Below are 214069 nucleotides of genomic sequence, written 5' to 3'. Positions count from 1 at the left end.
AACAAACCCATTGCCTGCAAAGAGGAACGGCACCCGTTGAATTTCTGCCTGCAAAAGGGCAATCAAAGACACAGAGAATAGGTGGCAATTCTCCCGGGAGTTTTTCACAACTTTAATGCTGTAGATTAAAAGCTTTGTGGGGAAATTAAAACGGTGACCAGTAGCCAACTCCAAACTGCCACAGGTTTAGCCAATGTTTGGGCTGGGGGGCGGACACCATCTTAAGAGGGGACCAGCCGCAAGACATTTGGCCAAAGACCCTCTTAAACCTTTCCCTCTTCGAACGCAGAATCTGAGCTTTCCTCATTTGAAAGTGGCGGTGATTGCGAGGTTGGTATACAAGCAGATCCTCTCTAAAGCAGCACCGGATGAAAAATTAATATGCAATTGCAGCAATCCTGTACAAATTCTCTCTGTGTGTTCCTCTCTCTCTCTCTCTCTCTCTCTCTCTCTCTCTCTCTCTCTCTCCTGAATCTCCTTTTTTTTAAAAGCATTTGCAAAACTTGTGATTTGTTGTTGGCAAGCGGCGGCGGCGAGAGGAATATCATGGAACGGAGCATCTTATCATTTATATCGGGGTTTTATTGTGCAGCTTGATGCTGCCGGGCGAGGGTGGGCGGTCGCCTCTAAAAAATACAGGCCCACTGGCAAAATAAGGTGGCACCTTTGTTTGACCTGCCTCAGCCAAGCCGGTGATGTAAGGCAATCCCATCATCAAGTCACTGAAGGAGAGGGTTGCTATGGCAATCTGTCTTCCCTCTCTCATCTTTGATGTTCGGCAGCTCGTTTGCCTGAATGGGAATGCGGAGCAGCGAAGTCACAACTCGGCGCTACAGAATCACAGAGGTGGAAGTGGCTTTGCTGGGCGTTCCCGCGTCTAAGGCAGGGAGGAAGGCCGCTGGCACCTTGGGCAGCTGGGGAGCGCAAGAATGGGAGCAGGGTCAGACCCACCTCTCCGGGGAAAGCAGGGTGGCAGGGTGTCTTAATTTGCAGAGGATGTTCCTCTCTCTGAAGGTTAGCATCCTCAGCCAAGCCGGCACTCTTCGTTCGCTGCGTTGAATGGCATGGTCTGGCCGGGGGTGTGGCCTGAAAAGAGGGGGTGTGGCTTGGGTATACCTGAAGGAGCGTCTCCACCCCCATCGTTCAGCCCAGACACTGAGGTCCAGCGCCGAGGGCCTTCTGGCGGTTCCCTCACTGCGAGAAGCAAAGCTACAAGGAACCAGGCACAGGGCCTTCTCGGTGGTGGCACCCGCCCTGTGGAATGCCCTCCCATCAGATGTCAAAGAGATAAACAACTATCCGACTTTTAGAAGACATCTGAAGGCAGCTCTGTTCAGGGAAGTTTTTAACATGTGACATTTTAATGTATTTTTAATCTTTGGTGGAAGCCGCCCAGAGTGGCTGGGGAGACCTAGCCAGATGGGCGGGGTACAAATAATAAATTATTATTATTATTATTATTATTATTATTATTATTATTATCATCATCATCATCATCACCATTATCATTATCATCATCATCATCATCATCATCATCATTATTGGGGGCCCCGTATTTGGCCCACTGGCCCAAGGTTACCCACCCTGCTTGGGTATGCACACATTTCAAACTCCGCGGCATCTCACAGAGGTTCTCTCCGTGTCATTTTCTCCGCATGCCACAGATGTGCTGAGGCGCATAACGGAGATGACCGTAGCAGCCGCCGACAAGGACCCTTTCGTCGCTTATTGGCACCCCCGGCCCTGACCCACACGTAAAGAGACCTGCAGCTCAGAGGTTTGATTATACAGATTTCAGGGACCCCAGAGTCGGAGCAACCCTGTCATTTGGCGCAGCAACGTCAACCTGAGAGGGTAAACAAGGCACAAAAGCGCCGTGAGGCAGTTGCAGAGTGTTGAATTGCCGGCCTGCCGCAGGAAGCCGTGGCGGAATAAAGGACACCGAGGCTGTCGGGATAATTTAATTAGCTTTTTCTAGGCATTTGGCTCAGAATGCCAAAGACCCCCCGCCTAAGCCATTGTAGCCGTCTGCGTAGGGTCAGGAGCAAAGTGGGCCCCTTCATGGCGACTAATGAAATTAATTATTTGTTTATTATTATTATTATTATTATTATTATTATTATTATTATTATTGTTATTGTTATTGTTATTATTAATTGAATTTATTTACCGCCCTATACCCAGAGGTCTCAGCGGTTCACAGAATAAAATCAAAAGATAAAACTACAAAATACACCATCAAAATCAGTGCTCTTCCCCCCCCCAAAAAAAAATGTTTAGGGGTACTCTCATTTTGACTCAAGAAAATCACCATTTTGTAGTTCAAATCGGGGGAAATAAGTAAATAAAAATAAATATAGTAAATGGACAAAAGTACAAAGATTCACAAGATGTTTAGGAGTACGCGTACCCCTGCGCCCCCCCAAAAAAAGCTCTGATCAAAATTAAAATGATAACCCAATAACACCCCGTCCAGAACAAAACCCGACATTTTAAAAGGGTATAGGAAGTCAATCACATCATCCAAAGTCTGGTTAAAAAGGAACATTTTTGTCTGGTGCCAAATGTGTATAATGAAGGTGCCAGGCAAACTTCCCTGGGGAGAGCATTCCACAGACAGGGAGCCACTGCAGAGAAGGCCCCGTTCTCGTGTTGCCACCCTCCGGACCTCTCAAGGAAGAGGTACATGAAGAAGGGCCTTGGAAGATGATCTCAGGGTCCGGGTAGATTCATATGGAAAGAGGTGGTCCTTGAGGTATTGTGGTCCTGAGCTGTTTAAGGCTTTATAGGTCAAAATTTGACCGGGGAGTCAAATATAAGCCAGGTGAACTCTGGCATCAAGCTGATGCCTGTCTTCCTGCCAGCCAGAGTCCTTCTTTCATTCACAGCATGCAGACGCAGTGGATTCCCACACTGGGTGGCTTTTTAATTTTGAGAGGCAACGTGGTGTAGTGGTTAGAGTGTCGGACTAGGAGCTGGGAGACCAGGTTTTGAATCATCACCCGGCACTGGAAGTTGTGGATTCACAACAGAGATGCATTACCCTCTTATCTCCTTTGGGTTCAAACTTTGACTGCCCCCTCGCCCCCAGCTTCTCACGCTTGGCAAAGACAGGTTTGGAGTTCCCTGGTATTGCCAAGGGCTGTTTTCTAAGGAAAGAAACCACATGTTTTCCGTTTTCACTCACCAGATAAGAGAGCTAACAAGACCAGCAGTGTGCGTTAGAGTGCTTTCTCTTTTGAAAAAAGTGGTTATGCAACCCAATTTAGGAGATGCATCTGTGACACATCTGGAACTGCTGGGGAAATCAGAATAACGTTTCTCTGTGTATGCGCACACCAAAGGTACCCCATGTGTCAATAAATGCTATTATTTAGGTCAGGGGCTCTTTGCGGTACAGTGGTACCTCGGGTTACAAACTCTTCAGGTTACATATGCTTCAGGTTACAGACTCTGCTAACCCAGAAATAGTACCTTGGGTTAAGAACTTTGCTTCAGGATGAGAACAGAAATTGTGTTCCAGTGGCACGGCAGCAGCGGGAGGCCCCATTAGCTAAAGTGGTGCTTCAGGTTAAGAACAGTTTCAGGTTCAGAACAGACCTCTGGAACAAATTAAGTACTTAACCCGAGGTACCACTGTGGCGCTGAGGATTAAACTACAGAGCCTAGGACTTGCCAATCAGAAGGTTGGCAGTTCGAATCCCCATGACGGGGTGAGCTCCTGTTGCTCGGTCCCTGCTCCTACCAACCTAGCAGTTCAAAAGCACATCAAAGTGCAAGTAGATTAAATAGGTACCGCTCCGGCGGGAAGGTAAACGGCGTTTCCGTGCGCTGCTCTGGTTCGCCAGAAGCAGCTTAGTCATGCTGGCCACATGACCCGGAGGCTGTACGCTTGCTCCCTCGGCCAGTAAAGCGAAATGAGCACCGCAACCCCAGAGTCGTCCGCGACTGGACCTAATGGTCAGGGGTCCCTTTACCTTTTACCACTGTATTATGGACCACCCCCTTTTTCTTGCACAGCAGTCGCTGCACGAGAGGGGGACTAAAAGTCTTGAAACCTGGCTCCTTCTGCATTCCATTGCAGCTGTGCCTTTGGGGAAGGGTCGCAGCTCAGCAGTAGGACATGTGCCTTGCATGCAGAAGGCCCCAGATTCAAACTCCTCAACATATTCAGGGAAGGCTGGGAGACACTCCCTGCTGAAACACCTCAGGAGAGCTGCTGCCGGTCAGTGGAGGCAATGCTGAGACTCAGTATATGGCCACCTGAGGGATAGCTCAGTCAGCAGAGCAGAGCATGAGACTCAGAGTTGTCTTTATAGATGGTATTTAACTCTGAGTAGACTTGCCAAGATGGGATGTGGGTGGCGCTGTGGTCTAAACCACTGAGCCTAGGGCAGGGGTAGGCAACCTAAGGCCCAGGGGCCGGATGTGGCCCAATCGCCTTCTCAATCCGGCCTGCGGACGGTCCGGGATTCAGCGTGTTTTTACATGAGTAGAATGTGTCCTTTTATTTAAAATGCATCTCTGGGTTATTTAGAATCATAGAATCATAGAATCATAGAGTTGGAAGAGACCACAAGGGCCATCGAGTCCAACCCTCTGCCAAGCAGGAAACACCATCAGAGCACTCCTGACATATGGTTGTCAAGCCTCTGCTTCAAGACCTCCAAAGTAGGAGACTCCACCACACTCCTTGGCAGCAAATTCCACTGTCGAACAGCTCTTACTGTCAAGGAAGTTCTTCCTAATGTTTAGGTGGAATCTTCTTTCTTGTAGTTTGGATCCATTGCTTCGTGTCCGCTTCTCTGGAGCAGCAGAAAACAACCTTTCTCCCTCCTCTATGTGACATCCTTTTATATATTTGAACATGGCTATCATATCACCCCTTAACCTCCTCTTCTCCAGGCTAAACATGCCCAGCTCCCTTAGCCGTTCCTCATAAGGCATCGTTTCCGGCCTTTGACCATTTTGGTTGCCCTCCTCTGGACACGTTCCAGTTTGTCAGTGTCCTTCTTGAATTGTGGTGCCCAGAAATGGACACAGTACTCCAGGTGAGGTCTGACCAGAGCAGAATACAGTGGCACTATTACTTCCCTTGATCTAGATGCTATACTCCTATTGATGCAGCCCAGAATTGCATTGGCTTTTGTGGGGCATAGGAATTTGTTCACATTTTTTCCCCAAAATATAGTCCAGCCCACCACATGGGCTGAGGGACGGTGGGCCGGCCCACGACTGGAAAAGGTTGCTGACCCCTGGCCTAGGGCTTCCCGATCAAAAGGTCGGCGGTTCGAATCCCCACAACGGGGTGAGCTCCCGTTGCTCAGTCCCTGCTCCTGCCCACCTAGCACTTCGAAAGCACGCTGGCTTCAGGAGCTGCCTGCTGCCGTGGTGCCCGCCATTTTTCCTCGCCAGAGGTCCCCATATGATGTGTTGCGCACAAGACACATCATATGGGGACTTCAGGCGAGGAAAAATGGCTGGTGCCATGGCAGCGAGCAGCTCCTGAAGCCAACCAAAGCCAACTGCGCTAACAGGCTGGCTCCAGTCTGCTGAGGATGACGCTGCCATGTTTCCCGGGGACAGATTTGCAAATCTGGGGACATTCTGGGGACAGATTTGCAAATCTGGGGACTGTCCCCGGGAACCAGGGACGTCTGGTAACCCTAGACCATCCCTACTCGACAACCCCCTCTCCCAAAAAGCTCAACAACCCTGGCAAAAAAACTCAACAACTTTGTGTCCAGATTTCCACTTTTGGACCAGACACCAATGGACCTGAGACCCCTGGTCTGTCCTTAACTCTCATGGGAAGTGTTAGAGTCACAGGGTGGAAAATTCCTCTGGTGAACATTGCAAAGTGGCAGAAACACTCCTTTGGTTCATTGGCTCTTTAATACAGTCATGTAGAGAGTGAAGGGGCCTGTATGTCCATTATCTCAGCAACTATCTGCCCCCTTGACCCCTCTGTTTTCCTAGCTCCGGCCCTGGGACCAGCCAGAGAGTCGAGAAGATTAGAGCCAGTGTTCTTTGCAACAGGAACATTGTCGCCTCAAATCACCATCAAGCCTAGCTTTGAATGGGTCAACAACACCGAGATCATATCAGCATTGGATGCCTCGTTAACGTCAGCTGATTAAATTGCCATTTTCGAAGGATGCCCTGTAATTGCTGGTGTCCCCTTATTTATCGCTCGAGCTGCAGTGAATTTGCTCCCCAGAAATTCCCCTCTGTGAGTTTCGATCTCACGTATTATCCATGTATTCTCCAAATCTTCAGATACTTGTTGAATACAGTGGTACCTCAGGTTAAGTACTTAATTCGTTCCGGAGGTCCGTTCTTAACCTGAAACTGTTCTTAACCTGAAGCACCACTTTAGCTAATGGGGCCTCCTGCTGCTGCCATGCCGCTGGAGCACGATTTCTGTTCTCACCCTGAAGGAACGTTCTTAACCTGAAGCACTATTTCTGGGTAAGCGGAGTCTGTAACCTGAAGCGTATGTAACCTAAAGCGTATGTAACCCGAGGTACCACTGTATTCACTGAGCATTTGACAGATGCGGCTGAAATCTTAGGGTATTTGATTTCAGCAATTTGATCTCTGACACTATTTGAGACATGTGAAACCAGGACACCATGGTTTGTGCTGCTAAACTGTTAGCATAATATAAGAATTCAGCCCAAAACTATCAGGTAAGCAGTCTAGTATTGCCTTCCATGACTGGCTCATAGCAGCAACTCTCAGGAAAGACTCTTTGCTACGGAAGAGATAATTTCACTGCAGGTACTAAGGGTGCAGCTGAGATCTTTCTATTAGATTTTGTTTGTATTTTAATCAGAAACTATCTAATTCACACTTCTCAAGTTAATATGCAAACACAGCTATCAAAATTTGTACTTCTCTCAAATTAAAACAACCATCCCCAAATTAATAATAACAGCCCTTTCACATTTAACAGGCCACAGATTATTTAATGGTCAAAGGACTGGGTAAAGAGGAATAATAATAATAATAATAATAATAATAATAATAATAATAATAATAATAATAATAAAATAATAATAATAATAATAATAATAATAATAATAATAATAATAATAATAATAATGTATATTCTGCCCATTTGACTGGGTTCCCCCAGCTACCTTGGGCGGCTTTCAACAAATTAAAACAAAATACAACATCCCTTCTATGATTGGATTGAAGACTTCTACAAATTCGCAACATATGAGCAACTTGCATATAAATGCAGACTTGCCATGGACAAATTCAATGATATTTGGAATCCATTCCTTCAAATACTGCAATATGTTAAGATATGGTGAAGTAAAATAACAACCTTGTAAAATATACAGTTTTGTGTTCCCCCTCCCTACTTTGTTTTCCCTTCTGACCGGGTTCTGTTTCTCTTTCTCTTTTTCTGTTTTTTTGTTTGTATCTCACCATTTTTGGTGCACGTATAATTATGCACTTTTTGAACTTTCAATAAAGATGTTAAAAAAATAAACAAAAAACCCAATACAATATCAAACATTTAAACCTTCCCTGAACAGCCTTCGGATGTCTTCTAAAAAGTCAGATGGTTGTGAATTTCCTTGAAATCTGATGGGAGGGCAGGCGTGACTGGTACCTAAAGACATGTAAGGATTGTGCCAGGCGAGCCTCTCTGCGGAGAGCGTTCCGCAATTGGGGAGCCATCACCGAAAAGGCCCGTTATCATGCTGCTACCCTCAAACCTCTCTGTGATGGGGGACATGGAGAAAGTCCTCAGGTGACGAGTGCAAGGTCAAGGTCAGTTTGTATGGGGAGAGGAGGTCTTTAAGGTATGGAGGTCCAGAGCAATGTAAGTGTGATGGCCTGGGACTCGGGCTTGGACTTGGAACCAAAGGAGACGCAGTCTATACTGGATCCTTTGCCTCAGGCATCATCTGAACCAGGTCTGGTGCCTGATCCTGAAGAGTCCCAGTCTGCACAGGTTCCCCTGCCACAAACACCAGCTGGGCCGAGTCAGGGGCCTGATCCTGCCCTGGCTCCAGATGCGGGGATGACCTCGTTGCCTCCAGCTGGGCCATCGCTTACAGCTGCTCCACTACCGGTTGGGTAAGGGGAGGCTGAGGTGGCCCCTGGGTCTAGTAACCCACCGACGTCTCCCGAGCTGCAGAGACTAAGGTCTGAGAGGAGAGACCTGAGTATTCGCAGGAGGAATGCTCGCCTTCTGGCAAACAGGGAGGTGAGTCACCAGGGGATCAGGACCGGCCGTTACCCTGACAGAGATAAAAGGCTGTCGGACCCCGCCCCAGGTTGCGGGAGCAACATTGCTGTATGCCAGATCCTGTACCTGTCCTTGCCTGGTCTCCTGCCCTGTTGGACTGACACCCAGCGGAACCAGCGGATTCTGGACCGGTCCTGGACTGCGTTTCATGGGTTACCCCCGGGCCCAGCACAGGAAGACTTTATGGGTCAAACACCAGCACTTTGAAAAGTAATTTTATGCTCACACCAACCCTACAAGGTAGCTTTGGGGGAGAAAGAGTGAGTTGTCGAAGGTCACCCAAAGAGCTTCATGCCAAGTGGAGATTTGAACCTACCAGGCCTAGAGTTGGTGCCTCTCTGGTGTGAGCACATTTTCTCCCCACCCCCCGCAAACACAGAAGAGGCAACGTGCGGCCGCAAACAGCTCGCTGCAAACAGCTTGCTTCCAATCTGCCACGATCTTTGGTCTCCATCGGATGCATATTAGTCCCGGGACGTGTCATCATGTGATTTCTCCTGGGGCCAAGAATCTCCTTATATGATGAAATGAACATCTGGTGAGCGTCAGATCCAATGGACACTAAGCTCTAAATAAGCTAGGAGCTGAAATAGCAGCCAGATGCTAAGATGCAGGAGTCTCAAACTTGTAACTCCCCGTGGCCCAAGAAACGGAAGGGGGCTCGGGGCATCATCCAGACTGACCCCTCCGCAAAGACCACAATATCACCTTGATATAGCACCATCTATATCAGCTGCCAACTACGTAAATGGGCCTCACTTTGATATCACCTTGATATAGCACTATATATCAGTTGTCAATTAAATGGGCCTCACTTTCAAAGATGGCCGGGTCAGACGAGGAACCGTAACCACTTCCATTAAAGAGAACGAACACTCTGGTGCAAGGCTCCTCATCTGCCGCGACTATTCCAGCCGGTTCATAGCAAATTTTGTTATTTGCTGATAAGGAACCGGGATCCCGCCGCGATAATGGAACGGAATTGTTTCTCCTTCTCTTTCAAGTTAAGGAAATCAGAGATGAAGCTATGGGGACTGAGTAATAAAAGATTATTCTCATAATAACAACGCAGAGATTTGCAGGGAGTTGAAACAGCTTCCCAGAATTAGAAGCTGTCAGTAATTATAACCTAGTTCAGTGTGGGTGCTATTTAAAGATAATATGTTAAAGGCGCCTTTGATAGAAATTATTTGATTGTGCCATTGGGGTGGGGGTGCCGGGGTCTCATTCAGACTAGCAGCCGCAAGCCGCACTTGGGTGTCAGTGTGGCCTTTTCTAACGGGAACGTTTAGTATGATTACCCACAGATTTTGGATTTCTGTTTTCGTTCGTTCTCTGCATCAGTGTTCCCCAACTGTTTGATAACTGAGGTGCACACAGTTCTGAGTCAAAACTGGGCAAAACACTTTTTGCAGGGGAAAAGGATGGGGCCTTTGAGAGTAAAAGCAGGAATTACTCAGAAGTCGAGACAGACAACTCGGTCCATTTCTGTTTCTATTTTCCAGTCTTCAGTTCTGTTCTTTATTGCTACAATCACAGATCAATCTCTGTATTTTTTTCCAACCTAAATTCGGTTATTGAATCACTTTATTTATTTGCATGTTTTCAGGGTAAATGTTTTGAGGAAGTATTGATATATCCTTGGGGATAATAAAATAGTCAAACAAGCCAATAATTATATAATCATTTACCTTTGCTGGAGTCTTTGCCTTCCTTTGCACAATCCCATTAAGGAAAATATTTCCAGTAAGAGTCGGCTCTGCATCACTTTGCACATTTTATTTTATAAAAAAAGGTCTCACCAAAACTCACCAGCATTTTAGGGCTCATTTCTCCTTCAACACATATTTTCTATGCAATTTTGCCTGAACACACACATTTTTTTGCAAATGGTTTCCTGTGTTACAGTGCCTTTTCAATAACATATGCAACTTGATGCACATATTCCCGCAAGATGTGCATTTTTTGCACACGTCCACGTGGCATTTCGTAATCTGGAAAAGTGTGGATTTGGAAAGAGAGCTGCGCTTTTTGCTCATCCACTGTTTCAGGAAATGCAAATCAGGAAGGTTTGCATTCAAATCCATCTCTCACACTGACAATCTCTCACACACTCACATCTCTCTCTCTCTCTCTCTCTCTCTCTCTCTCTCTCTCTCTCTCTCATCCACACACAGAGGACCCTAATTTTCCCATCTCCCTCCAACAAGAGGCCCCTCCCCACCAAAAGGAAGAAGAAGAATCTTAAGAGCTGCTGGAACTGAGATGTGACTCCAAGCAGTGATGGATAGTGGAGGAGGCAGAAAGTATAATTTCTGCAGAAGAAGCTGCGTGGGAAACGTGTTTGCTTCAGAGGCTAGGTGTGTAGGAGATGGGTGAAGTTTCATTCCAAGCTGCTGGTGGATTTGCTCAGGAGCTGCAGGCAAGGTGGGAGCAGGAGGCACGTGCGCAGAAGGGGCATCGCCAACCCCACAGCAAGCAAGCAGAAAGAGCCGTCAGAGAGTTGGAGAACCAGACCTCGCCCTGCCGAGCACAATTCAAAGTGGTGGTGTTGACCTTTAAAGGCCTAAACGGCCTCGGCCCAGTATACCTGAAGGAGCGTCTCCACCTCCACCATTCTGCCTGGACACTGAGGTCCAGCGCCGAGGGCCTTCTGGCGGTTCCCTCGCTGCAAGAAGCCAAGTTACAGGGAACCAGGCAGAGGGCCTTCTTGGTGGTGGCACCCGCCCTGTGGAACGCCCTCCCACCAGATGTCAAAGAGAACAACAACTACCAGACTTTTAGAAGACATCTGAAGGCAGCCCTGTTTAGGGAAGCTTTTAATGTTTGATGCATTACGGTATTTTAATATTTTTTTGGAAGGCGCCCAGAGTGGCTGGGGAAGCCCAGCCGGATGGGTGGGGTATAGATAATAATAATAATAATAATAATAATAATAATAATAATAATAATAATCATCATCATCTTGAGATGAGTCAGTGACAGGATGTATGCCTCGCACGCAGAAGGGTCTAGGCTCAATCCTCTGCAGCCCCAGGGTCACAGAGCGAGCCGCCAGGCTATCATACTGTTCAGAGTGGGAGTTAACATGGGTACTTTTTACCACATGTGGTGGACATGTAAAGAGGTAAAAGCTTTCTGGGAGATGATGTATAATGAGTTAAAGAAAATGTTTAAAAACACTTTTGTTAAAAAAACAAACAAACCCAGAAGCTTTCTTACTGGATATAGTGGGTAAAGAGATACTGAGACAAGATAAAAAAAAAAGTTATTATATGCAACAACTGCAGCAAGAATTTTATTAGCCCAGAAATGGAAATGGAATGAAGTACCAACAAAATAAGAGTGGCATGTGAAAATGATGGGCTTTGCAGAACTGGCAAAACTGACTAGTAGAATCCGGAACCAGCAAGATCGAGTATTCCAAAAAGACTGGAACTAATTTATATTATATTTGAAAGACAACTGTACGCAATTAACACCATTAGCAGGGTTATCTGAAGATTTGTAAGTTGAATTAGTCACCTATTCAGGTTGAGTAATTTAATATTTTAAGTAATGATATAACAAGGAAAGGAAAGGAAGTGAAGTGCAAAAATGTAAAATTTAATTTTGTAAGCCGTTAGGGAGGGAGGGAAGCCATTTAGGCTCGACTGAGCCAAAAGATTTAGTAAGAGGATATGATGTTACGTATTGTGATTATATGTAAAATTAATAAAAATTGTTTTTTTAAAAAAAACAACGAGGTGGGAGTTAACGCTTTACCAACAAAACACGATCCTTGCAGATTAGTGGAGTGCCAGGCCTAGTGAGCAGAGCAACTCTTTCCCTGTGGGCCCTACTCTTGTTTATTTTCACTTATTTTCATTCTCCTTTAGCAGCTGGCTTTCCCTAGTGGTTGGCCCAGGAAGGTAGGAAGATAGTTTTACCAAGTCAGACCACTGGCCTATATAGCTCAGTATTGTCCACACGGACCGGCAGCTGCTCTACAATGTTTCAGACGGGGGTGTACTCAGCCCCACCGGGAGCCAATGCAGCAGAAGGCAGGATTGGGATTCAGTATATGACCTCAACAGAAAGGAGAACTGGGCTCAAACTAACAAAATGACTCCCAAATGCAAAGTACAGATGTTCAGTGAATATTCAAGAAGTATCTGAAGATTTGGAGAAAACACGGATAATGAAGTGAGATTGAAACTCAAAATGGGGAGTTTATTGGGAGCAAATTCACTATCGCTCGTACTACACCCAAAATACGATACGATAATCTTTATTGTCATTGTCCCATACAGAACAATGAAATGGAAAAAATCTACATCAGACATTCAAAAACCAACAAGCCTGCTATCCCAGCTATCCCAGCCTGGTTACCCCCCTAAAAACTCTGATACCCCATAATTGAATACAATATACTCCCATAGAGACTACCTTATACTGTGTTTAAAACCAAAATCGCATTTGGATAGAAACTGTTTCTCAGGCGGCTAGTCCTAGTCTTTATAACCCTTTATAACCAAAGGAATTTCAATAGAAGTAAATGTCAGGTTCTGCCCTTAGGCAGGAACAACCAGCAGCACAAATAGGAGATTGGAGAGACCTGGCTTGACAGCAGTACATGCAAAAAGGCTCTAGGCTAGGGGTCTTAGTGGACCCCAAGCTGAACATGAGTCAACAGGGTGATGCAGCAGCAAAAAAAGCTAATGCTATTATAGGCTGCATCCACAGAAGTCTAGTGTCCAGAAAATAATAGTACCATTCTATTCTGCCTTGGTCAAACCACACCCGGAATACGGTATCCAGTTCTGGGCACCACAATTTATTAAGGATGTTGACAAGCTGGAAGGTGTGCATAGGAGGACAACCAAGATGATCAAGGGTCTGGAGAGCAAGCTGTGATGGCCTGGGACTCGGGCTCAGACTCAGTCTGCACCGGATCCTTTGCCTCAGGTGGTCATGCTGCTACCCTCAAACCTCTCTGTGATGGGGGACATGGAGAAAGTCCTCAGGTGACGAGTGCAAGGTCAAGGTCAGTTTGTATGGGGAGAGGAGGTCCTTAAGGTATGGAGGTCCAGAGCAATGTAAGTGTGATGGCCTGGGACTCGGGCTCGGACTTGGAACCAGAGGAGACGCAGTCTATACTGGATCCTTTGCCTCAGGCATCATCTGAACCAGGTCTGGGGCCTGATCCTGAAGAGCCCCAGTCTGCACAAGTTCCCCTGCAACAAGCATCAGCTGGGCCGAGTCAGGGGCCTGAGCCTGCCCTGGCTCCAGATGCGGGGATGACCTCCTTGCCTCCAGCTGGGCCATCACTTACAGCAGCTCCACTACTGGTTGGGTAAGGGGAGGCTGAGGCGGCCTCTGGGTCTAGTAACCCACCGACGTCTCCCGAGCTGCTGAGACTCAGGTCTGAGAGAAGGAGAGACTTGATCACTCGCAGGAGGAGTCCTCGCCTTTGGGTGAGACAGGGATGTGAGTCACCGGGGAATCAGGACCGGCCGTTACCCCGACAAAGATAAAAGGCTGTTGGACCCCGCCCCAGGTTGCGGGAGCAACGTTGCTGTATGCTAGATCCTGTACCTGGCCTTGCCTGGTTTCCTGCCTCGTGTCCTGTCTTGACCCTGTTGGACTGACTCCTTGCAGAACCCTTGGATTTGGGACCCGACCTGGACCACATTGCTCGGCCCAGCACACAAGACTTATGATGAGCAGTTGAAGTAGCTGGGTATGTTTGGCCTGGAAAAGAAGATACTGAGCGGAGATATGATATCTTAAGGGCTGTCACATGGAAAAGGGAGCGAGCTTGTTTTCTCCTGCTCTGGAAGGTAGGACCTGAACCAATTCAAGTTACAAGAAAGGAAATTCTAACTAAATGTCAGGATTAACTTTCTCACAGTAAGAGGTGTTTGACAGTTGAAAAGACTCCTTCGGAAGGTGGTGGACTGTCCTTCACTGGAGGTTTTTTGAAACAGAGGTCGGGTGGCCATCTGTCCTGGGTGCTTTAGCTGAGATTCCTGCATTGCAGGCGGGGTTGGACTAGATGACCCTTGGGTCCCAATTGTACAATTCTATGATTCTAAGGGCTTCTTGATCGGGGCAATCATCTTTTCAGATTTAGCTAAATTCTGACATGTTGTAGTTACAGGTAAGTAGCCGTATTGGTCTGCCGCAGTCAAAAGAAAATAAAAAAATCCTTCCAGTAGCACCTTAGAGACCAACAAAGTTTGTTATTGGTATGAGCTTTCGTGTGCATGTATCTGAAGAAATGTGCATGCACACGAAATCTCATACAGTGGTGCCTTGCAAGACGAATGCCTCGCAAGATGAAAAACTCGCAAGACGAAAGAGTTTTTTGTTTTTTGAGTTGCTTCGCAAGACAAATTTCCCTATGGGCTTGCTTCGCAAGACGAAAACGTCTTGCAAGTTTGTTTCCTTTTTCTTAAAACCGTTAATACAGTTGCGACTTGACTTCGAGGAGCAACTCATAGCACGCGGTGTGGTAGCCTTTTTTGAGGTTTTTGTGCAACGGCACCACCCTGACAAGGACCTGACATGTGACCTTGCAAACACTTTTGATACGAGGGTCATGTCGTCTTTCAGGGAGGTGCTGAAAAGGCGGATGAAGCAGCAGACCATGGACAGGTTCTTCAGCAAGAAGCAAAGAGTGGAAGAGGAACCTTCTTCGAGTGGTCCCCCAGAGTCTTAGAAAACGTATGTACAGTACAGTTTGGTGATTTTTAAATGCTTTTCTGTCATGTTTAGAAACTTAAATTATTGTTCCTTCAATTTTTGAAATGCTCTTTACAGTATGTGTGACTTTAAAGAGCACTTAATAAACTCTTTTTGTACCAAATTTGGCTTTGTTTGGACTTTTTTTGACCATAGGAACGCATTAATTGATTTTCAATGCATTCCTATGGGAAACCGTGCTTTGCAAGACGAAAAATTTGCAAGGCAAAAAACTCGCAGAACGAATTAATTCCGTCTTGCAAGGCACCACTGTACCAATAACAAACTTCGTTGGTCTCTAAGGTGTTACTGGAAGGAATGTTTTTATTCTGACATGTCAGTTTGAGTTGTAAAAATGGGTTTCTCATGGGGCTATTCTTTATAGTCAGATGATCAAGGGTCTGGATACGAAGTCTGATGAGGAACGGTTGAAGGAGCTGGGTGTGTTTAGCCTGTAAAAGAGGAGACTGAGAGGAGAGAAGAAAGCCCTCTTCAACATCTCAAGGGCTGTCACAATGTCACCTCCTGCCTTGCCAAAAGCCTTAGCCAAAGTGGCAGCCATTGTGTGTGCTTTTTTGGGGGGTTGGCAACCTCTGATGGAAACTGCCATCAGCCTCCTCCAGCCATCTGCTTTTAGTTTCTTCCTTTCTCCTCGGGTCCCTGCAAGGAGAAGGGGCTCTTATGCTGAGAACGAGAGAGATGCGCCCACTCTCTGTGAGTAACCACTGTCAAATTGGATCCTGCCGCAGCAAGACAATAAATAGCGTCTCTCTTCCCATTTAAGTTGCTATGGACATGGGGACACAGGGAAGCTGCATGGCACTGAGTCAAATTGCTGGCCTGCATCGCTCAGGGGTGGGGAGAATTTGGCCCTCCAGGGGTTGCTGAGTTTGAGTTGAGTTGAGTTTTGGATTTGATATCCTGCCTTTCACTCCCCTTAAGGAGTCTCAAAGCGGCTAACATTCTCCTTTCCCTTCCTCCCCCACCACACACTCTGTGAGGTGAGGTGAGTGGGGCTGAGAGACTTCCGAGAAGTGTGACTGGCCCAAGGTCACCCAGCAGCTGCATGTGGAGGAGCGGGGAAGCGAACCCGGTTCACCAGATTACGAGTCCACTGCTCTTAACCACTACACCACACTGGCTCTCAATTCTTCACTCCCATTTGCGCCCAGCATGCAAGGCCAAGGAGGATGGGAGTTGTAGTTCGCAATGTGCGGAAAATAAAAGATGCCTGCTTCTTGGGAGAAAAGCAATAACAAACCTAGACAGCATCTTAAAAATCAGAGACATCACCTTGCCAACAAAGGTCCATATAGTTATTTTTTTTTTTAAGTAGTAAATGGTGACTTTCCTCCTATCTTTTTTCTCCTTTGGGCTGTATTTCTAAAGAGCCAGATTGTCGGGCTGCCAGAGAGAGAGACTGTGTCAAACTGCGGAAACAGTTGCAAAACTTTGCTGGAACGTAACTGTTATATTTGAGCAGAAAAGACTGAATGGGATACTGTTACAAGCACCTTTCGTGAAACTTTGTTGATCTATAAAAGGTGCTTTGGGAAATTTTGAGTTTATGAAGGGACTTTTGGACTAATGAATTTACTGTCTTGAAACAATTTGGAACTTTAATGGCGGATTACTTCCTTCTTTGTCTTGCCAAAGAAGGACAGAACCTTGTTTATGTATGCAACCACAGCAGCTAGGATTCTCATCGCTAAGTTCTGGAAAACACCAGATTTACCCACACTGGAGGACTGGCAGACGCAGTTGATGGACTACATGGAGTTGGCAGAAATGACTGGCAGAATCCGAGATCTGAGTGAAGAAACAATGGAGGAGGACTGGAAAAAATTTAAGGACTATTTGCAAAAACATTATAAGTTGTTTGAATGTTAAGATAGCGCACGATTAAGAAACGTTATGCTTCTGCAATTTATTTTAAGCAAATGATAAAGTAAGCATTGATGGAAAAAAACGAGACATATTTGAAACAAAATATTATGTTTATTAAGAGTGTTAAAACTAAATTACAAATTTTTGAAATTGGTAACATAATATATTTAAAGGTATAATAAGATGGGAAACGAGATAACAAATTGCTGAACTGGCTAGAACAATGAATGCAATGCTGAGAGGATGTGAGGAGGTCCAAAAGTGAACTGTTGAAGGACGTTAAGGAAAGTTTCTTAATATTTCTTCTTTTTTTATTTTTCTTCATATATATATATATATATAAAATGTTTCTTGCATGTTGCCATGTAAACAAATTTGTTAACCTATGAAAAGAAACGCAATAAAAAATCATTATAAAAAAAAAAAACAAAGGTCCATATAGTTAAAGCTATGGTTTTCCCAGTAGTGATGTATGGAAGTGAGAGCTGGACCATCAAGAAGGCTGATCGCCGAAGAATGGATGCTTTTGAATTATGGTGCTGGAGGAGACTCTTGAGACTCCCATGGACTTCAAGAAGATAAAACCTCTCCATTCTGAAGGAAATCAGCCCTGAGTGCTCACTGGAAGGACAGATCGTGAAGCTGAGGCTCCAAGACTTTGGCCACCTCATGAGAAGAGAAGACTCCCTGGAAAAGACCCTGATGTTGGGAAAGATTGAGGGCACAAGGAGAAGGGGACGACAGAGGACGAGATGGTTGGACAGTGTTCTCGAAGCTACCAGCATGAGTTTGACCAAACTGCGGGAGGCAGTGGAAGACAGGAGTGCCTGGCGTGCTCTGGTCCATGTGGTCATGAAGAGTCGGACACGACTAAACGACTAAACAACAAAACAATGTGTGGAGAGCTGAAGATTCTCTGCTTTAGCTCAGTGTTTCCTACAGTGGCTCTCCTGCTGGATCAGGCCAATGGCCCGTCTAGTCCAGCATCCTGTGCTCACAGCGAGATGCCCTGTGGGATCTTGAGCAGAACACTCTCCCCTTGCTATTCAGAAGCATCACAGTCTCCTACTGTCAAGGCAGAGCAGATATTAGCCATTGACAGCTCCCTCCTCCATGAATTGGTCTGATCCTCTGTTAAGGCCATCTGGGTCGGTGGCCCCACCGCCTCCTGTGGCAATGAGTTCCAAAGTTTGACTATGCATTGCCTGAAAAAATATTCTTTTAAAATCTGTCCTGAATTTCCCAACCCTCAGCTTCATTGGCAGAGGCACCAGCTTCCCTAGAGGGGGCTGACATGACACCATGTGATGCCCTCTGAATATTGATGGGGGCAGCCCCTCAAAAGAAATATTTGAGGGGCCAAAACTGCCTTGGTCCCTAGGATGGCCCTGCCTCTAGTGTTATGAGAGAGGGAGAGAAACTTTTCTCTGTTGACGCTCCCTGTGCCATGCATGACTTTACTAATTTCTAACCTGCCTCCTCCTTCTGATATTTCGTGCATGCTGTCCCAGAATGTGGGCATTTTGGGGGCACCTTTTCTTGGGCTGCCGAATTGCATCGCAAAATTCAGAGGCGTGTGGCTGTCATAGAATCAGAGAATCGTAGTTCTTTATTTCTCAGGTGGCTTCAGCAAGTATGAATTAGGTAGATTTGCATCAGAAAGCAAATCAAACCGCCCTTACTCACTTTTTTCACCTGTTTTTGCAACCCTGCCTCCTGGCTCGCCTTGTGCTTTTGACTGTCACATGCTGCTTCTGACTCACCTCAGACTGCTTCTCATCACCTGCCTGACATTACTGCAGATGCGCAAAGGGGGCATGCACCCTGAATTCTGCCCCCCACTTCTGAGTTTGCCACCTCCTCTTGTGCAATGTGTGGGGACCTGAGATGGGTGCAGAAATCAGTGCAAACACCTCTCCCTCCCCCCCCCCTCTCTCTCTCCTTGCTTTGGCTACCTCCATCTGGTTGCAAAAAGAGAGAGAAACCTTCCAGCAATCCATCCCATCATATTCCGGGCCTCTAAAGACTCCGCAACGCCCACAAATATCCTCGTGCTTGATGAAAACAGAGCAAATTCAAAAGCCACATTTGGCAAAATTGCATCAACAAGCAGATTCCTAGCCAGGGCGCCGTTCCGATGGGGGTAGATATTTGCAAAGAACCACCGGGCCATGTGTTTGATTTGGCGCCTTTCTCTTGCCAGGGCCTGCTCTGATCGGATGGCTCGGGCAGGATGCGCTCCCTCGGTGGCACAAATCTCAGCTCCTCCTGCTTCCCTTGTCTCACCATGCCCAGAATGGATGCTCAGATCTGTTGCAGGGAGGAACAGAACTGTATAAGGAGAAGTGGCCTTGGCTAAGTACAGAAGGTCTGGTGTGTGTCACCACTAGGCCATAAGGCAGCAGAGCATAGGGAAGGGGGCTGACCCAGTGGGAACCTCTGTTGGCATCTCCACCCCCATCGCTCAGCCCGGATATTGACACCCAGCACCATTGCTCAGCCTCCACTGACTTTGAGCACCGAGGGCCTTTTGGCGGTTCCCTCACTGCAAGAAGCAAGGTTGCATGGAACCAGCCAGAGGGCCTTCTCGGTAGTGGCACCTTCCCTGTGGAACGCCTTCCCGTCAGATGTCAAGAAGATTAAGACCTACACGTTTCCGGGCACAATTCAAAGTGTTGGTGCTGACCTTTAAAGCCCTAAACGGCCTCGATCCAGTATATCTGAAGGAACGTCTCCACCCCCCATCGTTCAGCCTGGACACTGAGGTCCAGCGCCGAGGGCCTTCTGGCGGTTCCCTCACTGCAAGAGGCCAAGTTACAGGGAACCAGGCAGAGGGCCTTCTCGGTAGTGGTGCCTGCCCTGTGGAACGCCCTCCCACAAGATGTCAAAGAGGAAAACAACTATCAGACTTTTAGAAGACACCTGAAGGCAGCCCTCTTTAGGGAAGCTTTTTAATGTTTGGTGTTTTATCGTGTTTTTAATATACGTGTTGGGATAGGGTTGCCATACGTCTGGATTTCGCCAGGTTTTCTAATGACAGAATTAGTGTCCAGGGGGAATTTGGGGAAATCGGGAAACTTACCCAAGAAATGCTCAACAACTTTTGGAAAAGAAAGCTCAATAAGTTTTTACTTCTATAAATATGGCAACCCTATGTTGGGAGCCAGCCAGAGTGGCTGGGGTAACCCAGGCAGATGGGTGGCATACAAATAATGTTGTTGTTGTTGTTGTTCTTGTTGCAGCACTGAAGCGGTTCTCCTGGGTCTGATCTCCTGGGTCAGGCAAAGCCTGGATGAAAACCTACCTCTATCCAAGGCATCTGAAGCAACGGGTGGTTGCTGCTTCACATATGACAGAGGGAAGGGCACAGCGCATGGGCAATGGAAGAGTGGAATCATAATTTTATTTTTATTTTATTTTATTTTTTAAAAAACTGTATAATTGGCTAAAGTGTGGTAATATTGGGTAAATATAGGAAAACTAACAATTTATTTATTTATTTTAAAAGAGGAAGAATGGAATAAATAAATATATTGTAGAGTTGGAAGGGACCTCAAGGGTCATGTAGCCCCGCCCCTACAATGCAGTAATCTCAGCTAAAGCATCCATGCAGGGCCTGCAAGACGGAGCTGTTCCGCCAGGCCTTTGGTTGGGGTTCAGTCTGATTCTTTTCTTTCTGTATAAGAACAAGCATTAAAGAGGCCTCCTAGATGGCTCACAGGTCCTTTATAAGTTTATAAGACCAGTGGTAACAGTTGGCCCTGGAGAATATGAACCACTCTCAATTTTAACCATGGACTGCCATCTGTCCAGATTTTCATTTGTTCTGAACTAATTTTAAGATGTATTTTAATTAATTGATTGCCTGTTTTTATGTTCTTTCTATACTGTGTTAGTTTTATGATGTTAGCTGCCCTGAGCCCAGCTCTGGCGGGGGGGGGGGCGTACAAATAAAAATTTATTATTATTTATTATTATGACAGATGGCCACCCAACCTCTGCTTAAAAACCATCTTTCTCCATCTTAGATATTTGAAGATGGCTGTCATCTCTCCTCTCAGTGTCCTTGGTCTGATCAAGGCACAATGTTGTTGTTTAGCCGTTTAATCGTGCCTGACTCTTCGTGACCCCATGGACCAGAGCACGCCAGGCACTCCTGTCTTCCACTGCCTCTCGCAGTGACCAAACTCATGCTGGTAGCTTTGAGAACACTGTCCCACCATCTCGTCCTGTCGTCCCCTTCTCCTTGTGCCCTCCATCTTTCCCATCATCAGGGTCTTTTCCAGGGAGTCTTCTCTTCTCATGAGGTGGCCAGAGTATTGGAGCCTCAGCTTCAGGATCTGTCCTTCCAGTGAGCACTCAGGGCTGATTTCCCTAAGAATGGATAGGTTGGATCTTCTTGCAGTCCATGGGACTCTCAAGAGTCTCCTCCAGCACCAGAATTCAAAAGCATCCATTCTTCGGTGATCAGCCTTCTTTATGGTCCAGCTCTCACTTCCATACATCACTACTGGGAAAACCATACCTTTTACTATATGGACCTTTGTTGGCAAGGTGATGTCTCTGCTTTTTAAGATGCTGTCTAGGTTTGTCACTGCTTTTCTCCCAAGAAGCAGGCATCTTTAGAGTGGTAGAATTACTTCCCTTGATCTGGACACTAGACTTCTGTTCATGCAGCCTAGAACAGCATTCCCTCTGTTCACAGGCAGGAGTACCTCTGAGCATATGCAGAGTGCATATTCCCGCTCCCAAGCAACCATAGCTTGGACTCCCCCTCCCCTGACATACCTGGGCTTAAGGGGGGTTAAAGTTTCCATAGCAAAGGGCTTTCAAGCACCTCTTATCTCCGAAAAATGAAAACAACATGTAATTGTATAATTATTCCCGATCTCCCTGGGCACACACTTAGTGGGCTGTGTGCATTTCTTATTTAAACCCAGTCTCTATAGCAGCGGCGGAACCGCATTAGTCGTGGGAGATGAGAAGAGCTGTCGAAGGAAGTTGAGAGTGACTGAATCACATCGCAGTTGAAATGGCTTAGAACCAGCGTGGAAAACCATAAAGAAACCTGATTGCCAAAGAATTGATGCTTTTGAGTTATGGTGCTGGAGGAGACTCTTGAGAGTCCCATGGACTGCAAGAAGATCAAACCTCTGAAGGAAGTGAGAGCTGGACCATAAAAAAGGCTGATTGCCGAAGAATTGATGCTTTTGAATTATGGTGCTGGAAGAGACTCTTGAGAGTCCCATGGACTGCAAGAAGATCAAACCTCTCCATTCTTAAGGAAATCAGCCCTGAGTGATCACTGGAAGGACAGATCCTGAAGCTGAGGCTCCAATCCTTTGGCCACCTCATGAGAAGAGAAGACTCCCTGGAAAAGACCCTGATGTTGGGAAAGATGGAGGGCACAAGGAGAAGGGGACGACAGTGGACAAGATGGTGGGACAGTGTTCTTGAAGCTACCAGCATGAGTTTGACCAAACTGCAGGAGGCAGTGGAAGACAGGAGTGCCTGGCGTGCTCTGGTCCATGGAGTCACGAAGAGGCGGACACAACTAAACGACTAAACAACAAAAGCGTGGCAAACACAGGGGCCTGGATCCGGCGGCCTGCCAGCCCCCCATCTTTCTCCCCATCAGGTGAATGCAACAGAACAACCACCCCATTGCCTCACTGGGAAGGTTTAAACCCTTTCTGAATTCATCGAATCCTTGGAGGTTGCCATTGACTTCACCCAGATTCTTAGGAATGTAAATTAAATAAAGCCAAGGAACAATCGTCATTGATTTATTATCAACCACTGTGATTACCTATCTTAAGGTGTAAAAAATAAGGAAATGACTATTGAATTATGGAGTCGGCTCACTAAATACAGAGTTTCCTCATTGGCCAAGGAAGTGCCCTCTGTACAAGGCCATCCTCTTTAGTGCCGAAGCTCAGACTTCCCAGTTATTATTTTTTGACACTGTACCTTGCAAACTTCTTTTTCGATCTCTAGGGCTTTAGTCATCCCCTGCACAGTCCTGCCGACCCCAAGAGGATCAATATTGACCCCTTTGGGAAACCCTGCGCGGCAACAGGGGAATCAGGACAAAGCAATTTCCAGGGGGCAGAATTCACACACATCACACACCCCAAATGTGCATTCACCTTCAATAGACTGGGTCCATCATGTCTAACCACCAATTACATATGCTCTTCGCCTCCACCACAAATTCGTTTCATCTCTTTTAACAGCCACCTTTTAAAGCTTCGCTTTGTTTTTAATATTTGATGTTTTATTGTGTTTTTCTATTTTGCTGGAAGCGGCCCGAGTATTATTATTATTATTACTACTACTTGTGGCAGGGAGTTCCATATACTAAGGAAATACTGTGTGAAGAAATGCTTGAGCTTCTGCCACTTAATATTATTGGGCCATCCACAAAGTTCTACTATTATGAGAGATGGGCGAAAAGCTGTTTATAATCATAGAATCATGGAGTTGTAGAGTTGGAAGGGACCACAAGGGTCATCTAGTCCAACCCCCTGCAGTGCAGGAATCTCATCTAAAGCATCCATGACAGATGGCCATCCAACCTGCTTAAGGAGACATTTTTCCACCTTCACCGCATCAAGCAGTTGGTCCCTTACCTTTCCTGCCCCGACCTGGCCACAGTGATCCATGCGACGGTCATCTCCAGGCTTGACTACTGTAATTCGCTCTACGTGGGGCTGCCCTTTAAGCTGTCCCAGAAACTCCAGCGGGTACAGAATGCTGCAGCGAGGCTCCTCATGGGGTCTCTGCCATGGGAGCATATTCACCCAGTGCTTTTCAAGCTGCACTGGCTCCTGGTGGAGTACAGGGTCAGATTTAAGGTGCTGCTTTTGACCTTTAAAGCCCTTCACGGCCTAGGACCCTCGTACCTACGGGACCGCCTCTCCTGGTATGCCCCACGGAGAGCCTCAAGGTCCATATATAGCAACACCCTAGAGGTCCCGGGCCCTAAGGAAGTCAGATTAACCTCAACCAGAGCCAGGGCCTTCTCAGCACTGGCCCCGGCCTGCTGGAACGCTCTGTCTCATGAGACCAGGGCGCTGCAGGATCTGATTTCTTTCCGCAGGGCCTGTAAGACAGAGTTGTTCCGCCTGGCCTTTGGCTTGGAATCAATTTGATTCCCTCCCCCTTTCTTTTTTCCTTTCTTCTCTTGTGAAGAGGCTGCATTTTAATATTTTAATGTTGCATTTTAATCTTGTTTTTTTTAGTTCTATTTTAATCAACTTGTTTTTATTATTGATTGTTAGCCGCCCTGAGCTCGGTCTTGGCTGGGGAGGGCGGGGTATAAAGGTATAAATACAATTTATTAATTATTATTATTATTATTAACCTCCAAGGAAGGAGAGTGCACAATTTCCTGAGCTATCATATCTCCTCTGTGTCTCCTCTTTTCCAGGCTAAACATACCCAGCTCCTTCGACCGTTCCTCATAAGGCTTAGTTTCCAGACCCTTGATCATTTCAGTCACCCTCCTCTGCACATCTTCCAGCCTGTCAACATCCTTCTTAAATTGTGGTACCCAGAATTGGACACCGTATTCCAGGTGTGGTCTGACCAAGACAGAATAGGGTGGTATTATTACTTCCCTTGATCTGGACACCAGACTTCTGTTGATGCAGCCTGGAATAGTATTCGCTTTTTTTGTTGCTGCATCACCATGTTGACTCATGTTCAACTTGTGGTCCACCAAGACCCCTAGATCCTTTTCAAATGTACTGCTGTCAAGCCAGGTGTTTCCCCATCTTATATTTGAGCAGCTGGTTCTTCCTGCCTAAGTGCAGAACATTAACATTTGACTCTACTGTATTGAAATTCATTTTGTTAGCTTGGGCCCAGTTCTCCAATCTGTTAAGATCAATTGATGAAACGCTTCATTACTTCCAACTTCTAACCGGCGCACAGAAAAAAAGCAAAATGGGACAATAAAACGTGTCAAAAAATAAAAATGCCATCAAACCCAAACATCTCCCATCACGTGTGGACCAGCCCCGACCCTTCCTCCAAGCCTTGGAGCGCTGCAGTGCGGGAAGAGTTAAAAAGGGCAGGCGATCCACCCTCCTCCCGGATCCTGCTCTACGATAGGCTGAGGCTGTGGCAAGGGGGGCGTGGCCAGGGGGGTTGGCTGCCGTTTGCCGCAAGAAAAGGGGCAAGATGCGTGTCTGCGAGTGCGCGCGTGTGTATCGGTGACGCTGGCCGGGATGCGAGCCGCCAGCCCGCTCGCCTGCAGCGCCGCTCGCCTCCTTCCTTGCAAAGGCTCCGCGATGCGCCGGATGGCCGCCTGAGCGCACGCTTTGAATTCGCCCCCCGTGCAATTGGTCGGAGGTCGTCGTTTTCGGTTGCATTTCATTTTTGAACTCCAAGCACCTTCCCCGTCGCGGTGCATGCTTCTCTCCTGCATCCCGAGCCGCCGCCGCCAAAAAAAGAGAGGATTAAAAAACGGACGCCTCCCGGCTGAAGGAGCTGCTGCGCGCCCAGGGCGCATCGCCTGCGTTCCTGCAAAGAGTAAGGGCACGGCGGGGAGGAGGAGAGGTAGCTCTTGCCTACACGCCCGGGAGGGATTTGGGGAGGGGGCGCAGGAGGAGGGAGAGAGGGAGGCGTCGCCACACACTTGGACCGGGGGGGGGGGTTGCTTGCATGGTGGTGGAAGACTGGTTACGTTTGCACGCGCTACCTTTTTTTTTTCCTTTTGCAAAATCGCTCAGGGTTGAGGGAATCGGTGCACGAAGAGGATTCTGTGGGAGGACGGGAGCGTGTGCAGATATGGTTGCAATTAAAATGTGGTGCACGGCGGAGATACGGGGGTCCTCCGAAATAAGCCCCGCCACCTCTTCCGATTTATTTTCTGCTTAATTAGTTTAGTTTGCCTTCCCCCACCTAACCATGAGCTTGGAGACCTCTGCTTCTTGCAATATAATCTGACGCGCCGCGGGAAAATGCAAGGGGATGCATACCCGTTGCAAACGTGTGCATTGCTCCAGAATAAAATATTTCCACCAATTTCTTCTTTTTGGTCATCTGGGGCGGGGGTATAGCCTCTTCGCTTGCTTTCCTCCACCCCACCCCCCGCCTTGCAATATTGAAGAAGCAGCCACCCAATGATAAAGGATGTGCGTGCGTTTGTGTAAGTAAAACCATAAAACCCCTTGCAGGTATGATCAGGGATGGTTGGCGTTAGGGTTGGGTTGTGTGTGTGTGTGTGTGTGTGTGGTTTTCTCTTTTTTTTAAGATGATGTCATAAATGGGTGTCATCCAGAGCGCGAGGTGAGGTGCTGGCGTTTGGGTGATGAACAGGGGATGGCTGCAAATTATGTCATCTGCTTTTCTGGATGCTACGGCTGCGTGCCATTTCGCTGTCAAACTAGACGGGGGGGGGGGAGGGAAGCAGCTCCCCCCCCCCTTTTAGGCTAAGCCAAGGTGTAGAAACTGGGAGAGAGGGGTTCGAAATGGCGAAATAATGCCCCTTGGTTTGTTGGTTTTTAAATGTCGGTAGCATTATAGCTGCAAAGCAAGGATGGCCATAAACTCCCGGTAAACGTGACACGTTGTCCAGCTGAGCAGAAGGATTAAATGTCCTCTTCCTCTGTGTGTGTGTTTCAAAGACGAAACATTTTTTTGCTTGCTATAATGCTCCGTCACATCGTTTTTGGCTCCCTATACGCATGGATATATTATTCTGTGATGATCAGGTCTCTTTTGGCTGTGCATGGATCACCGAACTCGCCAGAGACCTCTCTCGTTTCTTGAAGATGGAGCCTTCGTTTTGTGGTTGTGTTTTTTTAAAAGCGGATTTCATTTCGGTCCTGTTGTGGACGGATCCTTAAAAAATGATGATAATCCAGATCCTGCGAATTTGGCACATCCTTTATTTGGGGCATCTGAAATCCACCCGGTCCATAACCTTCCTTCTCCCCGCAAAGGTTTCCTAAAATAGAGAGCGAGGGAGAGGAGATTACACATCGCATCTCTTTGGGGGGAACCATCCAGCAAGTGTAGTCAGGTAGACCTGTACTATTAGGGGACAATATTGAGTGTGGGGACGACGACACACCACACACACACACACACACACACACACACACATCAAGTGGCTTTGGTTTGCTGAAGCATTCGCTCATTACTGCTCATCTCTAGAGTTGGCCCGGTGCATAACTGGGTCATTGTGCATGCAAATTTCTCTCTCTCTCTCTCTCTCTCTCTCTCTCTCTCTCTCTCTCACACACACACACACACACATATATATAATTATTATATCCTGAAGCTGGATTTCCAAGCTGCTTTAGGAAGGCGTTTTTCTGCTCTCTTCTCCGCCCCCCCCCCCCATTTCCCTAGTAGAGAGCTCAGGGACCCTTAGCTGCAGTGCAGTGGAGATAAGGGAGAGAGGTGGATAGGTTTCTCTCTCCATCCTTTGCTGCCCCTTTGCAACCCTGCACTCGGGCTTATTTTCACGCTGGCTCGGTTGGGCATGATGTAAGCACGTTGGCAGGGTTTCACACACACGCATGCATGCACGCACGCACATCCATGTCGTCTTTCACACTCCAGCAAAAGCTTTGATCTCCCGGTCGCTGGCATGAGAGAGGAGAGCGAGAGAGCGAAAGGTTTCTTCCTGGTGATTGGTCGAAGGAGCGGCTTCCCACCAGATCTGTGGTGCAGCTGTTCTTGTGTAAGGCTTCCCTGTCCGTTCAGGCAAAGGCGGCCTTTCTCTGGAATGAGTCTCTGCCCCACTTGGGATGCTCTCAGGAGACGCCAGAGGAGGAGAAAAAGCAAGACTAACAGGAGGTGAATGTAGGGGCCCAGATTTTGGAATAAACACCTGTGATAGACTCACGGAATTGTAGGATTGTTGTGTCGGGAAGGGATCCCAAGAGTCGTCTAGACCAACCCCCCACAATGCAGGAATCACAGCTAAATAATCCCTCAGATGGCCATCCAATCTCTAATCAAAGGTAGAGAACGGGGCCTTCTCTGCAGTGGCTCCCCGTCTGTGGAATGCTCTCCCCAGGCAAGTTCATTATACACCTTTAGGCACCATGCAAAAATGTTCCTTTTTAACCAGGCCTTTGGCTGATTTGATTGATATCCTAAAGGTAAAGAGACCCCTGACCATTAGGTCTAGTCGTGACCGACTCTGGGGTTGCGGCGCTCATCTCGCTTTACTGGCCAAGGGAGCTGGCGTACAGCTTCCGGGTCACGTGGCCAGCATGACTAAGCTGCTTCTGGCGAACCAGAGCAGCGCATGGAAATGCCGTTTACCTTCCCGCCGGAGCAGTACCTATTTATCTACTTGCACTTTGATGTGCTTTTGAACTGCTAGGTTGGCAGGAGCAGGGACTGAACAATGGGAGCTCACCCCACCGTGGGGATTCGAACCGCCGACCTTCCGATTGGCAAGCCCTAGGCTCTGTGGTTTAACCCACAGCGCCACCCGCGTCCCTTGATTGACATCCTAGGCCCTTCTAAAATGTTTTTTTTGGGGGGGGGGAGAAGAGTTATTGGTTTGTTGTTTTTATTTTGATTATATCTTTTGTGCTTTTATGTTTTGATTTTGTTTAGTGAACTGCCCTGAGACCTCCAGGTATAGGGCGGTATATAAATTCAATAAATAATGATAACAACAAAAACAATACAACAACAACAATAGAGGCACACCACTCTTCGAGTTAGTCCGCTCCACTGTCAACCAGCTCTTACAACCAGAAAGTTCTTCCCAGTGTTTAGTCGGAAACTCCTTCCTTGTAACTTGAATTGGTTCAGGTCCTACTCTCCAGAGCAGGAGAACACAAGCAACAGCCCTTCAGATCGTTGAAGACGGCTATCCAATCTCCTCTAGGTCTTCTCTTCTCCAGGCTGAACAAACCCAACTCCTCAACCGTTCCTTGTAAAACTTGGTTTCCCAGACCCTTCGTCATCTTGTTCACCTTTCTCTGCACATGTTCCAGCATGTCAATATCCTTCTTAAACTGTGGTGCCCAGAAATGGACACAGGACTCCAGTAGGGCTGGGCGATACAGTGGTACCTCGCAAGACGAATGCCTTGCAAGACAAAAAACTCGCTAGACGAAAGGGTTTTTCGTCCGTGATTTGCCTCGCAAGACGAATTTCCCTATGGGCTTGCTTTGCAAGACGAAAACGTCTTGCGACTTTGTTAAGCCGTTTAAACCGTGCTTCACAAGACAAAAAATTCGCTAGACGGCAAAACTTGCGAGGCACCACTGTATATCAATATATAATCCAAAACTGGTTTGAAGTCCATACAGTGGTACCTCAGGTTAAGTACTTAATTCGTTCTGGAGGTCTGTTCTTAACCTGAAACTGTTCTTAACCTGAAGCACCACTTTAGCTAATGGGGCCTGCCGCTGTGCCGCTGGAGCATGATTTCTGTTCACATCCTGAAGCAAAGTTCTTAATCTGAGGTACTACAGTGGTACCTCGGGTTACATACACTTCAGGTTACATACGCTTTAGGTTACAGACTCCGCTAACCCAGAAATAGTGCTTCAGGTTAAGAAATTTGCTTCAGGATGAGAACAGAAATCGTGCTCCGGCGGCGTGGTGGCAGCGGGAGGTCCCATTAGCTAAAGTGGTGCTTCAGGTTAAGAACAGTTTCAGGTTAAGAACGGACGTCCGGAATGAATTAAGTACTTAACCCAAGGTACCACTGTATTTCAAGGTTAGCGGAGTCTGTAACCTGAAGCGTATGTAACCTGAGGTACCACTGTATTGTGATGATCTGTTTCATAACTTTTGACCTGGCGATATACAGTCATACCTCAGGTTACAGACACTTCAAGTTGCGTTTTTTTGGGTTACGGACGCCACGAAACCCGGATGTGCCGGAACAGGTTACTACCGGGTTTTGGTAGTTGCGCATACGCAGAAGCGCTAAATCGTGCTTTGCGCCTGTGCAGAAGCGCTGAATTGCAACCCGCGCGTGCGAAGACGCGCCACTGTGGGTTGCGAACGAGCCTCCTGCACGGATCACGTTCGCAACCCGAGTGTCCACTGTATCGCGAATCATGATGTGTGTGTTTGTGCTGTGCAAAAATAACAATGTGGGGGAACTTGTGAAGCCAGCCATCACCTCTGCGTAGCTCCATCCTTATTTCAGACATTGCGATATAAAACGATTAGGCGGAGGGCAGCGGAGACTGGTCCATTGGGGCAAGAGGGGCGCTGCCCAGCCAAAGTCAGTCTGCCCTTAGCCAGTCCCCATCCGCCTGCCTTCTTCTTTTTTTTAAAAGATATTTATTAGACATTTTCGGACAATAGAAAGTTACAAAATTATAAATAAGAAAATTTTAAAAAAGCATAACAATACTAGAAGACAAAAACAATACAAAAAAGAGATACAAAGACAGAGCACATAAAAAGTAAAAAAGAAAATTTTTAAAAAAGGAAAAATAATCAATATTTTCATGTCTTATGTTTCATTTACTTATTTCCTGACCTCCTCATGCCCCCCTCTTCTGTATTCCAGTTCAGATAGTTAGTTCAGCAAATCCTTCCCCTCTATCATTTATCTTTACTTATTGTCTTAACCTATTATAACTATATATTTCCAGCCATTGTCAATCCGCATTTACATATTCTTATTCATCTTTTTACCAATACCGCTTATTTTCAATCCAACATCCCTTCAACATTCATTAATTTTACAGTATTTCTACAGTATCTGAAGAAGTGTGCATGCACACGAAAGCTCATACCAAGAACTAACTTAGTTGGTCTTTAAGGTGCTACTGGAAGGAATTTTTTTTATTTTGAGTATTTCTGCAAATAGTCTTTAAACTTCTTCCAGTCTTCTTCCACCACCTCTTCTCCCTGATCTCGGATTCTGCCAGTCATTTCTGCCAGTTCCATGTAATCCATCACCTTCATCTGCCATTCTTCCGCCTGCCTTCTTACCTACAACCAGTCTTGGGGGGGCGGCGTTGCCTGTTGGTTTCCTCCCCCTTAGCCAAGCGTAGAACTCAGTGGGGAGGTGTCTTGGACTGGTTGGAGGTAGAGGAATGGTGGGAGGAACCAGCTGGGGAACCCCCAAAGGAAGAAGTCTCAGAGCCTGGGATGGTGGTGGGACAATGAGTGGTCAGAGGGAGAAGAGGAGGCGCCAGAAGCTGAAGAGGTAACAGGGCTTAGTGAGCGGGGAGAGTCTGTGACAGAGAGCAGTCCAGAATCAGAGGCAGAAGCTGAAGCAGGAGAGAGGGGAGGCCGAGAGGCCGAGAAGAGTCAGGCTGGTGAAAAGACATGGGTGTCTCCCGCTCTTGCTGTGAACAGCTCCCCTCCCCGCTGAGCTCCCAGAACCAGAAGAGGCATGAAAAGGGGTGGAGGAGAGGTCGGCTGCACACAGACACAGTCTCCGATTGCTCGGAAAGAGCCCTGGTGAGGAGGCAAGAGCTTTCAGTCTCCGCAACTGGTTTTCATGGAGCAAGACCGCCAGGAATTAGCTGTAGATAGGTAGCCGTGTTGGTCTGCCATAGTCAAAATAAAAAAATTCCTTCCAGTAGCACCTTAGAAGTGTGCATGCACACGAAAGCTCATACCAAGAACTAACTTAGTTGGTCTTTAAGGTGCTACTGGAAGGAATTAGCTGTTCTGCTCCTTAGGCCTGACACTCAACAAAGTCTGTGGAGGTTGTGTTAATAAAGAGTTCACTCCATCTTTGAACAGTGTGATTACGGGCAACGCTTGAGTCCGTTGGCTGTGCCTGCCGTGCGCTCTAGCGCCACCTAGTGCCAGTCTCCCCGCCTTCCACCCTATGAGTCCCAAAGGGTTCCAGCCTACCGCTGGTAATGAGAAAGACCTCTCTCTCGCTTTGCCTGAAACTGCAAAGACCTGCTGCCATTCTGATCAAGACAGTTCCTTGTTTGTTGGGCCAGTGATCGGACTTGCCATAAGGCTGCTGGCTTCCTGCCTTCAGCCCCCGCAAGCCCACCTGTCTTCTGCCGCCGTTTGCTGCCGCTGAGGTTGCAATTTTGGAAAACGAAGTTTTGTGCCGTTTGTTCTATTTAGGGACCAGGGCCACGACCGACTTCGCATGTCTCTCTCTCTTTCCGTGCCCTTCGGAGCCTCCCTCCCACTGCTGATTTGTACGTGCGAAAGACAAATGCAGTTTTTAAACTTGACTTTATCGAGTTCTTAAAACTGCAAGCTCTTGTTCCAGTGTCACCATCTCCGACTTGCTACGCCTTTTGTGTCGCCTGCGAACAGATTCTTTATTTGGGGAAGTGAAATCTTAGCCCCGTACCTGCCGGGTTCCTCCCTCCCACAGAGTTTGCACATGTTTAGGAATGGCTTTTCCACATTTGAACCTCTCCTCTCTCTATGGCACTGTCTTCTTTCATCGCTGTTTAGCAGCAAAAGCTAATCTTCCTCACCAGATTCCTTTCATAGGACTGTTGTCCTATGACAGGGGTCTGCAACCTTTAAGACAAAAAGAGCCACTTGGACCCGTTTCCGAAGAAGAAAAAACTGGGAGCCGCAAAACTCGTCATTATAAAAATAACTTTTTTGTCACTTTTTATTATTTCTTTGTTTGACCCCTCAGAATTACTCCACCTCATAGAAATAAACAAGTTACCTTTTTGTGTGTGTGTGTGTTCTTCACTCCCCTTCAAAACAGTGACCAGCGTACATGCCCCCTTTCAATGCAGTGACCAGCGTACATGCCCCTTACAATGTAGTGGGCGGGCGGCAAGGTGACGTCGGGACGGTCCATGACTAACGCACGCACCGCCCCCATGCGACGTCACAGCCAGTACAGCGCCCGCCACAGTGGGGAGTGTCGGGGCACACAATGCGCCTCCTCCCCTCGCTAGTATCCGCCCCGGAGCCGCGGCAAAGGTGTAAAAGAGCCACATGCGGCTCCGGAGCCGTGGGTTGCCGACCCCTGTCCTATGAGGAAGATTTTTCTGAGAGTAAGAGCTGTTTGAGAGTGGGACAGACTCCCTCGGAAGATGGTGGACTCTCCTTCCTTGGAGGTTTCTAAGCAGAGGTCGGATGGCCATCTGCCATGGATACTTGAGCTGAGATTCCGGCATTGCAGGCGGGCTTGGACTAGATGACCCTTGGAACCCATTCCAATTCTCTGGTTCTCTATGGCCCTCAAACATATCCTAAAGCTTCTTCTATCACGACAAAAGTTCCTTCCTTCTGCTTCCTTTGCTTCATTCCATGGTGTTCACAACACCATTGGAAAGGGCAATGCAGTGGTACCTCGGGTTGCAGACGCTTCAGGTTACAGACTCCGCTAACCCAGAAATATTACCTCGGGTTAAGAACTTTGCTTCAGGATGAGAACAGAAATCATGCTCTGGCGGCGCAGCAGCAGCAGGCGGCCCCATTAGCTAAAGTGGTACCTCAGATTAAGAACAGACCTCCAGAAGTTTCAAGTTAAGAACGGACCTCCAGAACGAATTAAGTTCTCAACCAGAGGTACCATTGTACTGCTACTACTCTCTCAGACACTCTTTCTTTCTCTATTTCTTCATATAATTTCTATTAAAGTTTCTGTTTTGCAATTTAAAATACTCATTTTACATCCTTAAAATAGCAGTGATTTCCATTCTTCTCTTTCTATGGTTCATTTTACATATCATAAATCCCTGCATATTTTACAATAACTATACCATTCAGTATTCCACTTTTGCATCCATCAAAACTTATTTCCACTGTTGAATTTATCTTAATGCTGCCAGCGTTCTCCCCTCCCTCTGTGTGTGTAGTACTCTAAAACTGGAAAGGAATCGCTTTCAGTTGCTTCCCAGAACATAAGGTGTATCGGTCAGTTGTACTAAAAATAATAACTCTCTGTAGATATATTATTTATCTTTTGCATTTATATCCCACCTTTCCTCCAAGGTGGTGACGTACATACTTCTCCTCCCTGTTTTATCCTCCTAAACAACAACCCTGTGAGGTAGACTAGGCTGAGAATGAGTGACCGGTCCAAGGTCACCCGGTGAACCTCATGGCTGAATGGGGATTTGAACCCTCCTCCAGGTGCTACACCACAGAGTAACCTCATCACGTCCAGTGAGGTTTACTTCTGAACAGATGTGCATGTTGTTTGTTGTTGTTTAGTCGTGTCCGCCTCTTCGTGACCCCATGGACCAGAGCACGCCAGGCACTCCTGTCTTCCACTGCCTCCCCCAGTTTGATCAAACTCATGTTAGCAGCTTCAAGAACACTGTCCCACCATCTCATCCTCTGTCGTCCCCTTCTCCTTGTGCCCTCCATCTTTCCCAACATCAGGGTCTTTTCCAGGGAGTCTTCTCTTCTCATGAGGTGGCCAAAGTCTTGGAGCCTCAGCTTCAGGATCTGTCCTTCCAGTGAGCACTCAGGGCTGATTTCCTTCAGAATGGAGAGGTTTGATCTTCTTGCAGTCCATGGGACTCTCAAGAGTCTCCTCCAGCACCAGAATTCAAAAGCATCAATTCTTCAACATCAGCCTTCTTTATGGTCCAGCTCTCACTTCCATACATCACTACTGGGAAAACCATAGCTTTAACCATACAGTGGTACCTTGGGTTACAGACCCTTCAGGTTACAGACGCTTCAGGTTACAGACACTTCAGGTTACAGACTCCACTAACCCAGAAATAGTACTTCGGGTTAAGAACTTTGCTTCAGGATGAGAACAGAAATCATGTGGTGGCAGCAAGAGGCCCCATTAGCTAAAGTGGTGCTTCAGGTTAAGAACAGTTTGAGGTTAAGAACGAACCTCCAGAACAAATTAAGTTCTTAACCCGAGGTACCACTGTACGAACCTTTGTCGGCAAGGTTATGTCTCTGCTTTTTAAGATGCTGTCTAGGTTTGTCATCGCTTTTCTCCCAAGAAGCAGGCGTTTTTTAATTTTGTGAATGCTGTCACTAATAGGATTGGGAATTCCAATCCGAGGTCGCCATAGTGAAAAATGGACACAGGCCAGTCTCTATTCCAGATTAGGGAAGAGGGATAGATCTGATTCACTTCCCGTCTGAGGGTGAACCTACTTAAGTCACCGTTTCTGAAACAGTGCAAGAACTGAAGGGCAGTTGTCCTTCAAAATCCGATCAGGTGCTCAGGAGAGGAGTGCTGGGAAGTTTCCCTTTCAGACGAGTCTCCTGTACGTAAGAATCTCCTGTGGGCACTAGGACTGTGCAATATATCACCCCAAACCGGTTTGAAGTCCATATCATGGCATCCGTTTCATAATTTTTGACCTGGCCATATATCACAAATCATTGTGTGTGTGTGCTGTGCAAAAATCGCAATGTGGGAAAAACCGTGAAACCAGCCCATGGCTCCACATACCGTAGCTCCATGCTTATTTCAGACATTGTGGTATACAGTGGTGCCTCGCAAGACGAAAATAATCCGTTCCGCGAGTCTCTTCGTCTAGCGGTTTTTTCGTCTTGCGAAGCAACCCTATTAGCGGCTTAGCGGCTTAGCGCTATTAAAGGCTTAGCGTCTTTTAAAGGATTAGCGGCTATTAAAGGATTAGCGGCTATTAAAGGATAAGCGGATTAGCGGCTTAGTAAAAGGGGGGGGGAGCGGAAAAAAATCGGAACACTTGCAAGACGTTTTCGTCTTGCAAAGCAAGCCCATAGGGAAAATCGTCTTGCGAAGCAGCTCAAAAATGGAAAACCCTTTCCTCTAGCGGGTTTTCAGTCTTGCGAGGCATTCGTCTTGCGGGGAACCACTGTATCAGCATATGACGATCTTTAGCTGGTGATACAGTGGTGCCTCGCAAGATGAAAAGAATGCATTCTGTGATTCTCTTCATCTAGCGGTTTTTTTGTCTTGCGAAGCAAGCCCATTGAAGTATTAGCGCTATTAGCGGCTTTTAGCGGCTTATCTGCTGATCGGATCAGCTGATAAGCGGCTTAGCGGCTTAGAAAGGGTGGGAGGAAAAAAAACCAGCAGGAACTCACAAGACATTGTCGTCTTGCGAAGCAAGCCCATAGGAAATTTGTTTTGCGAAGCACCTCCAAAATGGAAAACTCTTTCGTCTAGCGAGTTTTCCGTCTTGCGAGGCATTCGTCTTGCGGGGCACCACTGTATATCACAATGTTGAAAAACAGATATCGCTTCGCCCTAGCAGGCAGGTGGTGCTTCTAAAAGACATTTCTTCTGCCCTTCTGATCACTTTACCAGGGCTTTCCAAAGGCTCCAACTGGAGCAAGGGAACTGTCTGAATGCCCCTTGCAAGCATCGAAAGGCTTTCAGATAGCACTGGGAACTCCAATAATCAGGATATCAGAGCTCAACATCATGATACAATACGATAGGTTACTCTTTATTATCATTGTCCCATACAGAACAATGAAACTGAAAAATCTACATCAGACATTCAGAAACCAACAAGCCTGCTATCCCAGCCTGGTTAACCCCCTAAAAACTCAGATACCCCATAATTAAATACAATATACTCCCATAGAGACTCCTTACCCTGCATTTAAAACCAAAATCACATTTGGATAGAAACTGTTTCTCATGCGGCTAGTCCTAGTCTTTATAACCCTGTACCTTCTTCCAGAAGGCAGAAGCTGAAAGAGATCATTTCCGGGGTGCGCACTATCCTGCGCTATCTCTGCAGCTTTCTTATGGCACCTGGAGGCATAGATTTGATCCAAGGTGGGAAGAGTGCACCCAATTATTCTCTCCAGGCTTTACAACCCTGGACAGCATTGTTTTCTCCCTGGTCGTGCAGCTCCCAAACCACACACACAGACCATAAGTTAATACACTCTCCACAGTACAATGGTAAAATGCCACCAACAGGTGACACCAGGTGATGATTGACAGGTGGGCAATCCTGCCCACATGCCAAATCTGGCCCTCCAGGTGGTAGGGTGTTAACAGTCTTGTCCGTCAGCCCAAAGAGGTTCTGCACCCCTGCCTTAAGGCAATACGCTCAATCTAGCCAGCGCTAATTCATATTGTGGAATTTGCATTTTTTGGATCAGTTGGAATTTGTGGGCGCTCTTCAAGGGCAGCCCCACATAGAGCGAGTTGCAGTAGTCCAGCCTATAAGTTACTAAAGCATAAATGTTCGCAGACAGGCTTGTCTGCTGCAGAAAAGGATGGAGCTGGCAAACCAGCCAAAGCTGGCGTGCTACCTGAGCACCCAAAAGCAGCACCTGGTAGACGAGCACCCCCAAACCGAACCGAACTTGGGGTGCAACCCCAATCCAATGCAGAACTTCACCCCTGTCTTGGCTGCTCTCTGTAACCTGCAGCAACCACTGCTCCTCACCCAGCCAGTTTAAAATACTCTGTGAGCAAGACAGCGCATTATTTAGGACAATGTGTACTTGCAAAAGAGACGGGTGAAAGATATTACTTTTGTGGCTGTGAATCATCGTGCCTTCAGTTACAACATTCAAGCAATGTGCGGCGGAAAACTGTGATGCTTAACGCTGGTCCCACCCCACCCCCACCCCATCAGCTGAAACCTTTCTCCTGAATCTGAACTCGTGACCCGAATTTCTTCTCCCCTTTCCGGCAGACATTTGTGGTTTGAGAAAACAAACGATGGTTTGGGTGGATCTGCGATGGTGCTTTTGGGCTTAACCTTAGTCCCCAGTTTGAGATATACAGTGGTACCTCGGGTTGAGTACTTAATTCGTTCCGGAGGTCTGTTCTTAACCTGAAACTGTTCTTAACCTGAAGCACTACTTTAGCTAATGGGGCCTCCCGCTGTCGCCGCGCTGCCAGAGCACAATTTCTGTTCTCATCCTGAAACAAAGTTCTTAACCCGAGGTACTATTTCTGGGTTAGTGGGTCCCTCGAGAGGTCCGGAGGGTGACAGCACGAGAACGGGGCCTTTTCTGCAGTGGCTCCCCATCGTGGGATGCTCTCCCTAGGGAGGTTCACCTGGCGCTTACATTATACACCTTTGGGATGCGGGTGGCGCTGTGGTCTAAACCACTGAGCCTCTTGGGATTGGTGACTGGAAGGTTGGCGGTTCAAATCCCCATGATGGAGTTAGGGTTAGGGTTAGAGTCTGTAACCTGAAGCGTATGTAACCTGAAGTGTATGTTACCCAAGGTACCACTGTACTATATTTTTCCGTGTGTAAGTCTAGGTTCTTTTTACCAAAAAATTAGGTTTAAAATTGGGGCTCGTCTTATACATGGGTAGTGCTGAGGGGTGTATTCTTAATTTGGAGTCCCCCAAAATAGGGGGCGTCTTATACATGGGGGCGTCTTATACACGGAAAAATACGGTATTTGCAAGCTTCCATGCTCCCAGTTTGTAGGAGCTACCAATCGGCCAGAATCACTTTGTGGGTGTGTGATTTTGGTGTGTATGTGTGTATGGGGAGGTGTGTTAATCCTCCCACGATTCAGCCCAGTGGTTCCTTGACAGTGAATTAAATTGGAGCGATTGGAACAAGGAGCCGACGAGATCCAGCGAAGAGTGTGTTCCTTCTCTCCTCTTTCGCTTTGCTCGATTGGAATTGGCTAGCGGTGAATCTGCAGCACTTAAAAGGAGCTTTCCGAGTAGAATTTTAGCAGCAGATTAAAAGATTATTAAGAAGGCGGGCTGGATTTGTTGCCATCCTTCCAGCCAAGGCTGTTTAAGAGAGGGATTTTTGTTGTTGTCGTCGTCGTTCCCTTGCTCCAGCCGGGCCGACCTTAATGTTCGCTTGGAAGCAGACATGACAAGGAGCGTCCGAAATGGGAGGGGAAGACTTGCAGCCCAGTGTCTTGGAAAAGCTAATATTAGACTTTCTGGTGCCAACTTTGCAAGAAGGGGATGGGGTGGAGTCTGTTGGCTGGCACAGTCGCCTTTCCTACCAGGGCAACAACCTTTGCTTTTAATAGAGGCCCATGACACGGTGACAGTAGGCTGTGTTGAATTTTCCAACTTTCTGCTTCCAATAATGAGGGTTGCTAAAAAGTTGACTTGGGAATTCAAAAGAGATTTTGGTTAAAGTATTGTGATTTAGGTCTGCTTGGTAAGTAAAATACAGTGGTACCTTGGTTCTCAAACTCCAAAAACCTGGACGTATGTGTTCTGGTTTTCAAACGTTTTTCGGAAGCTGAACAGCCGATGCAGTTGTCAGCTATTGTTTCCGGGGCACCTGCACCAATCAGAAGCTGCGCCTTGGTTTTCAAACATTTTGGAAGTCAAACAGACTTCCGGAACGGATTAAGTTTGGTGCTTTTGCTCTTTATTTTGCATTTTTGTTTCTGAGGCTTTTTCAATTCATTTGTTTTTGTGACTGCTTTGATGATAATTTTTATCATCTACAACGCTGTCTTGTTTATTTTATAGTACAGTACACTGATTATTGCTTTCATTGTATGGATCAATGCTCTCGTTAGATAGCAAAATTCATGTTACATTGCTGTTCTAGGGGTTGTTTTCAAAAGTCTGGAACGGATTAATCCGTTTTGCATTATTTTCTGTGGGAAAGCATGCCTTGGTTTTGGAATGTTTTGGTTTTGGAACGGATTAAGTTTGAGAACCAAGGTACCACTGTATGTATAAAATTGCATAGAAATCACTAAAAATCATGGACAACAAGGGTCATCTAGTCCAACCCTCTGTAATTCAGGAATCTTTTGCCCATCGTGGGACTCGAATCCACAACCCTGAGATTAACAGTCTCCTGTTCTGCCAACGAAGCTATCCCTGGCTTTTGAAGTACTTGCAGTTACATTGTACAATATTTATGATTATAATTAATTATTATTGGTTAGCATTACCTGACATTTTCAGAAGGTAAAATTTAAATTCCTTGGTTTTCCGAAAGCAGCTCTTTTTCATCGGATGTAGACTTATCAAGCTAAGTGTTGCCCTGTCACAAAAATAATAGCAGATTTGAATTCCTCACCCTCCCAAAACTTGTTTTTAAGAGCTGAAGAAGTTTGCAAAAATTAAGTTTCACCCTCTAAAATGACACACTCTACTGTGACGGGCAGAAAGTCAACTGATGTAGCTTCCCCTAGCATAGGGGTACACAGCGTTAGAAACTCAGATATATGAGCTAGGTGCCAACAGTGTTTGAAATTAGCCAGGGGCCAGGCGCATTTTGCACCTAGCTTTCGACCTTTTGCACCCGGACATCTTCCTCACTTGGTTGCAAGCGGTCGAAAGCCACCAGTTATATTTTATCCATCAGTTATATTTTATCTGCGCAATCGGAATGAATTTCAGGAACCAAAATGCTTTTTCTGTGCAACAGGAGCAGTCACCGTTAAGAAAAAGATCCCAGAATAGGCCAATATATATGTGGGCTGTCCCTGGATCAAGTGACATTTCATCTTTTAAGTTCTCAAAACTCTTAACCCAGCTCAAGGTTGTCTACTAAACTAGCTGAGAATCAACCGCAGTCAGTCCATTATTTGAAAAACAAGACTTAATTGGCAATGAGACATTATGTTTTGGTGACTTTAACCTTGTTTTAAGGAGCCATTTGGCACCCGGTGTTAGAAACTCAGATTAAATGGAGCTGTACGTTCATCTTTCCAGCTCATCAGCGTCAGTCTTTTGGCTGTGTTTATATTTTGATTTTGTGTAAGCCGCTTTGAGCCCAGATTTGTTTGTGGGAAAAGCGGTATCTGAATAAATAGACATGGGCAGCAATAAATTCTGCTGGCAGCTGTCTGTCTCAGGAAACAACAGAGGAGTGTGTCTTTGGGGGTGAAGTCAATCTGTTAGAAGGTTACAGCGCCTCCTGTGGCTGTAGAGACTGATATGGGAGAGGGCCTTCTCAGTGGTGGCTCCTCCCAGACAACTTTGGAACTCCCTTCCTAGTGAAGTTAGACCGACTCCCTCCTTATTTATTATTACCGTATTGGCCTGAATATAAGCCTCACTTTCCCCCCAAATTCTGACCGTGAAAAGTTAAAGTGCGGCTTTAATTCGCAACCTTACAAAAATTGGCTTTTACGATATCGCTGCTGAAACAGACATACGGTAAAACGGAGTGGGTGTGAGTTCCTGCAGAATTTTAAGGGAGGGGCTTATATTTGGGTATTGCCCCCCCCCCGAATTTTAAAGGTGCGGCTTATATTTGGGTGTGGCTTATATTCGGGCCAATACGGTATTATTATTTATTGAATTTTTATGCCACCCTATACATGGAGGTCACAGAACAAAATCAAAATATAAAACCACAAAATATATTGTGGTTCTTCCACCAGCGGAGAAAAGCCTCCATGTTCCAACAGGCTATTGGGAACTGTTTTGTTTTTTAAGGGCTTTTAATAGTGTTGTGCTGTTTTTATTTTCTGCATTTTAATAGATTGGTTTTTTAAATACTGTTTTAATTTTATTAGAGCTGAATTGCTTTTTAGCGATTATCCTTTGCACGCTTTTAGCTTTCTGAACTGCGTGGCTTGTGTAAGCCTCCTTGAGGCGGTCGGGTCTGGGGGAAAGGAGGTTACACAAATGAATAAAATACGAATAATATCAGAGGCAGCCCTTTTTCGCTGGCGAGTTTAGGGCTCTGGCCACCCAGATCTGGGCTGCCTCAATAGGAGTATAGCATCTAGATCAAGGGAAGTAATAGTGCCACTGTATTCTGCTCTGGTCAGACCTCACCTGGAGTACTGTGTCCAGTTCTGGGCACCACAATTCAAGAAGGACACTGACAAACTGGAACGTGTCCAGAGGAGGGCAACCAAAATGGTCAAAGGCCTGGAAACGATGCCTTATGAGGAACGGCTAAGGGAGCTGGGCATGTTTAGCCTGGAGAAGAGGAGGTTAAGGGGTGATATGATAGCCATGTTCAAATATATAAAAGGATGTCACATAGAGGAGGGAGAAAGGTTGTTTTCTGCTGCTCCAGAGAAGCGGACACGGAGTAATGGATCCAAACTACAAGAAAGAAGATTCCACCTAAACATTAGGAAGAACTTCCTGACAGTAAGAGCTGTTCGACAGTGGAATTTGCTGCCAAGGAGTGTGGTGGAGTCTCCTACTTTGGAGGTCTTTAAGCAGAGGCTTGACAACCATATGTCAGGAGTGTTCTGATGGTGTTTCCTGCTTGGCAGGGGGTTGGACTCGATGGCCCTTGTGGTCTCTTCCTACTCTATGATTCTAAGATCACCCGACTGCTTCCGGCTGGTGTTGGAATAGCCAAAACCCACATTGTTCAACTGTGTGAGAGACCTGGGAGAGAGAGCCTTTTAATTGCCACCTCCGACAATCCGGCGAGGCATTTAACAGCGATGCCTTTAATGCAACCTCCCCACCCTCGCAAAAAAAACCCCAAACACCACGAGTTGACATTTTCCCCTCTGCAGAGTATGGATAATGAACGCATTGTACCTGTGTAGGAGAAACAGGGAGTGAGACTAATTGCGCTCGCCTAATCCCCTAAACTGGAATAGCTGTCATAGTTTTGGGAGCCAAAGGGAAGCTGCAGCCAGATGAATTGTGTTTCGCTATAAAGCCTACACACACACACACACACACATTTTATTAATTTTCCAAAAATAGCAAAAAAACAACAGCAATACCAAAACAAAACAAAACAAATTGACTTCCCCTTAGACCCTTCCTTGATTCCATCATTTATCAACATACCGCATGTCCATAGTTAAATTTTAACTTGTTTAATTCACCTATTATCCATTCATAACAAAACTACACGTAGTTTTTAAAAGTCTTCTATTGTATTAACCTGTGCACATTGCTTCTGTATATACACAATAAACATCTTCCGTTCTTCCTTAAATTCGTTGTCGTCGCTTCCTCTTAGTTTCATTGTCAATTTTGCCATTTCAGCATATTCCGTTAATTTAACTTGCCAATCTTCTTAAGCTGGGACACCTTCTTCTTTCCAACGTTGTGCTAGTAATGTCCGTGTGGCTGTAGTGGCGTACATAAATAAATTCTTTTGAGATCTTGGTAAGTCCACTCCTGTAATGCCTAATAGGAAAGCCCAAATCGTGTATAGTCAAAACACATTGGGTTTGATGGCAGGCGGGATTGCCAATGTCTTTTATTTTATTTTTTCTATTTTATTTTTTTGCCAAGCACATAACGTGCACAAGTACTCTGGCACAACATGCATCCGTATGAGCGTTGCTACACCCTTTGTATAGGTTTAAGACCACAAAGCCAATATTACATCTCAGAATAACACAGGGAAAGAGGCAATAAAACCCATGTTGCAGTGTGACTGAGTGACTCACTTCCCCGGGAGCAAAGCCCCACTGTGCTCTACTTCTGAGTAGACATGCCTGAGGGTTGCGCTGCGAAATGCTCACAAACTAGAGCCAGCGACCGTTTGCGTTGCCTTAAGACTACAAAGCCGATGATGCAGTGCGGGTAGGTTACTATCTTTTGAAGGTAGAAAACAGAAGCCCAGGGTGTGGTGTTTGTATTTGGGAAGGCAAGGCCCGCAAACGAAGCGAGAAATTGTTAATGTCTGCCGTATGTCAATGCAAACGGGACCAGCTGAAATCCACAGGGCTCGTGCGACTCTCCGTAGTGGTTTGGCAGAAGAGGGGGAAATCTCCTGCACAACTCTTTTAAACTGGAGCTGTTTAGCCTCCTTCTCTTAGGCTTTTCCAGCTCTTGAAGTTGCGGTTGGAGGATGGATGGCGGCTAATGGATTGAAGTTGAATCCTGACAAGACAGAAGTGCTGTTTTGGGGGGACGGGGCGGGCGGGTGTGGAGGACTCCCTGGTCCTGAATAGGGTAACTGTGCCCCTGAAGGACCAGGTGCGCAGCCTGGGAGTCATTTTGGACCCACAGCTGTCCATGGAGGCACAGGTCAATTCTGTATCCAGGGCAGCTGTCTACCAACTCCACCTGGTACGCAGGATGAGACCCTACCTGCCCGCAGACTGTCTTGCCAGAGTGGTGCATGCTCTGGTTATCTCCCGCTTGGACTACTGCAATGTGCTCTATGTGGGGCTACCTTTGAAGGTGACTCACCATCAGAGCACTCCTGACATATGGTTGTCAAGCCTCTGCTTAAAGACCTCCAAAGTAGGAGACTCCACCACACTCCTTGGCAGCAAATTCCACTGTCGAACAGCTCTTACTGTCAGGAAGTTCTTCCTAATGTTTAGGTGGAATCTTCTTTCTTGTAGTTTGGATCCATTGCTTCGTGTCCGCTTCTCTGGAGCAGCAGAAAACAACCTTTCTCCCTCCTCTATGTGACATCATTTTATATATTTGAACATGGCTATCATATCACCCCTTAACCTCCTCTTCTCCAGGCTAATCATGCCCAGCACGCCATAGATTTAAAACCCATTTGACGGACATGACTCTCCCAAAGAATCCTGGGAACAGTGGTTTGTTAAGGATGTTGGGAATTGTAGCTCTGGGCAGGGTAAACTACAGTTTCCAGGATTCTTGGGAGGAGCCGTGCGCTTTTAATGTGCTTTAAATGTGTATGCAGTCATAGGCTGTGTGATCCATCTCTGTGTGAGCTGTGCCATTTCAGCTTGGCTTCTGGTATTTTTTGTAAATCAAATAAAATAAACTGCATGTAGAAATCTAGGGTGGTGGTGGATTTGAGCCTGACTTCCTCCCTGATGTGCTAGCTTTCTACTTGCAGGGATTTATGTATTCATTGTACACAGGAGCATTCCGCCATGTGAGTCCTGACAAAATGAACTGCTGTGACCCGGGCATAGGTTAACCCGGGGGGGGGGGGAACTAGGGTCTTGACTTTCAGCCAGAGGTTTGCTGGTAATGGTGAGGTAGAAGAAAACTGAGTAAAACTCTGGATTTAAGAAATGCTTAATGAGACTGACTTGTTGCAACTTACACATGCGCTAGCTTAAGAGTGTGCATAGAAATGAGAACAGGGCCTTTTCTGCAGTAGCTCCCCTTTGTGGAATGCTCTCTCCGGGGAGGTTTGGCTGGTGCCTTCATAGTACACCTTTAGGTGCCATGCGAAAACTTTCCCCTTCAACCAAGCCTTTGGCCGATTGGCATCCAAGGTTATTGCTTTGTTTCTGTTCTTGTTTTTATTATGCATTTTTGCGGTTTTTTTATCTTGCATTTCTATGATGTGAAGCATCCAGAGACCTACGGATGGAGGGCGGTATACAGATTTAATAAACAACATGCGAATGGAAATAACGTATATAAACGCATTATATATGAGGAAGCCACTTTGCAATTTATTTATTTTTTAAAATGTCCATATTAGGGGAAATGGCATGCAAACGTATAAATTGGGAAAAGTTCAAACTAAAAAGAGGGTGAATTTTTATGATGACCTTTAAAAAAGAGAGAGAGAGTACAGTGGACACTCAGTGTTGCAAACGTGATCCGTGCAGGATGCACGTTTGCGCATGTGTGGGTTGTGATTTGGCGCTTATGCGCATGCGTGACCCCCAAACCTGGAAGTAACCCATTCCGGTACTTCCGGGTTTCGGCAGGTCCGTAACCCGAAAAAACTCAACCTGAAGCACCTGTACCCTGAGGTATGACTGTAATTGCAAACTCATGTGGGAATACGAAGTACTGAAGCTTGGAAAACCGTGGAGAGACAAAAATAGCCAGGTGTGCTCATCTGCACCTGGAGAGGCAAATTTGGCCTCCACACCTGAAGGTCAAACCCTCCCCCCCCCATCCTCCTTTCTGCAGTACAGGAAAAAAGCATTTGCGTTCTCCTGTCGAAATGACTTTCCTTCTGTCCACTCCCTCCTTGCAGTGCTGCTTAATGCGATCCCGTTTGGGACTTGCGAGATTTGTGGCCGGAGAACCTTTTCCTTTCCTCTCCTTCCTCGCATCTCCTCTTCGTTCGCCCGGCTGCCCACCCCCCTGTTTCAGCCGCCTGAGGACCTCGCTCGGAAGCCCTTGCCGGCTGGCTGGCAAAGGCTGGATCGGAGGAGACGTTTGCACGGGCAGATGAGGTTAAGGAGAGCTGACGTTTGGCCGGGAGCCTCCGAACGTTGTCTCTGAAGTGGCGGAGAGAGGCTCTCGCCCGACCTTCTCCTGGGAAGACGGACCCGCACGGCTGTTCCGAAGAGGCAGCCCATTCAGTCGCAACGAGGGCTGATGGTGGAGTGGAGGGAAACGAGTAAAATAGAGACGTCGGGCAGGCTGCCAGCTTGGCTGCCAACAGCAAAGGGAGTTTCGCGGCTTGTGATTAGATTTCAATTACGCTCGGTTTAGGATGTGGAAGGGGGGGGTCTTCGCCGTCCTCCGTTGCAGCTGTGTGGACGTGGGAAGGGGTTGCGTGCGGCCGGCATTGGCTATCAGGAGAGGAGAGCAAAGCCTTGGGGCGCCCACAAGATGTCACTGTTAGCAGGAGGGGTTCGAGCCCCTCTTTCCGAGCCGTTCGGCAGGGGGTCGCCTACCTCAGAAGGTGGCAAGGGTCTCCTAGGTTGGAGCAGATGTTGGAGGGCTACCTGTCCGGGGCTCCTGGGTGAGAGTAGATGTCCTTTGGAGTCACTTGCAACTCTTCTGTTCTATGACAAGGAGGAGAAATTTGCTCAGTTCACATTTTGATGTGAATCTACTTAATTCATGTTTCCTGGAACCAGTAAGCAAGTTGAAAGACAGCTTTCCTCCCCTCCCTCCCTCAAATTTTGTATTGATTTTCAACATTTATCACAAAAATAACATAACAAAACACACAACCAAAAAAGACACATTACACTACAATAACTAAACACAAAGAAAAATTGTTTCTTCAAATGACTAATTCTCATTACATTGATAGCTGACTTCCTCAAATCCCCTCTAACTGAATTTCGTTATATCACCTATATAACAGTTCTCCAAATTCATATTTCTAATAATATTAACTCCTCATTTACTAACCACTAGTCCTTTATTAATATTCTAATCCTTAATATTTACTACCAATATTCTTATTCTACTCCTAAGCCTATTTATTACTTCCAAGAATTTTCTATTTATCTTATATCACAATATTTAGCTAAATATTCTTTAAATGAAAGACTGCTTTCCTTTGAAATTCAGACGTCTTAATTTTTTAATAAGTGTGTGTGTGTATCTCCAACGAGTATCTCCACCCCCATCATTCAGCCCAGACACTGAGGTCCTCCAACGGTCTTCTGCTGGTTCTTCCACTGCCAGAAGTGAAGTTACAGGGAGCTAGGCAGAGGGCCTTCTCGGTAGTGGCACCCGCCCTGTGGAACACCCTCCTTTCACATGTCAAGGAGATAAACAACTATCTGACTTTTAGAAGATATCAGAAGGGAGCCCTGTATTGGGAAGTTTTTAATGCTTGACGTTTTTATTATGTTTGTAGATAAGCTGCGCCTACGGCTTGCCGGTCAGAAGGTCGGTGGTTCGAATCCCTGCGACAGGGTGAGCTCCCGTTGCTCGGTCCCTGCTCCTGCCCACCTAGCAGTTGAAAAGCCTGTAAAAGTGCAAGTAGATAAATAGGTACCGCTCCGGCGGGAAGGTAAACAGCGTTTCCGTGCGCTGCTCTGGAAGTGGCTTAGTCATGCTGGCCACATGACCTGGAAAAACTGTCTACGGACAAACGTCGACTCCCTCAGCCAGTAAAGTGAGATGAGCGCCACAACCCCAGAGTCGGCCACAACTGGACTTAATGGTCAGGGGGTCCCTTTACCTTGACCTTGACCTAGATATGCTGTAAGCCGCACAGACTGGCTGGGGAAACCCAGCTAGTTGGGCGGGATATAAATATGATGATGATGACTCTGATGATGTTGTTGAGAGACAGTGGAGTATGTCTCTGGGGGTGAAGTCAAACCGCTGGAGAATCACAGCGCCTGCTGTGGCTGCAGAAACTGGGGACTTGTAACTGCTGCCTCCCGGGTTGTTTTTGCTGTGTTAGCAGCACCGGAACTACCTCCTCGGGGCGAAAGCTTGGGCAGGGTGTACGGAGGTCCTGGGCTGCCCAGAAGATCTCCCCCCCCCAAAAAAAAAATCAGCCTCACTGATGTGGTCCAAAGGAGAGCAGAGCAAGATGTTCATTTGCAAGAGGAGGCGTACAAGGTTAATAAATAATAATAATAATATTAATAATGCAGTAAAACATCAAACATTGAAAAATCTCCCTAAACAGGGCTGCCTTCAGATGTCTTCTAAAAGTCAGATAGTTGTTTATTTCCTTGATATCTGGTGGGAGGGCATTCCACAGGGCGGTGCCACCACCGAGATGGCTCTCCGCCTGCTTCCCTGTAACCTCACTTCTCACAGTGAGGGAACCACCAGAAGGCCCTTGGAGCTGGACCTCAGTGTCTGGGCTGAACGATGCGGGTGAAGACGCTCCTTCAGGTATACTGGGCCGAAGCCGTTTACTCCTTAGTCTTTTCTTCTCCTGAAGATATCCTGCAAGACAGTGGAGGTAGAGGAGCAGAGTTTTTCTTCTTCTAGCTGGGCTACCTTCCCAGGTGGACGAGCCCCACCTGCCCCTCACTTCCTTCTATGGCATGTTCAGAAACCGCCTTCTTGACCGTTGGACCCACTATTTCTCTTGTCCGCTCAATCCACTGGAGCCTGTCTTCACATGCAGAGGAATCCCCTAACCGAAGGTTTGAGACGCATCGGCTACCCTCACCTAGTTCAGCTGGCCGTCCGAAACCGTTTTTGGGAGAGTGGCCCCTGTTGCATGCCAACAGCTTATAGGGGCCACAGGTGAGAGCAGAGTGCTGGGTGGGGACCAAAGGTGGACAAACGACCTATGATCGGACAGAACTTCCACTCACCCAAAGCATAAATTGTGGGCTGGCTTACTGTATTACTATACATCTTCCCTCAAAAAACACTTGATTCCAGAAATCCTCTGCTCTGTCCATTTATAGTGGTAAAAGGTAAAGGTACCCCTGCCCGTATGGGCCAGTCTTGTCCGACTCTAGGGTTGTGCGCCCATCTCACTTAAGAGGCCGGGGGCCAGCGATGTTCGGAGACACTTCCGGGTCACGTGGCCAGCGTGACGAAGCTGCTCTGGCGAGCCTGCACCAGTGCAGCACACGGAAACGCCGTTTACCTTCCCGCTATAAAGCGGTACCTATTTATCTACTTGCACTTAGGGGTGCTTTCGAACTGCTAGGTGGGCAGGAGCTGGGATCGAAAGACGGGAGCTCAGCCCGCCGCGGGGATTCGAACCACCGGACCATGCGATCGGCAAGTTCTAGGCACTGAGGTTTTACCCACAGCGCTACCCGCGTCCCTCATTTATAGTGGTACCTTGGGTTAAGTACTTAATTCGTTCCAGAGGTCCGTTCTTGACCTGAAACTGTTTTTAACCTGAAGCACCAATGGGGCTAATGGGGCCTCCTGCTGCTGCCGCGTCGCCAGAGCACAATTTCTGTTCTTATCCTGAAGCAAAGTTCTTAACATGACTTAATATTTCTGGGTTAGCGGAGTCTGTAACCTGAAGCGTATGTAACCCGAGGTACCACTGTATATTTTTTCACTGCTTAGGAAAGAGTGCCTTGTCTGAAGCCACCTTGTGAGAGGCAGGATTCGCATGTGGACCCCGTTCCGTCCCTGCGCTGAGAGCTTACTCTAGCTTGAGATTTAGACTTTCTCGGGGGGGGGGGGTTAGTTCTGAGCGGCTCCATCAGGGCTGCCCTGTCTGTTGACAGAGACACTTCATTTGAGTTGATCTTGTTTGCTCATTAGCTGATGGTAGCAATTTGGAACGAATTACCCTGCGATGACAGAAAGTTCAAGCAAATCTCAGGTGGCCGGTGACTCATGTGACTGAATGGAGGAAGGGGGAATACTGGCGGCCTCTCTTCCCCCCCCCCCTCTGGGTTCCTGCTAACGACAAAAGGCTTAGGGAAATCCCCTGCTGGCCCTCATAATATCAGGGGAGCGTTTAAAGCAAAGGTGGCAGCAGTTTTATGGTCTGGAGCCGCTTTCTGAAGCCACGCAGTTCTGGATCCGGCTGCCTGCAAACCACATTTATGCCCCTTTGGGTTCCGCGATGGAATAAAGACGACATTTAAACATGTGCAGCTTGCATGCAAGTCTGCAAGAAGCTGATTTCGGCTTGCAAAGTGGGATTTCCTCTCCTTCCCCCCGCAATCTCATGCTCCCCCAAAATCTGCCCCAGAGGTTTTCCCCAATCCCCTGGGGCAAATTTTGAGAGTGTGCTTAGGACTGCAGGTGAGAGGAGAAGTTTCGTCTGTCGCAAGAAACAGAAGTGCAGTGCTGAAGGTTGCCCTGAAAAAGAAGGAAAACAACCGTTCATTATTCTAAATTTCTTCCAGTGGTACCTCGGTTTTCGGACGTCTCCGTTGCTGAATGTTTCGGTTTTTGGATGCCGAAAACCCGGAAAGAAATGCTTCCGTTTTCTAACGCGCCTCGGAAAACGGCTTCCGATGCGTGTATCTGTTGTTTTTCAAAATTTTCTCTATTGAATTGGCAGACCACCCTTTGCGCCTCGGTTTTCGGATGTTTTGGAAGTTGAACGGTCTTCCGGAACGGATTGTGTTCGAAAACTGAGGTTCCACTGTACCAGGAAAGCTAGGTTGGAGTGAAGGGTACTCACTGAGCATATATTTAATGTTATGTACTGAGTTGAATAGGATCCAAAATGCAGCAGTCTGATTGGTCCTAGAACAATAGGATTCAGAATGCAACAGTCTGATTGGTCCTAGAACAATAGGATCCAGAAAGCAGCAGTCTGATTGGTCCTAGAACAATAGGATTCAGAATGCAGCAGTCTGATTGGTCCTAGAACAATAGGATTCAGAATGCAACAGTCTGATTGGTCCCAGAACAATAGGATCCAGAATGCAGCAGTCTGATTGGTCCTAGAACAATAGGATTCAGAATGCAACTGTCTGATTGGTCCCAGAACAATAGGATCCAGAATGCAGCAGTCTGATTGGTCCTAGAACAATAGGATTCAGAATGCAGCAGTCTGATTGGTCCTAGAACAATAGGATCCAGAATGCAGCAGTCTGATTGGTCCTAGAACAATAGGATTCAGAATGCAGCAGTTTGATTGGTCCTAGAACAATAGGATCCAGAATGCAGCAGTTTGATTGGTCCTAGAACAATAGGATCCAGAATGCAACAGTCTGATTGGTCCTAGAACAATAGGATTCAGAATGCAACAGTCTGATTGGTCCCAGAACAATAGGATTCAGAATGCAGCAGTCTGATTGATCCGCAGGAGCCACCCAATCCAACTCCAGGTGGAAGTGAATCCGCAACCTGATTGGCCACAGGAGAATCCTGGAAATAGCCAATCACGTGGGGCCCATTATGTAAATAATGTATATAAAGCAGACATTTTGGGGGAACTGGCATTCCTCACCACTATGAGCTGAATAAAGAGCATGAAATCCACTCTCGACTCCGAGTATATTTCATTTAGTTTGTAAAATCGTACAAGTCACACCTCTCTAAGCGCCAGGGGTCTTCGAAGGGACTTGGCAGCGTTTAAAACAAACAAACGGAAGCCCAAGAAAGGTTCAGTTTCTTTTGATTCTGGGTTTCTATTGGCGGAATGCATTTTTACTTTTATTTGTGATTTTATGGGTTGTTGTAAACTGCTTCTCAACATCTATCTATATCTTTAAGCCTGGAAAAAATTAAATAAATGAGAAAGTTTACCCTCTCCAGATCTAGGTAAATGTAGAAACATGAGAAAACGAGAGTAACAGAAGTGGACAGGGTCTTGCTTGCTGGTATCATGTTGGGATAAAAAAGGATGTATTATTATTGCAAAAGCGGCTTTTCCTCCCTCTCCTTCACCCGCCAATTGAAAACCGAAACGGGAGCTTCTCCAATGATCTCTTGCAGAGCATTTAAGGACAGCCTTTTTAGCATTTGTTTGTTTGGGGATGATGGGCTGCTGAGCCGCAGAAGCTTTCTGTGTGAGAATTGAAGCCGGGTTTAAGCTGGAAATAGCTGCCAGGAAGTGCAGTGGGGTCACTAATGCTTTGCCAAAAACATTTCTTTTTTGCAATTGTTTGGTGGGTCCTCTCCCCCCCCCCCCTGTTTCCTAACACCCTTTAATATTTCCACTGGTGAACATTCAAAATGGCAAAAAATCCTTCTGTTTGGAACTGTTCTCCTTTTAGTTTTGTTTTTTAATTTGAATTTCATTTTTGCTACAGAAATTACAGGGGGGGGCGCACATCTTTAAAGTTAAATATTACAAATATTATGCCTGAATATATCCTTCCAACTTGACAGCTCAGGGAAGTCACCTAACTTTAAAAAATAATATAAAATCATCTCCTTTCCCAGTTCCCCCCATTCCAAAGCTATTTTCCCCTTGAAAAAGGACTCCCGGAAGTTCCCAGAGGGGACAATTGCTGGGCTCATTGTTAGCCAAAGGAAGCCAAGTCTCATCACCCGACTCGCCTCAGGCTCCAGACATGCAAAGGAACTTCTATTGTACTTTTGGGTGGTGGGTACTTAAGATATATTTGTCTATGCTAATCTTATACCTGAGTCTTGCCCTCCCATGTCTGCTTATGCTAATCTTGTACCAAGGACTTGTCTGGACATGTTTGCCAAGGCTAACCCCTCCCCTTCGAACTGTATTCTGGGATGTGGTGGGAAAGTTTTAACAGTCTTTGTCACCCCATCCTCCGGGTTCAAAATTTGCTCTTTGAACCTATTGCGCAATAAACTTTGGTCTACAGCTATTTGCTCCGGTTGGCTGGACTCCTTCCTTTATTCTGCAAGGACCCGTGGGCTCTGCCCGACGAGCTGGGGGACTGAGCAGCCTCGCACCTAGATTTTTCCCCTAACAATTTTTCATATTACACATATTTGCCGAATACAGTGGTGCCTCGCAAGACGAAAAGAATCCGTTCTGTGATTCTCTTCGTCTAGCGGTTTTTTCGTCTTGCAAAGCATGCCCATTGACGGATTAGTGGATTAGCGCTATTAGCGGCTTTTAGCGGCTTATCTGCTGATCGGATCAGCTGATAAGCGGCTTAGCGGCTTAGAAAAGGGGGGGGGAGGAAAAAAATCCAGCAGGAACTCTCAAGACATTGTCGTCTTGCGAAGCAAGCCCATAGGAAATTCGTTTTGCGAAGCACCTCCAACATGGAAAACTCTTTCGTCTAGCGAGTTTTCCGTCTTGCGAGGCATTCGTCTTGCGGGGCACCACTGTAATAAGGAAACAATCTTTACATCAGTCCGCATTTTCTTCAACTTCCCTCCACTCCTTTCTGCGGTTACTTATTTTATATCTTTTTATTACTGCACATACAATTTAAATCTATTTTTTAACTTTCTGTTACATTCTCTTTTAGTTATGTTACTGCGCCGGTTTATTTCAGCCCTGCTAACGTTTTAAGTTGTCTACAATATGTATTCAAATAATAAATTTTCTCCACTCAATCATAAAGAGTCTCTCATCTTGATTTCTTTTTCCTCCGGTAAGTTTCGCCATTTCTGCATATTCCATCAATTTAAATCTTCTTTTGTTGGAACTGTTTCTTCTTTCCAGCTTTGGGCATATATCATAAGAGCTGCTGTGGTAGCATACATAAGTCATTTTTTCTCTTTTTTCCTCTTCCTTGGGTTCCTCTCCACCAATTATTCCTAAAAGAAAAGTTTCTGGTTTTTAAACATAAGTTATCTTCAGCATTTTTTCCAATTCATTATATATCATTTCCCTGAAAGCTTTTACCACCTTGCATGACCACCACATGTGGAGAAAGGTACCTTCTTTCTCTTTACATTTCCGACGGGTATCAGATTTCGACTTATACATTTTTGCTAATTTACTAGGAGCCAAATACCATCTACATAACATTTTCATAGAGTTTACTTTTATCGCATAGAATGCTTTGAATTTAAAATCTCTCCCATACATCTAAATCAATATTATGTCCTATATCCATCGCCTGTTCTACTTCTTTTAGACTTGGACCGGTTTTCTCTGTTTCTGGGTGAAAAGGCTGTGACTGACTGCCAGGTCACGCCATGAGCTACATGACTGAGTGGGAATTTGAACCCTGATCTCACACTCTAGTCTGTGAGGTCCTAGTCTGACACTCTAGGTCCTAGTCTGACACTCTAACCACTACACCACCCTGCCTTCTTCGAGTACTTCTGCTATGGGGCAGCTCTAAAAATTCAGTAGGTAGATAAATATGGGAAAAGCAAAATGTCAGAGAAGGATCTGAAATATTTTCCTTGAAGCCTTGAATTCATTTTATTCTGGATTTGTTTGATTTGATGTTTTAATGTGCTGCAAACCGCTTTGAGATCTTTTTTTTCTTTAAACTATAAAGCGGTATAGAAATGAAAAGTAATTATAATTACAATAAATTTCTGGACAAAAATAATGGCGGCCAGACATTTCGTTGTGGTGAACGTAACCTAGGGTTAAGGTGCCGTTGGGCGGTTAGCTTATATATCTGAATTTCTGGCGTGCCAAGAAACTGGGATTGGCCAAACCTTGTTTGAAAGAAGAGAGCGAGGAAAGGCTTGTTCATCGCTGTGCATTTTGAACCCGCCATCGGAGGAGAGTTTGCCCCTCGACGGAGGCTGTCGGCATTTTATATAGCGCGTTTCGGCTTCACCTCCTACACACTTCTGAAATGGCAGCTAGCTAGAGGTTTAAAAGTCTCTTGCAAAGTGGTTCTGGAGCGCTGGGAATATGATCTCAGTGTCTACCAGACAGCTCCAGCGAAAAATTATTTACACAGCGGCTCGAGGAGTTGCGGGCTCCTCGGGAGGCAGCTTAGAATGTCAGCTGCCTCCTCCTTTTCTATTTCTGTATTTATTTTCTTGCCAGGATGCTCAGTGCATCCTCAGAAAAGGATGCTAGGATGGGGGGGGGGAGGGATAAAACTCGATTCCATAGAAAAGGAAGCAAGCAATTTCAGTTTCAAGAAAACGGGGTTGATTTGCCAAACCACTCTGCGACCCGTCTCATCCAGCTGCCTCCATTGCATCCATAGCAGTGACTAGAGGGAGGAGCGCAGAGAGATGAAAAGCCGTTGTGCATCTGCAGCCACACAACCGATCGCCTTCGTCTGCCCCAGCTGCAACAAAACATGTCTCTCCTGTATCGTTTTCTACAACCACAGCAGGCGTTGCGAGTTCCAACTGTTTGGCTTCACCCCCAAAGGCACACTCCTCTGTTGTCTCCCGAGACAGAACGATGCCAACAAAGAAGCGGCCGAGGAAGCTGCTCAGGTGCCTGGGGTGGCACGCCCAGGGGCGGGGCAGGCTGCCCATAGGAGTGGGGTGTACTGCAAGGCCTCCAGAGCATAGCTGTCAACTGTCCCTTATTTGGCGGGAAACACCCTTATCCCAGCACCATGTTCCACTGCTGCCCCTTATTGATGATGTCCCTTAAATTTCCCGGGTTTCAAAGGAAGCAGCTCCTCTCCCTCCCTCCCTGCCGGCCAGGGAGGAGGGAGGCTCCAACTGTGTCGCTTGGCTGCGTTGCTCACCCAATAAGGAGTCTAAGAACAACTGGGGGGTGGAGCTTGCATGGCTTGTGCCGATCAAATCGGCCGTGTTGCCTGGGGACTCGCCTTTGCTCAGCGCTTCCCAGCGGAGAGGTGACGGTGGTTTTCCTTGCTGCATCCCCTTTGCCGGGTTGCTGCGCTGTGGAAACCACCGCTTGAGGCTTCGTTTGGCTGCTGGCTGGGCTTTCTGCCTTTGGCTCAGAGGGGCTCAGAAGTTGAACATACCTGTGCTTGGAAAATCCCTTCTTTTGGCTCCTGATCCCTTATTTTCGAGGCTGCTGGTCCCTTATTTTCAAATCTGTAAATTGACAGCTATGCTCCGGAGTCTGCCTGCCTCCTCCCATTCAGCCACCCTACAGCTGGGGGGAGGCAGCGGGCTGACCGTTTGGGGAGCGCGGAGCCTGCACACGCCCCAGCCACTGTGTCTCTCCCAGGAGAGAAATGTGGCTTGGGCGTGCTGCAGGCCCTGCGGTGAGTGCCGCCCGCCATTTTGTCACCCCCCTCAGTGGTGACACCCAGGGTGGCCTGCACTCACCGTACTCCTCCCTTCCTCTGCCCCTGCAAACATCTTTGCCCTGAGACAGAGTACTGCTCCTCCTGGCTCAGTATATTGTCTACCCCAGCGGTTCCCAGCCCTTTTTGGGCCACTGCCTTCTTGGTTCCACAAATTCGCTCCCGGTGGTGCCCCCTACCCTATGAAAAGCAATATTCAGAATAGCAGGTAACATGTCCCGCTAAGGGAGATAGCGACGCGGCGAAATTCAAAACGCTTAATTGCACGTTGGCTCAAAATCCAGTTGAAACTTTTTAGTTCAATTAAATCAAGAGAATGGGGCTGATAACGCCAGTGTCACGGGTTCGATCCCCATATGGGTGCATGTTCCTGCATTGCAGGGAGCTGGACTAGATGATTGATGGGATCTCTTCAATTCTAACAATGTGTTGTTGTTGTTTAGTCGCCTAGTCGTGTCTGACTCTTTGTGACCCCCTGGACCAGAGCACGCCAGGCACTCCTTTCTTCCACTGCCTCCCACAATTTGCAGATCGGTAGCCGTGTTGGTCTGCCATAGTCAAAATAAAAAAAATTCCTTCCAGTAGCACCTTAAAGACCAACTAAGTTAGTTCTTGGTATGAGCTTTCGTGTGCATGCACACTTCTTCAGATACACACTGAAGAAGTGTGCATGCACACGAAAGCTCATACCAAGAACTAACTTAGTTGGTCTTTAAGGTGCTACTGGAAGGAATTTTTTTATTCCCACAATTTGGTCAAACTCATGCTGGTAGCTTTGAGAACACTGTCCTACCATCTCGTCCTCTGTCGTCCCCTTCTCCTTGTGCCCTCCAACTTTCCCGACATCAGGATCTTTTCCAGGGAGTCTTCTCTTCTCATGAGGTGGCCAAAGTCTTGGAGCCTCAGCTTCAGGATCTGTCCTTCCAGTGAGCACTCAGGGCTGATTTCCTTAAGAATGGAGAGGTCTGATCTTCTTGCAGTCCATGGGACTCTCAAGAGTCTCCTCCAGCACCAGAATTCAAAAGCATCAATTCTTCGGCGATCAGCCTTCTTTATGGTCCAGCTCTCACTTCCATACATCACTACTGGGAAAACCATGGCTTTAACTATACGGACCTTTGTTGGCAAGGTGATGTCTCTGCTTTCTAACATTGTAGCCATCCCATAATGTGCCACACTCTGCCAGTTCCCTCCTTTGTCTCCGTGTTGCCCTCCACAAGGAAGAGGAAGATGGAGACGAATCGGTTGGCTCCAGGACCTGTCAATTTCTCTGACTCCTCCTATCATTGGCTCTGGTGCCACCGCTTCTTGACCACCCCGCCTTCCATCCTGTCTGTCCAAATGGGTGTCCCGCCTTCCTTTTGGACTGGCCAGTCACGGGTGGGGTCATGCTTTCCCTGGGCCAATAGCGATCCTCCTTCAACTTCCCGCATGGCGGTCCTCATTCCTGCTCTTTGGATGATGCTACTACCAAGCATTGAGCGAGATGAAGCAAGAGGTCCGTGTTACACACACAAAATGGTACCAGGCTGGAAAAAAATCTGCTTCTGATCCTACAACCCAGGAAATTTTGCTTTGTGTTCCTCTTTCCTCGTTTCCCATATAGCACTTCTCTGGCCTGACCATTTCAGCGCAGTGAATATTATAGGATGGCGAATCTCGCAAGCACAGAAGTGGTTATCCTGGAAATTTTTCCCACAAAAGTAAAAAAAAAATCACTATTTTTGCCTCTGAGGATTTTTTTAAAAAAAGAAAATAATGAGGACTGTATCATACACTTCAGAGAGAATCTTTTTTTTTTGTTGTTGTTCCCGATTGTTCCTCTGGAGATACCAGCTGTAGAATAGTCAAGTGTGTGTTCTGAGAGTGTTATGTAATCTGTTGCCGAGATGAAAAACTGAAAACAAAAACCCATCTTGCCCGTATTACTTCACCTTCTTTGTCGACACGAAATCTTGCTTCTCCATTTGAAGATTCTCCATTTGCAGAGTGGCTTCTTTTGAAGTCACGGATGATCTCGCCCAGGAATAGTGACTAAGAGCGGCTGGATTTTGGCCGTTAGGAAAGAGGTCGTGATATACCATGGAGAACCCGGGGGTGGACCTTTCCAAATCGGACAAAGGATATATATTCAGAGGTGACGCTGCAGTCTATTTGGGATCCAGCACAATGCCCGGTTACATTTTCTTAAACCCCAAAGATCTGCTGCCAATCTCTGTAGGCCAGGGATTGCCAACCCAATGCCCTTGGACTCCTGTAAGCCGTTCAGCACCTCCTGTGATGCCCATGACAGATCTCAGCAAATCATCCCCGGGCAATGCCCTTCCTGCTTAGTTCTGTTTCCACTGGCGCAGCATCTCCTATATTGAACATGGTCCCTTGAGCATGCTCAACTTCTGCTGGGTGCCAGGTCTGCCTACCCAGACTGCCATCCCTTCCGAGCAGGGCATAGGTGCAAAGGGCCTCTCTCTTTGAGTGCCAGGAGCCAGAGTCAGGGGCAAGTCAGCAATAAAACATTCAGTGCCAGTGAAGTTAACTCTTATTCATTTATTTATTTATTTATGTTCCAATACATATATGGAATCTTTACATAATGATACATATAGATTATATTTGTAAATTCACATTTTCACATTTCATTATGTACCAACATTTATCCATTTCTTATTTCTTGCCCTGTGTCTTCCCTCCACCTGTCCTTGTTATTCTTTTGTTAACTTTATTATTGAGATTGTAATTTTGTTTCTTAATAATTAAACATTCGATCTTATATATCTGCTTAGCTTAACTTTGTGAAATCAGTCTATACATATCAATAAATTCATGTTGGAGCATCTTTTGGTCATGTTTTCTTCTACACATTTCCATTCCTGTTTGAGATTTTGATTAGATTGCATTCTAATTGTTGCCGTCATTTTTGCTAATTCGGTCATTTCAGAAAATGTTATGTTGCGAATCTTTCAATGTTGGTACTTCTTCTGACTTACGATTTTTTGCAAGCAATAACCTTGCGGCGGCTGTTGCATATAAAAAGATTCTCTTCATGAAGTTAAGTCTTTGTTCAAAGAAACCAAAACAGCGCAGGCCTAGTGATCACAGCAACTCTTCCCAGTGGGTCTTGCCCCAAGGAGGCAGTTGCAAGGACTGAAGTTCCCCCTCATTCCCACCTCTCTCTAACACTTTCCCTCCAGGTACTTCCTCAGCATCACAAGGCTCCTATGTCTTGTCTCTTTGCTACAACCTCTTCATTCCTCTCCATGTTCTGGAAGACTGGGGGGGGGGGGAGAGAGAAGTTTGTCACAGCAGGAGGGGGAGACCCCCTGGTTTCTTCAGCAGCTTCCCTGATCTCCTCCTCTTGGCCCCTGTCCTCTCCAGCCTCTGCTTCTGACGCTGGGTCTGGTCTTCTCTCTGACACAGACTCCTCCTGCTCACTCAAGCCTGTTGCCTCTTCCACTTCCGACACCTCTTCTTCTCGCTCTGCTCCCTCTTCTCCCTCTGACCACTCATTTTCGTCCCACCACCAGTCCCCTGACTCTGAGCCATCTTCCCTTGGCGGCCCCCCCAGCTGCTGCCTCTGCAGCCAGCCAGTCCATGACATTGACGGAGCAAACGCAACGGTGGCTGGCAGTCAGCGCCTTTGTTTTCGTGTGTTTAGCAGGCACTTGGCGCAGTGGGTCAGTGCATCTGGCTGCGATCCTGAAGGTTGGTGGTTCTAGCCCACCCAGGGACGGCTGTGTGGAGGATTCCTGCACTTTTGATGCAATGTCGTCTATTTATTACTATTAGATGTCACAGAGAACAACAACTACCAGACTTTTAGAAGACATCTGAAGGCAGCCCTGTTTAGGGAAGCTTTTAACGTTTGATGCATTACTGTGTTTTGATATTTTGTTGGGGGCCACCCAGAGTGGCTGGGGAGGCCCAGCCAGATGGGCGGGGTATTAATAACAGCAACAACAACAACAACAACCTCCCTGGAAGCAAATTGGAATGGACGCTCAATAAACACAGATTTTCTAGAAGTGTTCAGAGTCCGGGATCAACCAGGAATAAATGGTTTTCCCCATTGCTTGCTCCCTGTGACCCCTCATTGCTTCTGGTGTCTCTTTGAGCTCCTGTGTTCTTCCTTATCTTCTGGAGATGGCTTTGTGACACTGATGCACTCTCTCTCTCTCATATCATGCATTTTGCATTACTGGCCATATTTCCATTGCCCTTTGTCAGGGAACTGCCTTCAGCTCAGAGGCGAGAGGTGGAAGGGCAGTTGTGTTACAGGGAGCCTCTGGCAAGGAGGAAAGCCCTGCCTCCAGTTGGGAGGGGCTGCAGGGACCAGGAGATGCTAGGGAGAGCCCCCACACTGAGCCTGAGCAAACCGGAGAGGAGGGAAGTACCCCTTTGCCAGCACCCACTCTGTGCAGGAGCTTTGGGTACAGAGAGGGGAGGAGAAGGATGGGGGTCACATGACTGTTATGCTGGGGGAGGTACAAGGACTTACCTGTTTGCTCTCGAGCAACCACACCACCACCACCATCCCGATGCTCATGCTCATCCCTTCCCCTTTATTCCCCTTTCTTCTTTGGGGCATGTCAGCCGCACTTGGATTCTTTCGAAAGTGCCTGCACATTTCTTCTGCTGGATTTAATACATTGCATGGTGATGTATGGAAGTGAGAGCTGGACCATAAAGAAAGCTGATTGCCAGAATTGATGCTTTTGAATTATGGTGCTGGAGGAGACTCTTGAGAGTCCCATGGACTGCAAGAGGATCAAAACTCCCCATTCTGAAGGAAATCAGCCCTGAGTGCTCACTGGAAGGACAGATCCTGAAGCTGAGGCTCCAATACTTTGGCCACCTCATGAGAAGAGAAGACTCCCTGGAAAAGACCCTGATGTTGGGGAAGATGGAGGGCACAAGGAGAAGGGGACGACAGAGGACGAGATGGTTGGATAGTGTTCATGAAGCTACCAGCATGAGTCTGACCAAACTGCGGGAGGGAGTGGAAGACAGGAGTGCCTGGTGTGCTCTGGTCCATGTGGTCACAAAGAGTTGGACACGACTAAACAACAACAACAACATGGTGGGGGGCTTTTTTGTTTTTAAATTAACCAAAACTCAGTTTTAAAGCAAACTTTGATCTGTGGTGTTGACTTTTTTTCTTAATTTTTAAAAATAACTTTTGTTCTCTTTTTAAAAAAAAATATCTATTTAATTTATTTATTTACTTTAAAAATGCCCCCGGATTTATTGAAAAAAAATCTGGTAACTCTGTGGTGTTTTGTGGAGTGTCTTTGTGCATTATTTTACGTTGCTAGTAACAGCAAAACTTCTACGTTTTAAATGCCTCCTCCCTCCTAGTGAGTCGCTGACGACTTCTTTTTTTAAGCAGAAGAAAAGCACAAAGCATACAAGGAGATAAATCCAGTTGCTCCGTGGCTTGTGAACTTGTAGTGTTGAGTGTACGGTGTCTGCAGAATTTTAAATTTTAAAATGAAAATTGCTCAATTGAAAGAGCAAAGAAGTTTGGGCAGCTCCAAGGTGCCGTTACTACGTTCGCTCCCCTGACTTCAGGTTGCAGGATGTTTCGGAAGTCGGCCGGGTCGTTTGGAAGTCTGGGCGTACAAGCCCCCCATTCTCATATGAAACTTCTTTTATACAATGGGTTCCTTCTAGGCTTGTTGCTGTTTTCCAGAACTCCACTGCAAATTTCAGAGAAGTGCGAATTTTGAAGGACCCAGCTAAGTTTCTGTTTGTGTGTGTGTGTGTGTGTTGCTTCTGTGATTGCAAACGCAGCCAGATCTCTTGCTCATCCCTGCCCTTAGATGACCGTAATCGACTCTGCCCTACATTGGCACCCTGCAAGGGAAAATTAGCAGGAGAGGACAAGTGCTCTCGCAAGGAAGCTTATCTGCTGATACTGATCATCTCACCAGGGAGCTGCAAGCTTCTTAGGGATGCCAGAGTTTTTCTGGACACCATTGGAAAGCCATCAGTGTACATGCGTTCCATCCCTTGTGTAAAAACGAAGGCGCAAAGCCCGGAATAGGGCTGCAACGTTGAATGTGCTAATGGTTAGATCAGGGGTTGTCAACCTGGTCCCAACCGCCCACTAGTGGGCATTTCAGGATTCTAGGGGGGCGGTTAAGGGTTCTACGGCACAAGTTGAATCCTCCTTCCGTCGAGCACTGGTGGGCGGTAAGGAAATTTTACCATGAAGAAAGATGCATTAGTGGGCGGTAGGTATAAAAAGGTTGACTACCCCTGGGTTAGATTGACGCCAGGGCTGGGTGACTCTGTCAGTTTTGGTTTCTCTGTATCACAATTTTCTAGTCTTAAATTTAGTTCTCCACATTTCCACATCACTGTGGATTTTTATTTTTATTTTTTAAAAAAGACATTCACCAGCAAATTTATCCCAATATACACGTTGCCGTGCAACTTTTCTTCAGACCTCCGGAACAAATTAAGTACTTAACCCGAGGTACCACTGTATATTTATTAAGCAATATATAAAGGACAAAGCAACCAAAGCATTCTCTCACATCTCCAAGAGAGAGAGAGAGAGAGAGAGAGAATACAAAAGTACAGTACAGCGGAAGAGATAAGACTGACTTCTGTTCTCAGACTTTCAAAGCCTAGAAAGTACAGTGGTACCTCGGGTTAAGAACTTAATTCGTTCCGGAGGTCCGTTCTTAACCTGAAACTGTTCTTAACCTGAAGCACCACTTTAGCTAATGGGGCCTCCTGCTGCTGCTGCGCCGCTGGAGCATGATTTCTGTTCTCATCCTGAAGCAAAGTTCTTAACCCGCGGTACTATTTCTGGGTTAGCGGAGTCTGTAACCTGAAGCGTCTGTAACCTGAAGTGTGTGCAACCCAAAGTACCACTGTAAACACAGACATGTGGTGTAACAATCACACATCCAGCAACGGAGGAGTGAAATGCTAACAGAGACCCCCTGGCTTCTTCAGCAGCCTGGCTCATCTCTGCCTCTTGGGCCCCTTCCTCTCCTGCCTCTGCTTCTGCACTGCTCTCTGCTACAGACTCTCCCCGCTCACTAAGCCCTGTTGCCTCTTCAGCTTCCGACTGCTCCTCCTCCCGGTCTACTCCCTCTTCTCCCTCTGACCGCTCGTTGTCACCCCACCACCAATCCCTGGGCTCTGACCCTTCTTCCCTTGGGGGTTCCTCAGCTGGTGCCTCCCAGCACTGTGTGATCGATGGCTGATAGTGGATGCCTTGATTTCTGTATTTTTGGCACCATGGGTCCGTGCATCTGGCTGTTACCCAGAAGGTGGTTCAAACCCATCCAGGGATGGCTGTGGGCAGGATTCCTGCATTTCAGGGGTTGGACTTGATGGCCCTTGGGGTTCCCTTCCAACTCTACAAATCTATGATTCTACTATTTCCTGGACTGTTGGAGTTCAGAGTTTCTTGCGTTTGCAAGAAAATTTGAAAGCAGGCTGTTTTGGTTCCCACCTCCCTCTGCAAATGCCTGCAATTTCACATGGTCTGCAGCCGGCAGCATTAAATTATTCACAGCCTAGGGATCTGTATTCGAAAAGCGCACCTGCGCGTGTTGACCGCTGCAGGCTTTCCTAACAGTTGCACACTTGCCGAAAACTTATGCAGTGCGTAAAAGGGCACAAGGTGTTCTGTTTCCAAACGGCGGGAAAATGGGCTTGTGGCGGAACGCCCGTCCTGTGGGGAGTCTTAAAATGGGCACCCGGACTCTGGCGCTCTGGTACGAAATTAAGCCTGGAGACCCGAGTCCTCCAGCGGGTAACTTTTGGTTAACTGCGGGCTGCCGGTGGATGCCGACATTGACCTAGTTTCCGCGGGTGATCAAAAGATTGCCTCCTGCCCAAGTTTAATAGGTCAGCTGGTCTCCCTGGTGCAGGGAAGCCCTTTCCAAAAGGAGAAAGCCCGTTGTTTCTTGCATCAAGTGCTGTGTGCCCAAGTTTTGTTGTTGTTTAGTTGTTTAGTTGTGTTCAAGTCTTCGTGACCCCCTGGACCAGAGCACGCCAGGCACTCCTGTCTTCCACTGCCTCCTGCAGTTTGGTCAAACTCATGCTGGTAGCTTCGAGAACACTGTCCAACCATCTCGTCCTCTGTCGTCCCCTTCTCCTTGTGCCCTCCATCTTTCCCAACATCAGGGTTTTTTCCAAGGAGTCTTCTCTTCTCATGAGGTGGCCAAAGTATTGGAGCCTCAGCTTCAGGATCTGTCCTTCCAGTGAGCACTCAGGGCTGATTTCCTTAAGAATGGAGAGATCTGATCTTCTTGCAGTCCATGGGACTCTCAAGAGTCTCCTCCAGCACCAGAATTCAAAAGCATCCATTCTTCGGTGATGTTAGCATTTCACGCCTTCTTTATGGTCCAGCTCTCACTTCCATACATCACTACTGGGAAAACCATAGCTTTAACTATATGGACCTTTGTTGGCAAGGTGATGTCTCTGCTTTTTAAGATGCTGTCTAGGTTTGTCATTGCTTTTCTTTGTGTCTTATAGCTGAGAACAAAAAAACAAAATGTTTTTATTGGGGTCATCTAGTCCAATGCGAAATTTTTCACTCAGCTCGTGGCTTGAACGACCCTGGAAAATGAAGCGTCTTCTGCTCTACCAGTCGAGCTATCCCAGCCAAAAGAAAGAAAGAAAAATAAATTCCAGGAGGTTTGCCTCTGTTCTCACCGAACTCAGTTTCAGCAGTTTTCATTTCATTTCACTTTTAATTTGTATAACTCCTTTCTATATTATTGTACACAAGGCAGTTTGCAAGCTGAAGAAATAAAAAAATGGACAGCAAAGATCACACAATGTGATCCAGTACAAAAAGTCATAATAAAAACAATTTATATCAAATAAAGCAATATTCAGTAATTGATTAGAGTCTAATAGTAAGCAGCAAAGTTAAATATCAGCAAATAATAATTAAACTGTTTACGCTTAATCATTACAATAAGGAATAACTGAACGATAATCAATAAAAATAATGGAAAGTCATGCATAAAATACCACCAAACGTACAAAACCACATCAAAGGATCAAACTGAAAAACAAGAACACACAATAATTATATAATTATTTTTTTTAAAAAAATATCCCTGAACGCCTCTTCTTTCTTCCCAGCTGCTTTTGCTGTTCTCAAAGTTGGTAGAGCCTGCGACTCTTAATCTCAGAGTTGTGGGTTCGAGAACCAACGTTGGACAAAAAATAATAATCCTGCATTTCAAGGGGTTGGACTAGATGACCCTTGTGGACCCTCACAGCTCCATAATTCTACGATTCTGTTCCTAAAGTTTACTAAGGCAGGTCAGGGCAAGCTGCCGTCTCGCCTGGGAAGAGTTAATGGAACTTGGCAGGCGAGCGCTTCCTGGTATCGGCCAATCGGAGGGAACAAAGGTTGGCAACAGGTGATGGGTTTGTTTGCGGCAGGTATTAATTTTAGTTTTTTCTCCAGAAGTCCCTGCAGGCGAGGAAGCAGCTTAGAGCCCAGCGAGGGCCAGGATCCGCAGGGAGCATGGGAGCAAGCCTCTCCTGGAGCGTGGAGGTAAATGACCTGAGGAATTCCTGGTTTTAAAAAGGACTCCTTTAAAAAAAAGAAAAGAAGGAAACTTTGCTTCCCGCCCACCTCCCTTTGCAGGGTAACCTGAAACTCCCCTCTTTTGAATAAGGCAGGACCTGAGAAGCCAGCTCTGTCCTTGCTGGCTGACGAAGGAGGCGCCAGACAGGTGGGTTTCTGTCCGCAGGTGCAGAGCAGATATTCTGTTGCTGCTGCATTAGAATTTGAGCTGGAATCTCTGACCCTTTCCCTTCCTTTCCCCACTGGAATTGCGTTTTTTGCGGTTTGTTTCCAAGCCCCTCCACCGATAGGTTTGGAGCGCGGAGGGGGAAATCACAGACACAGTGGCCCTCGAGATATCTCCGTCTGGCCCCCGGGGACTCTCCCCAGGTCATACGCCCCCTCCTGAGCAGCAGCCCTTTTACCAACTATGCTTTGCACCCTCCTCGATTCATGGAATCAGAAGGGGTCACGCGGGTCGTCTAGCCCAACCCCCTGCAATGCAGGAATCTTTTGCCCAACGTGGGGCTCGAACCCGTGAACCTGAAATTAAGAGTCTCAGGCTCTGCCGACTGAGTTTTTTGCCTGTCTGGAATGTGGCAATGCCTTTTGCTTGCTTGGATAGAGGACAGAGGGCTGGGGGTGAGTGAAGGTGTAGCAACAAACCTAGTGTACGGTGGCGAAATTCGCACCCGCTACTTGCCCGCATTTTTTCTCTGGCAGCTCCCACTGCTGGAACGTGGCCCCCAGAAGGTTGCTAAGAATGGGAAGTGGCCCTTGAGCTGGAAAAGTGTTCCTGTCCCAGTTTTAGAAAACCAGGATCATGTTGCTTTGACATCTGTAAGCTGCTTCCAGCAGCCCTTTCGTGGGGGGGGGGGGGAGAAATACTTTTTAAAAATGTAATAATAAATACAAGTCGTCGCCAGGGCTGTCTGCCCTGATCTGCTGCTTTTCCTGCAGAAAATCTCACCCGCCTCCTTTTTGCACCCAGAGGTGCTGTTTGCAGCAAATGTGTTTGAGAAGTTTGCACCTCCTCTTGAGTAAATGGCTTTGCACAATGTCTCCTCGCTCATCTAACACTCTGCTTTTCATTCCTTTGCTCAGAGCAGATTGCAGGGCTGGACTTTGCCCGCTCGGCATCTAATAAGGCCGGGTTTGAGTTCTGGCAGGGGTGATATAGCCTCTGCCTTGTGAGTAGGGCTGCCGGGTTTGTTCTTCCGCAGAACTCCCAGGTCTTTGAAAACTGCATGGCAGGTTTGGACTGAGCGAGCGAAGCGGTTGCTGTCATGGTGTGCCTGTTGTCCTGCCTAACCTCTGCTTGTTGTGGAGCAGTTAAAGGCATGGGAGCTCTGCTTCCCCTGAGAAGCTGGCAACCCAACCCTCCCATTTGTGAGAATTGGGGTCTGAGAATCAGGGGACACCCCCCCTTAAACTTTGCCTGCATGCTAGCACAAGCAAATTGTCGAGAGCTGCCACTGACACAGTTGTTGGCAGATTCACACATACACACTTCACCAGTGTTAGTTCCAACGCTTGAGACTGCGCCTTAGTTGCGGGGGCAGTTCTCTTTAGATTGTGGCATGTGTTTGGCCCAAGCTGCACACCTGTTAAGTTTGGGCCTGGATTCCCTTAAAAGCTGCTGGAAAGATCTGTTTCGATTTCCGAAGGCAGAAAAATTTTAAAGGGACTTGATGGGGCTCTGTGTTCAAGAGACTGCCTTTGAAAAGTGTTCAGAAACATTAGCTAGTCCAGAGCATGGTGGCAACTGGAATTGGCTGCACCCGTTTTTCAAAGGGTTATACTGGCTTCAATTTAGCTTTCAAGATTCGGTATTTAAATCCCAGTACAGCCTGGGACCAGGATACCTGTACAGGGATGTTTCTAATGATTGATGTTTTACTCTGTTTGGTGTTTTAATTTGTTGGAAGCCGCCCAGAGTGGCTGAGGTAACCCTGTCAGATTCATCAGGGTTCAACTTATATCCTTACGTTCCTATTTTAGGAGACTGGTTTATTTTGATTTTTAAGGACCCTTAGACAACCCTTTGCAGATCAACCTGCAGTTTTTGAGGAGGGGGAGTGTATTTGCAGTTCTGTATGGTTACGTCGTGAGCATGGAATTGGGCTATTTGAGGGGCATCGCTTGTCTGAAAGGGTGGGTGGTTCTGGGGACAAAACTGCTTCTGTGGCTTTGGAGTGGAATAATTGGTCAGCTGTGCTTATACCCCATAGAATACCTTTGCTTAGAAGGAGAGCTATTCCCAGGGGGTATGGTGCAACGAGATGAACAATTGCATCAGGAGCAATGATGGGTTGTGTACAAAACAGAGGAAAGGTATTTTTGCTACTGAGCAGAATAGATGCTCATGGGGTCTGCAGAACAACCAAGGTTCGACTTCACTCCCCAGATCCTCACAGTGTCCCTGTTTTCCAGGGACAGTCCTGGATTTCCAGAAGTCATCTTGGTTTCTGATTTGATTCCGGAATGTCCTGCTTTTCCTTCTTGTTGTTGTTGTTTAGTCATTTAGTTGTGTCCGCCTCTTTGTGACCCCCTGGACCAGAGCACGCCAGGCACTCCTGTCTTCCACTGCCTCCCACTGTTTGGTCAAACTCATGCTGGTAGCTTCAAGAACACTGTCCCACCATCTCATCCTCTGTCGTCCCCTTCTCCTTGTGCCCTCCCTCTTTCCCAACATCAGGGTCTTTTCCAGGGAGCCTTCTCTTCTCAAAGTCTTGGAGCCTCAGCTTCAGGATCTGTCCTTCCAGTGAGCACTCAGGGCTGATTTCCTTCAGAATGGATCGGTTTGATCTTCCTGCAGTCCATGGGACTCTCAAGAGTCTCCTCCAGCACCATAATTCAAAAGCATCAATTCTTCGGCAATCAGCCTTCTTTATGGTCCAGCTCTCACTTCCATACATCACTACTGGGAAAACCATACCTTTTACTATATGGACCTTTGTTGGCAAGGTGATGTCTCTGCTTTTTAAGATGCTTAAGTTTGTCATTGCTTTTCTCCCAAGAAGCAGGCGTCTTTTAATTTCGTGACTGCTGTCACCATCTGCAGTGATCATGGAGCCCAAGAAAGTAAAATCTCTCACTGCTTTTCCTTAGGATGCCCCTATCTTCATCAGAGAAATGTTGGAGGGGATGTCTTTATTTTCACTTGAGAAATGTTGGAGGGTATGCAATCCTTGGTAGCTTCGGTTGGAAGGATTAGAGAATGACCTCCATGAGACCCCGGGGAATTGCTGCCAGTCCGAGTAGGCAAGACTGGATCCAGTAGGGACTGGTGCCCATTGCAACTGGTGGGCAAGGAGTCCAATAGAAGTTGAAGCCAGACCCATTGGCGGGCAGAGACACCCCTTGCCTGGCGTCACAAAGGTGGGGGCGGACTGAGGTTCCTGGGGCAGCAAGCAGTTCAGCCTAATGGACCAGCCTCCATGGATAGGATTAGAATCAGGAGTGGGGAAACTTTGGCCCTCCAGATGATGAAAGCCCTTTCCGCGCCTGCAGCGGAGAGGGTGTTGCGGGCAGGACCCTCCCACATTCGCGGGGGCTTCCCTTGCCCCCGCGAGACTTGGGGAAATCCCCGGGCGTGCCTGTAACCCAGCCCGCCAATCGGCGGGCGGGGGAGGCATGGCCCTGGCTATTTAGGGCCAGGCACGCTCGGGGACCGCCCTCTTTTCCCCCTCGCCCAGCTGACAAGCGGTTTTCCCATCCCACCCACCCTTAGGTTAGCTAGACTTGGCCTTGCTATGGACTCCGGTTGGTCGCCGCAAGGGGCCTGGTAGGAATTTTTCCAAGTTCGCGCAATTTTCTGCCTTTTGGTTTTTCCGCCTACCTCGTAGCAATCGTCACAACTTTCTTGGTATTGGCGGTTAGGCATTGGCATGGGGCAATTGTTAGGCAAATGGAGGGGGGAAGGAAGCGCCATCACCTTCCCCCAATGTGAAGGGGTAGTCCGGTAGGGGACTCCGGGGGGGCGTTGCCTTGTCCGAAGCCTGGTGAGGTAGGGCCTCCGGCACGCCCCCGAGTGGTGACACCCGTGGGATCCTAGTTGGCGTACTTCAACAGGACTCCCGCGGTTTGTGTTCAACCCTTCCCGGTCACCATGCCGGGTAGTCAATAGGAGCCAATGCCTAAGGCCAATACCTTCAATTTCCGTAATCAATAAAGTTGTGGCCTTTTATGCCCATTAACCTTATATCATTGTGTCCGTGTCTTCATTTCATTGGGGGAGGAAACTTGCCACGCAACTACAACTCCCATTCATCTTGGGAGCCTGGCTTGCTGGGGCTGAGGTGAGCAAATAACCTGACCAGCCATAGTGGCAGTTTTCTGTGTTTCTAAATCCACCATCGTTTACCATCTCAGGGATGGCCCAGAGCTCAGCAGCAGAGGCACACGCTCTCATAAAATCCCAGCTTCAAACCCAAGCCTCCCCAGATGAGCAAAAAAAGATCTCAAGAAGCAGGATATTTGCAAGAGACTTTGGCTGGCGAGATTTCTCGCAGGGCTGGGCTGGAACTGCCAGGCCGTTAAGGCAGCTTTGCATTTATGCAAATAGATGTGTACGGCGCCGATATTCAAGAGATTGTGCCGCACTCCTTGGCTTTCATTTGCAAAATTCTGCCAGAAGCCTGATTTGCATGGTAAAATAAGGACACGAATGCCGACTTGCTCAGTTTGCATAACGGGTTCAGGTTGCAGGCTGCGATTTTAATAATAATAATAATAATAATAATAATAATAATAATAATAATAAATAGTTGCTTGGTTTATTTATCTTTCTTTTATACCCTGAAAATGCAGAAATCTCTGAACATAATAACCAGGTATAAAGGTAAAGGGACCCCTGACTGTTAGGTCCAGTCGTGGCCGACTCTGGGGTTGCGGCGCTCATCTCGCTTTATTGGCCGAGGGAGCCGGCGTACAGTCATGTGACCAGCATGACTAAGCCGCTTCTGGCAAACCAGAGCAGTGCACGGAAATGCCGTTCACCTTCCCGCTGGAGTGGTACCTATTTATCTACTTGCACTTTGACGTGCTTTCGGACTGCTAGGTTGGCAGGAGCAGGGACCGAGCAACGGGAGCTCACCCCATCACGGGGATTCGAACTGCCGACCTTCTGATCGGCAAGTCCTAGCCTCTGTGGTTTAACCCACAGCGCCACCGCATCCCTGTAAGTTATCAAGGCCCATGCTAGTCATTGTTGGCACCCGTCTGTCTCGAGAGACAATGGAGTGTGCCTCAAGGGGTGAAGCCAAACCAGAGAAGCTTTGGGGGCTGATGGGAATTATAGTCCAAAAGAAGCTGGAGGGCACCAGCTGAGCGAAGGCTGCCTTAAAAATCACGGCTTTCAAACTGGTTTCAAGGCCTGACATTTGCAGTTTCTGGCTGAATCCCCACCAATGAATAACTAGTGTTTTCGGACCCTCCCACGCCAAATTTCTTTTGCCAGTAGCATACCAGGAGGTGAGAGGTGCAACGCTGTGCTTCAGCTTCTTTATGCCAAGTTAATAGCAAATCCGTAATGCGTTTGCAGTCCAGGGTCGCTGGGGCTACTGTGGGGAGATTTGACCTTCTTACAGTGGGTATGATTTGCAAATAAACTGCTCCCTGCTGCAAGACCCTGGGCGTTCGGCTTTGGGTATTCCCCTCGCCCTTTGTTTTTTGAGCAGGTGCAATCAGATTGTGTTCCAAAGAGCTATTTGTGTTCTTATATATTTGGCCGTCCCCCAGAAGCGCAAGGGTGGAGCAAAGCTCGACAAGGAAATTGGCGTTTGCTTTGGAGGCAGGTATGTGTGACGAATGAAAGTGGAACGGGAGCCAGGCTCACGCACCAGGTACCGAAGTTAAAAAATAAGAATCTGTCTTTTGCGGAACACTCTGTATTCCTTCTCTGTTTACAGCCCTTCTGGAGGGAAAGATACGCTTGGAAATGCATGGGCAACATCAGCTGGAATATTGGAATCCAGCCAGTTGAATACAATTTCCACCCAGGAAGGACTTTGTTGTCCTGCACAGTTTCTTGGTGCTTCCTGGGACTAGGAAAGCATGAGTAAATTTTACAAACTACAGTGGTGCCCCGCAAGACGAATGCCTCGCAAGACGAAAAACCCGCTAGACGAAAGGGTTTTCCGTTTTTCGATGCGCTTCACAAGACAAATTTCCCTATGGGCTTGCTTCGCAAGACGAAAAGGTCTTGCGAGTCTTGCGATTTTTTTCGCTCCCCCCTTTTTCTAAGCCGCTAAGCCGCTAATAGCCTTTTAGCCACTAAGCCGCTAAGCCTTTAATAGCCGCTAAGCCGCTAATAGGGTTGCTTCGCAAGACGAAAAAAACGCTAGATGAAGAGACTCGCGGAACGGATTATTTTCATCTTGCGAGGCACCACTGTAGTTATAAGGCCCACCACAAAATGTTCCACCTTAACCACCCAATATTCTTTGGCTATTGAGCATGTTAAGATTACCCTGGACTTTTTTGGAGGGGGCGTGAATTACCTTCTTAAATTCTTTTTCAATTGCACTTAGCAAACTTGGGTATTCCCCTTATACTAATAATTTCCTTTCATTTCTGACTAACCCTGTTCTGCCTTCATATCTGCTGACCCTTCAGGACCTGCGTTCGAAGGATTCACTGCAGAATAAATGATGAGGAATTGTGCAGATCAGTTTATGATACTGGCCGCTTTTGTTTCCAATGTTCAAATTCGGTTTGTGGCTTGGGAAACGGCTTCGACTACTCAGCTAAACCAGGTGAGGGTAGCCAATGGGCCTCAAAACCCCAGTGAGTTAGGGACTTCTCTTGCAAGCAAAGACAGGCTCTGGCGAATTGAGCAGATGATGAAGAAGAAGAGTTTGGATTTGATATCCCGTTTTATCACTACCCGAAGGAGTCTCAAAGCGGCTAGCAATCTTCTTTCCCTTCCTCCCCCACAAGAAACACTCTGTGAGGTGAGTGGGGCTGAGAGACTTCAGAGAAGTGTGACTGGCCCAAGGTCACCCAGCAGCTGCATGTGGAGGAGCGGGGAGTCGAACCCAGTTCACCAGATTACGAGTCTACTGCTCTTAACCACCACACCACACTGGCTCTCCAGTGGGCCCAATGGTCACAAAGATGGTTTCTGGATGTGATGTAGAGGGGGCAGAGGGGGCTTGTGAGCCTGGGGAGGGAGCCCATCTAGGAGAAGGAGAAGGAAAACTCTGATCCTAAACCTCCTCTCTCTTGCGGGATATATTGGGGAGCAGAAAAGGCTCAGGAGGAAACCCTACCCAAACCCGGACTGGAGTCCTTAAGGCGGTTGGATGGCGCCATGTTACGCCTCCTTTCAGCATCTCCTGCAGCCAAGCTGGTGCCAAGCATCTTGCCCTGCTTCCCTTTGGATCCCAGTCAACGAGGTCTTGTCATCTGGGCAGCCCAGGACCTCCGGACACTGCCCAGGCTCGCGCCCCCAGGGAGGTCACTTCAGTGTTGCTAACGCAGCGGTTTGACTTCACCCCCAGAGGCGCACTCCACTGTCTCTTGACAATGTACAGTGGTACCTCAGGTTACGATGCGGGTGGCGCTGTGGTCTAAACCACAGAGCCTAGGGCTTGCCGATCAGAAGTTCGGTGGTTCGAATCCCTGTGATGGGGTGAGCTCCCATTGCTCGGTCTCTGCTCCTGCCCACCTAGCAGTTCGAAAGCACGTCAAAGTGCAAGTAGATAAATAGGTACCGCTCCGGCGGGAAGGTAAACGGCGCTTCCGTGCGCTGCTCTGGTTCACCAGAAGCGGCTTAGTCATGCTGGTCACATGACCCAGAAGCTGTACGCCGGCTCCCTCGGCCAATAAAGCAAGATGAGCGCCGGCCACAACCCCAGAGTCGTCCGTGACTGAACCTAACAGTCAGGGGTCCCTTTACCTCTACCTTTATGTCTATACATTGTAGGCTGCCTTGCTATTTAATTTGTATTTGTGGTGCTTTATGTTTAAATACTGTGTATATTGTAGGCAGTGGTACCTTGGTTCTTGAACTTAACCCATTCCAGAGGCCCGTTCGACTCCCAAAACCGTTCGAAAACAACACATGGCTTCCGATTGGCTTCCTGCACTCAATCGGAAGCTGCGTCGGACGTTCGGCTTCTGAAAAACGTCCACAAACCGGAACACTTGCTTCCAGGTTTTCGGCGTTCGGGAGCAAATTTGTTCGTCAACTAAGTCGTTTGAGAACCAAGGAATGACTGCAGTTTAAAACTGTTTTTAATATTGTCTTGTAATGCTGTAACCGCCCTGGGACCTTACGGTGAAGGTCAAGTAATAATGATGATAATAATACTAAATAATGCCTGATGGATGGACCTTGGAATGATGGAAGGATATCCCTCTCGTTTGTGTGCGTTGCGTCTTTGTCGTTCGTCCCCTTTCTCGTTGCAGCCCCAGTCCCCTTTCCATCTTGCCTGTCCTTTGTCTTGTGATTACTTATGCAAATGGGCGACGCAGCCCCCATAATGGGCATGTTGTCTTCCAGAACAGAAAAGCCTACAATTATCTTATTATTGGGATGAAAGGGAGAAAAAGAAGCCTGCGCGTTGTGTTCACAACCGTTTGTTTGTTTGCGTTTCCCCATGCCCATAGGAGACGGAGGCCTCGTTTGCCACTTTGCCTCAGCTGCTGCCTTTCCAAAATGGATTTTGCGATGTTTTTTTAAATATATTTTTATTGAGTTTGACATTGCTGATTTAAATTCAAACATTAAACATCAAAATCATCCCTGAATCCTTCAACTCCCCTCCGCTCTCCCAGGGTTACCATTATCAATCTTTCCCCTCGCAAACTGCTTCTCTTAGTTTCTCAGTTTTAAAAAAATAATCAATTTTTACCATAGTTTTTCGCACGTTACAAGCATTGTTCAGATCCTGCCAAAGTTTTTAGTTGTTTACAATGTTCTCTTCCCTGTTTAGGGAAGCTTTTAATGTTTAATAGACTATTGTATTTTAATATTCTGTTGAAAGCCACCCAAGTGGCTGGGGAAACCCAGCCAGATGGGCAGAGTATAAATAATAATAATAATAATAATAATAATAATAATAATAATAATAATAATAATAATAATTATTATTATTATTATTATTATTATTATTATTATTATTATTATTAATATTATTATTATTATTACATAATACATTATATTTTTCCCATTCCTTCTTAAAGTTCTTCTCTTCCTGGTTTCTGATTTACCCAGTCAGTTTTGCCATTTCAGCGTAGTCTTCTTCAGCCATTCATCTCTAGTTGGGACTTTATCTTCTTTCCATCTCTGAAATCAGTTGCCGAGACTAAAGGTCACCGTCTCCCCAAAGCTGTCTAAGCCCCCTCTCTGGGGGTTTTTTTTACAAGCAATCAGAGACTGTGCCTTTGTGAAGCCAACCTCTACTCCGCCCTTTTCATGCCTCTCCTGGTTTTAGGAGACAGCAGTAGGGGAGCTTGTTGTGGGGAGCTTGTTGTCATAGGGAGATATCCATGACTCTCCACTAGCCAGACTCATCTCTTCCTCTCAGTCTCCCCTCTCTCCTGCTTCAGCTTCTGCCTCTGATTCTGCACTTCTCTCTTCCACAGACTCTCCCCGCTCACTAAGCCCTGTTACCTCTTCCGCTTTGACACCTCCTCTTCCCAGCCATCTCCCTCCTCTCCCTCTGGCCACTCATCGTTCTCGCTCCACCAGTCCCCTGGCTCTCAGCCTTCTTCCCTTGGGGGTCCCCCAGCTGATTTCTCCCACCGTTCCTCTGCGTCCATCCAGTCCGTGACAGTGAACTATATCAGTTATACAATAATAATAATAATAATTTATTATTTGTACCCCACCCATCTGGCTGAGTTTCCCCAGCCACTCTGGGCGGCTCCCAATCAAGTGTTAAAAACAGTACAGCATTAAATATTAAAAACTTCCCTGAACAGGGCTGCCTTCAGATGTCTTTTAAAGATAGGATAGCTGCTTATTTCCTTCACATCTGAAGGGAGGGTGTTCCACAGGGTGGGCGCCACCACCGAGAAGGCCCTCTGCCTGGTTCCCTGTAACCTTACTTCTCACAATGAGGGAATCGCCAGAAGGCCCTCGGCGCTGGATCTCTGTGTCCAGGCTGAACGATGGGGGTGGAGACGCTCCTTCAGGTATACAGGACTGAGGCCGTTTAGGGCTTTAAAGGTCAGCACCAACACTTTGAATTGTGCTTGGAAACGTACTGGGAGCGAGTGCAGATCTCTCAGGACCGGTGTTATGTGGTCCTGGCGGCCACTCCCAGTCACCAGTCTAGCTGCCGCATTCTGGATTAGTTGTAGTTTCTGGGTCACCTTCAAAGGTAGCCCCATGTAGAGCGTGTTGCAGTTGTCCAAGCGGGAGATAACCAGAGCATGCACCACTCTGGCCAGACAGTCTGCAGGCAGGTAGGGTCTCAGCCTGCGTACCAGATGGAGCTGGTAAACAGCTGCCCTGGACACAGAATTCAGCTGCGCCTCCATGGACAGCTGTGAGTCCAAAATTACTCCCAGGCTGCGCACCTGGTCCTTCAGGGGCACAGTTACCCCATTCAGGACCAGGGAATCCCCCACACCCGCCCACCCCCGGCCCCCCAAAAACAGTACTTCTGTCTTGTCAGGATCCAACCTCAATCTTAACCTGATTTCACACTGTGGAATGCAAGGCAAATAGCGTGGTTTCTGGTGGAAGCGTAACTGCAGCAGAACAGAAACAGCGGTGCATGTGATGAATGCAGCGGGGCAGCATGTGAAACGATACCTTCTTTACACACCTGTCTGTCTCTGACGCAGGAGACAGAGCTCAGTCTTCGTGGCTACAGACTTATCCGCTCTTGTGACCCTCCCGTGCCTGAGAACGGAAGCTTCCCCCAAAATGTCCACATTCCCAAACATCCACGCTTCCAGTGGCCATGAATGAAGGGTAAACAAGAACACACTGGGCTCCTTTGCTGTTGGTAACTACAAGTTTTTCCCTAGAATAGCACTGATTAAGTCCTCCTGGTGTGTTTTGGGACTGGAAAGATGCCCAGGGATTTCTCACCCGGCTGCTCGCTAGCACAACATTAATGATTAACCTACCAGGCCCAAAATGGGCTTATTTCGTGTTCTTATCTCAATGGAATTCTATTTTCAAATAGTTGGCAGCTTTAGCCAATTGAGGGCTGGCTCGCATGACCTTCTCCCCCCCCCCCCCGTTCCATGAGATTTCATTAAAGCGTTTTCATAATGCAATACAGTAAGAAAACCCAGACTAATCTAAATGAAAACAAAATCTGAAAATGATGATGATGATGATGATGATGATGATGATAATACAGAGTCCTCTTTCAAGGGTAGATCTGAACCCTTGCTTCACACAGAAATTGGTGGGCCCTACTAGCAATGACAAACCTAGACAGCATCTTAAAAAGTAGAGACATCACCTTGCCAACAAAGTTATACGGACCATAAAAGCTATGGTTTCCCAATAGTGATGTATGGAAGTGAAAGCTGGACCATAAAGAAGGCTGATCACCGAAGAATGGATGCTTTTGAATTCTGGTGCTGGAGGAGACTCTTGAGAGTCCCATGGACTGCAAGAAGATCAAACCTCTCCATTCTGAAGGAAATCAGCCCTAAGTGCTCACTGGAAGGACAGATCCTGAAGCTGAGGCTCCAAGACTTTGGCTACCTCATGAGAAGACTCCCTGGAAAAGACCCTGATGTTGGGAAAGATGGAGGGCACAAGGAGAAGGGGATGACGGAGGACGAGATGGTGGGACAGTGTTCTCGAAGCTACGAACATGAGTCTGACCAAACTGCGGGAGGCAGTGGAAGACAGGAGTGCCTGGCATGTTCTGGTCCAGGGGGTCATGAAGACTCGGACACGACTAAACAACAACAACAACTAGCTCTCACCTTCTCCGCCCCAGAAGGTTTGGGGAAAACAGCCCTAAACGGAAGTACATCCCAATCGAGGGGAAGTTGAAGGATGGGCTTGTTGAAGGTTGTGACCTGGGAGAGAAATGAGAGTTGAAACCAGATGGAGGAGGGAGGCCAAAAGGGAGTCCCTTTGTTTTGTGGCACCCCACCCTAGGAGTTCAGTCTTAGCTTGAGAATTTCTTCAGGGGCAAGGACATCCCTTTTATTACAGCATTAACCAGTTCAATGAGTGTACGTAGACCTCTTTTTTTTTTGAAAAAGAGGATTTGCAAAGGACGTCTCCGTTTACCACAGTCCAACCCAAACAAAGAGATTCTGTTCAGCCTCGCTTGAACATGGGGAGAAAAAGGAATTAGGCTAAACAAAGACCTCGGATTCAGCTCCCCGGAAATACAAAACTCGATCAGCGTCGATGATGGAGAAGTTCTCTTTTGTCTCCCCTTTTGTAGTTGCACGAAATCTCTCTTAATGCATGGTTTCAGCTGAGGAAACCAAAACCCTTTTGGAGCCGTGAGGGAGGGGCTGGTTAAATATTGACTGTTGGCTTAGTCAAGTTTTGTAGACTAAATCCTGCTCATGTTCAGCCAAACATAACAAACACATACCAGAACGGGGCGGTAATAAAGATGGGAAAGTTCTGTCTCTCTTGCACAAATGAGGCAGAAGCAGGGCTTCCAGTCTCTGTCCCGGGAGCCTGAAATGTTATCTTTTAACTCAGCCTTTAGTATTGTGCTGCAGGATCCAAATAATCTTCATGGTTCCTTTAAGATTTTTTTTTTCTTTTTTTAAAAAAAACAAGCAAGGTGCTGGTCCTCATGATGCAAGGGAAGAATTACAAAGCATATATGATGGTTCTGCTGCTCATATAAAGGTAAAGGGACCCCTGACCATTAGGTCCAGTCATGGCTGACTCTGGGGTTGCAGCGCTCATCTCGCTTTACTGGCTGAGGGAGCCGGCGTACAGCTTCTGGGTCATGTGGCCAGCATGACTAAGCCGCTTCTGGTGAACCAGAGCAGCGCACGGAAATGCCGTTTACCTTCCTGCAGGAGCGGTACCTATTTATCTACTTGCACTTTGATGTGCTTTTGAACTGCTAGGTTGGCAGGAGCAGGGACCGAGCAACGGGAGCTCACCCGGTCGTGGGGATTCGAACCGCCGACCTTCTGATCAGTGAGCCCTAGGCTCTGTGGTTTAACCCACAGTGCCACCTGCGTCCCACCCGCTGTTCATATAGCATTCTTCAAAAGTCAGGGTGGGTCTTCCAGTGGTAAGAAAATAGTGGTGACAACGCTAGGAGTGAATTGGGGACCTTCTAGTTTCGTTGCAATAGTGAGAATAGAAGTTTCCACTCATGAAATTTTAAGTTCATTAGCACAGAATTTCCCATGATAGTAATGTCAATGGGGGGGGGGGGATAGGGATGAGGGAGAAAATTGGTTTTGTTGTATTTTAATGAATTTGAGCTTCCCATACCAATGCATGAACCTATTCTTCAAAATTTGCACGCCTCTGAATTTCACAATGCAGTTCTCCAAATGCTATGTACAGAAATGCATATATAAGGATAAAGTGTGTATTAAAATGCAGGTATTAGTGAAAAGATAACATACAGAAATGCATTATAATGGGGCAATTTTTTTGCAGAAGTATGTATCTTAATCAAAACTGAATGCAGAGATTTGCTTATTAGGAGAAATTTGCACTAAATGCACTAGGTGCATTTTCTTGAGGAAAGAATTCACAATTTGCTGAGGAAACATGGAGACCTGAATTCAAGATGGGAAGAATGGGAAATGGGGAGAACCCGAAACTGATATATTTGCCTGTTTCCTAGAAAGAAATGGGAGCCTTTTCCCTTGCCCTGTCTCAGTCTGTAGGTGAGTCCCCTTCTTTTAAACGACCCATAATCACCCCCCTTTGCCCGTCTCTTTCAGAAGCATGGCTTTATCATAAGTAGAATCTGACAATCCAACTCCCAGTGCCCGCCGGGCATGCCAGACTATTGTTAGCTAATGAAACAGACTTTGTTCAACAGCCTCAGTGGGTGCCAAGCATTTTATTTTCCTTTACGGGTTCTCAAAAAGTTTGCCTCCTTAGCCAAGCTGCATGGAGGAAGACAGGACGGAATCAGGAGAGTTGCCATATTTCAGAAATCTATACTACCAACATGGGCTGCCATGTATCCAGCAATTTCTGCCCGGAAAGGGGGGAAAAACAATTTAAAATACGGGTTAAAATACGATTTAAAATGCAGCCTCATTTTAATAGTAGTCCATAGATCAAAACCATAAGGGGAGGAAAACATAAGGATCAGACTGAGTCCAAACCAAAGGCCAGGCAGAACAGCTCTGTCTTGCAGGCCCTACAGAAAGATGTCAACCCCCGCAGGGCCCTAGTCTCTTGTGACAGAGCGTTCCACCAAGTCGGGGCCAGTACTGAAAAGGCCCTGGCCCTAGTTGAGACCAATCTAACCACCTTGCAACTTGGGACATCCAAAATGTTATTTGTGGACCTTAAGGTCCTCCGCGGGGCATACCAGGAGAGGCGGTCCCGTATGTACAAGGGTCCTAGGCCGCATAGGGCTTTAGAAGTCAAAACCAGCACCTTAAACCTGACCCTGTACTCCACCGGAGGCCAGTGCAGTTGGTAAAGCACTGGATGAATGTGATGCGATGCGATCGTTTTAGCAGGTCTAAAATGATGCACATCTGGGCAAAAAAAACTCCCAAAATTTCTACATATACGCTCATGGGGCCTGAACTGGCAGTGACTGAACTGGAACAAGACCTTTGGGTCATAAAGGATGGCTCAGTAGAGGTGTTGACCCTGTATTTGACGGCTGTGAAAAAGAATGGCACGCTGCGTGTGGATCACTAGGAAAGGGAATGAAAACAGCCTTTCCAATATTACGATGCTGTCGAACAAATTGATGGCACGGCTGCATTTGGAATTCTGTGTGCAGTCCTTGTCACCTTGCCTTGAGAAAGATATTGCAGAGCTGGAAAAGGTTAAGAAAGGGACAAGCCAAACCCATCTAGGAGATGGATCAACTCTCCTGTGAAGGAATATTGCAGCATTTGGAGCTTTTTAGTTTAGGGCAGGGGTCTGCAACCCGCGGCTTCGGAGCCGCATGTGGCTCTTTTACACCTTTGCCGCGGCTCCGGGGCGGATACTAGCGAGGGGAGGAGGCGCATTGTGCGCCCCGACACTCCCCACTGTGGCGGGTGCTGTACTGGCTGTGACGTCGCATGGGGGCGGTGCGTGCGTTAGTCACGCACCGTCCCGACGTCACCTTGCCGCCCGCCCACTACATTGTAAGGGGGCATGTACGCTGGTCACTGCATTGAAAGGGGGCATGTACGCTGGTCACTGTTTTGAAGGGGAGTGAAGAACACACACACACACAAAAAAAGGTAACTTGTTAATTTAACATTTATTTCTATGAGGAGGAGTAATTCTGAGGGGTCAAACAAAGAAATAATAAAAAAGTGACAAAAAAGTTATTTTTATAATGACGAGTTTTGCGGCTCCCAGTTTTTTTTTCTTCAGAAACGGGTCCAAGTGGCTCTTTTTGTCTTAAAGGTTGCAGACCCCTGGTTTAGGGGAAAGGTGAGCAGAGGTCTATAACAAATATCAGGAGATATCCAGTGAAGCTGAAGACTGGGAAATCCGGGAGAGGCAAAAGGGAGGTACTTCTTCACACAAAAGCATATTTGATGCTAAGGAGTCTTGGCAGCTGCTTAAATTTTCTTGATCAGCTGGTCGTTTCAATGATTAATTTGTGGTGTTTAAACATTGTATATGCCTAGAGACGTGGGTGGCGCTGTGGGTTAAACCACAGAGCCTAGGACTTTGCCAATCAGGAGGTTGGCAGTTCGAATCCCCACAATGGGGTGAGCTCCCGTTGCTCGGTCCCTGCTCCTGCCAACCTAGCAGTTCAAAAGCACGTCAAAGTGCAAGTAGATAAATAGGTACCACTCTGGCAGGAAGGTAAATGGTGTTTCTGTTCGCTGCTCTGGTTCGCCAGAAGCGGCTTAGTCATGCTGGCCACATGACCCGGAAGCTGTACGCCGGCTCCCTTGGCCAATAAAGCGAGATGAGCGCTGCAACCACAGAGTTGTCCGTGACTGGACCTAACGGTCACGGGTCCCTTTACATTTATGTCTATACATTGTAGGCTGCCTTGCTGTTTAATTTGTATTTGTGGTGCTTTATCTTTAAATACTTTATATGTGCATATATTGTAGGCAGTGGTACCTTGGTTCTCGAACTTAATCCATTCCAGAAGTCCATTCGACTCTCGAAACCGTTCAAAAACCAAGACACGGCTTCTAATTGGCTGCAGGAGCTTCCCGCACTCAGTCAGAAGGCATGTTGGACGTTCGGCTTCCGAAAAATGTCCACAAACCGGAACACTCACTTCCGGGTTTGTGGCATTTGGGAGCCAATTTGTTTGACAACTAAGCCGTTTGAGAACCAAGGTACCACTGTATTTTACATGAAACAGCGAAACATAAATATTTCAATAAATACGTACCAACCTACTCAGGCCCTGAGATCAGTATCTGAGCCCCTTCTCTGTGTGCCCCCTCTGAGGGCGTTCTGGGGGCTGGCGGCGAAAGAGTGGGGTCTTTTCTGTAACCGAAGGCTGCTTGAGTTGGAACAGAGCAGGATTTTGCTTCCCGAAGAACATAACTCAGGATCTGTTACGGCGGCAGAAGGAGAGCAGCTTCTGGAGGTTGTCCATTTTTCTTTATTACAAGGGCTGAACAAACCATGCACCGGCCATCAACGGGCAGCGAACAGATTTATAGCTGGTCTTTGCCACACTGAGAGCTCTGCTGTGCCGCCAGGCAGGAAAGGCAAAATTTAAGGCGCGCTCTGGCCTTGATCCGAGAAAGTCCTTGCCTGCGTCGCCACTCCCTTGCTTTATGGTCTCTTCTCTTGCGGGTGCAAGGAGCGCATTAGGGGTCTGTTAGGACCATATTTTTCAAAGTCTGTGGGTCCGGTGGTTCAGAACTGACCATAAGGGAATCTTCATGTACGGTGCTAAGTTCTCTTTTGGGCGGGGAGTGTTGACAATCAGACACGTCCTGATTATTATAAGGGTGACAAAAATGAAACTGATTAGACCAGGGCTGTCCAACAGGTTGATTGCGATCTACTGGTGGATCACACAGGATCTTGGTTGATCGTGGGAACCCGCCCCCTTCCCACCCCAAAACAAGAAACTCAACAACTTTGTCTTATCCCTCCCCACAAAAGCTCAACAACTCTGGTCAATCCAATGGGAAGATTACAGCTAGGTTTTTTTTTATAGAGGGAGTAGATTGCAGTCTCTTGAATATGTCTGGCTTAAATTAATCGATAAAAGCGTTTTGAATGACTAAAAGGGTGCATTTTTTAAAAAAAAGAAAACAGAACACCCACCCTATATACCTATAAGAAACTGCAGATGATGGATTCGAAACCGGGATGAATCAAAATTCCAAAGAGATTGGAGTAAATTTACTGATTATCTAAATAATAACTGTAGAAGTTTGAAGACACTAGCAGGATGAAAATAAATCTTATGACATGGACTTGAATAAAGAGGAAACTGTGAGATGTAGATTGGAAATAGAAAACTGTTGGCAGGAGGGAGAGAGGGAAGTCATTGCTCGGCAGAGCGGGGGGAAAGGAGTTGTACAAATGGATGTTGAAGTTTATTGTTGTTTGTTTAAAGTGAAAATTCAATTTAAAAGTATTTTAAAAAATAATTAACAAAAGAAACTGCAGATGACCATTCTAAATGAGGTATTTTTTCTTGTGTGTGACGAGTGTGTGTGGAATCTCCTTTTGAAGATGCAATACACACACACACACACACACACACACACACTTACTTTCTGGTGTATCTTTACAGCCCTAAGGGCTGGAAAGTTGGTCTTAATTTAAATAAAATTTAAGCCTGTTTTGAGTTGTTGAATTGGGCACTTTTTGACAATGTCAGCGTTTGCCGTTTGGCAGTTTATGCCATTGGAGTGTCACTGTGGGGTAGTAAAAACGGGTGCGGTTTGGTAATTCTACGGAGGGGGTGCCGTTTTGTCCTTACACCATGAGTACTGATGGGTGAACTCCCAGGCTCAGCTTAGACGGTAATTGCCTGTCCCAAACAAAAGTGTTTCGTTCTCACAGAGAACGTCTCTCCTCCCAACCCCAAATTCTCAATAGATTCCTAACTGTTGACCGACCTCCAGCTGCTTAACAGGGAGATGGTGGCTACTGCTCAGTGACTGAAGAAGAAGGTCATTCTCAACTCTCCTCTTTTCTTCCTTTCTCCCACCATCCTTGGTGCCTGGAATTCCATTTATAGTTACATTTCAGGAGCCCTGGGAAATGTAATTTCCCCAGGGCAATGGTAGCCATACTGATACCAGGTACCTCCCAGGGCTCCCAGCACTTAGGACATTGACAACAGTCAGGTCAGTGGGTGGGAATAAGGAGGAGTTCTTCTGTGGCTCAGATTAAATCCAAGTCGAGGCATAACTCAGGATTCTTAATGCTCACCTTGTACAGTGGTACCTTGGCTTACAGACGCTTCAGGTTACGCGATTTCAGGTTGCGCACTGTGCCAAACCCAGAAGTACTGGAACAGGTTACTTCCAGGTTTCGGTGCATGCGCAGACGCGCCGAATTGCGACATGCGCAGACGCAACGCTGCGGGTTGCAGACGGTGCAAGTTGTGCCTCCCGCACGGATCACGTTTGCAATACGAGGTTCCACTGTATTGAAAGTAGCATTATGAATAAGTGAGATTTGTATTCGGAGCCAATGAATTATGGACTTCAGTGAAATCTGACATCAGGAATCGCAAGACAGAGAAACCAGTAGGAGAACACTTCAATCTCCCAGGACATCGTATACAAGATCTCAAAGTCGCTGTCTTGTTACAAAAGAATTTCAGAAATAGACTGGAAAGCGAAGTTGCTGAGTTGCAACTTATTACCAAACTTAAAACCATGGAGAGACCTGGTCTGAATAGAGACATTGGATTCTTATCTCTTTATATACGATAAAGCTACCGTATTTTTCGCCCTATAGGACGCACCGACCCATAGGACGCACCTAGATTTGGGGGGGGGGGAAATAAAGGGGGAAAATTATTCCCCCCCCCCGGCACGGGGCTGGGGAAGCTCGGGCGTTGGCAGCTTTGGCATCGCTCTGGGAGCTTGCGGGGCTGGAGGAGGGGAAAGCCCTCCGCCAGCCTTCTCCCGCTGTCCCCCGAGTTTACGGGGCTGGCGACGGGGAGGAGCAGGCTTCTCTCCCCCGCCAGCCTTCTAGCCAAGTCGGGGGACAGCGGGAAAGGCGCGCTGCGCCTCTCCCGCTGTCCCCCGAGTTTGCAGGGCTGGCGCTGGGGCTCTCCTGAAGCCTGGAGAGCGAGAGGGGTCGGTGCGCACCGACCCCTCTCGCTCTCCAGGCTTCAGCGAAAGCCTGCATTCGCCCCATAGGACGCACACACATTTCCCCTTCATTTTTGGAGGGGAAAAAGTACGTCCTATAGGGCGAAAAATACGGTATTTTTAGCCATCTCATCCCTTGCTTTTTCCTGTAAGACCAATTGCAGTCATTAACGGTTGTCAACAGGTTTACCACACGTATTAGCCAATCACCCATTCCCACCACCCTTCTGAGTAATACCCCTCCCCACCCTCTCCCTATATATAAGGGTCTGGTGACTTCTGTTTCAGTGTATCTGAAGAAGTGAGCATGCACACGAAAGCTCATACCCAGAACAAACTTAGTTGGTCTCTAAGGTGCCACTGGAATGAATTTTTTCAATTTTGTTTCAGTGAACCAGTCATTTATGAGTGTAGAAGGGAACAGACACATCCTGTGTTCAGGTGGTGAAGGGTTACCTGGGCAAATGCCATTTTTTTTGCTTGTATGCAATATCTGAGGTGGCTTTTGTGGTTCCCGTTTCTCCAGAGGCGCTTCTTGGGTGACGCTTCTGAAGCAAACACGTGTCAGGGTAAGAGGGGCAGAATGAAAATTGTATTGTTTTCAAGACTTTCCGGGCCTTGTTTTAATCTGTTTTATCTTCTTCCATTCCATTTTTTTAGCACCTATAACCAGGCCTGTGAATGAGCGGGGATCGTTTGGGAACCTAGGAGGTGCTGTGTCGCAGCCGGAGATTTAGACCTGAGCCGGCTCATTCAAGTAAATAAAATCGCTGTTCTGTCTTGTGCGAGGGAGGGATAAGGACACGATGACCTCGAGGCCAACCCACGAGAGCACTGCATCCTAAGCTAATTCCTTTTCTTCCTCACTGCCCCCGCAGTCAACCTGATTCGTGCCTTTTGCTGATTGACATTTCCCTGGTCAGAATCTGCACCCCCCTCCCCATGGTTGGTCAGTGAATTTGCATGGGGGTTATAATAGCAGTCTCTCCCTGCTAGGTGAGTAAACTTGTCATTCCACGGTGGCCATTGGTTCTTTTGAATGTGCCACAACTTAGTGAAAGAGGATGGGTTCAGGTATATGGGAATAAGGCATCTTGAATTTTTCACCTTTCAAATTCCAAAAACTAGGGATGCTAAAAAAAGAAAGAAAGATATTAACCTGACTTGGGAATTTGAAAGATATGTCAGTTAAATTAATACAATTTCGTTTTGTTTGGTAAGTAAGGTGTGCATAAAATTGCATAGAAATCATTAAAAATGATTGCCAAGTACTTGCAGTCATTTCTTGTTGCTGTTATTTATTTAGCATTACATGTTTACAGAAGGTGAAAGTCTTTGGTTTTCCTAAAGCAGTATATGTGCTTCTTCATGAAGCACAGACTTGCCGAGCTAAATATTTTCCAGTCACAAAAATAACAGCAGATTTAGAGACTCACCCCCCGTTGAAGAAATGGGCAAAAATTAAGTTTCACCCCCTAAAATGACATGCCCTGGTATGGAAAGGTGCCTGAGTTGGTCACATAGAACCTGTGACTGCATGCTACCTTGAAGAAATGTCTTACACACACACACACACACACACACACACACACCCATAAACACAGATACACATTGTCTCTCCTCCCCTCATGCATATGCATACAGCTATACGGTTAAGCCTTCGACTTCCCTGGTTTTCAAATGGCAGCAGCGAGGAGCTGCAGGCCATCACATCTGTGGATCTCGACCTGTTTGGTGAAACATGTCTCTCCTCTCGCTCCTCCAGTTTCATCACCTGCTTGTAGGCACCTGTTTAACTACTGTGAGAAGGGGATAAGAGACCAGACGAGTCTGTGGCCTCATCCAGCAGCCAAGGCTCTCCTTAGATTATGATGCAATTAACTACCAGCCTCCCTGACATTTAGCACCTGATACTGGAACACCATTCATAGGATCATAGAATCGGCGAGTTGGAAGGGACCCCGGAGGTGTTCTAGTCCAGCATTTCCCAAACTCGGGTCTCCAGCTGTTTTTGGACTACAACTCCCATCTGCCCTAGTGGTCAGGGATGATGGAAATTGTAGTCCAAAAACAGCTGGAGACTGGCCCAATCCAACAGCACTTTTCTCACGGCACTGGGGACTAGACATGTTGTTTTGTGGCTCTCTCTGTGTGTTTGTGTGTAGCTGTTGTGCTTTTCCGAACGCCAGTGCACTTAACTTCCTTGCTGCAGGATGCTATTGGTGTGTGTGCGTGCGCATGCGTGTGTGTGTGTGTGTGTTGGAAAGGGAGCATGGGGGCATTGGTAGCTGTGGTTTCGCTCTACATGCAGCAATCGTAATTACGTCCGGTTTGCTGTTGTGCTACTCCCTGCTGTCTCAGTGTGAGGGTTGCCGCACTTTGCTAGCTTGCTGCCCACCCAAACTGCCCCTTCGCTGATGCCCCCTTTGCAAGGAGTCAGGTGTACACAGCTGGCGTCCTGGAATCTCCTTCAGGTGCTGCCATTAAGCCCTGGGATGAGCAAAGAGGAGAATCTCACAGAACATCTACAGCAGCATATTCCTATGTTCCTAAGATGAAATGGGGGAGGAGATAGCAGGCAAATAATTCAGGTGAGGCTGCTCAGGTGCTTAGCCAGTATCAGACCTCGGGGTGGGGGGGAGAGACAAATAGCAATGGTTGGGGCCCCCAATGGCTCTCTCCCAGTTGTTTTGATGACCTTGGCAGGCTGGAGGGTGATTTCAGCTTCGCTCTGTTTTATAAAATTGCACCCATGTAAGGGCCAGAAGGAGGGACGCGGGTGGTGCTGTGGGTTAAACCACAGAGCCTAGGACTTGCTGATCAGAAGGTCGGTGGTTCGAATCCCCATGACAGGGTGAGCTGCCGTTGCTCGGTCCCTGCTCCTGCCAACCTAGCAGTTCGAAAGCACAAAGTGCAAGTAGATAAATAGGTACCACTCCAGCGGGAAGGTAAACGGTATTTCCGTGCACTGCTCTGGTTCACCAGAAGCTGCTTAGTCATGCTGGTCACATGACCTGGAAGCTGTCTGTGGACAAACGCCGGCTCCCTCGGTCTATAGAGCGAGATGAGCGCCGCAACCCCAGAGTCGGTCAGGGGTCCCTTTACCTTTACTTAAGGACCAGAAGGCTATATTATTAGCCCTCGACTGTGGGCAGCTGAGCTCAGGGGCCTGACCTAGTTAGATCCTGTACTGGACTGCGGTAGGTCTACATGAGGGTCAGTGTGCAGGGCAATGGTAAGAAATCCACCCAAAGTGGGTCTGGGATGAGGTGTGGCCGGTATCCCACCACCGGAATCCAGGATCTAAGTTGTCATCTATTGTGCCCTTCCCGGGGGGCACTTGGGTGGGCGGCTCCCCCCATTCTTCCTCATCTAGCCAGTCCCTAACAGGTAGGCAAGTGGGTGAGCAGGCTAACAGGTCAGGAAGGGGACAGGACGAGAGGGGGATGGCAGGCAGTAGCGTCTAGTGGTCACAGTGGGTCTCCATTGCTCTCCCAGCTTCCGAGCACCAGGGGTTGCTGCCAAGAGGGGCAAGCAGGGGTGCCAGCTTGAATAAAACATTGGAGGGGGGCCAGGTAAGCCCCGCCCCATATAATCAGTCACCAAATGTGGCACCCACCCACTGTTTGAATGGCAATGCCCATCAACTCTGGGGGGCTGGCCCCCTCAAATGTTTTATTGAGAGCGGCAGGGACCTCGGCCCCTAAGAATTGGCTCCTGTTATGGGGGTGAGACACAGGGAGACTGTAGTCTGGAACACCCTCCTCTCTCTGACCAATAAAGTCTGGATTTTTACACCTCTGCTGTTGTGATGTGTACTGTTTTTATACCATTGTTCCGTTTTTCGGTGCGTTTTGTTTCGTACCGTTTACGTATTTTTTTAATATTCGGCAGCTCAGAAACTCTGCGAAAGAGGTGAGCGGGAGTTGCGGTGCGCCAGCCCCTGGCCCTTACCCCGGCCCAGAAACAAGAATCGTAAGGATGCAAGTAGAGCCCTGCAGGATCAGGCCCATGGCCATCTAGCTCTCAGCATCCTTTTCCCACAGTGGCCAACCAGAAAGAAAAGCTTGCAAGCAAGACCTGGGTCCCCACAGCCCTCTCTCCATCTGCAGTTTGGGATTCCAAGGTTTACTGCCTCTCCCGGTGGAGATGGAGGCAAGCCATTGTGGCTAGTAGCCACCGATAGCATGCCGTTCGGTTGAATTGGCTCCCACAGGGCGTAGTGATGGCTACCAACTTGGAGGACAACCATGGAGGACATCTGAGGCTGTGAGCCACGGTGACCGTGTTCTGTCCCCCAGGGTCAGAGACAATACACCTTCTGAATTCCAGCTCCTAGGGGACTCAAGTAGGCGTCGAGGACACTTATAATAATAATATTATTATAATAATTTATTATTTATACCCCACCCATCTGGCTGGGCTTCCCCAGCCACTCTGGGCGGCTTCCAACAAAATATTAAAATACAGTAATGCATCAAACATTAAAAGCTTCCCTAAACAGGGCTGCCTTCAGATGTCTTCTAAAAGTCTGGTAGTAGTTGTTCTCTATGACATCTGATGGGAGGGCATTCCACAGGGTGGGTGCCACTACCGAGAAGGCCCTGTAACTTGGCTTCTCGCAGTGAGGGAACCGCCGGAAGGCTCTCGGCACTGGACCTCAGTGTCCGTGTAGAATGATGGGGGTGGAGGCGCTCCTTCAGACATTCTGGACTGAGGCTTTAAAGGTCAGCACCAACTTGCACCCAGGTCCTGCTTGGATGCTTCCTGTGGCCATCTCTTTGGCTACTTGGAATACAGGATGCTAGGCTGACTAGATGGGCCTTTGGTGAGGCTCTGCCCACGTTTATTCCCCTTGTGCCCCCATAGCTGGGCTTTTCTTGTGTTCACGGCTGCTCCAAGCAACCTCTTTTTGTGACGTCCTGTTCTTTCCCCCTTTCTCTCTCCCAGTGCCACTGACATCTTGTGCCTCCACTACCATACCTTGCCATGGCCAAATTAGAGACCCTCTCCGTCCTTAGTGACGCCAGCTACCACAACAAGGAAGCCTTCCACCCTTTCGACCCCAGGCTCACCGAACCCGCCTCCCAGGGCACGATGGGAAGCGTTGGCAGCGGCGTTGCCGGCGAGCAAGAGTTCGCCATGAAGAGCGTGGGTACCAGGACGCAGAGCGGCGGGCGCCAGGTCGATGGGTCCCGGAACAGCTACTCCACGCGGGAGATCTCGAACCGCTACTCTGGGGAGGAGAAGACGTACAAGACGGAGAAGATCTCCCACTCCATCTTCATCAACGGGGACCTGCGCAAGAGCGAGAAAGGGAAGGCAGACCTCTGTGGGAACGTCGCGGCCAACAACGAGAAGAACATCCCACCTCCTCCCCAGTACAGAGAACCCAGTAACCCACCAAAGATATTGCCAGTCTCTGGTAAACTAGACCAGGTGAGACTCAATTTACATCCTAGAAGAGGGGTACCCAGAGCGTGGTCCGTGAGCAGCCACATTGGCCCACGGCCTTCATCCACGTGGTCTGTGGAATGACCGCATTAAATGTTTGCATTCATTCTTAATTGTATTTTCATTTCTTCCTTTATTTCTTCCAGACTGCGTTTCATTGTATTGCAGTTTGAAGGAAGCAATTTTAAAAAAACACGGTTAAATTTAACAAAACATCTAGCTCTTTGCACGTACAACAGGCAATGCTTGGTTGTTTGGTTATAAGTCACTTGGAGTTGCCTTGGGCAAGATGATGGTGATGATGATGATGATGATGATGATAACAATTTATCATTTATACCCCACCCATTTGGCTGGGTTTCCCCAGCCACTCTGGGCGGCTTCCAACAGAACACGAAAATACAGTAATGCATCAAACATTAAAAGCTTCCCTAAACAGGGCTGCCTTCAGATGTCTTCTAAAAGTCTGGTAGTTGTTTTTCTCTTTGACATCTGGTGGGAGGGCATTCCACAGGGCGGGCGCCACCACCGAGAAGGCCCTCTGCCTATTTCCCTGTAACTTGGGTTTCTCGCAGTGAGGGAATCGCCAGAAGGCCCTCAGAGCTGGACCTCAGTGTCCGGGCAGAACGATGGGAGTGGAGACGCTCCTTCAGTGACACGAACAAATTTAATAAATCACCACCATACTCATTAAGTGGTCCTCCAAGACCCCCCACAGTTTTCAAGTGGGGCATGGCCGGGGGTTGGAATTTGAGACCTGATGTCCTGGGAACATTGGAAGCTGCCAAGTCAAACAATTGGTGGAGAAATTCCAGACCCTTGACCATCTTGGTTGCCCTAAACCAGGAACAGGCAAACTCGGCCCTCCAGATGTTTTGGGACTACAACTCGCATCATCCCTGACCACTGGTCCTGTTAGCTAGGGATGATGGGAGTTGTGGGAGGGTCGTGGTTGCCTATGCCTGCCCTAAACTGTACACCTTCCAGCTTGTCAACATTCTTAAATTGTGGTGCCCAGAACTGGTCACAGGACTCCAGGTGTGGTCTGACCAAGGCAGAATAGAGTGGTCCTATGACTTCCCTTGACCAAGACACTAGACTTCTGTTGATGCAGCCTAGAATAGCATGAGCTTTTTTTTTGGTGCTGCATCACCCTGTTGACTCGTGTTCAGCTTGTGGTCCACTAAGATCCCCTAGATCAGTGGTTCTCAATCTGTGGGTCCCCAGATGTTGTTGGACTACAACTCCCATCATCCCTGAGCTCTGGCCTTGCTAGCTAGGGGTGATGGGAGTTGTAGTTCAGCAACATCTGGGAACCCACAGGTTGAGAAAGGCTGCCCTAGATCCTTTTCAAATGTACTACTAGTAAGCCAGGTGTCCCCCATCTTATATTTGTGCGTCTAGTTCTCCTTGCCTAAGTGCAGAACCTGATATAATGTCCCCATTGAAATCCACTCAACTGGCTTGAGCCCAGTTCTCCAATCTCTTGCAGTCGTATTGAATCTCAATTTGGCATTAGTTACCCCTCCCAAATTGGTGTCATTTGTAGGTCTGATGAGCTAGAAGCAGGTTTCTCATTTCCCAGGGCTTCCGGCGTCAGAGCTGCACCTGTTGGACTGACTTTGGGAAAGTGTACCTTTTCTGCCCAAACTTTTGGCCCTTAACGTGAAGGTGTTTTACGTACCATATTTGTGGCCTCTTTTGGCATGGCAGGATCTGTTAAGACTTGTGTCTGATTGTACACATCTTTGGGTTGGGGTTTTAAAAAAAGTTTTAATGTAGTAATAATAACAATAATAATTTTATTATTTATACTCCACTCATCTGGCTGGGTTGCCCTAGCCACTCTGAGCGGCTTCCAGCAAAATAAAAAATATATTTAAAAAATCCACAAAACATCAAGCATTAAAAACCTCCCTATACAGGGCTGCCTTCAGATGTCTTCTAAAAGTCAGATAGTTGTTTATTTCCTTGACATCTGGTGGGAGGGCATTCCACAGGGCAGGTGCCACTACCGAGAAGGCCCTCTGCCTGGTTCCCTGTACAGTGGTACCTCTGGTTACAGACACTTCAAGTTACAGACTCTGCTAACCCAGAAATAGTACCTCGGGTTAAGAACTTTGCTTCAGGATGAGAATAGAAATCGCGTGGCGGCAGCAGGAGGCCCCATTAGCTAAAGTGGTACCTCAGGTTAAGAACAGTTTCAGGTTAAGAACGGACCTCCAGAATGAATTAAGTTTTTAACCCGAGGTACCACTGTAGTTTCACTTCTTGCATTGAGGGAACCGCCAGAAGGCCCTTGGAGCTGAAGAAGATAAATGAGAAACACACACAGCGCAGGAATCACATGCGGACATGATCCTTTCTTGCCTCATTCTCCCTGTCCTCATAAAGCTGGGTGACTGTCAAGGAGGAGGGTGGTTGCCTGAGGGGAGAGGTGGAGAAGAAGGAGGGGAGGGATGTTGGGGGTAGAAGGAGAAACAGGAGACACGCCTCACTTGCAGGGTTATATTTATATCCCTCCTTATAGAGCACACACACCATCAAGTTACTGTATTTTTTGCTCAATAAGACGCACCAGACCATAAGACGCACCTAGTTTTTGGAGGAGGAAAACAAAAAAAATATTCTGAATCCCAGAAGCCAGAACAGCAAGAGGGATCGCTGTACAGCGAAAGCAGCAATCCCTCTTGCTGTTCTGGCTTCTGAGATAGCTGCGCAGCCTGCATTCGCTCCATAAGACGCACACACATTTCCCCTTACTTTTTAGGAGGGAAAATGTGAGTCTTATAGAGCAAAAAATACGGTACTTTGCCATTTCCTTGTGTTTCTCAAGGTCTCTGTATAAAACCAAGGAACTGTTAGTCACTGAAGATGGGGAGGATTTTTGTTGTTGGGGGCGATTTTAAGAAGAGAAACAGTCATGCAAAAGTGTTTCCCCACTTTTTTGCCACTGCTTTATTTTGGGCTGCAAGTTAAAGCTGCCGGTTCCTCAGAGAGAAATAGAGATAATGCAGGAAATTATGGGCTGCAAGTTAATGAAAAGATGTGCCCCCCCCAGTCTACTCTGAACTTTCCTCAAGTCACCCTGGGGTGCTATGGCACACCGGTTGAACACCAATGCTCAGGATTGGAATATCACTTGTAGTTTAAGGTTGAATTCTGGACATGGTGGAAGAAGTAAAGGATTTGGATTATCATAAAAGGAGGAAATGATAAATAATAGAACCCACTAAGGCAACCTTTCTCAACCTGTGGGTCCCCAGATGTTGTTGAACTACAACTTCCATCACCCCTAGCTAGCAAGGCCAGAGCTCAGGGATGATGGGAGTTGTAGTCCAACAACATCTGGGGACCCACAGGTTGAGAAGCGCTGCACTAAGGGGAGGATGGAAGTCAAGGAGATTCCTTGAAATCTTGTTTTTATGATTTACGTTTGATATATCTCTGTGAAATTTTAATTTGAAAAACAAAAGAAATAATTCTTTAAAAAAGGAAAACCAATGCCCTAGCCAACCGAGCTATCCAGGCTGTGTCAATCCTTGTGTTTAATTTGCTGTCCTGTTTTTTTCTTTCCCTCCTCCTTGCAGAGCAATGAGCCCTTAGTTAGACCTTCAGCCTTTAAGCCCGTAGTCCCTAAAAACTTCCATTCCATGCAGAACCTGTGCCCGCCGCAGAACAACGGCATCTCGGAGACCCGGAAGACCTTGAACCACACCAACAGCAATAGCCCTTCCACGGTCAAAAGTGGGATGGAGAAGGCCAGCCATAACAGGACTACCAACCAGGCGGGCGGTCTCTCCGATTCCGGGCGGAACTCTTTGACCAGCCTGCCCACCTACGGCACAGGCTATAGCCAGCACATCGGGCCCATGAGCGCATCGACCAGCCACATAAACCGCATCGGGACCACCTACGTGGACAAGAACATTGTGGGCTACAATGGGATATCTACCTCAGACAGCGGCCGGTCTTCCAGCAAGAGCACGTCCTCGTTCAGCCGGCTCAACCACCTCAACGAGACGATGCCCTTCCACTCACCCTCGACGGACGACATCATCCAGGACTTGGAGGACCGGCTGTGGGAGAAGGAGCAGGAGGTCCTTCAGATGAGGAGGAACCTCGACAAGAGCGAGGCGGCCATCTACCAGGTCTTTGAGGAGAAGCAGAAGATCTGGGAGCGGGAGATGGAGGACCTGCGGCAGAATTACGCCAACAAGCTGCAGCAGGTCTCCAAGAAGGCGCAGAGGGCGCAGCAGGCTCTGCAGCTGCAGATCTTCAAGCTCCAGCAGGAGAAGAAGAAGCTCCAAGACGACGTGGGGCAGCTCCTCCAGCACCGGGAAGAGCTGGAGAAGAAGTTTGTGGCTTTCAAGAAGGAGCAGGCCGAGTTCCTTCCCAAGATCGAGGAGACCAAGTGGGAGGTGAGAGGCAGGTGTGGTCTGTGTCATGGACAGCCAACTTGGGGGCCTTCAAGATGATGATAATAATAATAATAATAATAATAATAATAATAATAATAATAATAATAATAATAATAATAATAATAATAATAATAATTTATTTGTACCTTGCCCACCTGGCTAGGTTTCCCCAACCACTCTGGGCAGCTTCCAACAAAGATTAAAAATACATCGAAATGTCGCACATTTAAAACTTCCCTGAACAGGGCTGCCTTCAGATGTCTTCTAAATGTCAGGTAGTTGTTTATCTCTTTGACATCTGATGGGAGGGTGTTCTACAGGGCGGGCACCACCACCGAGAAGGCCCTCTGCCTGGTTCCCTGTAGCTTTGCTTCTCGCAGCGAGGGAACCGCCAGAAGGCCCTCGGCGCTGGATCTCAGTGTCCAGGCTGAACGATGGGGGTGGAGACGCTCCTTCAGGTCTACTGGACCAAGGCCGTTTAGGGCTTTAAAGGTCAACACCAACACTTTGAATTGTGCTCGGAAACGTACTGGGAGCCAATGTAGGTCTTTCAAGATGTTGTTGGCCTGAGGAGGGGGTGTAATCTAGAAGCGTCCTGAAGGCCCACATTATGTGTGAGCAACCTTTGACGCTTCAGATGTTGCGGAACTACAACTCCGATGGGATTTGTTGGTCAGAGATATTTGGAGGGCCAAAGGTTGTGGTGGTGGTGGTTTTACTTTTATTTATATTTATTAATTTATATTTTACTGCAGTGGTACCTTGGTTCTCGAACGTAATCCGTTCCAGGAGTCCGTTTGACTTCCGAAACCATTTGAAAACCAAGGCACGGCTTCTGATTGGCTGCAGGAGCTTCCCACACTTAATCGGAAGCCACGTCGGATGTTCGGCTTCCGAAAAACGTTTGCAAACTGGAACACTTCCAAGTTTGGGGCGTTCAGGAGCCGATTTATTCGGGAGCCGAGCTGTTTGAGTACCAAGATACCACTGTATTAGTATATGAAGCCCCAATTGCTGGCAACCAATTTACTTATGGGATTGACTTGCCTCTTTCCATGCCTGTTAGATCATTTCACTCTGCCAAACTAGCATTCATACAAGTGCCACATTATGTCCACTACACATCTGCAAGGAGCTTTTCCTTCACGTGTGCTGTGGAACTCCCTGCCCCTTGATGTTAGGTAGGTGTCTTGCTGGATTATTTTAGATGTAAAGACTTGCTGGTTTTATCTTTTCATAGTGGTGATATTGATGATGATTCTATTCATATTTCTTTCTAAGTGGTTCATGGGTTTTAGCTATGTTTTCTACATTCTCTTGGATAATTTCTTTTGATCCTGCGGTTTATTATCTAAAGAAACAAATTAAACTCAGGCACCCAAATCTTAGGGCGCTTCGACTTTTTCCGGGGTTTTGTGGATGGGTTGGATTCCATTGCATACTGGTAAATTCAGGTTGTAAAATTATAGTGGATTGGGAGGTCTTGTGCAGCAATCTGGACTTTTCGTGATAAGGAAGTGGGGTGATGCACAGGAAAGTGTGAGATAATAACACTTGCTTTGACGCAATCTCATCTAACCTCCCTGCAAGCAAATTGGAATGAATGCATGTTAAATAGCCAATGGTGTCTAATCTCCCTGCAAGCAAATCTGGGTGCAGCTTCATTAAACTGGCCATCTGGAAGCACCCCTTAACATTACAAGGTTCTTACAAAAACGCTGTTGTGCCGCCACCAAAACGCAACTTGCAGAATTGACTCTCCGCAGACAGCAGGCTTGGTTAAAAAGTCCTCAAGCTGCTGTTTGAGATCAACTCAGGGTGATCACAGAATGCAGATTCCCTCAGGTTTTGTGCTTCAGGAGACAGTGGGGAGGAGTATCAAGCGACCCCTGACCATTAGGTCCAGTTGTCACCGACTCTGGGCTTGCGGCGCTCATCTCGCTTTATTGGCCGAGGGAGCCGGCGTACAGCTTAAGGGTCATGTGGCCAGCAGGACTGTAATGGTTCTAGGGGTTGCTCATGCGTAAGCCGTTGCTTATCTCCCCGGCGGGGTGCAAACACCTGGTTGGGTTGCCTAAGTGAACCTTTTCTGTCCGGACAGCCACTCACCCGTGGCTGACTCAATCACTGGCAGAATCCGTCAGTGGGCGTTTCTTAAACTTCTTCCAGCAAAGAAGCTCTTTGACGCCTAGTCTCCTCCTACTCTCTCTGCGCGAAAGCCTTCTGCGCAAGGAGGGCGTGGGCAACAGAGGACCCCTACTCTCCCTGCTGGTCCCAGGCAAGGAGTCATGGGACCGCCTCGCCACTTCCCCCATCTGCCCCCCTTCTCCACTGGTGCTACGCTGATTCTCTTCCCCAGAAGATGGGCTGCTTCTCCCAATCCCTGGACGCTCTCTGGAATCCCTCTGGCTTTTGCTCTCTCCCTCCGGCACTGATGGCAGTTCCCTGACAATGACTAAGCTGCTTCTGGCAAACCAGAGCGGCACACGGAAACACCGTTTACCTTCCCGCCGGAGCGGTACCTATTTATCTACTTGCACTTCGACGTGCTTTCGAACTGCTAGGTTGGCAGGAGCAGGGACCGAGCAACGGGAGCTCACCCCGCCGCGGGGATTCGAACTGCCGACCTTCTGATCGGCAAGTCCTAGGCCCTGTGGTTTAACCCACAGCGCCACCCGCGTCCCATGAAGCAGCTTAGGCTTGGTCTACAATGTTGCCTCTTGAGTTGTGCCCTGTTTGGACTAGCAGGAAACCAGCACAATGAACCATGCTCTTTTGTCGACCGAATTGTGGCTTAGGTGCTCCATACGCCCTTTGGAGAGAAATGAGATGGGAGAGCTTGTGAGTCTCCACGGGCCTTTTCAAAGCATCAAAGTGCGCCTGAGCAAACATGCGTGACCCCCCAAAAAGACTCCCTCTGAAAAGCACTTAAGAGAGAGTGTGTTAACTGTACCCTTTTATGTTGGCCCAACTTAACTGGAAATAGTGTTCTTCCACAAACTCATAGCTGTCAACCTTCCTTTTTTTGGCAGGAAATTCCCTTATTCCAGCGCCGTTTCCCGTTGCTTCCTGCTGCTATCCCGGATTGTTAGATACCCCATAGACTGTCCCCGGGATCGCTTATTTTCGAGGCTGCTGATCCCTTATTTTCAAATCTGAAAGTTGACAGCTATGCTCAGACTTAGGTGCTCACCTCTGCACAAAAGGCCTCCATTCTGTTACAAGTAGGTCAATGTCTCAAGAGCAACCTTCCCTAACTTGGAGCCTTCCAAATGTTTTGGATTACAACTCCCATGAGTGCCTGCCAGCATGGCAGGGCTGATGTGAGTTCTAGTTCAAGGTCTCTGGAAGGTACCAGACTTGTAAAGGCTGTTCTGGACGCTTCAGTCAAAGCTATTGCCTTAGTATGGTACCTTGAGGAGGTGCCAATGGCAAATCAAGAGTCTTCAAGGTTGTGGCTACAGCACAGGTGGGTATCAGTGACCAGGAACTCAATCACCAGCCAAGAGACACATCCTTCTCTTTGATGGCATGAGCACAGGTGAGCTGCATGTGCCATCTGCCAGGGATTCTATAATAATAATAATAATAATAATAATAATAATAATAATAATAATAATAATACATTATTTATACCACGTCCATCTGTCTGGGTTTCCCTAGCCACTCTGGGCTGCTCAACAGAATATTAAAAACATGATAAAACATCAAGCATTAAAACATTTCCCAATGCAGGGCTGCTTTCAGGTGTCTTCTAAACGTCAGATAGTTGACATCTAATGGGAGGGTGTTCCACAGGGCGGGTGCCACTACCAAGAAGGCCCTTTGCCTGGTTCCCTGTAACTTGGCTTCTCGCAGCGAGGGAACCGCCAGAAGGCCCTTGGAACTGGATCTCAGTGTCCGGGCTGAATGATGGGGGTGGAGACGCTCCTTCAGGTATACTGGGCTGAGGCCGTTTAGGGCTTTAAAGGTCAGCACCAACACCTTGAATTGTGCTCGGAAACATGCTGGGAACCAATTAAGGTTTTTCAGGACCGGTGTTATATGGTCTCGGCGGCCGCTCCCAGTCACCAGTCTAGCTGCCACATTCTGGATTAGTTGTAGTTTCAGAGTCACCTTCAAAGGTAGCCCCACGGAGAAAACCAAGCGGGAGAAAACCAAAGCGTGCACCACTCTGGCGAGACAGTGGCTTCTGCATTGCAAGAGGTTGGATTATTGCTAGGGATCCAACTCTTCATTTCTATGAGTCCATGAATTTCCGGCAGGGGTACCATTAGGCTACCTTGCTGTAAGACATAGACGGGAGTTTGCCATTTAGGTTGTTTCCCCTTTCTCTTATTAGTCCCTCACTGTGCTATTTTATCCTACACCGATGCTGTCCTCCCACTTCTTGAAGCCAATAGAAGCTTGAAGGAGTGGCAGAGTGGAGTTTTGGTGGAAATCAAGGTCAATCGAGACTCTTAGCTAATAATAATAATAATAATAATAATAATAATAATAATAATAATAATAATAATAATTTTATATCCCGCCCTCCCCAGCCGAAGCCGGGCTCAGAGCGGCTAACAACAGTAAAAGCAACACAGTTTACATAAAATCACAATCAATTAATTAAAATACATTCTAAAATCAATTCATTCTAAAATCAGTTCAGAATCAAATTAAAGGCAACCATTGGGCTAGAGTGCTATGAGGATTACAGAAGGAGAGAGTGGGTCAGACTGTGCCTTGGCCAAAGGCCTGGTGGAACAGCTCTGTCTTGCATGCTCTGCGGAAAGATGTCAAGTCCCGCAGGGCCCTAGTCTCTTGTGACAGAGCGTTCCACCAGATCGGAGTCACAACCGAAAAAGCCCTGCTTCTGATTGAGGCCAGCCTAACCTCCCTGTGGCCCAGGATCTCCAAGATGTTTTTATTTGAAGAGCGTAAGGTCCTCCATGGGACATACCAGGAGAGGCAGTCCCATAGGTACGAGGGTCCTAGGCTGTATACTTCACATATAGCTTTCACAAGGAGGGTGTGTGCATTGGAGCCCCTCCTTATTGGAACAGTCCTTGTTTATCGCCCTGGGGGTCATGCATAGAGGTTCAAGCTATATCCTTTGCTGCAAACTCCCAGCTGTTCTCTCTCTCAGAGCTGGCTCATAATCTTCCCATCCTAATGAGGGAATGCCTTTATTTGAACAACTATTGGTTTGTGTTGGAAGGCTGGAGGAAGGCAACCACTTTCGTCTACCAACAGCCACTACAGGTAGACAGGTGCAGAATACTCCCAGGACGGGCTTGCCTTGCCCTGTATGCCCAGGGAGGAGGATGAGCAGCTTCATCCTTGGCAAAAACAGGTGCAGCCCTTAAAATTGCTATACAGTGGTGCCTCGCAAGACGAAAAGAATCCGTTCTGTGATTCTCTTCGTCTAGCGGTTTTTTCATCTTGCGAAGCAAGCCCATTGACGGATTAGCGGATTAGCGCTATTAGCGGCTTTTAGCGGCTTATCGGCTTATCGGATCAGCTGATAAGCGGCTTAGCGGCTTAGAAAAAGGGAGGGGGGAGGGAAAAAACCCGCAGGCACTCGCAAGACATTTTCGTCTTGCGAAGCAAGCCCATAGGAGATTAGTTTTGCGAAGCACCTCCAAAACGGAAAACTCTTTCGTCTAGCGAGTTTTCCGTCTTGCGAGGCATTCGTCTTGCGGGGCACCACTGTACATCATTTAGTCTGACACCCTTAAGGCAAAGGTCAGTCTCTCCTCCCCTTCTTTTCCCTGAGAGTTCTGTGAGCTCCTCCAGCCTGACTGCCTGTAGTAGCTGTTACTAGATGAGAATTCAAAGCTCCAACACAAAGAGAGCAGGATGTTTAACTAGGCCTGGGAGGTGAGAGTTGTTGGTTTCTGCAGCAATAGGTGTGGTTAGCATTTAGCAAAGGGGCGGGGGAGGGAATATGATTTAGTTCAAATTTAAAGGTGAACCAACCTTATCTGCATTTTCCAAAGCAATGCACATTTTTTAAAAAAGGATCTCGTATGAAATGTGGATTTGTCTGAATTTTGCAATGCGGTTCTCCAGCCAAGTAATGGGCAAGTAAAGTAGCATAAAACGTGTGTTATGCAAACTGCTTTGCAAAAATGTGCATATTAGTGAAAACGGCATGCCTTAGACGAAATCTGCATTAGGGAGCTGATGAATTTTCACGAAGACTTAAAAATAAATAGGTCACTAGCTGAAATGAAAATGTGGGAAACGGAAGTTACCAGTGGAAAAAATGAGAAACTGAGCAATCGCAAGACTGATAGATGTGTCCGTCTCTAATAGCATTTCTGCGTGTGGAGGGCCTGGGTAAAGTACATTGGGCAGGAGCGCTGTGGCACCTTATGTTTTTTATTCTGTGGAGCTGGTGCAGCAGCATAAAGTAGGCCGTAAGATTTAAAGCAGTGCTATACCACTTTCCCAAATCAATGGCTTCCCCCAGAGAATCCTGGGAACTGTAGTTTGTTGGGGGTGCTGTTAGGAGATCCCTATTCCCTTCTCAGAGCTACAATTCCCGGAGTGTTTTAACAATCAATCCCTCTTCCCAGGAAACTCTGGCAACTGTAGCTCTGAAGGGGAATAGGGCGTCTTCTAACAATTCCCAGCACCCTTAACAGATGACAGTTCCCAGAATCCTTTGGGGGAGAAGCCATGACTGTTCAGAGTGGTGTGATATTGCTTGAAGCATAGCGTGCGCTAGAGCAAACCCTGTTTGAGTTGTCTCATGACAAGGCCTCTCTTCCAGGTGTGCCAAAAGGCTGGTGAGATCTCTCTGCTGAAGCAGCAGCTGAAGGACTCCCAGTCTGACGTCTCCCAGAAGCTCAACGAGATCGTCGGGTTGCGGACCCAGCTGAAGGAAGGCAAGAGCTTCCTCAGGGAGAAGGAGGAGCAGATTCTGACCTTGAAAGACTCCTACAGCACCAAGAGCGTCAGCCTGGAGATCTCGGAGGGCGAACTGCAGCGGAAGATGGGCGAGGTGCAGATGCTGAGGGAGAAACTTGACCAGTGCGAGCTGGAGGTCTCCAACCTGAAGCAGACCCTCACCAGCCTGGGCGGGGCCCACGGCCACTTTGGCGCCGAACTGGCGGAGAAGCTGGCGAGGGACCCTTTGGCTTGCGAGAGCGACGAGGCCAAGATGAAGCGGCAGAGCGAGGAGAACTTCAACGCGCTGAAGAAGGAGGTGGAGCGGCTGCAGGCGGAGCTGAAGGCCGAGAGGCAGCAGCGGGAGCAGCAGGTCCTGGACTTTGAGGAGGAGCGCCGCACCTGGCAGGAGGAGAAGGAGAAGGTCATCAAGTACCAGAAGCAGCTGCAGCTGAATTACGTGGAGATGTACCAGAAGAACCAAATTCTCGAGCACAAAGTCAGCGAAATGACCAGCAAGGTCACCAGCCCGCCACACACCGACGAGAAGAAAACATGGACTCCTTCCAGGCTGGAGAGGATAGAGTCCACAGAGATCTGAGGAAAGGACTTGAGGCGTTCAAAGTACGTTGTCCCCCCAACCCCACCTCCCCAAATTACTGTGCATGTACTTCAGCCGGTGATCTTCCCGAGGAGAATTAATATGCTATATAACCAGCAGTGTAAGTTCGTCTGCCCTGGGCATCTCCCACAATGCTCTGGTGCTTTGCAGGTGATAAAGGAAAAATAGAGACAGGTGTTTCTTCTGTGTTTCTAGGGATGAGCTGACATCAGGAGTATTGTGGGGTGGATTGAGTGTGCGTATGTGGGGAGGGGTCAGGGGCGCAGTCTTGCACCCAAGATTAGGGGGCCAGCGTGCGTCGCATTGTGTGATGTCATGCTTGGGACGCGCGTCGCATGCGTGACATCGTACGTGTGTCACTTGCATGTGATGTCATCGCACATTGGCGGGAGGAAGTTGAGTGGGGAGCCCGGCATGGTGTGGTTCAATGGCCGAGTTTGAGAGAGGAAGCCGCACCGTACTGGGCTCCCCGCTCAGCTTCCTCTCGACGTGACGTGGATGACATCACATGTATGACGTCACATGTGTGTGACGTGCATTTTCAGGAAGAGGCCGACTGGGCTGCCTGGTGCAGCCTCCTCTCTTGCACTCTGGAGGAGCCAGCGATTGAACCACGCCGCACTCGGCCTTCTCTGCCCCCTCAACATCAAGGGGGCCCGGTCCCCTGCCAGCAAATATTGAGGTGGGCCGAAGAGCCCTCTGCCCCTAGGAGTTGGCGTGCCTGGTGTGGGTTTTTATTTTATTTTCCCTTAGCCCCATTGACAAAGACACCACAGAGTTTTCTGTGTCTGCCATTACTGCAGCACCTCTCTTAATGGTCTTCTGGCCCACCTTCTTTTCCCAGGGCATTTTTTAGCCATATTGGCTAGTAGAAGTTCGTGCCACACTCAGGCTTGCCTCATCTTTGCCATAACCCAGGGCGGAATCCCTCCGACATTCTTCAGGGGAAAAGGGACGTTCTCTTCCACATCAGCAGAACGTCTCTATTTTCTGAGGAAGCCTTCCAGGTATCAGACTCCCAACTGCCATCAGCCTCAGTCAACGTGGCCGAGAGTCAGGGGGTGATGGCAGCTGCGGTCCAGAACATTTGGAGGCCCCCCAGGTTGGGGAAGGTTTTCCTGAAGCATTTCTGTGTCACAACCGGACATAAATCATAATTTCTGCTCCTGAGATAACTCTGGATACTGTCATTCTGAGAGGAGAAAGGGGTGCAGATCACTTGCAGGCAGTTCTCAGCACCTAGAAAACCTAGAATTCCCAGGATCCTTTGAGAGGAGCCATGACCAGTATAAAAGTGATACGAATTCGTAGTGTCACTGTCTGCCGCCCCCTTTTGAAGGAGTTCCCTATGAAAGCCAATTCTGAGTTCTCAATTACGGGCTTCATGTGTGCCACCTTCGGTCCCAGGCTAAGCCGATTATAAATTGGAAGCAAGGCGTGTTTATTTACTTCCTGGTTCACACTCCATCTTAGTTTGTGGTGGCATTCATATGCTGCGGATGGGAGCAGTTTGCAGGTTATCTGATTCTTGCAAGGTTATGCCCTCAGGCATCTACACACACAAGCTGTGAGAGAGGCTGCACAGACAATGGGAGATGGCAAGACTCCCTTGCTGGCATGTACAATCTATGCTCTGCAGCGTGGACTGAATTGAAACAACTCTCTCAAAGGCAGTGCTCCAGATATCCCAATGAGAGGGCACTGAACTGAGGTGGCATCAGTAGGCTGGATTAGTGAAACCGCCCCTCCCCAAACATTTATAGCATTTTTTAATATTGACTACCATTTTAGATAGGTAAAGGGACCCCTGACCATTAGGTCCAGTCATGGCCAACTCTGGGGTTGCGGCGCTCATCTCGCTTTATTGGCTGAGGGAGCCGGCATACAGCTTCCGGGTCATGTGGCTAGCATGACTAAGCTGCTTCTGGCGAACCAGAGCAGCGCATGGAAACGCTGTTTACCTTCCCACCGGAGTGGTACCTATTTATCTACTTGCACTTTGACATGCTTTCAAACTGCTAGGTTGGCAGGAGCAGGGACCGAGCAACGGGAGTTCACCCTGTCGTGGGGATTCGAACCGCCGACCTTCTGATCGGCAAGCCCTAGGCTCTGTGGTTTAGACCACAGCGCCACCTGTGTCCCCTTACCATTTTAGATAGTTGGCACTTAACACCTCGTTCCTTTAATGCAGCCAGGAGGGCAAGAAGTACGCTATCACATGTATTTGGCATTGGGGGAGAAGGCAGAAGAACGGGATGGAAAGGAAATTATGTGGGGCATCTAGTCCGGCTCCAAATGCTAACACACACACAGTTGGTCATCTGCCTTGTCCAGCATGGTTAAGAAAGCAGGAGCACGGGCGTTCTCCTAGGTCAATAGTTCCTAAACATTTCCAAGCCACACACACCCTGGGCTCCTTAAATTCATCCCTGGTGCCCCCCTACCCTATAAAAAACCAGTATTCCAGGACAGCAATTTGCACAACCCACCAAGGAAGATAAGAGCACAATAAAATTCAAAACATTTATTTTTATAAAGGAAAATCTAATTAAAAGTATTACATTAAATTAATTCAACAAAATGGATGATCCAGTGACCCTTGCTTTTCAAAGGCTAATCATCATTTGCACCTCCAGAGCCTTCCCCCCACCCTGGCCGCCCCCTTGCCTCTTAGCAGCCCCTTAGGCAATCCCACTCACCCATTCTGGGAAATGCTGTTCTAGATCATTGCACTGCTCTTTGCTCAGCCAAAAACTAGAGTGGGTTTGTATTTTTTTAATGGGAAGATGGTTTGGCCAAACACACAGTGGACGCTTGGGTTGCGAACGTGATCCGTGCGGGATGCACGTTCGCAACCCGCGTCTCCACACACGCGGGTTGCGGTTCGGCGCTTCTGCGCATGTGCAAGGTGCGATTTAGCACTTCTGCGCGGCTGCCGAAACCCAGAAGTAACTCGTTCTGGTACTTCTGGGTTTCGGCGGTTCGTAACCCAAAAAACCCCAACCTGAGCGTCTGTAACCCGAGGTATGACTGTATTTAGAATTAGAGATGATCTCAATCGAGAGATGGGTGGTTTTTCTCTCCCCTCAGGCCTTTCCCCCAGAACATTGCTTTTGTTGAGTAGCAGAAACACACACGCATGGAGGCTGCCTTATACTGAGCCAGCCCATGTGTCCGCCTGGCTCAGTCTCGTCTACACTGATTGGTAGCAACCCTCTAGGAATTCAGGCAGAAGGCATTCCCAGCCCTGCATGGCGATTCTGGGCGTTGACCCAGGGGGCTTCTGCATGGGGAGCAGGTGCTCTACCCAGGGGCGTAGGAAGGGGGGTGCGGTCTGCCCCGGGTGCCACTCTGACGGGGGGTGACAAAAGAGCGGGTGGCACGGGCCACACTTCTCTGCGCCCGCTGGCTCCGTGCTGTCCGCCCATTGCCTCCCCCCCATCTGTAGGGCAGCTGAGGCACCCCATCCCTATGGAAGCTGCACATCATTTCTCATCCCTATGGGCACCATGCCCCACCCATGGGCACTCCCATGTTTCCTCTGCCGCTGGCTCTACCATCCAGTCCTTTTGCATTAATAATAATAAAAATAACTTTTATTTATACCCCACCCTCCCCGGCCAGAGCCGGGCTCAGGGCAGCTAACAAAAGTAAAATTACAGTAAAAACATAATAGGGGGGGAAAACCAATTTAAAATCCAGGTTAAAATGCAATTTAAAATGCAGCCTCATTTTAAAAGTAGCCCATAGATCAAAACCATAAGGGGAGGGAAACATAAGGGTCAGACTGAGTCCAAACCAAAGGCCAGGTGGAACAGCTCAGTCTTGCAGGCCCTGCGGAAAGATGTCAAGTCCCGCAGGGCCCTGGTCTCTTGTGACAGAGCGCTCCACCAAGTCAGGGCCAGTACTGAAAAGGCCCTGACCCTAGTTGAGACCAGTCTAACCACCTTGCAACTTGGGGCCTCCAAAATGTTGTTATTTGTGGGCCTTAAGGTCCTCCGTGGGACATACCAGGAGAGGCGGTCCCGTAGGTACGAGGGTCCTAGGCCGCATAGGGCTTTAAAGGTCAAAACCAGCACCTTAAACCTGACCCTGTACTCCACCGGGAGTGCAGTTGGTAACGTTCCTCTTCCCTTGCGAAGGAGTTCCTGTCATCAAGTGTCCCTGCTCCTTCAGCTGCATGCAATTGGATTTATTTAGCAAGTCCTGATTAGGTCCCAGGAATACGAGATCGGCTCCCATATTTGCGGCAGAGCTTTTGAGCAAATGGGTTTGCTCAAAAGCGGTATTTTGCTAGTCTGTACCAACTTAGCCAGTTCCTCCCAGCTTTTCCACACCCTCCAATGGACCTTCTTATCTGCCCTAGGTTAGGAAAGGAATGAATGCTATGCAAGGCCGATAAAAGAACCAATTATTCTTGGAAGCGATTGGGAGCTCAGAATTCCTTACTTGAAGGAGGGGGGCACCTGAAGGAGTTCGTGGCTACCATTGTGCTGTTGGACTTGCATTTAAAGTGATTTTAAAAAATAAATAAATAAGTAAGTAAAAGCAAAGGCTGCTCGCTAGCTGGGACAGGAAAGGGCTTTGGCATTTTTCCACTACCAAAACGTTGCCAAGTTAAGTGTTTGGAGGAACGTGGCATCCTTGCGATAGGAGGTGCTGCCTGGAAGCAGGAAATCTGGAGCCGGTCTGCACTGCAAAGCTAATCCCATTTCAAGCCCAGGTAGCTGATTTGGCACCCAACCAAACAAGGAACCCATAAAAACACAAGAAGAGCCTTTCAAGGTCAAGTCAGCCAGGAGTCTCTCTCTAGCCCAGCCACCTGCTTCTCGCATTGGCCAACCAAGTGCTCTCAGGAAGCCCCAAAGCAGCCCTATTGCTCCCCTGCCATGGGAACTACATCCGCATGGTGCATTTAAAGCAGTGCCATGCCACTTTAAACAATCACAGCTTCTTCCAAAGAATCCTGGGAAGTTCAGTTAGTTAAGGCTGCCGGGAGTTGTTGCAGGATCCTTATCTCCCTCACAGATCGACAATTTTCAAGAGTTCTTTGGGAAGGGGGATAGACCACCCTGAGAATTGTAGTTTGGTTAGTGGAATTGGGGTCTCCCTCACAACTCTCAGTGCCCTCCCAGGATTCCTTGGGGGAAGCGATGACTGTTTGAAGTGGCATCATAGTGCTTTAAATGTCAGGCCCATTTAGCTGGCGTCCCTAATTGGCCCATGTCTCACCAATTCGTGAAATTCCCCTGTCAAGCCCACAGCTGCTATTGCCACATCTTCTGACCATGAAATATGTGAGCTAGAGTCTACATTCTGTGATTAAGGGTTTTTGGCTCCGGAATCTTATTTCTAGCCCCGTTTTATTACCTAATACTAAATCCTGAGCACTCGTATTAAGAGAGGAGACAAAACATTTCTCTTTGGGGCTTTGACTACCCTTCCCGCGATTTACGGGGAAACCACGATAGTTAAACCCAGTTTTAAGATGGTTTATATTTGGGGTGCAGGCGTGCCCTTGCATCTTCCACAGCGAATCAGTAACAGCAGCAAAAACTTTGTGCTGTAAGTTGATTTGGCTGCATAAAAGATTTTGGGTCTTCTTCCTTTTTTTGCGCAATCCATGGTTTAGCTTGCCTCCAGAATGCCTGGTGGTCAATTCTTCAGAGGGTTTTTTATGGTGCTTTTTTTGGCAGGGGGGAAACCTTGATAGATATCAGAGAAGAACCCACCAATTTTCCCAATCTACACCAATTTTCCCAATCACCCACCACAGCAAGACGCAGGGTCAGGCCTTCTCAGACATTCTGGTGCCTAAGAAACAACACTCTCACAAATGTGCGCAGAGTCACCCTCTCTAAATATATATAAATAGGTTTTGGAACGAAATGGTTTGCCGCTCTACGATGGTACCCAGATTCTACCACCTGAGACAGAGGCCTTCTGCCTAGTGGTGGTGGTGTCGGGCAAGCCTTCCTGTTGCTAGCATCTGCAGGAAAATCACTGCCGGGTTGTCTATGTGAAAGTGCTTATTAACTGAACTAGGAAGCAAATCATTTACTTATATGCTGCTAAGTTATACAGAGACAAGTGTACTTGGATGTAAATAACTGTTCTGTATATGTATATATGATTATTAAAGCAAAACACGTGTACAAAAAAGAGAGAGAGAAAACTCTTGTGAGTAACTGGGCTTTGCAGAAAGAGCAGACCGCTGTCGAGAACTGAATTTCTGGCAAGAAGACAACATCTTGGAGGGTTTTCCAAAGCCCCACTGGTTTCATGTGCTCTTGAGATTACACTATACCTTCCTGGGGGTTACAAATCACAGGGCAGTCTTGTTTTGGTGTATGTCTTCTGTCTACCCGTCGATAATCTTGTAGGTAGGTGGGGGGAACCTGAGGATTTTAAGCTATTTTGAAGTGTCTGTGTGCTGTCCCTTCTAACTTGTGGTTTGAAACCAAACTCACTTGAACAAGACCATTTAGATTCACCCCACCCCTGCTCCTGAGGCATCTCTGCCTGGAAGAAATTCCCGAGAGACACCGCTGCCTGCAGGTGCATTGTGGACGGAAGCAGCCAAAGGGGCAAAAAACCCAGGAGGACCCACCCATTGCCCCATTGAAACAGCACTTTGTAATATTTGCTTCCGATTCCTGGCCATTGTGACCAAAGACCTGCTCGGATGAGCCTTCGGGATGCTACCGGAACCATATTTCTATTTTTTATGCTGGTGCCATGAGGTTCTAGGCCTTGGCGACTGACAGAATCCCTGCTGGGTTTTGCTGCTGTGGGTTCCCTTGTGAGGAGGTGGCCGCCAGCACATTTTCCAGTTGCTACTCTTTGCATCCATGAGGGCTAAACGCTTGCTGTTCTCTGAAGCGAAAAGCTGAGATTCTCAGGTAGTCGGACGCTGCGCAGGATTTCGGTTCAGCGCAATTGTCCGTTGCAACCGTTAAGTCACTGCTTGGCACGCTAGGCGTTGCGATACCGAATGGCGAGTTGGCTTTATGGCAAACACCTCATCTGGATAAGCTGCTTTGTCGTACAGCACTATCTGGGCGTGGGGCAGGAATACAATAGGCAGCCATGCAGAGATGCCATGAGAAATGGTCCTTAATAGATGTTTCCTAAACACTAGGGGGAAACTGATAGGCCTGGGTGCTGAAACAATGTCACTGTTTTAAAATACCAGTTTCTGGGAAATAACCACTGTGATTTGGATGAAAGGGGGAGCGAGCCTTTTGTTGCTGTGGATGTCTGAGAGATTTGGGTGGTGGTGGGGAGGCAAGAATGGAACAAGATACCCTTTCCCACCCTAATCCTCTTGTAAATCTTGCTGCTCCCCCTCAGAGGAATTTATTTTTAATTCAACCTTTTTTTATTTTTGCAGAAGTGACCGAAACTTGGCTTTTTTCTAGAGGCTGATGTTCTTTGTGTTCAGAGAGATGTTTTTTTTACTGTTCCCTGTCACTAACCTGAAGGACATTAACCAGCAAAAGTTGGCAAGAATAAATGAGACAAAACTGGAAATAAGAATAGAAAGAGCCTACAGCTCCCCTGCCCTAACAGTTGGGAATAAAATCAGCAGCTGTCAGCTCTGAACTAAAATGCAGTCCTCTTAAGGCACACTCTCTAGTGCCTTAGCTGCCAACGAGAGAAACCTGTATTGGCCATTCTGCGTGGTTATGATTTTTTCCCAGTAGCCCACTTTTGGGGGCTGAGTTACAATCCTTCATCTCCACCCAGAATCCCTGCTTCAAAATGCTTCTCTCTGCTTTCTGGTCAGCAGGAAAACTACTGACCAGAAGGAATTAGTTCTGTACTTTTCAGTTTACAATAGCTAGCTTCCAACTGGAGATTCCTCAAAAGGACTGGTTGTGTGTGTGTTTGCACAGTACGGCAGATAACAAAACAAAATCGCAATTGGGCATATTACAAGGATATTTTTATTCAAATCACAAGGAGATTTTGACTGAACATTAAGAAGAACTTTCTGGTGGTAGGAGCTGCTCAGCAGTGGAATGGGCTCTCTCAGAAGGAGGTGGGCTCTCCTTTGGAGGTTTTTAAACATCTGCCAGGAAATACAGTGGTACCTCTGGTTACATACCGTATTTTTTGCTCTATAAGACTCACTTTTTCCCTCCTAAAAAGTAAGGGGAAATGTATGTGCGTCTTATGGAGCGAATGCAGGCTGCGCAGCTATCACAGAAGCCAGAACAGCAAGAGGGATTGCTGTTTTCACTGGGCAGCGATCCCTCTTGCTGTTCTGGCTTCTGAGATTCAGAATAATTTTTTTCTTGTTTTCCTCCTCCAAAAACTAGGTGCGTCTTGTGCTCTGGTGCTTCTTATAGAGCGAAAAATACGGTACTTAGTTCGTTCCGGAGGTCCGTTCTTAACCTGAAACTGTTCTTAACCTGAAGCACCACTTTAGCTAATGGGGCCTCCTGCTGCTGCTGCTGCGCCGCCGGAGCACGATTTCTGTTCTCATCCTGAAGCAAAGTTCTTAACCTGAGGTAATATTTCTGGGTTAGTGGAGTCTGTAACCTGAAGCGTATATAAGCTGAAGCGTATGTAACCCGAGGTACCACTGTATTTGATTCCTGCATGGCAGAGGGTTAGCCCAGATAACTCTTTGGGTCCTGTCCAATTCTATGGTTTCATCATTCTGTATACAGAGCTAGCTAATACAGAGACGTCTGCAAAAGCCCAGTGTGTGTGCACCTTGCTGCCCATAGCAAAACCACTCTGCAGATATCACACATGGAAAAGGACAGAGCAGACAGGGCAAGAGGGCTCACAGCTTTGTGTTAAACCAGGGAACTGGGGGAGTTCTGTTTTTCCCAATTTGCTGTCTGTTTAAGTCCTGCAAAGCTGTATGCACACAATAATTTTTGCACCTACTGTACTGTCGCCCAACGCATGGTCACAGTTCAAAACAAGCAACGCATGGGGGAATTCCATTCTACGGCTCATTGTAAGTATGTTACCAAAGAAAAGTCTTGAAAGGCTGCGTTCAGTAATGACTCATTTCTTGCCGGACTTGTGGAATTCTGGGCTATGGAATTCTTTTGCACGGGAAGCCTTTGGCGGCCGGAACACCAGAAGCGAGGAAATTAAGATGTCAAAAGTTGGCAAGACTCCATATAAGTTGTGCTTGAGCTGAAGTTTGTTGGGAACGAAATCAATGAAAGGATGCCTCCCCCAGCTAATTTCTGGTGTGTGTTTTATCGATTTCGGGGAGACTGAATGGTGCTGGGACTTCACTCGCTAGGCTGAGTGACACAGAGTTCCCACCCACCAGTCAAAAACAATGACAAAAATAGTTTTGCTTCCTACAGTTCAGGCCAGATCTAGCATCATCTGAGGGAGAAAAGTCAAATGGCACCCCCTTGCGGTAAAAAGCCAAATAAAATTAAATGTAGTCATTAAATAACTGGCAGTTTCTTTAATACCTGCCTCCTGAGACCACTGTGCCAATTGTGGTGGCCTTGGCTGACTGCAAATGGGAGAATCTTTGCTAGACCCTGCAAGTGGGGAAGGTGTTCAGACACCGTAAATGGGGAACGTAGCACAAAAGAAGCATCATTATTCAGACGACCCAAATAATGACTAGTCATTATTCAGACTAGTCTTTTCCCAGAGACAGTCTGGAATAGCCTTCTCCAACAGACACTCCCTGACTATTGGCTGTGTTGGCAGGGGCTGGTGGGAGTTGCAGAACAGCAAAAAGCATTGGTGGGGGGCACCGAGTTGGGGAAGTCTGTCCTAGGAAAACATGGAATAACACATGTGAAGCTGCAGGATTTTTAATTAGTTGACAGGATAACCCAGTGCGATTTCACCAGCAATAAGAACTCTTCTCGTTTGCATGTTTTTAGATTTTGCTGACGGCTAATATCTTTTAAAACACAAAATCTAGACTGGCTCTGGGTCAGCACGTTGGAAGCAAAATGGCCGTGATGTTATTTTTCTCCTCCTTTTTTAAAAAACAAACAAACAACAAACCATAAGCCTCAATCTGTTTCTGTATATCTGCTCTTACTGTGAATTTTAGCCAGAAGTGTACTGAATCAAAACTGTTGATCTTTTTGTCACATGTTGACTGTTGATGGTTCTTTGAACTATGTCTACCTGAGATTTGCAAACTAAAACCACAAAACCCACAAGAAGGGGGGCGGAAGGGACTGAAACACAATTTTTATTTTTTTAAAGAATCTTTTCAGAACTAACACTCTAAAGTTTGAGGTGTGTATCCTTTCCAACCCTTGCATTCCGACATGGACCCACCAACTTTGCCTTGCTGGTCATTGTGTTTAAAAGAACGAAGCAGCCTTTCCAAACCTGATACCCTCCAGAGTTTTGGACCAGGCAGCCCAGCTGTGCAGCTGGGGTTGATGGGAACTGTCGTTCAAAACAACTGGATGGGGAAGGCTACAACAAAAAGTCCTTTTCTTTATGTGCAGCAGAGACATAATAGTTTTAAAAATAATAATAAACTTGTTTCAACATCTTTTCTTGTACATCATCATTGGTTTCTAAAGACAAGAACAGCTGTTGCCATGGGATAGTGGTTTTTGAAATAATGTAAATATTTATATCTATAGAGAGGTATGTGTATATGTTGGTGTGTACATATGCACACGCACACACAATACACACATCTGTCTGTCTATATCTCCATATGACAAGGTGTTTTATCTGAGCAAAAATTAAAAATGGAGAAAGACCCCCTGCAAACATTTGAAAGCTGTTGCGGTGTTTTTGTTGATGGGAATATGAATGAATCTGCCTCTATTTCTATGACTGGAAAAAGTGGCTGCAGTTACAAAAACAGGCACTTACGCACGTGTAGAGGGAGGGAGGGGAAATTTGTGTTTATTGCAGGGAACCTTGGGGCAGGAGCAAGATCCACATGTTCCACTGTTTGTGGAATTTGTTGTTGAGCGGCTGTATCATATGACAGTCACCCTGCCCAGAGTCTGGCAAACTGGGCCACTTGCTTCTAAATTCAGTCCAGTTTAGAAATGCATTAAGCCCACGAACGATTATAAAGAGGCCCGACCGAAGTCTCGCCAACGTATCTTACAAAGATGCTAAGGTTGTGCACACTTTCTTGGGAGCTGATCGAGATCAGAGGTGGGTAACCTTTTGCCCAAGGGCTGCATTCTCTCTTCTGGTCAACCTTCCAAGGGCCACTTGTCGGTGCTGGATGCAGCCAGAGACAAAAGTGGGCAAAAGCAATTCATATAAATTTTAAGTGCACAGTAAGGACACGGGTGGCGCTGTGGGTTAAACCACAGAGCCTAGGACTTGCCGTTCGGAAGGTCGGCGGTTCGAATCCCCACAGCGGGGTGAACTCCCGTTGCTCGGTCCTTGCTCCCGCCAACCTAGCAGTTCGAAAGCACATCAAAGTGCAAGTAGATAAATAGGTACCGCTCCGGCGGGAAGGTAAACGGTGTTTCCGTGTGCTGCTCTGGTTTCGCCAGTAGCGGCTTAGTCATGCTGGCCACATGACCCGGAAGCTGTACGCCGGCTCCTTCGGCCAATAAAGCTAGATGAGCGCCGCAACCCCAGAGTCATCCACGACTGGACCTAATGGTCAGGGGTCCCTTTACCTTTAGGCTAGATTTTGTGCACCCACTCTTCCTTATCCCCCATCTAGAGAAGAAAGAGCCAGCTCGGGTTCAAGGGCACATCCCAGCCAGTCAGAAACACTCAAGGAGGGTGTAAAACAAGGCCAGTGAAGGGTGCAGCCTGGGAAGATGGGAGCGTGGCATGGAGAGACTTCTGAGGGCCAGACAGGACTGCATTTGGCCCCTGGGCATGAGATTACCTACCCCTGATCTAGATTAATGGCCTAATTTCTCAGAGCTCTTCTTAGGTTCCTGGGAGGCGATGAACCTCGTACAGATACGCAGTTTTCCAGCGTAAGGGGCCTGTCGTTGCAGAGGAAGTGGCAGTTAATAAGAACAACAGACGAGGAATAAACTCTCGTCACAATTGTTCCAGGAGCTTGTCACAGCCCAATTAAGGCCTTTGCTGAACAGCTGATTTAATTAATGGATCTGCCTGGGCATTTGCATGGCATTTAGTTGTGGTCATGTCCGAATGCTTTCATGAAGCTGAGCTAGCTGGGATTATAACCGTGAGCAACTGTTTTATTTTTTTACACAAGCAGCAGCTCTGGGAGCTCTGAAACTGCCTGAAGCAGAAAGGTGGGGTGCCTCTTTTATTTTTTAAGGGTAGGAAATGAACAAATGATTGACCCAGAGGCATAGAGCAACATCCCTTAGCCACAAGGATGCTATATGGCTTGTAAAAGGCCACAAAGGTAGCAAAAAAAAAGACCTTTGGCCCTAAAATTTGGTCTGGTGCCCGTGTGTTGAGCTAGGTGGGTCTCTTGGAAAGTTTGCAGTACAGTGGAAAACGCCAATAATTCATTTCAATTGGGTTATTTATTAGTTTGTCCATTTCCAAACCCTTTGCCCTTCCCCTGATGTTTAAAAGAACAGCAAGTGTAAAATTATGTAAATTTAGGAAGTTTTCATGCTTGCATTTCCTAGGTGAAGGCATACTACTTAACTGACCAATTGCATTGCAGAGAACTCTGTTCTGCCCCCTCTAACATAATTCCTCCCCCCCCCCAATAAATCCTGGCTATGCTCGTTTGCAGCCATGAGGGCTAGTAGCTTAGGATTCTAAAAACAGCCCTTAAACCAAACTTGAGGGCAAGACCAAATTATTCAAGATAGGAAAATCCCATACAGAGTGTAAATGCCCTGCCCCATCCCCCAGTCAAAGACATCTCCAAGCTGAGTGAAAGGAAAACAAATGGTTGTATGGAACCCTGGAGGAGGAGAGGAGGGGGAAGTTGCAGTGGAAAGCGTAGCATGGGGGCGGGGGCCATGGACAGTAAGGAGTCTTCCATCACCGTTTCTCAGCTGCAAAATCACCCCTACGCAGAACTGCAATTTAGCAAAGAACTATCACACCTTTCTCGTGGATTAGCTCCAAATGTAAAGTGATGTCTATTGGAGCAAAAAATATTCACATCTAGGATACACTCATGGGGTCTGGACTGGCTCCAGGAAAGAGATTGGGAGCATAATGGTGAGCTTCCTGAAAACATTGGTGGTGTGCAGTAGGAACAAATTCTACGTTAGGTATTACCAGCTGTCTTGATTTCAGTCTTCCAAATATCATAGCAACTTCATTCAAATAGATGGTGGGGGCACATTTGGAATACAGCATACAGCTGTGGTCAACCCCCCCCCCCCCAGAATATAAACTGCAGAAAAGGAGGAAAAAAACCCAACACAGCTAAGGGAGGATATATTGCCCATAAATTGCCATAATGGCATAGCTATCACGAGTTTCAGAATTATTCATGGCCTGTCTAAACGTCCATCTGTTTCCCTGTTCATTCTTTTTATAGTTGCTGCTCTTCATAGTTATTGCCTTGGTCAGCAAGCGTGAAGTACAGATGGATGTGAACAACCGCTCTCAAATATATATATGCTACATATCCTCCTCTGTTGCTAAGGACACTGTTAAGAGTTTAATGGCTAGCACAGAAATGCTCAGCCTGATTCTAATCTGCATTAAAAGTCGTGATGATACTTCAAAGGGTAATAGATATACTGTGGCATAAACTCTCACATGCCCAAAAGTGCATGGTACAGTTTATCATAAAACATTTTTATATGGCCTGTTGACAAGCTCAAGCGCATTTACACAAAAATTAGCATGTCAACAAAACAATAATAAAAGCACACAATGCAAGGTGGCCTCAGAATCTGTAAAAATGGAATGAAATACTTTATTGTCACTTGTACAACTTGTATACAGTGAGATTACACGAGCACCCCCCACTCAGCTTAGTCTTAATTCCCCTCGTTTACTGACACATACACACACACACACCCCAAACCCGAAAGTCAGTTGACCTGTTATCTTTTCATTCAGCAGCCTAACAGCCCACGGATAGAAGCTGTTCTTTACCCTGTTGGTGCGACTAATCATGCTTCTATATCTTCTGCCCGAGGGCAGGAGATCAAGAAAGTGCCGGCCAGGGTGTGAATCATCCCTGAGAATTTTCCTCACTCTCCTGAGGCAACGTTCTTCCGTTATTTCATCCAGCGGATTCACAGGACAGCCCATAATATTTTGTGCTGTGTTCACCACCCTCTGTAGGGACTTCCTATCAGATGAAGTCAAACCAGAGTGCCACACCGTGATGCAGTATGAAAGGACACTTTCTATTGTGGACCGGTAGAAGGAGATAATCAAATGTTGACTGACATCGTTCTTTCGCAATACTCCGAGGAGATGGAGTCTCTGTTGGGCTTTCTTAACCACCTGGGTTGTATTAATTTTCCAAGTAAGGTCTTCACTGAGATAAACTCCTAGGAATTTAAAGGAAGACACTCCCTCCACACAGCCCTCCCCGATGTACAGCGGGGCTAAGTTCTCCTCTCTTCCTCTGAAAGTCCAACACCATCTCCTTTGTCTTGCTGATATTAAGGTGCAAGTTGTTCCCTAGGCACCATGTAGATATTTTCTGGTCCTCCCCTCTAAACGCTGATTCATCTCCACCTGTTATTAAACCCATTATGGTGGTGTCATCTGCAAACTTAATAATTGCAGTAGACGGGTCAGATGATACACAATCGTATGTATACAATGAATACAGGTAGGGACTTAGCACATATCCCTGTGGTGTGCCAGGGCTGATTTTTAAGGAATTAGATGTTACAAGTCCAATCCTCACTGTTTGTGTCCGATCTATCAGAAAGTCTTTAATCCAGTCACAGATAGTAGAAGAAAGGTTCATGTCAACTTTTTAATGAGGGTTTCCGGAAGGATGGTATTAAAAGCTGAGCTATAATCAATAAACAACATCCTGACATAGTTCTCCGGTTTCTCTAGATGACTAGCTGCAAGATGAAAGGCGGTAGCTATCGCATCATCTGTGGACCTATTTCTTCTATAGTTAAACTGATGTTTATCAAAGTCCTGTGGAAAGCAGGTTCTAAGGTGTTGAAGGACCAGTCTTTCAAAGCATTCCATCACTACAGATGTTAATTCAATAGGTCTGTAGTCATACATCTAGCACAGGGCATTGCAAATGCAACAACAGGCATTATTTTTAATAATAATTTTACTATTTATATTCCACCCGTCTTGCTGGGTTGCCCCTGCCATTCAGGGCGAAATCATTAAGTGGTCCCCCATGTGGCCCGTGGGGGGGGGGAGTTTGAGAACCATTGGTCTAGAGCAGTGGTTTTCAACCAGTATGCCATGGCACCCTGGGGTGCCTTGAATGATGGTCAGGGGTGTTGTGGGCAACAATGGCCTCAGTTTCTTTTTCCTTTCCTCCCTTCCCTGATGCGTTCTCACATCTCTGTCTCCCCAAGGCTTGCACAGCTGTTTATTGGAGCAGCTCTGGTCATAAGCTCTGCAGGCAAATGGGAGGGGGGCAGCTGAGAGTCCAGGGGCAGCAGCAGTGGCTGCCCAGAGGACTCCCAAGGAGAGGGGAGAGGAGGGAACATTCCACAAGGGAGGATATTCAAAAAAGGGTGAGAGGCTGCCAGCTCTGCAGGCAAGAGGTGACATAACTGGGCTCCTGAGCCCCACAGGGATTCAGCAAAAAGAATGCAGTTGGCCAAGGGAGCCGTGGACTCCAAAAATGTTGAAAACATTTGGTCTAGAGGAAAGCGACAAGAAAACACACTGGAAAGCATGGGCTGTTTGATTGATGCAACAGCATCTAACCCCCCTGTAAACAAATCAGAATGAATGCTCAGTAAATAGCAAATGAGGGCACACGCCCAATAAACAGGTCACCTGGAGCACTTTTGTCCTGTTTAATTGTGCAAGGTCCTGGCTAAACTTTAATCCCAATTAGGCACTTAATTTTGAGTATGTTAACACACTGGAGTTGGCGTGGTTAGAGAGTGTAAGACTAAAGGTCTGGGAGTGTCCAGGGTTCAAATTCCCACTGGGCCATGAAAGGTGACCTTGGGAGTCCAGTAGGTTTTGCCATCTGCACCGTATAATACATGATTCTCCTGTACCCCAATGTAAAATGCTACATCCAATGTAAAATGCTACAATGTTAAAGGAAAATATAATGAAAATGATGTATGGATGGCACCTGACCCCTGTAAAGTTATCAAAGATTTATCACAATAGTGATAATCTATGCTGGAAATGTAAAGAAAAGGAGGGTACCTTTCACCATATGTGGTGGACCTGCCCCAAGGTGAAAGACTTCTGGGAGAAGATTTATAATGAGCTGAAAAACATGCTGAAATACACATTTGTTAAGAATCCAGAGGCCTTTCTTCTTGGAATAATAGGTCTGGAATTGCCAAAAAAAAGATGTGAGATTGTTTTTGTATGCCACAACTGCAACTCGAATTTTATTAGCCAAGAACTAGTCACTGCCTCTTAGCCTGGTTTACCTCACAGGGTTGCTGTGGGGATTAATGGAGGGGGAGAGAACCATGCGCGGGGACTGGAGCTCCTGGGAGGAAAAAGGCGGGGTAGGAAATAAATCATCGAAGAATGGATGCTTTTGAATTATGGTGCTGGAGGAGACTCTTGAGAGTCCCGTGGACTGCAAGAAGATCAAACCTCTCCATTCTGAAGGAAATCAGCCCTGAGTGCTCACTGGAAGGACAGATCCTGAAGCTGAGGCTCCAAGACTTTGGCCACCTCATGAGAAGAGAAGACTCCCTGGAAAAGACCCTGATGTTGGGAAAGATGGAGGGCACAAGGAGAAGGGGATGACAGAGGATGAGATGGTTGGATAGTGTTCTCGAAGCTACCAGCATGAGTTTGACCAAACTGCGGGAGGCAGTGGAAGACAGGAGTGCCTGGCCTGCTCTGGTCCATGGGGTCACGAAGAGGCGGACACGACTAAACGACCAAACAACAACAACAGGAAATAAATAAATCCCCCCTCCCCCCGCGACGACCAATGGCCTCCATAGACCTCAGTGAGACTCCCTCCCCAGGAAGCGGCCTCAGTCACCATTCGGCTTTGGCCTGTACAGGAAGGGAGGGGAGGAAGTCACGCAACCCAAAAAAGTAACGGGAAGCCGCGCCGCTGGGGAAGAGGCAGTCTGAACCGGCCCCATGGCGCTTCGGGCCTGTCTCGGAAGCGCCTCTTGACGACGCCGACCGCGCTCTCCCCTAGCAACAGCCGGGGCGACGGCGCCCTCTTGCGCCTGCGCGGCGGCAGCAGTTTGTTTTTTTCCCTCGTGCTGGAGCATGCGCACACCGGAGAGGCAGCCGGGCGCGTGCGCAGAACCGAACTTTTCTCTCGGCGCGCCTGCGCGGATGCTGACTTTTTGCCCCCTCCCTCCACTGCCTCACCTCCAGTACTTAACGTCAAGCTAGCGAAGGCAGTTGTGCCCACCCGCTTGCCGTAGGGCCTCTCCCGGAAGTGCGCGGCCGAAGCGGGAGGCACCGGAAGCGTTCCTGAGGAGAGAGGTCGCGCAGGGCGGGGAAAGAGGCGGCTTGCCTGACAGGGGCCAGACCCGGCGGCAGCGGAGGAAGGAGAAGGAGGACGAGGACGGAGGCAGCGCCGTTCCCGGTGAGTGAAGGGCAGGCCGAGGAGGAGGAGGAGGAGGCGCTGTCGGTGTCCTGAGGGGGGCCCGGCCCTCTCGAAAATAAATACATCCCCCACCATACAAAGCGGGGGGAGGGTGACGCGCTCGAGGGGGGAGGGGCGATGCTTGGAGCCCCTGCGCGGCACGTCACAGTCGCCTCTCCTCAGCCCCCGCCCACGGCTCTACGTTATAGGACCCTGGGGAACACGTCATCATCTGGGAGTGACGTAATCTGGCCGGTGCTCTTCCCCCCACTTACCACGCCCCCCCTGTTTGCGTCATAGACCCCAGGTGCCTCCCCCCCCCATCTCTCTGCTGGCACGTCCAGACTTTCATTGATACTAATTTACACTTCAGGGAGGGGCCAAAGGCTGATTTTTCTTAAAATAATAATTCAGGGTAAATTGGTAGCAAATTCGTGTCTGTGGAAACACCTGCAGGGAGCCCCAGGGGCTATGAATGGCTCCTAGCCACGGTGGCTATGCCCTGCCCTCTGCAGTCAGAAGCTGTGATGCTTCTGAATGGCGGCTGCCAGAGGCCACAGGAGAGGAGAGTGCCACCCTGAGGACAGGATGCTGGGCTAGATGGGCCATTGGCCTGATCCTGCGGGGCTTTTCTTACGTTCTCAGTGGAGTGAGCCGCATGCAGTTTGCACAGCAGGCACTTTTCTTAATGCTACCGTTATGGATTAGCGTGTGAATCAGCCCATCATCTAGCAGCCCAGGATTGTCTGCTCAGCAGCCGCCTCTTAGGTCTCAGGCAGAGAAGGGCCAACCGAGGAGGCCTTGATATTCTGCCATGTGTATTCTGCCTTTTTCGGGGGTGACATTTGCAGAGCAGCACTGCAATGGCAACTATCACATGTCCAGACACCAGGCACCTGCAGGTTTCTTGTGCATGGTGTAATATGATTATAAAGAATGCCTAACATTCCCTGTGGAGCCTGTACATATGTTTTTCCTCCGTTATAATAAATTAGTAGTAATGACATTTCCAATGGTTTTCTGTAAATGAGGCACTATACATAAAATACACAGGCCGAACTTTTATAAGCTAAATAAGATAAGGCACACAAGGTAAAGTGAATTTTTTTGGGTATATATCTTAATACATCACAGGCAAGGACAAACACACTGAATGCATACACCATGCATACAAAAGATGGTAAATTTCGCTTTCTTGGAAATCATAAAATCATATAATTGTAGAGTTGGAAGGGATTCCAGGGATTATCTAGTCCAATCACCTATACTGCTAGAATCTCAACTAAATCATACATGACAGATGGCAATCCAACCTCTGCTTAAAAACCTCTAAGGAATGAGAGTCCACCACCTCTACTGGGAATCTGTTCCACTGTGAAACAGCTCTTACTGTCAGAAAGTTCTTCCTGATGTTGAGTTGGAATCTCCTTTTTTGTAAATTGAAGCCATTGATTGGTACGGGTACTACCCTCCCGAGTGGGAGGAAACACGTTTGCTCCATCTTCTATGTGTTAACCTTTTGCATATTTAAAGATGGCTGTCATAACTCTTCTCAGTCTCCATTTTTGCAGGCTAAACATACCCAGCACTCTCAACTGTTCCTCATAAGGCTTGGTTTCCAGATCCTTGATAATATTGGTTGCCCTTCTCTACACACGTTCCAGCTTATCAATATCCTCCTTAAATTATGATGCCCAGAACTGGACACAGTTTTGTGTCATCTGCAAATTTGATGAACATCCCCCGGATATCTTCATCCAAATACAGTGGTACCTTGGGTTACAGACGCTTCAGGTTACAGACGCTTCAGGTTACAGACTCCGCTAACCCAGAAATAGTGCTTCAGGTTAAGAACTTTGCTTCAGGATGAGAACAGAAATCGGGCTCCAGCGGCGCGGCAGCAGCACGAGGCCCCATTAGCTAAAGTGGTGCTTCAGGTTAAGAACAGTTTCAGGTTAAGAACAGACCTCTGGAACGAATTAAGTACTTAACCTGAGGTACCACTGTAGTTTGTAAAGATGTTGAACAACAGTGAACCTCTGACAGAACCCTGTGTCACCCCACTTGTCACTTTTTCCCAGGATGGTGAGGAACTGTTAGTGAGCACTCGGTTGGTCAACCAGCTACAAATCCACCTAACAGTAAACGTGTCTTCCAGCAGATATTGGAGTACAGTGGTACCCCGCAAGACGAATGCCTCGCAAGACGGAAAACCCGCAAGACGAAAGGGTTTTCTGTTTTGGAGGCGCTTCGCAAGACGAATTTCCCTATGGGCTTGCTTCGCAAGACGAAAGCCCATAGGGAAATCTCCGGGGACCTCTTTTAAATGCTGGTGGTGGGGAGCAAAGCCTTTCCCCCCCTCCGGCCTTCAGAAGAGGTCCAGGAAGGCCGGCGGGGGCCGAAAGGCTTTGCTCCCCACCGCCAGCATTTTAAAAGCAGTCCGGCATAGCAGGGAAGCGCTTCCCGCTATTGCGGACGGCTTTTGAAGGCAGGCGGGGGGAAGACTTTCGCCCCCCGCCGGCCTTCAGAAGAGGTCCTGGACCTCTTCTGAAGGCCGGCGGGGGGCGAAAGTCTTTGCTCCCCCCTGCCTGCCTTCCTGGGAGAGCGGAGAAAGGCAGCGCCTTTCTCCGCTGTCGCCGAAGGCTTTTGAAGGCAGGCGGGGGGGGGAAGACTTTCGCCCCCCGCCCGCATTCAGAAGAGGTCCAGGACCTCTTCTGAACGCCGGCGGGGGGCGAAAGTCTTTGCTCCCCCCTGCCTGCCTTCCCAGGGGCTTTTAAATCGCCCCGGACAGCGGAGAAGTCCTCCGCTGTCCCGGGGCGATTTTAAAATGCCGCCCGCCAGCATTTTAAGATCGCCCCGGACAGCGGAGAAGTCCTCCGCTGTCCCGGGGTTTTTTAAAATGCTGGGGGTGGGAAGAAAAGCCCTTGTCCCCCCCCCCCAGCCTTCAGAAGAGGTCCGGGGACAGACTGTCCCCGGACCTGGTCTGAAGGCGGTTTCCCTAGGAACGCATTAATTGATTTTCAATGCATTCCTATGGGAAACTGTGCATCGCAAGACGAAAAACTCGCAAGACGAAGAGACTTGCGGAACGAATTAATTTCGTCTTGCGAGGCACCACTGTAGTTAAAATCTCCCGTGTCTCTTTTTTGAATGCTTTGTAATCTTCTCTAGGAGCGCGTCACCCAAGTCTGTTATGGAAGTCTATAGCAGACACCTTCAGTAAGGTCACTTTTGTTTCCCTCTCCTACAGTTTTTACCCATATACTCTCAATCTGTCTTTCATGCTCCAAGTCATGCATCTTTTCACAAGTGTAAACATCCTTTACTTTTAATGCTGCCACTTCTCCCTTCCTGTTTGAGGTATTCCTTTTGAACAGATTTCTCCATTTCAGTCACGAGTCTCATCCCACCAGGTTTTAGTAATGCCTACATGGTCATATTTGCCATCCTGTTTTAAAAGCTCCAATTCATCCTACTTGTTTTCTATACTCTGTGCATTTGTGTAGATACAACTGAAACCATGAGTCATCCTCTGCACAGTGGTCCTTCTATAGAAACTACATGGGGGCCTCTAACACAGAATACGGGGTGTCTTTTAACCCATTTCCACTGCAGGCTGCAGTCTTTTCTGCATCTTTTGCACTTTGAGTCAGCTTGCCTAGATGTGCATGAGCCACCCTAAAAAGGCACTAGGAGCCCCATTTTCTCTGTACTCTCTTAACAAATATGGCCTCCCTACTCTCAATTCACTTATTTCCTCCCCACAAGCCCAGCAACTTCTTGTATCAATGCAGGAAAAAGAAGCCAATCAATTAGTCCTGCCTACGTATTACAGGCATACTGTTCTGACATGTTTTGCTTTTGCCCACTGCATTATGGGCTAGAAATCTGAGCAGTTTTCCAAAAAAATAAAATAAAATTGTAAGCTCTGGGCTTTTCTTTTTTCTGGTTCTGTGGTGGCTCCACTTTCTCAACACCAGGTGGCAGCAACAGACTCTTTTCTTCTCGCCTATGATCAATTATTACTGACAGAACAGGATATTGTGTGGTTCTGCTAGTTTTTGAAACAGAATTTATTTTATTTGCTTTACAGAAAATCTGTATGTATTCCTTTCCTCAGAGAAAGAGCTGCATTGAGAGCTTAATTTTGATGAGGAAATGGGCTGGAGAGCAAGGGTTTAAAGAACCTCTCTTCTCTTCATCAGCCTTCAGATTGGCGTCTCAGGCTATCTATATTTTGTAAAACAAGAGTGTAAAGAGAATTTCAGGCCAATGCAAAAATACGGTGTTCTACTTTGCAATTCATCAGGGTTTTGTTTGCTTGGGGAGGAGCTTAACACAGTGGTAGATCATAGGGTTTTCATGGTTGCTGTGATCTCAATTTAAAAGGATCAGGTAGTAAGTCAGGCTTCCTCAAGCTTGGCCCTCCAGATGTTTTTGGCCTACAACTCCCATGATCCCTAGCTAGCAGGACCAGTGGTCAGGGATGATGGGAATTGTAGTCTCAAATCATCTGAAGGTCCGAGGTTGAGGAAGCCTGTAGTAAGTGTTGAGAACCATCTTCTGTATCCCACCCTGGGGAACTGCTGGTCGTTTAAGATGGGCAGTACTGGGCTAGGTGTACCAGTAGTCTCTCTCCTGATATGTCAGCTAAATAAGCTGCCTCTATCCTCATGTGGATCATTTGGTTCCTAGCCTAATTTGTCCTGAGGTGGGTGGGCAGCTGTAATAGCTCCACCAAGGGTTCTTGAAATCAGTTGTGACCAACCCTGCTACTACTTAACTTAGACCACAAGCTTAATCCTAGTCAACAGTGTGATGCAGCAGCTAATGCTATTCTAGGCTGCATCAACAGAAGTTTAGTGTCCAGATCAATGGAAGTAATAGTACAGTGGTGCCCAGCAAGACGAATGCCTCGCAAGACGGAAAACTCGCTAGACGAAAGGGTTTTCCGTTTTTGAGCTGCTTCGCAAGATGAATTTCCCTATGGGCTTGCTTCGCAAGATGAAAACGTCTTGCAAGTTTGTTTCCTTTTTCTTAACACCGTTAATACAGTTGTGACTTGACTTTGAGGAGCAACTCATAGAACGCAGTGTACATAGTAGCCTTTTTTGAGGTTTTTAAAGACTTTGGTGAGTTTTGAAGCTTTTCCAAAACTTCTTTTGCAGCCATTTGGTAAGTTAAGCTTTTAAAACTTTTTTGGGGGGGTTTGGATTTTGGGTTGGGGTGTTTGGAATTCAAGGACTTGGTGTTGGGAAGGGGTTTGCAAGAATCTGGAAGCTTGTGTGTTTTTTTCTGCATTTTTACGATTTTCTGAGACCATTGGGCCACTCTGCTGTTTTTTTAAAAAAATTCTGGGTTTGAATTTTGAAATGCTCTTTACAGTATGTGTGACTTTAAAGAGCACTTAATAAACTCTTGTTGTACCAAATTTGGCTTTGTTTGGACTTTTTTTGACCATAGGAACGCATTAATTGATTTTCAATGCATTCCTATGGGAAACCGTGCTTCGCAAGACGAAAAATTCGCTAGACGAAAAGATTCATGGAACAAATTAATTTTGTCTTGCGAGGCACCACTGTACCTCTCTACTCTTCCTTGGCCAGACCACACCTGGAGTACTGTCTCCAGAAGAGATTGAGAGGAGATGATAGCCATCTTCAAATATGTAAAGGGTTGACACATGGAAGATGGAGCAAACTTGTTTTCTCCTGCACTGGAAGGTAGGACGCGTACCAGTGGCTTCGAGTTACAAGAAAGGAGATTCCGACTCAACATGAGGAAGAAATTTCTGACAGTAAGACCTGTTCGACCGTGAGGTGGAAGGTGGTGGCCTCTCCTTGCCTTAAGGCTTTTTAAGCAGAGGTTGGATTGCCATCTGTCATGTATGCTTTAGTTGAGATTCCTGAATGGCCAGGGGTTCGACTCGATGACCCTCGGGATCCCTTCCAACTCTACAATTATATGATTCTATAGCTATTATTTCCCCACTCTGACACATCGTTCACATTTTGAGGAAGCAAATTCAGCAGATTAGCTAAACACTGTACAGTTAAAATACTACTTTGTTGTCCTGAATCTCCCACCATTCATCTTCATTGGATAACCTCGTTGGGTTTTAGTATTATATCAGAGTGGGGAGGGGGAAAAATATCTCTATACTCCACATTTTTTCCATGCTCCCTCTTTTCACATTTCTTCTATGCCAGGGGTGTCCAAACTTTTTTCAAAGAGGGCCAGATTTGATGAAGTGAACATGTGTGAGGGCCAACCAATGTTGTTGACCTTTTGTTAGGATTGGGCTTATTGAGGTTTTTTTTAGGATTTTACCCCAGGAGATAGACTGCCATAGGTGCCAGATATTAAACCAACTGGCGGGCTGGATTACACCCCCGAAATGGACTTTCCATATGCCTGTTCTACACTAAATAGTCTCAAATGTTTGTAATATTTCCTCAAAGGAGAGTTGTGCCAGGCCAGTGAAAATTTTGGTTACTGTTTTTTCCAGGCCTCCACTATGCTTTTTGAGATGTGGTAAACAGTATTCCAAGTATGGTCACACCATAAATTTAGTTATAGTACTACATCTAGACTTTGGCGTCTGTTAAGTTATTTCACCATGCTTTTGATTCTAAGTAACCCTCTGTGTAAGCAGATTAGACACAGAAGAGAGTTAATGGTGGTTTTGCTGGCTGGGGGTGGGGGTCTTTTTCACTGACTTGACTTTGAAAAAACTGCCTTCTGGGAAGTGGTGGCAGTTCCTGGAGTGCTAACTGAAAACCTTTTTAACACCAAATCCATTTTTTGGCTACTTTCCTTACCATCAGTTATACTGCATCAACTCTGTGGTTTAGCATTTGAAATCAACGTTGCATAGTAGTTTTAAGTTGTGCTTAACGCTAAGCAAAATCCTTTGGACTTAACTCAGACATCATGTTTCCACCTCCCTATTCTTCCTCTTTCTACATATGGATTTCCTGGCTTGCTAGAATCATAGTTTGAACCAGATTATGTCTGAACCAAACCAGTGACATCTCACGCTGTCATTGTGTAGCAGACATACAAATGTGCTGAAAGCCTCTGGTCTTTGCTGCATCCAGAGCAAAATGAATTCATTGGAAATACAGTCATACCTCTGTGAACATCCACCCCCTTGATCGTACATTTTGGCGGACGTCCATGGCAAACCCAGAAGTACCGGAACGGGTTACTTCCGGGTTTGCCACTTTGCACATGTGCTGAAGCGCAAAACTGCTCGACGCACACAGTGACACTCTGTCAAGCATCTCTTTCGTCAAGTGTCCAGGGCTCCAGAACGGATCCTGGATGCTCAACGAGGTACCACTGTACATTCAAACTGGAACTGCCATTTTGTTTGAAAGCTGGATGTTGCTGAATGTAAGGTGGTTCTTCGGGCATGAATCCAAAGACATCTTCTCTTGCCAAAGCCATATGGACTGTTACTGAATCAGCAGGCCCATTGTGCATGGGGCATTCAGGTAGCCCTCAGCCATGGTAGAGCGTTCAAGAACTTCCTTCTTCCATTTTTTTACATCTTGTGTTGAGCATCTGTGCCTAAAGAACAGCCAGATAAGGCTTCACAGCTTCTAGATACCTGAGTGATCCTGTTTTAAAAAAAGGCATTTTAAACTATCATTTATTTCTCATTTTCTGGGGCCAGCATGTCTCCAGTACCTTTGTCTTCCAAAGACCTGAAACATTTCAAAAGAATAAAAACAATAGTCCTGCAAGGGAGTGAGAATGCTTTTGATAGTGCTTTTTCTAAGGACGTCCGCTTGAAAACAATTAACCAGGGCATTTGATTAGTCAGTCAGAAGTCTGAACATCACAGCCCTGCTTCTTGCACTTTTTAAGACTTTGGATTGGATCCATTTCCACTTCAGCCAGCAACAGCTTCGGCCGCTGATAGTGGATGTGGGAGGTTTGATCACACTAGTCATTCAAACTTGCAAAGGCAGGATAAAGGCAGCACAAAGAGTTGTTACTTTATAGTCAGGAATGGACCCCAACTGGTGTGTCCTAAATCTTTGTTTAAATGCTATTTGTGAATTTCTTCTGTAAAATGTTTGAGAACCACTGTAGGCCGCATACTGCTAAGGGGGGGTTGCTGCTTCTTTCATACTAAAGATTTGCACAAACCTTAAATATTCGAAGTTAACGTAGGATATTATCTACATAGACATGCACTAATGTATGGATACAATTCATAGCGTATTCTAGTCCTGAGAGAGATTCCTGTAGTAACCGAGCACCTAATCTCTTAAGATAAGGGACCTGTCCTTCACTTTTGCAGAATACCTTGGTTGCGTGAGAGGATGGAGCAGGATTATTGCTGAGTATAGTCAACTTTCTGGTGGATATCCATGTGCTGAGATTGTTTGAAGTGCTGGGTAAAAGCTGCCTTTCAGGGCATGTCTTACTATAGTGTTAAACGGTTAAGTCTTTTTAAAAAAGAAAAAGAGAAGCCATCATGACGGATGCAAGCCACTCATTCTTCATCTGCCCTTTTTTCAGTACCTGGGACCATTTCTGACCTGGTAATTGTGACCATGGCTACGAGGATAATATGCCGAAGATTTGCAGGGCAGCCTTGCAGGGCAGCTGCGTTTTCTACTACAAGCAAGGCTGGGGGCAAGACAGTATTCTTCCGAAAGGCAGAAGAAGGCGGCCAGCCCACCAAAGAGGCGGGAGAGAGCTCTAAACCCGCCACCATGCTCAGACTGTGGAAGCCTGCAGAATACCGGGTATCATTTAATCCATCCGCCTACCCAGGAACCAAAGCCATATCTCGTGAGGAAGCCTCGAGAAGTTTGGAGGAGGGTTCGCTAGAAAGTGACTGTCCCAGGATTAGTGCCAAACCGTTACAGAATGCCTGCAACATTACCTGCTCGCGGAAGCTTTCGAGCACGCAGAACACACTGCTGGATTTGGAAGGCAATCACACTCAGCCCATCCGACCTTCTTTGGAGCAGCCAACTAAACTGGACCCCGTGAAAGACAACGGGGAAGCAGCTGACGTGGAGTCTTATGACCCTAAGGAAGATATCAGGCTGTTCCAGAAGCAAAGGCCCGAATACAGATCTCTGTGCTACAACCGAGACGAGTTCCCTCAGCCCATTTCCATGGAAGAACGTGACCGGATATTGCAAAAAATCGCTGTGTTGAAAAGTAGCCTGAAACCAAGAGCAATCGCAGAGTATTTCTTCAAGCTGAGCTGCTTGCCAGTGGAACAACAAGTAAGCATGAAGTCCAATCCAAGGTTTTCTGTGCTGTGCCGCTATGGAATTGAGAAGGTCCAGCTCTTTGATATTTCCGAGCTCATGATGGTTTTAGAAGCATTTGTCTGCCTGGCCATCCCACCCTCCCACTCTATGTTGAATGTGTACGAAGCAGAGTGCTGCCGCCGGGTCTGGGACATGACGCTAGACCAGCAGCTGATGGTGGCTGACCTGTGGCGCTGCTTAGGCCGCAGCGTCCCCCAGTACTTGGAGAGCATGTTGAGCTGTGTCAACGTGCGTTGGAAAGAACTCTCTTTGCCCCACCTGGTCCAGCTGGTCTACATCATAGGCGAAGGCCGTAAAGCCCCTGAAGAGTTAATGAAGAAATTGGACTTCTTGGTGTTAAAACAGTTGGACTCTCTCAATTTAGAGGAAGTGGGTGCCATTTGCTTAGGGTTCTTCAAGTCACACAACGGTCTTTCAGAACATACCATGCGGAAAATTGGAGATAAAGTCTCTGCCTGTATGTCAGACATGAGCTCTTTTGCCTTGGTGAATGTCCTCAAGATGTACCGCTACACTCATGTTATTCATCTTGACTTTATGAATCAGCTTGGGAATGTTGTTCCTCCCATGATACCAACTATAGGCATTCAAGGTGTCATGCACATCACCCTTGCCTGTTCAGCTTTGCATTATCTGGATGAAAGGATTATGAACGCTGTTGCTGCCTCTTTGCCTTCCAGAGTTTCTTATTGCCGGAGCAAAGATATTGCCAAATTCTTGTGGTCATTTGGATGCTTGAACTACGAGCCCCCCAATGCAGAGGAGCTTTATGCCAGCCTCGAGGAAGAGATGCGCGCAAAGATGCATGAAATCCAGAAATTCCCGGAGCATTTCCTCACCTTTTTGTTAGCTATGGCGTTTGCAGAACGGTTCCCGAACGACTTGATAGACTATGCTTTGGGTCCTGAGTTTGCAGAATTTATCAGCAGGAGTGAATTTGACCTTAGCAAGGACTTGTTCACTCTGGATGGCACAGTGGAGATTGAATGCCCCAGTTACACAGGCCATCGCCTTGAGCCGCAGCTTAGGCAAGAGGTAGCAGAGATGCTGTGGAACGTTGCCAAGAAGGATATTTTAACGAAGCCGGAATCTACTGAAGCTCTGTCTCTACTTGGGGAGATGTTGGGTGGGCCCCAGTATGTCAAAAGTCACATGCTCTTGCCTCATACCAGATCTGTTGATTTGGAGATTCGTTTTGACTCTGACCGAAAGCCGTTGCCGTTTAACTCTCAGGCAGTTGTAAAATTGGAGCTGAATGAAGATGGAGTTTGCCTTACAGATGACTTGATGAGTCAGCTTTTAAACAGTAGGCCTAGTCGCCAATCCCCTGTGAATAATACTGAAAGCAAGATAGAAACGTCTACCCCAAGCAGAGCAGCAGCAGCATTGCCACAGGATCCGCCCCCGCCCACTTGGGATCATTTTACGTTTTCGAACGGAGTTCCACTGACGGGCGCCATCTTGAATGCTTTAACCAAACCCAAGGCCTCTTTGTGCGAAGCTCCAGCCCCTCGGTTGAATGAGCTTCAAGGGCAGGATGTGAAACTAGCCGTCCAGGTGTCTGGCAAGAACCACTACTGCTACAGCACCAAACGCCTTCTGGGGTTCCACAGTTTGAAAAGGAGGCAACTCCGTCAAATGGGATATGTAGTGGTGGAACTGCCCTTCTGGGAGTGGCTGCCTTTGCTCAGGCGTAGCCGGTCGGAAAAGCTGAGCTATTTGCACCACAAAGTGTTTGGCGCTTTAGATGACATAGGTAGTCAGTGACCTGTCTGCAGGTTTTCAGAACCAAAATTCTGAAAAGTTTCCTCACACACTGATGCTCTTGGTCTTGGGCAATGTAGCTAGGTAGTTTAGCACTGCCATATAATGTACCTTTTCGAAGCTGCTCCGTTGCCAGCATCTCTTTGCAGGGTCTGTGCTTCAGTATTCTTAGGAATGGCAACATACCCCTGAAATGGTCCCTAGCTTGCAAATGTCTCTCGCAGTGATTATCCTGTAAATAAAATGTTTATTCTAATAGAATTTTATATGTGCTCTTTTTCCTCCCTGGAGTGACAGCTAGCTTATTTGAAGGTGAACAGGGAGCGGGGAAAGCTCTTCAAGCGTTAATGGTACCAATGCAGTCCAGTGGTAATGTCTAGATGTAATCCCCAGCTCACTTATCACTCTAAATGAGTCTTATTCTCCATCTGCAAAAGGAGAATTAGCTTTGCCTACATAACCGGGTGGGCTAGGAGAAATGCGAGCGAGAGTGATGCTGTAAAGTGCTTGGCATTTTAAACTGTGTATTTTGTTTTTCACAATCTCTTCTAGAAGAGGCTCTCCTTTGTTGGAAATTTTTGAACTGAGCTTGGGTGGCCATCTGCCAGAGATTCTTTAGCTGTGACTAGATGGCACTTGGAGTCCCTTCCAGCTCTACAATTCTATGATTCTAGGAAAGGCATTGTGGGTAATATGGAATGTTCACATAAATGTAATAGGTTTCCACCATCCTTTATTACACTTTAATCACCTTCTTGTTTAGAATTCCTGGGTGGAGGTCTTGGGTGGGTTTTTCTGCTGTTCCAAATGAATGACTGGAACACACTTTGAATGGATTAATCCACATTTATTGATCTTGAGTGCACAAAACAGTGATTAATAAGGAATTATCTTTAATCAATTCCTTAATTAATAAGGAATTGCCCACTTAAGATTCCCAATTGCAGAAATATAGGCAAATAATGTTAAGAGCCACTGCTATTCATATGCAGTTTTTCTGTGGCATGGGATTTATTGCCTTGCCTTTGCTTTACAGGTGGCATAGTTTTTGAAAGGGGTTTTTCATGATTTTTTTTTTGTCAACATCCTTATAGCATTGCATGCTTCCCTCTGTCAAGGCTTGTAGGGTTTAGAAAGTCTCAGATTATTATTTTTTTGGCAGGGGCACAGGCAGCAGCGTTCTACTTTTAAGCTAAAATTGGGCTGTGACCTATAGCTGTTTCCAAGTTTCATACATATTCTCATCTGGCTCCGTAAGCTGAATGCTTTCTTGTCAAAGGGGCATAATTCTCAAATGCAGAAATGTGGTAGTGATGTCTTTTAGATTCCTGGACAGCCCGGGGTTAGTGTTGTCAATAGCTACTCCACTTTGGCAAGTATGAATCTCATCCAAGCAAGGAAGCTTTTGTAAAATGGAAGCCACTGACCCTTAAACAGCTTTTGATGTGCCACAAATGGCAATGCAGGTATGTTTGCTCTCACCGGCTTTCTTTAAAAAAGAATATTTTTTCGGCTAGTTTGCAAGGCCAATGTGGTCTGTTACAACATAGGCTTGGCTGAAAACAAAATGTTTCTTGCGCTTCGCTTGACTTTTGTGGCTAAGTTCCTAAGATAAACTGGGTTTTGGGGGAGAGGGATAGGATGTAGAGCTGGGTGACAAGCAAGGATTTGGTAGAACACCACACAAAGAATTTTCACTCAAAGGAGAAAATGGGCATCAGCAGAGATAAGACGAATTTGGGACAGCAAGGGTCCTTTTGGGGAGCCTTATAATGGAGAGGAAAGGCTTGTTGCACCACCCTGTTCCCCTCAAAGCATCTCATCTGTGGGCTAGTGGAATGAATGCCTTTCCATCTCTATACCTGCTTCTGCATTCCCACCTTAGGGACCTTTCCTCAGCCATCATCGCTCCTGCAATAGGACGGTACAAGCAACACCTGCTGCATGACCTCAACTTGTTAGATTTCTGGGATACCTTCCTTGGAAAACCTTTAGGAGACGCTCCTTGCTGCAGCACTCGGAGTCAAAGTAGACATCATTCTTAACTGTGTGGCTAGGAACCTGCCTGCTGGCTTCCTGCAGGCATCTGGCTGGCTGCTGTGAGAACAGCTGGACTAGCTGGGTCTTTGGTCAGCTCTTCAATACGCACAGCTTTTATTTCTTTTTAATAATGGTGTGAGTGAAGGAGCATTGTTCACCGGGAGTGCAGTGGCCAGGGAGGCAAGGTCACTCTAACCATTCCCTTCCCAGATGAGATCCCCACGAAAATTCCACCACTTTGGGGGCCAGGGGAGATGCTCCCATTGGCTAAGTGAGGGGTGGGAATTTATGACAGCACAAGTAGAATAAAATCTAGTTTTGGCCTTCCATGACAACATGAAGCTGACTGTAGCAGCCCTTGCATCCTGCTAGACCAGTGGTTCTCAAAACTTTTTTCTCTGGGCCACATCTTCAGAATAAAAATTTCCTTGCGCCACACCAATTTTTTAGTTGATAATAAATACATTGGAAAACAAAAAAGAAACAACAACTACCAGTGCCTGATTCATAACATAGAACACAACTGCTTTATAATACGATCATGGGACATCCAGAAAGTATAAAACAATCCAGCTAAATAAGAATGTGAATCATTTCCAAAATATAATTATAAATGAGCCTTTTACATATGTTCATTAAGCAGGTATACAAACTCAGTGAGAGGTGTGAGATTGTTTTTGCCAGGTAATCTCATTCATATTAGGTCTAATTTGAGACAGACACTCATCTCATCAACACAAAGAAGCCTTTCTCTTTTCCGATCTTTCTTTACTTGTCATATCCCTGTTCACAACAATATGTCATGGAGAACTGCAGAACAATAGCCCATGCTCTTGAAGAGAGGTGTGGATATGGTTTCTGGCTGTATATCCAAAAAGAGTCCAGTAGCATACTCCTGTGTTTCATTTTCAAGGTACAAACACTTAAAATGCAGGCCATTTCCTCCTCATTCAATGTCAGTCCTGAACAGCTGCAATTTGCAAAGGTGTCTCTAACCCCGTCTAAATTTTCTGCAGATGATGGGAAGTAATGGTCAATCTTTTCTTGCAAGATGTTCCTGTACGAGGCCATGTAATTCATTGTCTTTTTACCTGCGGGAACATTTTCAGGGTATGTTGCTGAAGCTTTTTTTTTTTTTAATGCAGCTTGTTTTGTCTGTAGCTGCAAGGATATTGTCATTGTGGGCTTGCATACTGGCATTGAGCTCATTCAGCTGAGTAAAGATATTGACCAAGTACGCCAGCCTTGCACACCAGTCCTTTTCATTCAGTTGGTGCTACAAAGGGTTCCCTTCTTGTTCCAAAAACTCTTAATTTGTTCTTCAGTTCCAATACCCAATCTAAAACTTCTGCACGACAGCCAGTGAACCAAACTACACTAAAGTGTTTAAATGTTTCTTTGATTGTCCTTGAATCTTCCCACTGTGCTTGCCATCCTCTCCTGCCTCACCCTTTGAGATCTACTGTGCTAGACCTGCTACCTTTCTGTCAGCACTCAGCCTTTGCTGTCCTGGATTCCCCCTTCCCAAACAGATAAGATTCTGCTTGTTGAAGGGAATCGGAAGATGTTGCCAGTAGGCAGGCTTCATGCTTGAGGAGGGAACTAACCAAGCCTTCTTAGTGTCAACGTAATCATGGATTAGATATCCGTCTCAAAGACCTTTTCATTTAAATGTATATTGGGAGTTATTGCTGAGTTAAATGAGGGAGGGTGTTGACGAAACTCAAAGGGATACCAAACTGAAAGCAGTGTTCAAAATTAGCCAGGCACATTTCGCATCTGGCTATCGGCCACTTGCAACCAAGGGAAGATGCCTGGGCACCAGGAATGGTGCCTGACGTCTCAAACATCTGCAGGTGCATGCTTGGATCTTGACTGTTTCCACACACCAGCAACACGTCCTGTAGAATTCTGGCTGTGATTGGCCCAAGGTCACCCAGTGATCTTCGGGGCTGACTGGGGATTTGAACCCTGATCTCCCATGTCTTAGTCCAACACTCCAACCGTTACGCCACACTGGCTCTTCTGTTTCCCAAGGAGAGGGATGCTGGTCATCAACCCTGGCTGTGACTGCAGGTTCTCCTCTCACATCCAAGGACCATCTTTTCATCCATCCTGCTTGAGCTGATATGATAGAAGCAGAGCTGTAGTATAGGGTTACCAGACATCCGTGGAGTTGCACATCTGTCTCTGGACAAATCCTGTCCCCGGAATGTCCCCAGATTTGCAAATCTGTCCCTGGGAAACGTGGCAGCGGCAGTCTCAGCAGCCCGGAGCCAGCCTGTTAGCGCAGTTGGCTCTGTCTGGCTTCAGGAGCTGCTTGCTGCTGTGGCGCCCGCCATTTTTCCTGAGCCGTTGCACAGTTGTTGTTTTTTAAAAAAACTCTGTGCATTTATGTTTCACAGGGTGCGAAAGAAGGGCTTAGCACCTTTATAGCAGTGTTTCCCAACCTTTTTTGGGCAACGGCACACCTGTTTAATGAAAAAAATCTCGCGGCACACCACCATTACAGCCCCGTGATGTCAGCGCGCAGCGTCACACCGGGAGGGACGCACGAAAGTGAAAGTTTTTTCCCTCCCCCTTGCCGGGGAACCTCCAAGCTTTGGGGGTGGGAGGAGGCAGCAGAGCGAGGGACTGAGGGACGGTGGCAACTGAGGCGGCGGCGGCTGTTGTGGTGGTGGCGGCGATAGCGGGCGGAGGAGGGGGCGGCGGCGGGGCTTGAGGAGCCGTCGCCGGGAGTTGCTGCTGCTGCTGCTGTTGCTGCTGCTGCCCGGACATGCCGGCCTCCTCCTCCGCTGTCTTGCGCTCCTCCCTTTTGCACGCGCTGCCCCGCCGCTCGGCACCACCACCGCGGAGCCGCCCCCGGCTCGACGCGGATCCTCGCCGCCGCCGCCTCTCACCACCCGACTCGCCCGCCTCCCTCCCACGGCACACCAGCCAACATCTCACGGCACACTAGTGTGCCGGGGAACACTGGTTGGGAAACACTGCTTTATAGACTATACATGTGTGCTTGGGCCCAGGGTCTTTTGCCTCACCATCCCCACTACTGACTCCCTGTTGCTACTCAGCTTCCCAAAAAAAAAAAAAAAGGGTCCCCGGATTCATTGAAAAAAATCTGGTAACCATATTGTAGTACGGTGGATGCTAACTACATCAGTTTTTCATGCACTACATCCGGGGTGGGGGAACCTTATTCCAAGAGCCTTATTCCCTTTCTGGGTTTGGGGGCACATACAGTCGTGGCTGCAGCAATGAACGTAAATATTATGGTACAGTTGGCTGGTTTTTATATACACACACAAACACACACCTCTGTCTTTCATCCAGACAAGCAAGAGGCGTTAACAGAGTCCAAGGACACATGCCAACCTGCCCAAACGCTCCAGGATAGTAAGGGGTGTGCAGTGTTCAAAATTAGCAGGGCACCAGGCACATTTTGCACCTTGCTTTCGACCACTTGAGACCAAATGAAGATGCCTGGGTGCCTGGGTGGCTCCTGACAATGTCATCTGGAAGTGGATGCCTGGGGATCACCGGATCTGGACTGTTTTCACACACTAATACCACGTCCTGTAGAATTCTATCTTATATTTTGTCTGCACAATCAGAATGAATTTCTGGGACCAAAATGCTTTTTCCGTGCAGCCTAAGCAGGAGCAGCAGCCATTAAGAAAAAGAGGTCGGAAATAAGCCTATATATGTGTGTGTGTGTGGACTGTCCCTGAATCAAATGACTTTTCTTCTCTTTAAGTTCTCAGAGTTCTTAACCTGGCTCAAGGTTGTCTTCTGAACTAGCCAGATGTTTAATCAATCACAGCCAGTCCATCATTAGAAAAATAGGACTTTAGAACCGTCCAAAATGGCAACTAGACATTCTGTTTCGGTGACTGCAACCTTGGCTTGGTGAGTCAATCTTCCAAGGCCTGGAAAGCCCTATTTAGGCCTGGGCATCACTTTGTTAAAACAACATTACTGTGCTGTAATGCAATCTTCAAAACACCAAAACAAATGTTATCAAAGCAGCAATTTCTGTCACATCACTTGTTCACCACAGATATTTAGTTATTAGTTATTTAGTTATTAAAAAAAACTTTTGTGTGCTTTATTTTAGAGCCAAGTTGAAGATTGGGGAGCTGGTTTCCACCTTGAGCCACAAAGATGGTGATAAATGTTTGCCTCCCGCAATTCAAGCCAAGAATTCACTGCAACAAGGTATTCCCCGCCCCCCAACAACCCTCCTTGCTCCAGGTTAAGAAAGCAGAGGGTGCAGACTTGGCGCAGCATCTCAGGGCCAAAGGAGTTAACATTCTAGAGATCAAGGAGTGCTTTGACTCAGCGGCTGGCTGCAGAACTAAATTGACACTGCTTATGCATGGAGGCTTCCTGCTGCTGCCCCTGCTGCTCATGCATATCCTTTCTGAGAAAATGTGACTTAGTGACACCTGGGGTTGTCAACGTCTGCAGCAGATCATTCTGTGCAGTGTAACCCGCCTAATCAAGCAGCAGGTGGTTGGGTTCTGTAATCCTGTCACTGCACCAGCATCACCCTGCAAACAAAAACTAGATTCTTCCAGCTTGCCACTTTCGGCTTGGACTGGTAGGTCCACCTTGGCCCTACAATCATGATCAGACAGCTGTTCCCCCACCCCTAATAAAACCAGTAGCTCAGCAAAAGCCTGAAGGAGAAATAGACCCAACTATAGCTGGCTCAGATACTGTATTTGTTTCTGGTGGAGCTTAAAAAAAGCATGAATTTGGCTGGACCGCCTCCTGTTGCAAGTCACTGGCCAGGGAAGTGACATCATAATGGAAGATCAGAAACTAGAGTACTAGCAAGACAGGTCAGTGTGGCCTTGCTACTTTACAGCTTGGTCAGTTGAACTCTCTTGTAGGCATATGTTTTAGTACTGGAGGAAAAACCAAAGCTCCCCTGTGGTGGGACCTTCAGGCTTGGAGAGAGTCTTCCTCTGAACACCACCAGAGGTTGAGGGCTACCTGGAGACATCGGCCACTGTGAGGAGAAGGATGAAGGATGGTGGAGCAGAGAGGCCTTTGATCTGATCCAAGAGGGCTCCTTGCACGCTTTTCCTCCTCCAGCTTTTCAAGAGAAGGTTGTACGAGTGTATCTGCTTGGGATATTTAAGATGGGCTGTGAGGAGGGGGTCTTGCAGATTTAGAATAAGGTAGTGGGGTGATGAGAGGTTCTTTTGAAACAGATGCCCCCCGCTTTAACGTTTTCTTCTTTCGGTGGGGTGCAAAATGCGTCTGTGTAACTCAAGCCAGTCAGCCACGATAAAAATCTGGAGAGATTAGGGGCATGCGGTAAAGAAAGTTAAATGTTCCACTCCCAGTTATTTCAATCGGAGAATTTTAAGCATGTGCTTTAACTCTCCTGTTGAAATGCATGGGAGCTTTCATTGAGGGCGAGTCCTTTTTTCTTGCTGCTACAGGATTCCAGTCTCTTTCTGTGTTGTTACGCCGGCGTGGCATGCAAAGACTGTGGAAAAGATTGTCAGTCCTTTTCTTTGAGAGCCAGTGTGGTGTAGTGGTTAAGAGTGGTAGACTCGTAATCTGGGGAACCGGGTTCACGTCTCCGCTCCTCCACATGCAGCTGCTGGGTGACCTTGGGCTAGTCACACTTCTCTGAAGTCTCTCAGCCCCACTCACCTCACAGAGTGTTTCTTGTGGGGGAGGAAGGGAAAGGAGAATGTTGACCGTTTTGAGATTCCTTCGGGTAGTCATAAAGCAGGATATCAAATCCAAACTCTTCTTCTCTTCTTCTTCTCTACCCGTAGATCTCCGCTGACGGATACGAAGTAGAAAACCTGGTCTCAGAAGACCTTGCCAAACGCAACCGAGGCTTCCGCTGCGAATACTTCATCAAGCCCCCGGTCCACGTGACTCTCTCTTTCCCCTTCAACGTAGAAATCTTCCGGATTAATATAGACGTCTCCTCCGGTGGCTATCAGAACATCACTGGGCTGGATATTTTCACATCTACCTCACCCAGCAAAGCCTCTTGGAGCAGTTCGGACTCTCCCTTCTCAGGTCTGGATGCTCAGCCCCCATTGGACAAGGAAGCTTTCACGCTGGTGGGCAAAGCGGTGCTGAAGAATCAAAGCAAAGTGACCTTCAGCCACCGAGGCTTCCGGCCGAGGCTTCCATTCCATCAGCAGATGGACACTCTCTTCTCCTTCCCTGGCTCGGCGTCTCTGGACCTGTGGAACAAAGGCCCGAGCTCCCTGAGCTGCGTCTCGCACCTGAAGATCTGCATCACCCATGTGGCTGGTGGCGGTCTCCCTTGCATCAAGAAAGTGGAGGTTTGGGGCCAGCCGGCCAAATCCTGCCCCCACGAGGTGGTGGACGACGTGCTGCGGGCCGTGCAAGGCTTCGGAGGACAGGCTGCCGGCCTCCCGTCGCCAATGGAGAGCGACCTGGCGCCCTTTGGCAACCCGGACAGCCAGGAGCAGAAGTTGATGGACGCCATCCCAGACATTCCCGAGGAGTTCCTGGACCCGATCACCCTGGAGGTAATGACTCTCCCCATGCTGCTGCCCTCGGGCAAAGTGATCGATCAGAGCACGCTGGAGAAGTGCAACCGGAGCGAGGCGTCCTGGGGGAGAGTGCCCAGTGACCCCTTCACGGGGGTGGCCTTCAGCCAGCACTCGCAGCCCCTGCCCCACCCCTCTCTCAAGGTGAGGATAGACCACTTCCTGCTCCAGCACAGCATTCCCAGCACTCGCCTCCTGGGGAGGGCTCAGGCCACGGGGACGGTGGTAGCTTCCTCCATAGCCATGTCTTCCCTCAAAAGGAAAATGGACCTCGTAGAGCAGAAGCCGGGCGGCCAACGCAGCAGCACGGAGGAGCCCTTCCGTTTCCCCACGACAAACCTTGTTACCACGTCTACCTCTGAGTCCCGTGCTAAAAAAATGAAAACCGATTGCGATGCCAACTCCTCCCAGATGGACTGCTCAACAGGTACTCCTCTGTTCTCTTAATATGCAGAAGGAGTCTGTTGGCGAACAACCTGGATTGCTGGCGCTGCCTCATTCAAATCCTCTTTTTTCCTTTCCTTTTATTTTATTTTTTAGAAAAAGCTTTATTTGACTGTTCGGGTCTATAATGTGACTCTTTGAACGGCGAGTGGATGGGGAGCAGTGGTGTGGGAAATGGTGAAAATGACTTTCCTATGCAAACTATATTATTGGATAGTTTGCATGGGGCAATTTGCATGGATAAATTTTCAGTTTGCATCAGGAAATTTTCTGGCTCCTTAGAGCAGCCTTTGCCAACCTGCTGCTCTCCAGATGTTTAAAGTCCCATCTGCTCCTGCCAGCACCAAGAACATTCAGAGGGGCGTTGTTGTCCCCAGCGTTGTGCAGGCCTGGCTGGCTTCACCTAGGGAGTCAGGCATGCAGTTCTGCTGGTCTCATATTGCTGTGAGGTTCAGCCAGCATGCTTGCCTTTTGAGTTTCAAACATCTCTTGAGAACATTTTTCTGGCAATGGGACCGTGCAGCTGTTTAAATTGATTAACCAGTCACTTTAATGGTCATTTGCATCTTTTGGGATGGCATTTTAAGTTGTTGACGTTGTACACCATTATGATAAGGCAGCACAGAAATGCTTTTATAAATAAACATCTGGAGGGAGCCAGGTTGACAAAGACTGCCCTGGAGAGCGATCTAATTTAGCAGATAACAGTTAAAAACCTTGAAGCTGAGCTTTCCTTAATGTTGCATTTGCAGTTGGCATCCATAGATTATTACCAATGAATTAACAAAATGGGAGCATTTTCAGCATTGGAAAATTAAGCACTGCTGCAGCAGGAATAAGCTACGCCTTTGTCGCTTGCAGCTGTAAGACAGTTAGAGTGGCATCATGTCCAGGCCATTTTCACAGGGAGCTGTCTTCTGTTTTGGATGCATCCTTCCTCTTGGCTCTGCTGCATTCTTTTGCTGGTTAATTTTATGACCTCCATTACTGTTTGCCTCCTTTTCTGTTTTGTTTGAGCCTTGATATTTCCAGGCCTGTTCATTCTGCACGTCTCCACTGGGCAATAGGGAATTCTGATCTTAAAAGTATCTGAGAACCTCTCTAAAAGAGTCTTTAGACTCCATTGTTTCAAAGATAAGAAGCAAAACGGGGCAGTCTCCACCGAATATTTTAGCATTTTTGTCCCTATAGTGGTCAGGAGGTAAAAATGCTGTATTCCACCCCAGGTTTTCTATTGCCCAGCTTTGGCCATCTCTGTCAGCTTGTGGATTGCCTCCTGCCTTTCTGTTTACCATCCCACCCAGACAATCGTGTTTGTTGTTGATTTGTTTGCATGGTGGGGAGAGGACCTTGCATCAAAATAAACGTCATCTCTTTTTTTTTTATAGATATTTATTAAGAATTTTCCATTTTAAAAAGCCAAAAAGAAAAAACAAAAAGAAAAATTAAAAACATATACAGTTTAAAATCCTTATTTTCTATATTTCCCTGACTTCCCCGCACCTCCCCTTCTTATATTCCAATTCAAATTGTAAATTCAACAAGTTCTTGTCCCCAATTTTTAACCTTTTTATACTTACCGTATTTTTTGCACCATAACACTCACTTTTTTCCTCCTAGAAAGTAAGGGGAAATGTCTGTGCTTGTTATGGAGCGAATGCCTACGGATGGTGGGGGGATCTGCTGCAGTCGTGAGCAGAGGATCCATGGTTCCCCTTCCTTCCCTCCTCCGTGACTCGCTTTGAAACAGCAAAGCGGGAGAAGAGCCGCTGAGTGGGGGGGGGGGGAGAGGGACAGAGAGCCTGCTTGCTTTAAAGGAGCAAAGCGGGAAAGGAGAGGAGCCACTTACACATCCTTGTCCCTTGAGTGCTTTTCCTTCCCTCCCCACTTAAAACGTTGTTACAAAGCACGGATCCACATGGATCCTCAGGATTTTTGCACTGGGTCACCCCAAATTCACTATCAGATCACATAGCATGTCCATGGCTACAGCTTGCACCAAAAAAATCACGCACCCACTGTTGCCTCGGGCTGCAGTGGTGCAAAAACGTGGTTACAAAGCATGGATCCACATGGATCCTCAGGATTTTTGCATTGGGCTCCCCAAACTCACCATCAGATCACATGTCTGTGGCCACAGCATGAACCACAAAAATCATACATCCACTGTTTCGTTTAGAATATTTTTTTTCTTGTTTTCCTCCTCTAAAAATTACGTGCGTGTTATGGTCTGGTGCGTGTTATAGAGCGAAAAATACGGTAATTCATTTTAAAATACCAATTTTACCTTATAGACCTCAAAATTTATACCTCAGTACTCATTCTTAAATCCTTTTTTCTAAAGTCGACCCAAATTCCCTTCCACGCAAAATAAACGTCATCTCACACTTTGCAGTTCCTTTTCCTGTCACTTTCCTTACTACAAAAAGTCCAATTTTGGGGTGGTTTGTTGCCCAAGAGCACTAATTAGGTACAATTTCATGCCCTAAATTTGCTGGCGTGTGATTGGATCCCACTCGGAAAGAATGACAGTCTGGATGTGCCCTCATCTTTCCAAAATAATACGGTTTCAGACAGTGCTTTTTTTCTAGAAAAATAGGTGCCAGTACATCAAGTTGTTGCAGTTCTGCACTATTTAACAACAACGAAAAAGGATGCCAGTACTGTGCACACTTGAGTACCCCCTGGGAAAAATGCATTGGTTTCAGAGATGAGTATCCTCCTTTTAAATGTGTATCCTCCTTTTTAAAAAAAAGAAAAAGGATTAGCTTCATTTTCAGAATTTGTTTTTTAAAACATGCATAAATAACTTTGTGATTTTGCCACAAAGCTCATTACAACTTCATGGTCTTCAGGCTTCTTCTTCCTGTTTCAAATCAACAAGACTTGGGTTTGTGCCCATTGACACCCTCCAACTCAGCTGCAAGGAGCTGTTGAGAAGCTTTCACCCTTCCTTAATGAAAAATCGCTAGAGTTGTGGTCAAACAAGCCAGCATCTTGAACTTCCGTTTGAAGTTGGCTTGTTTCAAGCTAGCCGTAGTTAAGGTCGAGTTAAGGTTGGGCTTGGATGATACAGCAAGCTGCGGTTATTGTTTTTTATTCAGCTTCTGGCCTCAAGGAAGAGGAGGAAGTCCGTCAACCGAAAGCTCACAGCGGCTTGTTAGCTTCGTGATATGCCACAGTCATAGTTTGTTGCCACATTCGAGCAGTGGCAAGTCAGTTACTTTCTGCCAAATCTATTTACTTTCCCCTCTTCCCTCCACTGCTTCTTGATTACAAGTGATTACTCTTTTCTTCATAAGGAGTCCATCCCATTCCCCCCCTTATCGCTAGGCTGTGCGCAACCTCCGGACATAGGTCAGGTTGATGTGCGATTTTCCTTGAGTGGGTCAAGGCAGCCTGTACTGACCTGGGACAGCTCCACCCAGAGTGATCCAGGGCTGTCAAAAAGGGGTGTTGGGTGTTGGTCGACCACATGCTTAATTAGGATTTAAAACATTAATTGAACATGTGTTTGGAAGGGTGGAGAGGAGGGGATTCAGATGAGAGTCTCTGCCTTGACTCCTCTGCTGCGCAACTCCTTTTATCGACCCCCTGCGCTAGCAGACAGAGAACACTGGATCCTAGGAAGACAAGTACTGGAATCCTTCCTTTTTATTTTTTAAACTTGCTTTTTAATTTTTTTATTGCAGCACAGCATGAAAGACTGAATTGCCCATTGTTTTGCTGCCTGCTCCCTTTGTAAATCCAGAGTGACTATTTCCAGATGATGATGATGTGGATTTTGCTAATCTCTCCGCAGATCTGCTTTCTCACGAACAGAGGCTTTCGGACAGTTTAGATAGCGCCTTGAACTCGGCGCTCAGCTCCATGCCGCTGTTCACAGCTAGCTTGACGAAAGGCCAGCAGCAACCACACACCGGCGGCGGCTGCCCTGGCCCGTGGAACGCGAGCAGTGGACACGGTAAAGAGGCAGCGTGACACTGCAGGGTTGCTGGCCTGGGGAACGGCGGTTCTTGCCTTCCTCTTTCGGAAAGGGGTGGTGGGAGGCAAGGTTTGCAAAGCGCTCCTAATGCTTGCTGCGTGAGAAAGAGCCCTCGGCTGCCCAGCAGCCTAGCTAGACGTGGATTGCATAGGTGGGCAACTTGCAGCCCCAGGTCTAACTTCAAATGCTGCCTGAAAGTGATCGCTTCATAAGAACGCAAGGAGAGCCTCCTGGATCAGGCCAATGGCACTCCTAGTCCAGCATCTGGTCTTCAAGGTGGCCACACAGTTGCTTGTGGGAAACCGGCAAGCAGGATTTAAGCACAAAAGCAGCCCTCTCGCCTCCTGTAGTTTCCAGCAGCTGATATTCAGAAGCATGCAACACGTTGACAATTAATATACAGAACAACAATTATACATACTTTATCAAAGTCTCAAAGTCTTGAGACGTATATTGATACGTATGGCTAAGCAAATCAGTCTCTTAAGCTTAAGCCAAGAAAGAGTATTCTCTGTAAGATTGAATATCAATATATGTACCAGGACTTTGATATTAGACCACTGAAGAAGCCTGGAAAACTATCTTGGGAGTGTGCTACCTGCAAGCCCCAGTTAAAGGGCCCCAATGGGGGCAAACAGCGGCCTCTTGATTACTTGGACTGCCAGGGCAAAACAGGTGCAAAACGCCCCCACCCTGCCGTCTGCAGCTTCATTGTCTACAACTTTATTAACATCTATCTACAACTCCACTAGCATCTCTCGGTATTGTGAATAACACCGAACTTACCTTTTGTTGGTGTCTTCATGAACTTATCTAAAAGACTGAGTTAAGCATTTGAAACATCTATTGAAACCAAGACATTATAAGTTCATTTTAGGCTGGGGAGTTTGCAAGTTTTTGTGGCTTTGTTTAATGTTTTGTATTTTTCTCAGAAGGTTGATAAAGTATGTATGATTATTGTTCTGTATATTAATCGCCAACGTGTTGCATGAGTCGCACTACTTCTATCAGCAGCACAGGTTGCATTTTTCTAGTGATATTCAGAAGCATATAATAATAATAATAATAATAATAATAATAATAATAATAATAATTATTATTTATACCCCGCCCATCTGGCTGGGCCTCCCCAGCCACTCTGGGCGGCTTCCATAAGGCCAAAAATACAGTAAAATATCACACGTTAAAAACTTCCCTGAACAGGGCTGCCTTAAGATGTCTTCTGAATGTCAGGTAGTTGTTTATCGCTTTGACATCTGCTGGAAGGGCGTTCCACAGGGCGGGCGCCACTACCGAGAAGGCCCTCTGCCTGGTTCCCTGTAGCTTGGCTGCCTCCAGCCGTGGAGGTAGAACATAGCCCTCCTGGCTAGTAGCCATTGGTAGCCCTTCATGAATTTGCCTAATCGTTTAAAGCCATCTAGATTGGTGGCCATCACTCTTGCAGGTGTGAGTTTAACCACACACTGCAGGAAGAAGAACTTCCTTTTGCCTGTCCTGAACCTTCCAACTTTCTGCTGCACGGGATGTTCTTGAGTTCTAGTATTATGAGAGAAGGAGCGAAACATCTCAAGATTGTGGCCGCAGCCACGTCTTGTGGCCATGAATTCCACAGCGTTGTGGTGTTTCTCCTGCCAAGAGAAGCCGCATCAGAGAGCCGTTAGAGGAAGCCCTGGACCTCATCCACCCAGGATATGTGTGCTCTGCAAGATGAGCGTGCCTTAAAAGACAGGAAGCAGATTTGGCTTATTCACTTGTGCAGATTTGCTGAGCACTTGCGGTCAAATGGGCGGGACCTTAAGTAATGTTTATATATTTAAAGGAAGGTAACCAGAAAATGGTGACCTCGGAGGTTCTTCTCAGTTTGGAGGGCAGGGAAACAATCAATCCTCTGAGTGGTTTTATTATCTAATATGCATGTTGACATTCTCCTTGATATATACAGATCCTATGTTCTGAGTGCATGTCTCAGAAGAGTCAGGCTATGTTCAGAGATGATAGTTTCCTCCATCGCAGAGGCTGGTGACCATAGCAAAACAGACTGGTGGTGTAGTGTTTAGAGCCTGGGAGAGATCAGGGTTTGAATCCCCACTCTGTGCTGAAGTTTGCTGGGTCGCCTTGGGCCTGCCACTGCCTCTCAGCCTAACCTACGTCACAGGGTTGTTGGTTGGGATGGAGTGAGAAGGGGGGGGGGGACTATGTATGCCATCTTTGAGCTCCCCGGAGTAAAAGGGGGAATATAAATGCAGTAACAATAATGCATAATATTCCATCAAACTTACCCACCCTTTCCCGACTCATGTTGACCAGAGTTCCAAGGGCTTGCAAAAGGTGCTTAGGCTTCTACTTGGTGGTGTCTGCAGTGAGTGTTGGTATTTCATGCAGTCCGATGCTGCAGATGAGATTCTTATAAATCACACGCCTGTCTGAGAAGAGCGTGAGAAATGGAAGACAGTCTTATTTCTTCCGCTGTAAAGTCATACCTCAGGTTACAGCCACTTCCGGTTGTGCTTTTTCGGGTTACGCATCCGCCAAAACCTGGAAGTTCCGGAACAGATTACTTCCGGGTTTTGGTGGTCATGCATGCGCAGAATTGTGGAATCGCAACCCGCGCGTGCGCAGATGTGCCACTGCGGGTTGCGAACGTGCATCCCGCACGGATCACGTTCGCGACCCGAGCTTCCACTGTAATGTACTTTCAGTTTTACTTGTCCTGTTTATTCTCTCCGAGTTGGAGAGAACAGACGCCATTATGCCTTTGTCTGTGCATAGTGTGTAAATACCCTATTTTTTGCTCTATAACAGTGTTTCCCAACCTTTTTTGGGCAAAGGCACACTTGTTTCATGAAAAAAATCTCGAGGCACACCACCATTACAGCCCCGTGACGTCAGCGCGCAGCGTCACGCTGGGAGGGACATGAATTGCTAGCAAATTACATAATCACCTCCTTGAGGGCTGGCTCATCTTCTCCGAAGGCAGAACCCCATTAATTAACAGCACAGACTCACACCATAGCCAAGACGAGGGGGGAAAACCTCAGTCATGCACAGTCATGCACATGTGGGGGCTAAATGAGGACGAAGACCGGGCAGAGAGCAGGGTTCAAATCACCCCACCTGGCCAGGACAATCCCTGGGTGCTCCCTTGGGCCACTCGCCTGACCCACCTCGCAGGGCTGTTGTTGCGAGGATAACACGGGGAGAACCACGCACGCCCCCGGGAGCTCCTTGGAGGAGAAAGCGGGCGATGAATGCAATGCACGAAATATATGAGAGGCGACCAGGTTTTGCAGGTGAGGGGCCCCCGCCAGCCTCCGCTTCCAACACCCGGCGCAACGACGCCGAAGTTTCCCCCCGGGCTCGGCTCGGGGAGCAGCGCTGCTCCCCCCTGTCTCCCCTTCGCCCTCCCGGCTCTCTCTGCTGCCCACTGGGGACCCCCCTCACCTGCCAAGTCCGGAGCGCCGGTGGAAGTTGCATGCATGCAGGGCGCCGCGTTGTCATTGCATTGCATTGCACTGCACTCCATGCAACGCCTGCACGCATGCATTGCCTTGCACGCCCGCCAAGGGGTCTCCCCGCGGTCCGATGCGTCCCCTCCGGCGCGGATGCAGCATTGCAAAAATAAACCACCACCCCCCCGACGCAGCCCTACCTGGGGGGCAGCCTCCGCCTCCGCCGCTCCGCCTCCACGGGGATCCCCGGGCTCCATCCTGCTGCCCGATCTCCGCGGGGGCGCAGGCAGGCTGCGCGGGGTCTGCGCGGAAGAGCCCCTGCCCGCCCGGCCGCCGCCGCTGCGCTCATTCCATGGCCGGGAGAAGAGCGCTTCAAACAAAACGCCCGGCCCGCCAGGCCACGCTGGGAAACATAGTTTGCGCACCCCGCGCGGGCGCGGAGCCCAAGGGCGAGGGGACTACGGATCCTGGCAGCCCCCGCGCCGGGGACGGAGGGGGAGAGGCCGGGTGCAGGGATGGAGGGACGGGTGGGCGAGCGAGTGAGTGAGTGGCAGCCGCCAAGCCTTGACCGAGAGCCAGGAAGGGCCTCCCCGGAGGAGGAGGAGGGAGGCGCAGAGCAGGAGGGAGGGAGGGAACCCCAGGGGTCATCTAGTGACGGCGCCCCAATCGAAAATTTGACTTTTTTTTTAAAAAAAAATCTTTCGAATTTTTTAATTTTTCCCGCGGCACACCAGGCAACATCTCGCGGCACACTAGTGTGCCGCGGAACAGTGGTTGGGAAACACTGCTCTATAAGACTCACTTTTACCCTTACCTAAAAAGTAAGGGGAAATGTGTGTGCGTCTTATGGGGTGAATGCAGGCTGCGCAGCTATCCCAGAAGCCAGAACAGCAAGAGGGATTGCTGCTTTCGCTGCACAGCGATCCCTCTTGTTGTTCTGGCTTCTGAGATGCAGAATATTTTTTTTTCTTGTTTTCCTCCTCCAAAAACTAGGTGTGTCTTATAGAGCGAAAAATACGGTAAATAGTAGATTAGCTCTACGATGCTTCAAGCTTCTTGCTGTGTAAGCTAGAAGATTAGTGTGCATAATACCAGGTGGTTTATGTTGCTGAGCACACTGGAGATGAGGGGAGAATGCTTTCTCCAGAGCTGCGCATACTGGAGGATGCTCGAAGTTCTGGGGGCTTGCATGCTCGCCCCCAGGGCGTTTTTCCAACAGTGAGTGGGAATTTCCATTATTTGGGCTTGTATCGCTGACCGGGAGACCCCAAGGGCACTAACGTGTGCTTCTTCCTCCTTTGATTTTTTGCAGAGCACAGTAGGAGTGACTCGGCCCAAGGGTGTTCTTCCTGCTCCCGGACCTTCTCCGTGTACTTCAAAACGGAGCCCGTTTACCAGCTACCTTGCGGCCACCTGGTGTGCCGCTCTTGCCTGGCCGAGAAGCAGAAGTCCTTATCGATACTGTGCATGAGTTGCAAGAGGCTGGTTGCCACGCACGACATCCTGAGGGTCCACTTCTGACACCGTTCTCACGACGCTTTCTCTGGAATTTGGATGAAAAAAACCACAAAAGTGAGCTGTTGGGGGGGAACCAAGGAGCAGAGGAGACCCGTGGCTGTTCCACACGCTTCCCCCCATCTCCTTTGAGTCGTGCCAGGATGGGAGACCTTGCAAAAGGAAACTGCAAGGTTCTGAAGAGGACTTGCTGCCTTTGGAGAGAATCTTGATGCAGCTACAGCATTGCGCATTGTGCCAGAGCTAAAGCGATCAAAGGATAATAAAGCCATATGCTTCTCTAATTTAAAAAGGTCATTTGTATATAAAGTGGTGTGTCCATCTAACTGTGCTCCATTATTTTGCTACTTTCCAGGGGGCTCAGGCCTCTGCGGCTTCTTGTTCCTCATTTCCCCTGCCTTCTGGTCGATAGCGCTTTTTTGGTTATAGAAAGGAAAGTAGGTGGTTAAGGAAAGCCTACCTGATGTGGCGCCTGCCACTTAATTTGACATCCGACCTTGGGGGGGGGGAAGCTTGCAGAAACTAGGTTTCCTCTTCCAAAAACCAAGTAACTCTCCATATGAGACCCTTGAACGGTGACGGTGGCCATTTTCATTAGTTGTGCAGTCTGTATAAAAAGTCAGCGTGTTTACACACAAACGCAAGCACACACACATCTATTGTCACTCTTGATTTCTGTTGTGCAACTGGAGAGGAGGAGTGGCTATAGCAGCGGGGGGAAATAATAAGCCTTAATAAAAATGATGGTCAGAAGTTGCTGATCTCCTTTGGGCTTTCAAATCTTGTGGGGTGTTTTTTTACACAAGGGAAAGTGTTTATTTTATTGCTAATTCACAAGCCGCCTTTCAGTGGAATTGCCCTCCCAAGGCAGTGTGCAAAATAAATATGCATTAAAAAATATAAATTAAAATCTACATCATTCCCCTTCAGTTGAGTGACACAACTTCATTAAAGACATAATCACAAGCAGATTGAAAAGAGGATGTCTTTAGCGTTCTTTTAAAAGTCGCCGGTGATGGGGGACCATACTTCCTGGGAGAGGACCTTCCATAAATATAGGGCCAACCACTAAAAAGGTCCTGCTGCTAGAACACACCTGTCCCAATGTAAGTACACACCTTATTTAAATCCCTCTTCCCCTCCAACCTAGTTAGATTTTATTTAATATTCTTTTCCAACAACAAATGTAGAGCTCAAAGCGGCTCATGATAATCACAAAAGCACTAAGAAACAAACTTTACAATCACTATTCTGTCAAACACAATAACATATGAACATAAGAAGTTGCCTTTCAGCGGCAGCTAAGGCCACTGATTGGTCTTGCCACCATTGTCCTCTCCCAAGACTGGTAGCTGTTGTCCAAGATCTGACGCCTTGGTCTTTTCCGGCCAGCTGACTTGTTTTTCTTTTTAATTGGTGATGGAAATGGTGGTGGAACCTGACACCTTCCATAATCAGAGCAGGTGACTCTGGAGAGATACACCCCTTTGTACCCCCAGCCATTGTAGTTAAAGCACATTTGGAGGAGTAGGCTTTCTAGAGTGTAGGTCTTCCTAGAGAGTAGGTCTTAAAAGACCTACACTGGCTCCCAGTACATTTCCGAGCACAATTCAAAGTGTTGGTGTTGACCTTTAAAGCCCTAAACGGCCTCGGTCCAATATACCTGAAGGAACGTCTCCACCCCCATTGTTCTGCCCGGACACTGAGGTCCAGCACCGAGGGCCTTCTGGTGGTTCCCTCGCTGCGAGAAATGAGGTTACAGGGAACCAGGCAGAGGGCCTTCTTGGTAGTGGCACCCGCCCTGTGGAACACCTTCCATCAGATGTTGAAGAGAAAAACAACTACCAGACTTTTAGAAGACATCTGAAGGCAGCCTTGTTTAGGGAAGCTTTGAATGTTTAATAGGTTTTGTAGTTTAATATTCTGTTGGAAGCCGCCCAGAGTGGCTGGGGAAACCCAGCCAGATGGGTGGGGTATAAATAATAAATTATTATTATTATTATTATTATTATTATTATTATTATTATTATTGAGTGGAATTCTCCCAAGCAACCTTCAATAAGGACATTTGTGTTGCCTTTTCATTGCTGCCCTCCATGGCATCCATTAGTTGCGAATGTTCAGTGGGAGAGAGTTCAATGATGCATCCCTGCCTGCGAATAGATGCTCCCTGTTGTCCTATTAGTGTTCCTCCATACCTCATTTGAGGACGTTTGCCAGACAGGCAGGCTTTGCTCGGGCTGAGCATGCTGCCTAGTGTCCACCTTAAAACCCAGCCATTTTTCTGCCTTTTCTGAAATGGTCACTGCTATAGCAAACAGCAAAATCCCATTTGTATGCAAGGCCAGGAGCGTAGTTTATAACATGTATGTACCACGATTCATTTGCATCTCCAAGCCTGGGCTGCTCAACCGCTGAAGGTGAACTCTCCTTGAAAAGCAGTGGGTGACATTAGGACTGGGCGATATATCTGGCTTTCAATATAATGATATATCACCAGCTAAACATTGTGATACGCCAATATATCACAATGTCTGAAATAGAGATGGGAAGGACTGGGGGGAAAGCATAAAAATGGGGGGACCCCATTTTTTTTGTTTTTTTCCAAAACTTTTTTCCTGGAAAATTGGGGGGAAAGTGTGTGGAATATTCAAACTATATCAAACTCAACCCCCCCCCATTTTTCCAGGAAAAAAAACAGCTTTGGGGGAAAATACTCCCCCCCCCAATTTTCCAGGGTTTTTTCAGGCCTCCCCAGCTCTAGTCTGAAATAAGGATGGAGCTATGTAGAGGCACTGGCTGGCTTTTCCCCCACACTGATATTTGCATAGCACACACATCATGATTCGCAGTATATTGCCAGGTCAATAATTATGAAACCGATATCACAATATGGACTTCAAACCGGTTTTGGATGATATATCGCCCAGCCCTAGGTGATTTCCACAGGCTTCTGCAACAGGACTTCCAGTTTCCCTTGGCCCCCTTCAGCTGCCTCTGTGTCCGCCCTCCCCCCCCATGTCAAGGGCTCCCCCAACTCACCAGAGCAGATTTTGAGGGTGCCTAGAGGACGTGGGTGGCACTGTGGGTTAAACCACAGAACCTAGGGCTTGCCGATCAGAAGGTTGGTGGTTCGAATCCCCACGACGGGGTGAGCTCCTGTTGCTTGGTCCCTGCTCCTGCCAACCTAACAGTTCAAAAGCATGTCAAAATACAAGTAGATAAATAGGTACCGCTCCAGCGGGAAGGTAAGCGGCGTTCCCATGCGCTGCTCTGGTTCGCCAGAAGCAGCTTGGTCATGCTAGCCACATAACCCGGAAAAACTGCAGACAAACGCCAGCTCCCTCGGCCAGTAAAGCGAGAGGAGCACCGCAACCCCAGAGTCAGCCACGACTGGACCTAATGGTCAGGGGTCCCTTTACATTTACCTTAAAGGACAACAGGAGAAGCGAGGAAGGAGAAGCCCAGTTGAGTGAGCCAACAGCCACACATGCTATGGTGAGTCTCACCTAGTATGTTTGAGCTGAGGACATACCTTAATTGGGGAAAGTTATTGTTGTTATTAAAAAAGTGTATACTGCCCTATACCTGTAGATCTCTGGGCACTTCACAACACAAAATTACAGCATAAAAAACCACAAAATGCATCATAAAAATAATAACAAAGACAACCCAATAATCCCCGACTTCCTCAACACATTTAAAAGGGCGTTAGCATGGTTGAAGAAAGACATTTTTCACCTGGAGCCTAAAGTTGTATAATGAAGGTGCCAGCCAAACCTCCCTGGGGAGAGCATACCACAAACGGGGAGCCACTGCAGATAAGGCCCTGTTCTCGTGTTGCCACCCTCTAGACCTCTCAAGGAGGGGGCACACGAAGAAGGGCCTCAGAGGATGATGTCAGGGTCTGGATTCGTTAATGGGGGGGGGAGAGATTTTAGTCCTGAGCCGTTTAAGGCTTAATAGGTCAAAACCAACACTTTGAATTGGGCCCGGAAACTAATTGGTAGCCAGTGCAGTTGGACCAGGATAAATGTAAGATGCTCAAACCGTCTTGCCCCGGCTGTCGAATTCTGCACCTGCTTTCCAAAGTTTCCAAACCGCCTTCAGAGGCAGCCCTGCGTTATAACATGTAAAAAGTGTTATGTAGTGTAGTTCACCCTGGGCCAACAGGGGGATACTGTATATAGTTTTCACTCAGGTCTGTAGATAGTTTTCACTCAGGTCCGCGGCAGTTAGTTTAGGCGGGAACTCTGGGCTGTTGTGGTTACAATGTTGACAGCCGGCTGCCTATAAATACAGGCCGACTGAGCTGTTCGCAGTCAGTTCTATTCCAGCTTATCTTAATAAAGAGCTACTTGAAGAAATCGCTGTGCCGGCTGCTATGTCAACCCACTACTTAACACTGGCGACGAGGATGGGATAGATGGACATCAGAGCACAGCCAGATGCGGCCAGTCTCTGAACTGAGCGAAATCACTGAGCGAAATCACTGGGCAGAACCAATTCAGAGCTGACTGTTCTGGCTAGAGCACTGTGTTCCATCCATCGCCCTTCACGCCGGCATCGGAATCATGGCTTCACTCGTGCCTCTACCGCCGTTTGCGCCAGCCTCTGAGTCATGGGACTCCTACCTCGCTCGGTTCGACTGCTACCTCCAAGCCAACGAGCTGACAGCAGTATCAGTGGATCGGAAGCGGGGCCTATTCCTCAGCCTCTGTGGGCCTGAGGTGTTTGAGACGGCCCGAGCATTGGTTGCGCCTGAAGCAGTCCAGGCGACACCATGGGACACGATCCAAGAGAAGCTCCGCAACCACTACGCACTAAAGCCGTCCAAGATTGCTGCCCGCCATGCGTTCTACCACCGGAACCAGGCAGAGGGGGAGTCAATCAACAACTACGCCACCGCCCTGCGACAGGCTGCAATGCACTGTGAGTTCCGAGACTTAGACGATGCCCTGATGGATCGAATCGTCTGCGGGGTCCGGGACATCCATCTGCAACGGCGTCTCCTAGCCAAGCCAGACCTCACGCTACAGAAAGCCATTGAGGAGGCTGTGGCCTCAGAAGCTGCTGAACGCTCCGCCCAGGAGATCCGCAAGTCCAGCAGTCCGCGTCTTGCTAGGGGGCCAGTTCCGGTGCATCATGAAGAGGCCAGCAGTGATGAGGCATCCTCCAGTGAAGACGATGACGTGCACCAGACAAAGCGGGAGCGCAGGAAGCTCCAACAGAAGTCCAAGGGCCAACCGGAATGTGCTGGCTGCGGAGGCGACCATTCCCGTGCCAAGTGTCGATTCAGAGACGCCATCTGTAGGAGGTGTTACAGAAGGGGCCACATTGCTAAGGTCTGCCGATCGGCTCCGTCTGACACCCCCCCTTCATCGACTCGCAAGTCCAAGTCTTCACTCCAGTCTGCCAAGGAAAGTTGTTTCGCTCTCACCAACTGCCGCTGCTCGTCTGGAACCACGATTGGCCAAACCGACTCGTCTACGCGACGCAAGCTGAACGTCACGGTGCTCATTGAAGGAGCTCCATGTGACATGGAGATCGACACCGGGTCTGCCCTGTCCGTCGTGTCATGGAGCACCATCAAAAGACTGGTACGCAGAGTATCCAAAAGGCAACTCGACTCTCACCGCGTACACCTGAGAGACTACCAGGGAAACGACATTCCCGTGGTAGGCGTTGGCCGGTTCGGGATCGCCTTCAAGGATTTTTCGGGCCTGCTCCGGTTGGTGGTGGTCGAAGGTCAGCGGCCAAGCCTCCTAGGGCTAGACTGGTTTGATGCCCTCGGCCTGGAAGTCACCGGCATCAACTGCATCTCTAACGCAGAGACTGAGGGTCTGGTCAAAGACTTTGCCGAGGTTTTTGACGGCACCTTGGGACAATATACTGGTACGCCCATCTCCTTTAGCCTGGATCCACAAGTCGCCCCCATCAAGCTTAAGCCACGCCGGGTTCCCTTTGCTCTCAAGGCTAAGGTGGACGAACAACTGGACAAACTGATCGCCCAAGGAGTTTTGGAGCCCGTTGACCACGCAAAGTGGGAAACCCCCATCGTCACGCCTGTCAAGCCAGATGGGTCGGTGAGAATCTGCGCTGACTACAAGTGCACAATCAACAAGGCACTTCAGCAGCACGCTTATCCGGTTCCTGTTGTCCAACACCTGCTGCATTCCCTGGGTGAGGGTAAGGTCTTCGCTAAGCTGGACCTTGCCCAAGCCTATCAACAACTGCCAGTCGATGATGCCACTGCTGAAGCCCAGATGATCGTCACCCACCGGGGGGCATTCCGTTGCCGCCGGTTGCAGTTCGGGGTGAGTGTGGCTCCTGGCATCTTCCAAAGCCTTATGGAGCGTCTCCTGCAAGGGCTTCCGGGCGTGGTACCATATTTTGATGACGTCTTGGTGTCTGCAGACTCACACCAGCAGCTGTTCGAGCGCCTCCGTGCCGTGCTGACCAGGTTCCAGGAGGCCGGGCTCAAGGTAAAGAGGGAGAAGTGCCTGATTGCCGTTCCACAGGTAGAGTTCCTGGGCTATCTTATCGATGCCTCCGGCCTTCATCCAACCACATCCAAGATCCGCGCTATCCAGCAGGCCCCCACCCCAAAGGACAAAACGGAGTTGCAGGCATTCCTGGGGCTGCTGAACTTTTATAACATGTTCCTGCCCCACAAAGCCACAGTGGCTGAGCCTCTTCACCGACTCCTTAGCACTAAGACGCCTTGGGCCTGGGGTCATCGAGAGACGGCGGCCTTCAACGCGGTCAAGGCTCTCCTTTCTTCAGACAGTGTGCTGGTACAGTACAGTGAATCCAGGCCGCTGGTCCTTGCCTGCGACGCCTCACCTTTTGGCATCGGTGCTGTCCTTAGTCACCGTTTTCCAGATGGAAGAGAAGCACCGCTCGCCTACTTTTCCAGGACACTATCTCCGACGGAACGGAATTACAGCCAGCTCGACAAGGAGGCATTGGCACTTGTGGCTGGAGTGAAGAGGTTCCATGAATACCTCTATGGCAGGACTTTTGACCTCATCACTGACCACAAGCCACTCCTGGGCCTCCTCGCCGGTGATCGTCCAACTCCACCGGTCCTCTCACCACGCATGCTGCGATGGACTGTTTTCCTGGCTGCCTACCACTACCGGCTCATCCATCGCCCGGGGAAATCGATGGGCCATGCCGACGCCCTCAGCCGTTGCCCTCTTCCAGCATTTGTGGAAGACCCGGCTCCAGCTTCATCACTCCTTCTGATTGAGGATCTTCCGGCAGCGCCTGTATCGGCTGCCACTGTGGCCTCCGCGTCTGCCCAGGATCGCACCATCAGCCGGGTGCTCAACTGGGTGTGGAGGGGGTGGCCACAAGGGCCTTTTGCATCGGAGTTCCAGCCCTTCGCAACCAGACAACATGAACTCTCAGCTCATCGCGGCTGTCTGCTGTGGGGAGACCGCGTCGTGATTCCCCAGGGACTCCGTCAGCGCGTCCTGGAGGCTCTGCACGTTGGCCACCCGGGAATTGTCAAAATGAAGGCGTTGGCTCGGTGTTACGTCTGGTGGCCTAATATGGATGATGCCATCACTGCCTGGGTGTCCGCCTGTCAAGCGTGCCAAGAGTCGAGGCCTGCACCACCGGCAGCTAAGGGACACACCTGGGAGACGCCAAAGACACCCTGGTCGAGGGTGCACATCGATCTGGCTGGCCCCTTTCACGGCCGGACCTTTATGGTAGTGGTGGACGCCTATTCCAAATGGCTGGAGGTCGCCCTGATGCCCTCCACCACTACCGAAGCTGTCATCCGGGTGCTGCGAGGCCTGTTTGCAACGCATGGGTGTCCTGATGTCCTTGTCTCTGACAACGGACCGCAGTTCACGTCAGGCACGTTTGAGCAGTATCTTTTGGGACTGGGCATCCGCCATGCCCTAACGGCACCTTTTCATCCATCCAGCAACGGGCAAGCGGAAAGAATGGTGCGCTCGACAAAAGAGGCACTGGCGCGCCTGGACCGGGGAGACTGGCATGAGCGGGTCACCGAATACTTGTTCGTGCAACACATCACTCCTCATGCGGCCACAGGGAGGAGTCCTGCTGAACTGCTTATGGGCCGCCGCCTCAGGTCACCGCTCGACCGGCTGCACCCAGACTTTGCCGTGGCTGAACCCCCAGGCTGTGCCAACGCACCACGGTCATTTGTCCCAGGAAACCAGGTTTTTGCCCGGAACTATGTGGGGGACATCCCTTGGGTGCCAGCCACAGTAGTGGGAGTCACTGGACCTCGCTCGTACCAGGTGGCACTCGAAGACGGACGTTTGTGGCGACGGCACATAGACCAGCTTAGGCGCAGGGTTGGCGACTTAGACACTACCGAGGTGCCCCCAACTGCGCTTGCGGCTCCAGAAGAGACACGTACAGATGGCGAGGCCCCACCTACACCTCCCTCGCAAACTGTCAGCGTGGAGCCGAACCAAGCCGTCTCAGAACAGACTCAGACCACTCCACTTGCGGAGGCTCCACCCACAGCAGCGGATCCAGGGGAGTTGGTTCCAATGCCACCTAGGGTCGCACCACAGCCTCAGCGAGAACTGTGTGGCCCTCCGGACTTGGCTACCAGTCCCCGGCGGTCTGGCAGAGTTTCCAAGCGCCCAACTTATTTAAAGGACTACGTTGTTGGACAGGTATCACTGTTGGTCTAAGTATGGGAAATGTAACCGATATGCTTTTGTGCCTAATTGAACCATTACGCGTAGTGCTGTATATAAGGAAACCATTACGATTGTAACTAACGCCTTATCTCGGTGGGGAGGGGTGTTATGTAGTGTAGTTCACCCTGGGCCAACAGGGGGATACTGTATATAGTTTTCACTCAGGTCTGTAGATAGTTTTCACTCAGGTCCGCGGCAGTTAGTTTAGGCGGGAACTCTGGGCTGTTGTGGTTACAATGTTGACAGCCGGCTGCCTATAAATACAGGCCGGCTGAGCTGTTCGCAGTCAGTTCTATTCCAGCTTATCTTAATAAAGAGCTACTTGAAGAAATCGCTGTGCCGGCTGCTATGTCAACCCACTACTTAACAAAAAGGGCATCTCTTCCCCAACCCCCCATGATTAATGTCTCAACGTTCGCCAGGGTAAAGACTCTACCACCCCCCGTCTTTGTTCTTTGGCGGCACCTCTCTAAGCCAAGCTCCGGAGGAAGCTGGCTTGACTTATTTTTTAGTAAAGGTAAAGGGACCCCTGACATTAGGTCCAGTCGTGGCCGACTCTGGGGTTGCAGCGCTCATCTCGCTTTATTGGCCGAGGGAGCCGGCCTACAGCTTCCGGATCATGTGGCCAGCATGACTAAGCCGCTTCTGGAGAACCAGAGCAGCGCATGGAAACGCTGTTTACCTTCCTGCCAGAGCGGTACCTATTTATCTATTTGCACTTTGACGTGCTTTCAAACTGCTAGGTTGGCAGGAGCAGGGACCGAGCAACGGGGATTCGAACCGCCAACCATGCTAAATCCTTTGCTCAAATCCCACATTGGTTAATTTCAGAAGTTATGGGGACAAGCTGGCACCCAGCAATTTTAGGGGACCCTTGCTCCCTGCAAACCCATAGCAGTTGTTTTTCACCTTCAGCCTCTGAGCTGATGCATTGGCTGATTTCATTAAGTGATTCCAGGCTGTGTGTGAGAGAGTCTTCCTTAACTTGGAAAACATTTTCATTAACCTCCCTTGGCTTTAAAGAGTGTAATTGCATTTTAATCTTTCATTCCTACATTATCATTCTGGAGACGGAGTCATTTAAGGGTGGATAATTTCTGCTAATGTAATTTTAAGATACAGTAATCTGAAGTCTGGTCTGGTCTCGCAGTGGGTCATTAAGTCTAGAAGCCACACTTGGGATGGTGGTCAGTTTTTTAAAAAAGAAACAGAGTCCTTCCTTTCCGTGTGATAATTCACTGATTCTCTTGGAAACTTCTGAGGTGGGTTTCAAAAGTAGCAAAGTTTTGAAGGTGATGGGAGATTATCTATGAAGGTACCACCTTGCGTCAAACTAAGCAGGTCTGGGACTGGGCAATGCCCGGATGGGCGCCACAAAATAATAAATCTCCAGTGATGCCAATGGACAGTTCACACACACACACAACACACACACACCATAAGATTCTTAGCCCTGTGGTGATGGTGTGAGAAACTCCATTGCTGTCTTGGAAACTAATTCAGAATGTGGCAACTAGACTTGCCGACTGGCAGTGGCCGCCGTGACCATATAACACCGGTCTTAAATGATCTACATTGGCTCCCAGTATGTTTCCAAGCACAATTCAAAGTGTTGGTAAAGGTAAAGGTAAAGGTAAACGGACCCCTGACCATTAGGTCCAGTCATGGACGACTCTGGGGTTGCAGCGCTCATCTCGCTTTATTGGCGGGAGTACAGCTTCTGGGTCATGTGGCCAGCAGGACTAAGCCGCTTCTGTTGAACCAGAGCAGCGCATGGAAATGCCGTTTACCTTCCTGCTGGAGCGGTACCTATTTATCTACTTGCACTTTGACGTGCTTTCGAACTGCTAGGTTGGCAGGAGCAGGAACTGAGCAATGGGAGCTCACCCCGTCACGGGGATTCGAACCGCCGACCTTCTGATCGGCAAGCCCTAGGCTCTGTGGTTTAACCCACAGCGCCACCTGCGTCCCTTAAGGTGTTGGTACTAACCTTTAAAGCCCTAAATGGCTTTGGCTCTGTATAACTGAAAGAGGTGGGGTGGGGGGAGCACTATTTTGGGGACCAACTAGAGCTTTTTTTTCCAGCCAGAGCTCACCAAAGCTCAGCTCCGGCACCTCTCAGGTGGGTGGCATTGCTATTTTAAGAAAACAAGGGAGAAGTACATGGTAAACTCTGGCACCTCTTTTTCTAGAAAAACAGCAGTAAAACAAGTCCACCTTAATGCAGCCTTGGGGGCTACAGGAATCTTTTAACTGGAGATGCTGGGGCTTGGACCATTGGATTATACTTTCATGTAAAAATAAAAAAAATCCTTCCAGTAGCACCTTAAAGACCAACTAAGTTAGTTCTTGGTATGAGCTTTCGTGTGCATGCACACTTCTTCAGATACACTGAAACAGAAGTTGCCAGATCCTTCTATATAGTAAGAAGGTGGGGAGGGGTATTACTCAGAAGGGTGGTGGGAATGGGAGATTGGCAAATAGCTGAGATGAGCCTGTTGACGACTCTTAACGACTGCAATAGGTCTTACAGGAAAAGGCAAGGGGTGAGAAGGTGAAAAGTGGCTTAGTCGTGTATAATGAGATAAGAATCCAATGTCTTTGTTCAGACCAGGTCTCTCCATGGTTTTGAGTTTGGTAATGAGTTGCAATTCAGCAGCTTCTCTTTCCAGTCTATTTCTGAAATTCCTTAGTAGTAACACAGCTACTTTGAGATCTTGTATAGAATGTCCTGGGAGATTGAAGTGTTCTCCTACTGGTTTCTCTGAAGGCTGATCGCTGAAGAATTGATGCTTTTGAATTATGGTGCTGGAGGAGACTCTTGAGAGTCCCATGGACTGCAAGAAGATCAAACCTCTCCATTCTGAAGGAAATCAGCCCTGAGCGCTCACTGGAAGGACAGATCGTGAAGCTGAGGCTCCAATACTTTGGCCACCTCATGAGAAGAGAAGACTCCCTGGAAAAGACCCTGATGTTGGGAAAGATGGAGGGCAGAAGGAGAAGGGGACGACAGAGAATGAGATGGTTGGATGGTGTTCTTGAAGCTACTAGCATGAGTTTGATCAAACTGCGGGAGGCAGTGGAGGACAGAAGTGCCTGGCGTGCTCTGGTCCATGGGGTCACGAAGAGTCGGACACGACTAAACGACTAAACAACAACAACAACAACATTCTTTGGCGTAAGGTTTGGCCTGTTTGTCCAATATAGAGAGCTGAAGGACACGGTTGGCATTTGATGGCATACACAATGTTAAACGATGAGCAATTAAATAGTCCCGAGATGGTATGTGTGATGTTGTTGGGGCCAGTAACGGGGCCAGTAATAAACCCAGATGCCAACTTTGCTGCCACATACACCCGGACAACACCATTACTGGCCCCTTCTGAGTAATACCCCTCCCCACCTTCTCACTATATAGAAGGATCTGGCAACTTCTGTTTCAGTGTATCTGAAGAAGTGTGCATGCACACGAAAGCTCATACCAAGAACTAACTTAGTTGGTCTTTAAGGTGCTACTGGAAGGAATTTTTTTATTTTGACTATGGCAGACCAACACGGCTACCTATCTGTAACTTTCATGTAAAGGTAAAGGTAAATGTTATGTACTGAAGTTCTCACCCTGGGCCAGCAGGGGGATACTGTAGATAGTTATGCAAATGAAGGATCGAAAGTGACGTTCAGTGACTGGATAGTTTTAGAAAATGGCAACAGTTACATTGTTCTGGAGCTCTATATAAGCAGGCTGACTGAGCTCCTCAGCTTAGTTCTGTTCCAGCTTACAATAAAGAGCTGCTTTGGAAGAATCGCTGTGTCATCTGATATGTTCGCCCACAACAGTAAAGGTACCCCTGACCATTAGGTCCAGTCACGGACGACTCTGGGGTTGGGAACTCATCTCGCTCTATAGGCCAAGGGAGCTGACATTTTTCTGCAGACAGCTTGACTAAGCCGCTTCTGGCGAACCAGAGTAGCGCACGGAAACACTGTTTACCTTCCTGCTGGAGCAGTACCTATTTATCTACTTGCACTTTGATGTGCTTTCAAACTGCAAGAAGATCAAACCTATCCATTCAAGAAGATCAAACCTATCTATTCTTAAGGAAATCAGCCCTAAGTGCTCACTGGAAGGACAGATCCTGAAGCTGAGGCTTCAATGCTTTGGCCACCTCATGAGAAGAGAAGATTCCCTGGATGTTGGGAAAGATTGAGGGCACAAGGAGAAGGGGACAAGAGAGGACAAGATGGTTGGACAGTGTTCTTGAAGCTCCCAGCATGAGTTTGACCAAACTGCGGGAGGCAGTGGAAGACAGGAGTGCCTGGCGTGCTCTGGTCCACGGGGTCATGAAGAGTCGGACATGACTAAACGACTAAACAACAACAAGGTGGGCAGGAGCTGGGACCGAGCAACGGGAGCTCACACCATTGTGGGGATTTGAACCGTGGACCTTCTGATCGGCAAGCCCTAGGCTCTGTGGTTTAGACCACAGTGCCACCCGCGTCCCACTATACCTTCATGTAGAGGTGCATTAAGACATCATCCTGAAAAAAGCAGAGCTTGGAAGTCTGTCCGCCTTACAAGATGCTTGTCTGTTTAAGCAAGAGAGGCTGGTGGACAAGTCTTGGGTCACTATGACACTGATTCTCCTCTGTGAGCCTTTTTTGCTGCCTCCCCCCACCCTGCCCAGATATTAATTTCTTACATGGGTGAAGACTGTATTACGGCCATTTCAGCAAGAGTGCATGTGGCTATTTTATGAAGATGACTTTTCATCCTTTGGCGTAAATTGCTGAGCCGTGATTCAAAAGTGTAATGTCCACTCATTTCCCCGTCTCCCTGTAAGTGACTCTGACAGCCACTTCTCAGGCACACCAGTCCTCTGCCCTGGCTGCCAAATGGACATCAGATGATATAATTGTGTATAGATTTGGCCGCTGAAGGAAAGTGGAGTGGCAGCAATTTAAACATCTCCTGTCTCTGTGTGACACCCCCCCTTCTTACAGTCACCCATCAAGCTTGAGGTTTCCTCCTGGCATGCCTGCAAAAAAGCCGAATGATCTGCAATTATTGCAGGGTTGGAGTTTTTGCACCTTTTCTATCGCAGCACCTTTCTTGGCAATTTGAGATAGGGCGGTACAGTGGTACCTTGGTTCTCAAACAACTTGGAACCCAAACATTGCAAAACTGGAAGTAAGTGTTCCAGTTTGCAAACCTTTTTCGGAAGCCGAACATGCTCCATTTTGAGTGTTATGCTTCCGTTTTGAGTGTTACGCTGAGGTCTGTCTGGTTTTGCTATTGATTTTGCGTTTTTGTCCTTGCGACTCTTTTTTGTTTTGTTTTTGTGACTGTGTGGAACCCAGTTCAGCTACCAATTGATTGATTGATTGATTGATTGATTGATTGTGTGACTGCAGTACATTGTTTATCGCTTTCATTTTATGGATCAATGGTCTCGTTAGATAGTAAAATTCATGTTAAATTGCTGTTCTAGGGGTTGTTTTAAAAAGTCTGGAATGGATTAATCCATTTTGCATTACTTTCTATGGGCAAGCGCGCCTTGGTTTTGGAATGCTTTGGTTTTGGAACAGACTTCCAGACCAGATTAAGTTTGAGAACCAAGGTACCACTGTAGTTTGCTTGGTTTCTAAAGAGGTTGCAGCTGCAAACCTGTATCATTATCCCGTGTTATACATTGAATCTATTATGGTGTTAATAGATTGGGAGGAATTGCCCCTCCTGAACCCGATAAATTAAGAAATTGTGAGTTTTTGATTACTTGGCATGTGAAGGGAGAAATATAAGCTGCAGAGGAAATCATGAAGTAGCCTATGCAAAATGACCTGATCAAGCTCGAGCCATTAAGAAACAAAAGAGGGCCATTGAGAGCCATGGGCAATGCAACTGTCCTCCTTCCTTGCCCCGAAATGTGGACAGAGACTGGGCGTTTGGAAGCTTGCCATAGCAACTGGGTGCAAGGTGACAGGGAAAGAGAGTTTTGAGCAAGAGTTGCTGAGATGAAGAAGGGGAAGAAGAAAGACTGGGATCCATCTTGGGCAGGCTGGCTGCAGGCTGGCTAGAGAGATGCCTTGGACTCTAGAGCTGCACTGCTGTGAGTGACAAGCCCCTCTTGAAATGACCGTGCTGTAAAATCTGAACTCCCTCCATGCAGACTGAAGGTGTAAATAAATAATAATAATAATGATAATGATGATGATGATAATGTATTTATTTATTTATATCCCGCTGTCCCAAGCTGAAGCCGGGCTCAGAGTGGCTAACAACAATAAAAGTAACACAACATTCTAAAATCATTTCAAAATCAAATTCATGGCAACCATTGGGCTAGAGTTCTGTGAGGATTACCAAAGGCTGTGCCTTGGCCAAAGGCCTGGTGGAACAGCTCTGTCTTGCAGGCCCTGCAGAAAGATGTCAAGTCCCGCAGGGCCCTAGTCTCTTGTGACAGAGCGTTCCAGCAGATCGGGGCCACAGCCGAAAAAGCCCTGGCTCTGGTTGAAGCCAGCCTAACCTCTCTGTGGCCCGGGACCTCCAAGATGTTTTTGTTTGAAGACCGTAAGGTCCTCCGTGGGACATACCAGGAGAGGCTGTCCCGTAGCTACGAGGGTCCTAGGCCACATAGGGCTTTAAAGGTTAAAACCAGCACCTTAAACCTGACCCTGTACTCCACCGGGAGCCAGTGCAGCTGGTATAGTACTGGGTGAATGTTATCCCATGGTGTGGCCCCCATAAGGAGTCTCGCCGCGGCATTCTGCATCTGCTGGAGTGGATAAATAGGTGAATAAACCATATTTCTTAAAGCTACATCTGTCTCTGCCGTGCCTCAATTCTCCGACAGGGCACAGACCCTGGGTGAGTGCTGGGAACGCCCTGGGATTTTGCCACCTCTCAGCAGAGAGATGGAGAGGCGCCCAGCTTTTCTAACAATGTTTACATCCCACCCTTCTTCTAAGGAGCTCAAGAGAGCACACATGGTCACCTCTCTCACTGTTTTATCCTTACAAAGCATGTTCTCCTTCATGGAGAGCACGTGTTGCGGTGGGGGCCGCCAGGACTCTCCAAAGTTGGGGGGGCGGGCTAATTGATCGTTGGCCACTGATGTGATTGGGGCTTCCCTTGTTGTTGGGATGAAGTTAATGTTGCCATTTGTTGATTGACATCCAGAAATGCTAAAACTCCTTGCACGAGGCTAGGGCTTCCTCTTTTCGCCTGTGCATAGGATTGCCCGTCCCTCCCTCCCTAGAATAGGGTTGTTCACTTTGACCTTGCTATGCCTGTCATGGGGTCGTCTGCTCTTGGGGCAGGGGCCCGGTAGGAATTTTGTCCATCTGGCTGATTGGCTGGGGCCATTTGGTTTTTGCCTACTGCGTAGCAAATCGTCACAACTTGTAAGGTTGTGGTTAGGCATTGGTTTATGGTTTGGTTGGTTGAGGGGCATGGATTGGCTGTGCCCGCCCCTCTAATGCTGCTGCTGCAAGGGATTCCGTTAAAGGAATTGGGGGCTAACTATTGCTTGTCCACTCTGTCAAGGGGGCTTCCCTGCTCCGTCGCTACCCCCAAGTGTATTCCCCTTTTCTGACTTTTGCATCGTGCGGAATGTCAGTCTGTCCCCCATGGTGGGGGCAGATAGTTGCAACCAATGCCTAAGCAACCACTCACATGTTTGTATTTTAATAAAGTTGTGGCCAAAATTATGCCAGAAACCATAAACAAAAATTCTGTGTGATGTGTGAGTTATTGGGGTGGCCCTGGGGACCTCGACATGCAACACCCCTGCAAGGGAGGTTAGGGTGAGGGACTGTAAGTGGCCTGAGGCTACATGGTGAACTTCCTGCCTCCTGGTCCAACTACTTTGCCACATTGACTTTTCTCCTTTCACACTCTCATCCCCCATTAATAAAAACAATGTGTGTCACCCCACCCCACTGGAACAACAACTTTACATTCATAAACCTATATGAGCACCATACCTTCTGACAACACAACTTCTCCCAAATTTCTTTGCCGGAAATAAACCTCCTTCCCTTCTCTGCCTACCTGCTATGTACTTCTTCCCCTTCTTCTGAGGCAAGCTGCACACAGCAGGAATTTCGGATGTGATGTTCTGCTAAGCCGTCATTCCCCTCGCCCCCTCCACTCCTCATTTTCCTCTTAATTAAACAATGAGCAGCGACCTTTCATAATTCCTGTTGAAAGATGAGAAGAATCTGCCATGCTGATCTGCCCAGGCAGCAACGGGCCCTCTGATAGGGGTTCGTTGACGCATTTGCAATTCACAAGATTCCCCCTTGCATATTAATTCCACGTTCCAAAGGTCATTGCCTGCTGGTGTCAGGTCTGGGAAGCGTCTTCCTTTGGGGACCGCACTGCAGGGGTGGCGTGGGGGGGCATCTGAGGAGAAGTTGCTCAGAGTTGGGGGGAGTTGTCTGGGCCCAAACAAACCACAACATTGCAATACAGAGGGAGAAGGGTTGGTGAGAGTTGACTCACCAATGGGCACTACATTGGCAGTCCTTGAATCAAAACATGGAGGTAGCCTTCACACTTCCTCTTTTCTTTTCCCCCTCTTTTTTTTTAAAAAAAATTTTTGTTGTTGTTGTTGTTGAGTCATTTAGTCATGTCCGACTCTTCATGACCCCCTGGACCAGAGCACACCAGGCACTCCTGTCTTCCACTGCCTCCTGCAGTTTGTCAAACTCATGCTGGTAGCTTCAAGAACACTGTCCCACCATCTCATCTTCTGTCATCCCCTTCTCCTTGTGCCCTCCATCTTTCCCAACATCAGGGTCTTTTCCAGGGAGTCTTCTCTTCTCCTGAGGTGGCCAAAGTCTTGGAGCCTCAGCTTCAGGATCTGTCCTTCCAGTGAGCACTCAGGGCTGATTTCCTTCAGAATGGAGAGGTTTGATCTTCTTGCAGTCCATGGGACTCTCAAGAGTCTCCTCCAGCACCAGAATTCAAAAGCATCCATTCTTTGGCGATCAGCCTTCTTTATGGTCCAGCTCTCACTTCCATACATCACTACTGGGAAAACCATGGCTTTAACTATACAAACCTTTGTCAGCAAGGTGATGTTTTTTGTCCCTAGGATTAAGTGGGATGGTACCCTTCTCACCTCACCGACAAATTCCCAATGATCTTTTTTGTGGGCCCTGCCCACGCCTCGCTCCCAGCAGTATCCCGGAGAGGATGTTTCTCTGCCAGGGTGCAGATGGCATCCCCACGCAAACACCACATCCTGATGGCAGTGTGGCCGTTCAGCCCCGGTTCATGCAGCCAAAACTCATCCTCCACAAAAATCCCCATCTGTGTGAGGATGAACGACTTCCACGATGGCCTTCTCCGAAAGGCCTTCTAAGGTTTCTCCTTGTGGTTTGGGAGGAAAGCGAACTGGGAGAGCTCAGCTTCTAACCCCAGCACAGAGAAGCCAAGGATAACTTCTCTCTGCCTTTAAAAGCTGCAGCAAGAAGCGCCAATATCTTGCCCGCTGCAGATTTCGCTCTTTTCATTTGGCAAACTTCGCCAGCAGAGTTGTCTCCATCTGTGTTGGCCAAAGAGTTGAATGTGCTTTTAATACCCTCCAGCATTATATTATTATTATTATTATTATTATTATTATTATTATTATTATTATCCCCGAGGAGGCAGGGCAGCATGCAGATATACAACTTACAAACAAAAACATTACAAAACAGTTAGAAACGCTGTAGAAATAATTACAATCGAAAACTTTCTAGTACAATTAAACTGCAGTTAAAAACACCGTTCCATCCAATGTTCTTGAGGTTGCCAGCGACAGTGTTCCTCAGCCACTAAATGCCTGGGTAAGTTCTCAGATTCCTCCTGCAAGTTAATAATGATGGAGACGGGCTCACCTCACTAGGGAGGGCATTGCACAATGGGGAAGTCACCACCGAAAAGGCCCCGTCATGGGTTAGTGTCAAACAAGCAGCCCATGGGAGGAGGGAAGATTCACCATGCCAGATGTGGCCGATATTGGGATGGCAGTGAGTCTCTTGATGGCTCAAGCAGGACCTGCGCGCCTAAGGCAAAGGGCCAGATGGCACCCTCATCAAATCCATGCACAAAAGTTGGTAGTAATATTTTTCTTCAACACGGGAGATGGGATTTGAGGGAAGGAGGCTCCCTTAGGGAGTGCAGGCCAGGCAGCATAGAAAACACATAGTCCTAGCCATCCCCACCCCCACAGAATCTGCCACCTGAAGCTAAGGATGGGGAAGACTTTTTTAAAAAAATATTTTTATTGAGCAAATTTAACAAATCAAATTATAAATCAATATATCCAATTACATTTCCCCCTTTCCCCCCTCCCTCCCTTCCCCACCCTCCAGAGACTTCCCTCAGCTCACCTCTCTAATTTGTTTACACATATTATTCTCTGCATGTTGTAAAATTGTACATATCATTGCCTTATCTATCCTATGTTCTACTAATAAATTTGTGGATGCTTATTCAAAACCTGCCAAGGAGTCCAAATCCTTTTGTTGTCTTTTTAAAATAGTTTGTAAAGAGTTCCCATTCTTCCTTGAAGTCATGGTTGTCCTTCTCACATAATTTACAGTGGTACCTCGGGTTACATACGCTTCAGGATACAGACTCCGCTAACCCAGAAATAGTGCTTCAGGTTAAGAACTTTGCTTCAGGATGAGAACAGAAATCGTGCTCCGGTGGCGCGGCAGCAGGAGGAGGCCCCATTAGCTAAAGTGGTGCTTCAGGTTAAGAACAGTTTCAGGTTAAGAATGGACCTCCGGAACGAATTAAGTATTTAACCCGAGGTACCACGGTATATGTTAACTTTGCCAACTCCGCATAGCTCATCAGCTTTTCTTGCCGTTGATCTTTCATTGGGATTTCCTCATTCTTCCATCCTTGTGCTAACAGGACTCTTGCCGCTGTTGTAGCGTACATAAATAAGTTCTTTGTTTTTCTTGGCAGGTCTTGTCCTAAAATCCCTAACAAAAATGCTTCTGGCTTTTTTACAAATGTCATTTTGAACATTTTTTTCAATTCATTATATATCACCTCCCAAAATTTTTTAACTTCTCTGCATTCCCACCACATATGATACAAAGTACCTTCTTTTTCTTTACATTTCCAACATGTATTTGACCCGGTTTTATACAATTTTGCCATTTTTGCTGGTGTAGTATACCATCTATACATCATTTTCATATAATTTTCTTTCAAAAGAGGACAGTCTGTAAATTTCAAATCTACCTTCCACAGCTTTTCCCAGTCCTCAAATTTTATGTTATGTCCTATGTCCTGTGCCCATTTGATCATAACTGATTTGACCTCCTCATCTTTCATTTCCCATTCTAGCAGAATACTATATGCTTTCTTCAACAGCTTCACTCCTTCTTCTATAACCTCTTTTTGGAATCTAGAAATTGTATAGCCAAACCCTTTTTTGTTATCTTCCTTGTACATCTCATATAATTGTCTGTAATGCAACCAACTCTGAAAATAGTCTTTGATTTCCTCATAATCTTTTAATTTCCATTTTCCTTCTTGATGTCTCAGTAAGTCTCCATATGTAGGCCACTTTCCCTTTTTACCAAGCGGTTTAAGTAATGAAGCTTCAGCTGGTGATAGCCACCAAGGTGTTTTTTGTTCTATTAGGTCTTTGTACCTCTCCCACACTCTCATTACTGATTTCCTAATATATGATTGTAAAATCCTTTATGTACTTTCCCTTTCCCATACCATAAATATGCATGCCATCCATATCTGTTATCATGACCTTTCAAATCTAATGCTTCTTCCTTTTCCAGTTTTATCCAGTCCCTAATCCAAACTAAACATGCAGCCTCATAATACAATTTAAAGTCTGGGAGGGCGAAGCCTCCTCTTTCTTTTGTATCTGTAAGTATCATATGTTTAACCCTTCGCCTTTTGCCCCAGGATGGGGGAGACTTTTGATTAAGGTGGCATTTAAAGATCAGCCCTAACTAATTCTCACTTTGCAGAACAATATGCAAACCAAAACATAGCCAACCACTGAAACTTGCCCTTCTTCAAATTTTGCAATGCAGCTCCACTGCCAAGCAACATGCCCCAAATTGCATGCGTTGGGTATATATAAGTGGAGATCGCATGCAAAAACTGGATGTTGCTTTGCACAAATGTGCATATTAGGCAAAATTGCATACAGATGTATATGTTCTGGGAAATTCTAAAATTCCAATGAATTTTCATGAGGACTTCTTTAAAAAAACAACAACACCTGAAACTGGACTGGAAACATGAGAAACTCCAAGAAACCAACACACACACACACACCCCACTTTCTATTTTTAATACAAATCTCAAAGCGGTGTACAGCATATTAAAATTAATCAATGACTAAAACATTAGCTGGGCGATGTTCCTCTAGCCTCATGAGGAGCCTCTTCAGTGGGGCTGGTGAGTGTGGGCCTCACCCCCTAGGCCAGGTGGAAAGGGCCTTGACAGATTTGACAGATATGGGCATCCCCTGTTGAATGCAAGGGCTCAAGCAGCCAAATTATCCCACAAGCCGCAGGGAAGGGTATAAAGATGAGTGGAATTATGTAGAAATTGTTGGCAGAATTTTGTTTTTGATGCCTTTGACTCCTGGAAAAAGAAGTCCTGCACACACGGGCAGAGAAAATTCACCCAGAAGGCCTCTCTCCTCTTCTCAGGCAGACTCCCCTCCCTGTGTACTCCAGTGCTGCAATCCATCCTACTCCAATTTATTATGATGCACGTATTAATAATATTCTTGCACCACTTAAAAATAAAATAAAATAAACAAGAGAGAGAGAGACTTTGGGGACCTGAGCTTGGCTCTGCACTGAATTGGTTCAATTATTGTGTGATTTCAAGTCCAGCTTGGAGGGGGGTGGAGAGGTATGAGTTGTGCGGAGGAGGGTGGGGGCAGAGAAAATAAACATCCTGGCCATGATGATAGAAGTGTTGCGTCGATGCAAAGGGGAGCTACGAAGGGTATAAAGAGGCAGGTGGTCCAGGAAGGAGGCAGATACAGGAGGTAGAAGCCAGGAGAGGAAGACAGCCTGCGAGCGAGATTTGCATGCCCACCAAGATGCCTGAGACCTCACTTCCAGTCTACGTCCTTTGCCTACTCACCTTGTCTTCGGCTTGCTATATCCAGAACTGCCCTCGGGGAGGAAAGAGAGCATTCCCAGACACAGAAATCAGACAGGTAGGAGAAAGAGAGAGAGAGAGAGGATCTCAATTGATGCACCTGCAAATCTCAATTGATGCGTCTGTCTCTGAAAGAGACTGTTTTTCTGCTCCTTTGCTGGTTATGCGGGAATTGTTCCAAAGGTGTCTTTGTGTCCCTAATCCCTTTTCTGCTTTGCTCTGCCTCTCAGACCTGTTTCTGCTCTACAGGGATGGAGCACTGCTGCTTATGGAAGAGATAGAGGTGCTGCAACTGCTATAGCAAAAGAGTGAAGGAATGCTCCCTCAAGGCTGCAGACGACCATACCTTTAAAGGACATTTAAAGTGCACCACCCCAAATCCTGGGAATGGCAGTCTACCCCTCACAGAGCTACAATTCCCAGGACCCTTAACAAACTACAATTCCCAGGATTATTTAGGTGCTTTAAATGTGTTCTGAACACATGGGGTGTGCGCTGCCGTAGATTTATATGTCTATATGAGAGGGAGATAAGACAGTAAGCATCTTAGAAAAGACTTTAATTGAGTAATGGTGCAGGGATCTCGAAGCACAGCTTTCAACCTTCCATGCCAGCCCATTTCTGTTGCCTGTGTTAAGTGCTGCTCTTCTCTCTACTTCTGTTCCCTAGAGAAGCTTGCAGTGCTAGCAGAGCCAAGTGTGGTCGCTTGGGGTTCAGATTTGCCCACAGCTTGCCACTAACCCACAGGTTAGACATGTGTCAGTCACCCTGCTTTATTTATCTGTGAGCTGGGCATTGTGAAACCCTCCCTCAAGGGAAGCAACAATGTGATGCTCTGTGCACAACCCATGCACTAGAAACATTGCAGATTAAATTTATAAGCATTTTTCATACCAGCACTCGTACTGAAGTATTTGTTCCCTTTTGATGCTCTTTTTCCAAGCTGCATAGCAAGTACACTGCCTTCCTGCAAGACCATTCCTTTGCAAAGGCCTCTTTAGTGATGCACATGCAATTAATGCCTCAATAATTAAATGTGAGTGTGGTGCAAGCCTATACATAGCTACTCAAAGGTAAAGGTAAAGGGACCCCTGACCGTCCAGTTGCGGATGACTCTGGGGTTGCGGCGCTCATCTCGCTTTATTGGCTGAGGGAGCCGGCGTACAGCTTCCAGGTCATGTGGCCAACATGACTAAGCCGCTTCTGGCGAACCAGAGCAGCGCACGGAAACACTGTTTACCTTCCCGCTGGAGCGGTAACTATTTATCTACTTGCACTTTGAGGTGCTTTCAAACTGCTAGGTTGGCAGGAGCAGGGACCGAGCAACAGGAGCTCACCCTGTCGTGGGGATTCGAACCGCCAACCTTCTGATCGGCAAGTCCTATTTTCTGTGGTTTAACCCACAGCGCCACCCATGTCCCAAATGTAAGCCTGATTGAGTTCAATAGGACTTGCAACCAGGTATGTAAGTACAGGATTGCAACCTTGATCACAGAAAGCAAGGGTGGGGAAGCTGAGGTCCTCCAGATGTTGTTGGACTACAATTCCCAGTATCCTCTGGGGCATTTGGCCATGTTCTCTGGGGTCTGATGTGAGCTGCATTGCAACACCAGCTAGAGAGCCACATGTCCCCCATCCCTGACTTTAAACTTCTAGCCCTACTGCTTTTAACCACTTTCTCTGCACACAGACCAGTGCAGCGTTGCCAACTGATAAGAAGAAAAGGGCCTGGTCTGAGGAACGGCTAAGGGAGCTGGGCATGTTTAGCCTGGAGAAGAGGAGGTTAAGGGGTGATATGATAGCCATGTTCAAATATATAAAAGGATGTCACATAGAGGAGGGAGAAAGGTTGTTTTCTGCTGCTCCAGAGAAGCGGACACGGAGCAATGGATCCAAACTACAAGAAAGAAGATTCCACCTAAACATTAGGAAGAACTTCCTTGACAGTAAGAGCTGTTTGACAGTGGAATTTGCTGCCAAGGAGTGTGGTGGAGTCTCCTCCTTTGGGGGTCTTTAAGCAGAGGCTTGACAACCATATGTCAGGAGTGCTCTGATGGTGTTTCCTGCTTGGCAGGGGGTTGGACTCGATGGCCCTTGTGGTCTCTTCCAACTCTATGATTCTATGATTCTATGATTCTATGCTCTTGTGCCTTTAACAGCAACTTAAAGTGAGCAGGTGGTTTCCCCAGCATGACTGTCTATTATTGGATGGTGTCTGCACATCAGGCACATCAGCGGAAAAGTTGGGAAACTCACTCCAGTAGGTGTGCGTACGAAAACGGAATCTTCCCCCTGGCTTTTAGATGCTCCATGTTCAAAGCGATTCTTCCATTGTTGCACAACTTCCAAGTTAACCCATTTTCTCCAAACAGCTGTTTTATATTATGTTCTGCTCTTCTGAAGAGACCTATAACAAATGAATGAGGGCCATTAAAAGAAGTGACCGTTTACAACTGAGGTGCATCAAAGGTGTTTCATCCGTGTTAAGCAATAATTACCCCAGATGTGCCCAGTCAACGGCTTCAATCTGTGGAACTGCCACTGTTACAAGCAATCAGCCTTTTAGTGTGGCAACACACAAACTGTGGAACTCCCTGCCTATTGACATCAGGCAGTTCCCTTTGCTGCACTGCTTTCAGCACCTGCTTAAAACACTTTTCTTTTCTTTAGATGATTTTAATACTTTTTGCAAATTACTTAAAGGCTTCATTACAGCCAAGCGGGATGTAAAATTTGTTAAAGAAATAAATACTAATTGGTGAGGATCAGCTTGTTGAAATAAACATTCACATTTGTACTTGGTTCAGATTAAGATACCTGGTGGGATTGGAGTAAAAAGAAAGTCCATTTCTGAACCTTGCTAAAAAGAAAACAGATTTAGAGAGAGGCACATCACTCTGCCTGGTAGATGTGGTGAGAAATATTAAATATAAAAAGATTAATTAATACAGTGCCTGTATGAAATGGGGAGAGGGAGAGCAATGTGACCACCTTGAACTCCTTCAAGAAAAGGTAGGATCATGATAAAAAGGTAAAGGGACCCCTGACCATTAGGTCCAGTCGCGGACGACTCTGGGGTTGTGGCGCTCATCTCGCTTTACTAGTCAAGGGAGCCAGCGTACAGCTTCCAGGTCATGTGGCCAGCATGACTAAGCCACTTCTGGCGAACCAGAGCAGTGCACGGAAAAGCCGTTTACCTTCCCGCCGGAGTGGTACCTATTGATCTACTTGCACTTTGACATGCTTTCGAACTGCTAGGCTGGCAGGAGCAGGGACTGAGCAACGGGAGCTCACCCCATCGGGGGGATTCGAACTGCCGATCTTCTGATTGGCAAGTCCTAGGCTCTGTGGTTTAACCCACAGCACCACCCGCGTCCCTTAGGATCATGATAATGTGCATTAAATTCAGTGTGTCTACCCTGAGTAAAGTTAAGTAGGATATCACTCAGGGTGTTTAGACCTAGGACAATATTCATAAGACAGTAGCCTCAAATGGTTTTCAAAGGGGAATTAGAGAAATCCATCCTGGGAGACAGGTCTGTGTTAGCCAGCATGGTTGGATGAAAACTCCAGCTTCAGAGGCAATATACCTCTGAATACCGATAGCCAAGGCAGGGACAGGGATTCCCCTGCTTGTGGGGTACCTGGCAGCACCCGGCTTGTTGCTGTGGGACAGGGAACGTTGGTCTGGATGGATTTTCGTGAGCCCTGCTGGATCAGACCAAACACCCATCTAGTTCAGCATCCCTTTAGTCTCGTTGCCGTAGCCAGACTCGAACTCAGCACCACCCCTCACTCACTCTCTGTCTCTCTCTCTCTCTTAGTGCATTCCTTGTGGTCCTGGAAAGAAAGGAAACTGCTTTGGCCCCAGCATCTGCTGCGGAGAAGAATTTGGCTGCTACTTTGGCACCCCGGAAACTCTGCGCTGCCTGGAGGAAAATTACCTGCCTTCGCCCTGCGAGGCCGGCGGGAAGCCCTGCAGTGCAGGAGGCAGGTGTGCAGCGTCCGGCATATGCTGCAATGACGGTAAGGGTATCTGTGCGTGGGAGATGAAGCTCAGCAAGGGGTGCTGCTGGAGAGAGGAAGAGGGGGGATGTGAGACAGAAAAAGCAAGTGGAAAACCAAGGCAAAGGCACATTAACTGCTACAAGTCATGACCATGAAAAAAGCACACCAAGAACTCAGTTGTGGGAGTGGTCCCTACTCGCAAATCAATAGTCAATTGTAACAAAAACTAATCCATTCAAAAGTGTGTATTCTGACAAGGATTACAAACTCAAATAGAGATTACAAACTCAAACTCGTAAGGATATGTATAACACAATAATTTGTTACAGGATTAGAGATAAGGGTTTATGAGTAGAGATAAATTCATGTTAGTCCATAGAACTCTATCATCTGCCCCCTTAAGCACATATAAAAGGTAATAGGCTTTCCTACATATCCTTACGAGTTTGAGTTTGTAATCTCTGAGTTTGTAATCCTTGTCAGAATACATACTTTTGAATGGATTAGTTTTTGTTACAATTGACTATTGATATGCGAATAGGGACCACTCCCACTACTGAAACTTATACTGGCCAGAGTTCTTGGTGTGCTTTTTCCTTGGTATATTTAATAACAAGAACTGCAACATATTTAACAAGTCATGACCATAGCATAACAGAATTGTAGAACTGGGAGGAACCCTCAAAGGTCATTTAGCACAGCCCCTGCAATGACGGAATCTCAACTAGATCATGCAAGACAGGTGGCCATCCGACTTACCATTAAAAACTTCCACTGCCAAGCAGCTCTTATGCTCAGAAGATTCAGCAGCAGAATGTTCTTCCTAATGTTTAGTCAGAATCTCCTGTCTTGTATTTGAATCTATTGCTTTGTGTCCTGGAGCAGCAGAAGAGAATCTTGCTCCGTCTTCCATGGGACAGCCCTTCAGATATTTGAAGACGGCTCATATCACCTCTCCGTCTTCTCTTCCCCAGGCTAAACATACCCAACACTCCTTCAACCATTCCTCATCAGGCTTGGGTTCCAGACCTTGGTCACCCTGTTTGCCCTCTTCTGAACACATTCCAGCTTGTCAATATCTTTCTTAAACTGTGGTGACCAGAGTTGGACACAATGATCCAGGTTGGGTCTGAGCAAGGCAAAATAGAATGGTATTGTTACTTCCTTTGACCGGGATACTAGACTTCTGTTGATGCAGCTTAGATTAGCATTCACTTTTTTTGCTGCTGCATCACACTATTCTCTCATGCTAAGCTTGTAGTCTCTACCAAGACCCCAAGATCCTTTTCACATGTTCTGCAGTCAAGCCAGGTGTCACCCATCCTATATTTGTGCACCTGGTTATTCCTGCCTACGTGTCAAACCTTACATTTGTCCCTATGGAAATTCATTTTTAAAAAAAGTTTGGGCCCAGTTCTCCAATCTGTGAAGCTCATCTTCAGTCCTGATTCTCTGAGGTCTTAGCTACCCCTCCCAGTTTGGTGTCATCTGCAAATTTGATGATCATCCCCTTCTATGCCTTCACCCAAGTCATGTTAAACAACAAGGGGCCCAGGACAGAACCCTGCAGCACCCCACTTGTCCTTTTCTCCCAGGATTGCAAGGAACCATAGGGGAGTCCTTTTGGGCCTCAGTTAGTCAAACAGCTACAAATCCACCTAACAGTTCACATCTTCTAGGCCACAGTTTACCAGCTTCACTGCAAGAATACCAGGGGAGACTTTGTGACCAGCCCAAAAAAGTTGCCAGAAGATTAAAGCACAGAAAAGTTCATATATTTGTTTTACTCCTTTCTTCCACAGAGAGCTGCACCACAGATGCAGCGTGCGTGGATGAAAACAGCGACAGGAGTCGAATGCTCTCTGAAAGGAACCTGACTGTGCTGGACAGCTCGGCAGGGGATCTCCTCCTCAAGCTGATGCACATGGCGAATGCAAACAGGCAGCAACAGGGGAAGCAGCAGTTTTACTGAAGTCCACGGGGAGGCAGCCCCCAGAACATCGGTTCTCCAACTTATATTTCAGAATACCCTCAAACAAAGAAGAATCAGAAGAATACCCTAAATAGCATAAAGAAGAAATAAAAATTGGGAGACGGAAATGTAAATACACAGGAAATAATAAAAGTCTTTTATTGCATTGTTTCGTCCTGAGTCATATATGCACGGAAACGCTTGATATTTTCAAATACCATATTCTTCGCCCTATAGGACGCACTTTTCCCCCTCCAAAAATGAAGGGGAAATGTGTGTGCGTCCTATGGGGCAAATGCAGGCTTCAGGAGAGCCCCAGTGCCAGCCCCACAAGCTCCGGGACAGCGGGGAGATGCAGTGCGTCTCCCCGCTGTCCCCGGACCTGATCTGAAGGCGGGCAGCGGGGAGAAGAGTGCTTCTCCCTGCTGCCTGCCCCACAAGCTCCGGGGACAGCGGGGAGACGCAGTGCGTCTCCCCGCTGTCCCTGGACCTGATCTCCAGGCGGGCGGCGGGGCGAAGAGCGCTTCTCCCCGCTGCCTGCCCCACAAGCAGGTGCGTCCTATGGGCCGGTGCGTCCTATGGGGCGAAAAATACGGTACATGGTGGTAGTGGATTTAGCTTGCTCTAGTTGGTTAGAATAATAGAATCATGGAATTGTAGAGTTGTAAGGGACCACGTGCTTCATCTGGTTCAGGGGTCAGCAGCCTTTTTCAGCCATGGGCCAGTCCTCCGTCCCTCAGACCATGTGGTGGGCCAGACTATATTTTTTGGGGAAAATATGAACAAATTCCTGTGCCCCATAAATAACCTAGAGATGCATTTTAAATAAAAGGACACATTCTACTCATGTAAAAAAACTCTGATTCCCAGACTGTCCACAGGCTGGATTGAGAAGGTGATTGGGCCGCATCCAGCCCCCGGGCCTTAGGTTGCCAACCCCTGATCTTGTTCAACAACCTCCTGCAGTGGGGCTCGGACCCATGACCGTGAGATTAAGAGTCTCATGCTCTAACAACAGAGCTATGGTTCTATTGGGACACATTGTTGCTGGTGGGAGGGGCTGCAGTGTAACGAAAGCACAGTAAAAAAGTAAACAGGAGTATTTGTGGATGAAATAGTTATGGGATTTCCGCAGGTAGTGGCAGGATATGCCCTGATTGGAAATGCAAGGGTGGATCTAGACATGGTGTGTGTGTGTGTGTGTGTGTGTGTGTGTGTGTGTGTGTGTGTGTGTGTTATAAATAAGTCAGGAATTGGATCATTATTGCAAAAGAAAAATCATGTTTTAGATTTTCCTGCTCTCTGGGGCCACCTGGTGTTGCGTGTTTATAGCACATTCAAATCGCTGGTTTTTTTTTTACTAATGTAGCTGAGTCCCAACTGTGATTCCACCCCAAAACATTTGCAGACACAAACAGCATTGATAGTGGATTGGATTGTGACCACCCTGATAACATCATGTGCACAATTCATCACTGATGTGCAATAAGGATGTTTGGAGAGACCCTTTGAACTCTGTCCCAGCAAAACCTCTGTGTTACTGTCCTAAAGTACTATGGCAAGGGCAGGCCGGCAATGCACCACTAACATCTTATTTTGGTCTGAGCTTAACGTAATAGGCTCCGAGTCGGACACCTCCAGGGAACATCCATACTACAGATTGAAAACTGGTTTAACCCTGGAAAATGTGGGTTGAGGCCCATTGGCTACCCTCACTTGGTTTAGCCTGCCAGTGGAAGCTGTTCCCCAAGTGTGGCCGCTGTCACATACTGACAGTTTCTAGGAGCCACAGGTGGGAGCTGAGCGCAGGATGGGGACCAAAGGTGGACAAGCTACCCCAGAAGGAGCATGATGTGCTAACCTCCCCTAACATCCCATGCATCTAACCTGAGTATAAGTGGGTAGTAATAATAAATCTATTTATTTATACATACATACATACATACATACATACATACATACATACATACATAAGGTAAAGGGACCCCTGACCATTAGGTCCAGTCACGGACGACTCTGGGGTTGTGGCGCTCATCTCGCTTTATAGGCCGAGGGAGCCAGCGTACAGCTTCCAGGCCATGTGGCCAGCATGACTAAGCCGCTTCTGGCGAACCAGAGCAGCGCACGAAAACGCCGTTTACCTTCCCGCTGGAGTGGTACCTATTTATCTACTTGCACTTTGACGTGCTTTCGAACTGCTAGGTTGGCAGGAGCAGGGACCGAGGAAAGGGAACTCACCCCGTCGCGGGGATTCAAACCATCGACCTTCTGATCGGCAAGTCCTAGGTTCTGTGGTTTAACCCACAGCGCCACACGCTACATACATACATACATACCCCGCCCACCTGGCTGGGTTCCCCCAGCCACTCTGGGTGGCTCCCAATAGAATATTAAAAACACGACAAATAACAGATCACTGGGTGCTCCCCTTTTTTCTCGGAGTCCCGTACATATCAGCGACACACATCCGAAAGATATGTGCACACATTAGCAGAGTCATCAAAAACAAGTCATCTTGACTTCCGCCCACATACACACAGTGGTAAGAAATTGAAACATTGGATCATGTGACCCTTTGCAATAGTTGGCAGTGAAAATACTGACATCCTCCCCTTATTTCATGCAGCTATTGCATTTAGCACAATTGCAACATATGTACAAACACATTTAGTTGTTCCTTGTTCACAACCTTTGAAAAGAGATCAGCAGGAATTTCTTTTCCTGGCATATAGGATACATTTATCAACCCTCTCTTGATGCAGTCTCTTGCATGAAATAACTTGATTTGCAAGTTTCTTTGTTTGCAACCTTCAGAATTTAGCAAAGCCAAGCAAAATTTGTTATCCTGATAAACCTGTATAGAACAAGACACGTTCAATCTCATCTTTACATGATTGTAACAACCACTCAACATCCATGAGTGAATACACCAGAGCTTTAAGTTCAGCTTCACAGGAATTTAAACTTACAGTTGTTTGCTTCTTGCATGACCAGTCAAATAAACAGTTGTATATATAGCACACACTAGATGTGCTTTTACCATCTATGGGGTCACTTCCAAAACTTGCATCAGCATATATTTTAAGCCCTCCAGACTTCTGATTAGTAAATCTCAGTCTGAAATGCATATAGTACCTTTCAGGTAGTGAGCAATGTGTTTTAACACCTTCCAATCTTTAAAAGTGGGCTTGGTAGCATGTCTGCTTAACAGATTCACACTGACTGCAATGTCTGGTCTTGTACATCTGGCAATGAAACTCAGTTTGCCTAAAACACTTCAGAACAAAGTACCATCAGAAAAGTTATCTTCAGCATTATCAGGATGAAAACCTGTAACCATCGGTATATCAACAGCATTAGCTTCAACCAAATTCAGCTTAGTTATTACATCATAGATTTTCTTTGTCTGGTGTATCAGAATATCACCTTCCTGGTTTCGTTCTATCTCAAGAGAGAGATAATTGGTTACCTCACCAAGATCTTTCATGTCAAAGCGCTCCTGTAATTTAGCTAAAGTGGTTTAGTACATGGCTTCATCCTTCCATAGGAATAGGACATCATCAACAAAGCAGATACAATACAGCTTGTGTTGATTACCCTCTTTGACAAATACACATGGGTCAGCTTTGCCTTGATGAAAACCCAAAGAAAATAATACTTCTGTCAATTTTGAGTGCCAACAACGGGCACTCTGTTTGAGTCTATAGAGGGATTTCTTAAGACTGCACACCATTCCCATCAGGCAGTAGCATGTAAATATTTTCAGCCAATTCACCGTACAAAAAAGCTGTGTTGACATCATGATGAGAAATGTTCAATTTCTCTTCAGCAGCCATTTTAAGCATTAACCTTATGCTTTCAAATTTCACAGTTGGTGAATAGGTCTCATGGTAATCTTGATCTGGAATCTGTGAAAAACCACGAGCAACTAGTCTTGCCTTGTGCTGAACTACCTTTCCATGTGGGTCAGCCTTGGCCTTAAAGACCCAACGACTATCAATTAACGTCATGGAAGGTTGCATTGGAACCAATTCCCAAGTATTGTTCTTCTTTAAGGAATCAAGTTCAGCCTTCATGGCATTAAGCCAAAGCTCAGCGTCCTCTGAGGACAAACCTTGAACCTCTTGGAAATTTTCCAAGCTAGCAATAGCCATGTTAGCAATAGCCGTGCTAGCATACTCATCAGCATACCTTTTAGGAGGTTTAGCTTTAGTGGCTCTTTCGCTCCTGTGTATGTGTCAGAGCTGCTTGAAGATCCTAGCTCACAGAGGATCACGCTAGCCAGCGATCATTAAGTAAAAGTCTTTATTGAATTACAGTTTCCATTCTCACGCTGCTGCGCGCAAACTCTACGTCTAGTAGCTAGATCGGCGAAGCTCCGTCTGAATCTCCGCCCCTTGTGCACCAACTTAATATCCTAGCCTTGCTCCACCTTTTCCGCCTGACTGTCCTCCTCTGGGTCCCTCTACCCCCCGGGGCTTCTTCCTTCCGGGATTCTTCTGACGCTGACCCGGACCCTCCTGCCTCCTTGCGCCGGGCTTTAGGACCTGGTTCCCTTTCGGGGCTGCTTACTGCGCCGCCTTCCTCTGCATTTGAACTTGGCGCGCGCGCCCAACCTTCCACCTTCCTCTTAACCGTTTCTTCGCTCCCCGATGGAGGTGTGGCCACTCCTGACTCATGCCCTCCCTCCTGTGGTGAGCTGCCAGCGCTTCCCCCCTGGCTCCCTTCCTCTTCCCTGCTTCCTGGCGGTGACGCTGGTCCCGATTTCCAGCTGCTCCCCCCTGAGTCCCTTCTGGCTCTATCTTCCTGGGGTGCCCCCCTTGACTCCCCCCTTGCCCTGGCCACTGGTGCTCCTTTCTGTGAATCCTCTGATTCACTGGAAAGACTAGGAGATCTCGGGTCGTCGTCATCACTCATCTTTTCTTCTGCCTCCTCCCCTTCGCTCTCTGTTTCCTCCCTTGCCCGTGCCTCTGCTCCTAAACCCCTGACATCCATCCCCCCCTCGAAGCCCCCCATTCCCCCCTCCCCTCCTTCCGGTGCTGGAGCTGGGGGCTGCTGTTGCAAAGGGACGAACGTCGGATATCGGTCGCTTCCCGTGGCGGGCCTCCATCTGAAGTCTTCCGGTTCTTCCTCCCTGCTCTCGTTGACGACGGTCACCTCCGCTTCCATCTCTGTGCCGCCGTGCTCGAAACCAGGGTCGTCCCCGAAAATGTCCATGTCCGTCTCTCCCTCACTTCCTCCTGGCGGCGTTGCTCGTCCTGAGCATTCCAGCCACTTTCTGCGGAACTGCTCCTCTGGCCTATCGTCCCACCAATACGAGGGTTCTGAGGCGGATCCCGAGGGTGACCCCTCCGGGGAACGGACGTCTCGTGTCGGTTCCTCGTCCGAGTCGAACCCCCGGAACGTGCTGGTCGAAAGCGTGGGCGTGAAAAGCCAGTCGTCGAAAAAGTCTGCTGGCATAGGTCTATGTGGGAAGAGGGCATGAAACTCGTCTTTGAGCAGAGGTTCGTCTAAGGCGTAGCCCGGCACCCAGCTGTTCGCACTGGCCGGGGTGCCCTCCTTGGCGAGAAAGTATTCTACCCCCTCTTCCCCCCATCTGGAGTCCAAAATCTCCGTGACTTCGTTGATGCGCTCCTTCTGTGCCACTCCCGCGTGCCCTGTTCTGTCTCTGGCCGGACTCGGCGCCGTTCCGGGTTCCTGGAACCTGTGCGGTGCCTTGTAGGGAGTGAGCACCGATCTGTGGAATACCGGATGCATTCTGGAACCCTCCGGAAGTGCCAGTCTGAAAGCTACCGGGTTGACCTGCTCTTCGACTTGGTAGGGCCCCAGTTGCTTGTGCCCTAGTTTCTTCTTGGCCAACGACCTGGCCGGCACTGCGTGGGCTGCTAACCAAACCCAGTCTCCCACGTGGAGCTCTTCTCCAACCCTTCTGTGCTTGTCTGCTTGTACCTTGTATGCGTGCTTGGCCAGCTCCAGGTGGCGCCTCAGCTGATCGTGGACTTCCTGCAGCTCCGACGCGAACGCATCTGCTGTCTGCGGCTCCCCCTCCCCCATTCTTTCCAGTCCCGGGAAGGTTCTGGGGTGCCTCCCGTTGTTGGCGAAGAACGGCGTGACCCCCGTGGACACGTGCTTCGTGTTGTTGTAGGCGAACTCGGCAAGCGGCAGGTAATCCACCCACGTCGCAGGCTGTTGATTTGCATAACATCTCAGGTACTGCTGCATGATGGCATTGACCCGCTCCGCTTGCCCGTTGGTCTGCGGGTGTCTAGCCGACGCCAGGTTGATCTTGACGTTCAGGAAGCCCATCAGCTTCTGCCAGAAATTCGAGATGAACTGCCGCCCCCGGTCGGACAGAATAGACCGTGGCAGACCGTGAACCTTGAACACGTGGTCTATGAACAGTTTGGCGGTTTGCTCCGCCGTGGCCACCTTAGCACACGGAATGAAATGGGCCATCTTGGAAAACAGGTCCACCACCACCAGCACTGCCGTCTTGCCCCTTGAGCTGGGCAGATCCGTGACAAAGTCCAGGGCCACCCTTTCCCAAGGTTCGACCGGAGTTTGCAGCGGTTCCAACAGTCCGGCCGGCGGTTTGTGCACTGGCTTGGCCCTCTGGCAGGTGTCACACCTCGCCACGTAGTCTGCGACCTCCCCTCTCATTCCAGGCCACCAGAAATCCCTGGCTACTAATTCCACCGTCTTCTCCTTGCCAAAGTGCCCGGCCGTGGGCGCGTCGTGCAGCTGCTGCAGCACCTTGGCTCGAAGTTCGTCGCCCGGCACGTAGATGGCCCCTTTACGGATGAGCAATCCATCTCTTAGCTGGAAACCGTCGGCCGCTGCCTTGCCCCTTTGCACCTCTGCCATCTTTGCTTGTGCGAAGGAGTCCCCCTGCAACGCTCGTCGCACCGCCTCTAGGTCCACGGTCGCCGCGGCGCACGCCCACACTGTCGGTGCGAAGATGTGCATGGCGGCCGCTGGTGTTGCGTCCTCCAGATACTGTGGCTTACGGGAGAGAGCGTCTGCCATGATGTTGGTGTCCCCCGGGACATACTCTATTCGGAAGTCGAAGTTCGCAAAGAACTCAGCCCAACGTATCTGCCTCTGGTTCAGGAACTGTGCCGTGCGCCAGTGCTCTAGATTCTTGTGGTCCGTGCAAACCTGCACCGTGTGCTTGGCGCCGATCAGAAAGTGCCTCCACGCCTTGAACGCTGCGTGAATGGCCAGCAACTCCCTGTCCCATATGGTGTAGTTCTGCTCGGACTTGCTGAGCTTCCTGGAGTAAAACGCTCCCGGTCGCCACACCCCCTGCGGGTCTTTTTGCAGCAGGACCGCCCCCACGGCTCTGTCCGAAGCGTCTGTCTCCACCCTCATCGGCTTGCTGGGGTTGACATGAAGCAGCTGCTCTTCCGACGCGAAGAGACGCTTGAGTGCCTGGAAGGACTGCTCCGCCTGCTCTGTCCAAATGAACTTCTTTTTCTTGGAGCTAAGCGTGTCAGTGATGGCCGCCGTCTGCATCGCGAAGCCCTTGATAAACTTGCGATAGAAGTTCGCAAAGCCGACAAACCGTTGGACCTCCTTCCGGTTGCGCGGGCTCTTCCAATCCAACACCGCTCGAACCTTGGCGCTGTCCATGGCGAGCCCCTTGTCAGACAGCTTGTAGCCCAGAAAATCCACCTCCGGCACGTCAAATTGGCACTTCTCCAGCTTGGCGTAGAGCCTATGTTGCTTTAGCCTGCTCAGCACTTCCTTGACGTGTTTGTCATGCTCCTGCTGCGACTCCGAAAAGATCAGGATGTCATCTAAGAAACAGACGCACGTCTTGTAGAGAAGTCCCGCCAACACGTGATGCATAAATGCTTGAAAAACGTGGGAGCCATTTGCAATCCAAAAGGCATAACTCTATATTCGTAGGTCCCCAGTGGCGTGAACATGGCTGTCTTCCACTCATCACCCTCCCGCATGCGAATGAGGTTGTACGCCCCCCGCAGGTCCAACTTGGTGAATACTCTGCCCTTCCGTACCTTTGCGAGGAGGTAGTCAATTCGGGGCATGGGGAAGTCCGATGGCCTCGTCACACTGTTCAAAATCCTGTAATCCACTACGAGTCTCTTTTGGGGCGTGTCCCGCTTCTTAACAAAGAATACGGGACTGCCCCCCACTGCCCTGGACTCCCGGATGAAGCCGCGCTGCAAATTATGATCAATGAACTCCTTGAGTTCTTGCAGTTCGTCCTCTGACATGGAATACAGTCTCCCTTTAGGCAGCGCCGCCCCCGGCAGCAGGTCAATTTTGCAGTCATATGGTCTGTGAGGGGGTAGCCTGTCTGCCTCCTTCTCGCAGAAAACTTCCAAAAATTCAGCGTACTTGTGGGGAATCGCTTGCAGCGTGCCTAGCAGCAGCTGTGACTCCTCTTCCTCTCCTTCCTGCCTGGGCACGATGCAGTGTTCAGCACAAAAGGAAGAGCCGAAGGTCAGCTGCCTCTGGTACCAAGCCATCGTTGGGCTGTGCTTGTCCAGCCAACTCATGCCCAATACAACGGGCGTGTCAGATAGTTGAGTGACGTTGAAGCTGATGATTTCCCTGTGATTCCCAAGTCGCATCACCATTGGTGGCGTCTGCTTCACCACTTGCCCCCCGAGCAGCTCCCTGCCATCCACCGTGACAACCTGCAGGGGCAGTGTGGCCGGCAGCAACTGCACAGCGTGCCTGTCGACAAAGTCCTGCCCTATAAAGTCCGCATTGCTGCCTGAGTCAATGGTGATTGGCACGTCTATGGTGATTCCAGTGGGCAGCTGGAGAGATGCTGTGAGCCTCACTACTGGTTTGGGCGGGAGGGGGTTCACGGGCTGTAAAATCTCTGGGGACTGCGTCACTAACACGTCTGGCTGGGCCCCAGTGCCTCTTCCTCCAGCCAGACTGCGTCGTTTCCCTGCTGTGGTCCTCCTTGCTGCGTTGCTGCAGTCACCATTGCTGAGGCTGCAGTGAGCTTGTGGGGCCTCTGGGGACACTCTTTTGCCATATGTCCTGGTTCCTCACAGACGTAACACTTCCTGTTCCCTCTAGGAGGCTTCGCTTTCACTGCTGCCGGTGCTAGGGCTCTGGTTGCTGACTGAGCCCTTGCACCTCCAACCTCCATAGGTTCGGCTCCTCCTCCTGGCGGAGGCGTGGATTGCGCCCGCGCTGCTTCTCTGGGAAGGAAGGAGGGGCCCCCGGCTGGTTCGCGCCCTCCACGCCCTTCGTCCTTGCTCCACGGACGTCCTTCCAGCCTCACCCCCACTGCCAGTGCCCTCTGAACGACCTCCTGGGTGGTTCGGGGTCTCTCCCCCCTCGCGATCTCATCTTTAATCGAGTTGTGCAGCCCCTCCCAAAAGAGGTCTCTTACAGGAGCCGAATCTCTGTCCCATTCCAGGGCACTGACCAAGGCGAAAAAGCGGGCATGATACTGCCTGACGCTGGCCCTCCCTTGTCTCAGCCCATGCACCTCCTTCCGTGCAAGATCCACGTCAATACTTGATAAAAAGCACCCATCCATCGCTTTAATAAAGGCATCCGCATTCTGGAGCGCCGGATCCTTATCTCTCCATAAATTACGTAGCCATGCTTTCGCATCCCCATGCAGATGGGACATGATGAACCCCACTCTCTCTTGTTCATCTCTAAAGTCTTTATGCAGCAGTTGCAGTGCGCACAGTACGTCGGCTCTAAAGTTGGGATACTGTTGCAGGTTCCCATCGAAGTGAGAGACCAGCCCGCCTGTCCGTCTCGCCAACCCAATTCCCTCCTGCCGGGGGGTCTGCTTTGTCAGCACGTCTAACCTGACCTGGAGATCCCTGCAGGCGGCAGCTGCCTCCTCCTCTCTCTTCCTGGATGCGAGAACCTCGGCGTTCAGTTGTGCCACTGCTCTTCTGAGGTCCTCTATCTGCTGCTCAGCCGTCATGTCGTCCGCCGTTCGTGAGCTCGCTAGTAGGCACCTGTTTCTCTCCCCTCCTCGAGGCTGTAGATGCCCACAATGAAGTGACGGAGCTTACTGTCAGAGCTGCTTGAAGATCCTAGCTCACAGAGGATCACGCTAGCCAGCGATCATTAAGTAAAAGTCTTTATTGAATTACAGTTTCCATTCTCACGCTGCTGCGCGCAAACTCTACGTCTAGTAGCTAGATCGGCGAAGCTCCGTCTGAATCTCCGCCCCTTGTGCACCAACTTAATATCCTAGCCTTGCTCCACCTTTTCCGCCTGACTGTCCTCCTCTGGGTCCCTCTACCCCCCGGGGCTTCTTCCTTCCGGGATTCTTCTGACGCTGACCCGGACCCTCCTGCCTCCTTGCGCCGGGCTTTAGGACCTGGTTCCCTTTCGGGGCTGCTTACTGCGCCGCCTTCCTCTGCATTTGAACTTGGCGCGCGCGCCCAACCTTCCACCTTCCTCTTAACCGTTTCTTCGCTCCCCGATGGAGGTGTGGCCACTCCTGACTCATGCCCTCCCTCCTGTGGTGAGCTGCCAGCGCTCCCCCCCTGGCTCCCTTCCTCTTCCCTGCTTCCTGGCGGTGACGCTGGTCCCGATTTCCAGCTGCTCCCCCCTGAGTCCCTTCTGGCTCTATCTTCCTGGGGTGCCCCCCTTGACTCCCCCCTTGCCCTGGCCACTGGTGCTCCTTTCTGTGAATCCTCTGATTCACTGGAAAGACTAGGAGATCTCGGGTCGTCGTCATCACTCATCTTTTCTTCTGCCTCCTCCCCTTCGCTCTCTGTTTCCTCCCTTGCCCGTGCCTCTGCTCCTAAACCCCTGACAGTATGATACGTAAATCCTCAGGATCAGGTCTTTCCTTCTTTAGAGAAAACTATCCTGTAGTGAAAAGGGGTACCTCAGATTTGGTATCAGACTCATCAGATGATCTGAGAGATGTTTTGGTGCTTTTATAATCGGCTGTGTCTGTATCACTACCAAACTCTGCAGCAGCACCATCATCACCATAACCTTCACCATCAACATCAGATGCATGACCTGTATCATCAGAAGCAGGGCGACACTGAAAAATCCCTACAGTGTCCCATTTTGCATTGCATTCAATACTCCTAGTCAACCTTATTGTTTTGGTATCAGACATTAACACACAATAAGCACCTTTCTCAAAACCAAGAAATATACCATGCAAACCACGTTTGCTCAACTTGTTGTCCTGAGGTGTATGAACCCAGACATCTGAACAAAAAATTCTGAGGTGTTTGATGAAAGGCTTTTTCTGGAACAACTTTTCATAAGGAGTGCAGCCTATGTCTGATGAGAACCTGTGATTGTAGCAATAAACAAAACAGTTTAAAGCTTCTTCCCAAAAAGGGACTGGCAAGTTGGTATCATGAAGCAAAGTCTTCATCCCCTGTTGGGGTGTTTGATTTACTCTCTCACAGAGACCATTTTGCCATGGGGACCTGGGACAAGCAACTTGATGCTCAATGCCAAGTTCAGCCAGATATTGCTCAAATTCAGCTGAGCAAAGCTCTCCACCTTTATCTGTGAACAAACATTTCACCTGGGTATCATGAACATTTTTCAACCATGCACAGAAATTTTTAAACCTAGAAAAAGCACCACTTCTGTGTTCCAGCATGTAGACATAAACATACCTGGAAAATTGGTCAATTAAGACCAAAAAATACTGTGAATTACCTCTAGAAGAAGCTAGAGGTCCCACAAGGTTGGCATGAAAGAAGTGATAAGGCGATGAAGCCTCCCACCTGGACATTCTTCCCTTGGGAGCCATTTTGACCATGTTTTCAGCACAAGAAATGCATTTCATGTATTACTTGCAATTCTTCAAGGACATGCCCTCAACCAAATCCGGCATTTAGCAATGGGCTGAAAATGCAAATGACCTAGCTTGCGATGGTAGTCATATACACAATTATCATGCAATTTCACATTTTTACCCACAGTCATATTGCAGCATTAGAATGAACATCAGTTACAGCACTGGTATAATAAGGCAACATAAATAAACCCTTTTCAAATTTGCCATTAAAAATGACCTCATTGCCCTTGATAATTTCACACTTGGTCTTAGTGAAACACACTCAGAAATCTTGTGAAGTGAGCTGCGATACGCTCAGAAGATTATGTGCCAGGTGTGGGACATATAGTACATTCTTGATTGTTGTGTTGAGGCTTTTAAGAAACAGTCCCTTCTCCCTTGCTCTGCAACAGCCCTCCATCAGTTTGATGAATCTTTCCCTCCTGCATCTCAAGCTGGATGAACAGGCTTCTGTCTTTGCAAAGGTGTTGGGTGGCGCCTGAGTCAATGACAAAAGACAACTGCAAATGTTGACTGGAACAGTGTGTGATCAAAGCTTTGGGTTGGGCAGGTCCCCGGGTCTTCCCCCCACCTCATCTTCTGGAGTCATGTTTAGATTTAGTGCACTTTTTACAAAACTTCTGTAGATGTCCCACTTCTCCGCAGTTGAAGCATCACTGTGCTTTAAAAGCTGTGCCCCCCTCTGGACTCTGTGCAGATGGTTTGGGAATGTTGCTAGTAGCCCTCTCCTAGCTATGATTGATGGCTACTCTCTGATCCATCTCATTAAGCAAAACACCCCCTACATGATCAACAGTTAACTGTGCTGTGGGGACAGCTGAGCAGCAAATGAATCAAAGCTTGCATCCAAACTGTTGATAATCATGAAACAGAAAATATATTCAGCAAGCGTCACTCCCCTCTTCTTAAGCTTCTCTCTAAGGAATTTTAGCTACGTCAGATGTGATTCCAGATCACAACCAGGTTGAAGCTGCATTCGTCAAAGCTTCTTAAAATATATGATAGAAGAGCCAGCAACTGTTCTCAGATGGATATCTCTGAGAGCATCCCACATCTGCCTTGCAGTTTGCTTACCTTGCAGATTGATTAATTGGGCGTCAGAGACACTCAATGCAATCGTGCCTCTAGCCCTCCAATCTGCGGCAGTCCACGCATTCATGAGTGGAGCTGGGGCGTCCTCCAACACGACATGCCATAGCCTCTCATGCAGCAGCAGACTCTCCATTCAAAAGCTCCATGTAGTGTAGTTCGTCGCATCTAGGCAAGGAAATGTGAAAGCCGTGTTTCCACCCTGGGTTGCGGCCATTTCTACCATTCTCTTCAGCCAGCAAATGCAGCCCACAACAGCAGATATTTATGACTGGCAAAGCACTTCTCTTTCAGGCTAATCAGCAAACTAGCAGCAAAACAGACAGACATGCCACATTAGCAGCTGGACTTGACCCACTTTCCATCATGTCGCCATAAATCACACAATTCTGGACCCATAACCGATAACAGATCACAGGACGCTCCTATTGTTCTCTGAGTACCATACACAGCAGCGACACACATCCGAAAGATATGTGCACACATTAGCAGAGTCAGCAAAAACAAGATTGTGCAGGAAATGTAGCTGTGATGGCCTGGGATTCCGATTCGGAGGTTGAAACAGAGGAATCCCAGCCTGCACAGGAGTCCCCGCCTCCAGGGCCGGCTGAACTGGGGCAAGGCCTAGATGCTGAAGAGCCTGCACCTGTGGCAGTGCAGCAGGAGCTGGCCCCAGGTGAAGTCCTCCTGGCCCCAGAGGGGCCTGATGACTCAGTGGCCACAGGTGAGCCTCCTCCAGGGCTCAGTAACCCTTCGGCCTCTCCTGATCTGCAGAGGCTTAGGGCAGAGAGGCGAAGGGAACTAGTTGCCCCCAGGAGGAGTGCTCGCCTTAAGGCCAGAGTAGGCGGGGCTCCTGGGGGTCGGGACCGCCCCTGACCTTAGAAGAGGATAAAAGCCCAGTCATCCCGGCCCCAGGTTGCGGGAGCAACGTCGTTGTTGGCTTCGGACGTTCCTGTGATCCTGATCCCTGCTCGGCCTCCTGTTCCTGACTAACCGGTACTCCTGTTCCCTGCTCGGCTTCCTGTTCCTGACTATCCAGTACTCCTGTTCCCTGCTCGGCCTCCTGTTCCCGACCATCCGGTGTTCCTGTTACCTGCTCAGCCTTCTGTTCCAGCGTTCCTGTTCCCCGCCCGTCTCTCTGCATCAGACCTCGCCCCGCTTCGTGTGGACTCTGCTACACTCATGGTACCTTACCCCCGGGACCAGCACAGTAGCATTAAGGATTTTACTTACAGCAAAGGAAACAAACAAACCAAAAGAATAATGGCGTGCTGTGAGAGCGTCTTCTCACACATCCTCTCTGTCTGGAGAGAGAACAAAGAGCAAAAGTTGTCGATTTGACTTCCTCCCATATACATACAGTGGTAAGAAATTTAAACATTGGATCATGTGACCCTTTGCTATAGTTGGCAGTGAAAATACTGACAATAAGTACATCAAACATTAAAAACTTCCCTAACAAGGCTGCCTTCAGATGTCTTCTAAAAGTTGGATAGTTGTTTATTTTGTTGACATCTGATGGGAGGGCGTTTCACAGAATCTGCCATGCTAATCTGCCCGGGCAGCCATGGGCCCTCTGAGAGGTTTTTTGGGGGAACCACGATGCTCTCGTGGTCTCGCCCTTCTTCAAAGCACTGGGGCTCTTTCAGCCGAAACAGCTCCCGGCTGCCATACCAGGAGACCAACCGGAAGTCAGCACAAAATTGCATATTAATGCCAGGTGCCTAAGGTCATTCCCTGCTGGTGTCAGGTCTGGGAAATGTCTTCTTTGGGGGACCACACTGCAGGGGTTGGGTGGGGGGGCATCTGAGAAGAAGCAACCTCTGCCACTACCTTGCAATTGGGGAGCTAGGCACTGGATATCTCAAGGGGGTCAGTTGTCAGACATCTCTCTTCTTTGTGTGTGGCAGGGAGGGCCTATGGGCAGTGGTGTAGCGTGGGGGTGCAGGGGGGGCCGGCCGCACTGGGCGCAACATCTGGGGGGGGGTGCGCTCACACTTGCAGCTCTCTGCGCCTACCTGGCAGTGGCGCAAATTACTTGCCTTGCCCCGGGTGCTGACAACCCACGCTACGCCACTGCCTATGGGGATATCCAGACACGGGTATGTTCCACTGTGAGGTACACCACCTCCTTTCTGCTCTGTGGAACCATACAAATCTGATACGGACAAGCAATTGCTATATGCAGCAAGGAAAGAGATTCTGTACCTATTAAATTTTACTGGTTCTGCTCTGTGGAACCATACAAATCTGATACGGACAAGCAATTGCTATATGCAGCAAGGAAAGAGATTCTGTACCTATTAAATTTTACTGGTTCTGCTCTGTGGAACCATGCAAATCTGATATGGATAAGCAATTGCTCTACAAAGCAAGGAAAGAGATTCTGTAACTATTAAATTTTAGTGGCTGGCATCTGTCTGTCTTGCGAGACAATGGAGTGTGCCTCTACCTTCGCAGCACTGAAATGACCTCCTTGGGGTGCAAACCTGGGCAGGGTGGATAATGACCCTGCCCAGATGACAAGACCCCCTCTCAGCCTTGCTGATGTGGTCCAAAAGAATCAGAGCAAGACGTTTGGCACCAACTTAGTTGCAGGGCTTATTCTTACATGACTGCCTGCTTGTTGATACCGATACAGTGCTACCTTGGTTCTCAAACTTAATCCATTCCGGAAGTCCATTCCAGAGGGATTGTTTTCCCATAGAAACCAATGCAAAATGGATTAATCCATTCCAGAAACTTTTTTTAAAAAAACCGAAAACAACGAGACAATTGATCCATAAAATGAAAGCAATAAACAATGTACTGCAGTCACACAATCAATCAATAAGTAGCTAAACTGGGTTCCACACAGTCACAAAAACAAAACAAAAAAGAGCCGCAAAAACGAAATATATATAGCAAAAACAGACATCAGCGTAACAGTCCAAATGGAGCATGTTCGGCTTCTGAAAAAGATTAACAAACCAGAACATTTACTTCCGGGTTTGCAGTGTTTGGGTTCCAAGTTGTTTGAGTACCAAGGCGTTTGAGAAACAAGGTGCCACAGTAATTCATTTTCAACAGCACTTTCCCTGTTACATGCCAGCAGGAATAAAGAGCAGAGGTCGTCTGTTTTGTTGGGTTTAATTTCCTTCATGAGTGTAAATCACCCCAAGACTGAGATAAGCCAACAGGCGCATGGTCAGCCAAGCCAGTTGCTATGGCAACAGCCTAATGCCATCCATATAAGTGATTCTGGCACATCAGCTCATTGTGTCCGGGGTCTTGTGCTGCGTGTTGGGGTCAGGCTTGTGAAGTGAGGGAGACTTCCGGGTTGGCGCGATCTGGAAATGGCAGATTCCCTCCGAGCTGCAGAGGGAATCGGCTCAACTGAGGACGGGTCTTGCCGTGCCGGCAACGCGGGGACCCTCAAAAACCGCAGGCGCTGAAGCCTGCGGACTGAAGACTCGGTGGGCACCTTAAGCGCCCCCCCCGATTCACGAAGAGCCTTTTTAAAGGCTGCGGAGAGGATACGGAGGGTGGCGTGGTGCTGAGAGTCGATCGCTACCTCGGTTGAGCGCAGCCGCGAGCCATGACTGGAGAGCGCTGATTCCCTTCCTTGAAATTCGGACTGAAAAGAATAACCCGTGAGTAAAACAAAATTGGACTTTATGAATATTATCCTGTGAATTTGAGACGACCGGGGGGTGTGCTAAAAGAAAGTCCGCACCCCCCCTTCTTGCAGACGATCTAAAGCAACGATATAAGAACTAAGCTGGAGTGCCTACCCTTTGTGGGGTGAGTTGAAAAAGACATTAACTTCCAAGATTTGGCAAAAAGAAATTTTGAGCTGGAGAGTGGAGTGTTGGAAGCTTTCTTTCTGTTGTAAACAACCCTCCCCCCCTCCCGGGCCCGGGAGCGTCCTGCTTTTGAGCTTGTGGAAGAGGTGTGGAGTTTGACAGCTGTCAAAGCTGTCAAATGGACAGTTTAAGTGGAAAAATCGTTATTTAAGATCCCTCTGAACTAAAATGAGTTACAATTGAGTTAAAATTGTTGGAAACAAAGTAATAACAATAAGTTGGAGGATTGTTGGAGAAAAATTACCAAGTAACCAGATTCCCTCTAGGGGGAAGTCTGTGAAATGACAATGGCTGTGGATGGAAAGTTACTAGTGGAAATCGAAAGAATGTTTCATCTGGTGGGAATCTTACAAGAGCAGAGTCTGGCTATGAATAAACAACTCATGACCTTGACTTCTGGAACAAGCAGCTCTGCTGAATGTATTGAGGACCTGGATGAGAAAGAATCCACAGCTGAATTGGAAATGATATCTAAAGAAGTGGAAGAGACTAAACAAGAAAAAGAGAAAGTAAAGTTGGAAAGCACCAACCAGAAGCTGGCATCTGTGGAATATAAACAAGGAGACTTTTGGATTACATCTACCACAAATCTGCGAAAGATGCAAAAGATGAAGGAGGAGGCCCCGGGAGCTTATGGAATACAGGAACTTAAAATAAATAAATATGATGGGGGCCTCCACTTTGACTTTGACTCTGAAGATGCAGACTTTGTGGAAATTTTCCAGCAGCTGCTTCCAAATGTCCTTGTGGGAAGAGAATATGGTTGGATGGTGACAGAATTTTTTCGAGATTCGATGGCCGACATAAAGGATTACCAACAAGACCGGCGGAGAGGGACTGAAAGAGATTTGAAAGCCTCGGACGTGAGGAACCCAGGCTAAGAACTGATATTTTGGACATGTATTGGGAAGGGACGAAAACCGGGGATGGGAGGGAGGGAAGAATAGAATTGTAAAAACACTCAAGACCTTTGGGATTAGTTAATATGACTTTTATTTAAGACAAATTGGGAAATCAATGGAAGAGAATTTGAGTCCAACTTAGAAAAAAATTTTTACTTGTCTTTATAAAAGAGGTAATTTTAAGATGATTAATGAAATACCAATTTGCTGACACAATTCTGGGAATTGGGATGCATGAAGGGGGTGGGGGGAAGTCAGGGAACAAGGTTAGGAAAGTAGGATTTTCTGAAACTATACATGTTTTTGTCTTTTGTCTTTTTTGTGTGTATTTGTCTTTATAAAAGGTGAAAAACCAATAAAAATTTCTATAAAAAAAAAAGGCTTGTGAAGTGAGGGAGTCTGTTCGGAAGTATTGATTTGGAGTCTGTGTTACGTCTTCAACTGCTGGAGCAGCAGAGATACCGTATTTTTCGCCTATAGGACGCACTTTTCCCCCTCCAAAAATGAAGGGGAAATGTGTGTGCGTCCTATGGGGCGAATGCAGGCTTTCACTGAAGCCTGGAGAGCGAGAGGGGTCGTGCACACCGACCCCTCTCGCTCTCCAGGCTTCAGGAGAGCCCCAGCGCCAGCCCCACAAGGTTGGGGGACAGAGGGAAGGGGAACGCCGCCATCCCGCTGTCTCCCCAAGTGGTTTGGAGGCTGACGGCGGGGAGACCCCGCCGCCAGCCCCGCAAGCTCCAGGGACAGTGGGGAGGCGCAGTGCGTCTTCCCTCTGTCCCCGGACCTGATCTCAAGGCGGGCGGCGGGGAGAAGAGCGCTTCTCCCCGCTGCCTGCCCCACAAGCTCCAGGGACAGCTGGGAGACGCAGCGCGTCTTCCCGCTGTCCCTGGACCTGATCTCAAGGCGGGCGATGGGGAGAAGAGCGCTTCTCCCCGCTGCCTGCCCCACAAGCGCCTGGGGGGAAATAAATTTTTTTTTCTTTATTTCCCCTCCAAAAAACTTGATGCTTCCTATGGGCCGGTGCGTCCTATGGGGCGAAAAATACGGTACTTTCTACTTGTATGTATATATCTGCAAAAGCTATATGTATCAACATCTGGAACTGTTTTACTGAAGCCTTGTCTTCTGCAACAGTAAACCTTAGGCTGCCTCTGTGGGGTGAGCGGAACTGGGGACAACTTCCGCTACCTGGGTATCTCACCTCAGATCACCAAGACATCCCCGTTCCAGACTTTCCTCCTTCTGCAAGGCAAGTTACTCATCCCCTGGAGTAACGTTGCACAGAGAAGCTAAGGTGGCTGAAAATGAGGAAAAATCAGTCCCATCTCCACCCCCCGCAATGAAGACCCAACAAGTGCATTTAAAATCCTGCTAATGTTTTGACCTGTTTACAATGATTTTGTATCTACATTGTAAAGATTTCCCATTCTTTTTTAAATTTCTTCTCTTCTTGATTCCTGAGCTTCCGGAAGTATGGCTGTTTTGTGGTGGCTGCAATCGTGGCAGAGGAGGAGGAGGAGGACGCAAAGGGAGGGAGGGAGGGAGTGGAGGGGGCAGGGCCAGAGTGAAAGTGGGCGGGGCCAGAGTGAGAGGGGCGGGGCCTCCATCGAGGTCATGATGATAGAAGTGCTTCGTTGATGCAAAGGGGAGCTACGAAGGGTATAAAGAGGCAGGTGGTCCAGGAAGGAGGCAGATACAGGAGGCAGAAGCCAGGAGAGGAAGACAGCCTGTGAGCAAGATTTGCAAGCTCACCAGGATGCCTCAGACCTCTCATCCAGTCTACGTCCTTTGCCTACTCACCTTGTCTTCGGCTTGCTATATCCAGAACTGCCCTCGGGGAGGAAAGAGATCAGTCTTAGACATCCAGAATTGGCATTGGCGAGGAAAGAGAGAAGACATAGAACGCAAAGAATACAGACCGGTAGGAGAGAGAGAGAGGATCTCAGTTGATGCCCCTGCAAATCTCAGTTGATGCGCCTGTCTCCGAAAGAGACTGCTTTTCTGCTCCTTTGCTGGTTCTGGGGGAATTGTTCCAAAGGTGTCTTTGTGTCCCTAATCCCTTTCCTGCTTTGCTCTGCCTCTCAGACCTGTTTCTGCTCTACAGGGATGGAGCACTGCTCCTTATGGAAGAGAGAGAGGTGCTGCAACTACTGTAGCGAAAGAGTGAAGGAATGCTCCCTCAAGGCTGCAGAGACGACCCTTCCTTTAAAGGACATTTAAAGTGCACCCGCCCCAAATCCTGCGAATGGCAGTCTACCCCTCACAGAGCCACAATTCCCAGGACCCTTAACAAACTACAATTCCCAGGATTATTTAGGTGCTTTAAAGGTGTTCTGAACACATGGGGTGTGTGCTGCCGTAGATTTATATGTCTATATGAGAGGGAGATAAGACAGTAAGCTTCTTAGAAAAGACTTTAATTTGTGTTTTAGATTGTCAAGAGGATGATGCACCTACATTTATTCTGGCACAATCTCAGAAAGAGGCAAAGCCTCCATTAGTAACGGTGCAGAGATCTCGAAGCACAGCTTTCAACCTTCCATGCCAGCCCATTTCTGTTGCCTGTGCTAAGTGCTGCTCTTCTCTGTACTTCTGTTCCCTAGAGAAGCTTGCAGGGCTAGCAGAGCCAAGTGTGGTTGCTTGGGGTTCAGATTTGGCCCACAGCTTGCCACTAACCCATAGGTTAGACATGTGTCAGTCTCTTTATTTATCTGTGAGCTGGACATTGTGAAACCCTCCCTCGAGGGAAGCAATGAGGTCATGCTCTGTGCACAACTCATGCACTAGAAACACTGCAGATTAGATTTATAAGTATTTTTCATACCGTACTGAAGCATTTACTCCCTTTCAACGCTCTTTTCCAAGCTGCATGGCAGGTACACTGCCTTCCTGCAAGACCATTCCTTTGCAAAGGCCTCAATTAATGCCTCAGTAATTAAACGGGAGTGCAGTGCAGGCCTAGACATAGCGACTCAAAAGTAAGCCTTATTGAGTTCAATAGGACTTGCAACCAGGTAAGTAAGTACAGGATTGCAACTGTTATCGCACAAAGCAAGGGTGGGGATGCTGAGGTCCTCCAGATGTTGTTGGACTACAACTCCCAGTATCCTCTGGGGCATTTGGCCATGTTCTCTGGGGGTCTGATGTGAGCTGCATTGCAACACCAGCTAGAGAGCAGCATGTCCCCATCCCTGACTTTAAGCTTCAGCACCTACTTAAAACACTTTTCTTTTATTTAGATGATTTTAATACTTTTTGCAAATTGCTTAAAGGCTTCCTTGCAATCAAGCAGGATATAAAATTTGTTAAAGAAATACATATTAATTGGTTGTGATCAGCTTGTTGAGCCAAACGTTCACATTGGCACTCGGTTCAAATGAAGATTCCTGGTGTGATTGGAGTAACAAGAAAGTCCATTTCTGAACTTTGCTAAATAGAAAACAGATTCGGAGAGAGGCACATCACTCTGCCTGGTAGTTGTGGTGAGAAATATAAAATATAAAATGATTAACTAATACAATGCCTGTATGAAATGAGTAGAGGGAGAGCGATGTGACCACCTTGAACTCCTTCGGGAAAAGGTAGGATATAAACGTTGTCATAATCATGATAATGTGCATTAAATTCAGTGTGTCTACCCTGAGTAACGTTAAGTGGGATGTCACCCATGGTGTTTAGACATAGGACAATATGCATAGGAGTGTAGCCTCAAATGGTTTTGAAAGGGGAATTGGAGAAATCCATCGTGGGGGACAGGTCTGTGTTAGCCAGCATGGTTGGATGAAAACTCCGACTTCAGAGGCAATATACCTCTGAATACCGATAGCCAAGGCAGGGACAGGGATCCCCCTGCTTGTGGGGTACTTGGCAGCACCCGGCTTGTGCTGTGGGACAGGGAACGTTGGTCTGGATGGATTTTCGTGAGCCCTGCTGGATCAGACCAAACACCCATCTAGTTCAGCATACCTGTAGTCACGTTGCCGTAGCCAGACTCAAACTCAGCACCACCCCATTCTCTCTCTCTCTCTCTCTCAGTGCATCACCTGTGGTCCTGAAATGAAAGGAAACTGCTTTGGCCCCAGCATCTGCTGCGGAGAAGAATTTGGCTGCCTCATTGACACCGAGGAAACTCCGCGCTGCCTGGAGGAAAATGACCTGCCTGACCCCTGCACGTCCGGCTGGAAGTGGTGCGGTGAAGACGGGAGATGTGCAGTGCCGGGCACATGCTGCAATACCGGTAAGGGTATCCGTGTGCGAGAGATGAAGCTCAGCAAGTGGGGTGCTGGAGAGAGGAAGAGGGGGAATGTGAGTCAGAAAAGTCAAGTGGAAAACCACTGCCAAGGCAAAGACACATTAACTGCTACAATTCATGACCACGGGTCATTTAGTACAGCCCCTGCAACGCAGGAATCTCAACTAGATCATACAAGACAGATGACCATCTGATTTACCATTAAAAACTTCCACTGCCAAGCAGCAGAACGTTCTTCCTAATGTTTAGTCAGACTCTTCTGTCTTGTATTTCAATCTATTGCTTTGGGTCCTGGAGCAGCAGAAGAAAATCTTGCTCCGTCTTCCATGGGACAGCCCTCCAGATATTTGAAGACGGCTCATATCACCTCCCCGTCTTCTCTTCCCCCAGGCTAAACATACCCAACACTCCTTCAACCATTCCTCATCAGGCTTGGGTTCAAGACCCTTGGTCACCCTGTTCGCCCTCTTCTGAACACATTCCAGCTTGTCAATATCTTTCTTAAACTGTGGTGACCAGAGTTGGACACAATGATCCAGGTTGGGTCTGAGCAAGGCAAAATAGAATAGTATTGTTACTTCCTTGGACCTGGATACTAGACTTCTGTTGAAGCAGCTTAGATTAGCATTCACTTTTTTTGCTGCTGCATCACACTATTCTCTCATGTTAAGCTTGTGGTCTCTACTAAGACCCCAAGATCCTTTTCACATGTTCTGCAGTCAAGCCAGGTGTCACCCATCCTATATTTGTGCACCTGGTTATTCCTGCCTACGTGTCAAACCTTTTATTTGTCCCTACGGAAATTCATTTTTAAAAAAAGTTTGGGCCCAGTTCTCCAATCTGTGAAGCTCATCTTCAGTCCTGATTCTCTGAGGTCTTAGCTACCCCTCCCAGTTTGGTGTCATCTACAGATTTGATTATCATCCCCTCTATGCCTTCGCCCAAGTCATGTTGAACAACAAGGAGCCCAGGACAGAACCCTGCAGCAGTCCTTTTCTCCCAGGATTGGGAGGAAGCATAGGGGAGTCCTTTTGGGCCTCAGTTAGTCAAACAGCTACAAATCCACCTAGCAGTTCACATCCTCTAGGCCACATTTTACCAGCTTCACTGCAAGAATACCAGGGGAGACTTTGTGACCAACTCAAAAGGCTTGCCAGAAGATTAAAGCACAGGAAATTTCATATTTTTTTTTACTCCTTTCTTCCACAGAGAGCTGCACCACAGATGCAGCGTGCGTGGATGAAAACAGCGACAGGAGTCGAATGCTCTCTGAAAGGAACCTGACTGTGCTGGACAGCTCGGCAGGCGATCTCCTCCTCAAACTGATGCACATGGCGAATGCAAACAGGCAGCAACAGGGGAAGCAGCAGTTTTACTGAAGTCCACGGGGAGGCAGCCCCCAGAACATCGGTTCTCCAACTTATATTTCAGAATACCCTCAAACAAAGAAGAATCAGAAGAATACCCTAAATAGCATAAAGAAGAAATAAAAATTGGGAGACGGAAATGTAAATACACAGCAAATAATAAAAGTCTTTTATTGCATTGCGTTGCATGTTTTGTCCTGTGTCATTTATGCAGGGAAATGCTTGATGTTTTCAAATACATGGTGGTAGTGGATTTAGCCTGCTCTAGTTGAACTTCCTGACAGTAAGAGCTGTTCGACAGTGGAATTTGCTGCCAAGGAGTGTGGTGGAGTCTCCTACTTTGGAGGTCTTTAAGCAGAGGCTTGACAACCATATGTCAGGAGTGCTCTGATGGTGTTTCCTGCTTGGCAGGGGGTTGGACTCGATGGCCCTTGTGGTCTCTTCCAACTCTATGATTCTATGATTCTATGATTCTATGAGTTGGTTAGAATAATAGAATCATGGAATTGTAGAGTTGTAAGGGACCACATGGGGATGCAGGTGGCGCTGTGGGTAAAACCTCAGTGCCTAGGACTTGCCGATCGTATGGTCAGCGGTTCGGATCCCTGCGGCAGGGTGAGCTCCCGTCTTTCGGTCCCAGCTCCTGCCCACCTAGCAGTTCGAAAGCACCCCTAAGTGCAAGTAGATAAATAGGTACCGCTTTATAGCGGGAAGGTAAACGGCGTTTCTGTGTGCTGCGCTGGTGCTGGCTCACCAGAGCAGCTTCGTCACGCTGGCCATGTGACCCGGAAGTGTCTCTGGACAGCGCTGGCCCCCGGCCTCTTAAGTGAGATGGGCGCACAACCCTAGAGTCGGACACGACTGGCCCGTACGGGCAGGGGTACCTTTACCTTTAAGGGACCACATGGTTCATCTAGTTCAGGGGTCAGCAACCTTTTTCAGCCATGGGCCAGTCCTCAGACCATGTGGTGGGCCGGACTATATATGGGGGGTGGGTGAACGAATTCCTATGCCCCACAAATAACTCAGAGATGCATTTTAAATAAAAGCACACATTCTACTCATGTAAAAATATGCTGATTCCCGGACTGTCCGCAGGCCGGATTGAGAAGGCGATTGGGCTGCATCCAGCCCAAGGGCCTTAGCTTGCCTACCCCTGATCTTGTTCAACAACCTCCTGCAGTGGGGCTCGGACCCATGTCCGTGAGATTAAGAGTCTCATGCTCTAACAACTGAGCTATGGTTCTATTGGGACACATTGTTGCTGTTGGGAGGGGCTGCAGCGTAACAAAAGCACAGTAAAAAAGTAAATCGGAGTATTTGTGGATGAAAAAGTTATGGGATTTCCACAGGTAGCGGCAGGATATGCCCTGATTGGAAATGCAAGGGTGGATCTAGACATGGTGTGTGTGTGTGTGTGTGTGTTATAAATAAGTCAGGAATTGGATCATTATTGCAAAAGAAAAATCATGTTTTAGATTTTCCTGCTCTCTGGGGCCACCTGGTGTTGCGTGTTTATAGCACATTCAAATCGCTGGGTTTTTTTTACTAATGTAGCTGAGTCCCAACTGTGATTCCACCCCAAAACATTTGCAGACACAAACAGCATTGATAGTGGATTGGAGTGTGACCACCCTGATAACATCATGTGCACAATTCATCACTGATGTGCAATAAGGATGTTTGGAGAGACCCTTTGAACTCTGTCCCAGCAAAACCTCTGTGTTACTGTCCTAAAGTACTATGGCAAGGGCAGGCCGGCAATGCACCACTAACATCTTATTTTGGTCTGAGCTTAACGTAATAGGCTCCGAGTCGGACACCTCCAGGGAACATCCATACTACAGATTGAAAACTGGTTTAACCCTGGAAAATGTGGGTTGAGGCCCATTGGCTACCCTCACTTGGTTTAGCCTGCCAGTGGAAGCTGTTCCCCAAGTGTGGCCGCTGTCACATACTGACAGTTTCTAGGAGCCACAGGTGGGAGCTGAGCGCAGGATGGGGACCAAAGGTGGACAAGCTACCCCAGAAGGAGCATGATGTGCTAACCTCCCCTAACATCCAATGCATCTAACCTGAGTATAAGTGGGTAGTAATAATAAATCTATTTATTTATTTATTTATACATACATACATACATACATACATACATACATACATAAGGTAAAGGGACCCCTGACCATTAGGTCCAGTCACGGACGACTCTGGGGTTGTGGCGCTCATCTCGCTTTATAGGCCGAGGGAGCCAGCGTACAGCTTCCAGGTCATGTGGCCAGCATGACTAAGCCGCTTCTGGCGAACCAGAGCAGCGCACGAAAACGCCGTTTACCTTCCCGCTGGAGTGGTACCTATTTATCTACTTGCACTTTGACGTGCTTTCGAACTGCTAGGTTGGCAGGAGCAGGGACCGAGGAAAGGGAACTCACCCCGTCGCGGGGATTCAAACCATCGACCTTCTGATCGGCAAGTCCTAGGTTCTGTGGTTTAACCCACAGCGCCACACGCTACATACATACATACATACCCCGCCCACCTGGCTGGGTTCCCCCAGCCACTCTGGGTGGCTCCCAATAGAATATTAAAAACACGACAAATAACAGATCACTGGGTGCTCCCCTTTTTTCTCGGAGTCCCGTACATATCAGCGACACACATCCGAAAGATATGTGCACACATTAGCAGAGTCATCAAAAACAAGTCATCTTGACTTCCGCCCACATACACACAGTGGTAAGAAATTGAAACATTGGATCATGTGACCCTTTGCAATAGTTGGCAGTGAAAATACTGACATCCTCCCCTTATTTCATGCAGCTATTGCATTTAGCACAATTGCAACATATGTACAAACACATTTAGTTGTTCCTTGTTCACAACCTTTGAAAAGAGATCAGCAGGAATTTCTTTTCCTGGCATATAGGATACATTTATCAACCCTCTCTTGATGCAGTCTCTTGCATGAAATAACTTGATTTGCAAGTTTCTTTGCTTGCAACCTTCAGAATTTAGCAAAGCCAAGCAAAATTTGTTATCCTGATAAACCTGTATAGAACAAGACACGTTCAATCTCATCTTTACATGATTGTAACAACCACTCAACATCCATGAGTGAATACACCAGAGCTTTAAGTTCAGCTTCACAGGAATTTAAACTTACAGTTGTTTGCTTCTTGCATGACCAGTCAAATAAACAGTTGTATATATAGCACACACTAGATGTGCTTTTACCATCTATGGGGTCACTTCCAAAACTTGCATCAGCATATATTTCAAGCCCTCCAGACTTCTGATTAGTAAATCTCAGTCTGAAATGCATATAGTACCTTTCAGGTAGTGAGCAATGTGTTTTAACACCTTCCAATCTTTAAAAGTGGGCTTGGTAGCATGTCTGCTTAACAGATTCACACTGACTGCAATGTCTGGTCTTGTACATCTGGCAATGAAACTCAGTTTGCCTAAAACACTTCAGAACAAAGTACCATCAGAAAAGTTATCTTCAGCATTATCAGGATGAAAACCTGTAACCATCGGTGTATCAACAGCATTAGCTTCAACCAAATTCAGCTTAGTTATTACATCATAGATTTTCTTTGTCTGGTGTATCAGAATATCACCTTCCTGGTTTCGTTCTATCTCAAGAGAGAGATAATTGGTTACCTCACCAAGATCTTTCATGTCAAAGCGCTCCTGTAATTTAGCTAAAGTGGTTTAGTACATGGCTTCATCCTTCCATAGGAATAGGACATCATCAACAAAGCAGATACAATACAGCTTGTGTTGATTACCCTCTTTGACAAATACACATGGGTCAGCTTTGCCTTGATGAAAACCCAAAGAAAATAATACTTCTGTCAATTTTGAGTGCCAACAACGGGCACTCTGTTTGAGTCTATAGAGGGATTTCTTAAGACTGCACACCATTCCCATCAGGCAGTAGCATGTAAATATTTTCAGCCAATTCACCGTACAAAAAAGCTGTGTTGACATCATGATGAGAAACGTTCAATTTCTCTTCAGCATCCATTTTAAGCATTAACCTTATGCTTTCAAATTTCACAGTTGGTGAATAGGTCTCATGGTAATCTTGATCTGGAATCTGTGAAAAACCACGAGCAACTAGTCTTGCCTTGTGCTGAACTACCTTTCCATGTGGGTCAGCCTTGGCCTTAAAGACCCAACGACTATCAATTAACATCATGGAAGGTTGCATTGGAACCAATTCCCAAGTATTGTTCTTCTTTAAGGAATCAAGTTCAGCCTTCATGGCATTAAGCCAAAGCTCAGCGTCCTCTGAGGACAAACCTTGAACCTCTTGGAAATTTTCCAAGCTAGCAATAGCCGTGTTAGCAATAGCCGTGCTAGCATACTCATCAGCATACCTTTTAGGAGGTTTAGCTTTAGTGGCTCTTTCGCTCCTGTGTATGATACGTAAATCCTCAGGATCAGGTCTTTCCTTCTTTAGAGAAAACTATCCTGTAGTGAAAAGGGGTACCTCAGATTTGGTATCAGACTCATCAGATGATCTGAGAGATGTTTTGGTGCTTTTATAATCGGCTGTGTCTGTATCACTACCAGACTCTGCAGCAGCACCATCATCACCATAACCTTCACCATCAACATCAGATGCATGACCTGTATTATCAGAAGCAGGGCGACACTGAAAAATCCCTACAGTGTCCCATTTTGCATTGCATTCAATACTCCTAGTCAACCTTATTGTTTTGGTATCAGACATTAACACACAATAAGCACCTTTCTCAAAACCAAGAAATATACCATGCAAACCACGTTTGCTCAACTTGTTGTCCTGAGGTGTATGAACCCAGACATCTGAACAAAAAATTCTGAGGTGTTTGATGAAAGGCTTTTTCTGGAAGAACTTTTCATAAGGAGTGCAGCCTATGTCTGATGAGAACCTGCGATTGTAGCAATAAACAAAACAGTTTAAAGCTTCTTCCCAAAAACGGTCTGGCAAGTTGGTATCATGAAGCAAAGTCTTCATCCCCTGTTGGGGTGTTTGATTTACTCTCTCACAGAGACCATTTTGCCATGGGGACCTGGGACAAGCAACTTGATGCTCAATGCCAAGTTCAGCCAGATATTGCTCAAATTCAGCTGAGCAAAGCTCTCCACCTTTATCTGTGAACAAACATTTCACCTGGGTATCATGAACATTTTTCAACCATGCACAGAAATTTTTAAACCTAGAAAAAGCACCACTTCTGTGTTCCAGCATGTAGACATAAAAATACCTGGAAAATTGGTCAATTAAGACCAAAAAATACTGTGAATTACCTCTAGAGGAAGCTAGAGGTCCCACAAGGTTGGCATGAAAGAACTGATAAGGCGATGAAGCCTCCCACCTGGACATTCTTCCCTTGGGAGCCATTTTGACCATGTTTTCAGCACAAGAAATGCATTTCATGTGGTACTTGCAATTCTTCAAGGACATGCCCTCAACCAAATCCGGCATTTTAGCAACGGCCTGAAAATGCAAATGACCTAGCTTGCGATGGTAGTCATGTACACAATTATCATGCAATTTCACATTTTTACCCACAGTCATATTGCAACATTGCTCATCATTTACAGCATTAGAATGAACATCAGTTACAGCACTGGTATAATAAGGCAACATAAATAAACCCTTTTCAAATTTGCCATTAAAAATGACCTCATTGCCCTTGATAATTTCACACTTGGTCTTAGTGAAACACACTCAGAAATCCTGTGAAGTGAGCTGCGATATGCTCAGAAGATTATGTGCCAGGTGTGGGACATATAGTATATTCTTGATTGTTGTGTTGAGGCTTTTAAAAAACAGTCCCTTCTCCCTTGCTCTGCAACAGCCCTCCATCAGTTTGATGAATCTTTCCCTCCTGCATCTCAAGCTGGATGAACAGGCTTCTGTCTTTGCAAAGGTGTTGGGTGGCGCCTGAGTCAATGACAAAAGACAACTGCAAACGTTGACTGGAATAGTGTGTGATCAAAGATTTGGGTTGGGCAGGTCCCTGGGTCTTCCCCCCACCTCATCCTCTGGAGTCATGTTTAGATTTAGTGCACTTTTTACAAAACTTCTGTAGATGTCCCACTTCTCCGCAGTTGAAGCATCACTGTGCTTTAAAAGCTGTGCCCCCCTCTGGACTCTGTGCAGATGGTTTGGGAATGTTGCCAGTAGTCCTCTCCTAGCTATGATTAATGGCTACTCTCTGATCCATCTCATTAAGCAAAACACCCCCCTACATGATCAACAGTTAACTGTGCTGCGGGGACAGCTGAGCAGCAAATTAATCAAAGCTTGCATCCAAACTGTTGATAATCATGAAACAGAAAATATATTCAGCAAGCGTCACTCCCCTCTTCTTAAGCTTCTCCCTAAGGAATTTTAGCTACGTCAGATGTGATTCCAGATCACAACCAGGTTAAAGCTGCATTCGTCGAAGCTTCTTAAAATATATGATAGAAGAGCCAGCAGCTGTTCTCAGATGGATATCTCTGAGAGCATCCTACATCTGCCTTGCAGTTTGCTTACCTTGCAGATTGATTAATTGGGCGTCAGAGACTCTCAATGCAATCGTGCCTCTAGCCCTCCAATCTGCGGCAGTCCACGCATTCATGAGTGGGGCTGGGGCATCCTCCGACACGACATGCCATAGCCTCTCATGCAGCAGCAGACTCTCCATTCGAAAGCTCCATGTGGCGTAGTTCGTCGCATCTAGGCAAGGAAATGTGAAAGCCTTGTTTCCACCCTGGGTTGCGGCCATCTCTGCCATTCTCTTCAGCCAGCAAATGCAGCCCACAACAGCAGATATTTATGACTGGCAAAGCACTTCTCTTTCAGGCTAATCAGCAAACTAGCAGCAAAACAGACAGACATGCCTCATTAGCAGCTGGACTTGACCCACTTTCCATCATGTCGCCATAAATCACACAATTCTGGACCCATAACCGATAACAGATCACAGGACGCTCCCCTTGTTCTCTGAATACCATACACAGCAGCGACACACATCTGAAAGATATGTGCACACATTAGCAGAGTCAGCAAAAACAAGATTGTGCAGGAAATGTAGCATTAAGGATTTTACTTACAGCAAAGAAAACAAACAAACCGAAAGAATAATGGCGTGCTGTGAGAGCATCTTCTCACACATCCTCTCTGTCTGGAGAGAGAACAAAGAGCAAAAGTTGTCAATTTGACTTCCGCCCATATACATACAGTGGTAAGAAATGTAAACATTGGATCATGTGACCCTTTGCAATAGTTGGCAGTGAAAATACTGACAATAAGTACATCAAACATTAAAAACCTCAATAACAAGGCTGCCTTCAGATGTCTTCTAAAAGTCGGATAGTTGTTTATTTTCTTGACATCTGATGGGAGGGCGTTCCACAGAATCTGCCATGCTAATCTGCCCGAGCAGCCATGGGCCCTCTGAGAGGTTTTTTTTGGGAACCACGATGCTCTCGTGGTCTCGCCCTTCTTCAAAGCACTGGGGCTCTTTCAGCCGAAACAGCTCCCGGCTGCCATAACGGGAGACCAACCGGAAGTCAGCACAAAATTGCATATTAATGCCAGGTTCCTAAGGTCATTCCCTGCTGATGTCAGGTCTGGGAAATGTCTTCTTTGGGGGACCACACTGCAGGGGTGGGGTGGGGGGGCATCTGAGAAGAAGCAACCTCTGCCACTACCTTGCAATTGGGGAGCTAGGCACTGGATATCTCAAGGGGGTCAGTTGTCAGACATCTCTCTTCTTTGTGTGTGGCAGGGAGGGCCTATGGGCAGTGGTGTAGCGTGGGGGTGCAGGGGGGGCCGGCCGCACCGGGCGCAACATCTGGGGGGGGGTGCGCTCGCACTTGCAGCTCTCTGCCCCTACTTGGCAGGGGCGCAAATTACTTGCCTTGCCCCAGGTGCTGACAACCCACGCTACGCCACTGCCTATGGGAATATCCAGACACGGGTATGTTCCACTGTGAGGTACACCTCCTCTTTTCTGCTCTGTGGAACCATACAAATCTGATACGGACAAGCAATTGCTATATGCAGCAAGGAAAGAGATTCTGTACCTATTAAATTTTACTGGTTCTCCTCTGTGGAACCATACAAATCTGATACGGACAAGCAATTGCTATATGCAGCAAGGAAGGAGATTCTGTACCTATTAAATTTTACTGGTTCTGCTCTGTGGAACCATACAAATCTGATATGGATAAGCAATTGCTCTACGAAGCAAGGAAAGAGATTCTGTAACTATTAAATTTTAGTGGTTGGCATCTGTCTGTCTTGCGAGACAATGGAGTGTGCCTCTACCTTCGCAGCACTGAAATGACCTCCTTGGGGTGCAAACCTGGGCAGGGTGGATAATAACCCTGCCCAGATGACAAGACCACCTCTCAGCCTTGCTGATGTGGTCCAAAGGAAAGCAGAGCAAGACGTTTGGCACCAACTTAGTTGCAGGGCTTATTCTTACATGACTGCCTGCTTGTTGATACCGATACAGTGCTACCTTGGTTCTCAAACTTAATCCGTTCCGGAAGTCTATTCCAGAGGGATTGTTTTCCCATAGAAACTAATGCAAAATGGATTAATCCATTCCAGAAACTTTTAAAAACAACCCCTAAAACAACGAGACAATTGATCCATAAAGTGAAAGCAATAAACAATGTACAGCAGTCACACAATCAATCAATCAGTAGCTGAACTGGGTTCCACACAGTCACAAAAACAAAACAAAAAAGAGCCGCAAAAATGAAAAATATATAGCAAAAACAGACAGACATCAGCGTAACAGTCAAAACGGAAGTGTGGCACTCAAATCGGAAGCATAACACTCAAAACGGAGAATCTTCGACTTCCGAAGAAAGTTCGCAAACCAGAACATTTACTTCCAGGTTTGCAGTGTTTGGGTTCCAAGTCGTTTGAGTACCAAGGCGTTTAAGAACCAAGGTACCACTGTAATTCATTTTCAAAAGCACTTTCCCTGTTACATGCCAGCATGAATAAACAGCAGACTGGACACGAAGAAAGGGTTTAATTTCCTTCATGAGTGTAAATCACCCCAAGAATGAGATAAGCCAACAGGCGCATGGTCAGCCAAGCCAGTTGCTATGACAACAGCCTATTGCCACCCATATAAGTGATTCTGGCACATCAGCTCATTGTGTCCGGGGTCTTGTGCTGCGTGTTGGGGTCAGGCTTGTGAAGTGAGGGAGTCTGTTCGGAAGTATTGATTTGGAGTCTGTGTTACGTCTTCAACTGCTGGAGCAGCAGAGATATTTTCTACTGGTATGTATATATCTGCAAAAGCTGTATGTATCAACATCTGGAACTGTTTTACTGAAGCCTTGTCTTCTGCCACAGTAAACGATTGGGACCTTAGGCTGCCTCTGTGGGGTGAGCGGAACTGGGGGCAACTTCCGCTACCTGGGTATCTCACCTCAGATCGCCAACACATCCCCGTTCCAGACTTTCCTCCTTCTGCAAGGCAGGTTACTCATCCCCTGGAGTAACGTTGCACACAGAAGCTAAGGTAGCTGAAAATGAGGAAGAATCAGTCCCATCTCCACCCCCCGCAATGAAGACCCAACAAGTGTATTTAAAATCCTGCTAATGTTTTGACCTGTTTACAATGGTTTTGTATCTACATTGTAAACATTTCCCATTCTTTTTAAACTTTCTTGTCTTCTTGATTCCTGAGCTTCCAGACGTATGGCTGTTTTGTGGTGGCTGCAATCGTGGCAGAGGAGGAGGACGCAAAGGGGGGGGAGGGAGTGGAGGGGCGGGGCGGGGCCTCCACCGAGGTCATGATAGAAGTGTTGCGTTGATGCAAAGGGGAGCTACGAAGGGTATAAAGAGCCAGGTGGTCCAGGAAGGAGGCAGATACAGGAGGCAGAAGCCAGGAGAGGAAGACAGCCTGCGAGCAAGATTTGCATGCCCACCAAGATGCCTGAGACCTCTCTTCTAGTCTATGTCCTCTGCCTACTCACCTTGTCTTCAGCTAGCTACATCCAGAATTGGCCTTGGCGAGGAAAGAGAGAAGTCATAGAACACAAAGAATACAGACCGGTAGGAGAGAGAGAGAGGAGAGAATCTCAGTTGATGCACCTGCAAATCTCAATTGATGCGCCTGTCTCCGAAAGAGACTGCTTTTCTGCTCCTTTGCTGGTTATGGGGGAATTGTTCCAAAGGTGTCTTTGTGTCCCTAATCCCTTTTCTGCTTTGCTCTGCCTCTCAGACCTGTTTGTGCTCTACAGGGATGGAGCACTGCTCCTTATTTCCATAAGGTGGAAATAAGAGAGCAGTGCTCCATCCCTGGAGAGAGGTGCTGCAACTGCTATAGCCAAAGAGTGAAGGAATGCTCCCTCAAGGCTGCAGAGACGACCCTTCCTTTAAAGGACATTTAAAGCGCACCCGCCCCAAATCCTGGGAATGGCAGTCTACCCCTCACAGAGCTACAATTCCCAGGACCCTTAACAAACTACAATTCCCAGGTTTATTTAGGTGCTTTAAAGGTGTCCTAAACACACGGGGTGTGCGCTGCCGTAGATTTACATGTCTATATGAGAGGGAGATAAGACAGTAAGCATCTTAGGAAAGACTTTAATTTAGTAATGGTGCAGGGATCTCGAAGCACAGCTTCCAACCTTGAATGGCGGCCCATTTCTGTTGCCTGTGCTAAGTGCTGCTCTTCTCTGTACTTCTGTTCCCTAGAGAAGCTTGCAGGGCTAGCAGAGCCAAGTGTGGTTGCTTGGGGTTCAGATTTGGCCCACAGCTTGCCACTAGCCCATAGGTTAGACATGTGTCAGTCTCTTCATTTATCTGTGAGCTGGACATTGTGAAACCCTCCCTCAAGGGAAGCAATGAGGTCATGCTCTGTGCACAACTCATGCACTAGAAACATTGCAGATTAGATTTTAAAGTATTTTTCATACCAGCACTTGTACTGAAGCATTTACTCCCTTTCAACGCTCTTTTCCAAGCTGCATGGCAAGTACACTGCCTTCCTGCAAGACTATTCCTTTGCAAGGGCCTCAATTTATGCCTCACTAATTAAATGTGAGTGCAGTGCAAGCCTAGACATAGCGACTCAAAAGTAAGCCTTATTGAGTTCAGTAGGACTTGCAACCAGGTAAGTAAGTACAGGATGGTAAAGTAAAGCAAGGGTGGGGATGCTGAGGTCCTCCAGATGTTGTTGGACTACAACTCCCAGTATCCTCTGGGGCATTTGGCCATGTTCTCTGGGGGTCTGATGTGAGCTGCAGTGCAACACCAGCTAGAGAGCAGCATGTCCCCATCCCTGACTTTAAGCTTCAGCACCTACTTAAAACACTTTTCTTTTATTCAGATGATTTTAATACTTTTTGCAAGTTGCTTAAAGGCTTCATTACAATCAAGCAGGATATAAAATTTGTTAAAGAAATACATATTAATTGGTTGTGATCAGCTTGTTGAGCCAAACATTCACATTGGCACTCGGTTCAAATGAAGATTCCTGGTGTGATTGGAGTAAAAAGAAAGTCCATATCTGAACTTTGCTAAATAGAAAACAGATTCAGAGAGAGGCACATCACTCTGCCTGGTAGATGTGGTGAGAAATATTAAATATAAAATGATTAACTAATACAATGCCTGTATGAAATGGGGAGAGGGAGAGCAATGTGACCACCTGGAACTCCTTCGAGAAAAGGTAGGATATAAGCGTTGTCATAATCATGATAATGTGCATTAATATTCAGTGTGTCTACCCCGAGTAACATTAAGTGGGATGTCACCCATGGTGTTTAGACCTAGGACAATATGCATAGGACTTGAGCCTCAAATGGTTTTGAAAGGGGAATTAGAGAAATCCATCCTGGGGGACAGGTCTGTGTTAGCCAGCATGGTTGGATGAAACCTTCAGCTTCAGAGGTAATATACCTCTGAATACCAGTAGCCAAGGCAGGGACAGGGATTCCCCTGCTTGTGAGGTACCTGGCAACACCCGGCTTGTTGCTGTGGGACAGGGAACGTTGGTCTGGATGGATTTTCGTGAGCCCTGCTGGATCAGACCAAACACCAATCTAGTTCAGCATACCTGTAGTCACGTTGCTGTAGCCAAACTCGAACTCAGCACCACCCATTCTCTCTCTGTCTGTCTCTCTGTCTGTCTCTCTCTCTCAGTGCATCACCTGTGGTCCTGAAATGAAAGGAAACTGCTTTGGCCCCAGCATCTGCTGCGGAGAAGAATTTGGCTGCCTCATTGACACCGAGGAAACTCAGCGCTGCCTGGAGGAAAATGACCTGCCTGACCCCTGCGCGTCCGGCTGGAAGTGGTGCGGTGAAGACGGGAGATGTGCAGTGCCGGGCACATGCTGCACTGTCGGTAAGGGTATCCGTGTGCGAGAGATGAAGCTCAGCAAGAGGGGGTGCTGGAGAGAGGAAGAGGGGGAATGTGAGTCAGAAAAGTCAAGTGGAAAACCACCGCCAAGGCAAAGACACATTAACTGCTACAATTCATGACCACGGGTCATTTAGTACGGCCCCTGAAATGCAGGAATCTCAACTAGATCATACAAGACAGAGGACCATCCGACTTACCATTAAAAACTTCCACTGCCAAGCAGCTCTTAGGCTCAGAGGGTTCAGCAGCAGAACGTTCTTCCTAATGTTTAGTCAGACTCTTCTGTCTTGTATTTGAATCTATTGCTTTGGGTCCTGGAGCAGCAGAAAAGAATCTTGCTCCGTCTTCCATGGGACAGCCCTTCAGATATTTGAAGACGGCTCATATCACCTCTCCATCTTCTCTTCCCCAGGCTAAACATACCCAACACTCCTTCAACCATTCCTCATCAGGCTTGGGTTCCAGACCCTTGGTCACCCTCTTTGCCCTCTTCTGAACACATTCCAGCTTGTCAATATTAAACTGTGGTGACCAGAGTTGGACACAATGATCCAGGTTGGGTCTGAGCAAGGCAAAATAGAATAGTATTGTTACTTCCTTGGACCTGGACACTAGACTTCTGTTGATGCAGCTTAGATTAGCATTCACTTTTTTTGCTGCTGCATCACACTATTCTCTCACGCTAAGCTTGTGGTCTCTACTAAGACCCCAAGATCCTTTTCACATGTTCTACAGTGAAGCCAGGTGTATATTTGTGCACCTGGTTATTCCTGCCTACGTGTCAAACCTTACATTATCCCTACGGAAATTCATTTTTAAAAAAAGTTTGGGCCCAGTTCTCCAATCTGTGAAGCTCATCTTCAGTCCTGATTCTCTGAGGTCTTAGCTACCCCTCCCAGTTTGGTGTCACCTACAGATTTGATTATCATCCCCTCTTTGCCTTCGCCCAAGTCATGTTGAACAACAAGGAGCCTAGGACAGAACCCTGCAGCAGTCCTTTTCTCCCAGGATTGGGAGGAAGCATAGGGGAGTCCTTTTGGGCCTCAGTTAGTCAAACAGCTACAAATCCACCTAGCAGTTCACATCCTCTAGCCCACATTTTACCAGCTTCACTGCAAGAATACCAGGAGAGACTTTGTGACCAACTCAAAAGGCTTGCCAGAAGATTAAAGCACCGGAAATTTCATATTTGTTTTTACTCCTCTCTTCCACAGAGAGCTGCACTGAAGATCCGGAGTGCGTACGTCCCTGAAGTCTGCAAGGAGGCAGCCTCCGAAACATCGGTTCTCCAACTTGTATTTCAGAACGCCCTCAGAAAAAGAAGAATCCGAAGAATATCCTAAATAGCATAAAGAAAAAATAAAAATTTGCAGATGAAATTTGCAGCTGCTCCTCTCGTACATGTTTGTTATGTTCTTTTATTTGGCTAATTAGTAGAAATACATTAGGTGTGCTGCAAAACCTCCGCAGCTTCGCTTCTGTTTTACTCTGCTGGGTTTGGGTGCTCACATGAGCAGCTGTGAGTCCACAGCACCAGGACCTGCTCCTCAAGAATGCTGCGTTGGTGTTCCTGTTACCGGAGGAGTCATCTGAGGGTCCGAGGAGGTGCTGCTATCAGCCAGCTCAGAGAGAGGCTGCCAACATCTGGTGTTGCATGTTTATAGCACATTCAAATCACTGTTTTTTTACTAATGTATCTGAGTCCCAAAGTGGAGCTTTTCAAACTGAATTCCATTAACTTTGCAGCTGTGGGACACAGAGCTGTCTTTCCCATTGGTGTTAGTGGTACATTGCGCCAGGGCGCCAGCCTCTCAGGGGCACCCTAGAGAGTGGGGGAGCTGCGCAGCTTTGCTGGCAGCCTCCCCTTTCCCTGCACGCCTCG

General features: G+C 47.6%; 4 protein-coding genes and 1 pseudogene across 15 annotated transcripts; all 5 read left to right on the top strand.

The window, feature by feature from the left end:
* Positions 1-24857: 24857 nt before the first annotated feature.
* Positions 24858-108221, top strand: LZTS3 (leucine zipper tumor suppressor family member 3). Of its 7 annotated transcripts, none has more exons than XM_081207078.1 (5): positions 24859-25423; positions 85344-85440; positions 89634-90122; positions 93728-94558; positions 101322-108221. In XM_081207078.1, exons 3-5 carry the CDS (start codon positions 89673-89675, stop codon positions 102036-102038), a joined length of 1998 nt encoding a protein of 665 aa, XP_081063204.1. In that variant the 5' UTR covers positions 24859-25423; positions 85344-85440; positions 89634-89672; the 3' UTR covers positions 102039-108221. The 7 variants fall into 7 exon arrangements, with proteins under 7 accessions (XP_081063209.1, XP_081063204.1, XP_081063206.1 ...); XM_081207080.1 differs by having other exon boundaries at positions 24859-25450; XM_081207079.1 differs by lacking the exon at positions 24859-25423 and adding an exon at positions 65176-65294.
* An 11186-nt stretch (positions 108222-119407) lies between these two features.
* On the top strand, positions 119408-148862 carry LOC308594182 (RING finger protein 37-like). Of its 5 annotated transcripts, none has more exons than XM_081207025.1 (6): positions 119452-119664; positions 133790-133883; positions 136888-136988; positions 138572-139754; positions 143574-143735; positions 148518-148862. In XM_081207025.1, exons 3-6 carry the CDS (start codon positions 136935-136937, stop codon positions 148724-148726), a joined length of 1608 nt encoding a protein of 535 aa, XP_081063151.1. In that variant the 5' UTR covers positions 119452-119664; positions 133790-133883; positions 136888-136934; the 3' UTR covers positions 148727-148862. The 5 variants fall into 5 exon arrangements, with proteins under 5 accessions (XP_081063149.1, XP_081063153.1, XP_081063151.1 ...); XM_081207026.1 differs by lacking the exon at positions 133790-133883 and adding an exon at positions 125271-125387; XM_081207024.1 differs by lacking the exon at positions 133790-133883 and having other exon boundaries at positions 119453-119664.
* Positions 148863-170406: 21544 nt separating this feature from the next.
* LOC308594347 (vasotocin-neurophysin VT-like) lies at positions 170407-176704 on the top strand. Its single transcript, XM_081207469.1, has 3 exons — positions 170407-170630; positions 174397-174598; positions 176383-176704. Exons 1-3 carry the CDS (start codon positions 170499-170501, stop codon positions 176550-176552), a joined length of 504 nt encoding a protein of 167 aa, XP_081063595.1. The 5' UTR covers positions 170407-170498; the 3' UTR covers positions 176553-176704.
* A 19133-nt stretch (positions 176705-195837) lies between these two features.
* LOC308594460 (vasotocin-neurophysin VT pseudogene) lies at positions 195838-199988 on the top strand (annotated as a pseudogene). The gene is made up of 3 exons (XR_014013358.1): positions 195838-196109; positions 198224-198425; positions 199650-199988. The product of XR_014013358.1 is annotated as a vasotocin-neurophysin VT pseudogene (transcript).
* Positions 199989-209630: 9642 nt separating this feature from the next.
* On the top strand, positions 209631-213528 carry LOC308595378 (neurophysin 2-like). Its single transcript, XM_081209419.1, has 3 exons — positions 209631-209873; positions 211968-212169; positions 213402-213528. The coding sequence occupies exons 1-3, from the start codon at positions 209739-209741 to the stop codon at positions 213437-213439; spliced, it is 375 nt and encodes a 124-aa protein (XP_081065545.1). The 5' UTR covers positions 209631-209738; the 3' UTR covers positions 213440-213528.
* The last annotated feature ends 541 nt before the right edge of the window (positions 213529-214069 follow it).

Source organism: Podarcis bocagei (genome assembly GCF_964188305.1).
Source record: "Podarcis bocagei genome assembly, chromosome: 9".
In the NCBI taxonomy this organism is placed as follows: domain Eukaryota; kingdom Metazoa; phylum Chordata; class Lepidosauria; order Squamata; family Lacertidae; genus Podarcis; species Podarcis bocagei.
The sequence above is the reverse complement of the archived record's forward strand: the minus strand, read 5'-3'. Positions and strand labels throughout refer to the sequence as shown.

Bases quoted from the DNA above. Each gene is read 5' to 3' on its own strand.
- LZTS3 (XM_081207083.1), top strand. From the start codon at position 89,673: ATGGCCAAATTAGAGACCCTCTCCGTCCTTAGTGACGCCAGCTACCAC. The intron at 90,123-93,727 runs GTGAGACTCAAT...TCCTCCTTGCAG, and splicing joins TCTCTGGTAAACTAGACCAG to AGCAATGAGCCCTTAGTTAG. The intron at 94,559-101,321 runs GTGAGAGGCAGG...CCTCTCTTCCAG, and splicing joins TCGAGGAGACCAAGTGGGAG to GTGTGCCAAAAGGCTGGTGA.
- LOC308594182 (XM_081207023.1), top strand. From the start codon at position 128,235: ATGGCTACGAGGATAATATGCCGAAGATTTGCAGGGCAGCCTTGCAGG.
- LOC308594347 (XM_081207469.1), top strand. From the start codon at position 170,499: ATGCCCACCAAGATGCCTGAGACCTCACTTCCAGTCTACGTCCTTTGC. The intron at 170,631-174,396 runs GTAGGAGAAAGA...TCTCTCTCTTAG, and splicing joins CAGACACAGAAATCAGACAG to TGCATTCCTTGTGGTCCTGG. The intron at 174,599-176,382 runs GTAAGGGTATCT...TTTCTTCCACAG, and splicing joins CGGCATATGCTGCAATGACG to AGAGCTGCACCACAGATGCA.
- LOC308595378 (XM_081209419.1), top strand. From the start codon at position 209,739: ATGCCCACCAAGATGCCTGAGACCTCTCTTCTAGTCTATGTCCTCTGC. The intron at 209,874-211,967 runs GTAGGAGAGAGA...TCTCTCTCTCAG, and splicing joins AACACAAAGAATACAGACCG to TGCATCACCTGTGGTCCTGA. The intron at 212,170-213,401 runs GTAAGGGTATCC...TCTCTTCCACAG, and splicing joins GGGCACATGCTGCACTGTCG to AGAGCTGCACTGAAGATCCG.